The sequence below is a fragment of the Ranitomeya imitator genome, chromosome 2, assembly GCF_032444005.1.
Source record: "Ranitomeya imitator isolate aRanImi1 chromosome 2, aRanImi1.pri, whole genome shotgun sequence".
NCBI lineage: Eukaryota > Metazoa > Chordata > Amphibia > Anura > Dendrobatidae > Ranitomeya > Ranitomeya imitator.
Window position 1 is genome coordinate 582,748,147 of NC_091283.1, and position 243,793 is coordinate 582,991,939.

At 44.1% G+C, this 243,793-nt stretch overlaps 1 protein-coding gene across 3 annotated transcripts; it reads left to right on the forward strand.

Moving 5' to 3' along the window:
• The first annotated feature begins 72,134 nt into the window (after positions 1-72,134).
• LOC138665083 (protein-glutamine gamma-glutamyltransferase E-like) lies at positions 72,135-233,429 on the forward strand. 3 transcript variants are annotated; one of them, XM_069752253.1, is made up of 13 exons: positions 72,135-72,171; positions 177,883-178,059; positions 185,685-185,933; positions 186,102-186,220; positions 195,652-195,780; positions 201,709-201,886; positions 206,698-206,833; positions 211,090-211,193; positions 211,406-211,648; positions 214,339-214,665; positions 215,387-215,547; positions 216,357-216,490; positions 232,973-233,429. In XM_069752253.1, the coding sequence occupies exons 1-13, from the start codon at positions 72,150-72,152 to the stop codon at positions 233,151-233,153; spliced, it is 2,160 nt and encodes a 719-aa protein (XP_069608354.1). In that variant the 5' UTR covers positions 72,135-72,149; the 3' UTR covers positions 233,154-233,429. The 3 variants fall into 3 exon arrangements, with proteins under 3 accessions (XP_069608354.1, XP_069608356.1, XP_069608355.1); XM_069752255.1 differs by lacking the exon at positions 72,135-72,171 and adding an exon at positions 153,055-153,126; XM_069752254.1 differs by lacking the exon at positions 72,135-72,171 and adding an exon at positions 153,353-153,407.
• The last annotated feature ends 10,364 nt before the right edge of the window (positions 233,430-243,793 follow it).

The following is a 243,793-nucleotide window of genomic DNA, read 5'->3' on the forward strand; positions in this document are numbered from 1 at the left end:
AGGAGGTGGGTGTGGTGTAGGAGGAGGAGGTGCGGAATAAGAAGAAGGAGGGTGTGGTAGAGAAAGAGGAGGAGGTGAAGAAGAAGAAGAAGAAGAAGGGTGTGGTGTAGGAGGAGGAGGTGAAGAAGAAGAAGAAGGAGGGTGTGGTAGAGAAAGAGGAGGAGGTGAAGAAGAAGAAGAAGGAGGGTGTGGTAGAGAAAGAGGAGGAGAAAGAGGTGGAGATGAAAGAGGGGGAGGAGAGGGCAGTGCAGAAGACGGAGAGGAAAAAGATGGAGGAGAAAGACAAGAAGAGAATTCCTTCTTCTTTGATGCAGCCCGTGCCGGCATTGTCAGAGTAACAGTGCCATCTCCCTGTACCAAGTTTGGGCGGGGCGCACCACATGCTGAGCAAGTCTCCCTATACAATGGATTCTGCTGGGTGCAGACTGCACACATCCAATATTTTTCATCCCCATATGGGGGAGGTGCTGATGGTTTAACACCTTTCCCTACTTTGTACACATAAAAATCACTTCCTGACTCCTTCACATATCTTTCAGTGCTCCCTAGACGTTGTAAGTCTGTAGCCACCTTATACCATGCTGTTGCAGTGGGCAGCAAGTTAGTATCAACTAGCTTTCCTTTCTTTCTTTTTAAGACATCATGCCACTCTGCAGCTCTAAGTCTGCCTCCCTTATGGATTTCACATACTTTCATGAGCTGCCTGTAATTCTTCACATATCTGACACCTTCATGCTCCGCTACTATTTGAGGAGCCGTTTTCTCATCAGGAAGCAAAAGGCTCTCCTGTTGCTTGGCCAAATTATTCCCCATTGCAAAAAGAGAAAAAAGAAATAAAAAACACAACAATAAAAATCTCAAGTAGGTAAGTATATAAAAACACGAAAAGTAGAAGAAAAAGGGAGCTTTCAAAAAAATTGATGCAAGATGTTGAAATCAAAACATAAAAGAACCATAAAAAAACTGGGTACACGATCCAAAACTCAGGATCTTCACAGAGAAGGAAAAAAAATAAATAAATAAAAACCCCTTTTAAACAAAAAGGTGAAGAGGCAGAAAAGAAAAGAAACTTTGAAAAACTTATAAAAAGTCTAAAAACTTAAAAAAAAATGCAACAAAAAACAGAAAATAAAATTAAATTAAAACGGCTTCTCCTCTCCCCCCTCCGTTTCTTTTTTTTTTCTGTACGCTGCGCTCAAATGCAGTCAGAGACACACTTCCCCTTTTTTACCAGCAGCTGCTGTTACACCAAAAATCACGTATGTCACAGCAAAAATGATAGATATCATTTAGTTTCACCTCTTCAAATAAATGTCATATATATGCAAAACAGAAAACTTAGCAACAAAAAAGAATAGAAAAAAAAAAAAGACAAAAAAAAACGGTCATGACCGTGTGATTTACAATGCATATATTTCTCCTGACTGCATGGAGGAGGGGAAGTTCTAAATAGAGAACAGACGGGGAGAGAGAAGAGAGAGAAAAAAAACTTCTTTTTCGATTCTACGCAGTTAAGCGACAGTACGTGACATTAACAGACAAAGAACATTGACATCCAGGAAATTCGACACCCTCTTTATTATTTTGTGACACGTGCAGGAAGCTCTGGGAAACAGACTACTGCCAATCGCACTGAGCACACCTATGCCCGGGCCACCTGAGTGAGAAACACAACAGGTGGGATTTCTACCACCCCGTTCCAACCTATCTAACTAGATAGTCGGCACTACGGGAATCTGTAGTAGCCCTCTAAGTTATCACTACCCGTGCCTGGAGCCTGGGGTCAGCTGCCCCGGGATTAACTATCCCTCCTATGCACGGGAATCCTGCAATAACTTATCGAGCGATTTGACCTCCTGCGGTCTGTTACCCAGCAACCACAAACAGTCACTGTTCCTTGCTTCTCCCGGATGTTACACAAACACAGAACATATACACGGCACACAGCAGACACCTCGACTTATATCCCAGGGTTTAGGTTCAGGCTCGGACTTTTTACACTACCTGAGAATGCGGTGGTGACCACACCTGACCGGCTAAAGGTACAGACCCGGACTGGGCACAGGGGACATTCAGGTAAGATGATAGAATTTTCTTACCTTACTCTGATGGAGCTGCAGTCTCCGTCCCGTGGGCCAAGGCCGTGGCCCGCACCCTCGTCTGTGCGGTCAGCCGGATCCCCTCCTGTGATATCTTCGTCCGAGCCATTGGGCGCCACTTGATATGGAAATTTGGGTTGGATAAATCTACCCGTGTGTGCTGCGGCCGCTCCCAATTATTTCTGAGCCCTTAAAGAATGAGTCTGACACGTGGTGACAGCTTGACATTCAATCAAAGACTGGACATTTATTTCCTGATACATAGTTTTTATAATAGCATATAGAAAGGTGTGGTTGGGGCGGTTAGTTAATTAACATACAATTCAGTTATTGGTTATCTGATATATATGGAATACTGTGATTAATGCGCATATGACTGCTGATTATGCAACTAAAATGTAGCTCTCGGTATGTAGGGCAAAGTTGAGGCATCTGACCAGGACTCAGTTACATTTGGCACTTGTTGATCTGCCATTTCAGAAGACTCAGCGGTATCAGTCCCGAACATCTGGTCCAACTTCCCGTTTTTTAAGGTGTTTGAGACATAGCGGAAAGTACCGAGCACAATCTGGCCTAGCTCATGTGGTAAAGTTGAGCAATTGATTATAAAGTAGCTGAGTAGATAGATATATATTTGCTTTTGTGTAAGTATATGTGATTTAAAGGAATATATATATATGATTTAAAGGCGTATACATGCAAGTGAGATTTACATGATATACATATTTCTATCACAGTTCAGTCACAGTGACTCCGATGGCTCTAACAATCCCTAGATTAGGTGTCAATTATAAAGGGGAAGACGACGTATATATATGAGACTGAGAGTTATGTTGATGCCTGCAAGGTATGAGGCGGCGGATGAAAGAAGCATACACCGGGGGTCCTGTGCAAACTTGAAAGATGAACTTTACTGAAGACTGGTAACAATTCTTATATTTTTCCAATATAACAGTCATGGGTAGCCGATAACATTTTTCTTACACATTGTGACGGTCAAAGCCTTTTCTCGGTCTTGGCCTTGGGAGGATGGCGGTAACTTTCCATTTGACTAACTGTGCTGCGTGAAGGGGGAAGATCAGCTGACCTTAATCGAATCGGAGTATCAGGGGAATCTGCTGCACAGTTCTGCAGTTCCTTCTCTTGTCTCAGCACACTGTTGCTGTAAAAGCGGGGCACTTCGAATAGGGTGCCATTTGTACTCCCCACTTGTCCCAATCCAGGAGCCCCAATTTTCTACCTCCTCTCCTCACCAAAATCCTCTGTAATGCGACCTTTTTCGTTCCCAACACACCACCTCCAACTGCCACTTATTTTCAAATCAGAAAAACAAGTTGCAATGCCAAACAAAGGCAGAAGAGGGCAGCATAGTACTACAAATTGTGATACCAACAAAAGGCAGGAAAGGGCAGCATAGTATTAAATAATTTACCTCCAACCAAGGCAAGATAGGGAGTCGGTGTCACAAGTGTAATCATGTAAGGAATAGAGAACACACTTACCATATGACATATAACATACATTAGTAATGGTGTTTCAGGTCACTACATATACAGTAGAGACCAAAAGTTTGGACACACCTTCTCATTTAAAGATTTTTCTGTATTTTCATGACTATGAAAATTGTACATTCACACTGAAGGCATCAAAACTATAAATTAACACATGTGAAATTATATACTTAACAAAAAAGTGTGAAACAAGTGAAAATATGTCTTATATTCTAGGTTCTTCAAAGTAGCCACCTTTTGCTTTGATGACTGCTTTGCTCACTCTTGGCATTCTCTTGATGAGCTTCAAGAGGTAGTCACTGGGAATGGTCTTCCAACAATCTTGAAGGAGTTTCCAGAGATGCTTAGCACTTGTTGGCCCTTTTGCCTTCACTTTGCGGCCCAGCTCACCCCCAAACCATCTCTGTGGAGGCCAGGTCATCTGGCTTAGCACCCCATCACTCTCCCTCTTGGTCAAATAGCCCTTACACAGCCTGGAGGTGTGTTTGGGGTCATTGTCCTGTTGAAAAATAAATGATGGTCCAACTAAACGCAAACCAGATGGAATAGCATGCCACTGCAAGATGCTGTGGTAGCCATACTGGTTCAGTATGCCTTCAATTTTGAATAAATCCCCAACAGTGTCACCAGCAAAGCACCCCCACACCATCACACCTCCTCCTCCATGCTTCATGGTGGGAACCTAGCATGTAGAGTCCATCCGTTCACCTTTCTGCGTCTCAAATTTGGACTCATCAGACCAAAGCACAGATTTCCACTGGTCTAATGTCCATTCCTTGTGTTCTTTAGCCCAAACAAGTCTCTTCTGCTTGTTGCCTGTCCTTAGCAGTGGTTTACTAGCAGCTATTTTACCATGAAGGCCTGCTGCACAAAGTCTCCTCTTAACAGTTGTTGTAGAGATGTGTCTGCTGCTAGAACTCTGTGTGGCATTGACCTGGTCTCTAATCTGAGCTGCAGTTAACCTGCGATTTCTGAGGCTGGTGACTCGGATAAACTTATCCTCAGAAGCAGAGGTAACTCTTGGTCTTCCTTTCCTGGGGCGGTCCTCATGTGAGCCAGTTTCTTTAAAGCGCTTGATGGTTTTTGCCACTGCACTTGGGAACACTTTCAAAGTTTTCCCAATTTTCAGACTGACAGACCTTCATTTCTTAAAGTAATGATGGCCACTCGTTTTTCTTTGCTTAGCTGCTTTTTTCTTGCCATAATACAAATTCTAACAGTCTATTCAGTAGGACTATCAGCTGTGTATCCACCAGACTTCTGCTCAACACAACTGATGGTCCCAACACCATTTATAAGGAATCCCACTTATTAAACCTGACAGGGCACACCTGTGAAGTGAAAACCATTCCCGGTGACTATCTCTTGAAGCTCATCAAGAGAATGCCAAAAGTGTGCAAAGCAGTCATCAAAGCAAAAGATGGCTACTTTGAAGAACCTAGAATATAAGACATAATTTCAGTGTTTCACACTTTTTTGTTAAGTATGTGCCCTGTCAGGTTTTTAAGTGGGATTTATTGCTTATAAATGGGGTTTGGACCATCAGTTGTGTTGTGCAGAAGTCTGTTGGATACACAGCTGATTGTCCTACTGAATAGTCTGTTAGAATTTGTATTATGGCAAGAAAAAAAGCAGCTAAGTAAAGAAAAACGAGTGGCGATCATTACTTTAAGAAATTAAGGTCAGTCAGTCAAAAAAAATTGGGAAGACATTGAAAGTGTCCCCAAGTGCAGTGGCAAAAACTATCAAGCACTACAAAGAAACTGGCTCACATGAGGACCGCCCCAGAAAAGGAAGACCAAGAGTCACCTCTGCTTCTGAGGATAAGTTTATCCGAGTCACCAGCCTCAGAAATCGCAGGTTAACAGCAGCTCAGAGTAGAGACCAGATCAATGCCACACAGAGTTCTAGCAGCAGACACATCTCTACAACAACTGTTAAGAGGAGACTTTGTGCAGCAGGCCTTCATGGTAAAATAGCTGCTAGTAAACCACTGCTAAGGACAGGCAACAAGCAGAATAGACTTGTTTGGTTTAAAGAACACAAGGAATGGACATTAGACCAGTGGAAATCTATGCTTTTGTCTGATGAGTCCAAATTTGAGATCTTTGGTTCGAACCACCGTGTCTTTGTGCGACCCAGAAAAGGTGAACGGATGGAGTATACATGCCTGGTTCCACCGTGAAGCATGGAGGAGGAGGTGTGATGGTGTGGGGGTGCTTTGCTGGTGACACTGTTGGGGATTTATTAAAAATTGAAGGCATACTAAACCAGCATGGCTACCACAGTATCTTGCAGCGGCATGCTATTCCATCCAGTTTGCGTTTAGTTGGACCATCATTTATTTTTCGACAGGACAATGACCCCAAACACACCTCCAGGCTGTGTAAGGGCTATTTGACCAAGAGGGAGAGTGATGGGGTGCTACGCCAGATGACCTGGTCTCCACAGTCACCAGACCTGAACCCAATCGAGATGGTTTGGGGTGAGCTGGACCGCAGAGTGAAGGTAAAAGGGCCAACAAGTGCTAAGAATCTCTAGGAACTCCTTTAAGATTGTTGGAAGACCATTCCCGGTGACTACCTCTTGAAGCTCATCAAGAGAATGCCAAGAGTGTGCAAAGCAGTCATCAAAGCAAAAGGTGGCTACTTTGAAGAACCTAGAATATAAGACATATTTTCAGTTGTTTCACACTTTTTTTGTTAAGTATATAATTCCACATGTGTTAATTCATAGTTTTGGTGCCTTCAGTGTGAATGTACAATTTTCATAGCCATGAAAATACAGAAAAATCTTTAAGTGAGAAGTTGTGTCCAAACTTTTGGTCTGTACTGTACATATGCCCGGTTATTACCTTTTAGGGATAAATATATATTGTTGGTAATCTGCCACCTATGCACGTGCATTATTGAGATTGTATCTAAGTATTGACACTAACGATCTCTCCTTGTTTCTACTTACATTGGGGGACTGCAACATGAGACTTGTAGTCCTTTGTTGTGATTTGCTGGCCTACTGTGCGCATGTGCCTGTCAGTGTGCACGAGGAGGCATCTCAGGGTGTGACCTCTGGTCCGGCGCTTCGGTCATGTGACTCGGCCCTCATCCACGTCATACGTGGACGTGGTCTGACTCATGGCCGAGGCGCCGCTCCTGTCGCGTGGCTGCGATGCTCTCCCCGTTGCCTGTCAGGGCATTGTACGGCAACATAGTGAGGCACAGCATGAACTTCATATTGATCTCAGAGTTTAGACAAGGACGGTGTCTATTATGAGGGACTATTTTGTCTAAGGAAGAGGTGTGTCTAGTAGGTGTGGCGGTAAAGCCCCAATATGTGTAACTAGACATTTTATTGGATAACACACTCTTTATGAGTAACACTTCCTAACATACAATTGGCTCTCTATATTGTGATTTTTATTTTGTTTTTTTCCTTCTTTTTTCTGATACATCTCTGTCACTTGGATATGTAGTTCGGGACACACCTATGTATACTGAACCAATTAGAGATACTGCTGCTAAAATGTTTGTTGTTATCCATTCATGGATTGGTCATTGTGGATTATAAAACCCTGCTCTTGTTGGTGTGATGCCACCCCCGATGAAGGCGGATGCTGAAATGTGCGTTAGGGCTGGTACCATCACCCACTAGGAAGTAATATTTTTTGCACTTTTTTTGCTTAGTTTGTAGTGCTTATTCTTGTGCTCTCTGGAGGGACACCATGACTGCATGGTGCCTCCACTCATTGGAGATAGAGGGCCATTATTAGATGGATATATCATGTACAGCCTCCTTATAGCTTTATAGTGGGTAAATGGTGTCATTTTGTGGTTCCCACTCTTTTAAACCTTGTCTTTTTTATGTGATTTGTATGTGGTTTTCTACTTATTAAAAATTATATATTTTTATATTTTTCTTGAGTACATTTTTGAGGGGGATTTTTACTGTGAATATATGTCTGTGGAAAATTCTTTTCATCATGATATTTATTATGTCGACACATCACCATGTGTTTTGAATTGTATTTCCATTTCTCCTACACATGTAAGCGTACACATATATACAATATCCTCTATAACATTGTCACTGTTCCTGTGATCTGCATTTTCTTCTCATATGGTTGTTATTCCCACCTCTATTTTATAATTAATAAAGATATATTATATGTTTATTTAGAATCTTTGTATTCATTTTTTTTTCTTCTTCCGCCCTTACTCTATGCAGAGCCAGGGCCGGTGTTAGGGGCAGGCAGGCCAGGCAGCTGCCTTGGGCCCCCACTCCTACAGGGGCTCCCAGCCAGTGGCGTGCCACTAATAGTGGCACACCACATGGCTGCTATGCGCCTGTGAGTAAGAGGGACCCGGCACCCCCCTCCCCATCGCTAATTCAACTTATCAGCATTATAGAGGCCAATGCTTGTGACTAAGCAGCATGTGACAACAGTGGAGCCAATGAGAACAGACAGAGACTGGAGCAGCATGGGGAACAAGGAGGAGCGGTGAGTATTATGTGTGTGAATGTATGCATTATACTGTGTGTGTCTGCACTACACTGTGCTGGGGGAGCTGCACTGTACTGTGTGTGATGGAGATGTATTATCCTGTGTGTGTCGTCACTACATTGTGTGTTGAGGGAGCTGCTCTGTACTGTGCGTTGGGAGTTGCACTATACTGTGCATTGGGGAAGTTGCACTATACTGTGTGTTGGGAGAGCTGCACTATACTGTATGTTGGGGAGCTGCATTGTACTATGTGTGTCTGCACTGTCCTGTGTGTTGGGGAGCTGCACGGTCCTGTGTGTTTGGGGAGCTGCACTATACTGTGTGTGGAGAGGGCATGTTAGGTTAGGCTATGGGTTGAACTAGATGGACTTATAGTCTTCCTTCAACCTTAATAACTATGTAACTATGTAACTAAGATGCATTATACTATGTGTGGAAATGGGCAGCATTATACTGTGTACGTGGGGAGGCTACATTATACTGTGTATGTGGGCGACTGCCTTATACTGTGTGGGGAAAGGCTACATTATACTGTGCGTGTGTGGCTGCAGTAAACTCTATCAAGGACCATGGGGAGTGCACTATACTATATGGGACCTGCATTATACTGTATCGAGGACTACCTGTCCCCATCATTCTTCCTCAGTAGGTGTAAAGAAACTCGGGAACAAGCGTCAAATGACTTATTTATTGTCGATTATGCGCAATTAACGGCCTGAACTCTGCACCTGTAAATACAACTGAAATATCTGTGTGATATGGAATATGTAAGTAGTATACAGGTAACACACTGACGTCTCCAGGAGAAGTCCTTCATCTTTGCTTTTCATCTTCATCCAGCACAGACCACCATTACTTCTTCCAGCCAGGGCTCGTCTCTACAAGAAATAACAGTTATCTAGAGCACTGCTTGCAGAACACATTACTTTTTTTCCCCAAATTCTAAACTACACCAGTTGAAGAAAACAAGTGACAGTGTCACTCTGCACAGTAATAGGACCACCTCCCCCTTTTAAAACAGTATCCTCAAAAAATGAAATAAATACATCACTTTAGTAATAATATCCCCCATCCTGGTCCCCGTGTGTCTCATTCCTGGCTCCAGCCATCTGTTCTCCCATCCTGGCCCCATATGTTCTCCAATCCTGCCCTCATGAGTATCCATTCTGTCCCAATTTGATGTCCCATCCTGCCCATATGATCTCCCCATCTTGCCCCATCCGTCCCATGATCCTGCTCCATCTATCCCTATCGTATCCATCCTGCCCCATGATCCTGCCCCCCGTGTCTCCCATCCTGCCCCCCGTGTCTCCCATTCTGCTTCAGGCGGCATGGAGACACATGGTCCATGCCGGTGAAACATATTGCGGCTTGCCACTTTCAATAAAAAAAAAAATCTTCTTACCTGGACGCACTCCTGCGGCAATGATCCCTCCAGGCGTTTCAAGTGCACACTCGCCAGCGAGTGACAATGATGTCATACTCCTGTGATGAGCGCGCTGATGTCAGCTGCTAGCCTCTGATTGGCTGGCGGCTTTAACTATGGCCGTGCAGACACAGGTTTGGATTCTGCATCGGCAGAATCCTGCCGCTGGGGCCCGAAGCATTACTGCATTACTGGTCTCGTGGTGTGTGGTGCCACAGCAGTGATGACTTCGGAAGTTCCCACAGCCTAAAAGCTTGCTTTACCTGCGGATTCCCCGTGGATGTACTGCGGATTTCACCTGCGGATTCCTATTATGGAATAGGTGTAAAACGCTGCGGAATCTGCACAATTTTCTGCAACAAGTGCACTGTGGATTTGGTTTTCCATAGGTTTACATGGTACTGTACAATGCATGGAAAACTGCTGCGGATCCACAGGGCCAAATCCGCAACATGTGCACATATTCTTAGGCTGTGTGCACACGTTGTGTTTTTGCTGCATTTTTTCAGTGCATATTTGTAACAAGCTGTGACGGGTTTCCTGATGCCAGCAAAGTGAATGAGAATCCTGAAGTCTCATGCTCATATTGCTTATTTTTGACCTGCAGATTTGGTGCAGAATAAAATCTGCAGAATGTCATTTGTTTTTTGTTGCAGATTTGACACATGCTAATGAGTGGGAAAAATTCTATGCCCACCAAAAAAACAAGTAAAAAAACATTTTTTCCTGTCAAGAGATGCAGAAATGGCTAATCAAATTTTTATACTTAAAGAATAACCGTCATTTTAATTTTACTTCATAGTACACGTGAAAATACAAAACTTTGTAATATACCTTGTCAGAGAAATCTGCTTCATTCTCTGCCAGAAAGGATTAGTCATCATAATCAAAATTGTCAATTTTGAGGTAAAATCCATTTTTAGTGAAGACACTTTCCAATTACTGAGATAGGAGATGGCAGTTACTACGGATGCAATTCTATGCAGACAGAAGGAGGAGTTGCTGGAGGCAGAGCTCCTCCATCCTCTGAAGCGGAGCTCATGGCTGTTGCTGTTGGCCTGCTGCTGCTTTTCGTCACCCTGACGTCCCTCTAATAAATAGTGTCCCTTTCCACGTGCACTGTGCTGCAAGATTCACTCTGCACTCTATTGTAGGCCGGAAGCCTGCGCGGCATACATGTCCATCGGTCCATGGGTCCAGGATCAGTCACACACATCAGTGGACACTCGGTTCATTTCAACTAGTTCATCATTACAGGACAGGTCAGATGCAACAGTCTGCAACATGCGGTTTGCGGCATAGCACCCTACAGTTGTTATTCCATTCACACAGTACATTATAAGGCTTTGCCTCCATTCCGCTCGGACTGTGTTTACCTCAACAGCTTCGGTTGGCCCTAAGGACTGCCCATCCGGCAATGCAGCTTTTCTGAGATCCACTACCATTCCCTTTTACATTTCCCCATCCGGCCTCCACCGCATGGAAGAGAATAAGACACGCATTCCAGTGCCTAATCCGGGCAACAGGCCCCAAACCTCACAGGAATTTTTGAAAGACTTCTGGTGAGTAGGGTTGAGCGAAACGGGTCGTTCATTTTCAAAAGTCGCCGACTTTTGGCAAAGTCGGGTTTCATGAAACCCGATCCGACCCCTGTGCGGGGTCGGCCATGCGGTACGCGACTTTCGCGCCAAAGTCGCGTTTCAATGACGCGAAAAGCGCCATTTCTCAGCCAATGAAGGTAAACGCAGAGTGTGGGCAGCGTGATGACATAGGTCCTGGTCCCCACCATCTTAGAGAAGGGCATTGCAGTGATTGGCTTGCTGTCCGCGGCGTCACAGGGGCTATAAAGGGGCGTTCCCGCCGACTGCTGCTGATCTGAGCTTAGGGAGAGGTTGCTGCTGCTTTGTCAGAAGCAGGGATAGCGTTAGGCAGGGTCCATTAACCACCAAACCGCTTGTGCTGTAGCGATTTCCACTGCCCAACACCACCTTCGGTGTGCAGGGACAGTGGAAGCTACATTTTTTTTTTTTCCTCAGCGCTGTAGCTCATTGGGCTGCCCTAGAAGGCTCCCTGATAGCTGCATTGCTGTGTGTACGCCGCTGTGCAAACCAACTGCTTTTTTCAAAGCACAAATCCTCTTGTTCCTTCCATTCTGCACAGCTATCTTGTTTGTTTGTCCACACTTTTTATTTAACTTGTGCATCAGTCCACTCCTTATTGCTGCCTGCCATACCTGGCTGAGATTACTGCAGGGAGATAGTAATTGAAGGACAGTTCCTTTTTTTTTTTTTTTTTTGTGGGAGATTAAGATTGGCATTTCTGCTAGAGTGCCATCCCTGTCTGTGTCATCTCTCACTCAGTGGGCCATAGAAAGCCTATTTATTTTTTTGCTTGATTTGGGTTCTAAAATCTACCTGAAAAAATCACTACATCAATCAGTGGGAGAAAAATATTGGCCTCAGGGCTTGTGTGCCACTCCTTACTCCTGTGTGTGCCATCTCTCACTCAGTGGGCCATAGAAAGCCTATTTATTTTTTTGCTTGATTTGGGTTCCAAAATCTACCTGAAAAAATCACAACATCAATCAGTGGGAGAAAAATATTGGCCTCAGGGCTTGTGTGCCACTCCTGACTCCTGTGTGTGCCATCTCTCACTCAGTGGGCCATAGAAAGCCTATTAATTTTTTTGCTTGATTTGGGTTCTAAATTCTACCTGAAAAAATCAATAAATCAATCAGTGGGAGATTAATATTGGCCTTTGGGCTTGTGTGCCAGTCCTAAGCGTGCCATGTCTCTCACAAATAGTGGGCCATAGAAAGCCTATTTATTATTTTTTTTATTGGGTTTATAAATTTTCCCTGGAAAAAAAAAAAAAAAGTGGGAGATTAATATTGGCCTCTGGGCTTGTGTGCCAGTCCTGAGCGTGCCATGTCTCTCACAAATAGTGGGCCATAGAAAGCCTATTTATTTTTTTGGTTGATTTGGGTTCTAAATTCTACCTGAAAAAATCAATAAATCAATCAGTGGGAGATTAATATTGGCCTTTGGGCTTGTGTGCCAGTCCTAAGCGTGCCATCTCTCTCTCTCAGATAGTGGGCCATAGAAAGCCTATTTATTATTTTTTTTATTGGGTTTATAAATTTTCCCTGGAAAAAAAAAAAAAAGTGGGAGATTAATATTGGCCTCTGGGCTTGTGTGCCAGTCCTGAGCGTGCCATCTCTCTCACAAATAGTGGGCCATAGAAAGCCTATTTATTTTTTTGGTTGATTTGGGTTCTAAATTCTACCTGAAAAAATCAATAAATCAATCAGTGGGAGATAAATATTGGCCTCTGGGCTTGTGTGCCACTCCTGACTCCTGTGTACGTCCTCTCTCACTCAGTGGGGCCTACAAAGCCTATTTTTTTTTTATTTGTTTTCTAAATTCTCCCTGAAACAATCATTTTATTTTATTTGGTTTCTAAATTATTCCTGAAAAAATCATTTTTTTTGTATTTTTTTTTTCTAAAGTCTCCCTGAAAAAAAAAAAAAATCAAATCAGTGGGAGATTAATATTGCCCTTTCTGCTTGTGTGCCAGTCTTGACTCCTGGGTGTGCCATCTCTCTCTCTCCAATTGTGGGCCATAGAAAGCCTATTAATTTTTTTGCTTGATTTGGGTTCCAAAATCTACCTGAAAAAATCACTAACTCAATCAGTGGGAGATAAATATTGGCCTCTGGGCTTGTGTGCCACTCCTGACTCCTGTGTGCGTCCTCTCTCACTCAGTGGGCCATAGAAAGCCTATTTTTTTTTAATTTGTTTTCTAAATTCTCCCTGAAACAATCATTTCATTTTATTTGGTTTCTAAATTCTTCCTGAAAAATTCATTTTTTTGTATTTTTTTTTCTAAAGTCTCCCTGAAAAAAAAAAAAAATCAAATCAGTGGGAGATTAATATTGCCCTTTCTGCTTGTGTGCCAGTCTTGACTCCTGGGTGTGCCATCTCTCTCTCTCTCTCCAATTGTGGGCCATAGAAAGCCTATTTATTTTTTTGCTTGATTTGGGTTCCAAAATCTACCTGAAAAAATCACTAAATCAATCAGTGGGAGATAAATATTGGCCTCTGGGTTGTGTGCCACTCCTGACTCCTGTGTGCGTCATCTCTCACTCAGTGGGCCCTAGAAAGCCTATTTTTTGTTTTATTTGTTTTCTAAATTCTCCCTGAAAAAATCATTTTATTTTATTTGGTTTCTAAATTATTCCTGAAAAAATCATTTTTTTTGTATTTTTTTTTTCTAAAGTCTCCCTGAAAAAAAGAAAAAAAATCAAATCAGTGGGAGATTAATATTGCCCTTTTTGCTTGTGTGCCAGTCTTGACTCCTGGGTGTGCCATCTCTCTCTCTCCAATTGTGGGCCATAGAAAGCCTATTAATTTTTTTGCTTGATTTGGGTTCCAAAATCTACCTGAAAAAATCACTAAATCAATCAGTGGGAGATAAATATTGGCCTCTGGGCTTGTGTGCCACTCCTGACTCCTGTGTGCGTCCTCTCTCACTCAGTGGGCCATAGAAAGCCTATTTTTTTTAATTTGTTTTCTAAATTCTCCCTGAAACAATCATTTCATTTTATTTGGTTTCTAAATTCTTCCTGAAAAATTCATTTTTTTGTATTTTTTTTTTCTAAAGTCTCCCTGAAAAAAAAAAAAAAATCAAATCAGTGGGAGATTAATATTTCCCTTTCTGCTTGTGTGCCAGTCTTGACTCCTGGGTGTGCCATCTCTCTCTCTCTCTCCAGTTGTGGGCCATAGAAAGCCTATTTATTTTTTTGCTTGATTTGGGTTCCAAAATCTACCTGAAAAAATCACTAAATCAATCAGTGGGAGATAAATATTGGCCTCAGGGCTTGTGTGCCACTCCTGACTCCTGTGTGCGTCCTCTCTCACTCAGTGGGCCATAGAAAGCCTATTTTTTTTTTATTTGTATTCTAAATTCTCCCTGAAACAATCATTTCATTTTATTTGGTTTATAAATTCTTCCTTAAAAAATCATTTTTTTTTATTATTTTTTTTTTTCTAAAGTCTCCCTTTTAAAAAAAAAAACCAAATCAGTGGGAGATTAATATTTACATTTGCGCTGCAGTGACAGTCCTGCGTGTGTGGCATCTCTCTCATTTGTTGCCACCAACAACAGAGTGTGTAACATTGTGCCTGATTTTCGTTGTGGTCTCACCCACCTGTAAAGGGGTAGCTAAATCATACTGAAGTTATAGCTCACCGTGTAAGTTGTGTGACAGCAACAAATACCATTAGTTTGGTAACGTTTTTAAAACAATGAGGAAGTCTGGTGGAAGAGGTCGTGGCCGGGGGCGTTCATTGTCAGCTGGTAATGAGGGTAGTGGTAGTGGTGGAGCATCAGGTGGTCGTGGGAAAAAAAATATTGCACCTAAGTCTGGAGCTGTGGAGCCAGGTTCGTCGTCTGGCTACACAAGGCCTCGAACGCTCCCTTTTCTGGGAGTAGGAAAACCGCTTTTAAAGCCGGAGCAGCAAGAGCAAGTTTTGGCTTATCTTGCTGACTCAGCCTCTAGCTCTTTTGCCTCCTCTCGTGAAACTGGTAAAAGTAAAAGCAGCGCGTCGTTAGTGGATGTTCACGGTCAGGGACAAGTCGCTTCCTTGTCCTCTTCAGCAAAAACAACAACAGAGAAGAATGCAGCAGGCGACACAACGGGTTACTCCATGGAGCTCTTTACACATACCGTCCCTGGCTTAGAAAGTGAAGCAGTTAACAGTCCATGCCCATTACAAGTTGAATCTGACATGGAGTGCACTGATGCACAGCCACAGCCAGACTACTATGCTGGTCCTTTGACTCAGACCACAACATTGCCCTCGCAGGGTGCTGATCAAGAATCAGACCCTGATGAGACTATGTTGCCCCATCACGAACGCTATACCACCGACCGACATGGTGACACAGACGAAGTTGCACACGAGCTACAAGAAGAGGTAATAGATGACCCAGTTCTTGACCCCGATTGGCAGCCATTGGGGGAACAGGTTGCAGGCGGCAGCAGTTCTGAAGCGGAGGAGGAGGGGCCGCAGCATGCATCAACATCGCAACAGGTTCCATCTGCCGGGCCCGTATCTTGCCCAAAACGCGTGGCAAAGTCAAAACCTGTTGGAGGACAGCGTGGCCATCCGGTTAAAGCTCAGTCTGCAATGCCTGAAAAGGTATCCTATGCTAGAAAGAGTGCAGTCTGGCATTTTTTTAAACAACATCCAATTGATCAGCGCAAAGTCATCTGTCAAAAATGTTCAACTACCTTAAGCAGAGGGCAGAATCTGAAAAGTCTCAATACAAGTTGCATGCATAGACATTTAACCACCATGCATTTGCAAGCTTGGACTAACTACCAAACGTCCCTTAAGGTTGTAGCACCCTCGGCCAATGAAGCTAGTCATCAACGCAACATCCCTTCCGGCAGTGTAGGGCCACCATTTTCTGCACCACCTGCAGTATCTGTGCAGGTTTCTTTGCCAGGCCAAAGCAGTCAGGGTCAGGGAATCACCAGTTTCGTAGTAGGAAACACTGCATCTAGGGCACCGGCGGCAACAATACCATCTCCCACCGTCTCTCAGTCTGCCATGTCCACCGGCACCCCCGCTAGTTCCACGATCTCCAGCTCTCCAGTCCAGCTCACCCTACATGAGACTATGGTTAGAAAAAGGAAGTACTTAGCCTCGCATCCGCGTACACAGGGTTTGAACGCCCACATAGCTAGACTAATCTCGTTAGAGATGATGCCCTACTGGTTAGTTGAAAGCGAAGCTTTCAAAGCCCTGATGGACTACGCTGTACCACGCTACGAGCTACCCAGTCGACACTTTTTTTCCAGAAAAGCCATCCCAGCCCTCCACCAGCATGTTAAAGAGCGCATCGTCCATGCACTCAGGCAATCTGTGAGCACAAAGGTGCACCTGACAACAGATGCATGGACCAGTAGGCATGGCCAGGGACGTTACGTGTCCATCACGGCACACTGGGTAAATGTGGTGGATGCAGGGTCCACAGGGGACAGCAAGTTTGGGACAGTTCTGCCTAGCCCACGGTCTAGGAAACAGTTGGCTGTAGCCGTTCGCACCCCCTCCTCCTCCTCCTCGTCCTCCTGCAGAAGCGAGACCTCGTCCACAGACCGCAGTCGCACAACCACTCCATCTGCAGCTGCCACTGTTGCACACCAGGTCTCCCATTATGGGGCAGCTACTGGCAAACGTCAGCAGGCTGTATTGGCTATGAAGTGTTTGGGCGACAACAGACACACCGCTGAAGTTCTGTCCGAGTTCTTGCAGAAAGAAACGCAGTCGTGGCTGGGCACTGTAGATCTTGAGGCAGGCAAGGTAGTGAGTGATAACGGAAGGAATTTCATGGCTGCCATCTCCCTTTCCCAACTGAAACACATTCCTTGCCTGGCTCACACCTTAAACCTGGTGGTGCAGTGCTTCCTGAAAAGTTATCCGGGGTTATCCGACCTGCTCCTCAAAGTGCGTGGACTTTGCTCACATATCCGCCGTTCGCCCGTACACTCCAGCCGTATGCAGACCTATCAGCGTTCTTTGAACCTTCCCCAGCATCGCCTAATCATAGACGTTGCAACAAGGTGGAACTCAACACTGCACATGCTTCAGAGACTGTGTGAACAGAGGCGGGCTGTTATGTTTTTGTGGGAGGATACACATACACGGGCAGGCAGTAGGATGGCAGACATGGAGTTGTCAGGTGTGCAGTGGTCGAAGATTCAAGACATGTGTCAAGTCCTTCAGTGTTTTGAGGAATGCACACGGCTGGTTAGTGCAGACAACGCCATAATAAGCATGAGCATCCCCCTAATGCGTCTGCTGATGCAAAGTTTGACGCACATAAAGGATCAGGCGTCTGCAGCTGAGGAAGAGGAAAGCCTTGATGACAGTCAGCCATTGTCTGGCCAGGGCAGTGTACAGGACGAGGTAGCGGGTGAACAGGAGGAGGAGGACGAGGAGGATGATGGGGATGATTATATTTTTAATGAGGAAGCTTTTCCAGGGCCAGTGGAAATTGTTGGCGCGGCAAGGCCGGGTTCTGGTTTTTGGAGGGACACAAGTGACGTGGATTTGCCTGAAACTGCCCCTCAACCAAGCACAACCACAGATTTGAGAACTGGAACTTTGGGCCACATGGCGGATTATGCCTTACGTATCCTCAAAAGGGACACACGCATAACAAAAATGATGAACGATGACGATTACTGGTTGGCCTGCCTCCTTGATCCTCGCTATAAAGGCAAATTGCAAAATATAATGCCACATGAGAACTTGGAACTAATATTAGCAACCAAACAATCAACTCTTGTTGACCGTTTGCTTCTGGCATTCCCTGCACACAGCGCCCGTGATCGTTCTAACACGAGCTGCAGGGGCCAGCAGACCAGAGGTGTTAGAGGGGCAGAAATCAGAAGTGGCGTTGGCCAGAGGGGTTTTCTGACCAGGTTGTGGAGTGATTTTGCTATGACCGCAGACAGGACAGGTACTGCAGCATCAATTCAAAGTGACAGGAGACAACATTTGTCCAGTATGGTTACTAACTATTTTTCATCCCTTATCGACGTTCTCCCTCAACCGTCATTCCCATTTGATTACTGGGCATCAAAATTAGACACCTGGCCAGAATTGGCAGAATATGCATTGCAGGAGCTTGCTTGCCCGGCAGCTAGTGTCCTATCAGAAAGAGTATTCAGTGCTGCAGGTTCAATACTAACAGAAAAAAGGACTCGTCTGGCTACCCAAAATGTAGATGATCTAACCTTCATTAAAATGAACCACAACTGGATTTCGAAATCTTTTGCCCCACCTTGCCCGGCTGACACCTAGCTTTCCTATGTAAATGTCTTGCCTGTGGACTATTCTGAATGACTTTTCCAATCTCGTAATTTGCAGCACCTGATTGTCCAGCATCCGACATGTTAACACCTCCCTAAATGGCCAATGTCCCCACACGGGGCCGTGGTATCGCCACTTGGCGCCAGCACCCGTGAGAGTACTGTTTGTCTGAGGAGGTGGGTGTGCCCGCTTTTGGTCGACGGCACTGCCACTAGGTCCCTCATAGTACAATAAAGTGTCTGGCGGTGGTGGTGTGCACCCAACGTCAGACACACCGTTGTAATATGAGGGGCCCTGGGCCTGTACCGCCGGCCACAAGACAGTCCCCCCCCCCAGCTCAAACAGTGCTCTACCACTTGCAAAATTTTCTCTCACAGCTCCACCAATGTTTAGTCTATGTGCTGACATCCTTCAATGCCTGGCACTGTCAATACCATTGTATTGACATTTTTCTTATGTTAGGCCTTCGAAGCCTGTCTGCGGTCACTCCTTCCACTAGGCCTCCACTGACCGGTCTACTGCTGCCCGTGTTCCCCTGGAACCAATTTTAAATTGCCTACAGCCCAATTTTTGTTATGTTAGGCCTTCTAAGCCTGTCTGCGGCCCGTTCTTTCCACTACTACTACACTGACCTGGCTACTGCCGCCCGTGTTCCCCTGGAACCAATTTAAAATTGCCGACAGCAAGCCCAATTTATTATGTTAGGGCTTCGAAGTCTGTCTGCGGTCCCTCCTTCCACTAGGCCTCCACTGACCTGTCTACTGCTGCCCGTGTTCCCCTGGAACCAATTTTAAATTGCCTACAGCCCAATTTTTGTTATGTTAGGCCTTCGAAGCCTGTCTGCGGCCCGTTCTTTCCACTACTACTACACTGACCTGGCTACTGCCGCCCGTGTTCCCCTGGAACCAATTTAAAATTGCCGACAGCAAGCCCAATTTATTATGTTAGGCCTTCGAAGCCTGTCTGCGGTCCCTCCTTCCACTAGGCCTCCACTGACCTGTCTACTGCTGTCCGTGTTCCCCTGGAACCAATTGTAAATTGCCTACATCCCAATTTTTGTTATGTTAGGCCTTCGAAGCCTGTCTGCGGCCCGTTCTTTCCACTACTACTACACAGACCAGGCCACTGCTGCCCGTGTTCCCCTGGAACCAATTTTAAATTGCCTACAGCCAGCCCAATTTATTATGTTAGGCCTTCGAAGCCTGTCTGCGGTCCCTCCTTCCACTAGGCCTCCACTGACCTGTCTACTGCTGCCCGTGTACCCCTTGAACCAACATCAGAAAATATAAAAATAAGTATTTTGCTTATAAAAAAGAAAATACTGGAGAGATATCAAATGCAGACATTTTAACATTAAAAACAAACACATACAACAAAAATCTGGTACAGTACTAAAAATGGCCACCAGCTACAATAAATTTCTCCTGCAAGTAGTTAACTGAAAGTTTTTTTCAATTTAAAACACAGATATGGCATCCACCGAGTGTTGTCCTGTCGCGTCTTATTTATATTATTGCCAAGAAGATGCAAAACAATGAAAATAATAAAATCATTATTTACCAAAAAAATAGAGTAAGTCAAAACCACCTTGCAAATAAACATTCATTACAAATAAAGAAGCAGGGCGCGTCCGAGGGTGAGTATATACCTAATAAGAATATAATCACCCTCGGACGCGCCCTGCTTCTTTCCGACAGCCTTCCTTCCTAAGAATCAGCCCTTCCGTGGTGTAGAGAGAGGGTGTGTTACACTCCAAGGTGTTCCCCAGGTTGCCTTTCCTGAGCTTCGATCTTCATGCTCTCGTTTAGTAGTTGTCGGAAAGTTGGCTGCATTAGGCCTACAAATTGGGTATGGGGTGGAGAGAGATGGTGTGTTACACTCCAAGGTGTTCCCCAGGTTTCCTTGCCATTGCTTCGGTCTTCCGACTCTCGTTTAGTAGTTGTAGAAAACTACACTGCATTAGGCCTACAAAATGGGTATCGGGTGGAGAGAGATGGTGTGTTACACTCCAAGGTGTTCCCCAGGTTTCCTTGCCATTGCTTCGGTCTTCCGACTCTCGTTTAGTAGTTGTACAAAACTACACTGCATTAGGCCTACAAAATGGGTATCGGGTGGAGAGAGATGGTGTGTTACACTCCAAGGTGTTCCCCAGGTTTCCTTGCCATTGCTTCGGTCTTCCGACTCTCGTTTAGTAGTTGTAGAAAACTACACTGCATTAGGCCTACAAAATGGGTATCGGGTGGAGAGATATGGTGTGTTACACTCCAAGGTGTTCCCCAGGCTTCCTTGCCATTGCTTCGGTCTTCCAACTCTCGTTTAGTAGTTGTAGAAAACTACACTGCATTAGGCCTACAAAATGGGTATCGGGTGGAGAGAGATGGTGTGTTACACTCCAAGGTGTTCCCCAGGTTTCCTTGCCATTGCTTCGGTCTTCAGACTCTCGTTTAGTAGTTGTAGAAAACTACACTGCATTAGGCCTACAAAATGGGTATCGGGTGGAGAGAGATGGTGTGTTACACTCCAAGGTGTTCCCCAGGTTTCCTTGCCATTGCTTCGGTCTTCTGACTCTCGTTTAGTAGTTGTAGAAAACTACACTGCATTAGGCCTACAAAATGGGTATCGGGTGGAGAGAGATGGTGTGTTACACTCCAAGGTGTTCCCCAGGTTTCCTTGCCATTGCTTCGGTCTTCCGACTCTCGTTTAGTAGTTGTAGAAAACTACACTGCATTAGGCCTACAAAATGGGTATCGGGTGGAGAGAGATGGTGTGTTACACTCCAAGGTGTTCCCCAGGTTTCCTTGCCATTACTTCGGTCTTCCGACTCTCGTTCAGTAGTTGTAGAAAACTACACTGCATTAGGCCTACAAAATGGGTATCGGGTGGAGAGAGATGGTGTGTTACACTCCAAGGTGTTCTCCAGGTTGCCTTTCCAGAGCTTCGATCTTAATGCTCTCGTTTAGTAGTTGTTGGAAACTACACTGCATTAGGCCTCCAAATTGGCTATGGGGTGGAGAGAGATGGTGTGTTACACTCCAAGGTGTTCTCCAGGTTTCCTCACCATTGCTTCGATCTTCCGACTCTCGTTTAGTAGTTGTAGAAAACTACACTGCATTAGGCCTACAAAATGGGTATCGGGTGGAGAGAGATGGTGTGTTACACTCCAAGGTGTTCCCCAGGTTTCCTTGCCATTGCTTCGGTCTTCCGACTCTCGTTTAGTAGTTGTAGAAAACTACACTGCATTAGGCCTACAAAATGGGTATGGGGTGGAGAGAGATGGTGTGTTCCACTCCAAGGTGTTCTCCAGGTTGCCTTTCCTGAGCTTCTATCTTCAGGCTCTCGTTAAATTGTGGTTAAATGGAACAACTGCATTTGGCGTACTAGTTGGTTTGGGGCCTACTAACAGTGTCTGCCGCTCCTTGCTGTTCTCCTGGTTTCCTGTCCTGAAATTCCATTTTCAGGCGCTCGTTAAGTAGTTGTTAATGTTAGACTGCATTTGGCCTACTAGTTGGGTTGGGGCCTACTATCGGTGTCTGCCACTCCTTGCTGTTCTCCTCCACTGAACAAAGCTGTGCCGCCTGTTTACTACGGTTGCCAATTTTGAACTGCATTTCGACTACTTACTGATTTGGGCCTACTCTCTGTGTCAGCCTCTCATTCCAGTTGTCCTCCACTGCAATGCCCCCTGGTTATTCCTGTGTTACCAATTTTGAACTGCATTTAGCCAACTTTATTCTTTGGGCCTATATCTGTGTTTCCTCCTCATCCTGCCCATTGCCTAACCAGTGATAGATGAGTCTGCTGGTACATTGACCCATAACGCAACATTCCCCGTGCACGCTACACAACAACATTGTGACCCTGCTGAAAGTCAGGTTGCTCTTCCCGCATACCATACCACCTTACACGGGGACAAAGAGGAAGGTGCAGATGAAAGTGCAGGTTCCTTCATCAGGTGGGGGGAGGAATACTAGTTGGCGACGTCACTGGCACAGGGCCTCTCATAGTACGCAAAAGTGTTGCTGCCGGTGGGAGGCGCCCCCGCCGTGCAAACACACCGCTGTACTTTGAGGGGCCCTGTGCCAGTGCCAATGCCAACGAGTGGGCCCCCCCTGCTTGCTCAGGTTCACAGCACTTGCAAAGTTGAAATACTTACCTCTCCCTGCTCCACTGCCGTGACGTGGTCCAGATTTCCTGGGCCCACTAATTACTTGAACCAGCCCTACCCACCACAACTTTAGCCAAATGACCCCCAATTTCAAATGCCTTCCAATTATTATAAGGTAAATTACGCTTGACAAGCTTCATTAAGAAGAATGGATGGTTTTGACATTAAAATGGGCACTCTAGGTGTGTTCCTAGCCCCCACTCACTGCCGACTATGCTGCCCCATTGACTTGCATTGGGTTTCGTGTTTCGGTCGATCCCGACTTTACGTCATATTCGGCCGATTTCACTCGACCTGACTTTTGAGATAGTCGGGTTTCGCGAAACCCGGCTCGACTCTAAAAAGGTCAAGGTCGCTCAATTCTACTGGTGAGACCTCATGCTGTCAGAACACCTTGTACTTTTCGTGCCCACTGCAGCTTGCACCTGAACGTCCCATGAACCTCCAACTCTCACTACCTTAGACTCCCTATCCAGGAAGTGCTTCACCTTTTTGCTTGCTCTAGCACTGCCCAATATATTGGCTATTGTCAAAACATTTAAGTGAATCTTAACCTATTCACTAATTCCTATAACTAGTATGCCCACCACTGCATATTTCCCCTTTCTCAACCTAACCTCCAAGCCCTATACCAAACCTTATGTCCTAAACCTAACCCTATGCTTTCCCTGTTCACTAGACATTGTACAATTTGAGTAATCATTATATTAAATCACAATAACTGCATTAATTAGTTCTTATAAAGTGCTATACATTTTCACAGTCTTAAAAATACAATAAATCACTTGTCAGGCTCATTTTACACATGTTGTCTTTCAGGACGGAAGGCACATGACAGTCCCTGTCACACCCTTACATCTTAACCCTCCCAGGGTCGGACTGAGGAGTCTGGGGCAAACAGGGGGAATTGAACATTGGGGCCCACAATACAGCTATATGCAATTATCTGTAAGCTGTTATCCCTGTTTTAGTGGAGTATCAACTCTAAAACACAGGAGGCTGCTGTACATCTACTGTGTGTCCCCATAATAGGAATGTACAATTACTGTATTTTACAGTAGGTCTATGTGCAAATGTTAAGGATTTTTAGCAGTTTTTCGGCCGTTTTCCACTAAAAAAATGGTTAAAAAAACTTACATTAAGCATCCTATTATTAGAATGCATTCCGTAGTTTTTATGCACATACTTTGTTTTTTCCCGCAGCGGAATCTCATTCTGGAAAAAAACACAGCATGTTCATTCTTTGTGCGGAATCACAGGGATTCTGCACACATAGGAATGCATTGATCCACTTACTTTCCGCATGGGGCTATGCCCACCATGCAGGAAGTAAGTGGATCATGTGCGGTTGGTACCCAGCGTGGAGGAGAGGAGACTCTCCTCCAGGCCCTGGGAACCATACACCTGTTAAAAAAAAAGAATAAAAATAAAAAATTGTGATATTCTCACCTTCCGGCGTCCCTCGCAGCCTTCCCGCTCCTCGCGATGCTTCCGTTCCCAGTAATGCCTTGTGACAATGACCTGTGATGAAGTAGCGGTCTCGCGATTTTTTATTTTTTAAATTATTTTTAACATTCTATCTTTTTACTATTGATGCTTCATAGCAGTATCAATAGTAAAAAGTTGGTCACACTTGTCAAACACTATGTTTGACAAATGTGACCAATCTATCAATCAGTTTTCCAAGCGATGCTACAGATCACTTGGAAAACGCTAGCATTCTTCAAGCTAATTACACTTACAAAACGCTAGTGTTTAGCGGGAATATGCATACCAATTCTGCATGCGTAATTTCCACGTCAGGGAGTTGCAGAATTGCCACGGCAATTCTGCAACCTGTGCGCATAGCCTAAAGGTTCTATGGTTAAAACAAGTTATCACCGATACATGAGCTCCACAGGATAGGTGATCCATTAGGTCTGACCATTAAAAACTGCACCGATCGGAAGAATGAGCAAGTTTTATCCCTGATAGGATACTTAGCCCCATTTTAAAATGGAGCGGCAGGTGAGATATCTGACCGCAGCTCCATTCATTCTGTTTGGGGCTTCCAGAAAAAAATAAAAGCAGCCACTAAGGGAATGAATGGATCAGTGGTCAAGTCGAACATGCCGTTCCATTCTAATGGGATAAAAGTTCCACATTCTGTGGATTGAGTCCATGAGTCCATGTAGTCAGACCAATCAATATTCTATGACTTATTCTGTGAAGAAGTGAATATTTTTTTTTCATCAGAGTGCATCTCTGCTGCTATGTTCAAAATATTTAATCTATAATGGAAATAAAGAATCTTGTCCTAATTAATATCAGATAGAACAAATGATCGCCATACACCATAAAATCCACTATATCAATACCACATACAGGGAAGAAATACCACCACACCATGACCAGAACTAATAGTGACCAAATAATACCATATATAAGGAACAACCACGCCCCACCATGAACAGACCACATAGTGACCGAATAATACCACATATTACCAGCATATAGCGACCAGATAATACCACATACAAAAAGAAAACCACCACACCATAACTAAAATGCATATTCCACCACATAGTGACAGAAAAATACCACATACAAGAGACAAATACCAACACACTGACAGAATACTACAATACTGATCGTGAATACAATCCACAGTACTAATAATTCTGTTATTACTATCAGTGACATCATACACGAGCTCTGTGCATAGTATACAATGTATAATGTAAGTGTGGCACCCCAGGAGTTTGGGTACCACAGTAGTGCTGCCATCCTCTCGGGGAGGGTAGTACTATGCCTGGAAACAAGGGGCATCTCTTTGGCAGGTATACCCACACACACACACACACACACACACACACACACACCCTTCTGAATCCAGGCCAGGAGGGGGAGCTCAAACCTGGTTTTAGGGCAGCTTCCCTGGATAAACATCCTGGTTTTGAGGAGGAGTTAGACAGTCTGAGAGAGACAGTGGGCAGAGACAGTTGGTCCTAGGAGAAAAGTGATAGCAGTTCAGTCTGAAGCAGACAGTGAAAGGAAAGGAGCACAGAGGTGAGATTTAGAGGTCAAGGTGTTAGTGAACCTCTGATGAGCTGGAGTGCAGAGACTGGGTACCGGGAGCCCGAGGCTGTGGGTAGCTGCAAGCCCCATAGCAGAACCGGAGGGCACAGAACTACACATATACTGCCCAAGTTAAGCCTGTGGTACAGCAGCATTCTGGAGCCTGGAGTCACCGTACAGAGACCCCAGAAGGAACATCTCAAGCTGCCTACGATACAGGTACCTGTCCGAGGACAGGGGAAAGAACCAGGACCTTGTTAGGACACTTCAGGCAGCAAGGGACTTATAGCGAGCGCAAAGTGGAAGGCCCCCAACCTGACTTGCCAAGGGGATTTCACTTGTTTTCGGGCTGCCTGGACACCTAATGTACCTGTTTCCGGTACCCTGGACTGAGGCCTGTTACATCTTCTGTAAACCAGGTAAAGACTGCAATGCAGTGTCCTTTACTCATTGACAGGCATATATCATCATCGCCATACATCTTGGGAGCCCTGGGGATCCCGCTTTACCTGTGGGAAGCGTCACCATCATTGCTGCAACAACATCCCCCAGAGGACCCCTTTAAAGCAGCAGCAGTCCCAATGACCGAATACCACAGGTGGCATCACGACAGACTTTATCACAATTCCCTTTAAAGACCATTCCCCTTTTACAGTGAGTCCCAGGGCCACGGACCGGGTTGCAGCCACCGTGACATCCCCTCTAAGAGTGACCGGACCCAGTACAGAGTATCCCCATTGCATTGGTGGGCGACTCATGTGTACAGGGAATACAGTGATCACCAGTGACATTATACAAAGGAGCTCTGCATATAGTGTCTGTGTACAGGTAATACAGTGATCACCAGTGACAATATACACAAGAGTTCTGTATATAGTGTCAACAGAAAAGGTAGTTGAACTGTATAAAACAAGAAAGGGATACCAAAATATATCCAAGGAATTGATAATGTCAGTCAGCAGCATTCAAACTGATTAAAAAATGGAAAATCAGGGGCACTGGAAAAACAAAACCACGGTCAGGTAGACCAACAAAAATGTCGTCCACAACTGCCAGGAAAATTGTTCGGGATGCAAGAAAAACCACAAATAACATCAGCTGAAATACTGGACACTCTGAAAACTAGCGGTGTGGCTGTTTCAAGATGCACAATAGATGCATAATGCACATTGAAGAAAAATGGGCTGCATGGTCGAGTCGCCAGAAGAAAGCCATTACTGCGCAAATGTCACTAAGTATCTCTCCTACAATACGCAAAACAGCACAGCGGCAAGCCACAAAACTTCTGGAACAAGGTAATTTGAAATGATGAGACCAAAATTTAACTTTTTGGCCACAACCATAAACGTTACATTTGGAGAGAGGTCAAACAAGGCCTATGATGAAAGGGACACCATTCCTATTGTAAAGCATGGAGGTGGATCGCTGATGTTTTGGGGATGTGTGAGCTACAAAGGCACTGGAAACTTGGTCAAAGTTGAAGGAAAGATGAATGCAGCACGTTATCAGAAAATACTGGAGGCAAATTTGCAATCATCAGCCCAGAAGCTGCACATGGGACGTACTTGGATGTTCCAACATGACAACAATCCAAACCACAAGGTCAAGTCGACCTGTCATTGACTACAGCAGAACAAAGTGAAGGTTGTGGAGTGGCCATCTCAGTCTCCTGACCTCAACATCATTGAGCTACTCTGGGGAGATCTCAAGCGTGCAGCTCATGCTAGACAGCCCAGGAATTTACAGGAACTGGAGGCTTTTTTTCAAGAAGACTGGGCAGCGTTACCATCTGGGAAAATAAAGAACCTCATCCATAACTACCACAAAAGACTTCAAATTGTCATTGATGTTAGAGGGGGCAATACATGGTATTAAGAAATGGGGTAAGTGAACTTTTGATCAGGATGTTTTGGGTTGTCATTATGATATAAAAATAGAAAACACAGTAATTTGACAATAAGTGGCTTCACCCAACCACGAGTGGAGAAAAAGTTTTGTTTTTATCATTCATATTCTCTCTAAAAAAAAGGCCAAGAAAGTAAACATTCTAACAGGTTATGTAAACTTTTGAGCACAACTGTATATTCATCCTTGCTCTCCCATGAATCCATCCTGGCTCCTCCATATATCCATCTTGCTCCCCCATAAATCCATCCTGGCTCCTCCATATATCCATCCTGCCCTCCCCATATAGCCTTCCTGGCCCCCCATATATCCATTCTGGCCCCTCTATGTATTCATCCTGGCCCCTCCATATTACAATCCTTGCCCCTCCATATATCCATCCTTGCACCTCCAAATATCCATCCTGCCCCCCAAATATCCATCCTGCCCCCCCCCCATATATCCATCTTGGCCCCTCTATATATTTAACCTGGCCCCTCCATATTACCATTCTTGCCCCTCCATATATCCATCCTTGCACCTCCAAATATCCATCCTGCCCCCCATATATCTATCCTGGCCCCCCATTTCTCCATCCTGGCTGCCTCTATATATCTATTCTGGCCCCTCCATATATCCATCCTGGCTCCCCCATAAATCCATCCTGTCCTTTCTATATATTAATCTTGGCCCCTCTATATATCCATCCTGGCCCCTCCATATAGCCATCCTAAACCCCCCAATATATCCATCCTTGCTCCCCCATAAATCCATCCTGGCACCTCCATATATCCTTCCTGCCCCCTCCCCCATATATCCATCCTGGCCCTCCATATATCAATTCTGGTCCCTCTATACATCCAACCTGGCCCCTCTATATATTCATCCTGGCCCCTCCATATATCCCTCCTGGCCCCCTCTATGTATTTTTATTGGGCCCCCCATATATCTATCCTGACTCCCATATATCCAAGCTGGCTCCCCCAATATATCTATCCTGGCTCCCTCCATATATCCATCTTTGCTCCTCCATATATCCTTCCTGGCTCCCTCCACATATACATCCTGGTCCCTCTATCTATCTTCATTCCCCCATATATCCATCCTGTTTCCTCGTTATTGCCATCCTGGCTCCTCCATATATCCACACAGGCCCCTCTATATATTAATCCTGGCTCCCCATAAATCCATCCTGGGCTCTCCATATATCCATTTTGACTCCACAATATATCCATTCTGGCCCCTCCATATATCCATCTTGGCCCCTCCATATATCCATGCTTGCTCCCCCATAAATCCATCCTGGCTCCTCCATATGTCCATCTTGGCCCCTCCATATATCCATCTTGGCCCCTTCATATAGCCATCCTGGCCCCTCCATGTATCCATCCTTGCTCCCCCATAAATCCATCCAGGTTTTTCTATATATCATCCTGGCCCCTATATATATCCATCCTGGGCTCCCCCATATATCCATCCTGACCCCCCTATATATCCATCTTGGCCCCTTTATACATCCATCCTGGCCCCTCCTCATATATCCATCCTGGCCCCTCTATATATTCATCATTGCACCCCCATAAATCCATCCTGGCCCCTCCATATATCCATCTTGGCCCCTCCATATATCCATCCAGGCTCCTCTATATATCCATCCTGGCACCTCCATATATCAATCCTGGCCCCTCTATATAGCCGTCCTGGCCCCCTCATATATCCATCCTGGCCCTCTTTATATCCATACTGGCCCCTCTGTATATCCATCCTGCCCCCCCCATATATCCATCCTATATAGTATTTGATGGTTAGCACTCGATAAAAAATGGTGTGAATATATGGTGCTAGTGAAAAGGGACCAATGGCCCCCTAAATACAAGTTCAACTATAGAGTCACTGTACATAGTCTGGAAAGTTTTTGCTGTAGGTGAATATTTTTTTTTTTAAATTCGTTTATTGGTTACAAAATAAATCATACAGTACACACATTTGCATTTGTGTCCATCATTTTCCATTGTATCATAAAATGCAATTACTTATATTACAATATCACTTCTAGAGTATTACAAGAGTAACAAATGGTGTATGTCGATCACTGGTATCTTATTGTATAACCTTACCTACACTAAGTAGGTGAATATTTATTAATTAAATGTTGATGTGTAAAGCGACAGCTGACGTTTCGGCTAAAACATGGCCTTTATCACATAGTCGCTGAAAAACAAATAAAAGAATATACAGTAAGGGCCAAATATATACAAAACATACATAGAAAAATGTAACAGGGTAAGTATGGGCTACGTACAAGGATAGCAGTGCCCTAACGTGCATTAAAAAAAAAGGGGGGGGGGAATATTGACACCTTACACCCACAATACCAAATCTTTCATTTTAGACACAGGGGACTTTGTGAACAAAATTAAAGCTCTCAACTCTGTTCCACCCACCAGTATCCAGTATCAAAAACAGCACAAAAAACCTGCATCAAAAACTGTACCAAAAACCTGCATCAAAAGCTGCACCAAAAACTGCATCAAAACTGCACCAAAAACTGCATCAAAAACTGCATTTAAAACAGCATCAAAAACTGAAAACCTGCATCAAAAACAGCACCAAAAATTGCATCAAAAACTGCACGAAAAACTGCACCAAAAACTGCATCAAAAACAGCACCAAAAACCTGCATCAAAAACAGCATCAAAAACTGCATCAAAAACAGCACCAAAAACCTGCATCAAAAACAGCACCAAAAACTGCATCAAAACTGCACCAAAAACTTCATCAAAAACAGCAAAAAAAACCTGCATCAAAAACAGCATCAACAACTGCATCAAAAAAGCATCAAAAACAGCACCAAAAACCTGCATCAAAAACAGCATCAAAAATCGCATCAAAAACTGCATCATAAACAGCACCAAAAACCTGCATCAAAAACTGCATCAAAAACCGCATCAAAAACTACACCAAAATACATCAAAACCTGCTTAATAAACTGATTTTTTATGCTGTTTTTGATGCAGTTTTTGGTGCAGTTTTGATGCAGTTTTGGGAAATAAATAAATAAAAAAATGGAAAATGTGCATGATTTGAAAGGAAACATGCATGAAAAACGGATTCGGAGGCCGGATTCATCATTTCACATCTCAGTTTCATCCGTTTTTTGCTGGATCCGTCGCTGTGCGTTTTTTCTCAGGACAGAAAAACCGTACCTCTGTATGTTATGTGTTTTCTGTCCGCCGGAAACAGTTTTTTTGACAGATCATGCAAAAAACAGATGAAACGTGTGGCGATCAGGCGCAATCCGGCGCTAATACAACTCTATGAGAAAAAAACGGATCCGGTGGAAAAAAAACGGATCCTGCAAATGTGCTTGCAGTATGCGTTTTTTACCCATAGACTTGTATTAGCGACGGATCATGATGGTTGGCCACACGTCGCGTCCGTCGTGCAACGGATCCGTTGTGTTTTGGCGTACCGTTGGCACGAAAAAACGTTCAAGTGAACGTTTTTTTGGCCGTCGCGTCCGCCATTATATACCGCGCAAGCGTGGCCGAAACTCCGCCCCCTCCTCCCCGAACTTCACAATGGGCAGCGAATGCGTTGAAAAACTGCATCCACTGCCCACGTCGTGCACAAATTTCACAACGTGCGTCAGTACGTCGGCCCGACGCATAGCGACGGACCCGTACCGACGCAAGTATTAAAGAGGCCTTAAAGAGCAGTTAATTTAAAAAAAAATTGGAAAAAACGGCGTGGGAGCCCGCACCATTTTCTGCGCCAGTGGGGGAAAGCCAACGGCCGGGGGCCAATATTTGTAGCCTGCTATAAATATCAGCTGTCTGCGTAGCCTTAACTGGCTATTAAAATAGGGGGACCCCCCAAAAAAATGACGTGGGGTCCCCCTATATTTTATGGCCAGAAAGGCTGCGCAGACAGCTGCGTGCTGATTTTCATAGCCTAGAGAGGGGCCATGGATATTGGAGTATGTATGTGCTTTTTTTTTTTCATTCAACATGTTAGCCGGATGATGGGACTACTACTATCCCCATCATTGGCTAATGTGTCAATCACTGTCAGTGTAGCAGGCATCGTCCGATGGGACTTGTAGTCCCATCGGACGATGCCTGCACACACGCACAGTGACCCGCACGCCGCACAGAGATCCCGCACGCTGCACAGAGACCCCGCATGCCGCACAGAGAGCCGGCACGCCGCACAGAGACCCGGCACGCTGCATAGAGCCCCGGCAGGCCCGCATAGAGCCCCGGCAGGCCCGCATACAGCCCTGGCTGGCCCGAACAGATCTCCGGCAGCCCACACAGCGCCCCGGCAGGCACGCACAGACCCCCCATGTCACGCACAGACCCCGCCCACACACACCCACGCAGTTTCTGCCCATGCACCGCCCACACTCCATTATAGTGCATAATTGCACTATAGGAACTTCAGATTCCGGTATCCGATATCACAAAAGTATCAGAACTCGGTATCGGAATTCCGATACAGTGAATATCGGCCGATACCCGATATTTGCAGTATCGGAATGCTCAACACTATTTATAACAGATAATTTATTATTTGCACATTAGAAATGGTATGCACCAATTTAGATCAATGTAAAGGTCACTGTGCTCATGATGACCTTTATATGACACAATGACTCTTCCCTTTACATGTCAGCATGTTGCCTCTTGTTTGTTGGAGGATTCTCTGGAGATAATTGCTGGGCTGAGCTGCATGCCAGCTAAATGTTTCACTGTAGTTAACTATTTCTGGAGAATAATGACAACTCACACCGGATTCATTCTGTCACTTTGTCACGATAAATAGACAGAAATCATTGGCTAAAAAGCAAACATTAAGTGATGACCCTCGCTTTTAAAGACAGGGTATAATGCAATTACGCAGCTTGTCAATGAGTCAAAGAAATCCCTGTTATTACCTATTATTCACTCAAGAATTATCACAGTTGGCCACATAAAATTATCATCTTCTGTCTATGTATACCAATCTATGCGTATCAGAGAAGAAGTATTAGTTTCATTACTTCCAGTTCAGTGAGAAAACATTAATTTTTAGATTGCAGTACAGGGCCTATAACATTTTTTAGGGTTCTACAGAGACATACAAAATCTTGGTATGTCTAAATTGGTAGCACTTCATAAAGGTTTTCATGATATAAACATTGCCTTTAATAGAAAATGTCTCTATTGCATCATGCTGTACAGAGATATACTATGGTGGCATTTGGAGTGCCTATGGCTTAGATATATGATTCCACAAGAATATCAGTGCACCTAATTCTACAATTTTCAAGTTGTTTTTTAGTGCAAAATTGGTAGTAACAGAAATTTTTTCTTTATTTTTTCTTCTTAATTTAGTTGTTTTTTAAACCCTTTACCCCCAAGGTTGGCTTGCACGTTAATGACCGGGCCAATTTTTACAATTCTGACCACTGTTCCTTTATGAGGTTATAACTCTGGAACGCTTCAATGGATCCTGATGATTCTGACATTGTTTTCTCATGACATATTTTACTTCATGATAGTGGTAAAATTTCTTTGATATTACCTGCGTTTATTTGGCGAAAATTTTGAAAATTTAGCAATTTTCCAACTTTGAATTTTTATGCCCTTAAATCACAGAGATATGTCACACAAAATACTTAATAAGTAACAATTCCCACATGTGTACTTTACATCAGCACAATTTTGGAACCAATTTTTTTTTTTTGTTAGAGAGTTATAAGGGTTAAAAGTTGACCAGCAATTTCTCATTTTTACAACACCATTTTTTTTAGGGACCACATCACATTTAAAGTCACTTTGAGGGGTCTATCTGATAGAAAATACCGAAGTGTAACACCATTCTAAAAACTGTACATCTCAAGGAGTTGAAAACCACATTCAAGAAGTGTATTAACCCTTCAGGTGTTTCACAGGAATTTTTGGAATGTTTAAAAAAAATGAACATTTAACATTTTTTCACAAACAATTAACTTCAGCTCCAATTTGTTTTATTTTACCAATGTTAACAGGATACATTGGACCCCAAAAGGTGTTGTGCAATTTGTCTTGAGTACGCTGATACCCCATATGTGGGGGTAAACTACTGTTTGGGTGCATGGCAGAACTCGGAAGGGATGGAGCGCCATTTGACTTTTCAATGCAAAATTGACTGGAATTGAGATGGGACGCCATGCTGCGTTTGGAGAGCCCCAGATGTGCCTAAACATTGAAACCCTCACAAGTGACACCATTTTGGAAAGTAGACCCTCTAAGGAACTTATCAAGATGTGTGGTGCACACTTTAACCCACCAAGTGCTTCACAGAAGTTTATAATGTAGAGCTGTAAAAATAAAAAATCATATTTTTTCACAAAAATGATCTTTTCGCCCCCAATATTTTATTTACCCAAGGGTAACAGAAGAAATTGGACCCCAAAAGTTGTTGTCCAATTTGTTCTGAGTATGTTGATACCCCATATGTGGGGGGGGGAAACCACCGTTTGGGCGCATGGCAGAGCTCGGAAGAGAACAAGCGCCGTTTGGAGTGAAGACTTAGATGGATTGGTCTGCAGGGGTCACATTGCCTTTGCAGAGCCCCTGATGTACCTAAAGAGTAGAAACCCCCAAGTGACCCCGTATTGGAAACTAGACCCTCCAAGGAACTGATCTAGATGTGTTAAAACTTTGAACCCCCAAGTGTTTCACTACAGTTTATAACGCAGAGCCGTGAAAATAATAAAATCCTTTTTTTCCACAAAAATTATTTTTTAGTCCCCGATTTTGTATTTTCCCAATGGTAACAGGAGAAATTGGACCCCAAAAGTTGTTGTCCAATTTGTCCTGAGTATGCTTATACCCCATATGTTGGGGTAAACCCCTGTTTGGGTGCACGGGAAAGCACGGAAGGGAAGGAGCACTTTTTCAGCGCAGAATTGGCTGGAATTGAGATCGGATTCATGTCGCGTTTGGAGAGCCCCTGATGTGCCTAAACAGTGGAAACCTCCAATTCTAACTGAAACTCTAACCCAAACACACCCCTAATCCCAACCCTAACCATAACCTTAACCACACCCCTAACCCGAACATGCTCCTAGCGCTAATCCCAACCACACCCCTAACCCCAACACACCCCTAACCCAAACACATCCCTAACCCTAACCCCAACCCTAACCACACCCCTAACTCCAACACACCCCTAGCCCTAATCCCAACCATAATCCTAACCATAACCCTAACCACACCCCTATTCCTAATACCAACCCTAATTCCAACTGTAAATGTAATCCAAACCTTAACTTTAGCCACAACCCTAATTATTTTTGCATTGCTTTATTCTGAGGATTATAACTGTTTTATTTTTTTGCTGATGATGCTGTATCATGGCTCGTTTTTTGCAGGTCAAGATGACGTTTTCAGCGGTACCATCGCTATTTATATCTGTCTTTTTGATCGCATGTTATTCCACTTTTTGTTTGGCGGTATGATAATGAAGCGTTTTTTGCCTAATTTTTTTTCCATTTTCACTGAAGGGGTTAACTAGTGGGACAGTTTCATAGGTCGGGTCATTACGGATGCGGCTATAGTAAATATGTGTACTTTTATTGTTTTTTTTTATTTAGATAAAGAAATGTGTTTATTGGAACAATATTTTTTTTTGTTTATTTAGGATTTTTTTTTTTTTTACACGTTTAATTTTTTTTGTTTGACTTTGTAACATTGCCCCGGGGGGGACATCATACTATAGTGTCAGATCTGACAGGCATTGCAGGGAGGCTTCCCGGCGCCTGCTCTGAACAACACGATCACATCATGTTTGATCGCAGTGTTTCGGGGGTTAAATGTACCGGGAGCGGTCCGTGCCAGATGTCAACTGTAATAATCAGCTGACACCAGGCAGCGATCGGCCGTGCTCCCTCCCTGAGCGCGGCTGATCGCGTATGATGTACTATACCGTCCATGGGAAGTAGGGCCCGGGTCACATTGACGGAATGGTACGTCTAATGGCAGAAAGGGATTAATTATAGGATTGTATACAGGGCCGGCTCCAGGTTTTTGTGGGCCCCGAGCGAAAGAGTCTCAGTGGGCCCCCCCTTTAACACATACCACGATTCATGATCGCATATAAACACAGCCATGTAGTATATAACACAGCCCACGTAGTATATAGCACAGCCACATAGCATATAACACAGCCATGTAGTATATAACAGCTCACGAAGCATATAACACAGCCACGTAGTATATAGCACAGCCCACGTATAATATAACAGCCCATATAGTATATAGCACAGCCACATAGTATATAACACAACCCACGTAGTTTACAGAACAGCCATGTAGTATACAGCACAGCCCACATAGTAGTATACAGCACTACCCACACAGTAGTATATAGCACAGCCCACACAGTAGTATATAGCACAGCCCACACAGTAGTATATAGCACAGCCCACACAGCAGTATATAGCACAGCCCACACAGTAGTATATAGCACAATCCACACAATAGTATATAGCACAGCCCACACAGTAGTATATAGCACAGCCCACCCAGTAGTATACAGCACTGGCCACATAGTAGTATATAGCACAGCCACACAGTAGTATACAGCACTGCCCACACAGTAGTATACAGCACTGCCCACATAGTAGTATATAGCAAAGCCACACAGTAGTATACAGCACTGCCCACATAGTAGTATGTTGTGAATTCCGTTCCCTCTGATATCTGGGTGGTGCAGGATATGTGCTCTGGCATGGATGCTCAGGGTTTGTTTTCTCGTGTGGATCAACTGGCTGCAAGAGTACAGAGTATCCAGGACTATATTGTCCAGACTCCGGCTTTAGAGCCCAGAATTCCTACTCCGGATTTGTTCTTTGGGGACAGATCCAAGTTTTTGAACTTTAAAAATAACTGCAAATTGTTTTTTGCTTTGAAACCCCGTTCTTCAGGTGATCCCATTCAGCAGGTGAAAATCATCATATCCTTGCAGCGTGGTGATCCGCAAGACTGGGCTTTTTCTCTTGAAACAGGGGATCCGGCATTATTGAATGTAGACGCATTTTTTCAAGCGCTCGGATTATTATATGACGAACCTAACTCTGTAGAGCATGCTGAGAAAACACTGTTGGCCCTGTGTCAGGGTCAGGAAGCGGCAGAGTTATACTGCCAAAAATTTTGAAAATGGTCTGTGCTCACTAAATGGAATGAAAAGGTCTTTCTGAAACCCTTAAAGATGTTATGGTGGGCTTTCCTACGCCTGCCGGTTTGAACGAATCTATGTCTCTAGCCATTCAGATTGATCGGCGTCTGCGCAAGCGCAAAGCTGTGCACCATATGGCAGTATCCTCTCAGCATGGTCCTGAACCTATGCAATGTGATAGGATTTTGACTAGAATAGAATTCTAGAATTCAGACGTCAGAATAGGCTGTGTTTTTACTGTGGTGATTCGGCTCATGTTATCTCTGATTGCCCTAAGCGTACTAAGAGAGTCGCTAGGTCTGTTACCATTAGTACTATACAGCCTAAATTTCTCTTATCTGTGACCCTGATTTGCTCATTGTCGTCCTTTTCTGTCATGGCATTTGTGGATTCAGGCGCTGCCCTGAACTTAACCCCTTCCCGACCCATGACGCCACGTAGGCGTCATGAAAGTCGGTGCCAATCCGACCCATGACGCCTATGTGGCGTCATGGAAAGATCGCGTCCCTGCAGATCCGTTGAAAGGGTTAACTCCCATTTCACCCGATCTGCAGGGACAGGGGGAGTGGTAGTTTAGCCCAGGGGGGGTGGCTTCACCCCCTCGTGGCTACGATCGCTCTGATTGGCTGTTGAAAGTGAAACTGCCAATCAGAGCGATTTGTAATATTTCACCTATTATAACGGGTGAAATATTACAATCCAGCCATGGCCGATGCTGCAATATCATCGGCCATGGCTGGAAATACTAATGTGCCCCCACCCCACCGATCGCCCCCCCAGCCCCCCGATCTGGCCGGTACACTGCTCCGGCTCCCCTCCATCCAGTGCTCCGCTCCCCCCCGTGCTCTTGTCCGCTCCCCCCGTGCTCCAATCACCCCCCCGTGCTCCAATCACCCCCCCTGCATTCCGATCCACCCCCCGTGCTCCGTTCCACCCCCCGTGCTCCGTTCCAGCCCCCCTGTGCTCCGTTCCACGCCCCCCGTGCTCCGTTCCACGCCTGCCGCGCTCCGATGACCCCCCCCCGTGGTCCCCCCCACCCCATCATACTTACCGATCCTGCCGGGGTCCCGTCCGTCTTCTCCCTGGGCGCCGTCATCTTCCAAAATGGCGGGCGCATGCGCAGTGTGCCCGCCGAATCTGCCAGCCGGCAGATTCGTTCCAAAGTGCATTTTGATCACTGAGATAGATTATATCTCAGTGATCAAAATAAAAAAAATAATAAATGACCCCCCCCCCCTTTGTCACCCCCATAGGTAGGGACAATAAAAAAATAAAGAAATTTTTTTTTTCCACTAATGTTAGAATAGGGTTAGGGTTAGGGGTAGGGTTAGGGTTAGGGGTAGGGTTAGGGTTAGGGGTAGGGTAAGGGGTAGGGCTAGGGTTAGGGTTAGGGGTAGGGTTAGGGTTAGGGGTAGGGTTAGGGCTAGGGGTAGGGTTAGGGCTAGGGTTAGGGTTTCGGTATGTGCACACGTATTCTGGTCCTCTGCGGATTTTTCCGCTGCGGATTTGATAAATCCGCAGTGCTAAACCGCTGCAGATTTATGGCAGATTTACCGCGTTTTTTTCTGCGCATTTCACTGCGGTTTTACAATTGCGATTTTCTATTTGAGCAGTTGTAAAACCGCTGCGGAATCCGCACAAAGAAGTGACATGCTGCGGAATGTAAACCGCTGCGTTTCCGTGCAGTTTTTCTGCAGCATGTGTACAGCGATTTTTGTTTCCCATAGGTTTACATTGAACTGTAAACTCATGGGAAACTGCTGCGGATCTGCAGCGTTTTCCGCAGCGTGTGCACATACCTTTAGAATTAGGCTATGTGCACACGGTGCGGATTTGGCTGCGGATTGGCTGCTGCGGATTCGCAGCAGTATTCCATCAGGTTTACAGTACCATGTAAACATATGAAAAACCAAATCCGCTGTGCCCATGGTGCAGAAAATACCGCGCGGAAACGCTGCATTGTATTTTCCGCAGCATGTCAATTCTTTGTGCGGATTCCGCGGCGTTTTACACCTGTTCCTCAATAGGAATCCGCAGGTGAAATCTGCACAAAAAACACTGGAAATCCGCGGAAAATCCGCAGGTAAAACGCAGTGCCTTTTACCCGCGGATTTTTCAAAAATGGTGCGGAAATATCTCACACGAATCCGCAACGTGGGCACATAGCCTTAGGGTTAGGGTTGGAATTAGGGTTGTGGTTAGGGTTATGGCTACAGTTGGGATTAGGGTTAGGGGTGTGTTGGGGTTAGTGTTGGAGGTAGAATTGAGGGGTTACCACTGTTTAGGCACATCAGGGGTCTCCAAACGCAACATGGCGCCACCATTGATTCCAGCCAATCTCGTATTCAAAAAGTCAAATGGTGCTCCCTCACTTCCGAGCCCTGACGTGTGCCCAAACAGTGGTTTACCCCCACATATGGGGTATCAGTGTACTCAGGATAAACTGCGCAACAATTACTGGGGTCCAATTTCTCCTGTTACCCTTGTGAATCTAAAAAAATGCTTGCTAAAACATCATTTTTGAGGAAAGAAAAATGATTTTTTATTTTCACGGCTCTGCGTTGTAAACATCTGTGAAGCACTTGGGAGTTCAAAGTGCTCACCACATATCTAGATAAGTTCCTTGGGGGGTCTAGTTTCTAAAATGTGGTCACTTGTGGGGGGTTTCTACTGTTTAGGCACACCAGGGGCTCTGCAAACGCAATGTGACGCCCGCAGACCATTCCATCAAAGTCTGCATTTCAAAAGTCACTACTTCCCTTCTGAGCCCCGACGTGTGCCCAAACAGTGGTTTACCCCCACACATGGGGTATCAGCGTACTCAGGAGAAACTGGACAACAACATTGGGGTCCAATTTCTCCTGTTACCCTTGGGAAAATAAAAAATTCTGGGCTAAATAATTATTTTTGAGGAAAGAAAACGTATTTATTATTTTCACGGCTCTGCATTATAAACTTCTATGAAGCACTTGGGGGTTCAAAGTGCTCACCACACATCTAGATAAGTTCCTTTGGGGGTCTAGTTTCCAAAATGGGGTCACTTGTGGGGGGTTTCTACTGTTAAGCCACATCAGGGGCTCTGCAAACGCAACGTGACGCCCACAGAGCATTCCATCAAAGTCTGCATTTCAAAACGTCACTACTTCATTTCCAAGCCTCGGCATGTGCCCAAACAGTGGTTTACCCCCACATATGGGGTATCAGCGTACTCAGGAGAAACTGGACAACAACTTTTGGGGTCAAATTTCTCCTGTTACCCTTGGGAAAATAAAAAATTGCAGGCTAAAAGATCATTTTTGAGAAAATATTTTTTTTATTTTATTTTCATGGCTCTGCGTTATAAACTTCTGTGAAGCACTTGGGGGTTCAAAGTCCTCACCACACATCTAGATTAGTTCCTTTGGGGGTCTAGTTTCCAAAATGGGGTCATTTCTGGGGGATCTCCAATGTTTAGGCACACAGGGGCTCTCCAGACGTGACATGGTGTCCGCTAATGATTGGAGCTAATTTTCCATTTAAAAAGCCAAATGGCGTGCCATCCCTTCCGAGCCCTGCCGTGCGCCCAAACAGTGGTTTACCCCCACATATGGGGTATCAACGTACTCAGGACAAACTGGACAACAATATTTGGGGTCCAATTTCTCCTATTATCCTTGGCAAAATAGGAAATTCCAGGCTAAAAAATCATTTTTGAGGAAAGAAAAATTATTTTTTATTTTCATGGCTCTGCGTTATAAACTTCTGTGAAGCACCTGGGGGTTTAAAGTGCTCAATATGCATCTAGATAAGTTCCTTGGGGGGTCTAGTTTCCAAAATGGGGTCACTTGTGGGGGAGCTCCAATGTTTAGGCACACAGGGGCTCTCCAAACGCGACATGGTGTCCGCTAACAATTGGAGCTAATTTTCCATTCAAAAAGTCAAATGGCGCGCCTTCCTTTCCGAGCCCTGCCGAGTGCCCAAACAGTGGTTTACCCCCACATATGAGGTATCGGCGTACTCGGGAGAAATTGCCCAACAAATTTCATGATCCATTTTATCCTACTGCCCATGTGAAAATGAAAAAATTTAGGCGAAAAGAATTTTTTTGTGAAAAAAAAGTACTTTTTCATTTTTACAGATCAATTTGTGAAGCACCTGAGGGTTTAAAGTGCATCTAAATAAGTTCCTTGGGGGGTCTAGTTTCCAAAATGGGGTCACTTGTGGGGGAGCGCCAATGTTTAGGCACACAGGAGCTATCCAAACGCGACATGGTGTACGCTAACGATGGAAATAATTTTTCATTCAAAAAGTCAAATGGCGCTCCTTCCCTTCCGAGCCTTACCATGTGCCCAAACAGTGGTTTACCCCCACATGTGAGGTATTGGTGTACTCAGGAGAAATTGCCCAACACATTTTAGGATCCATTTTATCCTGTTGCCCATGTGAAAATGAAAAAATTGAGGCTAAAAAATTTTTTTGTGAAAAAAAGTACTTTTTCATTTTTACGGATCAATTTGTGAAGCACCTGGGGGTTCAAAGTGCTCACTATACATCTAGATAAGTTCCTTGGGGCGTCTAGTTTCCAAAATGGGGTCACTTGTGGGGGAGCTCCAATTTTTAGGCACACGGGTGCTCTCCAAACGTGACATGGTGTCCGCTAAAGAGTGGAGCCAATTTTTGATTCAAAAAGTCAAATGGCGCTCCTTCCCTTCCAAGCCCTGCCGTGCGCCCAAACAGTGGTTTACCCCCACATATGAGGTATCAGCGTACTCAGGACAAATTGGACAACAACTTTCGTGGTTCAGTTTCTCCTTTTACCATTGGGAAAATAAAAAAATTGTTGCTAAAAGATAATTTTTGTGACTAAAAAGTTAAATGTTCATTTTTTCCTTCCATGTTGCTTCTGCTGCTGTGAAGCACCTGAAGGGTTAATAAACTTCTTGAATGTGGTTTTGAGTACCTTGAGGGGTGCAGTTTTTAGAATGGTGTCACTTTTGGGTATTTTCAGCCATATAGACCCCTCAAACTGACTTCAAATGTGAGGTGGTCCCTAAAAAAATGGTTTTGTAAATTTCGTTGTAAAAATGACAAATCGCTGGTCAAATTTTAACCCTTATAACTTCCTAACACAAAAAAATTTTGTTTCCAAAATTGTGCTGATGTAAAGTAAACATGTGGGAAATGTTATTTATTATCTATTTTGTGTCACATATCTCTCTGGTTTAACAGAATAAAAATTCAAAATGTGAAAATTGCGAAAATAAACGCAGAATTTATTGACCTTAATTTACCACTAACATGAAGCCCAATATGTCACGAAAAAACAATCTCAGAACCGCTTGGATCCGTTGAAGCGTTCCTGAGTTATTACCTCATAAAGGGACACTGGTCAGAATTGCAAAAAACGGCAAGGTCTTTAAGGTCAAAATAGGCTGGGTCATGAAGGGGTTAATGGACTTAAAATTCGCCAGGCGCTGTGGTTTTTCCTTGCAGCCTTTGCAGAGCCCTATTCCTTTGAGGGGCATTGATGCTACACCCTTGGCCAAGGATAAACCTCAGTACTGGACACAGATGACTATGTACATGGCTCCTGCACATCAGGAAGATTGCCGTTTTCTGGTGTTGCATAACCTGCATGATGTTGTTGTGCTGGAATTTCCATGGTTACAGGAACATAATCTGGTGCTGGATTGGAAAACTATGTCTGTGACTAGTTGGGGTTGTCAAGGGGTACATAGTGACGTTCCTTTGATGTCAATTTCCTCTTCCCCCTCTTCTGAGGTCCCTGAGTTTTTGTCGGATTTCCAGGATGTATTTGATGAGCCCAAATCCAGTTCCCTTCCACCGCATAGGGACTGTGATTGTGCTATTAACTTGATTCATGGTTGCAAGTTCCCTAAGGGCCGACTTTTCAATCTGTCTGTACCAGAGCATGCCGCCATGCGGAGTTATGTTAAGGAATCTTTGGAGAAAGGGCATATTCGGCCCTCTTCGTCACCATTGGGAGCGAGTTTCTTTTTTGTTGCTAAGAAGGATGGCTCCTTGAGACCCTGTATTGATTATCGTCTTCTTAATAAGATCACGGTCAAATTCCAATACCCCTTGCCTCTGCTTACTGATTTGTTTGCTCAGATTAAGGTGGCTAGTTGGTTTACTAAGATTGACCTCCGAGGGGCATATAATCTTGTTCGTATTAAACAGGGTGACGAATGGAAAACTGCATTTAATACGCCCAAAGGCCATTTTGAATACCTTGTGATGCCATTTGGGCTCTCTAATGCTCCATCTGTGTTCCAGTCTTTCATGCATGATATTTTCCGCAATTATCTTGATAAATTCATGGTCGTATATTTGGATGATATTTTGATTTTTTCCAATGATTGGGAGTCTCATGTGAAGCAGGTCAGGATGGTGTTCCAGATCCTTCGTGATAATGCTTTATTTGTGAAGGGGTCTAAATGCCTATTCGGAGTTCAGAAGGTCTCTTTTTTGGGTTTTGTTTTTTCTCCCTCGTCTATAGAAATGGATCCTGTTAAGGTCCAAGCTATTCATGACTGGATCCAACCCTCATCTGTGAAGGGTCTTCAAATATTTATGGGCTTTGCTAATTTCTATCGCCGCTTCATTGCCAACTTTTCCAGTGTGGTTAAGCCCCTTACTGATTTGACGAAGAAAGGCGCTGATGTGTCGAATTGGTCCTCTGAGGCTGTTGAGGCCTTTCAGGAGCTTAAACGCCGATTTACTTCTGCCCCTGTGTTGCGTCAACCGGATGTTTCTCTTCCTTTTCAGGTTGAGGTCGACGCTTCTGAGATTGGGGCAGGGGCCATCTTGTCTCAGAGGGAGTCTGATGGTTCTTTGATGAAACCGTGTTCTTTTTTTTCCAGAAAGTTTTCGCCTGCGGAACGCAATTATGATGTCGGCAATCGGGAGTTGTTGGCTATGAAGTGGGCGTTTGAGGAGTGGCGACATTGGCTTGAGGGAGCTAAACACCATGTTGTGGTCCTGACCGATCATAAGAATCTGATTTACCTCGAGTCAGCCAAGCGGCTGAATCCTAGACAGGCTCGATGGTCCCTGTTTTTCTCCCGTTTTGATTTTGTGGTCTCGTATCTTCCGGGATCTAAGAATGTTAAGGCTGATGCCCTCTCTAGGAGTTTTTCGCCTGATTCTCCTGGAGTCCTTGAGCCGGTTGGCATTCTTAAGGAGGGGGTGATTCTTTCTGCTATCTCCCCTGATTTGCGCCGGGTGCTTCAGGAATTTCAGGCTGATAGGCCTGACCGCTGTCCAGTGGGGAAGCTGTTTGTTCCTGATAGATGGACAAGTAAGATAATTTCTGAGGTTCATTGTTCAGTGTTGGCTGGTCATCCTGGGATTTTTGGTACCAGAGATTTGGTTGCTAGGTCCTTTTGGTGGCCTTCCTTGTCTCGCGATGTGCGTGCTTTTGTGCAGTCCTGTGGGACTTGCGCCCGGGCCAAGCCTTGCTGTTCCCGCGCTAGTAGGTTGCTTTTGCCTTTGCTGGTCCCTGAGAGGCCCTGGACGCATATTTCCATGGATTTTATTTCGGATCTTCCTGTTTCCCAGAAGATGTCTGTTATCTGGGTTGTTTGTGACCGGTTCTCTAAAATGGTCCATTTGGTACCTTTGCCTAAGTTGCCTTCCTCCTCAGATCTGGTTCCATTTTTTTTCAGCATGTGGGTCGTTTGCATGGCATTCCGGAGAATATTGTGTCTGACAGAGGTTCTCAGTTTGTCTCTAGATTTTGGCGGGCCTTTTGTGCTAGGATGGGCATTGATTTGTCTTTTTCTTCGGCGTTTCATCCTCAGACTAATGGCCAAACTGAGCGAACTAATCAGACCTTGGAGACCTATTTGAGATGCTTTGTGTTTGCTGATCAGGATGATTGGGTGTCTTTCTTGCCGTTGGCCGAGTTTGCCCTTAATAATCGGGCTAGTTCGGCTACTTTGGTTTCACCTTTCTTTTGTAATTTTGGTTTTCATCCTCGTTTTTCTTCTGGGCAGGTTGAGCCTTCTGATTGTCCTGGTGTTGATTCTGTGGTGGACAGGCTGCAGCAGATTTGGACTCATGTGGTGGACAATTTGACGTTGTCTCAGGAAAGGGCTCAACGTTTTGCTAACCGTCGTCGGCGTGTTGGTCCCCGGCTTCGTGTGGGGGATTTGGTTTGGTTGTCTTCTCGTCATGTTCCTATGAAGGTTTCTTCCCCTAAGTTTAAGCCTCGGTTTATTGGTCCTTATAAAATTTCTGAAATTATTAATCCGGTCTCTTTTCGTTTGGCTCTTCCAGCCTCTTTTGCCATTCATAATGTTTTCCATAGATCTTTGTTGCGGAGATATGTGGTGCCCGTTGTTCCCTCGGTTGACCCTCCTGCCCCGGTGTTGGTTGAGGGAGAGTTGGAATATGAGGTTGAGAAGATTTTGGATTCTCGTTTTTCGAGGCGGAGGCTCCAGTATCTTGTCAAGTGGAAGGGTTATGGCCAGGAGGATAATTCTTGGGTTGTTGCCTCCGATGTCCATGCTACCGATTTGGTTCGTGCTTTTCACTTGGCTCGTCCTGATCGGCCTGGGGGCTCTGGTGAGGGTTCGGTGACCCCTCCTCAAGGGGGGGGGGTACTGTTGTGAATTCCGTTCTTGGTCTCCCTCCGGTGGTTGTAAATGGCACTTTTGTGAATTCTGCCCTTGGGCTCCCTCTGGTGGTTTTGAGTGGAACTGCTGCTCCTTGGGTTTAGCTTTAGCAGCTGCTTTCACTAATCGTCTCTCCTGCTCTGCTATTTAACCTGGCTCTAGTCTTCAGCCTATGCCACTTGTCAATGTTCTCTGGCTGGATTCACATCTCTGCTTGGATTCTCCTGGTTTCCTGACCAGTTCTGCTAAGATAAGTTCTGGCTTTGCTCATTTCAGTCCACATGTTGTGGACTTATTGTTCTTTGCATTCTATTTTTGTCCAGCTTGTCATTATGGATTTTTTCTGTTAGCTGGAAGCTCTGGGAAGCAGATTTACCCTCCACACCTTTAGTCGGGTGTGGAGATTTTGTAAACTCTGTGTGGATTGTTTTGTAGTTTTTATACTGACCGCACAGTATCCTTTCCTGTCCTATCTATCAAGCTAGACTGGCCTCCTATGCTAAAATCTGCGTATGTTATTTTCCCCTCCTCTCACCGTCAATATTTGTGGGGGGCTATCTTTCCTTTGGGGATTTTCTCTGAGGCAAGATAGGTTTCCTGATTCCATCTTTAGGGGAAGTTAGATCTTAGGCTGTGCCGAGGGGTCTAGGCTCCCTAGTCAGGTACCCCCCACGGCTATTTCTAGTTGCGCTGCTAGGTTCAGGGTCTGCGGTCAGTACAGATACCACCTCCTTCAGAGCTTGTCTCATGTTGTTCCTAAACCACCAGATCATAACAGTAGTATACAGCACTGCCCACGTAGTAAATAGCAGCCCACGTAGTATATAACACTGCCAACGTAATATATAACACTGCCAACGTAGTATATAACACTGCCCACGTAGTATATAACACTATAACACTGCCCACGTAGTATATAACACTGCCCACGTAGTATATAGCAGCCCACCTAGTATATAGCAGCCCAGCCCACGTAGTATATAGCAGCCCATGTAGTATATAGCAGCCCATGTAGTATATAGCAGGCCACGTAGTATATAGCAGCTCAGCCCACGTAGTATATAGCAGCCCATGTAGTATATAGCAGCCAGGGCCGGCGTCAGCACCAGGTGCACCCGGGCAATTGCCGGGGCCCTGGCGAGACAGGGGGGCCCATTCAGGGCTGGCGTTAGAAGCAGGCTGCCCGCATGCGGCCCCTGAGGCAGGCATCTGCAGTCCGAGGTGCACAATTGAAGAGAGGAGGCAGAGGCAGCACGGAGCTCTGGGACTTTTGCAGCTGCTGGAGGGCCGCCCACAATCCATCACCATGGATACACGGTGCAGAGCAGAGTGACTTCCGACCATCCAGTGCCCAGAGAATGAGCCGAGTGTCCCCAAGCAGGAAGTGTGCTGCACCTGCTACCTGGCTGGAACAAAGGATTGCGGGGGGATGCAGAGCCTGGCTGGGAGGACAAGGTATGGGCTCTTATATACTGGCTGGGCTGCGTTATATACTACGTGGGCTGCTATATACTACGTTGGCTGCAAAAGTCCCAGAGCTCCGTGCTGCCTCTGCCTCCTCTCTTCAATCATGCACCTCGGACCACAGATGCCTGCCTCAGGGGCCGCATGCAGGCAGCCTGCTTCTAACGCCAGCCCTGAATGGGCCCCCCTGTCTCGCCAGGGCCCCGGCAATTGCCCGGGTGCGCCTGGTGCTGACGCCGGCCCTGATTGTATACATACAGCTCTTGGAAAAATTGAGAGACCACCACATCAAACCCTGTCATGGGCAGCCCAATCTCCAGCCCTGAACCCCATAGAAAACCTCTGGAATGTAATCAAGAGGATAATGGAGACTCACAAGCCATCAAACAAAGAACTGCTTACATTTTTGCTCCAGAATCAGTGTAAAAGACTGGTGGAAGCATGCCTAGATGCATGAAAGCTGTGATTAAAAATCAAGGGGATTCCACAAAAATATTTATTTCTGAACTCTCCCTGAGTTAAAACATTAGTATTGTTGTTTCTAAATAATTAAGAACTTGTTTTTTTTGCATAATTTGAGGTCAGAAAGCACTGTTATTTTTTAATTTTGATCATTTTTTCTTTATCAGAAAAAAATGCAAAATTTATTGCTTGGAAATTCAGAGACATGTTGTCAGAAGTTTATATAATAAAAGATCAATTTACATTTTACTCAAAAATATACTGTATTTTCCGGCTTATAAGATGACTTTTTAACCCCTGAAAATCATCTCAAAATTCAGGGGTCATCTTATACACCGGGTACGGCGTGTGCAAGGAGCGGTCCTGTATTGTTCCCAGGATCTGGAGGAGAGGAGACTCTCCTTCAGGGCCTGGGATCCATATTCATATTAAAAAAAGAATAAAAATAAAAAATATGAGATATACTTAGCTCTTAGCTCTCAGCGGTGCAAGCGGCAGCCTTCGTTCCTAAGGATACATTGAGCGAAGGACTCAATTGTTCATCTATACAGTATTATCTGGATAGCAGATAATGCTCCCAGCATGCTAGGCAGCACCACAAAGTCTCCCACATGGTCCAGTCTCATCAGCCAACAGTCTGGATCACTTAATCTTCACCCTGATCCTCCTTTCTCCCACCATCTTAAGTCCCAGGAGACTAGTGACCTCACATTAGGATGCTCCAAAGAGCTCTTTACAACATAATTTCTTGATTGTGGTCTTTCATCCTGCATGTTCCAAGAGGGACAGGAGGACATGCTGTTTAGTGATGCACAAAACTTACAGTAACCACAGCCACAAGAAGATGATGGTGGGGAACAGCAAATATTGTCTGAAGTCACCAAGTCAGGAGGTTCAGGGTGTGGCGATGGAAGACGAGGTGGTGGAAGATGAAGTACCCTACCCCACCAGGGAATCTGGCATGTAGAGAGAGACTAGCAGTGTTGAGAGGGAGGGATCATCAGCACCGAACTGGTGTGACCAGCGGGAGAAGGAGGTGAACTGTTCTGCAGATCACTGACACTTCTGAGTTTCTCCATCAAAGAGTTAGATGTTCTCCAGTCTGGGACGTTTTTAAAAGAGAGTTCTGAGACAAAAAATGGTTATTTGCCACCTATGCCATGCTAAGATCAGCAGGGTTCTGACCACTAAAACCCTAACCACCACCAGCATGATCAGGCACATGTTATCTAAGCACCCAACTTGGTGGGCTGAACACCTGGGTCCATGACTGGTGCCAGTGGGTGACACCACTCCCTCTTCCCCTGTGCTAGGTACTTTCCAATCCATGGTCCATAACATTGAAGCAGATGCCTCCTGCCCTGCACCTATCCTTGCATGCTCTGACTTCCAAATTCTTGTCCCAGAAGAGCGTTCATCTGCTCCTACCAAAGGCCTTAGAATGACAGATGAAAATTCCAGCCAACCACCCACAGACCCAAAGGCTAATTGGACACATTTCCAGGCTGCTTGCCATGGAAATGTTGCCTTTTCAGCTTGTTGACAAGGAGAATTTCTGCCATTGCAAAAAAACACCACTTTTTCTCCCTGCGTGTCATCTCTGCCTTGTACCAGCGTATGTCCAGGAACATGACTCGTGCCCTTACCAACACACTTGCTGGGATTGACTACTTAATGACCGACACGTGGACAAGTGCTTTGGGCAAGGGCTACATTTCACAGATGGCACACTGAATGAACATTGCCGCCGAGTCCCACCCTGGCATGACACATGTGTTTCTGACAATGAAGATTGCTAGCAGTACCTCTATCAGGGTTTCCTCCACTTCATTCATCAGTTTCTGCACCCCCTCCTGCTCCTCAGTCTCCGATGTATTATCTCAGAGTACGTTGTCCACATCAGCGGGAAGCTGGAAGCTCTGCAACAAAGCCTTAGTGAAGCTGCAACATGATCTGCTGAAGCTGATTTGTCCAGAAGACAAACTGCACAGAGTGGCAGGGTTAGTTAAAGGAATAACAGAACAGACAGATCTGTGGCTTTTGCTGCTGAACCTCACATTGTGTGTGATAATGGCCATAATCTGGTGGTGGCATCAATTCCACCACAGTAGAAATAGTATAATATGGACCAACAGGTCTTCCACTATGCCCAATCCAGCAGATGGACACCCAACCAGGAGTTTCACATTTCCAAAAATTATCGTCAGACACCACCAAATTGGCATCAATTTCACCACAGTATGGATAGTATAATATGGACCAACAGGTCTTCCACTACACCCAACCCAGAAGATGGACAACCAACCAGTAGTGTTCACATTTAAACAAATGAGGGCCTGACACCACCAAAGTGCATACATTTCAGTAAAAATAATTGGCAGACACTAACAAAGTGGCCTCAATTTCACATTAGAAATATTATAATAGGACCCGACAGGTCTTCCACTACGCCCAATCCAGCAGATGGACACCCAACAAGGAGTGTTCACATTTCCAAAAATTATCGGCAGACACCACCAAAGTGGCATAAATTTCACCACAGTAGAAATAGCATAACAGGGACCGAAAGGTCTTCAACTACACCCAATCCAGCAGATGGAAACCCAACCAGGAGTGTTCACATTTCCAAAAATTATTGGCAGACAACATTAAAGTGACATCAATTTCCCCACAGTAGAAATAGTATAATTGGGCCCAACACATCTTCCACTACAGCCAAGCCAGCAGATGTAGACCAACCATGACAGTTCACATTTCCACAAATTTGTGTTAACATCTGCAGCAGCAACAAATATCACAGAGTGCATTTATGCGACATTAATGCAGCACACTAAAAAATGCTATATCGCGTAGTCTGTATAGTGTGCGATTGGCGTGCAAAAGTCCTTGAATCCATGACTTGATCATCTTGATGAAAGTTAGGTGCTCTACACTTTCAGGGGACAGCCAGCTGCCCTTATCCGTCAGAATACCACCAGCAGCATTGGAGACACGTTCTGAAAGAACGCTGTCTGCTGGGCACAATAAAACCTCCAAGGCATGTGAGGCGAGCTCAGGCAACTCACCCATTTTGGACAACCAAAATGTGAAAGGGTCCAAACCCTCTCTGATGTTATTGATATTCAGTTTGAGATAATCCTGCACCACCCCCTCCATTCATTCACCATGTGTAAGACTTGTTCATCGGTTGTGCTGGTGCATGAGCTGGTCTAATAAAAGTGTCAAAGGACACACAGAAATTGCTTCTTCCACTTACACTACTGCTGCTGATATTGTTTTGGCATTGACAAATTGACGTGCTGGAAGTTGAGCGTTTAGAGCTGTCATGCAAACTGTGGGCTTCACGGCTGTCTTAGGGAAAAGCTCTCTTAAGATTGTGTTTCGATACTCCAGCATTCGCAGGTCTCTTTTCAGGGCAGGAAGCATCTGGCAATATTTGGTTTTACAACGTTGATCTAACAGAGTGGCAACCTAGTAGTCAGCACTATTTCTAATCATAACTATACGGGGATAATGTTGCAGCAAGAAGGCACTCATATGTCGGGTTTTATCATGAGGCCCAAGCCCATGCTGCATTAATGGCTGGGTAACACTGATGCTTGTTTCCTTCATCCCCTCAAACCAACCACGAACAACCGAGAGGGGGGGGATTATCCTCTTCATTTCATTACAGTCGCTCGCCCATAACCTCTTCCTCTTCCATTTGTACCTAGGATCTTGCTCCTTCACTAACAGTTTTCATACTGTAGATGGCCAGAATAGTGATGCTGATGACATTGGTGTCAGCGCTAACCATCTTAGTTGCCATTTTGAAACTGTGCAGAATGGTGCAAATGTCCTTAATTTGTGCCCACTCCGTAAACAAGATATGAACCACATTCGTACTGCTTTGGCCCAGGCTATATGACATGACATACTGCATCAATGCTCTTTGCTGCTGCCTCAGTCGCTGCAACATGTGCAGAGTGGAATTCCACCGTGTCGGCACATCCCATATCATCCTGTTAGCTGGCATGGACAAAGACCTCTGTATTGATGCAAGTCGATGACCCGAAAAGTGCGAACAGCGGAAATGAGCGCACAGCTTCTGTGCTTTCTGTAACAGCTCACCCAGACCAGGCTAGTGGTGGACAAAAAGCTGTACCACCAGGTTGAGGATGTAAGCCGTGCTTGCCTTGCCGCAGAGCTGCAACCAGGTTTGCATAGTTATTGGACACAGCCTTCCCTCGATGCAGGTTAAGGGGAGACAGCCATTGATCAAACTCAGCCTGGAGAGCAGTCCACAACTCTTCAGCTGTATGACTGCGATTTCCAAGACATATCAATTTTAACACTGCCTGATTGCGGTGAGGTGCAGTAAGGAGGTAGTGGGGATTCGCTCCGCACTGGCTGAGTGTGCAGGTGGAGGCTCTAGGGGAGATAGAGGAGGAGGTAGAAGCAGTGGAGAAAGTGTTAAATGTAGATGTTAGCCCTGCGAGCCTTGGGGATTCCAAGACTTGTGTAGCAGCACCTGCCCCCACAGCTACCAGAGTCAACCAGTGCCCAGTCAGCGAGATGGAACGCCTTTGGCCATGCTGACATGTCCAAGTGTCTGTGGTGAAATGCACCCTGTCAGACATAGATTTAGTCAAGGAACAAATGATGCTGTCTGCCACATACTTTTGTAGCACAAGCACAGCTTTCTTAGAAAAGTAATGGTAACTGGGCAATTGGTACTGGGGCACTGCGACAGCCATCAGCTTTCTGAAACAGTCTGTATTTACCAGCCCGAAAGGTAACATTTCCGTGGCCAACAGATTGGAGATGGTGGAGTTCAACCTCTTAGCTTTGTCATGCGTATGAGGAAACAATAATTCATGTGACCACAATTGCGGTACCGTAGGCTGGCTGCAGTACTGAGAGAGGGCGTAGTATGGTGAACCAGACAAACTGCTGGACCGTGAGAGATGTGCAGGCAGAGATGTAATGGTGGTTTGAGAAAGTTGTGGTGTGCTCATTCTCTAAGATCAGTCAAAAACAGCAGGCATGTCCACTTCCATTACAGCTGATGGCCGGCTTTCAGTCAGTCTTACTGGAGCAGGTAAAGAACCTGAGGTTCTGCTGTCGAAGACCTGCATCTCAATAGTTGGAATGGTAACAGAGGAGGAAGAAGAAGCAGCAGATGCGATTGATGGGGTGGCTGATGGTTGTTCAGGTCCATTAGTCCGCATTTAAGTGCACTGGGATTCCCAGAGTAATGCATGTTGATTGTGCATGTGAAGGTTCATACATGTAGTAGTCAAACTATTGCACTTTTTACCTCTACTCATTTTTTTGCAAAATTGTCAGATTACGTGAGTTGGCTCATTCTTTTCAGTGTCAAAAAGGATAGGCTAGGCAACCCTTGCCACCCCTGTGAGCTGCAGACCAACGGACGCTGCTGGTCACAGCCACAGTTGTGGCTGAGGAGACATTGCTCATCGTGGCTGCATCACTTCATTTCTGCTACATACAGCACAACATAACCTCCTCGTCTTCCTCCTCAGATGACCTATTCAGTTGTGTGCCTCTGGGTTCAAGCCAACTGGGAACTAACACCTCATCATCATTATCCACTGTGTTATCACATTCCTTGCACTTGAAGTCACCCTCCTCCTCTTCCTGCCCTGACAGCACAGTACAGTCCGCATGAGCCTCCGATATCTGAGTCTCATCAGGATCACCTCTCCCTCCAGGGGTTAATGTCTGATGTCGAGGGTCAGGATGCTGCTCGGACCCTACTTTATCCTGCCCAGATCCAAGCTGAAAAAAATTTGTGAATTGGTGTAGATTTCCTCCTCTTGACTCTGTGAAGCTTTTGAGTACACTTCTGATCACCATGGCATAGAATGTATGAATAGCTCTTCAGACTCACCTATCTGTGGTTCCTTACAGTCAATTGTACGGTTGGAGAGTTGGGACGCAGGGGAAGCAAGTGTAATTTGGGTGCCATCTCTGTGGACTGAGTGTGATGTTGACGTGGAAAAAGAGAAGAGACCATATGAAGCTGCACTTGCCATCCATTTGAGCACATGCTCTTTCTGGACCTCATCAAAAGGCTTACCGCTGTGCGTCTGCCAAAGAAAGGTAGTGGAATAGCCAATAACAGAAGTTGGCAGTTATGTTTGCATAGGATGTGACGTTGTTGGTTCCTTAGTGCTTGCACAAGCATTATCACCTACCCCACATACGCCTTAAATATCAAGCCTACTTCCCCTTCCACCATGGCCTCGCTTTTTCCCTTTCATGTTGCTCAGATAGTGTGGTATGAGCACAGTATTAGCAACAAAGTTTAGCTTTTAAACTCTGCAACAGCTCTGCAAACAGCTAAATTTTAGCATCAGTAAATTACAAGGTGAAATATAGCATGCTGAATCGCGTTAGTCACAGAAAAAAATTTTTTTTGAGTGTAGGTGAGGCTTGTATGACAAAGAAGATATGTTACAAACAATTTGAAAGTCAGATGTCCCCTACTGAATATTTGGGTGGCCTCTGGATCAGGTCTCTATAACACACTAGATGCTACAAACAATTTGAAAGTCAAATGTCCCCTACTGCATGACATCAGTAACAGTGGAATTTTTTGGAGACCTCTCGATCAGGCCTCTATAATACACTAGATGCTACAAACAATTTGAAAGTCAGATGTCCCCTACTGTGTGACATTAGTAACAGAAGAATTTTTCTGTTGCCTCTGGATCAGGCCTCTATAACACACTAGATTCTACAAACAATTTGAAAGTCAGAGCTCTGCAAACCCACTGCCCTTATTAAACATTTTTAGTGCTGCCGGACTGTCATAAAAGACAGATGCATTCGCTTGTCAGAAAATGCTGACAGCTTCACTCTGATAAAAATGAAGACAACCTGGTGGTGTATAACCCTTTAAAAAATCTAAAAAATGTTTTGGTTTAAAATTACTCATCCATATACTATTACATGCTCTGGGGTATATTGCGGTATTCTATAACCCAACAAAAAAGCATTGCAAAAGTTATATGGATTAAATTACTCATCCATATACTATTACGTGGTCTGAGGTACATTGCAGTGAAATCTAACCATCCCAAAAAGCATTGAAAAAGTTATCTGGGTTCAGTTTCACATCCATATACTACTACGTGCGCCGAGGTACTATATTACTCATGCATAGAGTATTATGTGTTCTTGGGTACATTTTGGATTTATCTAACAGCACAAAAAATTATTTACATTTTTTCGGTATTATATTGTTTATTCATAGAGTATTACGTGTTCTTGGGTACAGTTTGGTAGTATCTAACACTCTAAAAAATTGTTCAAATGTTTTTCAGTATTATATTGCTGATCCATAGAGTATTACATGTTCTTGGGTACATTTCTGTGGTATCTAACTCTCCAAAAAATGGTCAATTTTTTTTTCGGTATTATATTGCTCATCCATAGAGTATTACATGTTCTTGGATAGATTTCGATGATATATGACCCTCAAAGAAAGATTTTATTTGTATTATGATGCTCAACCACACAGCATTACATGTTCATTTGGTGGTTGGTACATATAATACTATAAAAAAAGAAGTGAGAAATTTGTCTGGATTCAATATCTCATCCATACACTTTTGCATACTTTGTTACATTTCAATGTTATATAAAACTCCATAAAAACATTGAAAGCATTTTTATTGATTCAGTTACTGATCCATACATTAAAATTACGTGCTTTCTTTTATATTTCGGTGTTATGAAAAGTTTAAAAATACCTTGAAAAAATGATTATGGATTCAATAATTCATCCATACACTGTAACACGGTTCTTTTTACATTTCACTGGTATATTAAAATTACAAAAAACCTTTCAAACATTTTTATGGATACAATGATTCATCCATACACTGTAATGCAATTGTGGTTGCATTTTACTGGTATATTAAACTTTAAAAAACCTTCCAAAACTTTTTATGGATTCAATGATTCCTCCATACACTGTAGCGCGGTTCTTGTTACATTTTGCTGGTATGTTAAACTCTAGAAAAACCTTCCAAAACGTTTTAAGGACTCATCCAAACAGTGTAACATAGTTCCTGTCACATTTTGCTTGTATATTAAACCCACATAAACCCTTCCAAAACTTTTTACAGATTCAATTATTCATCCATAAACTGTAACGCACTTCTTGTAACTTTTCACTGATATATTAAACTCTAAAAAAAGCTTTAAAAAATGATTATGGATTCAATTATTCATACATACAGTTTAAACGTGCTTTGTGTAAAACTACGGTGGGTTAAAATTTTTAAAAACTGCCTGGGCTGGGACAGTTTACAAAATATTTTTGGTCAAAAAATTGACTAGTGTCAAATATACAGTTGAACCTGCTTTGTGTGAATTTTTTTTTGGTTTCAAATGAAAACCAAAATTGGCCTGCTACAAGTGTATACTTTCTTAATATTTTAATGAGGTCATCTAGTTGTTGCCTTCAAGGGTGTATAGATGACCCTGCTTTAATTTTTGGAAGACTTTGCACTCTGAATAACTTTTAAGAGTTTAGGAGTACCACAGTTGTACTTTGCTCACAATATTTGAATGAGGTACTGCAATTGCTGCCTTCAAGGATCGATATCTACCCCACGCTCCAATCGATCCATGTATGATGAGGACACATTACAAAATGATATGAATTCGGATGGTATCCTGACTAAAGAACCAACTAGCAAAAGGATTGTAACCAGGCAGACTACCAAGAGCAAAAATTCTGGGGGAGGGGGGGGGGTGCATCCCAGGCCAGCCCTCAGGGTGGATTACAGGTATTGAATCTTTCATCCCATTCATTTACTGCTGTACAATTGGAGGTTTTGGGCAAAGGCCTAACGTTTTCTCCTACTAATTCCTTTAATTATTTCATAGCATTAAAGGATCTAAATTTGTTCTCCCGCAAATTGATTTTGAGAAAACTTCATAATAAAAAGTATACATCTGAGGTCATGAGCGAGATGGAGAGAGAGACACGCCGTGACTTGAAAGATCTGCTTGGGGAACAGGACAGCTCACACGCAAGTAGGTTTCCTCCCTCCATCCTTCCCAAGTCCACTAGGTTCCCCCCCTTGTCCTTGAGCCCCAATATTGAGATTTTTACCAAATTGGTGAGTGACGATTTTAGAAAGTTGTCATCCAGACGCAGATTTGATAACTTAACATTCAAACAGCGTCAAGCTATTTCCGAATTGCAATCCTTTAAGGATGCTGTTTATAAGCCGGCTGACAAGGAGGAACATAGTGGTCTGGCCTAATGACAAGTACGAGCAGGAGGCTTTCTGGCAGTTAAGGGATTCTAGGACGTATTGCAAACTATCATTTAACCCTATGGCCTCTTACGCCCGTGAACTCCAGTCAATCCTTGTTAGGGCCTACGAAGGGAACACCATTATGAAAGGTGTTTTTGATGGTTTAACGATTAGGTCACCCAAGGTTCCAATATTTTATCTGTTACCCCTGGGGCGTCCCATCGTGTCGGGGATTGGGGGGGATTTGTGATTTGGTATGTCAATTTATTGATTTTTACCTCAAACCCCTTGAAGAGTTGTTACCTTCCAATATCCGCGACATGACGGACGCCCTGACAAGGGTCGATGGCATCCTTGTGGACACTAATACTCTCCTCGTCACGGTTGACATGGAGAGTCTGTATACTTGCATTGATCATACCCAGGGTTTGGATGCTGTTTGCCTATTCCTGGGGGCCTCCGACCTGGACGGCCCTCTTTGTGAGCTGATCCTCGAGCTGCTGGGCTACGTCCTGACCCACAACTTTTTTGTATTTAAAGACAATTTTTACTTGCAGAAGTGTTGTGAATTCCGCTCTTGGGCTCCCTCCGGTGGTTGTACGTGGCACTTTGTGAGTTCTGCTCTTGGGCTCCCTTCGGTGGTTTTAAGTGGTATGGCTGCTCTTTGGATTTAGCAGTCTGCAGCTGCTTCCACTGATTGTCTTTCTGCTCGGCTATTTTTGCCTGGCTCTTCCCTTCAGCCAGTGCCACTTGTCAATGGTTCCTGGTTGGATTCACATCTCTCTTGGATTTCCCTGATATCCTGACCAGTTCAGCAAAGTTAAGTCCTTGCTTGCTCTTTTCTGTCCACAGGTTGTGGACTTATTCGTTCTGTGCTTTCTATGTTTTGTCCAGCTTGTCAGTATGGATATATTCGGTTAAGCTGGAAGCTCTGGGAAGCAGATTTACCCTCCACACCTTTAGTCAGGTGTGGAGATTTTTGTAAACTCTGTGTGGATTTTTGTAGTTTTTAATACTGACCGCACAGTACAGGTCCTTCTCAAAAAATTAGCATATAGTGTTAAATTTCATTATTTACCATAATGTAATGATTACAATTAAACTTTCATATATTATAGATTCATTATCCACCAACTGAAATTTGTCAGGTCTTTTATTGTTTTAATACTGATGATTTTGGCATACAACTCCTGATAACGCAAAAAACCTGTCTCAATAAATTAGCATATCAAGAAAAGGTTCTCTAAACGACCTATTACCCTAATCTTCTGAATCAACTAATTAACTCTAAACACATGCAAAAGATACCTGAGGCTTTTATAAACTCCCTGCCTGGTTCATTACTCAAAACCCCCATCATGGGTAAGACTAGCGACCTGACAGATGTCAAGAAGGCCATCATTGACACCCTCAAGCAAGAGGGTAAGACCCAGAAAGAAATTTCTCAACAAATAGGCTGTTCCCAGAGTGCTGTATCAAGGCACTTCAATGGTAAGTCTGTTGGAAGGAAACAATGTGGCAGAAAATGCTGTACAACGAGAAGAGGAGACCGGACCCTGAGGAAGATTGTGGAGAAGGACCGATTCCAGACCTTGGGGAACCTGAGGAAGCAGTGGACTGAGTCTGGTGTGGAAACATCCAGAGCCACCGTGCACAGGCGTGTGCAGGAAATGGGCTACAGGTGCCGCATTCCCCAGGTAAAGCCACTTTTGAACCATAAACAGCGGCAGAGGCGCCTGACCTGGGCTACAGAGAAGCAGCACTGGACTGTTGCTAAGTGGTCCCAAGTACTTTTTTCTGATGAAAGCAAATTTTGCATGTCATTCGGAAATCAAGGTGCCAGAGTCTGGAGGAAGACTGGGGAGAAGGAAATGCCAAAATGCCTGAAGTCCAGTGTCAAGTACCCACAGTCAGTGATGGTGTGGGTGGGGTGCCATGTCAGCTGCTGGTGTTGGTCCACTGTGTTTCATCAAGGGCAGGGTCAATGCAGCTAGCTATCAGGAGATTTTGGAGCACTTCATGCTTCCATCGGCTGAAATTCTTTATGGAGATGAAGATTTCATTTTTCAGCACGACCTGGCACCTGCTCACAGTGCCAAAACCACTGGTAAATGGTTTACTGACCATGGTATTACTGTGCTCAATTGGCCTGCCAACTCTCCTGACCTGAACCCCATAGAGAATCTGTGGGATATTGTGAAGAGAAAGTTGAGAGACGCAAGACCCAACACTCTGGATGAGCTTAAGGCTGCTATTGAAGCATCCTGGGCCTCCATAACATCTCAGCAGTGTCACAGGCTGATTGCCTCCATGCCACGCCGCATTGAAGCAGTCATTTCTGCCAAAGGATTCCCGACCAAGTATTGAGTGCATAACTGAACATTATTATTTGTTGGTTTTTTTGTTTGTTATTAAAAAAACACTTTTATTTGATTGGATGGGTGAAATATGCTAATTTATTGAGACAGGTTTTTTGGGTTATCAGGAGTTGTATGCCAAAATCATCAGTATTAAAACAATAAAAGACCTGACAAATTTCAGTTGGTGGATAATGAATCTATAATATATGAAAGTTTAATTGTAATCATTACATTATGGTAAATAATGAAATTTAACACTATATGCTAATTTTTTGAGAAGGACCTGTATTCTATCCTGTCCTATCTATCTAGCTAGACTGGCCTCCTGTGCTACATCCTGGTTTCATACTGTGTATGTCTTTTCCCTCTCCACTCACAGTCATTACTTGTGGGGGGCTATCTATCCTTTGGGGATTTTCTCTGAGGCAAGATAGTTATCCTGTTTCTATCTTTAGGGGTAGTTAGTTCTCAGGCTGTGACGAGGTGCCTAGGGAGTGACTGGAGCATCCCACGGCTACTTCTAGTGTTGTGTTGAGCTTAGGGACTGCGGTCAGTACAGGTACCACCTCCTTCAGAGCTCGTCCCATGTTGCTCTTAAACCACCAGTTCATAACAGTACAAGTGGCCAAAAAATGATTTAAATGCATCTCAAAAGAAGGAAAAAAAATTCTGAGCCATTTTTTTTTCTGTGCTCTGTTTTGTCTTTTTTTTCCTCTTGATCTCTGGGTGGTTCAGGATTTATGTTCTGGCATGGATGTTCAGGGTTTGTTTTCTCGTGTGGATCAACTTGCTGCAAGAGTACAGAGTATCCAAGATTATGTTGTCCAGACTCCGGCTTTGGAGCCTAGAATTCCTACTCCTGATTTGTTTTTTGGGGACAGATCCAAGTTTTTGAACTTTAAAAATAACTGCAAATTGTTTTTTGCTTTGAAACCCCGTTCTTCTGGTGATCCCATTCAGCAAGTTAAAATCATCATATCCTTGATGCGTGGTGGCCCTCAGGACTGGGCATTCTCCCTTGAATCAGGGGATCCGGCATTGCTGAATGTAGACGCATTTTTCAAGTGCTCGGATTATTGTATGACGAACCTAATTCTGTGGATCATGCAGAAAAAACCCTGTTGGCCCTGTGTCAAGGTCAGGAAGCGGCAGAATTATACTGCCAGAAATTTAGGAAATGGTCTGTGCTCACTAAATGGAATTAGGATGCTCTGGCTGCTATTTTCAGAAAAGGTCTTTCTGAAGCCCTTAAAGATGTTATGGTGGGCTTCCCTACGCCTACTGGTTTGAGCGAATCTATGTCTCTAGCCATTCAGATTGATCGGCGTCTGCACGAGCGCAAAGCTGTGCACCATATGGCAGTGTCCTCTGAGCAGAGTCCTGAGCCTATGCAATGTGATAGGATTTTGACTAGAACAGAACGGCAGGAATTCAGACGTCAGAATAGGCTGTGTTTTTACTGTGGTGATTCTGCTCATGTTATTTCTGATTGCCCTAAGCGTACTAGGAGGGTCGCTAGGTCTGTTACCATCAGTACTGTACAGCCTAAATTTCTTTTATCTGTGACCCTAATTTGCTCATTGTTGTCCTTTTCTGTCATGGCATTTGTGGATTCAGGCGCTGCCCTGAACTTAATGGACTTAGAAATCGCCAGGCGCTGTGGTTTTTCCTTGCAGCCTTTGCAGAGCCCTATTCCTTTGAGGGGCATTGATGCTACACCATTGGCCAAGGATAAACCTCAGTATTGGACGCAGATGACCATGTACATGGCTCCAGCACATCAGGAAGATTGCCGTTTTCTGGTGTTGCATAACCTGCATGATGTTGTTGTACTGGGTTTTCCATGGTTACAGGAACATAATCTGGTGCTGGATTGGAAAACTATGTCTGTGACTAGTTGGGGTTGTCAAGGGGTACATAGTGACGTTCCTTTGATGTCAATTTCCTCTTCCCTCTCTTCTGAGGTCCCTGAGTTTTTGTCGGATTTCCAGGATGTATTTGATGAGCCCAAGTTCAGTTCCCTTCCTCCACATAAGGACTGTGATTGTGCTATTAACTTGATTCCAGGTTGTAAGTTCCCTAAGGGCCGACTTTTCAATCTGTCTGTGCCAGAGCATGCCGCCATGCGGAGCTATGTTAAGGAATCTTTGGAGAAGGGGCATATTCGGCCGTCTTCGTCACCATTGGGAGCGGGTTTCTTTTTTGTTGCTAAGAAGGATGGCTCCTTGAGACCCTGTATAGATTATCGTCTTCTTAATAAGATCACGGTCAAATTCCAATACCCCTTGCCTTTGCTTTCTAATTTGTTTGCTCACATTAAGGGGGCTAGTTGGTTTACTAAGATTGACCTAAGAGGGGCATATAATCTTGTTCGTATTAAACAGGGTGACGAATGGAAAACTGCATTTAATACGCCCGATGGCCATTTTGAATACCTCGTGATGCCATTCGGGCTCTCTAATGCTCCATCTGTGTTCCAATCTTTCATGCATGATATTTTCCACAATTATCTTGATAAATTCATGGTTGTATATTTGGATGATATTTTGATTTTTTCCGATGATTGGGAGTCTCATGTGAAGCAGGTCAGGATGGTATTCCAGATCCTTCGTGATAATGCTTTATTTGTGAAGGGGTCTAAGTGCCTATTCGGAGTTCAGAAGGTCTCTTTTTTGGGTTTTATTTTTTCTCCCTAGTCTATGGAAATGGATCCTGTTAAGGTCCAAGCTATTCATGACTGGATTCAACCCACATCTGTGAAGAGCCTTCAAAAATTTTTGGGCTTTGCTAATTTCTATCGCCGTTTCATTGCCAACTTTTCCAGTGTGGTTAAGCCCCTTACTGATTTGACGAAGAAAGGCGCTGATGTGACGAATTGGTCCTCTGCGGCTGTTGAGGCCTTTCGGGAGCTTAAACGCCGATTTACTTCTGCCCCTGTGTTGCGTCAGCCGGATGTTTCTCTTCCTTTTCAGGTTGAGGTTGACGCTTCTGAGAATGGGGCAGGGGCCGTTTTGTCTCAGAGGGATTCTGATGGTTTTTTGATGAAACCGTGTGCTTTTTTTTCTAGAAAGTTTTCGCCTGCGGAACGCAATTATGATGTCGGCAATCGGGAGTTGTTGGCTATGAAGTGGGCGTTTGAGGAGTGGCGACATTGGCTTGAGGGAGCTAAGCACCGCGTTGTGGTCTTGACTGATCATAAGAATCTGATTTACCTCGAGTCGGCCAAGCGGCTGAATCCTAGACAGGCTCGATGGTCCCTGTTTTTCTCCCGTTTTGATTTTGTGGTCTTGTATCTTCCGTGATCTAAGAATGTTAAGGCTGATGCCCTCTCTAGGAGTTTTTTGCCTGATTCTCCTGGAGTCCTTGAGTCGGTTGGCATTCTTAAGGAAGGGGTGATTCTTTCTGCCATCTCCCCTGATTTGCGGCGGGTGCTTCGGGAATTTCAGGCTGATAAGCCTGACCGCTGTCCAGTGGGGAAGCTGTTTGTTCCTGATAGATGGACAAGTAAGGTAATTTCTGAGGTTCATTGTTCAGTGTTGGCTGGTCATCCTGGGATTTTTGGTACCAGAGATTTGGTTGCTAGGTCCTTTTGGTGGCCTTCCTTGTCGCGCGATGTGCGGGCTTTTGTGCAGTCCTGTGGGACTTGCGCCCGGGCCAAGCCTTGCTGTTCCCGCGCTAGTGGGTTGCTTTTGCCTTTGCCGGTCCCTGAGAGGCCCTGGACGCATATTTCCATGGATTTTATTTTGGATCTTCCTGTTTCCCAGAAGATGTCTGCTATCTGGGTTGTTTGTGACCGGTTCTCTAAAATGGTCCATCTGGTACCTTTGCCTAAGTTGCCTTCCTCCTCAGATCTGGTTCCATTATTTTTTCAGCATGTGGCTCGTTTGCATGGCATTCCGGAGAATATTGTGTCTGACATAGGTTCTCAGTTTGTCTCTAGGTTTTGGTGGGCCTTTTGTGCTAGGATGGGCATTGATTTGTCTTTTTCTTCGGCGTTTCATCCTCAGACTAATGGCCAAACTGAGCGAACTAATCAGACCTTGGAAACCTATTTGAGATGCTTTGTGTCTGCTGATCAGGATGATTTGGTGGCTTTCTTGCCGTTGGCCGAGTTTGCCCTTAATAATAGGGCTAGTTCGGCTACTTTGGTTTCACCTTTCTTTTGTAATTTTGGGTTTTAATCCTCGTTTTTATTCGGGGCAGGTTGAGCCTTCTGATGGTCTTGGTGTGGATTTTGTGGTGGACAGGCTGCAGCAGATTTGTACTCATGTGGTGGACAATTTGACGTTGTCTCAGGAAAAGGCTCAACGTTTTGCTAACCGCCGTCGGTGTGTTGGTCCCCGGCTTCGTGTGGGGGATTTGGTTTGGTTGTCTTCTCGTCATGTTCCTATGAAGGTTTCTTCCCCTAAGTTAAAGCCTCGGTTTATTGATCCTTATAAGATTTCTGAAATTATCAATCCGGTGTCTTTTCGTTTGGCTCTTCCAGCCTCTTTTGCCATTCATAATGTTTTCCATAGATCTTTGTTGCGGAGATATGTGGTGCCCATTGTTCCCTCGGTTGATCCTCCTGCCCCGGTGTTGGTTAAGGGAGAGTTGGAATATGAGGTTGAGAAAATTTTGGATTCTCGTTTTTCGAGGCGGAGGCTTCAGTATCTTGTCAAGTGGAAGGGTTAAGGCCAGGAGGATAATTCTTGGGTTGTTGCCTCCGATGTCCATGCCGCCGATTTGGTTCGTGCGTTTCACTTGGCTCGTCCTGATCGGCCTGGGGGCTCTGGTGAGGGTTCGGGGACCCCTCCTCAAGGGGGGGGTACTGTTGTGAATTCTGCTCTTGGGCTCCCTCCGGTGGTTGTAAGTGGCACTTTTGTGAGTTCTGCTCTTGGGCTCCCTCCGGTGGTTTTAAGTGGTATGGCTGCTCCTTGGATTTAGCAGTCTGCAGCTGCTTCCACTGATTGTCTTTCTGCTCGGCTATTTTTGCCTGGCTCTTCCCTTCAGCCAGTGCCACTTGTCAATGGTTCCTGGTTGGATTCACATCTCTCTTGGATTTCCCTGATATCCTGACCAGTTCAGCAAAGTTAAGTCCTTGCTTGCTCTTTTCTGTCCACAGGTTGTGGACTTATTCGTTCTGTGCTTTCTCTATTTTGTCCAGCTTGTCAGTATGGATATATTCGGTTAAGCTGGAAGCTCTGGGAAGCAGATTTACCCTCCACATCTTTAGTCAGGTGTGGAGATTTTTGTAAACTCTGTGTGGATTTTTGTAGTTTTCAATACTGACCGCACAGTATTCTATCCTGTCCTATCTATTTAGCTAGACTGGCCTCCTGTGCTACATCCTGGTTTCATACTGTGTATGTCTTTTCCCTCTCCACTCACAGTCATTACTTGTGGGGGGCTATCTATCCTTTGGGGATTTTCTCTGAGGCAAGATATGTTATGAAAGGCAATTCAGTACCACAATGGACATAGCGGTCAGAGCACATACAGTGATCTGACAATAACCCAAAATCATAGAACGAGCTCTGAGACGTGGGAACTCTGCAGACCGCAATCCCTAATCCTTTCCAAACAACACTAGAGGCAGCCGTGGATTGCGCCTAACTCTGCCTATGCAACTCGGCACAGCCTGAGAAACTAACTAGCCTGAAGATAGAAAATAAGCCTACCTTGCCTCAGAGAAATACCCCAAAGGAAAAGGCAGCCCCCCACATATAATGACTGTGAGTTAAGATGAAAAGACAAACGTAGAGATGAAATAGATTCAGCAAAGTGAGGCCCGACTTTCTTAACAGAGCGAGGATAGAAAAGGTAACTTTGCGGTCTACACAAAACCCTAAAGAAAACCACGCAAAGGGGGCAAAAAGACACTCCGTACCGAACTAACGGCACGGAGGTACACCCTTTGTGTCCCAGAGCTTCCAGCAACAAATTAGACAAGCTGGACAGAAAAAATAGCAAACAAATAGCAAAGAAGAACTTAGCTATGCAGAGCAGCAGGCCACAGGAATGATCCAGGGAAAAGCAAGTCCAACACTGGAACATTGACAGGAAGCCAGGATCAAAGCATTAGGTGGAGTTAAGTAGAGAAGCACCTAACGACCTCACCAGATCACCTGAGGGAGGAAACTCAGAAGCCGCAGTACCACTTCCCTCCACCAACAGAAGCTCACAGAGAGAATCAGCCGAAGTACCACTTGTGACCACAGGAGGGAGCTCTGCCACAGAATTCACAACAGTACCCCCCCTTGAGGAGGGGTCACCGAACCCTCACCAGAGCCCCCAGGCCGACCAGGATGAGCCACATGAAAGGCACGAACAAGATCGGGAGCATGGACATCAGAGGCAAAAACCCAGGAATTATCTTCCTGAGCATAACCCTTCCATTTAACCAGATACTGGAGTTTCCGTCTAGAAACACGAGAATCCAAAATCTTCTCCACAATATACTCCAATTCCCCCTCCACCAAAACCGGGGCAGGAGGATCAACAGATGGAACCATAGGTGCCACGTATCTCCGCAACAATGACCTATGGAATACGTTATGTATGGAAAAAGAATCTGGAAGGGTCAGACGAAAAGACACAGGATTAAGAACCTCAGAAATCCTATACGGACCAATGAAACGAGGTTTAAACTTAGGAGAGGAAACCTTCATAGGAATATGACGAGAAGATAACCAAACCAGATCCCCAACACGAAGTCGGGGACCCACACGGCGTCTGCGATTAGCGAAACGTTGAGCCTTCTCCTGGGACAAGGTCAAATTGTCCACTACATGAGTCCAAATCTGCTGCAACCTGTCCACCACAGTATCCACACCAGGACAGTCCGAAGACTCAACCTGTCCTTAAGAGAAACGAGGATGGAACTCAGAATTGCAGAAAAATGGCGAAACCAAGGTAGCCGAGCTGGCCCGATTATTAAGGGCGAACTCAGCCAAAGGCAAAAAGGACACCCAGTCATCCTGTTCGGCAGAAACAAAGCATCTCAGATATGTTTCCAAGGTCTGATTGGTTCGTTCGGTCTGGCCATTAGTCTGAGGATGGAAAGCCGAGGAAAAAGACAAGTCAATGCCCATCCTACCACAAAAGGCTCACCAAAACCTTGAAACAAACTGGGAACCTCTGTCAGAAACGATATTCTCTGGAATGCCATGTAAACGAACCACATGCTGGAGGAACAATGGCACCAAATCAGAGGAGGAAGGCAATTTAGACAAGGGTACCAGATGGACCATCTTAGAAAAGCGATCACACACCACCCAAATGACTGACATCTTTTGAGAAACGGGAAGATCAGAAATAAAATCCATAGAGATATGTGTCCAAGGCCTCTTCGGGACCGGCAAGGGCAAAAGCAACCCACTGGCACGAGAACAGCAGGGCTTAGCCCGAGCACAAATCCCACAGGACTGCACAAAAGCACGCACATCCCGCGACAAAGACGGCCACCAAAAGGATCTAGCCACCAAATCTCTGGTACCAAAGATTCCAGGATGACCAGCCAACACCGAACAATGAACATCAGAGATAACTTTATTGGTCCACCTATCAGGGACAAACAGTCTCTCCGCTGGACAACGATCAGGTTTATTAGCCTGAAATTTTTGCAGCACCCGCCGCAAATCAGGGGAGATGGCAGACACAATTACTCCTTCCTTGAGGATACCCGCCGGCTCAGACAAACCCGGAGAGTCGGGCACAAAACTCCTAGACAGAGCATCCGCCTTCACATTTTTAGAGCCCGGAAGGTACGAAATCACAAAGTCAAAACGGGCAAAAAACAGCGACCAACGAGCCTGTCTAGGATTCAACCGCTTAGCAGACTCAAGATAAGTCAAGTTCTCATGATCAGTCAATACCACCACGCGATGCTTAGCTCCTTCAAGCCAATGACGCCACTCCTCGAATGCCCACTTCATGGCCAGCAACTCTCGGTTGCCCACATCATAATTTCGCTCAGCAGGCGAAAACTTCCTGGAAAAAAGCGCATGGTTTCATCACTGAGCAATCAGAACCTCTCTGCGACAAAACAGCCCCTGCTCCAATCTCAGAAGCATCAACCTCGACCTGGAACGGAAGAGAAACATCTGGTTGACACAACACAGGGGCAGAAGAAAAACGACGCTTCAACTCCTGAAAAGCTTCCACAGCAGCAGAAGACCAATTGACCAAATCAGCACCCTTCTTGGTCAAATCGGTCAATGGTTTGGCAATACTAGAAAAATTGCAGATGAAGCGATGATAAAAATTAGCAAAGCCCAGGAACTTTTGCAGACTTTTCAGAGATGTCGGCTGAGTCCAATCATGGATGGCTTGGACCTTAACAGGATCCATCTCGATAGTAGAAGGGGAAAAGATGAACCCCAAAAATGAAACCTTCTGCACACCAAAGAGACACTTTGATCCCTTCACAAACAAAGAATTATCACGCAGGACCTGAAAAACTGTTCTGACCTGCTTCACATGAGACTCCCAATCATCCGAGAAGATCAAAATGTCATCCAAGTACACAATCAGGAATTTATCCAGGTACTCTCGGAAGATGTCATGCATAAAGGACTGAAACACTGATGGAGCATTGGCAAGTCCGAATGGCATCACTAGATACTCAAAATGACCCTCGGGCGTATTAAATGCAGTTTTCCATTCATCTCCTCACCTTATTCGCACCAGATTATACGCACCACGAAGATCTATCTTGGTGAACCAACTAGCCCCCTTAATCCGAGCAAACAAATCAGATAACAACGGCAAGGGGTACTGAAATTTAACCGTGATCTTATTTAGAAGGCTGTAATCTATATAAGGTCTCAGCGAACCATCCTTCTTGGCTACAAAAAAGAACCCTGCTCCTAATGGTGACGATGACGGGCGAATATGCCCCTTCTCCAGGGATTCCTTCACATAACTGCGCATAGCGGCGTGCTCAGGCACGGATAAATTAAACAGTCGACCTTTTGGGAATTTACTACCAGGAATCAAATTGATAGCACAATCACAATCCCTATGCGGAGGTAGGGCATCGAACTTGGGATCATCAAATGCATCCCGGTAATCAGACAAGAACTCTGGAACCTCAGAAGGGGTGGATGACGAAATTGACAGAAATGGAACATCACCATGTACCCCCTGACAACCCCAGCTGGACACCGACATGGATTTCCAATCTAATACTGGATTATGGGCTTGTAGCCATGGCAACCCCAACACGACCACATCATGCAGATTATGCAACACCAGAAAGCGAATAACCTACTGATGTGCAGGAGCCATGCACATGGTCAGCTGGGTCCAGTATTGAGGCTTATTCTTGGCCAAAGGCGTGGCATCAATTCCTCTCAATGGAATAGGACACTGCAAGGGCTCTAAGAGAAACCCACAACGCTTAGCATACTCCAAGTCCATCAAATTCAGGGCAGCGCCTGAATCCACAAATGCCATGACAGAATACGATGACAAAGAACAGATCAAGGTAACGGACAGAAGAAATTTTGACTGTACCGTACCAATGGTGGCAGACCTAGCGAACCGCTTAGTGCGCTTAGGACAATCAGAGATAGCATGAGTGGAATCACCACAGTAGAAACACAGCCCATTCAGACGTCTGTGTTCTTGCCGTTCAACTCTGGTCAAAGTCCTATCGCACTGCATAGGCTCAGGTTTAAGCTCAGGTAATACCGCCAAATGGTGCACAGATTTACGCTCACGCAAGCGTCGACCGATCTGAATGGCCAAAGACATAGACTCATTCAAACCAGCAGGCATAGGAAATCCCACCATGAAATCCTTAAGGGCTTCAGAGAGACCCTTTCTGAACATAGCTGCCAGCGCAGATTCATTCCATTGAGTGAGCACGGACCACTTTCTAAATTTCTGACAATATACCTCTATCTCATCCTGACCCTGACAAAGAGCCAGCAAATTTTTCTCTGCCTGATCCACTGAATTAGGTTCATCGTACAGCAATCCGAGCGCCAGGAAAAACGCATCGATATTACTCAATGCAGGATCTCCTGGCGCAAGAGAAAATGCCCAGTCCTGAGGGTCGCCGCGCAAAAAAGAAATAACAATCAAAACCTGTTGAACTGGATCACCAGAGGAGCGAGGTTTCAAGGCCAGAAATAATTTACAATTATTTTTGAAACTCAGAAACTTAGTTCTATCTCCAAAAAACAAATCAGGAATAGGAATTCTTGGTTCTAACATAGATTTCTGATCAATAGTGTCTTGAATCTTTTGTACTCTTGCCGAGAGCTGATCCACAAATGAAGACAGACTTCTAATGTCCATCGCTACACCTGTGTACTGAACCACCCAAATGTCTAGGGGAAAAAAAAGGCAAAACACAGTGCAAAGAAAAAAAAATGGTCTCAGAACTTCTTTTTTCCCTCTATTGAGAATCATTAGTACTTTTGGCTTCCTGTACTGTTGTGAAAGGCAATTCAGTACCACAATGGACATAGCGGTCAGAGCACATACACTGATCTGACAATAACCCAAAATCATAGAACGAGCTCTGAGACGTGGGAACTCTGCAGACCGCAATCCCTAATCCTCTCCAAACAACACTAGAGGCAGCCGTGGATTGCGCCTAACTCTGCCTATGCAACTCGGCACAGCCTGAGAAACTAACTAGCCTGAAGATAGAAAATAAGCCTACCTTGCCTCAGAGAAATACCCCAAAGGAAAAGGCAGCCCCCCACATATAATGACTGTGAGTTAAGATGAAAAGACAAACGTAGAGATGAAATAGATTCAGCAAAGTGAGGCCCGACTTTCTTAACAGAGTGAGGATAGAAAAGGTAACTTTGCGGTCTACACAAAACCCTAAAGAAAACCACGCAAAGGGGGCAAAAAGACCCTCCGTACTGAACTAACGGCACGGAGGTACACCCTTTGCGTCCCAGAGCTTCCAGCAACAAATTAGACAAGCTGGACAGAAAAAATAGCAAACAAATAGCAAAGAAGAACTTAGCTATGCAGAGCAGCAGGCCACAGGAATGATCCAGTGAAAAGCAAGTCCAACACTGGAACATTGACAGGAAGCCAGGATCAAAGCATTAGGTGGAGTTAAGTAGAGAAGCACCTAACGACCTCACCAGATCACCTGAGGGAGGAAACTCAGAAGCCGCAGTACCACTTCCCTCCACCAACAGAAGCTCACAGAGAGAATCAGCCGAAGTACCACTTGTGACCACAGGAGAGAGCTCTGCCACAGAATTCACAACAAAGATAGTTTTCCTGTTTCTATCTTTAGGGGTAGTTAGTTCTAAGGCTGTGACGAGGTGCCTAGGGAGTGACAGGAGCATCCCACGGCTACTTCTAGTGTTGTGTTGAGCTTAGGGACTGCAGTCAGTACAGGTACCACCTCCTTCAGAGCTCGTCCAATGTTGCTCCTAAACCACCAGTTCATAACACAGAAGCGTGGCACAGCCATGGGCGCAGCCTGTGCGCCCTCGTATGCCAATCTTTTCCTTGGTGCCTGGGAGAGACACATTTTTGGCGACGGGGGCCCACCAGCCATGTCTCATGTGCTGTGCTGGTACCGCTATATTGATGACATAATTTTGTTGTGGGACGGGGCAGCCTGCCAGCTCGAGGACCCTTAATGACAACAGGTTCAACATCGGCTTACATATAATTTCGATGAGAGGACAGTTGACTTCCTGGACGTCCGCCTTGAAATTGATTTGGATCAGCGCATTCAGACGAACGTCTTCAGGAAGCCTACTTCTGTCAACTCTGTTACACGCCTCTTCTGCTCACCATCCTGCCACTGTGAGGGCCATCCCAGTCTGACAGTTCCTCAGGATGCGACAAATATGCTCCTCTGATTCTAAATTTGAGACACAGGCCTCGGATCTAAAGAAACATTTCTTTGACCGGGGTTATAGTCGTAGATGTGTTAAACCTGGGTATGATCGTGAAAGGAAAACTTCACGTAACGATTTGTTACATTCTACTAAGAAAAGTAGGGATGTGGGTGGCGATGGACCAATCAGGTTCATCTCCACCTACAGTCATCAATGGAATACTATGCGTGACATTTTGAATAAACATTGGCCTGTTTTGGGGGCTGATCCTGCCCTGGTGGCCGCCCTGGGAAGCTCTCCCTTAATGACTCCTAAAAAATCTAAAAATCTTGGTGATTTGCTGGTTAGGAGCCACTATGCTCCAGCTCCTAGCAATCCATTTGGTTCTTGTGGCCCTCTCCCTGGATCATTTGCATGCGGGCACTGTCTTGCCTGCGCCAATGTCCTGCGCAGCTCCACTTTCGTCTCTTCGGATGGATTAAAGGAATTCCAGATAAGACAGCGTATATCTTGTGGTACATCTAATGTGATTTATTACGCAACATGTTCATGCCCCAAGATATACATTGGTCTTACCACAAGAGAGTTGAGAGTACAGATTCGGGAGCATGTGCGGGACATTGGCGCGGCCAAGACGGTGTCCAATATCTCGGACTTAAAGACGATTCCTCGTCATTTTAAACTATTGCATAACAGTTAATCCAATAAATAACCACTTATATGCAAGGTATATGTCATGCACTACTAGACATAAATCATCCCAAATAAAATGTGCAACACAAAGACATCGTATTAAAAGTAATTTTATTAATAATAATTTTAAAGTAAAAAACTAATATACAAAAAATAAAGCTGATAGATATTGAACACACTACAATGGTATGATAGGACACCTCAAAAAATGCAAAATAAATAAATAATACCTATTCTCATATGGCACAAATGTTGCACAAAAAAATATGAGATAAATAAATATATAGTCATATATACCCAGATAAAAATTAGTGCAAAAAAATATACATAAATAAAAAGTTATATAAATTATTTGTGCATTTTTGCATTTTTGCACCTCTTTTTCTCATCTTTCAGGATTCATCGGGGGTTATCTACAGCATTACAGAATGCTGTAGATAAGCCCCTGATGCCGGTGGGCTTAGCTCACCTTCGAATTTGGGGGTGACATGTTCCCATTACATCTCTTTTTTAGTCATGACAGTCATGGCTTCATACCTATTGTTTAATTAGTTTGTCAACTAGACGTAACTTTTCTTGTACCCTATCTGATGAACCTCTACAAATATTTTAATATGTTTTTATGATTGTATCAATGAAGTATTATTATTTTATTAATCCTCTTGGTGACCTGAATTTACTCCATTTTCTTTTTGTGCTATAGTTGAAGTTGAGGTCTAGCAACAGATGGACAACACTTTGAAACACAGTATGTATATAAAAGTAACAACTTACTTTACTAGGTCAAATGGAAGTTATGCTAATGATGTTTTTCTGTTATATTATTGTGTTCTCGCTTGACATGTTAATATACAGTACATGTCATTACTGTCATATGCATACAATACAACTCCCACTCTCTTCTACCCCCTCCCAATAAAGTTTAATTTTATGGGATTAATTGACACATCAAAGATTACTTAGTCATCATTTAAGATTTTCTTGATTTATTGTATGAAAATACTTTCCATGCGACAATTCTTCTCCTTTGATATTTAACTCATTACTACACTCAGGACCTGAACATTCAAGTGTGACTGTGGATAGCGCCAACATTTCATGTCCAATCTAATGCTCTTAGGAGTGTAAGAAATACAGAGAGTTGTTTGTCACAGTTCTCATACTGGAAAGCTAGGTTTTTTCCCACTTACTGGAGTGGGAGTCACTAGAGTTAAAAGTGAGGGACAGCCACCAGCAGTTAAAATTAAAAGTATGTTTTCTCTGGTTCTCTGTTTTCTATGGTTCTTAAACCACAGAGCTGCTTTTTAACGGCCTATTTTGATAGTCGATCCTGACCTAAGAGAGGTTATAGGTTTGCATCCCTCAGTAACCTATAGAAGAGGAAAGAATCGAGACGGATACTTGTCATGATGAACATGACAGCGTGGCAAACACTGGATGTTTGGGCCCCCCATTCAAGTGAATGGGGTCCGGGTTTGGGTTTGGGACTGGGTTCTGTTCTGGTACAACCCAAACTTTTTGTAACTGTTCGGCCGAACCCATAGAACACGAACATCCATGGGTCCACCTATCTTTAGTGGCTATAAATGATATAAAAAATGGAGCATGGCATTATCTCTTAGTTTGTCTGAACCACATACTGCACTTTGCAATTTTTTATTTGTTATTCCTCTTAAATAGTATTCTGACTCTTCAAGGCAGTATGAGTCTCTAAATCCTAAGCCATCAACCCCTTAGATAACTGTGTGACTTTTGTACTCACATGCAAAGCATCCTCAGATAGTTCCAACTCGGCCACACTGACTGAGTTGATTTTCTCTGAAACTCTTGCAACAATGCAGCGGGTGGAAAGAGTAATCCCAAGCAGAGAAGTAGACATGTACATCCAAAGATGGCTATAGCAAACTAATAATGAGGAAGAAGAAGGGTGGAGCAAGGGCTAACATCAACAACTACAGGGGAGGAGAAGGGACAAACTTCAAAAGGCAGGGCATCTGCCTAGCAACAACAAAAATACAATGGATAACATAGAACACACACAACAAGCTGTTCCCATTCAGGGAAAACAACAAATAGTGTAAATTAAAGTTAAATTTTAATAGTCTTTAGTTAGAGATTTTTTGCCTCAGGCAATTTGATAATAATTGTATTTACACTGACTTTTCTGAACAGCATAGCCTGTATTGTGTATTATGAGGAGGGGGCATTGCCAGACTAATGTAGTCCAATGATGTTAATCTCTTATTGATAAATCTTTCACAGTTCAAAAACAACAGCAGCACTTTGACAAGTGACCCATCCCTAATTTTGTGTTTAAGCCTCTATCTCCTACTGTCTTCAGATTACACAGCCAAAACCTGCTGACACATTCTCTTTAAGTCCAGCAATACCTTTACATGACCAGTCTGTTCCTTAATTTTTCTGAAATTAGCCTTTGAATTTGAATTGATATGCAAATAAGGCTGAAGGGTTACAGAGATCTGAAGCCTCTGTCACTCCAGCTCTATTCCCCAGCCAGCGCCAGCTCCTACTGCTTGACTGACGGCCTCTATGCTTTGTGACTTCAGACAAAGGAGCAGTCAGTCAAGCAGGATGGAGGCAGTGCTGGGCATGGAATAAAGGTGCAGTGACAGAGGCTTCAGATCTACCATAGCTCTTCAGCCTCATTTCAACATAAATTCATACAATGATTTTTCATTAATAGAGGAACGGACTGGCCATGTGCATATACCGTATATACTCAAGTATAAGCCGAGATTTTCAGCTCACTTTTTTGGGCTGAAAGTCCCCCTCTCGGCTCATACTCGAGTCATACCCAGGGGTCGGCAGGGGACTACTATACTTACCTACTCCTGGCGCGGTCCCTGCTTCTTCCAGCACTGCATCTTCTTCCTATAGTGAGCGGTCACATGGTACCACTCATTACAGTAATGAATATGTGGCTCCACCTCCCATAGAGGTGCCACCGGCGGCACCGCTGTGTCTTCCGCAGTGACGCTCAGGTGAGAGGGCGCGGTGACGCGATTAGTGCTCGCTGCCCTCTTCCTGAACATCGGCGCAGAGGATGGGAAGACACAGCGGCGGAGCGGGAAAGGTGAGTATAGCAAGTGCCGGGGGCCTGAGAGGTGAGTATGTAATATTTTTATTTTTTTAATCGCAGCAACAGCATATGGGGCAAATATCTGTATGGAGCATCTTATGTGGCCATGTGCAGCATTATATGTGGGGAAATATCTGTATGGGGCATCTTATGTGGCCATGTGCAGCATGATATGGGGGCAAATATCTGTATGGGGCATCTGTATGGAGCCATGTGCAGCATGATTTGGGGGCAAATATCTATATGGGGCATCTGTATGGGGCCATGTGCAGCATGATATGGGGGCAAATATCTGTATGGGGCATCTGATGTGGCCTTGTGCAGCATGATATGGGGCAAATATCTGCATGGGGCATCTGTATGGGGCCATGTGCAGCATAATATGGGGGCAAATATATGTACGGGGCATCTGTTTAGGGCCATGTGCAGCATGATATGGGGGCAAATATCTGTATGGAGCATCTAATGGGGCCATGTGCAGCATTATATGGGGCAATTATCTGTATGGAGCATCTTATGGGGCCATAATCCACATTTGTGAAGCATTATATGGGGAATATTTTAATATGGAGCATCTTATGGAGCCCATCATAAACTGTATGGAGCATTATATGGGGCTCCTGATTCAATATGGATATTCAAAAACACTTAACCTACTGATGTCTCAATTAATTTTACTTTTATTGGTATCTATTTTTATTTTTGAACTTTACCGGTAGCTGCTGCATTTTCCACCCTAGGCTTATACTCGAGTCATTAAGTTTTCCCAGTTTTTTGTGGAAAAATTAGGGGGGTCGGCTTATACTCGTGTCAGCATATACTCGAGTATATACGGTAAATAATTGCGGGTGTGAAATTCTGCTGACAGATTCCCTTTAAGAACCGTGACATTTTTAACCTTAAAGACCAAGAGAACTTTAGCATTTAGCATTTTGGAGTAATTTACAATGCCTTGCTTTGCTGTACATATACGCTTTTAACTTACCGTATATACTCGAGTATAAGCCGAGATTTTCAGCCCATTTTTTGGGGCTGAAAGTCCCTCTCTCGGCTTATACTCGAGTCATTCCTGGGGGTCGGCAGGGGAGGGGGAGCGGGGACTGTCTAGTTATACTTACCTACTCCCGGCGCGGTCCCTGCAGTCCCTGCTTCTTCCAGCGCTGCATCTTCTTCCTGTATTGAGCAGTCACATGGTACCGCTCATTACAGTCATGAATATGCGGCTCCACCTCCCAAAGAGGTGGAGCCACATATTCATGACTGCAATGAGCGGTAACTGTGACCGCTCAATACAGGAAGAAGATGCAGCGGTGGAAGAAGCAGGGACTGCAGGGACTGCGCCAGGAGCAGGTAAGTATACGGGGAGGGGAGCGCTGTGCGATATTTACCTGCTCCTCATTCCGGTGCGGCTCCGTCTCCAGCGTCCTCTAGCAGTAACGCTCAGGTCAGAGGGCGTGGTGACGTAGTCAGTGCGCACCCTCTGCTGAGCGTCAGTGCTGGAGACGGAGCCGCACGAGGAGCAGGTAAATATTGAAAGCGTCGGCGTCCTGAGCAAAGAGAGGTGAGTATGTGATTTTTTTATTTTATTGCAGCAGCAGCATTATATATTGCACAGCTTTATATGGAGCATCTATGGGGCAATAATCAACGGTGCAGAGCATTATATATGGCACAGCTTTATATGGAGCATCTATGGGGCCATAATGAATGGTGCAGAGCATTATATATGGCACAGCTTTCTATGGAGCATCTATGGGGCCATAATGAACGGTGCAGAGCATTATATATGGTACAGCTTTCTATGGAGCATCTATGGGGCCATAATGAACGGTGCAGAGCATTATATATGGCACAGCTTTATATGGAGCATCTATGGGGCCATAATGAATGGTGCAGAGCATATATGGCACAGCTTTATAAGGAGCATCTATGGGGCAATAATCAACGGTGCAGAGCATTATATATGGCACAGCTTTCTATGGAGCATCTATGGGGCCATAATGAACGGTGCAGAGCATTCTATATGGCACAGCTTTATAAGGAGAATCTATGGGGCCATAATGAAAGGTGCAGAGCTTTCTATATGGCACAGCTTTATAAGGAGAATCTATGGGGCCATAATGAACGGTGCAGAGCATTCTATATGGCACAGCTTTATATGGAGCATCTATGGGGCCATAATGAATGGTGCAGCAGCATTATATATGGCACAGCTTTATATGGAGCATCTATGGGGCAATAATCAACGGTGCAGAGCATTATATATGGCACAGCTTTCTATGGAGCATCTATGGGGCCATAATGAACGGTGCAGAGCATTATATATGGCACAGCTTTATATGGAGCATCTATGGGGCCATAATGAACGGTGCAGAGCATTATATATGGCACAGCTTTAAATGGAGCATCTATGGAGCCATAATGAACGGTGCAGAGCATTATACATGGCACAGCTTTATATGGAGCATCTATGGGGCCATAATGAACGGTGCAGAGCATTATATATGGCACAGCTTTATATGGAGCATCTATGGGGCCATAATGAACGGTATAGAGCATTATATATGGCACAGTTTTATATGGAGCATCTATGGGGCAGTAATCAACGGTATGGAGCATTATATGTGGCACAGCTTTATATGGAGCATCTATGGGGCAATAATGAACGGTATGGAGCATCTATTTTTATTTTTGAAATTCACCGGTAGCTGCTGCATTTCCTACCCTAGGCTTATACTCGAGTCAATAAGTTTTCCCAGTTTTTTGTGGCAAAATTAGGGGGGTCGGCTTATACTCGGGTCAGCTTATACTCGAGTATATACAGTACTTCTTTTGGTCAAAGCAATGAAGATGCCATTTAGCCAGCTGAACTTCATTAAGCAGAGAATTATGATCATTGATACTCTATTATGATTAATTACTCTAATACATTATTTCATACACAGAAAAATAGCCTGACATGGAGGCATGTGCTTAGTACAGGGGTGGGGAATCTTTTTTCTACCAAGGACTATTTGGATATGTATAACATCCTTCGGGGGCCGTACAAACTCAAGACAACCTGACTCTGGCACTGGTATCAGGACGTAATCTTTCATTGCATGCCCTTCAGTGTACAGTAGTGAACACTGTCTGTGTGCTAACAGAGCAAGAAGAAATTAATGAGTTGGTTGAAATCAAAATACAGCTTCCTGCCCAAGAATGCGGTCCCTGAGAATCTGCTCGTGGGCCTGATAAAATGTCATCAAGGGCCATAACTGGACCAGGGGCCTGAGGTCCCACACCTCTGGCTTAGTACATACTAGAGAGAAAGAAAGCAGAAAATGGCACCTATTCATACAATACTTCTGAAATAAGATGCAAAATGGGCCCCAAAAACAGCTATACATCTTATGTTGAATATCTGTGCAACAAGTAGGCACAATGCTGAGGATTGGTGTGCAGTGAAGGTAGCATAAAAACGAAAAACTTATCAGCATCTCTGAACAAAATATAGCAAGTGTGAACAGGTGCAAGCTTCTATGAGTGCATAATATACTAACAAAAGAATACAGCAGAATAAAATGAAGGTACTTAGCAAAAAAAATTGACAAATTCATGAGAACCAATCAGCCGCAACAAGTTATACCATTTTTGGTGAAGGTAACATGCCATTGAGAGACAAGTAGGTAGTGAAGAGATAATAGGACTAAAGACACATGTGATACACAGTTCTTGTTGTATTATATAAACTTAAAAAATAGTGGGAAGTGTGCAGAAGAAATGTTCTATAGTCTTATGTTGTCCATGATAACATCTATTATCATATCCATTAAAGGGTTTAACATTAGCAATGAGCAAGCACTAAAGTGATAGGCTAGTCATTACTCGAGTCAAGCAAATCGTATTGCTTGGGTGCTCGCCCCAAGTAATAAGTATAATGGGAAAATCAAGCAATTTTTTGACCAACCCCACTCCCAAGGCTGGGAGGATGTGTAAAAATTGCTAAAAACTAGGGAAAGCACTGTAATGGTATGGGGACAGCATAGGGACAACCCTGGGAAGCCTCTCTGAATCCCAGGTAACTGTTGAGAACAATGCTGTCAGAGAATTGTGCCACTTTTATGGACTGACAAGAAAACATACAAAACCACAGTTAAAATGGATTTAACTGGAAAAAATGTTAAGAAACATTCTTTCCAGGATAATGACTTGTATTTAAGGCAAAACAATAGAAAAAAACTGCTCCTCCACATCTTGGGCTATGTTCACGGGTAGTGTTTTGGATGCATTTTTGAATGTTTGCATTGCTTTCAATGGTGAAAAAATCATTCTACAGGAAATTTAATTTTAGCATTCTAGCACCTGTGAGGCAGTGACTGGTATTATTTGCGAGGGTCGCTATGTGTCCCCCAGGATGCGCTCATAAGCATATTACATCTGCTGAAGTGCCGTGTGGTCACAGCAGGACACCAGTGAGTCACAAGGCAGAAGAAAAGTAAGAAGGAACATAAACCAGCTCACCCATGATACTGCAACCAAACCTCGGGAGCACGGACCCGCTGTGTCCAGGCGTACAAGATCCAAGAAAAGAAAGGAATGTCCAGCTTCACCGAATCCGAGGTGATTACCTCAAGCCAACTACACGCAACTCTGAGTATCATTCCACAGCTTCTGCATCCTCCTCTCATCTACCATCCTATTTTCCCCTTAAGCAGCTAGCTCCTGCACTGCATTTTTATCTGCGTCCTAAGTATAAGGAATATTGCCACACACTAGTTGGTAGAGCACGTGACTGATGAAAGCCCGGTTTGGGCTGAAACGTTTCCAGTGCTACCTCTACTACTAATAAATATACAATTAAAAATATACTGAAGTTGAGTGCGAGACTTTTTCACATGTTACTATATGGTTTGGGTACCTAGTCTCTGCACCGGTCTATAGCAGTGCACATGGAGTTTATTTCTATATGTCTGTGTGCAAGGCATCATGAAATGTGAAGATTTTCAAAGGATTTTGGAATGCAATGTAGTGCCCGGGGTCTGAAAGCTGGGTTTGCATCCTAGGTCATGGGTCTTCCAGCAAGACAATGACCCCATGCATACTTAAGAAGCACCCAGAAATAGATGGAAACAAAGCACTGGAGAGTTCAGAAGTGGTAATTCCAGCTCCAGTAGCGTAAAGTGTTCCCTCACTATCTCTTACATACAGACGCTAGAGAGAGACTGTGAATGGACACATTGATGAATTTCTGAGTACAGAACACCGTAAAAACAGGAATCAGTCAATGAGTCCGTGGAAAAAAGCGACATCAGGAATGCTTACAATTTTAAAGGCAATAATCCCTGACTAGATGGCTGTCATACACTATAATTACTACAATATTTGCTGATAAGAGAGGTATTACTGTACAATAAAGAAGGGATGTGAACCGGCACTGAAAATATTTTTTCTTGTACGTGTCAGCAAAAAAGTCTGGAGGAACGCAAGTAACACTGGAAGCTTTGATGAATTTCTGACTGCAGATTACAATAAAAGACATGAATCAGTCAATGAGTCTAAGAAGAAAAGTGTCAACAAGGCTTAGAATTTATAAGGCAATAATCCCTTACTAGATACCTGTCATACACTATAACTAGTGCAACACTTCCATCGTAGACAAGTTGCAGATAAGAGTGTTATTATTATAACAGAATAGAATCTATATAGAATTATAATCGCCGATAGCTGTTACTGCTTAGGAGCCGGCGGCACCATCTTGGAGGAGGAAATTTGTTTTTCTCTAGCAAGATGGCGCCGGAATAGCATACAGAACTGGAGTTTTTGGGTTTACTACAAAGAGGTAGTCAAATAGCTCCTCATTTACTGTCTTCATGTTCAATGCTCGCTGTAAACAGTTTTTCATACACCTCATAACTTTGGATCCCCGTCTAATTTTTGGTAAACTTCATTATCACTCAGTTTTCTATTGATGTAAAAAACCTGCTTCATTTATTACTTCTATAAAAAAAAAATTATATATATATACATATATATATATATACATACATACTGTATGTGCTTGTTATTTACAGCTCTGCAAACAGTTTACATACATTTTTCAGTGAATATAAATGATAACGCCAAAACTTTTTCTCCACTAATGGTTTTATGATTGAAGCCATTTATTGTCAAACTACTCTGTTTTATCTTTTTAAATTATAATGACAATCAAACCATCCAAATGACCCTGAAAAAAAGTTCACATACCCCATTTCTTAATATCGTGTTCTGCCCCCTCTAACATCTATGACAGCTTTAACTCTTTTTGTGGTAGTGGTGGACAAGGTTCTTTATTTTTTCAGATGGTAAAGCTGCCCACTCTCCTTGGCAAAAAGCCTCCAGTTCCTGTAATTTCCTGGGCTGTCTAGCATGAACTGTGCGCTTGAGATCACCCCACAGTGGCTCAAAGATATTGAGGTCAGGAGACTGAGTTGGCCACTTCAGAACCTTCACTTTGTTCTGCTGTAGCCAATGACAAGTCGATTTGGCCTTGTGTTTTGGATCGTTGTCATGTTGGAAAGTCCAAGTACATTCCATGCGCAGCTTCTGGGCTGATGAGTGTTAATTTGCCTTTGTTTCTTGTGCCTTTGTACTCCACACATCCCCAAAACATCAGCGATCCACCTCCATGCTTTACAGTAAGGCCGGGGTCACATTAGAGAGAAATACAGACAAGGGAGAGGCGCAAAAACAACGCATTGCATACGGACTAATGTTTCTCTGTGGGGCAGCTTCCATCAGCCGTATATTTCTCTGCAGGATTTTACGGGCTGAGAAAATCGCAGTATTCTGCATTTGTCAGCGTATTGCACAAGAAATTAAAGTCTATTGGGACGAGAAAATATTCAGAAAAATTCCCACGCTAGAGTTCATATGAGTTTATGCCACCAAGGGGGCACAGCACTGCAAGTCAACGAAGCTGCATTCCATTCATTCCCCAGTTTTTACAGCCAGGGGCGGCTGCATTAGCAGGCTCCTGGTTGTAAATTTATTTAACCCCTTCAGATGGATTTACATCGTGGGACATGACTGTACAGTGGACAGGTATGGAATATTGTTGTGTTTTTATTTTCCTTTTTTCCAGAAGAACAAGGGTCGTCAGTTGGATTGAGCGTACAATAAAGATACAGTATTAAAACCCCAAGTGTTTATTTCTTTCATTAAAATACTTTATTCATAATGTGTGTGCATTTTTAACCCTTTATTACTATTGAATTATTAATGGATAGGTGTCTTATTGACATCTCTCCATTATTAACCTGGCTTAATGTCACCTAACATTGGCAAGGTGACATTAACCCCTTATTACCACATAAACAATTGCTACTCGGGAGTGGGAAGAGAGTGGCTAAGTGCCAGAATAGGCGCATCTTACACATGTGCCTTTTCTGGGGTGGCTGGGGGCAGATGTTTTAACCCTTTATTTTAACACCTAGAGCTCCCAAATTTTGCGCGCACACACACACACACACTACTAACATTATTAGTGAGGAATATGTAAAAATATAACGGATATGAAATGGTTTACTATATGTAAACCATGTCTCATATCCTGTCGGGTTTGATAAGGAGACAGCAAAAGCCAGCAATTGAAATACCGGCTTTTATGCCATCTAGCTCTGTATGAAATATAAATACTGTATATATATGTGTCTCACTGACATATATTGTAAGATTGCACTTACTAAGTGTATTGGGGGACACTCGCTTAGCATGGGATTTAAGCACACGGGCACGTTTTTTTTTAAACACAAAAAGAGTCCATGCGGTTTATTTTATACAGCATAAACTGCATCGTAAGCCAACTTGCATATCAGTGACTTACATGTAGTCCATTTCTCAACACAGCAAGATATGGTTTAACTTATTATCTTCACATTAACAGGTTGCAGCAACTAAACACGCTGGTCCTCTCTTGACCGGTTGCCGTGGTTTACCACACAGTTCATATCACAAGCACCAACAGTCTGTATAGGTACCTGACGGGAGCTCCTGCCCCACCTGCTGACTCCTTGTCAATCCTTTCTTCCGGGAAAGCTGCCTCACGGGAATCACCAACTTGCCTGTGCGGCATATATTAGTCAGTCCAGACCCACCGAAGGACGATAGCTTCCCCAACACAGACCATACACGTCCTCAGTGTCACTGTGCACTGCTCAGGGATCCGGTCCTACTCCCAGGACCTCCCAACACACAAGCGTATGGCCTGTCCAGGTGCTATCCAGCACTTTAGTCCAAACCCCAGGCCACCAAGTCCAAAGCCCCACCACGTGCTGTTCAGGAATCCTACTCCCAGGACTTCCAACACGGGCTTCCAGGACCTTGTACTTGGACCCTTCAGATCCAAACACTGGAATCACACAGGAACATGTGACCCACACCCTGGTCACATTATATACCTTTTAACCACTCCCCTGGGTGAGAGTGGGTGTGTGTGGCTAGTTTGTCCCGCCCATCTCACATAACTAGCCCTGCCAGCCTCCCATGATAAACATACCAAATATTTGTGGGACTATTGGTCCCAGAGCACCACATCGCTTCAGGCTGGCAGCACAGAGTCTTCTCCTCTGCGACACATATATCGTCCATTCACCACAATGCCAAACTTTGTCACATTATCATAGTCATGCCTGCGATGGCCATGCACTTTCACGGCCTCAATACACCTCTGTGCGCATACTGAGGAGACCATGCAGTGCCCCCTACCTGTTACAGGGGTCACTGCATCACAATATATATATATATATATATATATATATACTGTATATATGTTTTCACGAATTTCAGCCCATGGATCCATTCTATGTCCATTTTGCAAGCTGGCGAGAAAATCTCGCCGTACGGATGTCATACGGATAATTTTTGGAGAAAAAAATTGCATCCTCGCATTGATCACTGTTAAGGAACTTTTCTGCGTATCTCGGCAGTTAAAAACGGACCGTATTTTTGTACGTTAGGTATGACCCGGCCTCAGAATGGTGTTCACTTTCATCATAGGCCTTGTTGACCTCTCTCCAAATGTAACGTTTATGGTTGTGGCCAAAAAGTTCAATATTGGTCTCATCACTCCAAATTACCTTGTTTCAGAAGTTTTGAGGCTTGTGTCTGTGCTGTTTTGCGTATTGTAGGATAGATGCTTTGTAGCATTTGCACAGTAATGGCTTTCTTCTGGCGACTCGACCATCCAGTATTTTGTGGGATGCTATTTGTGGGTTTTATAATATAACACAATGGCGCTCCCTTTTATGTAGTGTGTTCCAGCAGCTGGTACCTCGACAGATTCTGTGCTTATTCTGTCACCAAGGCATGAAAAGCAAAATATATCAAAAAGAGGATACCGTGCTAGAGGATATGCGATCTGCCCATGAATAATCAATATAAGAATGGGCACTAATTCTTAAGTGTGATTTCAAAAAGGTGCCTCATGAAACAGCAATAAACCACATCTGGGTGTATACCTTTTAAATAAACTGCAAGTAGTGTGTCTAAACGGATCCTGAGCTTTTTTGCCCAGATTGAATATACCACAGATTTACAACCTACGGGTATTAACTCTGACAATATCATTCAACCTTTTGCTTGTAGCTGTTTACTCCACTATAACTCTAAGTACGTAACTGATAAAGGTCATCTTATGTGACCGAAACGTTTTGCCGTACCTTATCATACCACTGCCTGGGATTGAATAAATCACTTGTACATTATTACTAAGTTGAGTGCCAGGGTCTTTCTTTGTATATGAACTCGTAATGACCTGGAGAATCATAGTGGCAGGTGAAATTTAGCATTTCATGAACATGGTAAAAAAAAAAAGAAAAAACAACTGTCGATTTGCAATTTTTTTTGCATTTTCACCACACTTGAATTTTTTTTTATCTCGTTTCCTGTACACGATATGTTAAAACCAATGGTGTCTTTCAAAAGTACAACTTGTCCAGCAAAAACACAAGCCCTCACATGGCCATTTTGACTGAAAAGTGGGAAGAAGGGGAGGAAAAAACGAAAATGCAAAAACAGAAAATGTCCCGGGTTAAAGGGGTTAAATCACCCTCCATTCGCCCCATTCATTTTTATAAAAAATAAAACACATATTTGTAATTGCCACATTCAGAAACACTTGATCTATCAATATGTAAAAAATAATTAATTTGATTAGTAAACGGCGTAACGAGAACTACATTTTTCTGGTCGCTGCAACAATGCATTAAAATGCAATAACGGGTGATGAAAAGATATTATCTACACCAAAATGGTATCAATAAAAACATCATCTTGTCACATAAAAAATAAGCCCTCTCCCGAACCCAGATCCTGAAAAATGGAGACGGGTCTCTGAAAGTGGCGATTTTTTTTTTCACCACTTAAATAAAAAGAATCTATACATGTTTGGTATCTACAAACTCGTAATGACCAGTAAAATTATAATGGCAGGTCAATGTTAGCATTTGGTGAACATGGTAAAAAAAAAACCCTCAAAAAACAATTGTGGACTTGTACTTTTTTTTTCCAATTTTATCACATTTTAATTTTTTTCCTGTTTTCCAGTAAATTGCATGGTAAAGACAATGGAGTGTTTCAAAAGGATATCTCATCCTACAAAAAACAAACCCTCACAAGGCGATATTGATAGGAAAATAAAAAAAGATATGATGCTGGGAAGTGGAACAAAAAACTAAAAAACGGAAAATCCCAAGGTGATGAAGGGGTTAATGGACTCAGCCTGTTGCAAGAAATAACAAAAGAAAAGCTATAGTAAGAAACCAGACAGGCAACATTCCTCTCCACTGTGCACCCTGTTGCTCTACTGGCATTAACATCTTGCAGGAATGCAGTAGAAAAACTTGGGAGCAGAACAAGTGCAAAATAGGGTCTTATATGTTAGTGTAAAAGGAATGACAAAGAAAAAGAATGTTAAAAAAGGGATAAATGGATGAATTGTATTTTAACCACTTAACTACCGCCGATACTCCTTTTAATGGTGGCAGTTAAGGGTAGTTGTTCCTCAGCACTGCTGTTCAATGGCGATGAGAAATAAGTGTATAGCGCCCCAGCGTCGGAAAATCTCCAGGGTCTCGGCTACCGGGTGAGAAAGCCACGTGAGCCTTCCCGCTACACCTTGACAAGCTAATTCTGACTTGCTAAAGTGTGGCCTGTAGACAAGGTCCAGGCACACTGAGAGGGAATTTGCAGAAAGGTGAGCTGTCTGAAGAATAAGTTGAAGCCATCCACAACTTGTTCTGTGTGCAGTCAGGGACCCTAATGGGATCCAAAGTAGCTATACATACAGGTCCTTCTCAAAAAATTAGCATATAGTGTTAAATTTCATTATTTACCATAATGTAATGATTACAATTAAACTTTCATATATTATAGATTCATTATCCACCAACTGAAATTTGTCAGGTCTTTTATTGTTTTAATACTGATGATTTTGGCATACAACTCCTGATAACCCAAAAAACCTGTCTCAATAAATTAGCATATCAAGAAAAGGTTCTCTAAACGACCTATTACCCTAATCTTCTGAATCAACTAATTAACTCTAAACACATGCAAAAGATACCTGAGGCTTTTAGAAACTCCCTGCCTGGTTCATTACTCAAAACCCCCATCATGGGTAAGACTAGCGACCTGACAGATGTCAAGAAGGCCATCATTGACACCCTCAAGCAAGAGGGTAAGACCCAGAAAGACATTTCTCAACAAATAGGCTGTTCCCAGAGTGCTGTATCAAGGCACCTCAATGGTAAGTCTGTTGGAAGGAAACAATGTAGCAGAAAACGCTGTACAACGAGAAGAGGAGACCGGACCCTGAGGAAGATTGTGGAGAAGGACCGATTCCAGACCTTGGGGAACCTGAGGAAGCAGTGGACTGAGTCTGGTGTGGAAACATCCAGAGCCACCGTGCACAGGCGTGTGCAGGAAATGGGCTACAGGTGCCGCATTCCCCAGGTAAAGCCACTTTTGAACCATAAACAGCGGCAGAGGCGCCGACCTGGGCTACAGAGAAGCAGCACTGGACTGTTGCTAAGTGGTCCCAAGTACTTTTTTCTGATGAAAGCAAATTTTGCATGTCATTCGGAAATCAAGGTGCCAGAGTCTGGAGGAAGACTGGGGAGAAGGAAATGCCAAAATGCCTGAAGTGCAGTGTCAAGTACCCACAGTCAGTGATGGTGTGGGGTGCCATGTCAGCTGCTGGTGTTGGTCCACTGTGTTTCATCAAGGGCAGGGTCAATGCAGCTAGCTATCAGGAGATTTTGGAGCACTTCATGCTTCCATCAGCTGAAATGCTTTATGGAGATGAAGATTTCATTTTTCAGCACGACCTGGCACCTGCTCACAGTGCCAAAACCACTGGTAAATGGTTTACTGACCATGGTATTACTGTGCTCAATTGGCCTGCCAACTCTCCTGACCTGAACCCCATAGAGAATCTGTGGGATATTGTGAAGAGAAAGTTGAGAGACGTAAGACCCAACACTCTGGATGAGCTTAAGGCCGCTATTGAAGCATCCTGGGCCTCCATAACATCTCAGCAGTGTCACAGGCTGATTGCCTCCATGCCACGCCGCATTGAAGCAGTCATTTCTGCCAAAGGATTCCCGACCAAGTATTGAGTGCATAACTGAACATTATTATTTGTTGGTTTTTTTGTTTGTTATTAAAAAACACTTTTATTTGATTGGATGGGTGAAATATGCTAATTTATTGAGACAGGTTTTTTGGGTTATCAGGAGTTGTATGCCAAAATCATCAGTATTAAAACAATAAAAGACCTGACAAATTTCAGTTGGTGGATAATGAATCTATAATATATGAAAGTTTAATTGTAATCATTACATTATGGTAAATAATGAAATTTAACACTATATGCTAATTTTTTGAGAAGGACCTGTATACTAAAATATAGAGAAGAAAAATAAGCAGTGACGAATGTGGGACCAATATTGAAAAAGGCAAACATGCCAGAGTACACAAAAGAGAATAGTAAAACCAAAAACACTCAGTTTGAAAAAATGTTGCAGTAATCCGCAAGTGCTAGTAAAAGATGTAAAAAACAGGGTATTTGGTTGATACGTTTTTTGCAAAAAATGTATACTAAGCTGCTCTACCAATCTTCACGGTATACCCTTATCAGAGCAGTCCTAACTAATGTATGCAATCCCTATCTGATGTATTTAAAAACCTGATCATCTGTATATAACCTGTGTGAACAGGGTTCAGAGAGGAAAAATCCATGTGTGCATACAGGGTAGAACAGCTTTTGTGCAGATAGCCCAAGAGGAGTGGTGGAACTCCCCAGTCTTGTAGACACAAGAGAACAATTATGGAAACAGGAACACATGGGCTACTTGCACAGTGAACAAGTCTGTATGATCATGTTCACACACCACCAAGAAACCTGAAGACACAAAAGAGAATAGTAAAACCAAAAACACTCAGTTTGAAAAAATGTTGCAGTCATCCGCAAGTGCTAGTAAAAGATGTAAAAAACAGGGTATTTGGTTGATACGTTTTTTGCAAAAAATGTATACTAAGCTGCTCTACCAATCTTCACGGTATACCCTTATCAGAGCAGTCCTAACTAATGTATGCAATCCCTATCTGATGTATTTAAAAACCTGATCATCTGTATATAACCTGTGTGAACAGGGTTCAGAGAGGAAAAATCCATGTGTGCATACAGGGTAGAACAGCTTTTGTGCAGATAGCCCAAGAGGAGTGGTGGAACTCCCCAGTCTTGTAGACACAAGAGAACAATTATGGAAACAGGAACACATGGGCTACTTGCACAGTGAACAAGTCTGTATGATCATGTTCACACACCACCAAGAAACCTGAAGACACAAAAGAGAATAGTAAAACCAAAAACACTCAGTTTGAAAAAATGTTGCAGTAATCCGCAAGTGCTAGTAAAAGATGTAAAAAACAGGGTATTTGGTTGATACGTTTTTTGCAAAAAATGTATACTAAGCTGCTCTACCAATCTTCATGGTATACCCTTATCAGAGCAGTCCTAACTAATGTATGCAATCCCTATCTGATGTATTTAAAAACCTGATCATCTGTATATAACCTGTGTGAACAGGGTTCAGAGAGGAAAAATCCATGTGTGCATACAGGGTAGAACAGCTTTTGTGCAGATAGCCCAAGAGGAGTGGTGGAACTCCCCAGTCTTGTAGACACAAGAGAACAATTATGGAAACAGGAACACATGGGCTACTTGCACAGTGAACAAGTCTGTATGATCATGTTCACACACCACCAAGAAACCTGAAGACACAAAAGAGAATAGTAAACCAAAAACACTCAGTTTGAAAAAATGTTGCAGTAATCCGCAAGTGCTAGTAAAAGATGTAAAAAACAGGGTATTTGGTTGATACGTTTTTTGCAAAAAATGTATACTAAGCTTCAGGTTTCTTGGTGGTGTGTGAACATGATCATACAGACTTGTTCACTGTGCAAGTAGCCCATGTGTTCCTGTTTCCATAATTGTTCTCTTGTGTCTACAAGACTGGGGAGTTCCACCACTCCTCTTGGGCTATCTGCACAAAAGCTGTTCTACCCTGTATGCACACATGGATTTTTCCTCTCTGAACCCTGTTCACACAGGTTATATACAGATGATCAGGTTTTTAAATACATCAGATAGGGATTGCATACATTAGTTAGGACTGCTCTGATAAGGGTATACCGTGAAGATTGGTAGAGCAGCTTACTATACATTTTTTGCAAAAAACGTATCAACCAAATACCCTGTTTTTTACATCTTTTACTAGCACTTGCGGATTACTGCAACATTTTTTCAAACTGAGTGTTTTTGGTTTTACTATTCTCTTTTGTGTCTTCAGGTTTCTTGGTGGTGTGTGAACATGATCATACAGACTTGTTCACTGTGCAAGTAGCCCATGTGTTCCTGTTTCCAAACATGCCAGAGTGTAGATACAGTATTTGGGTATACAAAAATGGTACAGACAAGGGAAGAAAATAACACAAATAGTCCCGAAAACATATTCATTTACTAATATAACCATGCATAAATTAGCATGTATATGCTAAGTTGCATGTTAAGTCGAGGGCACAAAAACGACTCGAAGCATATATAATATAACAGGAGAACAAAAGAGTCAAATGAAAATGCCACTAATTATACAAACGTGAGAAATCTTTATTAAACATTAAGATACAATAAAAACACGAAAAGCTGTTTAAAGACATATATACAGCAACAGAGCAATCAATACCCAAGTGCTGGCTAAATAACAATGGGTGTAGGACAAAATTCCAAAAATAAAGGAACAGCAAGACTATATCTCCACAACAGGTACACAAGGTGTAATGTATTATATCCGAAAAGTACGGTACACTCTGTAAGGGAAACGTGAAAAAAAACAAATGGTAAGGCTTGTATCGATAATATATAGATGACCAGGGAAAGCAGGGGGAGGGGGGCCTATATGTCAGGCAAAGCAGGTCAAGTGGCCTCCATTGCTCACAAGCACACCCTCACCATATAACCGAATGGGTACACTAACCGGTCAAATAGACCTGAACATATTCCCCACAAAAAGCCACAACCATAAGGGATTTAAAGACAATAATTACCCATGTTGTGGAGATAAGTGTGGCCGATCCTTGGTCCCCAACGCACGTTTCGGTGCGAGTTCACATTCATCAGGGAAGAAAATAGCAAGTGAAAAAATGGTGTCATGGAGCCGAGAAAGTGCAGTAGTACAGAAGTAAAGTGTATTATGAATGTTTTGATGTACAAAAGTTTAAGACTATGACCGCCACATGACTGCTACTGTGCCACCTTTGTATAATCAGAGACCCAGACAAAATAAATGGACACTGTGGTAAGAATACAGATAATAAATGGAAAATGTTTAAGAACATCCTAAATAGGCACTGTAAGCGGTTTATATCTTGTGGGAATAAAAGGACTAGAAATAGGAAAAACCCAATGTGGCTAAACAAAGAAGTAAGACAGGCAATTAACAGTAAAAAGAAAGCATTTGCACTACTAAAGCAGGATGGCACCACTGAAGCTCTAAAAAACTATAGGGAGAAAAATACTTTATCTAAAAAATTAAATAAAGCTGCCAAAAAGGAAACAGAGAAGCACATTGCTAAGGAGAGTAAAACTAATCCCAAACTGTTCTTCAACTATATCAATAGTAAAAGAATAAAAATTGAAAATGTAGGCCCCTTAAAAAATAGTGAGGAAAGAATGGTTGTAGATGACGAGGAAAAAGCTAACATATTAAACTCCTTCTTCTCCATGGTATTCACGGTGGAAAATGAAATGCTAGGTGAAATCCCAAGAAACAATGAAAACCCTATATTAAGGGTCACCAATCTATCCCAAGAAGAGGTGCGAAACCGGCTAAATAAGATTAAAATAGATAAATCTCCGGGTCCGGATGGCATACACCCATGAGTACTAAGAAAACTAAGTAATGTAATAGATAAACCATTATTTCTTATTTTTAGGGACTCTATAGCGGCGGGGTCTGTTCCGCAGTGTGCTGCCTTATTTATTTAACTATATACGAGTTGGCGACTCTAGGTTCAGCACCTGTTCACACTGAGTCTATGTTTGGATGTGCCGGTCAGGTTTTTGAAATGTATTCTCTAGCCTTCTGATCGTGCACTCCGCCTCCTAGCCACAGGTGTTTTAATTACAGCAGGTCCAATACCCCTCCACAGAGAGAGAGAATTTTGGTCTAGGAAGAGGTTTCACATGTACCCATTCAGATGGAGACGTTTATTCTCAGCGAGGTAAGACAAGTGTAGGACCTGGTATAAGAGAGATGCCGTAAAGGGGTTACCAGGTACACATTTAATTCGCCATTTTTATGCGCTAAACGCTCTCATTTTTCATATTTCTAGTGCAGTAATGCAGTTCAAATTTCGTTTTTCAAGTTTGTATGTTCTAGCGCTGCAGTGTGCTGCCTTATTTACTTAACTATATACGAGTTGGCGACTCTAGGTTCAGCACCTGTTCACACTGAGTCTATGTTTGGATGTGCCGGTCAGGTTTTTGAAATGTATTCTCTAGCCTTCTGATCATGCACTCCGCCTCCTAGCCACAGGTGTTTTAATTAAAGCAGGTCCAATACCCCTCCACAGAGAGAGAGAATTTTGGTCTAGGAATAGGTTTCACATGTACCCATTCAGATGGAGACGTTTATTCTCAGCGAGGTAAGGCAAGTGTAGGACCTGGTATAAGAGAGATGCCGTAAAGGGGCTACCAGGTACACATAAAATTGGCCATTTTTATGCGCTAAACGCTCTCATTTTTCATATTTCTAGTGCAGTAATGCAGTTCAAATTTCGTTTTTCAAGTTTGTATGTTCTAGCGCTGCAGTGTGCTGCCTTATTTACTTAACTATATACGAGTTGGCGACTCTAGGTTCAGCACCTGTTCACACTGAGTCTATGTTTGGATGTGCCGGTCAGGTTTTTGAAATGTTCCGCAGGACAGGCGCATAGCAAATGTGGTGCCAACATTCAAAAAGGGCTCTAAAAGTGAATCTGGAAATTATAGGCCAGTAAGTCTAACCTCTATTGTTGGTAAAATATTTGAAGGGTTTCTGAGGGATGTTATTCTGGATTACCTCAATGAGAATAACTGTTTAACTCCATATCAGCATGGGTTTATGAGAAATCGCTCCTGTCAAACCAATCTAATCAGTTTTTATGAAGAGGTAAGCTATAGGCTGGACCACGGTGAGTCATTGGACGTGGTATATCTCGATTTTTCCAAAGCGTTTGATACCATGCCGCACAAGAAGTTGGTACACAAAATGAAAATGCTTGGTCTGGGGGAAAATGTGTGTAAATGGGTTAGTAACTGGCTTAGTGATAGAAAGCAGCGGGTGGTTATAAATGGTATAGTCTCTAACTGGGTCGCTGTGACCAGTGGGGTACCGCAGGGGTCGGTATTGGGACCTGTTCTCTTCAACATATTCATGTTCTGTTCGGTCTGGGGAGACCTATTTTGAACTTTGGTATTTTTTGGGGTGTTCAAGATGCGGTTCTGAAACTTGTGGTTGATTGACTTAAATGAGGATAGGTCGGTCGGCCACGGGTTTCAGAGCCGCATCTTGAATATTTTAAAGAATATTGAAGTTCAAAGTCGGTCATTTTTGACCAACAGAACAGCAGGGTTAATGATCTGGTAGAAGGTTTACACAGTAAAATATCGATATTTGCAGATGATACAAAACTATGTAAAGCAGTCAATACAAGAGAAGATAGCATTCTGCTACAGATGGATCTGGATAAGTTGGAAACTTGGGCTGAAAGGTGGCAGATGAGGTTTAACAATGATAAATGTAAGGTTATACACATGGGAAGAAGGAATCAATATCACCATTACACACTGAACGGGAAACCACTGGGTAAGTCTGACAGGGAGAAGGACTTGGGGATCCTAGTTAATGATAAACTTACCTAGAGCAGCCAGTGCCAGGCAGCAGCTACCAAGGCAAACAGGATCATGGGGTGCATTAAAAGAGGTCTGGATACACATGATGAGAGCATTGTACTGCCTCTGTACAAATTCCTAGTTAGACCGCACATGGAGTACTGTGTCCAGTTTTGGGCATCGGTGCTCAGGAAGGATATAATGGAACTAGAGAGAGTACAAAGGAGGGCAACAAAATTAATAAAGGGGATGGGAGATCTACAATACCCAGATAGATTAGCGAAATTAGGATTATTTAGTCTAGAAAAAAGACGACTGAGGGGCGATCTAATAACCATGTAAAAGTATATAAGGGGACAATACAAATATCTCGCTGAGGATCTGTTTATAACAAGGAAGGTGACGGGCACAAGGGGGCATTCTTTGTGTCTGGAGGAGAGAAGGTTTTTCCACCAACATAGAAGAGGATTCTTTACTGTTAGGGCAGTGAGAATCTGGAATTGCTTGCCTGAGGAGGTGGTGATGGCGAACTCAGTCGAGGTTTCAAGAGAGGCCTGGATGTCTTCCTGGAGCAGAACAATATTGTATCATACAATTATTAGGTTCTGTAGAAGGACGTAGATCTGGGGATTTATTATGATGGAATATAGGCTGTACTGGATGGACAAATGTCTTTTTTCGGCCTTACTAACTATGTTACTATGTTACTATGTTACAAACCCAGACTGGAGAGATACTTGTGTTACATATGCTGCAACCTGACCTAAGCGAATTACACTGATTCAAGTCCGGACTAGATCACATGTAGTGAAAGAAGAAACTGACACAGTAGTGGGGACAATGACTTTTGGGGAGGAAGCTGACATTAGTCCTGAGAGGGAGGAAGTTGTAGAACATCATGACACCCCCAACCGACCATTCGGTCACCTCCACCACCAGACAACCATTCACATCAGGACCAAGGAGGGTGACTATGACCAGCTAGCTATGTTGAAACAGTTGCTTGACCCTGAGAACCAACCTTTCCCAGGTTACAGAACGAAAACAGCTACGACAGTATTGTTAAAATTGCAAAATTTTCTAAATTTTTTGCCAAATTTCCATTTTTTCATAAATAAACGCAAGTCATGTTTAAGAAATTTTACCACTAATTTGAAGTACAATAAGACCCGGGTTTTAACCTGCGAGACTCGGCCGTATTTCACTCAAGTGAGTATGAGCCCTTAGGCTGGTTTCAGACTTGCGTTCCTGTGCACTGTGAATGGCAGTGTACTTCTTCCTTGCTTCCTCTGTGAAGCTGTGCTCAGGCTCCGCCTACTGCCGGCTGAGTCCAGCTTTTCCCTGCATACGTATCTTTAACATTGGGTACGCAGGGACATGCGTTGTATGCGGATGTGTCCGCATGCGGCGATTTGACGTCTGCGGTGCCTGCACGGAAACGCAAAATTTTCCTCAGTGACCGGCAGTAACCTTAAAGGGAACCTGTCACCTGAAATTGGCGGGTGTTTGATTCACCCTTTCCTTACCCGCTAGCTGCATGCTGGCCGTAATATTGGATTGAAGTTCATTCTTACACGCCTGCGCAACGCAAGATTGCCAGTCCCGCCAAATTCAGGTGACAGGTTCGCTTTAAGGACATTATCGCTAGTCACTGATGCTGCAATCTTAGCAGCTCATTCATCAGTGGTTCTCATCCTGGACGGTCGCATCTTGGCACCTAGCCATGATCAGAGAGTACCTATAATAACTATGAAAAATAAATAGATCATAGTGAATTCACCTCAAGTGTGGCGTCTCTTTTGTGAGGCACTCTGCTTTTTTATTGACTTGTTTTGCACATTTGGTTTTAATTCTAATTAATGAAATATAATTTTATCCGGTGGTTTTCTGTACCGCAATATATTGCAACTGAATGTGCCTCCTCAGATGCACATTTAGTTGAAAATTGCGGGCCAGGAAATCAGATTGCGGCACCACTTCTTGACGGTTCGGGCAACTGCCTGTTATTTTTACAAGCAGTGTCACTGAACCGGTGAGAGCCCCCTGAATCCCACCACTGCAGTCAGTGTCTTAGGGTGTTCCCATGGTCAGTAAACACTGGGGGATTGATGCTGCATACATTCACCATGTCCAACCTGCAGCGTCCAGATGTTACAGCATAGTGGATGGGATCTGAAGAAATCTCATCTCCACTATGCATTCACAGATGCCTCCGGCTTCCCTGCGTATACGCACATATGGAGCAGCTTTCCAGATGCAGCATGTCAATTTAGCTTGCGGGGATGCTCTATCTCTGTAAGATTAATATCACCGTCCAATGTATTGGATGCGGTGATTCCACATGGTTCAATGAACACAGGCGGAATCACCGGCATTCAAAAGCCGTCAACGCTTTAGACGGAGCGGACATGTGCTGCGTCCAAAGCGCTGCTGGTTTCTGCCTGTGGAAACATACCCTCAGGGTATGTTTCCATGGTCAGTAAACGCTGTGGAATGGACGCTGCGTACAACTGCGGCGTCCAACCAGCAGCAGCCAGATTTTACAGCATAGTGGATGGTATTTGAAGAAATCCCATCTCCACTATGCGTGCATCTGCAGCTGCAGCGGAGACGGACATGCAGCGCGTCTTTCCAGACTGGCGCATGTCAATTTATCTCGCGGAGACGCTCAGTCTCTTCAAGATAAATGTCCCCATACACTGTATTGGACGTGGTGATTCCGCATGGTTCAATGAACACATTCGGAATTACAGCACGTACAAAAGTCGGCAGCGCTTTGGATGGAGCAGATAAGTGCTGCGTTCAAAGCGCTGCCGGTTACTGACCGTGCGAACATACCCATATATATATATATATATATGTATATATATATATATATATACTTCTCACCTATGTCTTGCCTCTCTGTTGTGCTTTCTGTCTCTCTTCTTACATCTTTTCTCTCTCCCGCTCTGATTTTTATATTTCCTTTCTGCCGTCTTCTCCCTGCTTGTCTGTGACTCCAACCCTGACATTTAGCCCCGCCCCTCCATGGCTCTTCATAGTGTGGGAACTGTGACGCTGCTGGAGGAGAGGGATCCGATGCTTCTGCTGCTGACTGCAGGTGAGGGGGTGAGTACTAGTGTCACAGCGTATGTGACTGTGTGTGCCCCTGCTACACTGCAGCCGGAAACTCTCTGCACGGCCGCGCGCACTGCCAGCGCTCTGCTCCAGTCCTCACTATGCATGGAAGGAAGGAGCAGAGAATGAGTGCACACAGCCGCACTGATACCCGGCGTTCTAGCGCGCCGGCTTAGTACCAGGTGAGCAGAAGTGAGGGGCCCGCTTGGGGCCCCTCTCTGCTCACCGGGCCTCATACGCCAGTAAGGGCAGTAATGCCCTGATGGCGGCCGTGACAGTGGGAAAAATAAGTATTTGATACACTGACGATTTTGCAAGTTTTCCCACCTACAAAGGATACAGAGCTCTGTAAATTTTACCATAGATATGCTTCAACTGTGAGAGACAGAGTGTAATAAAATCCAGAAAATCACATTGTATGAATTTTACAGAATTAACTTGCATTTTATTGCATAAAATAGGTATTTGATACAATAGAAAACCAGAACTTAATATTTTGTACAGAAACATTTGTGTGCAATTATAGAGGTCAGAAGTTTCCTGTAGTTCTTGACCAAGTTTTCACAGACTGCAGCAGGGATTTTGGCTGACATACAGATCTTCTCAAGATCTTTCAGTTTTTGGAGCTGTCATTGGGCAACATTGAGTTTCAGGTCTCTCCAAAGATTTTCTATTGGATTTGCCAGTTCTGGATAAAGCCTTGTAGAGGGGTAACAGCGGCGCATCTGCGTCTTGCTGGTGGACATGTAGGCTTAATACCCTTAGTGGATGGGGATAGCACTCCTGCGTCCTGAGGGAAGGCATGCCTCTACAAGGCTTTATCCAGAACTGGCAAATCCATTAAACCACATACAACTTACCAGCAATTTAAGGCTGATACGCTGGCACCTGCAAAAAAGGTTGTCTCCAGTGACATACCAACTCTCTATATAAATCGCATATGCAAACAGCAGCAAGACGCTGATGCACCACTGCTATTCCTCAACAAGGTCACACTAAGAGAAAAATCAACTATTAGGCCATACTTGGTATCAAAGGGAATGTACCTGCCCCCTGACACTACAGGGACAACATCCTCTTTACCATAAGAGCCACTCATAAATCCTGGATTAAGTGCGACTTTAGAGTTTGACCCGGGAGGGTCGAAACGTCACATCAGATTGAGTCGCTTGTACCTACTATTTGATCTGTCACATTTGATTGATTTCTGTTTTTCACTTGAATAAATTAGCAAGTTTCAAAAAATCCTTTTGTTTCAAAGATATTCCACACAGGGAGTGCGGTGGATTTCAATAATACTGATACTAGACCTACGGTCTGTCTCACCAGCACCCCGATCTAAATTTAGAGTGCAGGCCAAATTATATATATTTAGGATTTTTATCCATAACTCCCGTGTAGTTCTGGGCTGACTTCTGACCTTTCTCAGAATTATTCTTACCCCAAGAGTCAAGTTTTTGCATGGAGCCCCAGACAGACATGTATCTTGTGTTTCTACCATTTTCTAATAATTGCGTCAACAGTTGTTGCGCTCTTACAAAGTTTCTTGCCTATTGCCCCGCAGCCCATCCCAGCCTTGTGCAGGTTTACAATTTTGTCCCAGGTCTCCTTAGACAGCTCTTTGGTCTTGGCATTGGTGGAGGGGTTAGAGTATGATTGATCGAGTGTGTGGACAGGTGTCTTTAATACAGCTAACAAGTTCAAACAGGTGCAATTAATACAGGTTATGAGTGCAAAGTAGGAGGCCTTCTTAAAGAAAAACTAACATATCTGAGAGCTAGAATTCTTGCTAGCTGAAAATTGAACAAATACTTTTTTCATACAATAAAATGCAATTTAATTAAAAATCATACAATGTGATTTTATGGCTTGAAGTGTACCTACGATAGAAATGACAAATCTCTCCATTCTTTGTGGGTAGGAAAACTTGCAAAATCGTCAGTGTATCAACTACTTATTTTCCCCACTGTATGTGTGTATACATGCACTAATGTAACTGTAGCTTTTGTGTCCAAATGCAAAATCTGTAAATTGGCACCTGTCATTTATCCTAATTACACTGGATGTGGCAGAAAAGCCTTTGGGCCCATGGTTTGTCATTTTAGCCTAGCTATAACCCATAATAGCGACATCTCTGTATACTTTCACCATTTGTACAATGGAATTTTGAGCTCTTTTTACGTTCCAAGGTTTCTTTACGGCTGTGCATTGCATATGCATTATTTATTGTAAGAGGTTTTATGCATTTTGGCTTATGTCTTTTCTTGTGATTTAACTTGCGAGATCAACAAGAGAAATAAAAGGTGAGAATTTCATGAAATTTAGTGAATTTGACTCTCATTGTCAGTAGTGATGAGCGAGCATGCTCACCACTACTCGGTGCTCGCCCGAGCATCGCAGTGCTCGCGATGCTCGGTCCTTGCCGAGTATATCCAGCTTTGCTTTGCTCTTTAGAGCACCAATCAGCATGCAGTGATTGTCTGCCACACAATGTAATGTTGCAGCCATGTTGGTTGTGGCATTACAGTGATTGGCTGGCAGCACAGCATCATCAGGTCTGTATTAGACCGGATGCCACCCTGCTCATAACAGTCAGCTCCGGACTCGGGCAGTGCAGGGAAAGTTGCTGCTGAGATAGGGAGACATTTTCAATTTTATTAGTTAGTGTTTGTATACCATCTGTAATACATCTGTAATACAGGAATCCATCTCAACCAACAGTCCTTCTGAGGACTAATCGAGGTGTATATAGATATCAGTGCTGGGCAGGCAGGCAGTGTACGTGGGTACATGGATGTCAGTGCTAGACAGGCAGGCAGTGTATGTGACAGACTTCATTGCATATAGCAAGAGGGTCCATTCCAGTACTGTCTGCTGCTGCCTATTACAGATATTTATATACATAGTCCCAGGTACAAGGGGCCAGGAATTATTTTTGGCGCTCTTAATCCTGATTATTTTCTTTAAAAGCAATGCAGAGCTCCATTTGCATGTTGGCACTGCAGAATACAGCCAGATCCTTTCTATAATACAGCGTAAAAATCCAGCTATTTTAAACAGGGGTTTGGCCGTCACACAGATCACATCTCAGTGCATTGAAAATTTTGTCATTTGTGGCCTACTGTTAAATTTGTTGTAGTGTCTCAAATAAGAGACCAGTTTGCTGAAGAAAAAAAAATAGTTACCTATAGACCAGATATTTGAAACTGCAGTTTGTCCATCACACAGATCACATATCAGTGTGCTCCAAATCCAGCCATTTGTAGTGAACGTGTAAAATATTGTCCTCTATTTAAAATGGGCAAGGCATGTGGCAAGGGATGTGGAACTGGAGGTGATGGTGATGGTGCATGTAGAGGTCGAGGCCGTGGGCAAACTGAAATTGTGTCACAACAAACACACACATTTTCTCATCTGACCTTCCTTTTCGAATTACTATGGGACCACAGCACATCACTATTGAACCCAGAGCAGTGTCGAAAGGTTGTTGGTTTTATAGCGGATAATGCTTCCAGTCACTTTGCAGCCACCACCACCACCACCCTGTCTTCCACATGATCAAGTCTTAGTAGCCGTGAGTCTGGACCGCATATTCCTCACCCTGATCCTCCTTCCTTCCACCATGCAGAGTGCCTGGAGAAAACTGATCCCACACTAGGACACTCTGAAGAGCTGTACATTTTTCCATTTATAGATTCGGGCCTCCCGCCCGGTTTACATGAAGCGGGGAAAGAGGAGATGGCATGTAGCGATGCCCAAATATTTGAGCAGCCACAGCCACACAAAGGAGGCGGTGGGAAAGTGTCACAAGAGGTGGACGATGATGAGACACAATTCCCAGAAAGTCAGGAGGAGGACCAGGGTGCGGAAGTGGAAGATGAGGTGGTGGATAATATGGTAACTGACCCAAGCTGGCAGGAGGACATGTAGAGCAAGGACAGCAGCACACAGGGGGAGGGAGGTGTAGCACCCCAACAGACAGGAAGAAGCAGTGTGGTAGCCACAGACAGAAGGCAGGCAACCATTTCCCAACACCAACACGGCGGAATTTGCCAGTCCAACTGTTTTGTCTTCCTGAGTCTGGTAATTTTTCAAAGACTCTGCCAATAACCCCAAAAAGTCCATTTGCACAACCTGCCAGGCCAGCATCAGCTGCGGTAGCAAATTTACCAGCCTGACCACCACCAGCATGATCAGGCACATGGCAGCAAAGCACTCGACTTTGTGGGCCAAACCCCAGAGTCCATTAACAGTCTTTGTGAGTGACACCACTGCTTCTTCCACTGTTTTGCATAGAAGCCAATCCCCAGTCCACCGTGCATGTGATGATGCCTCTAGTCATGCACCTGTTGTTGCCCACAGTCAAGCAGCACCATCATCAAGCTGCTGTGTGTGCCTTGTATTGCCCATGTTTATTGTACTTTTCTATGTATGCCCCCTTTTATCACATGTAAATAGCCATGGAATAAATGGCGCTATAAAAATTAATAATAATAATAATAATAATAATAATAATAATAATGTTGTGCGTGCAAGACAATCCTCTGTCCATGGTGCATGCGAAGATGTCTCCTACCCTGCACCTGTCGTTGCACCCACTCGACTAGCACCATCAGCAAGCACCCCCACGTCCTTGCCGTAGAACAGCGTTCAGTTGTCCATACTACACTCCTTGGATCGCAAGCGCAAATACACAGCCAACGCCCCACAGGCCACACTACTAAATTCACACATTTTCTCGGCTGCTTGCTCTCGAAATGTTGCCTTTTAGGGTTGTGGAAAAGAAAGCTTTCTGCAACCTGATGGTGGCGGCCACTTTCAGGACTCGCTCCCCAACCGCCACTATTTCTTCCAGTGTGCCATTCCCAGATTACACAAGCATGTGTCCCACAACATTAACAGTGCCGTCAACAATGCAATTACTGGGAAAGTCCACCTAACCACAGACACGTGGACAAGTGATGGTGAGCAGGGATGGTACATCTCGCTGATGGCACACTGGGTTAACATACAGTAGTTAAAGCCGGGACCCAGTTGGACCTTGGGATGGAACACCTCCTCCCGATGCCAAGGACTGCGGGCCCTATGTTATTCAGGGTTGCCCCCACAGTCTACAGCTCTTGCACCTCATCCACCAAGATGGTGAGCGGCGATGATGCCATAATTAGCATCACCATCCGGCTTCTCTGCATTCTGAAAAGCTCTCTGCTCAAAACGAAAGAGGATGTCTTGCAGGCGGAGCACGAGGACATGGAGCAAGGAACCATACAGGGTGATTACACACAGCCCAGCCTCATGTCATCCCAACATGGATTGGGTGACAATGAGAAAGAGGAGGAAGAACAGGAGCTACTTTCATGCGCTGTAGATGGTACTACATGCACAACTGTCATACTGTTTGTTCAGCGTGGATGGCCTGAGGACAGGTAGGAGGAGGAGGAAAGCATGGTCAGTTGTCCTCTTGGTGAGGACACAGAAGTCTTGCCTGTTAGCAGTCTGGCACACATGGCTGAGTTTGTTACGCTTCCTTTCCCGTGACTCTTGTGTTCTCAAAATGTTGGGTGACAGTTATTAGTAGTTGGTGACACTTCTAGACCCATGCTACAAGGAGAACTTTCTATCTCTTATTCCAGAGGCAGACAGGTCTACTAAAATAGTGCAGTACCAGAGGACCCTTGTTGCAGAATTATTACAAAAATATATATCTGAAAATGCTGGCAGCAGAGTTCACAGTTTGTTGGACAACCAAGGAGTACATGTGAGAGAGATACAAATCCAGTCCAGCAGAGGCAGGGGAACACTGGAAAAGTCTTGAGAGAGTTTTCTCAGACTCTCCCATCGCACTGGCCCTGAGGTGGGGGGTACTCTCCCAAGGAGTGAAAATGTTTTGGAAGATGCTGAGAAAGTACCTTGCTGATCGTATCAACATCCTCCGTGATTCCTCTGTGCTTTATAATTATTAGGTATCCAAGCTGGACACGTATCATGAACTAGTTCTCTATGCCTTGGAGGTCCTGGCCTGCCCTGCCACTAGCATTTTGTCAGAGCGGGTTTTTAGTGCTGCTGGTGGAATGATAACTGATAAGCGCATCTGCCTGACAACTGAAAATGCTGACAGGCTGACTCTTCTAAAAATGAACAAGAGATGGATTGGGTCAGACTTATCTACACCATCGAATGATATCAGCATAACAAACTGAAATCCAGTGTCTTTTCCCATGCACCTCTTCACACCCACACATGGGTATGCGTTTCCTGATTTTGGCTATTTCCTTTTTCCGTCCTCCTTATCCTACACTACCAGATCACCAGGGTGACAGTGGTCCGTGATGCAACACCCACAATTTTTTTAAAGGGTGTTTATGATGCCCATACGCCAAAAAATGGTTATACAGTTTGTTCATGTATACCCCCCAGGGGTAAATGTTTGTCAGCCCATACACTTTGTGCATGGGCATTACAAATATAGGAGACCTGCTCCTTTTTAATGGGAACATTGTTTATGAAGTCCTCCTCCACAGCTCGTCAAAGGGGTATTGGGGTGTGTCCAAATTTGGGGCAGCTCAAGCATTCACTGCATAGGCAAACAGTATGGGAGACCCACCCCCATTTGGGCCTCCACCCTCTGTTGGGACCTCCAGTATGGAGTGGGCTGCTTTCCTACGTAACCTTCCATCCCCTGATATCTTTTGACCAGTTCGACCAGTTCATTGGCATTCCAGGGATGACCCTGGGCAACCCAAGTCTGTACGAGCCTCAGCAGGAAGTGTAGAAACCGGCCCATCACCACCCATTCTACCTTCTGCGCAGGCATAAAGGACTCCTGCTGCAGCCACTTCTGGACCAGGTGCAACAGCTCAAACATTTGGGAGTGGGTTGGTTTGTCCCGATGATACACCCAACGGTGAACCCGCTTGGCCCTGAGAGTCATTGTTACCCCCAAGCGTGCAAGAATATCAATTTTTAGCTTGCCATACTCTTTAGCATCCTGCAAAGCTAAATCATAGTATGCTTTCTGGGGTTCTGGCAGGAGATTCTCCCTCTCGGCGACCATTTCAAACACCTTCCGGAAAGCATCAACATTGCAATTCTCCATTGTAGATTCTTCAGCTTCAACAATGCAATTCTCCACTGCAGGTTCTTCAGCATGAACACTACAATTCTCCACTGCCGGTTTGTCAGCCTCGACACTGCAATTGACGGCAGGTTCTTCAACTTCAATATTGCAATTCTCCACTGCCAGTTCTTCAGCCTCATCACTGCAATTGACTGCAGGTTCTTCAGCTTCAATATTTCAATTCTCCACTGCAGGTTATTTACATAGTAACATAGTAACATAGTTAGTAAGGCCGAAAAAAGACATTTGTCCATCCAGTTCAGCCTATATTCCGTCATAATAAATCCCCAGATCTACGTCCTTTTACAGAACCTAATAATTGTATGATACAATATTGTTCTGCTCCAGGAAGACATCCAGGCCTCTCTTGAACCCCTCGACTGAGTTCGCCATCACCACCTCCTCAGGCAAGCAATTCCAGATTCTCACTGCCCTAACAGTAAAGAATCCTCTTCTATGTTGGTGGAAAAACCTTCTCTCCTCCAGACGCAAAGAATGCCCCCTTGTGCCCGTCACCTTCCTTGGTATAAACAGATCCTCAGCGAGATATTTGTATTGTCCCCTTATATACTTATACATGGTTATTAGATCGCCCCTCAGTCGTCTTTTTTCTAGACTAAATAATCCTAATTTCGCTAATCTATCTGGGTATTGTAGTTCTCCCATCCCCTTTATTAATTTTGTTGCCCTCCTTTGTACTCTCTCTAGTTCCATTATATCCTTCCTGAGCACCGGTGCCCAAAACTGGACACAGTACTCCATGTGCGGTCTAACTAGGGATTTGTACAGAGGCAGTATAATGCTCTCATCATGTGTATCCAGACCTCTTTTAATGCACCCCATGATCCTGTTTGCCTTGGCAGCTGCTGCCTGGCACTGGCTGCTCCAGGTAAGTTTATCATTAACTAGGATCCCCAAGTCCTTCTCCCTGTCAGATTTACCCAGTGGTTTCCCGTTCAGTGTGTAATGGTGATATTGATTCCCTCTTCCCATGTGTATAACCTTACATTTATCATTGTTAAACCTCATCTGCCACCTTTCAGCCCAAGTTTCCAACTTATCCAGATCCATCTGTAGCAGAATACTATCTTCTCTTGTATTAACTGCTTTACATAGTTTTGTATCATCTGCAAATATCGATATTTTACTGTGTAAACCTTCTACCAGATCATTAATGAATATGTTGAAGAGAACAGGTCCCAATACTGACCCCTGCGGTACCCCACTGGTCACAGCGACCCAGTTAGAGACTATACCATTTATAACCACCCTCTGCTTTCTATCACTAAGCCAGTTACTAACCCATTTACACACATTTTCCCCCAGACCAAGCATTCTCATTTTGTGTACCAACCTCTTGTGCGGCACGGTATCAAACGCTTTGGAAAAATCGAGATATACCACGTCCAATGACTCACCGTGGTCCAGTCTATAGCTTACCTCTTCATAAAAACTGATTAGATTGGTTTGACAGGAGCGATTTCTCATAAACCCATGCTGATATGGAGTTAAACAGTTATTCTCATTGAGATAATCCAGAATAACATCCCTCAGAAACCCTTCAAATATTTTACCAACAATAGAGGTTAGACTTACTGGCCTATAATTTCCAGGTTCACTTTTAGAGCCCTTTTTGAATATTGGCACCACATTTGCTATGTCCTGTGGAACAGACCCTGTCGCTATAGAGTCACTAAAAATAAGAAATAATGGTTTATCTATTACATTACTTAGTTCTCTTAGTACTCGTGGGTGTATGCCATCCGGACCCGGAGATTTATCTATTTTAATCTTATTTAGCCGGTTTCGCACCTCTTCTTGGGTTAGATTGGTGACCCTTAATATAGGGTTTTCATTGTTTCTTGGGATTTCACCTAGCATTTCATTTTCCACCGTGAATACCGTGGAGAAGAAGGTGTTTAATATGTTAGCTTTTTCCTCGTCATCTACAACCATTCTTTCCTCACTATTTTTTAAGGGGCCTACATTTTCAGTTTTTATTCTTTTACTATTGATATAGTTGAAGAACAGTTTGGGATTAGTTTTACTCTCCTTAGCAATGTGCTTCTCTGTTTCCTTTTTGGCAGCTGTAATTAGTTTTTTAGATAAAGTATTTTTCTCCCTATAGTTTTTTAGAGCTTCAATGGTGCCATCCTGCTTTAGTAGTGCAAATGCTTTCTTTTTACTGTTAATTGCCTGTCTTACTTCTTTGTTTAGCCACATTGGGTTTTTCCTATTTCTAGTCCTTTTATTCCCACAAGGTATAAACCGCTTACACTGCCTATTTAGGATGTTCTTAAACATTTCCCATTTATTATCTGTATTCTCATTTCTGAGGATATTGTCCCAGTCTACCAGATTAAGGGCATCTCTAAGCTGTTCAAACTTTGCCTTCCTAAAGTTCAATGTTTTTGTGACTCCCTGACAAGTCCCCCTAGTGAAAGACAGGTGAAACTGCACAATATTGTGGTCGCTATTTCCTAAATGCCCAACCACCTGCAGATTTGTTATTCTGTCAGGTCTATTAGATAGTATTAGGTCTAAAAGTGCTGCTCCTCTGGTTGGATTCTGCACCAATTGTGAAAGATAATTTTTCTTGGTTATTAGCAGAAACCTGTTGCCTTTATGGGTTTCACAGGTTTCTGTTTCCCAGTTAATATCCGGGTAGTTAAAGTCCCCCATAACCAGGACCTCATTATGGGTTGCAGCTTCATCTATCTGCTTTAGAAGTAGACTTTCCATGCTTTCTGTTATATTTGGGGGTTTGTAACAGACCCCAATGAGAATTTTGTTACCATTTTTCCCTCCATGAATTTCAACCCATATGGACTCGACATCTTCATTCCCTTCGCTAATATCCTCCCTTAAAGTGGACTTTAGACAAGACTTTACATAGAGACAAACCCCTCCTCCTCTCCGATTTTTACGATCCTTTCTAAACAGACTGTAACCCTGTAAGTTAACTGCCCAGTCATAGCTTTCATCTAACCATGTCTCGGTTATTCCCACTATGTCAAAGTTACCTGTAGATATTTCTGCTTCTAGTTCTTCCATCTTGTTTGTCAGGCTTCTGGCGTTTGCGAGCATGCAGTTTAGAGGATTTTGTTTTGTTCCAATCTCCTCACTGTGGATTGTTTTAGAAATGTTCTTACCTCCCTTCTGAGTATGTTTTCCTGGGTCGTCTTTGTACGAGTCTAATGTTTTTCTTCCCGTCCCCTCTTCTTCTAGTTTAACGCCCTCCTGATGAGTGTAGCGAGTCTTCTGGCGAATGTGTGTTTCCCAGGTTTGTTGAGGTGTAGTCCGTCTCTGGCGAGGAGTCCATCATACCAGTAATTCACACCGTGGTCCAGGAATCCAAATCCTTGTTGTCTGCACCATCGTCTTAGCCAGTTGTTTGCATCAAGGATCCTGTTCCATCTCCTGGTGCCATGCCCATCTACTGGAAGGATAGAAGAAAAAACTACCTGTGCATCCAGTTCCTTTACTTTCTTCCCCAACTCTTCAAAGTCCTTGCAGATTGTCGGTAGGTCCTTCCTTGCCGTGTCATTGGTGCCAACATGTATCAGAAGAAATGGGTGGACGTCCTTGGAGCTGAAGAGCTTTGGTATCCTATCGGTCACATCCTTGATCATCGCACCTGGAAGGCAGCATACTTCTCTTGCAGTTATGTCCGGTCTGCAGATGGCTGCTTCTGTGCCTCTCAGTAGTGAGTCTCCCACCACCACCACTCTTCGTTGCTTCTTGGCTGTACTTTTTGCTGTCACTTGTTGCTGTGTGCCCTTTTCTTTTTTGCTTGCTGGTATTGCTTCATTCTTAGGTGTGCCATCTTCATCCTCTACAAAGATTTGATATCGGTTCTTCAGTTGTGTGGTTGGTGATTTCTCCATGGTCTTCTTGCTTCTTTTGGTCACATGCTTCCACTCATCTGCTTTTGGAGGTTCTCTGACACTTTTTGCACCTTCTGTGACCAGTAGAGATGCTTCTGTTCTGTCTAGAAAGTCTTCATTCTCTTTGATGAGTTTCAAAGTTGCTATTCTTTCTTCCAGACCCCGCACCTTTTCTTCTAAAAGGGCCACTAGTCTACACTTCTGACAGGTGAAATTGGATTCTTCTTCTGGTCGATCTGTGAACATGTAGCACATGCTGCAGCTCACCATGTAGGTTGTCACATCTGCCATGTTGCTCCTAGATCCTGCTGACTTGCTGTGTGTTTTCCTTCTTGTGTAATCTACTCAGCCAAGCTCTCTTGCAATAATGTCCTACAGGCAATTTAGCCTCAACACTGCAATTGACTGCAGGTTCTTCAGCTTCAATATTGCAATTCTCCACTGCCGGTTCTTCAGCCTCAACACTGCAATTGACTGCAGGTTCTTCAGCTTCAATATTGCAATTCTCCACTGCCAGTTCTTCAGCCTCATCACTGCAATTGACTGCAGGTTCTTCAACTTCAATATTGCAATTCTCCACTGCCAGTTCTTCAGCCTCAACACTGCAATTGACTGCAGGTTCTTCAGCTTCAATATTGCAATTCTCCACTGCCGGTTCTTCAGCCTCAACACTGCAATTGACATTAGGTTATTCAGCTTCAATATCACAATTCTCCACTGCAGGTTATTCAGCCTTAACACTGCAATTGACTGCAGGTTCTTCAGCTTCAATATTGCAATTCTCCACTGCAGGTTATTCAGCCTCAAATCTGCAATTCTTCACTGCCGGTTCTTCAGCCTTAATACTGCAATTCACTGCATAGGCAAACAGTATGGAGTACCAACTTCCTAATAATGGGAACATTGCTTTCAGGTGGCCCTCCTGTACGTCTCTTCAAAGGGTTTTTGGGGTGTGTCCAAATTTGGGGCAGGTGTTGCATTCACTGCTTAGGCAAACAGTATGGGAGTACCAACTTCCTAATAATGGGAACATTAATTTCACGTGTCCGTCCTGTATGTCAGATTGCTTTCAGGTGTCCCTCCTGTACGTCTCTTCAAAGAGTTATTTGGGTGCGTCTAAATTTTTGGCAGCCCTGCCACTCACTGCATACGCAATAGCAGTGTAGGAGACCCACTGTTAAATAATAGGAGCAAAAAAACATAGCCGCCTGATAGATGAATAGTAAAGGCCGCCTGATGGCTCTATAAAATTAGGCTTTGTGACTTTCAGAGATCCTCCTTCATAAAAGAAATAGGATGTATCTGATGATGTGTCACACTCCACATGGCCAGATAAGGTTGAAAAATTAAAAATTACGTTTCCCAGTGAATGCATTTGTTTTGGTTGAAAGCAATGCTAAAGTTCAAAAACGCATCAAAAACGCTACGTGTGAACATAACCCAAGGTGTGGAGGAGCATTTTTGTTTTTGGTTATTTATTTTGCCTTATATACAGTACAAGTCATTACCTTAGAAAGAATGTTCCTTAACATATTTCCCAGGATAATCCATTTTGGTTTCGTTTTTGTATGTTTTATTGTGAGTCTGAAAAAGTGGCGTAAGATTCTGACAACATTGTTCACAGTAGTGACCTGGGAGACAGAAATGCTTCCGTGGGTCTTCCCCATGATGTTCCCATGTACTTTGAGCAATGGTCCCATCGGTTTCTGCTATTTCAAGTTCCTCTGCAGATTGCCGGGGGGGCCGCGGTAAAAATGCTCGCGTTTCCCATAGACTTACATTGTGCTTGTTGCTCGGGTCGAGCACCTGTGCATTCCAATATGCTCGACCCGAGCAATGAGCACTCTAGCATTTTAGTGCTTGCCCATCACTTGTTATCAGTAATGATTATATTTTATTATATAGTGTTCTGTAATATATTTTTAATACTAAATATGAGAGACATAAAAATACTGCAGCAAAATCCTATACAAACTTCGTTGCTTTATCATACAATATAGCCCCTCCTAACCCTGATAATAGAAGTAAAGTATATAGGAAAATGTAATATATGCAGTTCCCTAATACACAATACAAGCTAAGGAGATAGCAGACTTCAACATTTATAGGCCTATTTTATATGATTTTATTATCGGCAGTCTCATTGTTGTGGCGGCTGGCAGCATATATAGTAAATGTGTCATTCTGACATTAATTATACTCTTGTTAGACAGTAGAAAGAACTTGATCTTCCTGTAATGAAAGCTTTAATTTACAAGGCAAAGGCTATAAAATAAGTGTTACATTTCAGAACGAGAAAACAGTTTTATCCTATTTTAAGCTTTTTGTTTATTAAAAAGAACCTGTCATGTGAAAAAGACTGATTTTCTGAGATGGAGAGAAAATGGTCATCTGCACCTATACGATAACAGATGAAAATCTTTATTTTTCACGGTTCAGGGGAGATGATTGGATCATTTCGATACAAACTAAATTTGAGTCAAAATCCCAGCGAATTCACACAATGAGCAATTCGATTTGCGTGAAGAACCAAAAAAAAACAGCTGTTAACCGTTTACACTTTGCAGAAGATTGCATGAGTCACAAACTATTCAGGCTTCCCTAAAATGCCTTACAGCTATCACATGGCATGATAGCAACACCAACCATGAGAGACTTACCCTGTGTTTCTGATGATGGCAATGTGGGAGTTAACATCGCTTGATGTGCATGCACTTACAAATTGGAAAGATTACTTGCTGTTCGGACATCCTAGATCAATCCTGAAAGTATGAAAGTATTGCTTGCATTGTGGGCACTTTGGATCTCTCTCTTGCTCACTCCTTTTTCTAACTGCCGGATGACAATCATTCATTTCTAGAGTCGCCCTACTTCAAAATTAGTAAGGATGCCTTTCCATTAAAATTAAGAAAATTAATTGTATACACCCCTAGCAGACCATAGAGTGTTAGACACCTATTCTCAGAACAATTGTACTTCCTATAATAATTTGCCGCCATTACATTTTTCATAACTATTAGCCAAACCTGGAAAATTTGTCTTTTAACTCCTTAGTGATGGAGCCAGTTTTGTACTTAATGATCAAGTCAATTTTTAGAGTTCTGACCACTAGTGTTGAGCATTCCGATACCGCAAGTATCGGGTATCGGCCGATATTTGCGGTATCGGAATTCCGATACCGAATTCCGATACTTCCCGCGTATTGGATACCGGAATCGGAAGTTCCCAGAATTCAAACTGAACGCAGCAGCCAATGAGGAATGATTGGAAGTGTGGGCACATCCTGTTTAGCATGGTGGGCATGTAAGTACTGGCAAGGCTGTGATTGGCTGCTGAAATGATGTCACTCTGCACTATAAAAAACGCTGCCGCCATTTTGCGCTCACTCTGCTGTGATTTCAGTTAGGGACAGGATGCTGTGTTCTAACTGAGGGCCAGTTGAGCTAGCTAATTGCTTTATTTTCCTTTCCAAAGGCTAATTTAGCAAAACGCTGTGTGTTCTTCACTGTTAACCTTGCTCTTGCCTTGCAGCGCTGTTTTAACAGCGTTCTGCAAGGTCTCTGTGTGTGTGTGTGTGTGCAGCTCACTCTGTAGTCTGTGTGCAGCCATATACCCGGTTGTATTCAGCTCAGGGGGGGTTCACACTGCCTCACACAGTTGTCCTTTTTTGCTCATAGTGCAGCCTGCTGCACATTTTTTCTCAAATTTCCTATTAGTGTTTTTCCACCAGTCTCCAGCTAAATTGTGGAAAAACACTACATAGGATAACCTAGAGGGGGTTTTTTGGGCCTTGCAGCGCCGTTTACGGCTGTCTGCACGGTCTCCGTGTGAGCCCAGCTCGCCCTGTAGTCTGTGTGCAGCCATAGCCGGTTGGATTCAGCTCAGGGTTCGTTACTGGCTCATACCTTGAGAAAAATTTTCCTTTTTTTCAAATAGTGCAGCCTGTTTAAAAATGTAAAAAAAAATTCCCTATTAGTGTTTTTCCACCCGTCTCCAGCTAAATTGTGGAAAAACACTACATAGGATAACCTAGAGGGGGGTTTTTGGGCCTTGCAGCGCCGTTTACGGCTGTCTGCACGGTCTCTGTGTGAGCCCAGCTCGCCCTGTAGTCTGTGTGCAGCCATAGCCGGTTGGATTCAGCTCAGGGTTCGTTACTGGCTCATACCTTGAGAAAAATTTTCCTTTTTTTCAAATAGTGCAGCCTGTTTAAAATTTAAAAAAAAAAATTCCTATTAGTGTCTTTCCACCCGTCTCCAGCTAAATAGTGGAAAAACACTACATAGGATAACCTAGAGGAGGGTTTTTTGGCCTTGCAGCGCCGTTTACGGCTGTCTGCACGGTCTCCGTGTGATTTAAACTAGCTCTGTAGCCCGATCTGCACACAAAAAAAAGTAAAGTTCACCAAACACAACTTAACACTTGTGTAGGCCACAATTGAAAAATAATAAAGTTTAGTCCACACTTTACAACATTAGTGTTTCTTACACCTGTTAGGAGGAGCATTTCAGGAATAAGCACACTAAGGCCTTACTACTTTTCTGCTTATCTTTATCTGTCAACCAAGATGAAGAGGGCAGGGAGTAAGGCACGTGGGCGTGGGCGCGGAGCAGGGAGAGGAGCAGGGAGAGGACATGGTGATTCTGTGCCTGCTGCGGGCGCCGGTGACTCGTCGTCACTCAGTTTTAGCAGGGAACAGTCCTTCATGCGCAGCTTTGTCGGAGAGCGCCGTGCACCGCTGCTGCGTGAAGACCAAATTGAAGCCGTTGTCGGGTGGATGGCAGCTAACGCCTCGGCATCGACTTCAGTTAGTGCCACATCCTCTCAGGCACAGAGCACTGGAGAGCAGCCATCTGTCTCTTCACCACCTGCCAAATTGGCCAGGCAGTCAGAGAGCCCAGGACAGGAGCCGTCTCTACTTCTGTTCTCTGAATCTCTTGGCTTGGAAACAGGGGGCCAGCCAAGCAGCATTGGAGAAATGGAAGAAGAGGCAGTGTGCAGTGATGCCCAACAGCTTTTTCTCTCTGACTCTGAAGAGGCAGGTGGGCCAGTGCCTCCGGTGACCACAGCGCAGTACGCATCTGATGATGAAACTCAGGTGCCGCTTTCTGGTGCGTACTGTGCTGCCGAGACTACCCAGGAGGAGCAGTTGGTGGCAGAGGGTAGTGGAGATGATGAGGTCCTTGACCCATCGTGGCGTGAGGAACAGGAAGGTGGTGGGAGCAGCTCGTGTTGCCTCTTCCTCCAGCTCACGCACAGCTGGTTTGACTTCCTCCCAGGATCGCCATGGAATAAACTCTGGCACTGTTGTCCAGAGACCTTGTGTAATTCCACCCACAGCACCACCTTCCCAGTCATCCTCACACTCCCAGTCTACTCTACAGCCATCGGTAGTACAGGCATGGGAGAAAAGGCGGGCATTCTCGGCCAACCACCCCCGAGCACAGGCTCTGAATGCAGGCATTGCCAAACTGTTGTCCCTGGAAATGCTCCCGTTCAGGCTGGTGGAGACTGACAGCTTCCGTGACTTGATGGCATTGGCAGTCCCACAGTACAAGGTGCCCAGCCGCTTTTACTTCAGCAGGCAGGCTGTCCCTGCCCTGCACAGGCATGTTGAGGCAAACATAAAACATGCGCTACTGAACGCCGTCAGTAGCAAGGTCCACCTCACCACCGATGCGTGGACCAGTCAGCATAGACAGGGGCGATACGTTTCCCTCACTGCCCATTGGGTTAATGTTGTTGAGCCAGGTACAGATTGTGCGAGTGGCGCAGGACGTGTCCTGCCCACTCCAAGGATTGCAGGAATCCAGTCTGTACGCATCGACTCCTCCTCTTACACCAGTTCCTCAGATTCCTCTCTGCAGGATCCGTCACAGTCCACCTCCACATGGACCCGTGAACGTTTACCTATGACCGACATGAGCACAGCCGTGGCCAAACGTCAGCAGGCCGTCTTGAAACTAGTTTCATTGGGGCATCGAAGCCACACAGCGCAGGAGCTCTGGAATGCCATCAAGCAGGAGAGCGATGTGTGGTTACTGCCAGCGAATCTCCAGCCAGGCATGGTAGTGTGTGACAATGGCCGAAATCTGGTGGCAGCTTTGGCCCTTGGCAACCTCACTCACATCCCATGTCTGGCACATGTGCTCAATTTGGTTGTGCAGAGTTTTCTGAGGGACTATCCGGATCTTGATGCCCTGCTGCACAAGGTCCGCCTAGAGTGTGCTCACTTGCGGCGTTCCAGCTTGGCCAGATCCCGCATTGCTGCTCTGCAGCGCCGATTCCGCCTTCCGGAACACCGCATCATATGTGACCTACCTACCCGGTGGAATTCCATGTTACATATGTTGGAGCGGTTGTGTGAGCAGCAGCAAGCAGTTATGGAGTACCAGCTGCATCAGGCGCAAAGAAGTCGCAGTCAGCGCCGATCAGACTTCACAACCACAGAGTGGGCCACTATGAAGGACGTCTGCCAGGTTTTGCGTCCTTTTGATTATTCCACGCGGATGGCAAGTGCAGATGATGCACTAGTCAGCATGACTGTCCCCCTTATCTGCCTGCTTCAGCAAACTTTGCAAGGGTTAAGGGATGATGTTGTGGAAGAGGTGGAGGATGAGGAGTCACCTTTTCCATCAGCTTCTGGAGAGTCAGCGCCACGTGGTTCCTCACAAAGGGGTACGCAGGGGCCAATTTGTGAGGAGGATGAGGAGGAGTCAATGGAGGAGGAAGAGCTCCGTCCAGAGGAGGGAGCGACACAATTGTCCAGTGGTCAGTGTGTACAGCGAGGGTGGGGTGATGACGAGCGGGCAGAGATCATGTCTCAAGCAGGGGACAGTGTTTCTGGGCCAGTTGGCACTCTGCAGCACATGGTGGATTTCATGCTGCAGTGCCTGAGAAACGACCGCCGCATCGACCACATTCTCAACATGCCTGATTATTGGGTGTTCACCCTCCTCGATCCTCGCTACCGGGACAACGTCCAAAACCTCATCCCAGCGTTGACCTGGGAGCGTAAATTGCGGGAGTACCACGACACACTGGTGAATTCCATCATCTTCTCCTGTCCAACTGAGAGGAGTGCTGCTAGTGCTTTACAAAGCAGCTCAGTGCGTCGAGGCAGTGGGGGAGGAGGCTCTGCCCAAAGAAGGAGCAGAAGCAGTGCCTCTGCCCAAGGCAAGCCCAGTATGGCACAACTCTGGCACACTTTTGTGTGCCCGCCCCAAATGTCTACACCATCACCGGCGGCTCCAGTCAGCAGGAGGCAACGGTTCCGTCAGATGGTGACAGACTACATGGCTTGCCCTCTTACTGTACTCCCAGACGGCTCTTCCCCATTCAAGTTTTGGGTCTCTAAGCTGGATACATGGCCAGAGCTAAGCCAGTATGCATTGGAGGTGCTGGCTTGCCCTGCGGCTAGTGTCTTATCGGAACGTGTCTTTAGTGCCGCAGGTGGTGTACTAACAGACCGTCGCATGCGACTGTCCTCCGATAACGTTGACCGGCTTACTTTCCTGAAAATGACCCAGGCCTGGATCTCGCAGGAATTTGCCACTCCTCTGCCTGATTAAGTAATTGGGTGTCATCCAGGTCTCCTGCTGTGTTCATCTTTCTACCACCTGAACTGCTATTCCTGGGCTCCAACACCGCCAGTTGCGGCTCAGAAGTGCAGGCTGCACAGTAAAAACATACGACCCAGTGTTATTGGGTTTCAGTAACGTCAGCTGATACCCAGCTGTGTAGCCGGCAATGTGCCCTGCGACCGCCACGCTGGCACAACAACCTAAATGTAAGGGATCCTGTCCCCCCCCCCCGTCGTTTGTTACTGAAAGAGCCATCTTGTGCAGCAGTAATGCTGCACAAGGAAAAGGTAGCTCTTTTGGTTTATCTCCTTGCACACGCAGAACTTAACACTTATAAAATGTGTTCACTGATACCGTTATACCGTCCCGGAGCTGGGACTTTCCTTCGTAATGTGACGCAGCACAGCCGTCATTCCTACCCCCTTGGTGCCATGCGCTGCCTCCTCAGCGTTGTTTTAAGCTGTCACGGAGCCTGCGCTGTTCTGTTATCCCTTGGGCATGCCCTATTTGCGCTGCCTGTCTTCTGACTTAATTTGGTGTCAGGCTGGCTGCGCCTGTGCGGCCGCGCTGCCCGAGATCCCGCCTCGCAGTGTCTTCTGATTGAGTCACACTGCGGGCCTGGGATCCATGGGCATGCGCAGTGCATATACTAGCCTCTCACTCCCCTTCTTCACGCTTCTTCAGACTAGGCGGCGTCAGCTGATCCCTAATAGCATGCCACGGCCGTGACGCCGCACAGTCTGAAGAAGCAGGAAGGAGGTGAGTGAGAGGCGATGATATGCACTGCGCATGCCCATGGATCCAAGGCCCGCAATGGGATTACGTTAGACGAGACTGCGAGGTGGGATCTGGAGCAGCGTGGACGCACAGGCACTGACAGCCTGACACCAAATTATGTCAGAAGACAGGCAGCGCTAATTGGGCATGGCCAAGGGCTAACAGAACAGCGCAGGCTCCGTGACAGCTTAAAACAACGCTGAGGAGGCAGCGCACGGCACCAAGGGGATAGGAATGACAGCTGTGCTGTGTCCCATTACGAAGGAAATTTGCACCTCCGGGACGGTTGAACGGTATAAGGGGACACATTTTTAGTGTTTACTTCAGTGTTTGCAAGGAGCATAATTAAAAGAGCAACCTTTTCCTTTTGCATCCTTAGTGCTGCACAAGATGGCTCTTTCAGCTACAAACGTCTTGGGGGGGTGTTAAAGGTTCCCTTTCAACTTGCTCCAATCAGGCTTCGGCCTACACTCTGTTCCTCTGCTCCTCCTGCTGACCCTGGGCTCTAACACCGCCAGTTGGTGCCTGGAAGTGCTGTGTGCACAGTTAACAGTCGCTCCTCTGTTATTGGGGTTCAGTAACGTCAGCTGATCCCCAGCTGTGTGTGCGGCAATACCTCCAATCTGCTCCTCCTGCTGTCCCTGGGCTCCAACACCGCCAGTTGGTGCCTGGAAGTGCTGTGTGCACAGTTAACAGTCGCTCCTCTGTTATTGGGGTTCAGTAACGTCAGCTGATCCCCAGCTGTGTGTGCGGCAATGCCTCCAATCTGCTCCTCCTGCTGTCCCTGGGCTCTAACACCGCCAGTTGGTGCCTGGAAGTGCTGTCTGCACAGTCAACAGTCGCTCCTCTGTTATTGGGGTTCAGTAACGTCAGCTGATCCCCAGCTGTGTATCCGGCAACGTGTCATGCGACCGCCACGCTGGCACACCTAAAATGTAAGGGGACCTGTCCCCCCCCCCTAGGCGTTTGTTACTGAAAGAGCCACCATGTGCAGCACTAATACTGCACAAGGGAAAGGTCGCTCTTGAAATTATACTCCTTGCAAACGCTGAACTACACACTCATGTAATGTGTCCCCTCACACCGTCCAACCGTCCCGCAGGTTGGACTTTCCTTTTTAATGTTACGCAGCACAGCCGTCATTGCTACCCCCTTGCCACCGTGCGCTGGCTCCTTAGCGTTGTTTGATTCCGTCATGGACCCTGCGCTGTTATGTTATCCCTTGGCCATGCACAGTTTGCGCTGCCCGTCCTCTGACATCATTTGTTGTCGTCCTGGCTGCGCCTGTGCGTCCACGCTGCCCGAAATCCCACCTCGCAGTGTCGTCTAATGTGATCCCACAGTGGGCCTGGTATCCATGGCCATGCGCAGTGCATATACTAGCCTCTCATTCCCCTTCTTCACGCTTCTTCAGACTAGGCGGCGTCAGCTGATCCCTAATAGCATGCCACGGCCGTGACGCCACACAGTCTGAAGAAGCAGGAAGGAGGTGAGTGAGAGGCGATGATATGCACTGCGCATGCCCATGGATCCCTGGCCCGCAGTGGGACTACATTAGATGACACTGCAAGGTTGGATCTCGGGCAGCTTGGACGCACAGGCACTGCCAGCCTGACACCTACATGATGTCAGAAGACGGGCACCGCTAACTGTGCATGGCCAAGGGATAACATTACAGCGCAGGCTCCGTGACAGAACCAAACAACGTTGAGGAGGTGGCGCACGGCACCAAGGGGGTTGGAATGACGGCTTTGCTGTGTCACATTACAAAGGAAAGTCCCACTTCCGGGACGGTTTGACAGTGTGAGGGGACACATTATATGAGTGTGTACTTCAGCGTTTGCAAGGAGCATAATTTTCGGAGCCACCATTTTCCATGTGCAGTATTACTGCTGTACAAGATGGCTCTTTCAGCAACAAATGCCGGGGGGGGGGGGTTAAAGGTTCCCTTTCAACTTGCTCCACTGCAGGCTTCGGCCTACACTCTGCTCCTCTTTGATTCCCTGGGTTTCAACACTGTCAGTTGCCACCTGGAAGTGTTGTCTACACAGAAAAAACACTAGGTGATGTGTCGGTGGGGTTCAGCACGGCCAGCTGTTCCCCTGCTGTGTAGTCGGCAACGTTTCCAGCACAAGCCACGCTGGCACAACAGAACAAAAGCTGCCACCAGTGCAGGCTTCGGCCTACACTCTGCTCCTCTCCTCCTCCTGCTGACCCTGGGCTTAAACACCGCTAGTTTTTGCCCGGAAGTGCTAGCTGCACAGAGAAAAACACCAGCCAATGTGTTAGTGGGGTTCAGCAACGCCAGCTGTTCCCCTGCTGTGTAGCCGGCAACGTGACCTGCAAACGCCACGCAGGCACATGAACTGAAATTAAAGGGAACCTGGCCCCACCCCCCCAGGTGTTTCTATGTATAACAGCCACCTAGTACAGCAGTACTGCTGCATTTGTACAAGGTGGCTGTTTTTTTATCCTTGCCCACGTAGAATTAAACACGTAAAATATGTGTCTCATTACAGACCATTACAATGTCCCTGAGGTGTGACTTTCCTTTTTAATGACACGCACCACCCCCCTTGGTAGCGCTGCCAGTCTTCTGACATTATTGGTTGGCTGCCTGTGCCTGTGCGTCCGCCCTGCCCGACACAACCCCCCTCGTTTCATATATTTTGGCTGCGAGGGTGTGATTGATGGGCATGTGCAGTGCATATGTTCGCCTGTCTTAACTCATCTCCTTCCGCCTTCTTCAGACTGTGCGGCCTCCTGGCCGTGGTAGGCGATAAGGGATCAGCTGAGGCCGCCCAGTCTGAAGCAGGTGTAAGGACATGTGTGAGCGGCAAACATATTTACTGCACAAGGCCACGAATCCCAGCCACGCAGTGTGATTTTTTGAAAACACACTGTGGGCCTGGGATTCATATCCATTGCTAACCACAACGGCCAACATGAAATGAGGTGAGAAGACAGGCAGCGCTCACAGCGCATGGCCAAGAGATCACAATAGCGCAGACTCCTGTACAGCTAATACAACGCTCAGGAATGTGCGCCCACCACCTAGGTGTAAATTTTGACACCTGTGCTGCGTCTCCTTAAAAAGACAAGTCACGCCTCCACTACTGTTTGACAGTATAATGGGCTAAATAGTGTACGTGTTTTATTCAGCGTGTGCAAGGAGCAAACTAAATAGAGCAACCTTTTACTTGTGCAGCATTAATGCTGCACAAGGTGTGGCTCTTGTACCTTGCAACACCTGAGGGGGGGTTAAAGGTTACCTTTGAAATTGGTTCAACTAGGCTTCGGCCTACACTCTGCTCCTCTCCTCCTCCTGCTGACCCTGGGCTCTAACACCACTAGTTTTTGCCCAGAAATGCGAGCTTCACAGAGAAAAACAACAGCCAATGTGTTAGTGGGGTTCAGCACCGCCAGCTGTTCCCCTGCTGTGTAGCCGGCATCGTGTCCAGCACAAGCCACGCTGGCACAACCGACCAAAAGCTGCCACCAGTGCAGGCTTCGGCCTACACTTTGCTCCTCTCCTCCTCCTGCTGACCCTGGGCTCAAACACCGCCAGTTTTTGCCCGGACATGCGAGCTGCACAGAGAAAAACACCAGTCAATGTGTCAGTGGGGTTCAGCAACGCCAGCTGTTCCCCTGCTGTGTAGCTGGCAACGTGTCCTGCAAACGCCACGCAGGCACATGAACTGAAATTGAAGGAAGCCTGCCCCCCACCCCCAGGTGTTTCTATGTATAACAGCCACCTTGTACAGCAGTACTGCTGCATTTGTACAAGGTGGCTGACTTTTTCTCCTTGCCCACGTGGAACTCAACACGTACAAAATGTGTCTCATTGAGACCATTCAACTGTCCCTGAGGTGTGACTTTCCTTTCTAATGATACGCAGCACCACCCTTGGTAGCGCTGCCCGTCTTCTGACATCATTGGTTGGCTGCCTGTGCCTGTGCGTCCGCCCTGCCCAACACAACGCCCCTCGTTGTCTCATATTTTGGCAGCGAGGGTGTTATTGATGGGCATGTGCAGTGCATATGTTCGCCTGTCTTAACTCATCTCCTTCCGCCTTCTTCAGACTGTACGGCCTCATGGCCGCGGCATGCGATAAGGGATCAGATGAGGCCGCCCAGTCTGAAGTAGGTGTAAGGACATGTGTGAGCGGCAAACATTAACTGCACAAGGGCACGAATCCCACCAACGCAGTGTGATTTTTTCCAAACACACTGTGGGTCTGGGATTCATGTCCACCGCTAACCGCATTGGCCAACATGAAATGAGGTCAGAAGACAGGAAGCGCTCACAGTGCATGGCCAAGGGATAACAAGAGCGCAGACTCCTGTACAGCAAATAACAACGCTCAGGAAGCTGCGCCCATGCACCAAGGTGTTATTTTCGACACCTGTGCTGCTTTTCCTTAAAAAGACAAGTCACGCCTCCACTACTGTTTTACAGTAGAATGGGCTAAATAGTGTACGTGTTTTATTCAGCGTGTGCAAGGAGCAAAATTAATAGAGCAACCTTTTACTTGTGCAGCATTAATGCTGCACGAGGTGTGGCTCTTGTACCTTGCAACACCTGAGGGGGGTTAAAGGTTACCTTTGAAATTGGTTCAACTAGGCTTCGGCCTACACTCTGCTCCTCTCCTCCTCCTGCTGACCCTGGGCTCTAACACCGCTAGTTTTTGCCCTGAAGTGCTAGCTGCACAGAGAAAAACACCAGCCAATGTGTTAGTGGGGTTCAGCACCGCTAGCTGTTCCCCTGCTGTGTAGCCGGCAACGTGACCTGCAAATGCCACGCAGGCACATGAACTGAAATTAAAGGAACCCTGCCACCCACCCCAAGGTGTTTCTATGTATAACAGCCACCTTGTACAGCAGTACTGCTGCATTTGTACAAGGTGGCTGACTTTTTCTCCTTGCCCACGTGGAACTCAAAACGTACAAAATGTGTCTCATTGAGACCATTCCACTGTCCCTGAGGTGTGACTTTCCTTTGTAATTATACGCAGCACCCCCCTTGGTAGCGCTTCCCATCTTTTGACATCATGGTTAGCTGGCTGCGCCTGTGCATCCGCCCTGCGTGAAACAACGCCCCTCGTTGTCTTATTTATTTTGTCAGCGAGGGTGTGGTTTGTGGGCACGAGCAGTGCATATGTTCGCCTGTCGTCACTCATCTCCTTCCGCCTTCTTCAGACTGTGCGGCCTCCTGGCCGCGGCATGCGAAAAGGGATCAGCAGAGGCCGCCCAGTCTGAAGCAGGTGTAAGGACGTGTGTGAGCGTCGAAAATATTTACTGCTCAAGGCCACGAATCCCAGCACCGCAGTGTGACTTTATGAAAAGGCAGTGTGGGTCTGGGATTTATGGCCATCGTTAACCGCAGCGGCCAACATGAAATGAGGTCATAAGACGGGCAGCGCTAACAGGGCATTGCCAAGGGATAACACAAGAGCGCAGACTCCTGTACAGCAAAAAACAACGCTCAGGAAGCTGCGCCAAGCACAAAGGCGTTATTTGGGACACCTATGCTGCGTCTCCTTAAAAATACAAGTCACGCCTCAACTACAGTTTGACTGTAGAATGGGCTAAATTGTGTACGTGTTGGATTCAGCGTGTGCAAGTAGACAAATTAATAGAGCAACCTTTTCTTGTGCAGCATTAATGCTGCACAACGTGTGGCTCTTGTACTTTGTAACACCTGAGGGGGGGTTAAAGGTTACCTTTGAAATTGGTTCAACTAGGCTTCGGCCTACACTCTGCTCCTCTCCTCCTCCTGCTGACCCTGGGCTGTAACAACGCTAGTTTTTGCCCGGAAGTGCTAGCTGCACAGAGAAAAACACCAGCCAATGTGTTAGTGGGGTTCAGCACCGCCTGCTGTTCCCCCACTGTGTAGCCGGCAAAGTGTCCTGCAAACGCAACGCAGACACAAAGCTGACTCCAGTGCAGGCTTCGGCCTACACTCTGCTCCCCCTGCTTACCCTTTGCTCCAACACCGCTAGTTGGGGCTGTAGGAAGACAATGTTTGATAGGCAAAGCATCCGGGTTCCAGCACCGCAAGCTGGTTCTCGGCAGTGTTTTTGTCACAGGTACTCCCTCGTGCCAAACCTGGTTTCAGCACCGTCAGCTGTTTCCAGGTTGTGTCAAGCTCACTGAGACGCCTATGCTTGCCCCGTCGTGGTGCGGTCGGGTTAGCCAACTCCAGGGTGCCTCCAGTTTAGGAGCTTCCTATGTGGGCTGCGTGAACTGGTAGTCAAGGCTGGTTCTGTAGTGCCAGTAGGCCCAGCTCCCCCTGTAGGACTGTTGGGGTTCGGTAACTGCGGCTGCCTCGCGGCCTAGCTGTTCTCTCCTCTCCTGTGGGCCTTCGGGTCCACCACCTGGTTCCAGCACCGTCAGCTGGTTCCGGGCCGAGCCTTTGGCTTAGGTGCCTCCTCCTGGGTATCCGAGTTCCGCCAACGCCAGGCGGTCCTTGGTAGTGCTTTTAAGCGCGGGCACCTACAGCTTAGTAACCGGGTTCCAGCACCGTCAGCTGGTCCTCGGTCGTGCCATTGGCTCTTGCACACTGGGGCAACGCATCTGGGTTCCAGCACCGCCAGCTGGTTCTCGGCAGTGTTTTTGTCACAGGTACTCCCTCGTGCCAAACCTGGTTTCAGCACCGTCAGCTGTTTCCGGGTTGTGTCAAGCTCACTGAGACGCCTATGCTTGCCCCGTCGTGGTGCGGTCGGGTTAGCCAACTCCAGGGTGCCTCCAGTTTAGGAGCTTCCTATGTGGGCTGCGTGAACTGGTAGTCAAGGCTGGTTCTGTAGTGCCAGTAGGCCCAGCTCCCCCTGTAGGACTGTTGGGGTTCGGTAACTGCGGCTGCCTCGCGGCCTAGCTGTTCTCTCCTCTCCTGTGGGCCTTCGGGTCCACCACCTGGTTCCAGCACCGTCAGCTGGTTCCGGGCCGAGCCTTTGGCTTAGGTGCCTCCTCCTGGGTATCAGAGTTCCGCCAACGCCAGGCGGTCCTTGGTAGTGCTTTTAAGCACGGGCACCTACAGCTTAGTAACCGGGTTCCAGCACCGTCAGCTGGTCCTCGGTCGTGCCATTGGCTCTTGCACACTGGGGCAACGCATCTGGGTTCCAGCACCGCCAGCTGGTTCTCGGCAGTGTTTTTGTCACAGGTACTCCCTCGTGCCAAACCTGGTTTCAGCACCGTCAGCTGTTTCCGGGTTGTGTCAAGCTCACTGAGACGCCTATGCTTGCCCCGTCGTGGTGCGGTCGGGTTAGCCAACTCCAGGGTGCCTCCAGTTTAGGAGCTTCCTATGTGGGCTGCGTGAACTGGTAGTCAAGGCTGGTTCTGTAGTGCCAGTAGGCCCAGCTCCCCCTGTAGGACTGTTGGGGTTCGGTAACTGCGGCTGCCTCGCGGCCTAGCTGTTCTCTCCTCTCCTGTGGGCCTTCGGGTCCACCACCTGGTTCCAGCACCGTCAGCTGGTTCCGGGCCGAGCCTTTGGCTTAGGTGCCTCCTCCTGGGTATCAGAGTTCCGCCAACGCCAGGCGGTCCTTGGTAGTGCTTTTAAGCACGGGCACCTACAGCTTAGTAACCGGGTTCCAGCACCGTCAGCTGGTCCTCGGTCGTGCCATTGGCTCTTGCACACTGGGGCAACGCATCTGGGTTCCAGCACCGCCAGCTGGTTCTCGGCAGTGTTTTTGTCACAGGTACTCCCTCGTGCCAAACCTGGTTTCAGCACCGTCAGCTGTTTCCGGGTTGTGTCAAGCTCACTGAGACGCCTATGCTTGCCCCGTCGTGGTGCGGTCGGGTTAGCCAACTCCAGGGTGCCTCCAGTTTAGGAGCTTCCTATGTGGGCTGCGTGAACTGGTAGTCAAGGCTGGTTCTGTAGTGCCAGTAGGCCCAGCTCCCCCTGTAGGACTGTTGGGGTTCGGTAACTGCGGCTGCCTCGCGGCCTAGCTGTTCTCTCCTCTCCTGTGGGCCTTCGGGTCCACCACCTGGTTCCAGTACCGTCAGCTGGTTCTCGGCAGAGTCTTTTGCTCTTGTACCTTCTGCTTCCCATCCTGGTTCCAGTACCGTCAGCTGGTTCCGGGCAGAGCCTTTGGCTTAGGTGCCTCCTTCTGGGTATCCAAGTTCCACCAACGTCAGGTGGTCCTTGGTAGTGCTTTCAGGCACGGGTACATCCTGCTTAGTAACCGGGTTCCAGTAACGTCAGCTGGTCCTCGGTACTTCCATTGGCTCTTGGACCTTCGGCTACCCATCCGGGTTCCAGTACCGTCAGCTGGTTCTCGGCAGTGTCTTTTGCTCTTGTACCTTCTGCTCCCCATCCTGGTTCCAGTAACGTCAGCTGGTTCCGGGCAGAGCCTTTGGCTTAGGTGCCTCCTTCTGGGTATCCGAGTTCCGCCAACGTCAGGCGGTCCTTGGTAGTGCTTTTTAGCACGGGTACCTCCTGCTTAGTAACCGGGGTCCAGTAACGTCAGCTGGTCCTCGGTAGTTCCATAGGCTCTTGAACCTTCGGTAGCCATCCGAGTTCCAGTTCCATCAGCTGGTTCTTGGCATTTTCTCAGCCTTCTTGTACCTTCTGCTACATTTCCAAGTTGAAGACCCTAAAGTCGACGACCCGGAAGACCACCCCGATGACGACGACGACGACCCGGAAGACCACCCCGATGACGACGACGACGGCGGAGACGACGACGGCGGAGACGACGGCGGCGGAGACGACGACGGCTGAGACGACGACGGCTGAGACGACGACGGCGGAGATGACGACACTGGAGACGACGACCCTGGAGACGACGACATGGAAGACCGAGAAGCAGAAGAACAAGAGGCTGCAGAACAAAGAGCAGAAGAACATTAAGCATAAGACTAAATATCAGAGCAAAAGATATTATCTAAATTATATGCAGAAGAAGACTAAGCAGTGTATGGGGGTGAGTCCGTTCCTCCTCGTGGTGCCCCTGGATAAAGCCTGATGCTGCAGGCCAAACTGAACGCGGACAAATGTAACTTTTGTGACTGGCAGAACGGAAGGTGTAATCTTCAAACTTTTATAGATAACAACTACGGGAATGCCTGTCACAAATGAGAATATGATGAAGAAGTAGAATAGGAAGAATAATAACAGTGGAATAAAAAGAATATGTAGAATAGGAAGAATAATAATAGTTGAATAAAATGAATATGAAGAATGTAATCAAAAAAAAAAAAAAGGTAAAGGATGAAGAAGAAGATGAATAAGGTGAAGAAGAAGTTGATGTCAAAGATGCTGATGATGATGATGAAGATGAAAGTGTGGGAAAAGTAAAAAAAAAAAAAAGAAAAAAAAGAAGGGGAAGGGCGTGGAATAGTGAAACATCAATATCTGACAAAATAAAAAAAAAAATTTACATAGTCAATATCTTTGTCACTCCGAACGTCTTAAAAAAAAAAAAAAACATGCTCTTCTGTTTGATTGGGATAAACCTCTATGACTTTAATGTCTCCGCCACCTCCCCAAATACATCCGGCATTATTCTTAGTTGTTTTCCTTCATGTAGAATGAACCTACAAGGCAAGAAAGGGTTTATTTTAATTCCGATATTTTGGTCCCATTGACTTGCATTGGGATCGGGTATCGGCGATATCCGATATTTTTTGAATATCGGCTGATCCTATCCGATACCGATACTTTCCGATATCGGAAGGTATCGCTCAACACTACTGACCACTGTCATTTTATGAGATTATAGCTCTAGAACGCTTCAACGTATCCCACTGATTCTGAGATTGTTTTCTTGACATATTGCACTTCATGTGTTAGGAGTCGAGCTCCCGCCTCTGCACAGGGGGAATTTCGAACCATCTCTGCTGCGGTCTCCCATTCTTCTCCAGCCACAGTGTAGCCTGCTCAGCGGAGACATCGTTCCCAGCGTCTTGCTCAGTCTCACTCTGTGCATAGGATTACTGCTGCTTTGCCTGCTTCTGCCATTGAAGCCAGTGCTGGGCAGTGGCGAGCAGATGCTTTTGGGATCTAAGTCCTGCTTTTTCCCTTCTCAGCATGCCCAGGGTGAGATCTCCCATTGGAGATTGAGGGTCACATGCTCAGATGCTGCAGTGGTTCCCATTGGTCCTTTATTGGAAGGTCCTGAACGTGCTGCAGCTATATAAGCTGCGCATGACCGCACGGCCATGCGCTAGTGTACATTTGTAAACGTGTGTGTGTTGTGAGTGAAAGTCGTTCATTAAAATCCCCTCCCTATTGGATGACTGTTCACGGAAGGTGGGTGATTGCTATCTAGCGCCCGACTTAGCTACCAGCACGTTACACACCATACAGCGTCTAATTGTTGTGACCGCCAGAGCGGCGCCGTGCGCTTTCACAGCACTTTCCTGACCCAAGCCTGGGTGGTTAGTGGCGTCCGCCAGTGCGGCACCGCATGCACTCTCGTGCATCTTTAATAATTATTTTGTTACGCTGACACCCCATTAGCGGAGTCGAGCGCAAGTAGTCTATACGGACTGAGCTCGGTGACTCCTTGCTTGTGCTCTTGTGTGCGGTACCGCGGCCCTGTGACTTAACAGGGTTCACTTCCTTCACACAGGGTGAAGTTAACCGTGTGTGTATTCACATTGTACCACCATATAGTCCGTCATTACTTGGCAGCAGGTTCCATCTCTGCACGGTGGACCCCGGGCTGCGAACGCATCTTAATCTATCTTATTATTTGGTGCGTTCCGCTAGCCCTAACATTACACTAGCGCCAGGGTCTGGCTAGTAATGACGGATGTACAGCAATCCTTGCGGTATATCCAGCAGCTGGAGGGTAGGTTGGCGGCTCTCGAGAGCTCAACCTCAGCTGTGTATGTTACCGCAGTTGCTGTACAGGCTGCTAGCGTGGCTGCAGCATCATTGTCCACTGCCACCCCTGTTCCGACATTATCTCGCCTCCCGCTGCCAGAAAAATTTTCTGGAGATAGCAAATCTAGTAGGGAATTCGTGAGTCAGTGCTCTATTCACCTCAAGCTCCTGGCTGCACGTTTTCCCACAGAGCGGGCTAAGGTGGGATTTATTGTCTCTCTCTTGTCGGACAGGGCGTTGGAATGGGTTACGCGATCATGTGGTGCAGAGTGCTCCGCTGTTCCTGAGCACTCTGAAACAGGTCTTTTTAGGACCTCAAGTCACCCATGATACTGCGCTCCAACTGCTGGCATTAACTCAGGGTGAGTCCTTGGTCAGCCATTTTGCCGTCCACTTCCGCACTCTAGCTTCTGAGCTGGAGTGGTCGGACAAAGTCCTTATCCCCATATTTTGGAAGGGGCTGGCTGATCACGTGAAGGATGCTCTGGCCACTAGGGAGATTCCTGCCACACTGGAGGAGTTAGTAACTATCTCTACTCATATTGACCTCCGTTTTAACGAGCGGAGGTTAGAACGAGCCCAGTGTAGGCAGAGGTTTCGGCTGGCTCCTACCTTCGCCAAACCTCTGGAATCTCGGGTCCTGGTTCCTGAGTCACATGAGGCCATGGAAGTGTCACGAGCGGGATCTAAGTCCCGGACCGCTTGTGCACTCAAGGTCTGTCATGTTTGCCAGCAGTCAGGACATCTTAGTAACATAGTAACATAGTAACATAGTAACATAGTAACATAGTTAGTAAGGCCGAAAAAAGACATTTGTCCATCCAGTTCAGCCTATATTCCATCATAATAAATCCCCAGATCTACGTCCTTCTACAGAACCTAATAATTGTATGATACAATATTGTTCTGCTCCAGGAAGACATCCAGGCCTCTCTTGAACCCCTCGACTGAGTTCGCCATCACCACCTCCTCAGGCAAGCAATTCCAGATTCTCACTGCCCTAACAGTAAAGAATCCTCTTCTATGTTGGTGGAAAAACCTTCTCTCCTCCAGACGCAAAGAATGCCCCCTTGTGCCCGTCACCTTCCTTGGTATAAACAGATCCTCAGCGAGATATTTGTATTGTCCCCTTATATACTTATACATGGTTATTAGATCGCCCCTCAGTCGTCTTTTTTCTAGACTAAATAATCCTAATTTCGCTAATCTATCTGGGTATTGTAGTTCTCCCATCCCCTTTATTAATTTTGTTGCCCTCCTTTGTACTCTCTCTAGTTCCATTATATCCTTCCTGAGCACCGGTGCCCAAAACTGGACACAGTACTCCATGTGCGGTCTAACTAGGGATTTGTACAGAGGCAGTATAATGCTCTCATCATGTGTATCCAGACCTCTTTTAATGCACCCCATGATCCTGTTTGCCTTGGCAGCTGCTGCCTGGCACTGGCTGCTCCAGGTAAGTTTATCATTAACTAGGATCCCCAAGTCCTTCTCCCTGTCAGATTTACCCAGTGGTTTCCCGTTCAGTGTGTAATGGTGATATTGATTCCCTCTTCCCATGTGTATAACCTTACATTTATCATTGTTAAACCTCATCTGCCACCTTTCAGCCCAAGTTTCCAACTTATCCAGATCCATCTGTAGCAGAATACTATCTTCTCTTGTATTAACTGCTTTACATAGTTTTGTATCATCTTCAAATATCGATATTTTACTGTGTAAACCTTCTACCAGATCATTAATGAATATGTTGAAGAGAACAGGTCCCAATACTGACCCCTGCGGTACCCCACTGGTCACAGCGACCCAGTTAGAGACTATACCATTTATAACCACCCTCTGCTTTCTATCACTAAGCCAGTTACTAACCCATTTACACACATTTTCCCCCAGACCAAGCATTCTCATTTTGTGTACCAACCTCTTGTGCGGCACGGTATCAAACGCTTTGGAAAAATCGAGATATACCACGTCCAATGACTCACCGTGGTCCAGTCTATAGCTTACCTCTTCATAAAAACTGATTAGATTGGTTTGACAGGAGCGATTTCTCATAAACCCATGCTGATATGGAGTTAAACAGTTATTCTCATTGAGATAATCCAGAATAACATCCCTCAGAAACCCTTCAAATATTTTACCAACAATAGAGGTTAGACTTACTGGCCTATAATTTCCAGGTTCACTTTTAGAGCCCTTTTTGAATATTGGCACCACATTTGCTATGCGCCAGTCCTGCGGAACAGACCCTGTCGCTATAGAGTCACTAAAACTAAGAAATAATGGTTTATCTATTACATTACTTAGTTCTCTTAGTACTCGTGGGTGTATGCCATCCGGACCCGGAGATTTATCTATTTTAATCTTATTTAGCCGGTTTCGCACCTCTTCTTGGGTTAGATTGGTGACCCTTAATATAGGGTTTTCATTGTTTCTTGGGATTTCACCTAGCATTTCATTTTCCACCGTGAATACCGTGGAGAAGAAGGTGTTTAATATGTTAGCTTTTTCCTCGTCATCTACAACCATTCTTTCCTCACTATTTTTTAAGGGGCCTACATTTTCAGTTTTTATTCTTTTACTATTGATATAGTTGAAGAACAGTTTGGGATTAGTTTTACTCTCCTTAGCAATGTGCTTCTCTGTTTCCTTTTTGGCAGCTTTAATTAGTTTTTTAGATAAAGTATTTTTCTCCCTATAGTTTTTTAGAGCTTCAATGGTGCCATCCTGCTTTAGTAGTGCAAATGCTTTCTTTTTACTGTTAATTGCCTGTCTTACTTCTTTGTTTAGCCACATTGGGTTTTTCCTATTTCTAGTCCTTTTATTCCCACAAGGTATAAACCGCTTACACTGCCTATTTAGGATGTTCTTAAACATTTCCCATTTATTATCTGTATTCTCATTTCTGAGGATATTGTGCCAGTCTACCAGATTAAGGGCATCTCTAAGCTGTTCAAACTTTGCCTTCCTAAAGTTCAATGTTTTTGTGACTCCCTGACAAGTCCCCCTAGTGAAAGACAGGTGAAACTGCACAATATTGTGGTCGCTATTTCCTAAATGCCCAACCACCTGCAGATTTGTTATTCTGTCAGGTCTATTAGATAGTATTAGGTCTAAAAGTGCTGCTCCTCTGGTTGGATTCTGCACCAATTGTGAAAGATAATTTTTCTTGGTTATTAGCAGAAACCTGTTGCCTTTATGGGTTTCACAGGTTTCTGTTTCCCAGTTAATATCCGGGTAGTTAAAGTCCCCCATAACCAGGACCTCATTATGGGTTGCAGCTTCATCTATCTGCTTTAGAAGTAGACTTTCCATGCTTTCTGTTATATTTGGGGGTTTGTAACAGACCCCAATGAGAATTTTGTTACCATTTTTCCCTCCATGAATTTCAACCCATATGGACTCGACATCCTCATTCCCTTCGCTAATATCCTCCCTTAAAGTGGACTTTAGACAAGACTTTACATAGAGACAAACCCCTCCTCCTCTCCGATTTTTACGATCGTTTCTAAACAGACTGTAACCCTGTAAGTTAACTGCCCAGTCATAGCTTTCATCTAACCATGTCTCGGTTATTCCCACTATATCTTGCCACCAGATGTCCCCAGCGGTCGAGAAAACGTCAGCGTCTAGTGGTAGTGGGTGGAGGTACACTAGACACGGCGACGTTTGCCTCCAAATTGTCCTTTAAGGGGACAATTATTATAGGCTCATTCTCCCACTCGGTAGAGCTCTGTGTGGATTCTGGGGCGGAGGGCAATTTTATGTCTTCTGCCTTCGCCCAAAGTCACGCAATACCCCTGGTTATGCTAGCTCAACCAGTAACGGTACGAGTGGTGAATGGGTCGACACTGCCCTCACAGATAACACACCAGACCATCCCTTTTGCTCTATCCATGTGCCATCCCATCAGGAGATTATATCTCTGCTCGTCATTCCTGAGGGAATTGATGAGGTCCTGTTGGGAATACCTTGGCTATGGTACCACTCTCCTCATATCGAGTGGTCCCCGGGCAAAATTCTGGGATGGGGTGAATCTTGTGGGGGTAGGTGTCAGAAGGAGTGCATTCAGGTTGCTACTACAGAGGTACCCGCAGATCTTTCTTCTCTCCCCAAGCAATACTGGTCTTATGCAGACGTGTTCTCCAAAAAGGCGGCGGAGACCCTTCCGCCCCATTGCCCCTATGACTGTCTTATTGATCTCTTGCCTGGTGCTGAGCCTCCCCGGGGTCGAGTCTATCCGTTATCTCTCCCGGAGATGGAGGCAATGTCACAGTACATCCAGGAAAATCTGGCAAGAGGATTCATTAGGAAGTCAGTGTCACCTGCTGGGGCAGGGTTCTTCTTTGTGCAGAAGAAGAATGGGGAATTGCGTCCATGCATAGACTACAGGGGTCTTAACGCCATCACCGTTAAGAATAAGTATCCTTTGCCCTTGATATCTGAGCTCTTCGATAGGCTTCGGGGAGCAATGGTATTTACTAAATTAGATCTGCGGGGTGCTTACAGCCTGATTCGCATCCATGAGGGGGACGAATGGAAGACGGCTTTTAACACCAGGGATGGGCACTATGAATATTTTGTGATGCCCTTCGGGCTCTGTAATGCCCCAGCCGTCTTCCAAGACTTTATGAACGACATCTTCCAGGATATGCTCTCCACCTCGGTCGTAGTCTATCTGGATGATATTCTCATCTACTCTCCAGATATTGACTCCCACCAGAGAGATGTTTGCAAAGTCTTCAACCTCCTACGGGCAAACTCCCTCTATGCCAAGTTGGAGAAGTGTATGTTCGAGCAGGAGTCCTTACCTTTCCTGGGCTATATCATCTCCGCCCAGGGATTGGCTATGGATCCTGCCAAACTACAGGCTGTGATGGACTGGCAGTAACCCCATTCACTTAAAGCGGTGCAGCGCTTTATGGGGTTCATTAACTACTATCGTCAGTTCATCCCACACTTCTCAACTTTGGTAGCTCCCTTGGTTGCCCTCACCAAGAAGGGAGCAAATCCCAAGTTGTGGTCAGAGGAGGTCTCCAAGGCCTTTCTGTCGATTAAGTCACACTTCGCTAGTGCTCCCATTCAACATCGCCCCAATGCAGATAAGCCATTTGTCATGGAGGTGGATGCCTCTTCCGTTGGTGCTGGAGCAGTCCGTTTCCAAAAGGATGCTCAAGGTCGGAAGCATCCTTGCTTCTTCTTCTCCAAGACCTTCACACCAGCGGAGAGGAATTATTCCATCGGGGACAGGGAGTTGCTAGCCATGAAGTTAGCTTTTTCAGAGTGGAGACACCTCTTGGAGGGAGCTCGCTTTCCCTTCCAAGTGTTCACTGACCACAAGAACTTGGTGTACCTGCAGACAGCCCAGCGTTTAAATTCTCGCCAGGCCAGATGGCCCTTGTTCTTCTCCCGGTTTCATTTCACCCTCCATTTTCTTTCTGGGCAGAAGAACATTCGGGCCGACGCTCTCTCTCGCTCCGTTGTGTCATCTGTGGAGGAGGAAGAGGAGCCTTGGCTTATTGTCCCCACCAAGAGCTTGAGAATTGTGGCCCCGGTTTCGCAAGGGTCTGTGCCTCCGGGCAAGACTTTTGTACCATCCAGTTTGCGACCGGAGGTTCTCTCTTCGGCACACTCGTCCAGGGTGGGTGGACATTTTGGTTCCAAAAGGACATCTGAGTTACTGGCGAGGACATACTGGTGGCCGCATATGGCTCATGATGTTGCAGAATATGTTCGGGCATGTGTCTCTTGCGCCAAGAACAAGTCCCCTCGGCAACGGCCAGCTGGTTTGCTTTACCCTCTGCCGGTGGCGGACAGGCCCTGGGAGAGATGGTTGGGATGGACTTTGTAGTGGGCTTACCCAAGTCTCGTAACTGCACCATTATCTGGGTGATCACCGACCATTTTTCCAAAATGGTGCACTTGGTGCCTCTTCCACGGCTACCTTCTGCACGGGCTCTGGCTGTGTTGTTCATCAAACACAACTTTCGCCTACACAGTATGCCAGACAAAATTGTTAGTGACCGGGGCCCCCAGTTTGCATCTCGATTCTGGAGAGAGCTTTGTCATCTACTTAGTATTGAGTTGAATCTCTCTTCGGCATATCATCCCGAGACGAATGGGTTGGTAGAGAGGGCCAACCAGACCTTGGTCACATATTTACGACATTTGGTTTCTGCCAGGCAGGATGACTGGGCATCCTTGCTACCGTGGGCAGAGTTTGCGCTTAACAACACCGTAGCTGACTCCACCGGTCAGACTCCATTCCTCCTAAATTACGGCCAGCATCCGCGTGTTCCTGTGCCCATGCCTGTGTCTTCCGCTGATTCCAGGGTGGCAGACTGGGCTGTGGAGGCACGGGACATTTGGGACAGCACTCAGGATGCCATTCGGGCCTCCAAGGAGAGAATGAGGTCCTCCGCCGATGCTCATCGGCGCCCCGCTCTGACCTTTGCTCCTGGTGACATAGTGTGGCTCTCCGCCCGTAACATCAGGCTGCGTGTTGAGTCCACTAAGTTTGAACCTCGCTAATTGGGTCCCTTCAAGGTCCTCGAACAGGTTAACCCTGCGGTCTACCGTCCGGCCCTTCCTCCACGCTTGGTTATCACAACACCTTTCATGTGTCCCTCTTGAAACCTGTATACATGTCCCGGTTTTCCAAGTCATCTGCTGGGACATCGGGTTCATCTACGGACGATTGCGAGGTGAACGCTATTTTGGGGTGCAAGATGGTACATGGCAAAAAATTCTATTTGGTGAATTGGAAGGGTTATGGCCCAGAGGACAGGTCCTGGGAGCCTGCTGAACACATTCAAGCTCCACAGCTCATTGCTGACTTTGAGCGTAGCGAGGTCCAAGGAGGGGGGGGCCCTGGGAGGGGGGGTAATGTTAGGTGTTGAGTTCCCGCCTCTGCACAGGGGGAATCTTGAACCATTTCTGCTGCGGTCTCCCATTCTTCTCCAGCTGCAGTGGAGTCTGCTCAGCGGAGACATTGTTCCCAGGGTCTTGCTCAGTCTCACTCTGTGCCTAGGATTACTGCTGCTTTGCCTGCTTCTGCCATTGAAGCCAGTGCTGGGCAGCGGCGAGCAGACGCTTTTGGGATCTAAGTCCTGCTTTTTCCTTTCTGAGCATGCCCAGGGTGAGATCTCCCATTGGAGATTGAGGGTCACATGCTCAGATGCTGCAGCGGTTCCCATTGGTCCTTTATTGGAAGGTCCTGAATGTGCTGCAGCTATATAAGCTGCGCATGACCGCACGGCCATGCCCTAGTGTACATTTGTAAACGTGTGTGTGTTGTGAGTGAAAGTCGTTCATTAAAATCTCCTCCCTATTGGATGACTGTTCGCGGAAGGTGGGTGATTGCTATCTAGCGCCCGACTTAGCTACCAGCACGTTACACACCATACAGCGTCTAATTGCTGTTACCGCCAGTGCGGCACCATGCGCTTTCACAGCGCTTTCCTGACCTAAGCCTGGGTGGTTAGTGGCGTCCTCCAGTGCGGCACCGCATGCACTCTCGTGCATCTTTAATTATTATTTTGTTACGCTGACACCCCATTAGCGGTGTTGAGCGCAAGTAGTCTATACGGACTCGGATCCCAAGTCTTGGGACTGAGCTCGGTGACTCATTGCTTGCGCTCTTGTGTGCGGTACCGCGGCCCTGTGACTTAACAGGGTTCGCTTCCTTCACACAGGGTGAAGTTAACCGTGTGTGTATTCACATTGTACCGCCATATAGTCCGTCATTACTTGGCAGCACATCTCTGCACGGTGGACCCTGGGCTTAGAACGCATCTTAATCTATCTTATTATTTGGTGCGTTCCGCTAGCCCTAACATCATGTTAGTGGTAAAATGTATTTGCTATGACAATTTTGTGCAATATGAGTCATATAGCACAAAATAGTTAATAAACATCAATTCCCACACATCTACTGTACTTTACATAAGCACAATTTTGGAAGCATAACTTTTTTTGTTAGTACGTTATAAGGGTTAAAAGTTCACTAGCAATTTCTCATTTTTCCAACAAAATTTACAAAACTATTTTTTTTTAGGGATCACCTCACATTGGAAGTGAGTTTGGGTGGACAATATAACAGAAAATACCCCAAACAGACACCATTTTAAAAACTGCACCCCTCATAGTGCACAAAACCACATTCAAGAAGTTTACTAACCCTTCAGGTGCTTCACGAGAACTAAAGAAATGTAGAAGGAAAAATTAACATTTTACCTTTTTCACAAAAAATTTTCCTTTGGAACTATTTTTTTTTATTTTTACAAGGGTATCAGGAGAAAATGGACCATAAAATTTGTTGTGCAAATTCTCCTGAGTACAGCGATATGCTATTTGTGGGGAAAAGCCACTGTTTGGGTGCATGGCAGGGTTCAGAATGGAGGGAGCACAGTTTGACGTTTTGAACGCAAAATTGGCTGGAATCAATGGCAAGCATCATGTCGCGCTTGGAAACCCGTTGATGTATCTAAACAGGTGAAACCCCTCAATTCTAGCTCCAACCTTAACACAGACCTAAACACCCCCTGACCCTAATTCCAACCATAACCTTAATCATAACCCTAGCCATACCACAAACATAACCCCAACACCGCAACCCTAACCCAACACAATCCTAACCCTAGCCCCCAACCCTAACTCTAGTCCAACTCTAGGCCATCCCTAACCCTAGCTCCAACCCTAACCCTAGCCCCAACCCTAACTCTAGCCCCAACCCTAGCCCTAGCCCAGTGTTCCCCAAGTTCGGTCCTCAAGAGCCACCAACAGGTCATGTTTTCAGGATTTCCTTAGTATTGTCCAGGTGAGAATTCCATCATCTAGAAAGGCAACAATTCCATCACTTAGGCCATACTAAGGAAATCCTGAAAACACGACCTGTTGGTGGCTTTTGAGGACTGGAGTTGGGGAACACTGCCCTAGCCCAACCAAAGCTCTAACCCTAGCCTGAACCCTAGCTCTTACTCTAGCCCCAACCCTAGCTCTATACCTAGCCCCAACCCTAACCCTAGCTCTAACCCCAACCCTAACCCTAGCCACAAGAAGGCGCAGACTGCCTGGGGACAGGAGTGGGGATGCAGCAGGTGCAGGAGGTACCGGGGGAGCTCGGGGAACCCCATTTTTCTCTTCTCCGATGTGCTAGAAGAGAGAGAAATAAATGGGAAATTGGAGGGTTTTTTTGCGGTTGCGGTTATTCCGTGAATAATGGTGATCGCAACACTGAGGATGGTAAAAAATGACCCGAATCATGTTCTCCGGGGTTTCAGCAACCCACAGTAGCTGAGACCCCAGAGATTTTCCAATGCTGGGGGCTACTGTAACCTAATTTCTCAGCGTCATTAAAAAACGGCACTGAGAAATAAATACCTTTAATGTCTTTCTGACATCGGACACAATGATCCGTCCATGTGATCTGGGCCAATTTGACCATGGACGGATCATTACGTCTAAGCAATCGGCCAGGCTCTTGAGGGGTGCGCGTTCCTTCATCTGACAGCTGACACCCGACACTACGTGCCAGGAGAGGTCGCGGACCACTCCAGGCACTTTAACCCCCGAAATACTGAGATCGAACATGATCGCAGTATTCCGGAAGCCGGCACAGGGCTGACAGCTAGTCATGAGCGAGCACTAAAATGCTTGGGTGCTCCTTGCTCAGGTTGAGCAATTTGTAATACTCGGGAACTTGGACAGAACAATGAGCCAAATGTCGAGTCGAGTTCCCACTTCTGCACAGGGGGAATCTCGGGCCGTCTCCGCTGCGGTCTCCCATTCCTATCCAGCCGCAGTGGAGTCTATGGGAAACCTGAGCATTTTTACCGTGATCCCCCTGTTTTTTTTTTTTAAGGTCTAAAAACTTCTGAAAATGACGGAAACACTGCTCAAATGACATTTGAACATCATAGCAAATGCCCCTGAAAGCATTCCTGACTCCTAGGTAACAGCTATAAACAATGTTGTCAGAGTTTCATGTCATTTTTAGAGGTGCACTAAAAAACATACAAAATCGAAACAAAAATGGATTTTGCTGAGAAATATGTTAAGGATAGTGTTGAGCGATACCGTCCGATACTTGAAAGTATCGGTATCGGATAGTATCGGCCGATACCCGAAAAATATCGGATATCGCCGATACCGATATCCGATACCAATACAAGTCAATGGGACATCAAGTATCGGAAGGTATTCTCATGGTTCCCAGGGTCTGAAGGAGAGGAAACTCTCCTTCAGGCCCTGGGATCCATAGGGATGTGTAAAATAAAGGATTAAAATAAAAAATATTGATATATTTACCTCTCCGGCGGCCCCTGAACTCAGCGCGGGTAACCGGCAGGCTTCTTTGTTCAAAATCAGCGCTTTTAGGACCTGAGAATCACGTCCCGGCTTCTGATTGGTCGCGGGCCGCCCATGTGATTTTGAACAACGAAGCCTGCCGGTTACCCGCGCTGAGTCCAGGGGCCGCCGGAGAGGTAAATATATCAATATTTTTTATTTTAATTCTTTATTTTACACATCTCTATGTATCCGATACCGATACCCGATACCACAAAAGTATCGGATCTCGGTATCGGAATTCCGATACCGCAAGTATCGGCCGATACCCGATACTTGCGGTATCGGAATGCTCAACACTAGTTAAGGAACATCCTTTCCTGGGTAAAGACTTGTGTATAAGGCAAAATAATTAACCCCAAAGAAAAATGTTCCTCCACCACTTGGGCTATGTTCACATGCAGCATTTTTCAACTTTAGCATTGCTTTCAATCAATACAAATGCATTTACTGGGAAATATCATTGTAACATTTAACAACCCTAGCTGGCCATGTGACACATAAGCAGACACATCTTGATTCATTTACAAAGGAGGGACTCTTAAAGTCGCAGAGCCTATGGTTAGAGGGGCATCAGGCAGCATTAATATTCTGCCTTTATTAAACAGTGGGTCTCCTGTACTGTCAATGCCTATGCAGTCAGTTGCTCTGCTGCCAAAAATTAGGACGCACCCCAATACCCTTTTCACGAGACGTACAGGAAGGCCTCCTGAAAAAATGTTTCTTTGAATGCAAGGCCTGCCCTGCACCAAAGTTACATGCACCCCAATAACCTTTTCAGCAGACATACTTGAGGGGCTCATGACAAAAGTTTTCCCATTAGAAGAAAGTGTGCTTCCCATACTGTTTGCTTATGCATTGAATGCAAGGCGTGCCCTGCACCAAATTTACATACACCCCTATAACCCTTTCAGCAGATGTACTTGAGGGCCACATGACAAAATTGTTCCCGTTAGAAGAAAGTGTGTCTCCCATACTGTTTGCTGATGCATTGAATGCAAGCCATGGCCTGCCCCAAAGTTACAGGCACCCAATAACTCTTTGAACCCAGGTACTGGATGGCCACAGGAAAACCCATTTCACATTATTTATTTATTATTCCCATACTGTTTGCCTATGCAGTGAATGCAAGGCCTGACAAAAATTAGGAGGCACCCCAATAACCCTTTTAAGAGACGTAGAGGTGGGCCTGCTGAAAACAATGTACCCATTATTAGGAAGTGGATCTCCCATAGTGTTTGCCTAGGCAGTGAATGCAAGGCCTGACAAAAATTAGGAGGCACCCCAATTACCCTTGTAAGAGCCGTAGAGGTGGGCCTCAAAAAAAGGTTCCCATTATAAAGGAGCGTGTCTCCTGTACTTGGAATGCCCATACACTAAGTGCATGGGCTGACAAAAATTTCATAGACACCCTTGCAAAAAACTAGACTGGAAACACGGAACACATTCACCCTGGTGTTCTAGTGGTGGTGAATGATGACGATGAGGAGAACGAGGAGGAGGACACCAAATAGCCAAAATCAGGAAGCGTTTACCCATGTGTGGCTGTGAAGAGGTGCATGGGAATACACCTCCAAAAACACTGGATTGGAGGTTATGTTTCGCTGTTATCATTTGGTGGTGTAGAGAAGTTTAGCCCAATCCAGCCCTTGTTCATTTTTATGAGTCAGCCTGTCTGCATTTTCAGTTCACAGATGAATGTGCTTATCTGTTATAATTCCATCAGCTGCACTAAAATTCCGCTCTGACAACAAGCTAGCAGCAGGGCAGACAGGACCTCCAAGACGTAGAAAGCAAGTTCATGCCACAAGTCCAGCTTGGATACTTGATAATTAAAAGGCACAGAGGAATCATGGAGGATTTTGGTACGGTCAGCAAAGTACTCCCTCAGCATCTTCCCAAAGATTCCATACCTTGTGACATTAAACTATCCCAGAACTTTGCCAATGTTGCCCTGCCTCTGCGGGATTGGATTTGTGTCTCTCTCGGCTGTACTCCTTGGTATTCCAACGAACTGTGACGTCTGCCGCCAGCATTTTCAGATGCAATTTTTTTTAATAATTCAGCAACAATGGCCCCCTGGTACTGCACCATTTTAATACACCTATCTGCCTCTGGAAGAAGAGATTGACAGTTCTCCTTGTAGTGTGGGTCTAGAAGTGTCAACAACTAGTTATGACTGTTACCGTAAATTTTCATGATGCGAGGGTTATGGGAAAGGCAGCGCAACACAGTCAGCCATGCATGCCAGACTGGTAACAGGCAAGCCTTACATGTCCTCACCAACAGGACAAATGGCAAAGGTGTCCTCCTCCTCCTTCTTGTCCTCAGGCCATCCATGCTGAACAGACGGTATGACAGTTGAGCTTGTAGCACCTTCTACAGCGCATGAAAGTAGCTCCTGTTCTTCCTCCTCTTTCTCATTGTCACCCAATCCATGTTGGGATGACATGAGGCTGGGCTGTGTGTAATCACCCTGTATGGTTCCTTGCTCCATGTCCTCGTGCTCCGCCTGCAAGACATCCTCTTTCATTTTGAGCAGAGAGCTTTTCAGAATGCAGAGAAGCCGGATGGTGATGCTAATTATGGCATCATCGCCGCTCACCATATTGGTGGATTCCTCAAAGTTTTGCCGGTTGGTACATATGTCTAACATTCATGTCCACTCCTGAGGTTTTATGTGTGGAATATGAACTGAATAACGATGGCCTTGTTGATGCTGGTAGTCAACAACTGCCCTCTTCTCCTCACAAATCCTTTCCAACATATGCAGTGTAGAGTTCCAATGCGTGCGGTCAAGACAAGAGAGCAGCTGCCAAAATACCATTACAAAGCAGCAGTTACTTAAAGCTGCTGGTGTCTCTGGAGTCGCTCGAACCTCAAGGTGTAGGACCCGTCAAAGGCTTGCTGTGGTGCCTAAATCTACTACTCGGCCACCCCTAAACAATGTTCACAAGCAGAAACAGTTGCAGTGGGCCCAGACATACATGAAGACTAATTTTCAAACAGTCTTGTTTACTGATGAGTGTCCAGCAACCCTGGATGGTTGAGATGGATGGAGTAGTGGATGGTTGTTGGATGGCCACCATGTCCCAACAAGGTTGCAACATCATCAAGGAGTTGGACGAGTCATGTTTTTTGCCGGAATAATGGGGAAACAGCTGGTAGGGCCCTTTAAGGTTCCTGAAGGTGTGAAAATGGCCTCTGCAAAGTATATAGAGTTTCTGACTGACAACTTTCTTCCATGGTATAAAAAGAAGAAACGTGCCTTCTGGAGCAAAATCATCTTCATGCATGACAATGCACCATCTCATGCTGCAAAGAATACCTCTGAGTCATTGTCTGCTATGGGCATAAAATGAGATAAACTCATGGTGTGGCCACCATCTTCCCCTTACTTCAACCCTATAGAGAACCTTTAAAGTATCATCAAGCAAAAGATCTATGAGGGTGGGAGGCAGTTCACCTCAAAACAGCAGCTCTGGGAGGCTATTCTGACTTCATGCAAATAAATACAAGCAGAAACTCTCCAAAAACTCACAAGTTCAATAGATGCAAGAATTGTGAAAGTAATAGCTTTTTTGTTCAGTGAATGTGACATCCTAATGCTGCAAATTCCACAAATGAGCATTTTCAGTTATTTAAAACATATCAAATGTTTAGAAATTCTACTGTGCCTAATAAATTGGAACAGTGCATTTTGAGTTTTTATTCATTTAGGAGATTATACAGTTGCTAGATGGTGGCCCGATTCTAATGCATCAGGTATTCTAGAATGTGTATTTATGCATGTATATAGCAGCCACATAGTATATAGCACAGGCCACGTAGTATATAGGAGCCATGTAGTGTATAGCAGACAAATACTACGTGGCCTGTGCTATATACTATGTGGCTGCTATATACATACATACATACATATTGTAGAATACCCGATGCGTAAATACAGGCCACGCAATATATATATAACAGTGGCCACGCAGTATATAACACAGCCCAAACAGTATATAACACAGCCCACGTGCTATATTACACAGCCCACACAGTATATTACACAGGCGACATAGTGTATAACACAGGCCACGCAGTATATAACACTGGCCACGTAATATATAGCACATCCCACGCAGTACATAACACAGCCCATGCAGTATATAACACTGCCCACGTAGTATAAAGCAGCCACGGACTATATAACACAGCCCACACAGTATATAACACTGGCCACGTAATATATAGCACAGCCCACGCAGTACATAACACAGCCCACGCAGTATATAACACTGCCCATGCAGTATACAGCAGCCACATAGTATATAACACAGGCCACACAGTATAGAACACAGCCCACATAGTATATAACACTGGCCATGTAGTATATAGCAGCCACGCGGTATCTAACACAGCCCATGTAGTATACAGCAGTGTGGGCACCATATCCCTGTTAAAAAAAAATAATTAAAATAAAAAATAGTTATATACTCACACCCTGGGATCCAGCGAAGCTCTGGCGATACACGCGCGGCTGCCGCCATCTTCCGTTCCCATGAAGCATTGCAAAATTGCAAAATTACCTTCTGGGTAACTTCGCAATGCATCTCTGGGAATGGAAGCTGGCAGCAGGCGCGAGCGCATCGTCGGACTACGGAGGGTGAGAATAGCAGGTTTTTTTATTATTATTTTTAACATTAGATCTCTTTAGCTATTGATGCTTGCATACGCAGCATCAATAGTAAAAAGTTGGGAACACACAGGGTTAATAGCAACAGTAACGGAGTGCGTTACCCGTGGCATAACGCGGTCCATTACCGCCGGCATTAACCCTGTGTGAGCGGTGACTGGAGGGGAGTATGCGGGCGCCGGGCACTGACTACAGGGAGGAAGGAGCGGCCATTTTTCTGCCGGACTGTGCCCATCGCTGATTGGTCGTGGCTGTTTTCTGTGACCAATCAGCGACTTGGATTTTCATGACAGACAGAGGCCGTGACCAATAAATATCTGTGACAGAAAGACAGACAGAAAGACAGACAGACAGACGGAAGTGACCCTTAGTCAATTATATGTCAGGCGAGAGCAGGGGAAAATGATGAGAGTTACATTTAAATGATAAAAGAACAGGCGGCGGCTGATGGGACTATTACTCCCATCAGCCTATCCCTGCTGCGGCTAATAGCAGTGACAGCAGGAGCGGCTGATTGGGGTATTCATCAAACACCGCCTGTGCTGTAAATAAATAAATGAATTAAAAAAACGGCTTGGGTTCCCCTGTGTTTTCTATAACCAGCCAGGCAAAACTCACAGCTGGGGGCTACAACCCTCAGCTGTCAGCTTCAGCAAGGCTGGTTATCAAGAATAGAGGGTACCCCATGCTGTTTTTTTTTTTATATTTAAATAAATAATTTGAAAACACGGCAAGGGGTTCCTTCCATTTTTGACAACCAGCCTTGCTAAAGCTCACAGCTGGGGGCTGGTATTCTCAGGCTGCTAAGGGGCCATGTATATTTTACCCTCTCAGCCTAAAAAGAGCAGCCTGCAACTGCCCAGAAAAGGAACATCTATTAGATGCACCAATTCTAGTGCTTTGCCCGGCTCTTCCCACTTGCCCTGTAGCAGTGGCAAGTGGGGTTCATATTTGTGCGGTTGATGTCACCTTTGTACTGTCAGCTGACATCAAGCCCACCTTATATACCCCTCTCCATTACTAATCCTATAGTTATATTATGGTAAGTAAAGACAGCCAGATTAAAGTCTTTTAATTGAAAAAATAACAGACTCCGTTAATATTCCACAAATAAGAACCCCACTTGGCACCGCTACAGGGCAAGTGGGAAGAGCTGGGCAAATCACCAGAATTTGTTGAGGGCTGCTTTTTTTAGGCAAGGGTGGGTCAATGTCCATGGCCTTTACCAGCCTCAGAATACCAGCCCCCAGCTGTGAGATTAGGAAGGCTAGTTGTCAAAAATGGGGAGGAACCCCACACCATTTTTTAAAATTATTTATTTAAATAACTTAAAAAAACAACGTGCGTACCACTCTATTGTTGATAACCAGCCTTGCTGAAGCTGACAGCTGAGGGTTGCAGCCCCCAGCTGTGAGTTTTGCCTGGCTGGTTATAGAAAATGCAGAGGAACCCACATTGTTTTTCATTTATTTATTTATTTATAGCGCAGGCAGTGGCTGATGAATACCACCATCAGCCACTCCTGCTGTCACTGTTATTAGTATCAGGGGTAAGCTGAAGGGTGTAATAATCCAATCAGCCGCCGCCTGCTGTCATCTCTTTTATCACTTAAATGTAACTCTCATCATTCTCCCCTACTCACGCTAATCGCTGGCAGAGCAGGGGAGAATGATGAGAGCTGTGTTCAGCACCCGGTGACAGGGAACAGCACTTAGTGTAACGCTTCTTCCCCAGCGCCGATGCATGTCACACAGATGTCATCCATGTGTGTTATGCGTATGCACATGTGCGTGATGTTTTGCCATTCACTTGAATAGGCAAATAGCGCTCTGTTCCTCCCGAGTATCTCCGTATGGCTAAGTAGTACTGTACAGCCACATATGGGGTATTGCCACGCTCAGTAGAAATTGTGGGACAAATTTTGGTGCCTCTTCTACCAGCTTTTTGTGTGAAAATGTAAAATCTTTGGCTAAAACAAAATTTTGGTTTTAAAAATGTAGTTATTTTGTCTTCACTTCACAATGGTATAGAATTCTGTGACACACCTATAGTGTCAATATAATCACTGCACCCCTAGATAAATTCATTGAGAGGTGTAGTTCGTAAAATGGGGTCACTTATGGGGGGTTCAGCTGTTCTGGCACCTCATGGGCTCTCACAGTGGGTTATGGCACCTGCAAACCATAACAGTAAAATCTGGCGCTCCTTGCCTTCTGAGCTTTGCAATGTGCTTGAAAAATATTTCCCGATTACATGTAGGGTATTGGCAAACTCAGGAAAAAATGGACCTCAGTTTGTTGTAAAATAAGTTCCTATTAGCTGTTAGAAAAATTAAAAACTTGGGGCTTAAACAATATTTTAGTGGTAGAAATTTAACTTACCGTATATACTCGAGTATAAGCCGACCCGAGTATAAGCCGACCCCCCTAATTTTGCCACAAAAAACTGGGAAAACTTATTGACTCGAGTATAAGCCTAGGGTGGAAATGCAGCATTTACCGGTGAATTTCAAAAATAAAAATAGATCATTATTTCCCCATAGCTGTGCCATATAGTGCTCTGCACCGTTCATATTTCCCCATAGGTGTGAACCATATAGTGCTCTGCACCGTTCATTGTGCCCCCTAGCTGTGCCATATACGGTGCTCTGCACCGTTCATTGTGCCCCATAGCTGTGCCATATACGGTGCTCTGCACCGTTCACTGTGCCCCATAGGTGTGCCATATACGGTGCTCTGCACCGTTCACTGTGCCCCATAGGTGTGCCATATACGGTGCTCTGCACCGTTCACTGTGCCCCATAGCTGTGCCATATACGGTGCTCTGCACCGTTCATTGTGCCCCATAGCTGTGCCATATACGGTGCTCTGCACCGTTCACTGTGCCCCATAGGTGTGCCATATACGGTGCTCTGCACCGTTCACTGTGCCCCATAGGTGTGCCATATACGGTGCTCTGCACCGTTCATTGTGCCCCATAGCTGTGCCATATACGGTGCTCTGCACCGTTCACTGTGCCCCATAGCTGTGCCATATACGGTGCTCTGCACCGTTCACTGTGCCCCATAGGTGTGCCATATACGGTGCTCTGCACCGTTCACTGTGCCCCATAGCTGTGCCATATACAGTGCTCTGCACCGTTCACTGTGCCCCATAGCTGTGCTGTGCCATATACGGTGCTCTGCACCGTTCATTGTGCCCCATACATAGCTGTGCTGTGCCATATACGGTGCTCTGCACCGTTCACTGTGCCCCATAGATGTGCCATATACGGTGCTCTGCACCGTTCACTGTGCCCCATAGCTGTGCTGTGCCATATACGGTGCCCTGCACCGTTCACTGTGCCCCATAGCTGTGCTGTGCCATATACGGTGCTCTGCACCGTTCACTGTGCCCCATAGCTGTGCTGTGCCATATACGGTGCTCTGCACCGTTCACTGTGCCCCATAGATGCTCCACATTAATCTGTGCCGCCGCTGCCGCAATAAAGAAAAAAAAACACATACTCACCTCCCTTGATTGCAGCTCCCGGCGTCTCGTTCCGGCGCCTCCATCTTCCCGGCGTCTCTGCTCTGACTGATCAGGCAGAGGGCGCCGCGCACACTATATGCGTCATCGCGCCCTCTGCCTGAACAGTCAGAGAGCAGAGACGCCGGGAAGATGGAGGCGCCGGCCGGGAAGATGGATCGGCGCCCGGCGGCTGGAACGAGGACAGGTGAATATGCTATACTTACCTAGTCCTGGCGATCCTCGCGCTGTCCCCTCCTGTCTTCAGTGCCGCAGCTTCTTTCTCTATCAGCGGTCACCGGCACCGCTGATTAGAGGAATGAATAGGCGGCTCCACCCCTATGGGAGGTGGAGCCGCTTATTCATTTCTGTAATGAGCGGTCCCACGTGACCGCTGAAGAGAGGAAGAAACTGCAGCGCCGAAGCCCGTGGGACGGCAGGGACAGCGCGAGGATCGCTGGGACTAGGTAAGTATACCTCAGCGCCCTCACCCCCTCACCCGCCGACCCCACCGCTACCGTGACTCGAGTATAAGCCGAGGGGGGCACTTTCAGCCCAAAAATTTGGGCTGAAAATCTCGGCTTATACTCGAGTATATACGGTATTCTTTATTCACTGCTCAGTGGTATAAAATTTTGTGAGGCACATGTGGTGTTAATATGATCCCTGCACCCTTAGATGCAGCGTCGGACTGGAGCACCTTGGGCTCAGAGAAAATCATTCTTGGGACCCACTATGTAGCTACATAGAAATAAATACAAGACCACCAATTGTGTGGTAAAACGTGCTAATTTCAGGGTATAATATAAAGTAGTACATGTCTTAATAATGTGGCAGGGGTTGGGGTAGCTCCCTCATGAAATATAAAGTAGCCCACTCATAGAATATAAAGTAGCCCCCTCATAGGGTACAATGTATCCCCTTCATAGCATATAAAGTAGCCCCTTCATATAGTATGATGTTGCCCCCTCACAGAATATTTTGCAGGCCTCATAAAGAATATAATGTAGCCCCCTCATAGCATATAATGCAACCAGCCTCATAGAGTATAATGCAGCCCCCCATAGGGTATAATGTAGTCCCTTTAGAGTATAGTGTAACCCCCTCATAAGGTATAATGCAGCCCCCCACAGAATATAATGTAGCCCCCTCATAGGGTATAATGCAGCCCCCTTCAAATAGAATAATACAGTCCCCCCACAGAATATAATGTAGTCCCCTCAGAGTATAATGCAGCCCCCTCATAAGGTATAATGCAGCCCCTCCATAGAATATAATGCAGCTCCCCACAGAATATAATGTAGCCCCCTCATAGGGTATCATGCTGCCCCCTCATAGAGTATCATGCTGCCCCCCTCCACAAGGTATCATGCGGACCCCCTCCAATAGGGTATCATGCTGCCTCTCTCCAATAATAATAATAATAATAATCTTTATTTTTATATAGCGCTAACCTATTCCGCAGTGCTTTACACACATTATCATCGGTGTCCCCAGTGGGGCTCACAATCTAAATTCCCTATCAGCATGTCTTTGGATACCCTCCAATAGGGTATCATGCTGCCCCCCTCCAGTAAGGGTATTATGCTGGCCCCCACCACAGGGTATCATGCTGCCCCCTTCCACTGGGTATCATTCTGCCTCCCTTCACAGGATATCATGCAGCTCCCTCATCATAGGCTATCATGCAGCTCCCTCCCGATAGGGCATTGTGCAGCTCCCTCCCCTTAGGATATGATGCAGCTCCTTCCCCATAGGGTATGATGCAGCTCCTTCCCCATAGGGTATGATGCAGCTCCCTCCCCATAGGGCATCATGCAGCTCCTTCCCCATAGGGTATCATGCAGCTCCCTCCCCATAGGGTATTATGCAGCTCCCTCCCCATAGGGTATCATGCAGCTCCCTCCCCATAGGGTATCATGCAGCTTCCTCCTCATAGGGTATCATGCAGCTCCCCCATAGAGTATGATGCAGCTCCCTCCCCATAGGGTATGATGCAGCTCCCTCCTCATAGGGTATCATGCATGGTATGATGCAGCTCCCCCCTAGGGTAACATACAGCTCCGCCTCCCATAAGGTATGATGCAGCTTCCCCATAGGGTATCATGCAGTTCCCTCCCCACAGGGTATCATGCAGCTCCCTCCCCATAGGGTATCATGCGGTTCCTTTCGCATAGGGTATGATGCAGCTCCCTCCTCATAGGGTATGATGCAGCTCCCTCCCCATAGGGTATGATGCAGCACCCTCCCCATAGGGTATCATGCAGGGTATGATGCAGTTCCCCCATATGGAATCATGCAGCTCAGCCCCCATAGGGTATGATGCAGCTCCCCCATAGGGTATCATGCAGCTCCTTCCCCATAGGGTATCATGCAGCTCCCCCATACAACCAGGACTCACTGATCTATCTATCTATCTATCTATCTATCTATCTATCTATCTATATATAATAAAGGATGAGAGCACCACATGAAGCAGGATGAGAGCACCACATGACAGGATGGGGACGTAGGATGAGAGCACCACATGACAGGATTGGGACGCAGGATGAGAACACCACATGACAGGATGGGGGTGCAGGATGGGAGCACACAACAAGATGAGGGCACAGGAAGAGACTAGCACATGACAAGATGGAGGCGCACAAACAGGATGAGGGTGCAGGATGGGAGCACCACATGACAGGATTGGGGCGCAGGATTGGAGCCCCACATGACAGGATGGGGCACAGGATGGGAGCACCACATGACAAGATTGGATCGCAGGATTGGAGCACCTGACAGGATTGGGGCGCAGGATGGGAGCACATGACAGGATGAGGGCACAGGAAGAGAGTAGCACATGACAAGATGGAGGCGCACAAAACATGATGAGGGTGCAGGATGGGGCTGCACATGACAGGAAGGGGGTACAGGATGGGGGCTGCACATGACTGGAAGGGGGCGCAAGATGTTAGCAGCACATGACAAGATTAGGGCGCTGGATGGAAGCAGCACATACCAGTTTGGAGACCATATACCAGTGTAAGGAGGTTGCTTTCCCTGCTCCTTACCTGGAACCACTTAGTCAGACAGCTGGGTTGTTGGGGGGAGGACTTTCTGCCCTGGACCGAGGGGGCCATGTGACTGCTGGGGGAAGAGAGGAAGAGAGAGGGGTGTGGTCAGAAAAGAGCAGGCGAGCAGAGCGTGCGAGACAGGGAGACAGCGCGCCAGAGAGAAAGCAGGCTGCAGCGCCGCTCTCTCTGAGAGAGAGTGCTCCCCGTGAGGGCACTGAGGCTGAGATACCAGCCATAGTGAAGAAAATAGAAGGCTGACAGCACTCACAGATTGGGGCGCCCGTCCAAGTCCAGGGAACCTTCCAGGACCATCAGAGATTCAAGCGATAAAGTATCAAGCATGATCATGCTTGATAACGACCCACAGGGTCGAAACGTTGCTGCTATATGGCAAAATAAATTTATCTGTTGGAATTATACACCTGGATGGAGCGCTGTTACTTTATCGCTTGAACCAGCCATAGTGAGGGCTGGATGTGAGAGTGTGGACTTGGAATCCTCCGTAATCAGAGAAGACGTATCCACTGACAGTGACCTAAGTGCGCAGCCCCGGTGACCGCAGTGACAAGCCAGGACCCCTGAGTGTGACAAGTAAACTGCTCAGTGTGTTTGCAGCATTGCTACTGCAGAGAGACTGCCATACAGAGACTCATGCAGCAGAGTGGCTGTGTTGCTTCCTACTTCCAGCTTCACTGGGAGAAAAGACTGCAAAGACTTAACCCCGGAGTCTCCAGTTCCCAGGAGACAGAGGAGAGACTTCAGGATCTCAAGTGCTGCTGGTGACTGTACCCACATTGGAATAAGGACCCTCCAGTCAGGACCTCCCTGGACTGATAAGTTACAAGAACACTCGTTAACCCTTTCGATTTCGCTTAACACACTACTCACCTCTCCTCCTCGCTCCCGCGCTGATTCTGGCGGCGGCTCTGCTCCGATATCAGCGGTGTCAGGAGCCGCTCTGCAGTCAGCCTGGCACACAGGGATGACATCACTTCACCCGCTTTTTGTCAGAGGCAGAGGGGAATGATGAAAAAGGGAGCGTCATCTCTTCCATTAGAATGCAGCACGCACTGGAGGGCGGCGCAGACACCAGGTCCCCCTGGCTTACAGCTCCATAGCGGCCGCGTGGGCTGTGGGGCCCCAGGGAGCGGGGTCCCTAGTCTGTGGGCAGGGCCAGACTAGGACTAAAATTTGGCCCTGGCATTTGAAGTTACACAGGCCCACTTGTCACATGGTGACTGTATGATATATTTGTACACTTGTAGGTTACAAGAAGTGAGGGGAGTGTAACACGACTATATAACATATAATTACAGCTGTATCCAGCATTACAGCTCAGTCCTATTTATTGCTTTTAGTTGCAGTACCAAGCAAAGCTGCTACTTTACCTACATAACTGGATCTCGTAGATAATGAAGGGATTGAGACGACCAAAGGCTATGGAACCTCATTCTGATGCTCCATAAACTTTGCCTACAGCCACTTTTGGTTCTGCTGCGCAGCACGAGACCCGGTGACTCTGAAGAGCGGTGACATCGGTAACTCAGTAACGTCACCACTCTTCAGATATTCCGGGTCTTGCGCTGAGCTCGACGACTGTGAAGAGCGGTATTGTTACTACCGTCACCGCTCTTCAGAGTCGCTGGATCTCGCCAGGTCTGGGCTAGTAGTGGGGGTGTCTGATAGACACCTCTCCATTACTTACGCCAGGGATTGATAGCAGCTGATATTACGTAGCTGACATCAACCCTAAAAATTATTACACATACCAGAATTAAATGCTGTGGTGGCTGGGAAAAGCAGTAGAGTTAGCGCTATTCCCAGGTGCCAGGTGCTAACTACAACTGTCATCATCCTTGCCTGGTCTCCATGCGAAGCATTTCTGCTGTATTTACATGCGCTGATATCAGGCCACAAAACGAGTGTGATCGACAATACTGAAGTCGTTCGCTTGTTTCCCAGCCTCTTTACACCAACTGAGAAAGAATGAAGGGAACAGAACAATCACAATTAGATCAATCTGTCCCCATACAGTATCATGTTATCAGCAGCACATCTGCAGTTTACATCGGCTATATGCTGCTGAGAAGAAGGATTTCTGTTCCCACATAAACAATCCAATCACTCGAAGAATAGGCAGCATTTTGCTTGTTTAGTATAATACACCCCATAGTCCTCCATACATTATAATGTGCACCTCAGTCCTCCATATAGTATAATACACTCCTCAGTCCTCCATATAGCATAATACACTCCTCTGTCCTCCATATAGTATAATACACTCCTCAGTCCTCCATATAGTATAATACACTCCCCATAGTCCTCTATATGGTATAATACACTCCTCAGTCCTCCATATAGCATAATACACTCCTCAGTCCTCCAAATAGTATAATACATTCCTCATAGTGCTCCATATAGTATAATGCCCCACCATTATCATCCATGTAGTACAATTCACTTCCCATAGTTTAATGCACCCCATAGTCCTTCATATAGTATAATGTATTTCCCATAGTCCTCGATACAGTATAATGCAGCCCACATATAGTATAATGATGCCACCCCGGAGTATAATGCAGCCACCCCTCAGAATATATTGTAGCCCCCTGAGTATAATGTAACCCCCCAGAGAATATAATGCAGCCGCCTCATATAGTATAATGCAGCCCCTGCATATAGAATATATGATAGTCCCCTCATAGAGCATAATGCAGCCCCCCATATAATATAATGTAGCCCCTCCATAGAATATAATACAGCACCCCATAGAATGTAATACAGCCACATAGAATGTAATACAGCCCACCTCCAAATAGAATATAACACACACCCATAGAATATAATGCAGCCTCCATAGAATGTAATACAGCCCTCCCCATAGAATGTAATACAGCCCCCCATAGAATGTAATGCAGCACAGCCCCATAGAATGTAATGCAGCACAGCCCCATAGAATGTAATGCAGCACAGCCCCCATAGAATGTAATGCAGCCAGCCCCCATAGAATGTAATGCAGCACAGCCCCCATAGAATGTAATGCAGCACAGCCCCCATAGAATGTAATGCAGCCAGCCCCCATAGAATGTAATAAATCCCCCCATAGAATTTAACACAGCACAGCCCCCATAGAATGTAATGCAGCACAGCCCCCATAGAATGTAATGTAGCACAGCCCCCATAGAATGTAATGCAGCACAGCCCCCATAGACTGTAATAAATCCCCCCATAGAATGTAATACAGCACAGCCCCCATAGGATGTAATGCAGCCAGCCCCCATAGGATGTAATAAATTCCCCCATAAAATGTAATACAGTCCCCCAATAGCCTGACAATCCAGTTATCACTCATAGATATATTTTAAAAAAACACTCTCCTCGTGCCCATGCTGCTCCTGGCTCCGGTCTCAGCGGCCGCAGTCTGCCCGCCAGACACACAGCAGGTGCGCGATGATATGACATCATCGCGCACCCGCAGTGTCAGAGGCAGAGCGGGGAATGATGGGAGAGGGAGCGACAGCAGACACTCTCTCCTCCATCATTGCATTGAACTGTATCGGGGTCATAGACGCCGGTATAGTTGAATGCGGCATGACTGGCGGGGGGTGAGTAGGCGCTGGGGGTAGTCGGCGCTGGCGAGTGGCCCACAACTGCCACCGGCCCTTCTGGTTTTTGCCAGAACTGCCCGATGGCCAGTCCGGCCCTGCCTGCGGGCCCTGATAACGGGCTGTGTTAGCTGCAGCCGGTGGCAAACGTAAAAAGGTGTGTGTAATGATAGGTGTATCTAGGACCAAAAAAAGAAGCTATCAATCCCTAATGAGCCCTACAAACCTGTTTTCCTACATAACTGCAGAGTTCGGCACCTTATTATGATGCCATGGCACCCCTGCTCAACAATTACACACCTACACTAGATATTATCAAGCACAAATGGTAGGTATGCCAACATACCCATCAATATTAGTTCAAATTCCACTAAATAATGTGAAAATAAATAGCATTAGTGTATAAGGAAACAAATCCTCATGACAATTCATCATAAAATATTGATAAATTATAGAGAAGAGACATGTGTCCATCAATACGTAACCATCACAAAATAGAAGTCCAGGAATATTATTAAATACCATACTTAGCTCAGTCTAAAATCTTCATTGATTACACTTATTCCCTGTTCTGACGCATCTCCCTCCATTTTGGGGGGTTCATCAGGGAGCCGATCTGAATAGAACACCACGATAAATGGAAGGCAAAGGTATGGTCAGTCCATCGGCAATGGTTTTACATAAGTCTCCACAACAGGGAATTTTTGACAGTGCTGGGCCCTACGAAACCAGTTCTGTCAATGAAGCAGAGTAGAAAGGTAGGTGGCAAAACTCACCGAGGAACTGCGACAGTGCACCAAGCATCTAATTTACACTTTATTCTAAGGATCATTTTCTTGAAAAGAAGCCCATAGATGTTGAAACCAAAAGTTTGCTTTCTGTAAGAAAACACGACCCTAGAAGTTAGATCAACTTACTTTAGTTTAGCTTTGCTTTCATCAGCATCAAAATGCCTTTGGTGCCCATGACCCTGTTGCTTTTTTTTTTATTCTCCCTTTGTAGACCACTTTAATATCCCAGAAAACCTGCAGATGCACAGACCCAGTCATCTTGCCCTCGTCTGAGTCACTCACGTCCTTACCTATCTTCCTATCATCAGACATCAACTTTAATCAATTATATTAATTAATTATGTCAGGGGTTGTAATGTTTTGATTGAACAGTGTACACTGGTTAAAAAAAAATGACGCAGATTTATGAACACCAATTTCCGGGCTACAGATCATCAATTCACATTTTTTTCTGATACATACAGATGAGTTGTAAAAAGCTGAGGGTTTCAGGGTAAAAGAAATTGTGACTATATAGTTTTGTTTGCGACGTACTGGTCCTAAGGTGCACTACTTGTAGGGTGCATCAGCAGCAATAAAACTAGTCACTGAGTATAGGGAAACAGTAGGACATTAGTATTTACATTATTTACATTCTTCTATGTAAAGGTGATTACTAGTTTGGTAGAACAAGTTGAATGAAAGTGTATTGAACCTCACCCAGTTCATTTAAATTGTAATTAAGTTAGGAAGGAGGAGAACAGCAAGCCTCAGTTATAAATACAGCTCTGGGTATTACTTGATGTCATTCCATGACTACGTAGTCCAAGTGCACAGCCTGAACCACATAAGGACAACATACAGAGGCCATGACAGGTGAGTGCAGGAGTGAGCTATCGTGAATTAAGTTACAAAGATGACAACTTTTGATGTTAATTTGTGTATTCTTTGTATTGTAAGTAGAAACAACTGAGATGTGACTAAATAAATAAATATCTAAGTTTGGGTGTAGATTTATTTTTCTTGCTACACACACCCATGATTAATTGTATAAAGCTTGCACATGATACTTTTTTGGTTACATTTGTGCTCTTGGTTTTGTTTGACTGCTTTTCTACTGAAATACCTAGTATCAATGCTGATCAGTTGGTTTCTGAGTAAGTATTGTGGATGGTTCTTATGTGTACAATGATAAAAAAAAATTTTAGTTTCTTGTGATTACTGTTGATGACCTTGTGAGTCAATGATGTATAATTGAGGACATCAAAGTAAAGTAGAGGCTTTATGGGTGTTGTGCTGTTTAGATTAGTAATGATGAAACTATCCAATCCGGCACCCAAAGATTTTGATCTTTTCTTTGATATCCTTAATATTATCCATGCCGGTGGCAGAAGAGGGCCTCGTTGTACAGCCCCAACAATTTAGGTGAAAAGTATTTTGTCTACATGTATGTATTTTTCCATTGTTTTTGTGGCTCTAAGTTTCCAGCACAATCATGTAGAATTATTGTAACAATAGTTCGTTAGAGAAAAATGTGCACGAATGTGGGGTCTCATAATAATTTTCTAAATTGATGTTAAATTTATAATCTCATATTTATGACATTGACAGCACAACAAGTCTTTATCACGTAAACTGGTGTTATAGAGTGCTTGGTAAATCTGTGCTTTCTTACTTAACTACAACATTGTATGCAACTGTTTTAGTATTAGTTATCTTAGAGTGCATCATAATTGACCAAGTGCCCAAAACACAAAATTAAGAAACAAACAGGCAGATTATTTTTTTTTTTTTCAAAGCCTTTAAGGCTCTGTGCACACGATGCGGATTTTGTTGCAGATCCGCAGCTGCGGGTCCACAGCAGTTTCCCATGAGTTTACAGTACAATGTAAACCTATTGGAAACCGAAAACGCTGTGCCCATGCTGTGGAAACAACCGAGCGGAAACTCAGCGGTTTAAATTCCGCAGCATGTCAATTCTTTGTGCGGAATCCGCAATGGTTTTACACCTGCTTCATAATAGAAAACCGCAGGTGTAAAACCGCAGTGGAATACTCACAAAAACCGCAGTAAATCCGCAATAAATCCGCAGGAAAAAGCAATGTTTTGCCCTGCGGATTTATCAAATCCGCTGCGGAAAAATCCGTAGAGGACCATTCGACATGCGCACATACCCTAACTGGATCTCGATCCATGGCAACTTAATGCATGAACTATCTGTTGGAAATTCATCTTGTACAAGCCTAGACAGACCCACAAGGGTCTTCTCCATCCTTATCATAATAGCATCATGCCATTGGGTAGCTGGTCTTCCTCTTCACCTTCATCTTTTTATTCTTCCAAGCATGATGTACTTCTCCAGTGACTGCTGTCTTCATATGATGTGTCTATATTATGCAAATTGTAGCTTGGTGATACTTGCTTTAATTTACATGTTTGTGACTGGCTTGATTTGTTTCAAAATTGATTTATGTATTCTTCTTGCCATGTATTGTATTGGTAACATCCTTCTCCAGCACCAGAGTTCGAAGGTGTCGATTTTTTCTTCCACCTTGTTTCTTTATCATCCACGTTTCGCATCCGTATGTTACCACACAGAAGATCAAACTATTTATGCGCTGTGTATTCGTCAGTGAAATGTTCCTCGATTTTTGAAGACCTTGTCCAGTGATTTCATTGTTGATTTACCCATAGCTATGCTCCTATTAATTTCCAATGTTATCACTACATCTCGAGCGATCATTGATCTGAGTAGGTTGAAGTCTTTTTCAACTTCCAGTTTGTCGCCGTCCATTTCAAATGTGTCCTGGTCGAACTTGGCAGTAGTCAATATCTTTGTCTTCTTTATATTGAGTCTTCTTTATATGTAGTAGTCACGTATTCAAGCTTCTTAGCTTGACACTCGGTAGCTAGTTTTTAATTTCATCTACACTTGTTGCTATCAAAGTAGTACTGTCTGTGTATTTAAGATTCTGTTGATGATTCAACCAGCAATTTTGGTTCTTTCTTTTTTGAGCTCAGCCTTTCTGAACATTTTTACAGACAATAAGACACATCAGAACATAAAATGCACCCCAAATGGGAAATAAATAAAAAAATAGTGGTGCGTTTTGTAGTCCATTTTAATCATAGCTTACTGCAGGGAGCAGCGGAGCAGGGTCAGTGGAGGTAGGGTTGCTGCTTCAGGAGGCTGACAGTGGTGGCAGGAGTGGGGTGATGCTGTGGGCCCTGGGCTGGGAGGAGGGGGCATCCAGGCAGTGTGAGGCTGGGGGCCCTGGGCTCTCATAAGATGTCGGTGCTGGTGAACAGAGTCCCATATGCCATTTATTTCCCTGTGGTGGGCTTCAGGAAAATGACCGCTGGAGGTGGCACATGCGCAAATTAAGATCTTGGGAGGCGAGATCTCATCTCCTGAGACTGAAATCTATGCATGCGCCTCTGCCGGCTGCCATTTTCCCAAAGCCCACAGCAGGCAAATCAATGGAAAAAAGGACTCTGCTCACCAATGACTACATCTAGGGCCTGCAGCATCGCCCTACTCCTGCCACCACTGCCAGTCTCTTGAAGCAGCGACCCTGCCTCTTATTACCCCGCTGCAGCACAGCTACCACCCATCCCCTAATAAGTTACCTTCTAATTATAAGATGCTCCTCCATTTTTCTCCCAAAATTGTGTCTTATAATACAAAAAATATGGAAGCTTCTGCCTATAAGTTGAAGAGACATGGTGACAGGATACAGCTTTGTCTGACGACTCACTCTACTGTGAACCATCCCATGTAACCATGTACCGTTTGGACTGTTCCTTCATGGCTGATGTAAAGGTTCCTAATGAGGCTGATCAGATGGTTCGGCACATCCATATCCTTCATGGCTATCTAAAGTTTCTGGTGATCAACATAATTGAATGGTTTGTTGTAGTTGATGAAGCAAGTAGTATTTTGCTGGCATGAGGTATAAGTGCACAGTGTGATAGTTTACAGTTTGAGTCATCTCCCTTCTTCTGAATAGAAAAAAAGCCTAATCTTGTCTAGTCCTTTGACTATCAGTTGGCACAGGTGTGTGATAACAAAAACTTCTTCAGAAGACTGTATTAGCTCTACTGGAACATTGTCACATCCAGGTGTTTTGTTGCTTGTCAGAAGCTTTGTGAAAGAACAACTTTGTTTTTCAAGAAGTTTGACTTTCTATCATTTCCAATTACAGTTTCTTCCTGTGTCACTGAGGTGCTCTGTGCACTCTTATCATCTTTCCTAGATCTGTTGTGAGTCAATTATTTTGCTCCTGTTTGTGTCTTTGAAATAAGAAACAGAATCAGGCACTCTTAAGGTATCGTCACACTCAGCAACTTTGCAACGAGAACGACAACAATCTGTGACGTTGCAGCCTCCTGGATAGCAATCTCGTTGTGTTTGACACGCAGCAGCGATCTGGATCCCGCTGTTATATCGCTGGTCGGAGCTAAAAGTCCAGAACTTTATTTGGTCGCTAGATTGGCGTGTATCGTCATGTTTGACATCAAAAGCAACGATGCCAGCAATGTTTTTACATGAAGCGAGAACAATAAGTGAGTCGCCGTTACGTCACTGGATCGCTCCTGCATCGTTCTGGAGTTGCTGTGTTTGACGTCTCTACAGCGACCTAAACAGCGACGCTCCAGCGATCTAGTTTAGGTCAGATCGTTGCCTGTATCGCTGCAGCGTCGCTGAGTGTGACGGTACCTTTAAAGTTGCATGAAACTTTTTAGCTTTAATAAGAATCACAATCCAACAAATGAAATTAGTGACAACTCGGTCAACAAAATCTACTTCAGATAGTTTCTAGTCAGAGTACTATGTGGAGTAGGCATATGCTGAGCAGGAAATTTGCACAAATCTCCTGGGCAGCAAATCCCTTGCAGCTTTAAAAGTGCTGGATTCTGTTTCCTATTGGAATAGTGTTCTATTCAGGCACCATGTCCTTATACAGAGTGACGTACAATCAAGTTTTATGTTGGCGTCTTTCACCATGCCCACTCTTGGTTGAAATATTGGTTGTATCTCTTGGATCTTTAGGCATGCCTTCCTGGTCTTGCCCCTCAGATGTTCACTTTCTATCTCTGTACGTATCTCTTAGTAATAAAGTTCTTTGAATGGCTCGCTTTAGTCTTTTATTGATGTTTACTGCATGCTGCTTATCACATTTTGCATTTGCAAGTCGTCTTTCTTCAATAATCTTTAGGTTCTCTCTTGTTAAGTCTTGTTGAAGTCTTTTATGCCTTATTGTGTTACTGGTTTCTTCATTAATAATAGTCTTTATATGTGTCCATAATTCCTCAGGCATCTTTCACTTACTTCAATAGAATAAGTTAGTTTGAACATCAAAAGACTGAAACAGTTGCACACATTTGAAATACATGTATCTTTGAGATACAGTGATCATTTGATCTATAATATCAAGATACTAACTTTGAATCTAAAATTCACAAGCTGTAAAATGACTCATTACAGTTTGTGAGCTACAACAGAATTCTGACAAACAACAGATTTTGCCAAGCAAAAAAGCCATCAGTTGGCAAATTTCTCTAAAACAGGTAAATGCAGTATTGCATTAGCTAATCCAATTCAGCAAGAGCTATTCCATTTTTAGTAAAATGGGTCCTTATTGAATAGTCATAATAAGGCATATGAACTGGGGTAATACTGATGGAACAATTAATTTAATAGAGTATTTGGTTGAACATACTGTGATCAGAAATTATGACATATTAATAGAGTCGGACTGCTACTACAACCTACGATTATTAGAACGAAGGTGTATCAGCAGTAGTTATATAGTATTTAGTAAATAAAAATGGTAAGGAACAAAATATGAAGTCTATGACAATGAAAAGCCTTGATCACACATATTTACGTAATGTATAACCTCTGCCAATTACATTACTTAACAAAACCAAACAGAAAAACATATGCTTAAATTGCAGACACTAACTCAAAGAATATTTATAGAGATATAAAATATAATCTTATTTATTAACAGTATGGATTAGGTGTGGATGTAAAGTCTTCTTTATGGAGCTGACAGCACTTGGATTTTAATACAGACAAAAATCCTGGGCTTATGTATTTCTTAGAAAAATAAAATGTGTAGTCAATTCTCTGAATATTTTTTTTACACTGGGATTTATGGGAGAGAAGATATTTATAATACTGCTTTTGTGCTTTTACGCTACACCTAGCTTCATTATTTTCAAAGGTGCCTATAAACATTAGATTTATTAGATTTTAACTGACATAAATGAATAATATCAACCAAAATGATCACAGTCTGTTACCATATAGAATCAAGATGGCAGTGTTTGAATTTGCAGATCGAAAGTATGTAGCTGAAATACTATTCCCCAAAAAAGATTTTTCGTTTGTCGCCGAGTGTCATTGAACTTGCATGGCCAACATGGACCAAAATGTGTGTTGGCACCGCTGTGTGAAGATTGTTTGCCAATCGTTTTTTCTACTACTACTACTACTACTACTACTACTACTACTACTACTTTCATCTAAATGTTTCAGAACAACATGATCAAAAATAAGTCAACAAATCAAACTAAATGATGAGGAAATATCCATCTGAAATAAATCTAGTTTGTTCACACTGCTACAAATTCAACCAAGTTTGTGGATGGTTGGAGATAATTGGTCAATCATGATTTAGTTTTGAAATCAACAGTAACAAGCTTGAAATAATTTACAGTGGTGCTGTTTCTGGAAACAAGTAGGCACGTTGAGTAGCCAACAAAAGTTCCTTATATTCACTGCTTAGGAAAAGCAAAATGATGAACTCATATGCAGTAGCTTTGTAGCTAAGAGATTTTGGAGATCGTTTACATATGTCAGTCCACAAACATACATTTTAAATAGAACTTGAAGCATGGGTACTTTGGGGTGTCTGAGTTGCTTTCCTTGTTGATGTTGCATCACTTCAGCACTGATGGCTCCATGGCAAAGGACCTTTAAGGTTAGAGACCCACTAAGAGGTCTGCCGTGATGTGGCAGTGGTCTTCATACACTATGATGAAAACCTCATGTTTAGTTTTTTGTTTTTTTTAAATTAGACACAATAAATCAATGTGAGATGTTTGGATGTGTTGTCCAGGTCTTTTTGCTTCAGTTATAGCATATTACATTTTACATAGAGATGAGCTAATTTGTACGATTAGAAGTGATTTCTCCTTGACTTTACAAAAATTTGCATTCTCCAAGATCTATATTTCTTGCCAGACAAGTTCATCAAAATTAAGGCCAGTTGGCCACCATTTTGCAGTACCACAGAGAGCAGACAGAAATTGAATGAAAAAAAGAATACTCACCTCAAACCTCAACTGTTTTCTCATCCTTGCCACCCATTGCTCAGCCCTCAATGCCTGTCCTTTGCAGCTTCCTCTGTCTTGCTCATCCTCTTCATCATTTATCACTCTGTGCCAGTACTTCTAGTGTTAAGTATAGATCTGATGTCACTGTGCATCATAACACACGTTATGATTTCACAACGTGTGTCACCTGAGGTATAGACTAGGCCTTGGGCAATGCATGTCGTAAGGTCGCGACATGTGCCGCAATGGCAATCCATGCAGTGAGGTCAGAAGAAAAGAATGTGGGCGAAAGTAAAAGGCATAAAGAAGAGGTGCAGAGGACTGGATGAGCAGTGAGGTGACTTTTATTTATTCTTTTTTAAAATCTTAGATTTACTATTGTCTGGGGTTTGGAGACCCGAGTGCATAATAAAAAAAAATTCATATAAAATCTTAGATTTACTATTGTCTGGGGTTTGGAGACCCGAGTGCATAATAAAAAAAAATTCATTTGCATTTTCGAACTTCACTAGGCTTTGAAACCTGGGAATGGGGTCACTTTTCCATTTTGAATGGAGTGTAACAATTGGTACTATATACAATTATTGTTCATGGGACTACCGGAAAAAGACGATTGCAGCGCTAAACTATTTCCAGAAGACCCAGGCCATGAACAATGAATAGTATGCATAGTTTGCATCTCGGCTTTGGGAAAATGGCCGCCGCGATCTCTAATGCGCACGCGCGGCATCCCGCGGCCATTTTCCTGAAGCCCCGTGCAGCAGAGCACTCCATCTGCGCACGCGCGGCCCCAGGAAGATGGCCACCCCCACCGATGCAAGGGATTACAGCGCAGATCGCACGCTGTGTCTTCACGTGGGCGCAGGGAATTCGGAACTCTGGACATGCGCACACCACTACGCCACCAACGGAAAGCTGGGGAAGAAAAGAGCGCTGTGAACACGCCCACCTGACCAGACCAGCCTGATTGACAGGCGAAAACGGCGACTTTGGTAATGTATTTCTCAGCATACATGGGGAATCAGGGTACACTACATACACTATAGTAACGCACATCGCAGGCCCTATTTAACAGAATTTATAGCTCAATCTGAAAAAACGGGGTGACAGGTTCCCTTTAACAAAAAGGTGTGAAACAACTGAAAATATGTCTTATATTTTAGGTTCTTCAAAGTAGCCACCTTTTGCTTTGATGACTGCTTTGCACACTCTTGGCATTCTCTTGATGAGCTTCAAGAGGTAGTCTTCGGGAATGGTCTTCCAACAATCTTGAAGGAGTTCCCAGAGATGCTTGGCACTTGTTGGCCCTTTTGCCTTCACTCTGTGGTCCAGCTCACCCCAAACCATCTCGACTGGGTTTAGGACTGGTGACTGTGGAGGACTCATTAGACCAAAGCACAGATTATATATAATTACATAGATAGATTGCAGAAAAGCTGGCAATTCAGCAACAGTGTATAGTAAGGCTGATGGCCGCCCCCCTAAAGAATGAATGGAGTGGGTAGCCAAGCATGCACATTTCCCTTCTATTCAGGATGGAGCTGTAAAGCAGATACTCAGCAGTAAACTAGTTTTCCTCTATGCCAAGAATAGGATACACAGTAACTTGATTTTTGAGGATTTACTCTTTAAGTATAATATGTTGGGAGAAGCAGATTGACACTTCATCTGCATAATATAAACCTGTTAGCCAACAAATTAATAGTAGGTTGCACAATACATAGTTCAATAAGATTGGCAAGTGTGCCATTTATTTGGCATAAGGATGTGACCTGTGGGTGGAATATAGAACAATCACATATTATAAAAATTACGCTCAGTAAATCTGTGAACTAAATAGATGAGGTCATAAAAGGTAACGACACATGTCATTAGGATTAGATTAAAAAAACAAAGAATACAAAGTAAACAAAATCCATTAATTCATCTGAATAGGATTGGATCTAGCCACTTTAAGGCTGCTTAGTATGTTATGCTGTACTACGGGACTTAGAGTCATGCAAAAAAATATTGAAGTTTTGAAGTGGTACGGTAGGACATACAAATACCATGCAAATCCAAAGAAAAGTGAATGGAATAAATACACATGCTGCACAGTGTACTATATATTTTACAAAAATGCACCATTTCACTGCAATTTATTAAAATCATTTTCTAATCATTTTCCATATTTAAGTAAGATTCATACAGATGTTAAATAAGTTACACTGTGTAATAAAGATCAAAATACAGGGATCTCAATCCTACTGGATATGATTTGAGAAGTTTACCATAGTGAGTTCTCATAAAAGTGTCAATAACGGGGACAATCCATCTTTGCTATTGCACCTTTTTTTTGTCTGGTTTCTTTGTGTTTGAGGCTTGTTTTTTGTTTGAACCATACTCATTTTTTCATTTGTGCCTTTTTTAAAGTGACCAAAGTTACTGTTTTTATATTCATCTGTGTTCTTTTTTATGTTTGCTATTCTGAACGGACTTTAGGCTTTCTGGATGTTTAATCAATTGCCAATTTTTGAAAAGTCACAAAATTTCTGATTGGGTGTATTCCCGCTATCCTCCTCTGCCATAGTTGTTTTATGTGCATAATTTTATGTGACATTTTTTGAAACGTGACTAATTGTACTAAAAAGTGGAAAAAAAGGCAAAAATAATGATGAGTTTGGAGCAAAAAAGCATCAACTACCACAGGACAATGATGAATCAGGGACATTGTGTCCAAGTCTAAGGAAAAGGAAAAATATTGATTAGTCTTATTATACATCACATTATCCTCCTGTATATTGAAAGTTACTCACAAAATACATGATTGAAAAAAAAACTTTTCCAACATGATGCTTGTGCTCTAGGGCTCTGTTGGACATACACCTTAAGGTACCTTCACACCTAACGATATCGTTAAGGATATCGTTGCAATGTCAAGCTTTTTTGTGACGTAGCAACGATCCCGCTAACGATATCTTTATGTGTGACAGCGATCAACGATCAGGCCCCTGCTTGGAGATCGTTGGTCGTGGGGAATGATCAGAACCTTTTTTTGGTCGCTGATCACCCGCTGTCATCGCTAGATCGGCATGTGTGACGCCGATCTAGCGATGTGTTCACCTGTAACCAGTGTAAACATCGGGTTACTAAGCACAGGGCCGCGCTTAGTAACCTGATATTTACCCTGATTACCATTGTAAAAGTAACAAAAAAACACACTACATGCTCACATTCTGATGTCTGTCACGTCCCCCGGCGTCCACAGGGTTAAAACTGCTTTCGGCAGGAGCGCTGCTAATGCACGTGCTGCTGCCGAGAGCTTCCCTCCACTGACTGTCAGTGCCGGCCGTAAAGCAGAGCAGACCGGTGACGTCACCGCTCTGCTCTGCTTTACAGCCGGCACTGACAGTCAGTGGAGGGAGGCTCTCGGCAGCAGCGCGTGCATTAGCAGCGCTCCTGCCAAAAGAAGTTTTAACCCTGTGGACGCCGGGGGACGTGACAGACATCAGAATGTGAGTATGTAGTGTTTTTTTTTTTTTACTTTTACAATGGTAAGCAGGGGAAATATCGGGTTACTAAGCGCGGCCCTGCACTTAGTAACCCAATGTTTACCCTGGTTACCCGGGGACTTCGGCATCGTTGAAGACAGTTTCAACGATGCCGAAGTCGTTCCCCTGATCGTTGGTCGCTGGAGAGAGCTGTCTGTGTGACAGCTCCCCAGCGACCACACAACGACTTACCAACGATCACGGCCAGGTCGTATCGCTGGTCGTGATCGTTGGTAAATCATTTAGTGTAACAGTAACTTTAGTTTATTGCTTGTGTTGCACATTTGCATTAGAATACATTGTGAACACTGATTCAGACAAAATGAACATAGTGATCCTATTTAGTGATGAGCGAACGTGGTCGCATAACGTGCTGTCCGAGTATCTTGGGTGTGCTGGTTCGGTTCCATTCGGCTGCATAATTTGCGGCTATTATACAGCTTCAACACACAGAGTTCTCTGAAGTGGTGAATGATTGACTTTTATTGCCACACACACAATATTAGCATTTATTCCCTATAACTTACCATATTTCTATAAATTATTTGATGGATTTATGGATGATTTTTATGGATTGCCTACGGCACATGACCCTTTTTACCTGCGTATACACCATAGAATTCCCTAACATGTTTTATTACAGTTCAAGTATTTTTTATACTGTATTGTATAATTGCACATGAGCATTTTATGAGTCTAGCTGGAGCTAGACTCATAAAATTCTTATTTTCATATCATACAGAAAAACTTTCATAAATGATTCTATTCATCCTGATGTGGAGTAAATACACCACCCTCATCCAAAAGATCCATTTATTAATGTAAGCAGTTTGCATTCTTAATTCTGGTGCTGTAACTGATTTGGATTCAGCACCGGCTGCTCCAGTGGTCTAAGTAGACCAAGGAAGCAATTAAATTCTGCTTCTCGGTCAAGTGGCTGGGAGAGTGTGTCATCAGACGCACCTCTGACGATTTGCTGTTCCTATTATCTGACCTCTGCAGCCAATCACAGGCCTTAGTAGTCATGTGACCAAAGAACAGGACATCATCATTCCCTATCTTGGCTCAGATCAACAGAGTTCCTGGATCCATAGCAGATAAAGCAAATGGTTAGGATAGATTAAATTAGTTTGAAAACCTAATGCTTGTGAATATTGTTTGGACGATGGAAACCCTAACTCGGACATGTTTTCATCCATTTACTATCATTTCTTTTACTTATTTAAAATTTTTCAAGAAGTTACAAAAGAAAAATACACGATTTTGAAGTTGAAAAAGTGTGAATTATCCAACAAAAAGTATTGGATGTTAGTCATCACTTGAACAGTAGTTGTCCTGTCGTGTAAAATTAAAGCTATAATTATCATGATTGCTCCTACAGCTCAGCCTTATGAGTATACACGAAATATAACATCTCATTAAAAGACGCAGCATATCATTTCACAGACTAGTTTGATTTAATGCATTCATTCAATGATGACTGAGACTCAGAATTATTTATGAAGTAGCAAGTCTATATATCACCTTTGAAGTACAGTTGACAGCATGAGCATGCACGTTCTCTACCTGTCAGAATAATAGACCAATTAAAGGATGGAAAATTCCGTAATGAAGAGTGAACCTATAAATGGCACCAGAAATTGCACTTCCAGAATTTCGCTTTTTCTTCATAATTTCCACATTTATTACACATTTATCATATTTGATTCTTAACTACAATGAAGCATTAAAAAATGAAAACTTATCAACACTTTGTTTTTGTTACTACAGCTTTTACTATTTTCAGAAACAAATGATTTAAAAAAAATTCATGTGCAAAAATAATCACGTTCATTTTTTCTGGGTTCACACTTAAGATTTTATTGCAGAACTTTTCAGAAATTGCTGCAAAACTCACAACATGATCACAGCTTGAGAGACAGCCTTATTTTACAGAAAACTTACTATATGTAAATAAGGATCAGATTCAACCAACCAGCTATGTTTTATCAAAACTGTATTATACATTGGGTGAACACATAGGGCAATGGGTCCTATATAAGACATGTATATGGACTCTTGCTCTTGAGACAGTAAGCATCCTAAAGCAGAAGACGCTACAGATCCCATTATGACTACCATAAAAAATCCAGTATATTTAAACAGGTCTTTACTAGAGATGAGAGTGCACTAAAATGCTCAGATGCTCGTTGCTCGAAACAAGCAAATGCTCGTTTCGAGTAATAAATATAAAGGGAGTCATTGGGAAAGCCAAGCTTTTTTTTTTCCCAGCAGACCCACAAAGAGGTTTGGGGGGAAATGAAAATGTTCAAATAGATGGAAAAGTGCTGAATAGAAGGATGGGGAAGACTCCTGGAAGCATCTCTGACTCCCAAATCGTTGCTGAGAACAATGATGCCACACTTTTACTTCACTTTACGGAGTGACAATAAAACATTCCAAACCGACAAGAAATTGCATTTTGCAATGACTTGTGTATAAGGCAACATTTAATAAGGATTTTAAAAAAAAATCATTATTTTAGTAAACCAAAATTGATTTTTTATTTAAAAAAATAGGAAATTTCAGTTTAATTTATGAAGAAAGCAAGACCTGACAAAAAATAGGGTCTCAGAGGGACTCAGATACATCCTGCATTAGACATAAAGGAGGGCCTCGTACACATTCTATTCAAATTGTCATGTATTGGTACTCCTAAACTCATAAAGGTTATGCACTTTTGAGGGTAAGATAACAAGGAAATGTACTCCAGACCACAGAATAATCTATGGGTGAGCAAAATAATATTGTTACATTTTTTAACAATTTTTTTTGAGGGTTATATACTAACAAAATGTACCCAAGGTCACGTAATACCCTACGCATGAGCAATATAATATCAATACATTTTTTTAACACGTCTTTTGACGGTTACCGTATTTTTCGAACTATAAGACGCATCTAAGTTTTAGAGGAGGAATTTAGAAATAAAAACTTCAAGTAAAAAATGCGGTCATTTCTGTATTAATATCCCCTATCCTAGTATGCATGGCCCCCTCATCCCTATCCTGGTATACGTGGCCCCCTCATTCCTATCCTGATATGAATAGCCACCATCCCCATCCTGATATGCATGGCCTCCACATCCCTCTCCTGATATGTGTTGCCCCTTCATTCCTATTCTGGTATGCATGGCTCCCTCATCCTTATCCAGGTATGCAGAGCCCCATCTCCATCCTGGTATACATGGCGCCATGCTTATCCTGATGTGATTGGCCCCATCCTCAACCTGGTATGCATGGCTCCATCAGAAAAACATTTTAAAAAAGCATGAACCATTATACTTACCTTCTTGCCCTCCCTCGCAGTGTCTTGTTCCGATGCCAGCATCTGCTTTATGCTTGACATTTTTGGAGGAAAAAGTGCATCTTATAGTCCAGAAAATCCGGTGTATAACAACGAAATATACCCAAGAAGATATAATGCTCTATGGATGAACAATACAATACCAATACATCTTTTAGCAAGATTTTGGGGCCTTATACAGCAATGAAATATACTCAAGAACACGTAATACTGTATGGATGGACAATATAATACTAATACATTTGTGACAAGTTCTGAGGGTAATATATCAACTAAATGTATCATAGAAGATGGAATAGTATATGGGTGAGAAATTTAACACAGCAAAACATTTTAACGCTTTTTTGGTGAGTTGTATATCATAAAAAATGTACCCCAGAACAAGTAATAGTGTTTTGGTGAAAAATGTAGCCAAGCTAAATTTTTTAACACTTTTTGGGAGTGTTGTATATCATAGAAATGTACCAAGACCACATAATACTCTATGGTTGTGAAACTTAACCCAGCAAAATTTGTTAATGCTTTTTTTCGAGTGTTGTATTTGACAAAAATGTACCCCAGACCACAAAATAGTGTATGGGTAAGAAGTGTAATCCAGAAAAAAAATTAAATTTTTTTGTAGTGTTATATATCTAAGAAATGTAACAAAGCCCAAATTTTAAAAATTATTTTGTATTGTTACATACCACCAAAATGTGACAGACAGCAAATAATAATCAATGGATGAGTAATCTAATCCAGTGATATTTTTTAGCACTTTTTGTAAGTTTTACATACCACTGTAATACAATAATAACAGTGTAAAGCTGTTTGAATGAATGAAAAAAGTGTAGCTGATGTACGTATACAGTCCTAAAGGCTTTGCAGAAAGTGAAAAGCCAAGCAAAACTATAATGAGGGTCATCTATGGACCCCTGAAAGGCATAAACTAGGGGACCTCATTCAAAGGTTGAATATTAAAAACACTCTAATTGCTGCGGCCATCTGGTAATGTGGAAAAGTGTGGGCTAATCCAGGCTTTGTTTATTTTTATTAGAGTAAGCCTGTGAGTATTTTCAGTTGACAGGCCCCAGTCTGTTATGACCCCCGCAAGCACTAAACTCCTACTCAAACAAGACGTTAGTGGCAGGGCAGCACAACTCCTCCAAAGCATAGAAGGACAGTTCATGCCAGGTGTATAGCTTTGAGATCCAATAGTTAAAAGTCACAGATGGCTGATCATACCGGCGTACTCCCTATGTCAAGTATTTTTTGACCTTCTTTCAAAACTTTTCCATCCCTTTCAAAGATACCTGGTCCTCAGGTCTTGACGCAGGGCTGGAGTCAGGAAATTGGCCCACGACTTTGACAGTGTACTCCTGCCTCTGCTGTGTGTCTCCCTGGCCTTTCCACCTTGGTTGGGCAAGGAAGCTTTCTCCCTGCCACTAGCATTGTCTAATGGGTATTTTTTCAACATATTTTCCACAATGGCCTTCTGGCATAGCACCATTTTAGAAGACCTATCCACCTCAGGAACAAGAGATACAAAATTCTCCTTGGGTATAGCAGGCTGAACAACCAGTACTCTTTTTTGGCCAAGATGAATGCAAAGCGAGGTCACGGGAAAGGCAGTGGTACATAAAGTTGGCCATATGTGCCAAACTCCATACAGTCAACACTTCTTTGTCTCCATATGATGACGACTCTCCATCTCCAGCACCTCCTCCTTCTCTTCTTCCTCATTCCCTTCCTCAGCCCATCCACATAGGAGAGACGGGATGAAGGGTGTGTGGCTTCTAGCCTATGTTGCGCTAGCCACCAGCTCCTGTTCCTCCTCTTCCTCCTCATCAGCGTCCACATCCTCATTGATAACCAATTTACGCTTAGCAGATGAGTTGCGGCTGGGCTGACTGGAATCTCTATTTGTTATGTCTTCAGTCATCCTCACCTTGTCCACATGCAAAGCTTCATGTTTAATTGTGAGCAGCAACTGTTTAAGTAGAGAGAGAGAAAAGTGGGATTGTTGCACTGCCTATGTTGTTTTCATTGCTCATCATCTTTGCGGTGTCCTTAAAATCTTTGAGAACAGCACAAAGGTAAGACATCCATTCCCAATCTTCAGTTGTTATGTTCAGAGGCTGACCAGAACCGACGGGTGTGTTGGAGCTGGTACTTAACCACTGGCCTTGCTAGCAAGTTTGGTGTGGAATTCCAATGCGTGGTGATGTTGCACACCAGTCAGTGGGTGCTGACATGGCGTACCTTGACCAGAAGCTGTGCAAATCTGGGTAGGTTTTCAGAAACCGCTGGGTTGAGCACATGTGCCAAGTTTGCCAAGCTTCACAGCCACCACCAAGTTATGCCCATTATCACACACGACTATGCCTGGATGGAGGTTTAGCGGCAAAAAACACAGATCTATCTGGTCTCTTATTCCTTTACATAACGCTGCCGTGGTGTATGTTTTGTCTCCTAGACAAATTAGTAACATAGTACATAGTAACATAGTTAGTAAGGCCAAAAAAAGACATTTGTCCATCCAGTTCAGCCTATATTCCATCATAATAAATCCCCAGATCTACGTCCTTCTACAGAACCTAATAATTGTATGATACAATATTGTTCTGCTCCAGGAAGACATCCAGGCCTCTCTTGAACCCCTCGACTGAGTTCGCCATCACCACCTCCTCAGGCAAGCAATTCCAGATTCTCACTGCCCTAACAGTAAAGAATCCTCTTCTATGTTGGTGGAAAAACCTTCTCTCCTCCAGACGCAAAGAATGCCCCCTTGTGCCCGTCACCTTCCTTGGTATAAACAGATCCTCAGCGAGATATTTGTATTGTCCCCTTATATACTTATACATGGTTATTAGATCGCCCCTCAGTCGTCTTTTTTCTAGACTAAATAATCCTAATTTCGCTAATCTATCTGGGTATTGTAGTTCTCCCATCCCCTTTATTAATTTTCTTGCCCTCCTTTGTACTCTCTCTAGTTCCATTATATCCTTCCTGAGCACCGGTGCCCAAAACTGGACACAGTACTCCATGTGCGGTCTAACTAGGGATTTGTACAGAGGCAGTATAATGCTCTCATCATGTGTATCCAGACCTCTTTTAATGCACCCCATGATCCTGTTTGCCTTGGCAGCTGCTGCCTGGCACTGGCTGCTCCAGGTAAGTTTATCATTAACTAGGATCCCCAAGTCCTTCTCCCTGTCAGATTTACCCAGTGGTTTCCCGTTCAGTGTGTAATGGTGATATTGATTCCCTCTTCCCATGTGTATAACCTTACATTTATCATTGTTAAACCTCATCTGCCACCTTTCAGCCCAAGTTTCCAACTTATCCAGATCCATCTGTAGCAGAATACTATCTTCTCTTGTATTAACTGCTTTACATAGTTTTGTATCATCTGCAAATATCGATATTTTACTGTGTAAACCTTCTACCAGATCATTAATGAATATGTTGAAGAGAACAGGTCCCAAATTAGCTTCACCAAACCCTGTTGCTTCTTTGCTGAGGCAGTGCTGCAGAGCTTCCAGCTTCTGGCTGAGGTGGATTAGAAATGAGCAAACATGTTCAGAAAAAGTTTCACCAATCTCAAATTCGGCACAAACCATGCACATTTGGATTCGTCTTCAGATTCCCCAGTATTTTCCTCAAATTCAGCCAAAGTTCGGTAAATGATCAAGTTTCCACTAATATTTTTTTTTAGGACTTTGGCTAGGATAGTGGTGCGTTGTTAATGAGGGGAGTGTTAGGTGTCGAGTTCCCGTCGCTGCACAGGGGGAATTTTGAACTATGTCTGCTGCGGTCTCCCATTCTCCTCCAGCCACAGTGGAACCTGCTCAGCAGAGACATCAGTCCCAGTGCCTGGCTCAGCCTGATACTGTGCGAATGGTTGCTGCTGGATTTCCAGGCTCTGCCTTTGTAGCCAGCACTGGTCAGAGGTGAGCAGGCTTTTCTGGGACTAAGTCCTGCTTTTCTCACACTGAGCATGCCCACGGGAGGACTTCTCATTGGAGGTCGGGGTCAGACACTCAGGCCCTGTAGCAGCTCCTATTGGTCCACCAGGAAGGTCCTGAAGAGCTGCAACTATAAAAGGTTTGCATGGCTGCACGGCCATGCGCTAGTATCAAATGTGTTTGGCTTATGCCAGTGGATACTATACCCCACTATACATATGTGGTGTGAGGCTGTAGCTTTGGGACTGTACACTCAGGCAGGCAGTTAGCGTCAGTGGGGGCAATTAGCCGTTGGCTTTGCATATGGTTCCAGAGCAAGCACAAGTATGGTTAGTGTAATAGTCTTGTGTACAGTGCGACTCTGTGAGGCAACAGAGATCGCTTCCAGTTTACATGGGGTGAAGCTTGACCCACGTGTGTGCTCAGAGTTTATCCGCCATTACTTTGCAGCAGATATCTCTGCATGGTGGACCCCGGGCTGCGAACGCAGCCTTCCTTCCTAAGAATCAGCGCCTGAAGGACCTTAGATGACGTCGCGGCTTGTGATTGGTCACGTGACACCCATGTGACCGCTCACGCGACCAATGACAAGCCGCGACGTCATCGAAGGTCCTTCAGGCGCTCATTCTTAGGAAGGAAGACTGCCGGTGAGAACCAGGGCGCGTCCGAGGGTAAGTATATCAATATTTTTTATTTTGATTCTTTATTTTACACTTAAATATGGATCCCAGGGCCTGAAGGAGAGTTTTCTCTCCTTCAGACCCTGGGAACCATAAGAAACCCAATGCACTGCATTGGGTTTCGTGTTTCGGCCGACCACGACCCCGACTTTTCTATAGGATCGGCCGATTTCACTCGACCCGACTTTTGAAAAAGTCGAGTTTCGTGAAACCTGACCCAATCCTATAAAAAGAAAAGTCGCTCAACCCTAATTGCCACTTCAGTATATAAATCCATTGTGCTAATTGTGTGGTCCAGCCAGCAGTCCATATTTTAGCATATAAATCCATTGTGCTAATTGTGTGGTCCAGACACCAGTCCACATTTCAGCATGTAAATCCTTTGTGCTAATTGTGTGCTCCAGCCACCAGTCCACATTTCAGCATATAAATTAGTTGTGCTAATTGTGTGGTCCAGCCTCCAGTCCATATTTTAGCATATTAATCTTTTGTGCTAATTGTGTGGTCCAGCCATATTATCCTAGCAAATAAATACTGACTGTTAATTTAATGACAAGTGATTGACAGGTCTGAGCCTAGGGTTGTGAAATAGCTAGTTAAAAGAGTAAAAGGTTACATCCAACAAGAGTGGGAAAAAGCAAGATTGTGGCGGAAGGAAGAATAGGCGTGGTGTTTTAGGTGTATGTGGGGTAGGTGGTAATGTTACTGAAAGCTCTACTGAACAAACACCAACTTGTCCTATCCAAAGACTTTAGTGGTGTGTGCAAATAATTTTTCGAAATGTGGAGACTCCAAATTGGGTCTCCATCTGATGGGTTTGCGTGTAGTGGAAGGGGTGTCAGAGCCCCATTATACTATTTCTACTCTGAGGAAATTGATGCCATTTCAGTGGTGTGTGGCAATCATTTTTCAGAAATGTGGAGACTCCAAGTTTGGTCTCCATCTGGTGGGTTGCCTGTAGTGGAAAGGGTCTCAGAGTATATATATATATATATATATATATATATATATATATATATATATAATCCAGAACAAAGAATAGTGTATGGGTAAGAAATTTAACCCAGGAGAATATTTTAACAATAAAGCTGCAGCTATGTATTTGCCAACGGACTGCTCAGCCCTAATCCCTGTGTGTGGACTGGATTCTGTTACTCTCCCTGTTTTTGTGACTCTCTCCCTCCTAATTGCAGATTGTATATGATATAACCAACAAAGCAAATGATTAGCCCTTAGAACGTTGGTTAGTATGATGGCTCAGTTTCAGCACCAGTATCAACACTGCAGACCTCTGATTTGTTATACTGTGCACACCGGCCTAGATAAGCACTCTTTTCCTCCGATATGAACTGTCATAGAGCTGTGCAGAGCCAGATGTCACCTGCTGTTTTATAAGTCCTGATGATCACACAGCCAGCCAATTACAGTAATGCCACAACCAAGATGGCTATGCCATTACAGTGACACTCAGGCAATCTCTGAATGCTTTTTGGCTGTGCAACAGGTGCCAAAAATGCGGGGCAGGGATTTGAGTTTTACGTAGAGTGTTGCTCATTATTCGCCGAGTAACTAGTTCATTTGAGCACCATGATACTCAAGTGATAACCAAGTATCACCAAGCATGTTTGTTCATTGCTAGTCTTTACCCTTCAGATATAGGTACGAACTTCAGCACTGCATGGCTAACTTTATACAACAACAGATGGAAAGGTCAGCATTTCTCTGCCTGCTTTTCACTCAACCTTTGGGCAAGAACAGGCAACATCCACTCCTGGCTCAGCAACTTCAAACTCTCGCTCATGCCTATCTACTATACTCCACCTTACACCACCATTCAGCCAGCTTCACACATACTCTCTTCTCTATGGTTTTCAAGGAAAAGCTGTGACTCACCCATAGGATTCCCCCTGTGGAACCTGAATCTGGGTGAGCATCTTAGGCAACCTTTTAGTTCTGCCTCTATAACTGTGGACCTCATTTTGCCACCCTCTCATGGGCAGCTAGTGGTAATCTCCCCTCACTATACTGCATATGCATGTGTCAACAGTTACGTGCATGCAAAAGCAGGATGACTCAGTGGTAACTTAACAGATATTTATTTGATCAACAGAGATATTGAAATTACAATAAATTGTTATGCAGTGTGAATACAACAATTCATCTATACTGGGTATTAATGCAATTCTATTACCACACAAGTAAAAAACTATTATCATTAGTGGTGTCTTGGAGCTAACATCTCCACCTGAAGTGTGTCACAGTTCTATTGGGCCCGTCACTGTAGTCTCTGTCATTTTCTAAACAACACGGCCTTATCGAAAGTCTACAATACTCCACCCTTAGACTGTAAGTCCAGTATTGATGAGTCATTTTGCACACCCATCACGCTGGCTGATTTCATCCCCTGAAGAATGGCCCAATCAACTTTGTACCGTTCATCTACATAGGAGTTTATGGCCCATGGAAACATTCTTCTTCTGAGGCATGGTCATCTCTCTTGGCCCTGCCCTGCCCACCACGTCTGGTCTCCCATCTCTGGTTCTGGTCATTCGGCCCGAGATATGGTTATTTGGTTCTTTACTCTGGTCTGGTCACTCGGTGCATAACTCAAGCCTGGTTACTCAGTTCTTCACCCGGGTCTGGTTACTCTGTTCTTCACTCATACTGGCAGCTGTAAGCCAACTCCACTGTACCACACATCCTACCTGCAACAGGTCCAGGTGCCGACTTTTCCCCTTCACTACCCTCCTCCACCTTTTATAATTACTAACTGCGCCACAGCAATCACCTGACCCAGTGTCTCCTCTAATGTCTTCCTGAGGGAGCATGCACTTCACTATTCAGTCCCTGCTGATCCAATTTTCTCTGCTTTCCTTTTCCCTATCATCTTTGACCAGCAATTCCAGTGGTATTCACTTGCAGACAATCCTTTTTTAGGTATTAACTGTATGACTCTTGTCTCTTGTTCATCTCCCTAAGAATATCTCTGCCCTCATCTACATGTTGCGAGTTTTCACACCTAGGTTAGCATTTAAGTGCTATGTGACTGAACGAAGGTGGATGAAAACTAAAATGTACAGTCTACACATCCACATCACTTGCCTTCCTAGCTCCAATCAGCCCAATGCACTTTCAAAAACTCAGGCACGGCTCAGACTATAACTCTTATATTTACTACTTTGGTTGTTCCAGAGACATGTACACACTCATACAGGGATACTGTCTGCAGCCATTTGGCCAAATGCCATCCTTTCACATTTTTCCAGTCACTCTGCTCATTCAGTGAACGTGTTCCCAAAAACATCACACCCACACATAAGTGCATACAGGAGAAATATGTAGAGAGACAAATTCGGAGTGGAATGCCGAACATAATCACAGCTTTGGCAGAACAGGATAAACGCATTAGTGGGGATGGAACATTTCTTGTAAGAGGGTCTAGTAACAGTCTGCTTCAACCCTCTAACAGGAGCGTGATATCATCCTAGAGTGATGGCCTGAGAACACTACATCGGTACTAGGACAGTATGACATTACTGAAGGATCCATGACTTCTGCAGTACACAAGCGTAATTACTAGGAAAACTGTCTATCTGATTATGGATGGATGTGTGAAACAAAAAAATCCATGCATGCCAGCCTGTAAGGTTCCCATTGGCTTAGCGTTGCCTTGAACCTCTTAACACAAGAAACAAATGTGTTGTGTGATGAGTTCCTCCCCTCACATTATCTATACAGCTTCCTTATGGGCTTGTAGGCCGAAGACAGGGGCCTGAGATGTGATATGGTAAAAAAAAACTTATCAGCAGGAGAGACAATTATAGTTAAATATAGGATTCAATATAAATGAAGTTTTAATAGATGAATGACCATAATATAGGAAGGAACAAATTTAGACACATCTCACATTTGGCATTGAAAAAGGTTACATGAGGCAGCTCTTCACTGTAGTTTTTTTTTCATCAAAAGCTCACCATAATACAGATACAGCACCCACAAGTCACTCCCTGTCATTCCTAGCAATTCAGATACAGAAGTTACTTTCCCATAGGCTCCCATGATTTAGACTTACGGTACCTTTACACTTAACGATTTACCAATGATCACGACCAGCGATACGACCTGGCCGTGATCGTTGGTAAGTCGTTGTGTGGTCGCTGGAGAGCTGTCACACAGACAGCTCTCCAGCGACCAACGATGCCGAAGTCCCCGGGTAACCAGGGTAAACATCGGGTTACTAAGCGCAGGGCCGCGCTTAGTAACCCGATGTTTACCCTGGTTACCATTGTAAAAGTAAAAAAAAAAAAAACACTATATACTTACATTCCTGTCGCATCCCCCAGCGTCAGCTTCCCTGCACTGTGTAAGCGCTGGCCGGAAAGCAGAGCGGTGATGTCACCATGCTCTGCTTTACGGCCAGCCGGCGCTGACACTGGGGGACGCAGGGAAGCAGAACGCCGGGGGACGTGACAGGAATGTAAGTATGTAGTGTTTTTTTTTTTACTTTTACAATGGTAACCAGGGTAAACATCGGGTTACTAAGCGCGGCCCTGCGCTTAGTAACCCAATGTTTTCCCTGGTTACCAGTGAAGACATCGCTGAATCGGCGTCCCACACGCCGATTCAGCGATGTCAGCGGGAGATCCAGCGACGAAATAAAGTCCTGGACTTTCCCCAGCGACCAACAATCTCCCAGCAGGGGCCTGATCATTGGTCGCTGTCACGCATAACGATTTCGTTAACGATATCGTTGCTACGTCACAAAAAGCAACGATATTGTTAACGATATCATTATGTGTGACGGTACCTTTAGTTGCCAGCCATGTGTGAACGTTTAGAGAACTATCAGTCCACCACTGTTTGAGCGTAACACTCAACCCACAGCAATCTCAGAACTACTAAGCAGCAAATTATATGGAAAGAAAAGTGTTAAAATCTCAAGAAGGGATAAAAATGCTAAAGGGAATCTGTTTGCAAGTTTTTTCTATTTAACCTGAGAGCAGCATGGTGTAGGGAGCTTGTTTTAGTCTTAATAAAATCAGTGGTTCAGTAGGAGACTATCAGTAGAGAACTAGTTGTCTCATGCTAAGTAGTCCTCCACCTTTGTAGAATCCCGCCCCACCACTTTCTGCCCATACACAGTTTACGCAGAAAGCTGTCAATCAGTGGTGTGGGCGGGTTGGTACAGAGCTCAGCATTCAGAGGACTGCTAGATCTGCAGCAGAGAAACGGTGAGCCCAGAAAGTGATAGATCACTGGAGTCAGGATATCTGGCTCTATATGATGCTACTCTCAGAATACATAGCAAACACCTGCTGACAGATAATAAATAAAGCAAATAAAAAACATTTCTTTGTTTTACAACCAGTATCCAGCAATATCCATTCATGAAGATGGGGATAATCATTAAGGAAATAACAATAGTGCAATGCATCATGTCAAAAATACTTTAAACCATCAATTATAATCTTCAGAGGGTGTTACTTTTTCGCCATTCTCTTACAACCCTACCAAAAAAATAAATTAAAGCAGCTCACTAAAATAAAGAGTTGCTATTTTGAATAGAGGAATGTGAAAAGCTAATATAAAAAGTGAAGGTATATTTCCATCTCCAATATCCTATCCCAACATGTAGTATTTGCGATAATAATAATATTAGGAAATACTTCCAATTAGAAAGTTTACTATCACCATATTGATTGTCGTAACCATGGATACCTAAGCTACTGCAATGCCTCGACATGGGGTAAGCGACATAGTGAATTAGAAGAACTATACTATGCTTCTACGTTTTTTGGAGGGATTATTATTATTGTTACACCTACTATTGATTAGGATAGGATCTTGAGGATGGGAATATCCCTTCAAAGAAACCATTCTCAGTTCCTGAACTTAAGGGTATGGTTACTTTTTTTCAAATAGAATTTTCACCAAATCAATCAATTAATCATTTGGAATAGATTAATATAAAATATTTGCAGTTATTAGGTACCTATTTTTTTCTCTTTTTTAGTTTATGGCTGTATTCCTAATACTAGGGAATGGCAGTATGTTGTAAGCTGCTATGCACTTACGTTCCTGAAAGTCTGTAAACTAATGTGTCAGGATTAAATGTCATACATTTTATATATTTTCATCCATTTTATCCCTGAATTCTGGTCAAAATTCAGATTCATGGTAAATGAGAGATACTTAAGCAGTAACTGCTGTGTTAATTTTTATTTATGAAATTGATAGCACAAATGGAAAAAAAGCAACTTTGTAATATAGCCAAGAGAGAAATTTGCTTTATTACCTCCTGTAATGATTTTTCTTTCTCAGTTCATAAATGAAAACTGTAAACTATGAATTGAGCGAAATCTGATTTTAAAATGACTGAGATAGGAGATGACGGTTGGTGCTTTTATAATTCTATGGAGAAATGATCAGGAATGAGGAGCAGGGAGGAGCTAGAGGCACACAGACTTTCTTCTGCAAGTTCTCCTGAAACAACAGTTACAGTTCTCAGGAGACCTTTATGAGCACCAACCGCCATCTCCTGTCTCAATAAAGGCAAAATATATCTTCACTCAATACAGATTTTACCTATGAATTGAGAATTTTGAATATGAATGATCAGTCCAGATGGAGAAAGAATTGAATTTCTCTGATAAGATATATTAGAAAGTCTTACATGTTTACATGGACTTATGACTTATCAAAAAATATAAGTGACAGTTATTTCTTAACTGCTTTGCCAACAGTCATAAGCCAGATAATACCTACTTCTTTTTTCATTTTTAGCCGATTTGCAAGTCAACAGCTGTGAGTGGTATCTCTCTACTAATAGGACTAATCACTATACTGATGCCTTTGACAGCAATGCACTCATCCTCAGAAGATGTCAACCTTTCACCCTGACTTTGTATCTCAATCGACCTCTACAATCAGGAGAGAATGTCATGTTCATTACTGAAACTGGTAAGAAATGAGTAATGTTGACAGGATTCTCTCTACTTGTCAGAATGGTAAATTTACATTAAGATAATTATAAATGTTCTGGTTCATCATCGTGTTTACATCAGTTGTGAAAGACCTTCAAACGTTGCAGAACTTTTGCCTAATTTTTTTTACAACACCAAAATGGGGAGCGCTGGGGAGGAGCCAGGTTTTTATGGGGTGGGGTATTTGCAGGAAATGTTACTATAGTCCCTAACTCGAGTAACATTTCTGATGAAGTGCATGGTGGCACTAATAGGCTGTGCTGAAGTCACTGTTAATTAATTAGGCACATCCTATTCCTGAACACCTATCATTAAGACTGATATATAAAATGCCAGTTTTAATGAAATGGCACCAAAGATTACTGGTAAGACGCCTAATAATCAATTGTAATTTGACAGCAAATGTTTAATTTTTTGTCCAGTGCCACCACTAGGGTTTTTAAAGAAGTACTCCTTCTCCTCCCATTAAAATTTTTATCCGCTTAATGTATTGCAGTCATCATATTATATACCACTGTGTGCTTACAATTGCTCATTTTGCCTTTCTACTCAGTTAATTATTTTCTTTGCTCTATATAGAAACAGGAAGTCTCTTGTACCTGTATTTATCATCCCCCTCTTCAACTCCAGTCCCAGCTGCTTCCTCCTCCTATCAGCCTGGGAATTTTGCAGTGATGACTTATACAGGGAAAATTGATTTCCAGCTTCTACATAGAGTTTAGAAGGATTCACCTAGTAAGTTTTTAATCACGTGATGTTATAGAACTAGTCAAAAATGTCACAATCCATTTTTGGATTCACAGCAGCTCTGGATCCACTATAATTTAAATGTAGCTTTTTTCCTTTCAGTCCAGCAGGGGTTATTGTCAGTTTACCTTACTGGCAGGTGCTGCAGTTGCTAAGTTTCTAGGTCAGCTGATGTGGGTGGTGACCACTCCCACCATCCTTTAAATAGTCACGTGATGCATCAGCTTACTGTTGGTGATAAAGTTTCTATGGAGACCAGCCGTTGGTGCCAGCATGTACCAGCTGTTTGAGTTCCTGGTTTGGTAACCTCTGCTGAGTGGAGTTTGCAGCAGCAGCTTGGAAGCTAAGTGTTGGGTTTATACCTTGTCTGTTTCATGTTTGTCACCACCCCCTGTGTTGTACCATCTGCAGTGTTGAGGCTAGCGCCCTTGCCGGCCAGTGCATTAGCCAGGGCAGTGCTAAGTGACAGCGAGGGATAAGATTTGAGATGGCAGCAGGGGGCAGGACTCACTTAGGGTGTTAGGGGAGTGCAGGAACAGGCTTAGGTTGGAGTTCAGGAGGTGTCCCATCCATCATTGCCTATTGGTAGGGTATTGTGTCCCATGAATGGGAACAGCTTGTGTTTTCTATGTTATGCATTGTATTTTGTTGTTGCTAGACAGAAGCCCTGCCTTTTGAAGTTTGTCCCTTCTCCTCCCCTGTAGTTGTTGATGTTAGCCCTTGCTCCTCCCTTATTCTTCATTATTAGTTTGCTGTAGCCATCGTTGGATGTACATGTGTACTGCTCTGTTTGGGATTACTCTTTCCCTGCTATTTTTTCTCTGCTGCATAGAAGATTTTCAGAGAAAATCAACTCTGTTTCTCCTGGACTCTTATTACAAGTCAGTGTGGCCGAGTTGGAATCATCTGAGGACACTTTGCATGTAAGTACAACAATCATGCAGTTATCTAAAGTATTGATGACTAAGGATTTAGATACTCATACTGCCTTGAAAAGTCAGAATATAGGGACTTCCTCTCTCCTTTACCATCTCTTTGTGTTGTGCCATCTGCTGACCGACCCCTGGATCGTTATATTTCATGACAGAAAAGAGAAAAATTATCTGGGTTGAAGGACAAAATGAGCAATTGTAAATATACAGTGATGACTGCAATATATTATTAGCATCAAAACCTTGAAAAAAGCGCTACTTTTAGCATTGTTCATTGACATATGAAATCAATAGAAGGTCTATGTGAAGCAGGGTTTGATTTTTTTCCAATTCTTCCTTGGAAAAAGGTCAGTCACATATTGACATCTCCATCTTTTAAGTGCCATATCATTCTAATGTTTTTGAGGCTCACCTTCATACTTTATATTAAAAGGAACCTGTCACATTGGCAAACGCTATATATGTGCAGATTAAGGATTAATATGCAGGTAATTAGCGTTGGAAAGGTGCTGAAAGTGTGGCTACAAGGATAAAATTACCTTTATTCCTGTCTGTCCATAAGCTAATCGCTATTAACAGTATATACAGCAGAATAGAAGAATTCTTGAGGCTGAGAATTTAAAGAGGATATCTTGGAATTTAAAAAAGGCATGTATTTGCTAAGAGAGGCCACTCCCTGCCTGTTATACCCGGCACCAGTCATTGAGTGCTCCTGCCAGAGATTCAGCTACTCCCTGTCAACAGAGCAGCATTTTTTCTTCCTGTTGACAGGGCGGAACTACTGGCGTCATGCTGATTAAAGGCAGGCTTGCTTCCCCCAATTAGGCAGCAGAAGCCAGCTGTCGATCAGCATGACACCTGTAGTCCTGCCCTGTGGAGACAAAGAGAGACTGCTGATCTGTTGACAGGGAGTATCTGAATCTCTAACAGGAGCAGTCAATGACCGGCGTCAGGTACAACAGACTGGACAGACGTCAGTGATATTTCATATATGAAATAAATGGTCTGAGGTTGATCAGTGTTTCTCATCTGATTTTGGTCTCTGTCAGTTTTTACCATCGGTGATTGTCAGTGATGAAAATATGAATGGAAAGCTTCTCCTTCAATGGCATGTGAACGTTTGGGCACTCATGGTAAAAATTACAGTTATTGTGAACAGTTAAGCAAGTTGAAGATAAAATGATCTCTAAAAGGCCTAAAGTTAAAAATGACACAATTCCTTTGTATTTTAGGCCAACAAACATTTTTTCAACCTTTATATTTGAAAAATTACAAAAAGGAAAATTGGCAGAAGCACAAGTTTGGGCATCCTTGGAGATTTGTGTGCTCAGATAACGTTGACCATGGTTTCAGACCTTAGTTAGCCTGTTAAGGCTATTGTTTGTTCACTATCATAGTTAGGAAAGGCCAGGTGATGCAAATTTCCCAGCACAGCTTTATAAAAACCCAGACTCCTCTAAACTTGTACCAAAAACAGCAATGATGTGTTCTTCTAAGCAGCTGGCTAGCACTCTGAAAATAACTCAAAGTTTTTAAGTTGCCCTTTCCTCAGTTCGAAATCCAAGTAAGAAGTGGCTGTTAACAGGAACAGTGGAGGTCAAGATAAGGTCTTGAAGGCCAATAAAAATTTCAGTGAGAGCTGATCATAGGATTGTTAGAGAGGCAAACCTGAACCCCCACTTGACTGCAAAAGACCTTCAGAAAAATTTTGCAAACTTTGGAGTTGTGGTACATTGTTCTACTCTTCAGAGACACCTGCACAAATATGGTTTTCAAGGAAGAGTAATCAGAAGAAAACCCTTCCTGCATCCTCATCATAAAATTTAGCATCAGAAGCATATAAAAGAACATCTAAACAAGCCTGATGCATTTTGGAAACAAATCCTGTGGACTGATGAGGTTAAAATAGAACTCTTTGGTCACAATGATCAAAGGTATGTGTAGAGACAAAATGGCACAGAATTTCAGGAAATGAACATATCATGAATGGTGTTGAGCGATACCGTCCGATACTTGAAAGTATCGGTATCGGATAGTATCGGCCGATACCCGAAAAATATCGGATATCGCCGATACCGATATCCGATACCAATACAAGTCAATGGGACATCAAGTATCGGAATGTATCCTCATGGATCCCAGGGTCTGAAGGAGAGGAAACTCTCCTTCAGGCCCTGGGATCCATATTAAAGTGTAAAATAAAGAATTAAAATAAAAAATATTGTTATATTCACCTCTCCGGCGGCCCCTGGACATCAGCGGGAGGATCCGGCGTCCGGCACGGCTTCTTTCTTCAAAATGCGCGCCTTTAGGACCTGTGGAATGACGTCCCGGCTTCTGATTGGTCGCGTGCCGCCCATGTGACCGCCACGCGACCAATCAGAAGCCGCGACGTCATTCCTCAGGTCCTAAAAGGCGCTCATTCTAGGACTTTAGCTGAGGAATGACGTCGCGGCTTCTGATTGGTCGCGTGGCGGTCACATGGGCGGCACGCGACCAATCAGAAGCCGGGACGTCATACCACAGGTCCTAAAGGCGCCCATTTTGAAGAAAGAAGCCGTGCAGGACGCCGGTTCCTCGCGCAGATGTCCAGGGGCCGCCGGAGAGGTGAATATAACAATATTTTTTATTTTAATTCTTTATTTTACACTTCCGATACCGATACCCGATATCACAAAAATATCGGATCTCGGTATCGGAATTCCGATACCGCAAGTATCGGCCGATACCCGATACTTGCGGTATCGGAATGCTCAACACTAATCATGAACCATCAAGCATGAGGGTGCATTAATCATGCTTTGAGATTGTGTTACAGCCAATGACAAAGGGAATATTTGACAGGTAGATGGAAGAATGGATTCAATGAAATCAACAAATTTTTGATGCAAACATAGCACCATCTGTAAAAAATCTGAAGTTGAAAAAAGGATGGCTTCTATAAATGGATAATGATCCTGTACACACGTCAAAATTCACAATAGACTACCTCAAAAGGTGCAAGCTGAGGGTTTTATAATGGCCCTCAAAATCCCCTCGATCTGAATATCATTGAAAAGCTGTGGCTTGACCTCAAAATAGCAGTGAAATCAAAACAACCCAGGAATCTCACAGAACTGGAAGAATTTTCCATGGAAGAATGGATGAAAATCCCTCAAACAAGAATTGAAAGACAGAATTTACAAGCTGTGGTACTTTCAAAAGGGGTACTACTAGGTACCAACGATGTAGGGTGCCCAAACCTTTGCATCTGCTCATATTTATTTTTGTAATTTTTAAAATGTAAAAGATGATAAGCAGATAAAAAAATAATATATATATTAATATATATATATATATATATATTGTAAGATTACGCTACCTGAGTGTGTTGGGGGACACTCGCTTGGCACAAGATTCAAGCACTCAGGCAACTGTATAAACCATATGATGTACAGTCCATTGCAATACAGCCACGAAACATTAAAGGACATCAGACAGTTCATGCAGCAGATAGGCTTCTCTGCTGTATATTACAATCCCCTTGTCCGGGGTTACCTCTCAGGAGTTCCACTCCTCACACTGACTTCACGTCAGTCCCAGGTCCTCAACACAGACCGTCCAGGTCTACGGTCTCCAGGTGCTTCCAGGACGACTCCACTCCCAGGAGCCTCCAACACCGACCATCCAGGTCTATGGTATCCAGGTGCTTTCAGGACGACTCCACTCCCAGGAGCCTCCAACACCGACCGTCCAGGACCTTGCACAGGAACCTCACTGGCACCATTCAAATCCAAACACAGGAACCATGTGACCCACACCCTGGTCACATTACATACCTGTAACCACTCCCCTGGGTGGGAGTGTGGGTGTGTGTGGCTAGTCTGACCCTCCCATCTCTCATGACTAGCCCTGCCAATCTCCCATTAGAACTTACACATTTACATGTGGGACTACAGGTCCCAGACCATAACATAACTTTAGACTGACAGCGCAGAGTGTCCTCCTCTGCGACACACATACCGGCCATCTACAATTCTGCCGGACTTTGTCTCATCACAACTATGCCTCCAAGTGCATCTTGAAGTGCACACGCAGCGCCCCCTGGCTGTAACATTGGTCACTGCACCACAATATATATATATATATATATATATAGCCTAAAGTATAAAGAAATTGTGCTACCTTTAACTTTAGACCTTTTAGAGATAATTTAATCTTCAACTTGTTTAACTGTTTCCAATAATGGTAATTTCGACCAGGGCTGCCTAAACTTTTACATGCCACTGTATACTTTACAATGTTAATATTTTAATTATGGACAGCACATGGATTGGGCACAGATATCATCATTCCTAATAGGAATATACTCACCCTCGGACGCGCCCTGCTTCTTTCCGGCAGCCTTCCTTCCTAAGAATCAGCCCTTCCAGGACCTTCGGTGACGTCGCGGTGACGTCGCGGCTTGTGATTGGTCGCGCGAGCGGTCACTTGGGCGGCCACTCGACCAATCACAAGCCGCGACGTCACCGCGACGTCACTGCAAGGTCCTGGAAGGCTGATTCGAAGGAAGGAAGGTTCCCGGTTAGTACCAGGGCGCGTCAGAGGGTAAGTATGGCGATATTTTTTATTTTAACTCTTTATTTTACACTTAAATCTGAATTCCGATACCAATTCCCGATATCTTAAACATATCGGGAATCGGTATCGGAATTCCGATTCCAGATTCAGAAGATCGCCGACTTCATGGCCGACCCCACACAGGGGTCGGGTCGGGTTTCATGAAACCCGACTTTGCCAAAAGTCGGCGACTTCTGAAAATTGCCGACCTGTTTCGCTCAACCCTAGTTACAAATTCCAAGACTCATTTGACACTTTTTTTTAATAAATCACTTAAGTAAACATGAAACCTATAAGTCTCTGCAAAGGAATTAAGGGGACTAAACTTGGCAAACCTCTGACTCACAAAGAGTAATCCTACAGTGCTCAGGAGAGGGAAAAACCCCTGTGGAGGAAACCTCCAGGGAACCATGGCTGAAGGATTGCCCTTTCCTTGGGCTTAAAAGGTTAATGCAAATGATAACTCTTTATAGCCAATATAAAATTGAACCTGGTACATGATATACAGTAACAAATTCAAAAATACAATAAATGGCAGGGAGGTCACACAGAAGCTGCCTCTGCAGTGTGTGAGGTAAAATGTAGCAAACACATCAGGGAACATGGAGGCTACATGAATTTCTGATGTATTATTGATCCCATATATGATGTAGGAGCTGATTCTACACTAGTACACAATGTCTGAGGTGAATGTGCTCCTATCATCTATAATGTGCTGTGATAATCCAGTATTATACTCCCTGAAACTGCAGACATGTTTCCAACAGTTCATCTCATGGGAGAAAGATGGAGAAAGAGCCAGAGTTACCTCCCCTATATAAACCCCACCTTCCTCACAGTAATACACCAGTCACAAACATACTAAGCTCCTTCCTCTTAAAGCAACTTTACTCTTGTTTAAAATCTACACCGCAATACAAACAAAGCTGCAGGATCTTCAGGAGTTAAAGGTCCACCCCTCCCAAAGTCATGTCTTCCTCCATCTAATCTCCCGTGGTTTCTTTTGGGTGGCTGATCCTGATATCATGGCACCTGGTGATCATCCTATTATCAGGAATTTTTCTTAATTAAAGGGAAGGCCCAAAGCGTCTAAATGTTTAGAATGTACTTATGTGATATCTACAGTACACATACTGAATATGATTGATTTCTCTGTAGCCATAAGCCAAAGTGGTTGTTTTATTTTTTTTACTTCTAATGTAAAATACCATATGAATAAAATTTTGACAACTGTATAACATTACATGCAAAATGTACTGACACTTTGACTAAATGTGGGTTTGCCTGGTGTACTACTAAATATCTTGTGTTCTCTTCATACAAGGTCCATCTCCATCAGAACAAAACAGAACAAAGACTATATTTCCACTATTTGACAATGGAAATCAGAAGTCATGGAGCTCAGTCCTAACATCCAGTAACTCTAATGCCTTGACAGTGGCCATAAATAGTCCTTCAGATGCAGTGATTGGATATTATATTCTTAGTGTCTCCAAAAATACTAGCAGTACTCAACCTCTGTCTCCTCAGCCTATTGGTGGATTTTACTTGCTTTTTAACCCCTGGTCACAAGGTAAAATGTTATAATGTTTCTTCATTTTATTCTTTTTAATATTGCGATGTAATGAAAGTATACCAACATACACTGAACATATGCCTGGATAATAGAACTCTGAGTATATCATAAATGATGTGGATAGAGCCTGATTTGTTATACATATTTTTCTTTTGTTTATTCCAGAGGACGACGTGTTTCTAGCAGATGAGAATGAGCGTCAAGAATATGTTCTAAATGAAAGAGGGGTGATATTTATGGGAAGTGACACTGACATGTTGGGGATGACTTGGAACTACAATCAGGTGCTTCCATTGCTTTGGATATTTGTGTATTAAATTTGAAACGTAAAGGTGCAGTCTTGTCGGGTATAAGGCTTAGAGAAGTTTAAAAAATGAAAATAAGCTTTACTAACTTTACTGATTCTTCACTACTCTTAGGCCACATTCACACATTCAGTATTTGGTCTGTATTTTACCCTCAGTATTTGTAAGCTAAAACCAGGAGTGGGTGAAAAATTTAGAAGTTGTGATGTGTTTCTATTCTATTTTCCCTCTTATCGTTCCACTCCCGATTTTGGCTTACAAATACTGAGGTAAAATACTGACCAAATACTGAAAGTAGGAATGGAGGCTACTAATGTTAAAGGGCCTTTGTGTCTGACTGTGGTCAGTAAATGCCTTCAAATATAGCTAATTTTATACTTTTCCTATGATAGTTCCACTCCTGATTTTGTCTTACAAGCACTCATGCTAAAATATGATGCTCATCAAGTCCTCACTGCTTTCTACTTCCTGATCTCTTCTCAACACTAAGGAAAGTCTAGAAAACATGAACTACTGACTTAGACACGGACATTGTTTTGCTGAGAGAGCATTTTCAAACATTTTATATGTGTCTAGATGGGACCAGGGACTAGAACATGGCAGCGATCTGGTGTGCTAGAATGGAGCAGCAATCACAGAATCATAGAATGATAGAATGTTCGAGTTGGAAGGGACCTCCAGGGTGATCGTGTCCAACCCCCTGCCCGATGCAGGATTCACTACACCATCTCAAACAGATGTTTTTCCAGACTCTGTTTGAAGACTGCTGTTAAAGGAGAACTCACCACCTTTTGTGGCAGCCTGTTCCACTCATGGATCACCTTCAGTGTCAAAAAGTTTTTTTCTAATATCTAATCTGTTTCTTCTCCCTTTCAGTTCATTTCATTGCTTCTCTTGTTTCCATGTGAAATTGAGAATAAGGATGATCCTGCTATGCTGTGACATTCCTTCAGATATTTGTAGACAGCTATTAAGTCTCCTCTTAGCCTTCTTTTTTGCAAGTTACACATTCCCATATCCTTTAACCATTCCTTTTAGGACATACTTTATAGTCTGCCTACCATCCTGGTAGCTCTTCTCTTAACTTGCTCCAGTTTTTCAATGTCTTTTTTAAAATGTTGTGACCAGAACTGGACACAGTATTTCAAATATGGCTTGATCAAGGAGGAGTAGAGGGGGATAAATACTCCTCATTATCTAGACTCTCTGCTTCTCTTAATACATCCTAGAACTGTGTTTGCCTTTCTTGCTGCTGCAACACACTGTGATCTATTAGCACTGTATACCCAAGTCTTTTTCACACGTGCTGTTGCTTAGCTCTATTCCTTCCATTCTATAGATGTAATTTTTGTCTTTCTTGCCCAGATGTAGAATCTTACATTTCTCCCTGTTAAATACCATTCGACTAGTCACTGCCCACCGTTCAAGATTATCTAAATCCTTCTGAATCCTTTCTTTGTCTTCTCTAGTGTTAGCTATCCCTCCTAGCTTTGCATCATCTGCAAATTTGATCAGTTTAACTTCAGTTACCTTATCTAGATAATTTATAAAAATGTTGAATAACATTGGGGCCAGGACAGAGTCTTGTGGTACCCCACTTGTAACACTTTTCCAATTGGATGTGCCACCTAACCATAACCTTGTCAATCCCATATTTGGTCATTTTCTCAAAAGACTAGTATGAGATACTTTATAAAATGCTTTGCTGAAGTCGAGATATATTATATCTACTGCATTTCCCTGATCCACCCAGTCAGTGATTCCATCATTGAATAAGATTAGAATAGCCTGGCATGACTTGTTTGTTATAAACCCATGCTGGCTCTGGTTAATAACTGTATTCTTATCCATATACTTACATGCATGCTGTTTAATAGATTCTTGAAATATCTTTCCTGGTATAGAAGTAAAGCTTACTGGCTTATAATTTCCTGACTCCATCCTCCCTCAATTTTTGAATATAGGGACATTTGCCCTTCTCCAATTTTCTGGGACTTCTCCTGTTCTCCAGGATTTTTCAAAGATTTTGGCTAGTGAGTCAGCAATTTCCTCTGCCAACTCTTTCAGTACCCTAGGATGTAATTCATTTGGACAAGGAGATTTAAATTAATTTAGATTGACTACATTTTCCCTCACAATGCCTCTGTTTACAGATAGTGTGGATTCTTTTATTGCTTTGATAGCATTGTAAAGATCAATAGCTTTATTATTAGAGAACACGTATGTAAAATAGGAATTTAAAAGTTCGGCCTTCTGAACATGAGTTTTGACCACTTCACCCTTTTCATCCTGTTAAAATCCTATAGCATCTTTGATCTAATTATCACTATGTTGTACTTTTTTGAGAATAGAGACTGTAAAAAGAGATCATCCATACCTTCAACCTGTCCAGATGGCCTATAGTATACACTTACAATAGTGAACTTTCTGTTCTTCTCTTCTTGAATTCTTACCCAAACAGTTTTTAGAGAGCTACCAGTCTCTGAAGCTTAGATCTCTGTGGAGATATATATTTTTCGAACATACAATACAACGCTTCTTCCTCCCTTCTTGTTAATCCTGTTACTAATAAATAAGTTGTAGCATTCAAGGTTTGTATTCCAATCATGGGTATCATCCCACCAATTTCAATGGTGCCTATGACATCATATCTCTCTTCCTGTGTTATCAGGCCCAACTCTCCTTGCTTGTTTCCCCTGCTCTGTACATTTGTATAAACACATTTTAGTTTGCAGTCAGATTCTCCTGCTCTTGTGTTTTCATTCATAATTGGTTGTTTTTGTTCTTTATTTCCTCTTCTAATAGCAGGGTTCTCAAAAGAATACATTAGCTGCATATTTTTTTCCTGGCTGTATTGTTGTGAATTCTGTGGCAGAGTTCACTCCTGTGGTCACAAGTGGTACTTCGGCTTATTCTCTCTGGGAGCTTCCGTTTGTGGAGAAAAGTGGTACTGCGGCTTCTGAGTTTCCTCCCTCAGGTGATCTGGTGAGGTCGTTAGCTGCTTCTCTACTTAACTCCACCTGATGCTTTGATCCATGCTTCCTGTCAATGTTCCAGTGTTGGACTTGTGTTTCTCTGGATCATTCCTGTGGCCTGCTGCTCTGCATAGCTAAGTGCTTCTTTGCTATTTGTTGCTATTTTTTCTGTCCAGCTTGTCTATTTGTTTTGCTGGAAGCTCTGGGACGCAAAGGGTGTACCTCCGTGCCGTTAGTTCGGTACGGAGGGTCTTTTTGCCCCCTTTGCGTGGTTTTCTTTAGGGTTTTGTGTAGACCGCAAAGTTATCTTTCCTATCCTCGTTCTGTCTAGAATATCGGGCCTCACTTTGCTGAATCTATTTCATCCCTACGTTTGTCTTTTCATCTTACTCACAGTCATTATATGTGGGGGGCTGCCTTTTCCTTTGGGGTATTTCTCTGAGGCAAGGTAGGCTTATTTTTCTATCTTCAGGCTAGTTAGTTTCTCAGGCTGTGCCGAGTTGCATAGGGAGCTTTAGGCGCAATCCACAGCTGCCTCTAGTTGTGTTTGGAGAGGATCAGGAATTGCGGTCTACAGAGTTTCCACGTCTCAGAGCGCGTTCTATTATTTTGGGTTATTGTCAGATCACTGTATGTGCTCTGATCGCTATGTACATTGTGTTACTGAATTGCCTAGCATAACAGTACAGGAAGCCAAAAGTACTAATGATTCTCAATAGAGGGAAAAAAGAAGTTCTGAGACCATTTTTTTTCCTTTGCACTGTGATTTGTCTTTTTTTTCCCCTAGACATTTGGGTGGTTCAGGACACAGGTGTTACAATGGACATTAAAGGTCTGTCTTCATGTGTAGATCAGCTCACGGCAAGAGTTCAAGATATACAAAATGTTGTGGTTCAGAATTCTTTGTTAGAACCGAGAATTCCTATTCCAGATTTGTTTTTTGGAGATAGAACTAAATTTCTGAGTTTCAAGAATAATTGTAAACTGTTTCTGGCTTTGAAACCTCGTTCCTCTGGTGACCCAGCGCAACAGGTTAGGATCGTCATTTCTTTTTTGCGTGGCGACCCTCAGGACTGGGCATTTTCTCTTGCGTCAGGAGATCCTGCATTGAGTGATATCGATGCGTTTTTCCTGGCGCTTGGATTGCTGTACGATGAGCCTAATTCAGTAGATCAGGCAGAAAAAAATTTGCTGGCTCTTTGTCAGGCTCAGGATGAGATAGAGCTGTATTGCCAGAAATTTAGAAAATGGTCCGTGCTCACTCAATGGAATCCATTTTCAGAAAGGGTCTCTCTGAAGCCATTAAGGATGTCATGGTGGGATTTCCTATGCCCGCTGGTTTGAATGAGTCTATGTCTATGGCCATTCAGATCGGTCGACGCTTGCGTGAGCGTAAATCTGTGTACCATTTGGCGGGATTACCTGAGATTAAACCTGAGCCTATGCAGTGCGATAGGACTATGACCAGAGTTGAACGGCAAGAACACAGACGTCTGAATGGGCTGTGTTTCTACTGTGGTGATTCCACTCATGCTATCTCTGATTGTCCTAAGCGCACTAAGCGGTTCGCTAGGTCTGCTACCATTGGTACTGTACAGTCAAAATTTCTTCTGTCCGTTACCTTGATATGCTCCTTGTCGTCGTATTCTGTCATGGCGTTTGTGGATTCAGGCGCTGCCCTGAATTTGATGGACTTGGATTATGCTAAACGTTGTGGGTTTTTATTGGAGCCCTTGCAGTGTCCTATTCCGTTGAGAGGAATTGATGCTACACCTTTGGCCAAGAATAAGCCTCAATACTGGACCCAGCTGACCATGTGCATGGCTCCTGCACATCAGGAGGTTATTCACTTTCTGGTGTTGCATAATCTGCATGATGTGGTCGTGTTGGGGTTGCCATGGCTACAAGCCCATAATCCAGTATTGGATTGGAATTCCATGTTGGTGTCCAGATGGGGTTGTCAGGGGGTACATGGTGATGTTCCATTTCTGTCAATTTCGTCATCCACCCCTTCTGAGGTTCCAGAGTTCTTGTCTGATTACCGGGATGTATTTGATGAGCCCAAGTCCGATGCCCTGCCTCCGCATAGGGATTGTGATTGTGCTATCAATTTGATTCCTGGTAGTAAATTCCCAAAAGGTCGACTGTTTAATTTATCCGTGCCTGAGCACACCGCTATGCGCAGTTATGTGAAGGAATCCCTGGAGAAGGGGCATATTCGCCCGTCATCGTCGCCATTGGGAGCCGGGTTCTTTTTTGTGGCCAAGAAGGATGGTTCGCTGAGACCGTGTATAGATTACCGCCTTCTTAATAAGATCAATGTTAAATTTCAGTACCCCTTGCCATTGTTATCTGATTTGTTTGCTCGGATTAAGGGGGCTAGTTGGTTCACTAAGATAGATCTTCGTGGTGCGTATAATCTGGTGAGAATCAGGCAAGGCGATGAATGGAAAACTGCATTTAATACGCCCGAGGGTCATTTTGAGTATCTAGTGATGCCGTTCGGACTTGCCAATGCTCCATCAGTGTTTCAATCCTTTATGCATGACATCTTCCGTGAGTACCTGGATAAATTCCTGATTGTGTACTTGGATGACATTTTGATCTTCTCGGATGATTGGGAGTCTCATGTGAAGCAGGTCAGAATGGTTTTTCAGGTCCTGCGTGCTAATTCTTTGTTTGTGAAGGGATCAAAGTGTCTCTTTGGTGTGCAGAAGGTTTCATTTTTGGGGTTCATCTTTTCCCCTTCTACTATCGAGATGGATCCGGTTAAGGTCCAAGCCATCCATGATTGGACTCAGCCGACAGCTCTGAAAAGTCTGCAAAAGTTCCTGGGCTTTGCTAATTTTTATCGTCGCTTCATCTGCAATTTTTCTAGTGTTGCCAAACCATTGACCGATTTGACCAAGAAGGGTGCTGATTTGGTCAATTGGTCTTCTGCTGCTGTGGAAGCTTTTCAAGAGTTGAAGCGTTGTTTTTCTTCTGCCCCTGTGTTGTGTCAACCAGATGTTTCTCTTCCGTTCCAGGTCGAGGTTGATGCTTCTGAGATTGGAGCAGGGGCTGTTTTGTCACAGAGAGGTTCTGGTTGCTCAGTGATGAAACCATGCGCTTTCTTTTCCAGGAAGTTTTCGCCTGCTGAGCGAAATTATGATGTGGGCAACCGAGAGTTGCTGGCCATGAAGTGGGCATTCGAGGAGTGGCGTCATTGGCTTGAAGGAGCTAAGCATCGCGTGGTGGTATTGACTGATCATAAGAACTTGACATATCTCGAGTCTGCCAAGCGCTTGAATCCTAGACAAGCTCGTTGGTCGTTGTTTTTTGCCCGTTTTGACTTTGTGATTTCGTACCTTCCGGGCTCTAAAAATGTGAAGGCGGATGCTCTGTCTAGGAGTTTTGTGCCCGACTCTCCGGGTTTGTCTGAGCCGGCGGGTATCCTCAAGGAAGGAGTAATTGTGTCTGCCATCTCCCCTGATTTGCGGCGGGTGCTGCAAACATTTCAGGCTAATAAACCTGATCGTTGCCCAGCGGAGAAACTGTTTGTCCCTGATAGGTGGATGAATAGAGTTATCTCTGAACTTCATTGTTCGGTGTTGGCTGGTCATCCTGGAATCTTTGGTACCAGAGAGTTAGTGGCTAGATCCTTTTGGTGGCCCTCTCTGTTGCGGGATGTGCGTACTTTTGTGCAGTCCTGTGGGATTTGTGCTCGGGCTAAGCCCTGCTGTTCTCGTGCCAGTGGGTTGCTTTTGCCCTTGCCGGTCCCGAAGAGGCCTTGGACACATATCTCTATGGATTTTATTTCTGACCTTCCCGTTTCTCAAAGGATGTCAGTCATTTGGGTGGTCTGTGATCGCTTTTCTAAGATGGTCCATCTGGTACCCTTGTCTAAATTGCCTTCCTCTTCTGATTTGGTGCCTTTATTCTTCCAGCATGTGGTTCGTTTGCATGGCATTCCAGAGAATATTGTTTCTGACAGAGGTTCCCAGTTTGTTTCGAGGTTTTGGCGAGCCTTTTGTGGAAGGATGGGCATTGACTTGTCTTTTTCCTCGGCTTTCCATCCTCAGACTAATGGCCAGACCGAACGAACCAATCAGACCTTGGAAACATATCTGAGATGCTTTGTTTCTGCTGATCAGGATGACTGGGTGTCCTTTTTGCCTTTGGCTGAGTTCGCCCTTAATAATCGGGCCAGCTCGGCTACCTTGGTTTCGCCGTTTTTCTGCAATTCTGGGTTCAATCCTCGTTTCTCTTCAGGACAGGTTGAGTCTTCAGACTGTCCTGGTGTGGATACTGTGGTGGACAGGTTGCAGCAGATTTGGACTCAGGTAGTGGACAATTTGACCTTGTCCCAGGAGAAGGCTCAACTTTTCGCTAATCGCAGACGCCGTGTGGGTCCCCGACTTCGTGTTGGGGATCTGGTTTGGTTATCTTCTCGTCATATTCCTATGAAGGTTTCCTCTCCTAAGTTTAAACCTCGTTTTATTGGTCCGTATAGGATTTCTGAGGTTCTTAATCCTGTGTCTTTTCATCTGACCCTTCCAGATTCTTTTCCCATACATAACGTATTCCATAGGTCATTGTTGCGGAGATACGTGGCACCTATGGTCCCATCTGTTGAGCCTCCTGCCCCGGTTTTGGTGGAGGGGGAATTGGAGTATATTGTGGAGAAGATTTTGGATTCTCGTGTTTCAAGACGGAAACTCCAGTATCTGGTTAAATGGAAGGGTTATGCTCAGGAAGATAATTCCTGGGTTTTTGCCTCTGATGTCCATGCTCCCGATCTTGTTCGTGCCTTTCATGTGGCTCATCCTGGTCGGCCTGGGGGCTCTGGTGAGGGTTCGGTGACCCCTCCTCAAGGGGGGGGTACTGTTGTGAATTCTGTGGCAGAGTTCACTCCTGTGGTCACAAGTGGTACTTCGGCTGATTCTCTCTGGGAGCTTCCGTTTGTGGAGAAAAGTGGTACTGCGGCTTCTGAGTTTCCTCCCTCAGGTGATCTGGTGAGGTCGTTAGCTGCTTCTCTACTTAACTCCACCTGATGCTTTGATCCATGCTTCCTGTCAATGTTCCAGTGTTGGACTTGTGTTTCTCTGGATCATTCCTGTGGCCTGCTGCTCTGCATAGCTAAGTGCTTCTTTGCTATTTGTTGCTATTTTTTCTGTCCAGCTTGTCTATTTGTTTTGCTGGAAGCTCTGGGACGCAAAGGGTGTACCTCCGTGCCGTTAGTTCGGTACGGAGGGTCTTTTTGCCCCCTTTGCGTGGTTTTCTTTAGGGTTTTGTGTAGACCGCAAAGTTATCTTTCCTATCCTCGTTCTGTCTAGAATATCGGGCCTCACTTTGCTGAATCTATTTCATCCCTACGTTTGTCTTTTCATCTTACTCACAGTCATTATATGTGGGGGGCTGCCTTTTCCTTTGGGGTATTTCTCTGAGGCAAGGTAGGCTTATTTTTCTATCTTCAGGCTAGTTAGTTTCTCAGGCTGTGCCGAGTTGCATAGGGAGCTTTAGGCGCAATCCACAGCTGCCTCTAGTTGTGTTTGGAGAGGATCAGGAATTGCGGTCTACAGGGTTTCCACGTCTCAGAGCTCGTTCTATTATTTTGGGTTATTGTCAGATCACTGTATGTGCTCTGATCGCTATGTACATTGTGTTACTGAATTGCCTAGCATAACACTGTATATTTCACATCTCAAATTGCTCTAGTTTAAAGTTCTCCTGATGAGTGTAGCAAGGTGGCTTCCAAATATATGTTTTGCTGTTTTCAAAAGATGCAACCCATCTATAGCAGGAGTCCATCATACAGGTAATTTACTCAATGGTCAAGAAACCCAAAGCATTGCTCGTGGCACCATCACCATAGCCAGTTGTTCACCTGTTGAATCCTGTTCGATCTCCTTGGTCCATATTCATCCACTAGGACGATGGATGAGAAGATGACCTGCTCTCACAGTTCCATCACTTTGTGGCCTAGGTCTTCAAAGTCTCTGCATATAGTTTCCAGGTCTTTTTTGCTGTGTCATTTGTTCCTACTTGTATTAGTAGACATGTGTAGCTATCTGTAGCATTGAAGAGTCTTGATACCCTATTAGACACATTTTTTATTTGTTCACCTGAAAGAGTGCAAACAATAGATCAGCGAAATGAGTAACTCTTCTGTAATTTTTTTAAATGACTCTGACCACCTGTCAAAAATGTTTCCATGTTGAACATTCATTGATATGACTGCATATGGTAGAACAAGATGCATCTGGTGGCTTCAGTTAAACAGCACAGTATTTTTGCTGCAAAAGAAAGGCTGAACAAATAGTTTTCTACATATACGAACTGAGAAGAAGACAGGATACAGAGAGTTAAATTCAAATTATAACCACGTCCTCTTTGAGTTGAGACTTTCCATGTGCATTGTACCTTAATGCTATTTTTATATTTTTATGATTGTAGTTTGAAAAGAGCATTCTTGAAATTTGCTTTGCTATTTTGGATCGAAGTATCAACTGCCAAAAAGATCCAGTAACTGATGTCGCCCAGAGGAATGACCCCCTATATGTGTGTAGAGTCCTTAATGCCACTGTAAGTCAAAACTATTAATGTTTTTAAATGATAAATACATTCTTGCTTCATGTTTAGCATTCAAATATTCTCACTATCACTTAACACCTATCAATTGATCCAAAAAATTGATCTAAATTTGTCATACAATTCCCCAAATCCCCTGGTTCTATCACTCTTTTCCTTTTTGCGCTTTGTCATCCCATGGCAGAGATATTCACATTTGATGCTTTTGGATCCCACTATGTGAAATCTCTTAAAGCAGATCAACTGTTCTCTAATACATAGTCTTTTCTGAGAGAGTGCCCTTTCACCCCTCGCTCACAGATGCTGACAATCACAGCAATAGCAATCTAGCGGTCTCAGATGCTGAGGAACTGAAGAGGTGGATCAAGGTTTTCTGGTACCCAGGGAAATAATTTAGATTGGTGCCCCCTTCTGTACACAGTTTAAGTGTGTTGAGTGGTCATGTGATGACCAATGGATTCGGCAAGCAAAGCCAAATCTCGACAATGAGTAAATGATATATTGCTTAATTGCATAGTCGATGTGTTTTTTTAGGTTTGTGACTGCTGACCTTTGAATCCTCACAGTGCGCACACTAAATATCAGAATTCTTCAATGTCGGCGTCAAGTGTGGGCATGTGAATACAAGTGAGCTATACAATACAAGTGAAATGAGTGAGCCAGCTTAAGTCTTGTTGGCTCTCGACTTCACATATTCAAATTGTATACTTGCAGTTACATGACTTCCCATTCTCACTGCCATAATCAGAAAATCCTGGCAGCACGCAGTGTGAACGCTGTTAAGATTCAGAAGTCTGCAATCACATAGAATGTCTGCAGATTAGAAATGGGTGAACACTTGGATGTTTGGGTCCAGCAGGTTCGACATAACAGTCACAAAAAGTTTGGATTCTGGTAACAGACAGTACCCGAGCACAATCCCAGACCCCATTCACTTGAAAGGAGGGCCAAATATCCAGTGTTCGCCACACTGTCATGTGCATGATAGCGCAGAAAACACTGCTTCTAATTGGTGGTAAAATCATCACAGCTGGTCAGACAGCCACGGTTCCCATGCTGTCAAATGACAGTGTGAGTGCACAGCTGAGATCAGAGGTATAAAGTTTATCTCCGGTCATTGGTGTCAGCTGATTGGGCTACTACTCCCATCAGCCTACGCCTGGTGCCGCTAGTAATATTGAAATCAGGTGGCAGCTGATGGGAGTATTCATCAGTTGGTGCCTGCGCTGTAAATAAATACTTACAAAAAAATGGAGTGAGTTCCCCTGTATCTTTAATAACCAGCCAGTCAAAACGTACATCTGTCAGCATCAGGAAGGCTGGTTGTCTAGAATGGAGGGGTCAGCCATGCCATTTTTTTATTAATTAAATAAATAATTTAAAAAAACTGCGTGGAGTCCCCCCCATTTTTGACAACCAGCCAAGTTAAAGCATACAGCTGGGAGCTGGTATTCTCAGGCTGGTAAGGAGCCATGAATGTTGCCTCCTTAACCTTAAAAGAGCAGGCCGCAGTTGCCCAGAAAAGGCACATCTATTAGATGCATCAATTCTGGCTCTTTGCATGGTCCTTCCTACTTGCCCTGTAGTGGTGGCAAGTGAGGATCACATTTGTGGGGTTAATGTTACCTTTGTATTGTTAGGTGAATTGTTAGGTGACATTAAGCCCACGGATTAGTAACGGAGAGGCATCTATAAGACACCTATCCATTAGTAATCCTATAGTTATTTGGTCTTATATTTAAAATAAAACAAAATATACTTTTACTTTTTTATTTAAAAATAACAAACACAATTATACTCACCTAACACCCATTCCATTGAATCTCTTGTCTCCTGTAAAAAAAAACAAAAATAAAAAAATAACAATATCCCTCACCGGTCCATCATTCTGGCCCATGCTGTAATCCATGCCGAGAGGATAAACATTTTTCAACCTGGACGGTGCCAAGATGCAATCGTCCAGGCTGAAAACCACTGGGGAAATTAGCTGCTCCGAACGCAGCATCAACAACTATCGGTAACGTCATGAGTTTACTGCTGGTTACTGAGTATATGCTTCCAGCTGGGCAAAGGAACTGTGGTGACCTCAGTGAGATCACCACTAGCATAGTGAAAAAAGTTTCACAGTGCAGAGGCGAGATCACCATAGTTCAAATTCACTGCAGTGAGCTCTGCTGAACACGTGAGACTTGTTCACACTGTGATAGCGGTGATCTCACCGAGGTCACTGCAGTTCATTGGCTAGGCTGGTAACATTGATGACATCACCGCTAGTCACTGAGCTCACAGCAGCTCATTCATCAGTGGATCTCCTTTTAAAAAAGAGAAAACACACTGTCGTTTGACAATAAATGGCTTCAACCAACCACTAATCATGAGTGGAGAAAACGTTTTGGTGATATCATTTATAATCTCTGAAAAAAGGCCAAGAAAGCAAAAATTCTGCGAGGGTATTTAAACTTTTAAGCACAACTGTAAATATATACATATATATATATATATATATATATATACAGTGGGGCAAAAAAGTATTTAGTCAGTCAGCAATAGTGCAAGTTCCACCACTTAAAAAGATGAGAGGCATCTGTAATTTACATCATAGATAGACCTCAACTATGGGAGACAAACTGAGAAAAAAAAATCCAGAAAATCACATTGTCTGTTTTTTTAACATTTTATTTGCATATTATGGTGGAAAATAAGTATTTGGTCAGAAACAAACAATCAAGATTTCTGGCTCTCACAGACCTGTAACTTCTTCTTTAAGAGTCTCCTCTTTCCTCCACTCATTACCTGTAGTAATGGCACCTGTTTAAACTTGTTATCAGTATAAAAAGACACCTGTGCACACCCTCAAACAGTCTGACTCCAAACTCCACTATGGTGAAGACCAAAGAGCTGTCAAAGGACACCAGAAACAAAATTGTAGCCCTGCACCAGGCTGGGAAGACTGAATCTGCAATAGCCAACCAGCTTGGAGTGAAGAAATCAACAGTGGGAGCAATAATTAGAAAATGGAAGACACACAAGACCACTGATAATCTCCCTCAATCTGGGGCTCCACGCAAAATCCCACCCCGTGGGGTCAGAATGATCACAAGAACGGTGAGCAAAAATCCCAGAACCACGCGGGGGGACCTAGTGAATGAACTGCAGAGAGCTGGGACCAATGTAACAAGGCCTACCATAAGTAACACACTACGCCACCATGGACCCAGATCCTGCAGTGCCAGACGTGTCCCACTGCTTAAGCCAGTACATGTCCAGGCCCATCCGAAGTTTGCTAGAGAGCATTTGGATGATCCAGAGGAGTTTTGGGAGAATGTCCTATGGTCTGATGAAACCAAACTGGAACTGTTTGGCAGAAACACAACTTGTCGTGTTTGGAGGAAAAAGATTACTGAGTTGCATCCATCAAACACCATACCTACTGTAAAGCATGGTGGTGGAAACATCATGCTTTGGGGCTGTTTCTCTGCAAAGGGGCCAGGACGACTGATCCGGGTACATGAAAGAATGAATGGGGCCATGTATCGTGAGATTTTGAGTGCAAACCTCCTTCCATCAGCAAGGGCACTGAAGATGAAACGTGGCTGGGTCTTTCAACATGACAATGATCCAAAGCACACCGCCAGGGCAACGAAGGAGTGGCTTCGTAAGAAGCATTTCAAGGTCCTGGAGTGGCCTAGCCAGTCTCCAGATCTCAACCCTATAGAAAACCTTTGGAGGGAGTTGAAAGTCCGTGTTGCCAAGCGAAAAGCCAAAAACATCACTGCTCTAGAGGAGATCTGCATGGAGGAATGGGCCAACACACCAACAACAGTGTGTGGCAACCTTGTGAAGACTTACAGAAAATGTTTGACCTTTGTCATTGCCAACAAAGGATATATTACAAAGTATTGAGATGAAATTTTGTTTCTGACCAAATACTTATTTTCCACCATAATATGCAAATAAAATGTTAAAAAAACAGACAATGTGATTTTCTGGATTTTTTCTTCTCAGTTTGTCTCCCATAGTTGAGGTCTACCTATGATGTAAATTACAGACGCCTCTCATCTTTTTAAGTGGTGGAACTTGCACTATTGCTGACTGACTAAATACTTTTTTGCCCCACTGTATATATATATACAGCTCTGGCAAAAATTAAATGATCACTGCAAAATGTTCAGTTTCTCATATTTTTGTCTTTATGGGCATTGATTACCCATCACCTTCTTGATTACATTGCAGAGGTGGTGTTCAATGGGGTTCAGGTCTGGAGATTGGGCTGCCCATTACAGGGTTTTGATGTGATGGTCTCTTAATTGTTGCCAGAGCCTTGTGTGCATGTATATGTATATATATATATATATATATATATATATATATATATATATATATATATATATATTACATCACCAGAATCTCCCCATCGGTACAGAAATACAACACCAAAACTATCAGTGGTACAGAAATACAGCACCAGAACCATCTTCACTACCTGTATACGTCAACAGAACTATCATAAATACAGAGATACATCACCAGAACCCCCATTAGTGCAGATATACATCACCACAACTACAATCAGTACATGACTCTGTCACCAGAACCACCATGAGTATAGAAATATATCACCAGAACCATCATCGGTACTGCAATACAGTACATCATCACAACCACCATTAGTACAGATATGCAGAATCAGAACAAACAGCAATACAGGAATACACCACCAGAACCACCGTCAGTACAGGAATACATCAAAAGAACAATCATCAGTACATTAATATAGTGTCAACTTCAAGCTTAATAACGCAATCAATCGTAATGTCAGGTCAGCCCGATATACAATTGTATTGCATGAAGCTACAATTCCCAGTATGTCCTTAACAACAGTAAGAAAATAATGTAAGTTGTTAATTATTAGCCATCAGACTGCGGACCATGGAGAAATCACAGTACTGATGAGATAAAAGCAGTGACACAAATAAAAATGTACCTTATAGATGACATTATCTCTGATTGGAGTCATTCTCTTTCTTTTCTTTTCCATCTTATGCAGATGCCATGATAACTTTCACATCGACAACTCATCTATGCAGATTTCCGTCTTCTCTAGTCTTCTGCAGTACATATCATAAAGGTTCCCTTAAAAATGACGGTGTGATTATAATATTCCTGAATAAAATTATCTGCCCTATGCTGTGCCACTAAATAAATTGCCTCTCACTCTACCCCCTGCACAAAATATGACTCCCACACTGTCCCTCTTATGGTACATAGTCTCCACACTCCAGGAAATTCATCTAGCTCCTATCCACCGGCTGAGAGCACGGACCAGCACTAGGTCTGCGCAAAGCGAAGAGCTCACCTCTACTCCTTCAACATCCCCCTCCGTATTGTCTCCCAACACATTGCCTCCCCTGCTATCCATACTGCCTCCGAGTCCTCACACATTCCTCCCCACTCTAAATATGGTCATCTTACAAATTCCCCTAACCCTCTGCTTCCTATACTGTTTCCTCGCACAGTTTCCTCAACCTGCTCACATACCTTCACTTCAGACTCCTCTACACCCCATTCTGTCCCCGCACAAGATTCCGAATGATAAAACTCTTGTTTATTCAGCTTTATTACTCCATATTGTCTAGAGCAATTAAATACCTGATTAGTCAAATTTTCATGGAAGAAAACGGTACATTTTGTTGGGGATGGGATGGCCAAGCCATTTATTAGTCGAACGTGAAACAAACCCTAGCTACATCTAGCCATGCCAATGTATGTGCTAAAGTTTTACTTATTATCCCTCACTAGAGTTCTATATTTCAATGTGGTCACTATGCAATCACCTTATAGCTTGAGGCCTCAATTCTATCTGTACATTTCCATATTTAACTCAAACCTGTTTTGTCTCTGTACAAATGTGGTATCCCCAAGGTGAATAGTAAAGATGAAAATGGCGTGCTCGTGGAGAACTGGAGTGGATTCTATGATGATGGTGTTAGCCCCTCCAGTTGGAATGGAAGTTCTGCTATTTTAAAGAGCTGGTACTTGAAGGGATACAAGCCTGTGAAATATGGCCAATGTTGGGTATATGGTGGAGTGCTCTGCACAGGTAAGGATCACCTGAATTGGAATATGCTGCATGCTTATAAGATATCATTACTATGATAAATGTTTATTTTGTGCAGTCAAACATTGTCAAAATGTAAGGCATACAACAATAGGCATCGGAAGGGGTCCACATGGTCAGGACTCGTGACATGTCTGATTACTACATAATTAAATTCATCATGTAATCATGTCAGGTATACTCACAGTTAAACTCTAACCAAACCTACACACAACAGTATTCAATGAATTAGAAAATATCATCCACCCATCCAGTACTAAATTTTGGTAGATCACTGACTGTAAGTAATTTGACTATAAACTTAGACTAGATAGTCAAAAATATTGTCAGATTCATCACAGTGGCTTTTGCTATTCGATTTCATGCTTCTTTAGACATTTTGCCATTTATAGGATAGTTTACTTTAAACCAGTGCATTGCATCCTTTGTAAGTACAAAACAATGACGTCCCAGATGTGCTCAATAGGAGAAAAGTCCAGAGATGCTGCAGGTCATGGTAGTATGTTTTGGAATTGCAAGCTGCTCACAGTAGCACAAGTAACATGCTCTCTGGCATTAACGTGCAGAAAAACAAGTCCTGGGACACTGTGGAGAAATGGCTGTGCAAGCTGTTAGTGTAGCTGGAATAAAGGGTTCGCTACTGTACAACATGCCACACCACATCATAGGGATGTTCCATTGTAAATGCCTCTTTTTGGGGGTTTCTCCATACTCCAGCTGTCATTGGGCAGGGTTACCAACGTCCTAAAAAAAATTCTGGACAACTAGATTCAAAATCACGGATGGCCTAAAATGTTTACGGACATTTGAAATGCCCCGTAAAGACCACGCCTCCTAAAAAAATAGAATGCTAGAAACTTGATTCCAGCTCACCCAGTAGCTCTATGCTCATCCACCTGGGGCTCAGACTCCGGCCTCGCCCTGGCCTCACATCAAGGAAAATAGAAAAAATTGGAGTCTGGCTCAACAGAACTGGATTTCCTTTTCTTTTTCTTTTTCAAAGGAAAATATAGTGCATACAAAAGAAAAATTTAAGTTGTCGACATGACTAAGTCGACGCGTTTCGACTGCACTAGGCAGTCTTACTCATGATGTTTGTTAGGGAAGTCCCACATTTGTTCAGGTTGTCTAACAGCCGCAAATCATGCAGCCATGGGAACTCTAACATAATATCCGAGCACACCCAGATGCTCTGATAACACCGGAGCATGCTTAGACGTTATCTGAGCACGTTCGTCATCACTATTGCCCAGCTTTCCCAGTAGCGGACAGAAGTAACAGGAGACATTTTAAGGACTGATTGATCACAATTAGTCGGCGGTCGCACAACCGCTTGAGCTAGGCTAAGTCTGGCACAAGACAATACAAATCTGACATGCCTTATTGTGTGCCAAGCATGTAGCATAATATAACTGCTATGGCATTTGGTGCAGAAGCTGTGACCAGCTGAAACACTTTGATTGGGACATAGGCTATGATGATACAACAGTTGTCATGTATCATAGGGCATCAATGATAAGGATACTGCATTAGTATTAAAAGGTTGCAGGACAGAAAGAAACAAGACGAGACTAAAACACAGGCTGAGGATGACGGGCAGCTTAGAGAGAGAAGAGCACACACTGCTGCCCGGCTTCAATCTCTGCCCACAAAATGGGCATTATGTGTCCAGCACACCTTCCTACCTGCCAGAGTGCCTTCTGCATCAGTAGTGCCCTGTGCGGGGGTTGAAAGCATCCTTCTCTGTGCCAAGCACCCTCTCTATGTGCTAATACTGGAGCCAGCAGAATGAAGTGTCCTCTCACCCTGGACATTTGTAAGAAGCGAGTCTCAAGTAGCAATGCCCAGGTGCATGCGCAACTGCCGACCCTCTCCCTGTCTCTGTCCTTATGTGCTGCCCATATGCAGCCTAGACAATTCCAGGAATAAGGAGGAGGCATCTTCTTCAGGGACGAGTCCAGAGAGTACTGTGCATGGCAGCTTTTTTAATTCATGCGCAGTACAAACTTGGGGGTGGGGGGAAAATTCCTGGACAGTGTTTTTTTCTGCCGCTGTAGGAGGCAGACAAAAGCACTAGGTTTTTGTGGAATGTCCGTAAATTTAAGGATGCTTAGTAACCATGTCATTGCATTGAACAGAAAGCAGGACTCATCACTAAAGTGGATCAACTTATATTACAGCCTCCATTGCAGTCATGCTCTGAACCATGATTGCCTTTGAGATCCGTGGTATGAGGTGATTTGAAAACCTGCAGCTGGACGTCTGGCTTGTATTTGAATATCCAACCTTAGCTTACTTTCTGTACAGACTGATTGATACCTCAATATTAGTATGTGATGTTCAATTTCACTTGCAGTACAGAAGAGATCAATTGTGGAACCAGTAGTATGGCTATTTCTTCAAAGTGTCCTAAGTAGTGATGAGCGAGTATAGTCGTTGCTCGGGTTTTCCCATGCACACTCGGGTGACCTCCGAGTATTTGTGACTGCTCGGAGATTTAGTTTTTGTTGACGCAGCTGCAAGACTTACAGCTGCTAGCCAGCCTGAGTACATGTGGGTGTTGCCTGGTTGCTAGGGAATCCCCACATGTAATAAAGCTGTCTAATAGCCACAAATCATGCAGCTGCGGCAAGGAAAACTTAAATCTCCGAGCAGTCACAAATACTAGAAGACCTTCCCGAGCAACGAGTATATTCGCTCATCACTAGTCCTAAGAGCTTTTTTTTTTCAAAAAGACATTGCCAGGCAGCATGTTTCTTGTAATACCATGAGCAGTCTGCGTGTCCTAAACGTGCTCCCGTGGCCTGCAGTGTCTACTATTGTCTTCTATTATGATGTTGCAGTCACCAAAGAACACAATTCTGGCTTTTCGCTTTTTGTCTTTATGGTGTTTACCAATTATTATTATTATTATTTATTATTATAGCGCCATTTATTCCATGGCTCTTCACATGTGAGGGGTGTACTTAATAAAAACAAGTACAATAATCTTGAACAATACAAGTCACAACTATTACAGGAGGAGAGAGAACCCTGTCCGCGAGGGATCACAATCTACAAGGGATGGGTGAGAATACAGTAGGTGAGGATAGAGCTGGTCGTGCAGTGGTTTGGTCGATCGGTGGTTAATGCAGGTTGTAGGCTTGCTGGAAGAGGTAGGTCTTCAGGTTCTTTTTGAAGGTTTCGATGGTAGGTGAGAGTCTGATATGTTGCGGTAGAGAGTTCCAGAGTAGGGGTGATGCGTGAGAGAAATCTTGTATGCGATTGTGGGAAGAGGGGATAAGAGGGGAGTAGAGAAGGAGATCTTGTGAGGATTGGAGGTTGCATGTAGGTAAGTACCGGGAGACGAGGTCACAGATGTATGGAGGAGACAGGTTGTGGATGGCTTTGTACGTCATGGTTAGGGTTTTGTACTGGAGTCTCTGGGCAATGGGGAGCCAGTGAAGGGATTGGCCGGGGAATAGCGGTAGGACAGGTGGATTAGTCGGGCAGCTGAGTTTAGAATAGATTGGAGGTGTGTGAGAGTGTTAGAGGGGAGGCCACAGAGCAGGAGGTTACAGTAGTCGAGGCGGGAGATGATGAGGGCATGGACTCGGGTTTTTGCAGATTCTTGGTTTAAGAATGTACGGATCCGTGAAATATTTTTGAGTGTAAGGCGGCAGGAAGTGGAAAGGGCTTGGATATGCAGTTTGAAGGAGAGATCAGTGTCAAGGATTACCCCGAGACAGCAAGCTTGTGGGACTGGGGAGAGTGGGCAGCCATTTACTGTAATGGATAGGTTTGTTGAGGGGGTCGCGTGAGATGGGGGAAAGATGATGAATTCTGTTTTGTCCATGTTAAGTTTTAGAAATCTAGTGGAGAAGAAGGATGAAATAGCAGATAGACATTGAGGGATTCTGTTTAGTAGGGTGGTGATATCTGGTCCAGAGATGTAGACCTGTGTGTCGTCAGCATAGAGATGATACTGAAAGCCGTGAGATTCTATGAGCTGTCCCAGACCAAAGGTGTAAATGGAGAAGAGCAGGGGTCCTAGAACTGAGCCTTGTGGGACTCCGACAGATAGGTGGCGAGGTGAGGAGGTGGTGTGTGAGTGGGAGACGCTGAATGTCCGGTCTGTTAGGTATGATGAGATCCAGGATAGGGCCAAGTCTGTGATGCCAAGGGATGAGAGGGTCCGCAGCAACAGGGAATGGTCCACTGTGTCAAAGGCAGAGGACAGGTCCAATCAGGTTATTTAATTTTATGCTTTGATAGACTGAACTTTTACAGACACAGCAGTAAAACATACGTAAAATGTTTTTTTTTTTTATTTCTTATTTTTTAAGTGGGAAAAGGGGAGTGATTTAAACCTTTTCCTTTTTTAATTTTTTCATATTTTTAGCAACATTTTATTTTACAGCATGTTTTTGTCCCTTTAGGGGACTTGAACCAGCGATCATCTGATTGCTTATGCTATGTATTGTAGTGCCACAGTATTGCAGTACAAATTGAAAATCAGGGTCTCCTATGAAGCCCAGCCACAGGCTGTACTTCAGTAGATCCCTGTACGTCAAAAGGAGTCAATACCTTCATTGCTCACATGACATGGAGTGTAAGTACATGTATTTCTGCGCCTGGTGCTTGTATGCCAAGAAGTTTTGAAAATTATATTTCCATTTTCCAATCACTTGCATGTCATTAACATGTCTATTGATCCTGTAATTTTCACATAATTCCAATTGCAATGTTGAGTAATATATTTAGCTCTGTTATATCTACATGTTCTAAAATGATACATCAATGTATTCCTTCAGTGCTTCGATGTTTGGGAATACCAACACGGGTAATTACCAACTTTAATTCAGCCCAAGACAAGAATGGAAATCTTTATATTGACATTTTTTATGACAACCGAGGATCAAGCAATAAATCTGTGCAAGATTTGATGTGGTAAGCATGGATAATTGATTTTAATGGCACACACTTTTACTTAAACTAGCCAATTACCACTTATTTAACTCCCATTTATTACAATGGTGAGTGACCTATGTCATCACTTCCTATTTATGATTTAGAGTTTCTTTTGTTCGTGATAATAATCCCAACCTAATTTGTCCATCAATAATGTAGCTGGGTTGCATCCATTGAATTATTGTGAGGGATGACATTTTTTACCATACCAGTAGAGGCATAGCCATTGTCTCTATTGCAGTATTTAACTTGGTTCTGTTTTTTCTCTTGCATTAAGACGGTGACCTATGCCATCACTTCATTTTTATGGTATGTGGATCTTTCTGTTCTTGAAAATGGAACATTTTTTGTGAGAGATTGACAATTTACACTATACTGGCAGAGACATAGCTAAAGGATCATGGTATGGCAAAAATGTACCTTGCTCTCACTCCTGCCTTCTTGGTGGTTGATTCAGGTGAAAGGGTATTAGTAATATCTTTACCGGTCTAGAATAGTAAGGGTGTCATTGGCAACATTCTTGATGGATTTTCTGTTTTAGGGTATTGAAGGTGTCAATTCCAACGTAATAAAAGTGGATGAGATGGAGAGAGCAGAGGAGCTGTGATTATTCAGCCTCACAGTTGTCATTTTGATTGGATAGAGCACTTTTACCTGAGCGAAATATGTGGCTATGCTTCTGCACAATGGCGGGAACCAGTGGGTCTCATGGTCAATTGATTCCATTCTGCTGAAAATGTATTACTATGCCAAACAAGCACAACTATTGTAAAAATAAATGTCCTGATGCATCAAACCGATTAACCAAGAATAATGGAGTAAAGCGCTTTGAAAAGATTCAAAATTGTTGCTCAATGTGGAGTTGCACCAAAATATTGTTTTCACTATAGTTTTGTCCCGCTCTTACAAAATGGGAAGAGCTGGGGTTGTGACAGGGGAGCGACGGGGCGTTACGCCATAGGTAATCTAATTCATTATACCAAAAATCTTCCTCCACTTCTGATGCACAGACGCACATGCTATTTTTCAGACATGGCTTGCCTCTTAATGAATCAAATCACCGATTTTGATGAATCGGAGCCAAAGCATTCCAAGTTTCAAGTCCAGAATGTTTCCTATATTTAACATGAGTTCCCACAGAACTATGCTCTTATACAAGGAAAATTGTGGGAATTCTGTAATAACATTTTGATCTCTTTCTGATATGCAAGAGGGAAGTACCACATGGAACCATGATTCCAATTTTGCCTGGCTGTAATGGTTAGATCAAAGTTTGACTTCCTAGGAATAAAGTTTTCTTGTTAAATTTTAATCATTCCTTCTCAAGTATGTGCGACACCCGTTAGGGCCATGGGGTACTCAGAATCGGGTCGAACGGTTCTTAAAGGAGTGGTCACGGCAGCAGTAACCTGGTTCATGGCCATGGGCGCAATAAAAGTGATGAGGGAATGTTTGTAGGGGATTTCACATGACACCACCTGTGGTGTTTGGCTATAGATGGCTGGCGCTGCTTAACCTCTTTCTGACCTCGGACGGGATAGTACGTCCGAGGTCAGATACCGCGCTTTGATGCAGGGCTCCGGCGGTGAGCCCGCATCAAAGTCGGGACATGTCAGCTGTTTTGAACAGCCAACATGTACCCGCAATAGCGGCGGGTGAAATCGCGATTCACCCGCCGCTATTAACTAGTTAAATGCCGCTCTCAAACGCTGACAGCGGCATTTAAACCGGCGCTTCCGGCCATCTGGCCGGAAATGAGCGCATCACCGACCCCCGTCACATGATCAGGGGTCAGCGATGCTTCTGCATTGTAACCATAGAGATCCTTGAGACCTCTATGGTTACTGATGCTGGCCTGCTGTGAGTGCCATCCTGTGGTCGGCGCTCATAGCACACCTACATTTCTGCTGCATAGCAGCGATCTGATGATGGCTGCTATGTAGCAGAGCCGATCGCGTTGTGCCAGCTTGTAGCCTCCTATGGAGGCTATTGAAGCATGGCAAAAGTTTAAAAAAAAGTTTAAAAAAATGTGAAAAAAATTAACCCCATTCAAAATAAATCAATAAAAATAAATCAATAAAAAAAATCAAACCTACACATATTTGCTATCGCTGCGTTCAGAATCGCCCGATCTATCAATAAAAAAAAGGATTAACCTGATTGCTAAACAGTGTAGCAAGAAAAAAATTGAAAACGCCAGAATTACGTTTTTTTGGTCACTGCGACATTGCATTAAAATGCAATAACGGGCGATCAAAAGAATGTATCTGCACCAAAATGCTATCATTAAAAACACCAGCTCAGCACGCAAAAAATAAGCCCTCACCCAACCCCAGATCATGAAAAATGGAGACGCTACGGGTATCGGAAAATGGCGCAAATTTTTTTTTTTTAGCAAAGTTTGAAATTTTTTTCACCACTTAGATAAAAGAGAACCTAGCTATGTTTGGTGTCTATGAACTCGTAATGACCTGTAGAATCATAATGGCAGGTCAGTTTTAGCATTTAGTGAACCTAGTAAAAAAGCCAATCAAAAAACAAGTGTGGGATTGCACTTTTTTTGCAATTTCACCGCACTTGGAATTTTTTTCCCATTTTCTAGAACATGACATGATAAAACCAATTATGTCATTTAAAAGTACAACTTGTTTCACAAAAAATAAGCCCTCACATGGCCATATTGACGGAAAAATAAAAAAGTTATGGCTCTGGGAAGAAGGAGAGCAAAAAATGAACACGGAAAAACTGAAAATCCCAAGGTCATGAAGCGGTTAAGGAGACCGCTTGGGTCGGTGGTGATTAGATAAAAATTACCTTTATTGTTTTTATATTAAAACCTAACAAAAATAAGTGCACTTAACGTAAACCATCACCATGACAACAGCATATCATAGAAAAGACCAGGGTGGTGCCTAGCCCTATATTGCACTCCCTGCACCCTGCCTACCAGCGGAGGTTGGCACCCTATAGTCCTGCGCAATTGGCGCCCTCGCTCACCGTCGACTATCCCTCCTACCCCTATTGGGCCTTAATAGGATGGGATGGGAACACATGAACAGTCATACAAAACTACAATCGTCTGTATGATAGAGAGGAGGGAGGGGGGAGTCTATAATACTATCTACTCTGCCCCTACCTGTCAGCGGAGGTTGGCACCCTATTGTGGTACGACAGTGGCGCCCCCGCTCCACGATGACTATCCACTAACCTGTCCCTTGTTAGATGTTAAAGGGTATAATTCATAATAAGGTGCTGTAGTGCTTGTCAACCATGTATAAACGCTCTCAAGGGTTAAACATACATGTACGGATCCCCTTAATATAACACTCATTCATAATACATGTATTCCAGACATAATGTAGTTTGATATACAAAAGATATAAGTATCTGACCTAGTGCTCATCCAGGTCACCCTGGTGCACTGATTGGACACCAAAATACGCAATCCAAAACCACTGGGTGTCACAACTAATCGGACCCCAAGCAAAAGACCACAATCAATCGGTCCCCTTGCTGTTATCTTTTGCAATCTCCTGCACTCTGGATTTAGTTGCTGGGCCTGCAGTTCCCACGCAACCATGGCCTCCGGTGTCCAGTCTTTGGTGCTCAGTCCTGGGGTGAGCTCAGTCGCAGCTCCAATCCCCCAGGTTCTCCTCACTTGCCCCCAGGTTCTTCCTCCTTCACTGTCTGCTCCCCAGTCTCTGACTCTCTCTTGACTAACCCCGTCTCTAGGTCAGAATTTATAGGGAAGTTCTACTGAAAACCGGGTTAGAGCTCCCCCTTCTGGTCTGGAGTCAGGAAAGGTGTTGGATGTGGACATCAGCTGGTAAAAGGACCCCTCTTTGCTTCCAGGCATGGTATCAGCACCCCTTAGGAAGGCAATGCCACTGTGGCAACTGGACTCCTGGGGTGTCACATATGATGACTTTACTAGGTTACAAATGTCATAATGTATTCCTTATTTATTGTCAGAAGTTGGACAACAACGCCCTTCAACTCCTAGATTTTATACCTGATTAGAAGTGGCCTTGGCACAATTTAGTTCCATGTTTTATTTTCTTATTATTGCCCAAGACTTCCTCGCCTCGCAGAGGAATATGGCAAATACACAGAGTAAAGACAGAAAAGGTTTTTCTTTTTAACTTAGGTTAATGACCGAGCATCAATACACTTAGGTATTGTTAAGCAATTAAAATACTTCATTCATATATCATGTAATATTTTTGCATTCAAAGGAATTTCCATGTCTGGAATGAAGCTTGGTTTAACCGTAAGGATGTAGACTCAGCTTATAATGGATGGCAAGTGATGGATGCAACACCACTAGAGAAAAGTGATGGTAAAATATACACATTAACCTAAATTTATTAATTGAATTTTCAGGTCTCAGCTATTCTGTTCTTCACAGAGACTTTCAATGGTTGATAATAATCATCATCTTCTACAGTATATTTAGTATGGTCATTATTTATTAACATTTGAACTGTTTTAGAAATGTATGTTTGGATAATATAGAAATGTTATAACAACTGCAATTTTTATTGACTTTAGGAATATATTGCTGTGGTCCTGCGCCTCGTGTGGCCATAAAAGAAGGTGATGTTAACCTTAAGTATGATGTAGCCTTCATGTTTGCTTCGGTGAATGCTGATCTTGCACACTGGATTAATTTTGATGATGGCACAAAGAAAAGAATTTCTAATGATACCAAATACATTGGCAAATACATAAGCACCAAAGCTGTTGGGAGTGATGATCGGGTCGATGTCACTAATTTATACAAATACCCTGAAGGTAAGGAAACTATTTAGTGGGTATCAGTAAATTGGTTGTTTCCAGAAGCCAAGTTTTCACCTGCCTCATTTATTTATATAATTGCCTTGCAATGTTTTCATTTCCTGTTTTGTCCAGATGTCACCGTATCCCTGAATTCCAAGCGGAGGAAGTTCACCGACCGCCATATTGTGACACCCAAGTGATGGGTGTCTCAATATGGAAACTGCTGCTGGTACCAACCTATTGCGCGGTACCACCTGCAGAACACCGTCGCACCACACACTCTATACATAGTACGCAACACACACTCACACACTTACATTCATACACACACACACTCTCATTCACACACTCACACAGCCTCTTGCGTGGTACCACCAGCGGAATTCCGTTGCGAACAAGCCGCCGCCGGGATCAGCCTAATGATTCACTGACCGCTGCCATTTTTGTACAGGAGGAGCGCATGCGCAGTTTTAATGTGACCGCCACTGTCTGTCTGCACAAAAAGATGGCGGAGGTCTGATTTACTGCGCCTGCGCAAATTACGAGAAGGTGCTGTGAATAATTTGGCTGATCCCGGCGGCAGATGTGTGACGTGTCTACAGGCAGATGAAGCCGATCACATTAAAGGGGTTTTCCCATGAACGAAAGTTCATTTTAAAAATTGTCTGACTGTGTGCGGAGCATACCACATCTCCTGGGCAGGGGAGGAAGCAAAAGACAATACTGACATTACAGCAGGGGATCACAATGGATTCATTTTGTGAGTTAAAATGTTTCACTGACTGTTTTTTAAAAATATTTTAAATCACAAAATGTATCCTCTGTGATCTCCTGCTGTAATATCAGTATTGCCTTTGAGGGGAGAATACAGCACAGGAAGGAGAGAGACGGGGGGCAGAGCACATGTGGTAGACAGTTCGAAGAAGAGAGCACAGATGGGAGAAGTCAGCACATGGGGAAAGAGAGAGTGGATAGGTGGGTGAGCACATGGGGGGAGAGATTCTCAATGCTGCAAAGCCTGCCACCATCGCGACATTACCACTCGCCCGATGTGATAGCATTGAGCCTCCATCGAGTAAAGACATAAAAACATTATATAGTGAGGGCCAAATTCGAACCCCTCTCCAACTCTTTAATAGCTAACATATACAGTGCCATTAAAAAGCATTAATACTCCATGTACTTTTCCCCATTTTTTCACGTTACACGCACAAACTTAAATGTATTTTATTGGGATTTTATGTGATATATTAACACAGATTAGCAATATTGTGAAGTGTAAAGGAAACAGTACTGAAAATTGTGATATGCTTTTGTATTCAGCCCCCTGTAGTCTGATACCCATAAATATAAACCTGAGTGACCAATTGCCACCACAATTCACATACTTTGTAAATTGAGTTCACCTGTGTGAAGTATATTCTCAATGTAACTACAGATGTTCTGTGAAGGCCTCAGGCTTGTTTGAGAACTTTATGGATTAAATTGAATCATGAAAACAAAGGAACACACCTTACAGGTCAGGGATATAATTGTGGAAATAAGGAAGGAATAAAGCAAGGTTTGTGTTTAAAAAAAGTCCAAACTCTGAATATCTCACAGAGCCCTGTTCAATCCATCATCCAAAAATGGAAGTAGTATGGCACAACTGCAAACTTACCAAGATAAGGCCATCCATCTAAATTGACACTCCAAGCAAGGAGAGCACTAACTATAAAAGCAGCCAAGAAACCCATAGTCATATTCTGGAGAAGCTGCAGAGATTCAGAGCTCAGATGAGAGAATCTGCCCACTTGACAACTATTAGCGGTATACTTGACAAATATGGCCTTTAATGGAAGAATGGCAAGAGAAAAGCCATTTTTGAAAGTAAGCAATTAGAAATACTGTTTGCAGCTTGCAAAAGGCTATGTAGGGGATACAGCTAGCAGCTAGCTAGAACTTATTGAGCTAAATGCAAAATTCTATGTGTGGCAGAAAGCTAACACTACACATCATACTGAAGACACCACCCCACCATCAAACATGGTGGTGGGTGAATCATGCTGGAGGGATGATTTTCTTCTTCAGGGACAGGGAAGCTGGTCAGAGTTGATGGGAAGATGGATGGAACTAAAGACAGGTGATCCTGGAGGAAAACCTGTTAGAGGCTGCGAAAGACTTGAGAACAGGGCATAGGTTCACCTTCCAATAGGACAACAACCCTTAACAAACTGCAAGAGCTACATTGGAATGGTTTAGATCAAAGCCTATTCATTGTGTTTGAATGGCCTAGTCAAAGTCTAGAACTAAATCCCATTGAGAATCTGTGGCAAAACTTGAAAAATGCTGTTCACAGACATTCTCAATCCCATCTCATTGGGCCATGGCTACTTTGCAAAGAAGAATAGGCAAACATTTCAGCCTCTAGATGTGCAAATCTAGTTGGGACAAACCCCAAGACTTGCAGCATTAATTTCAGTGAAAGATGGTGCTGCAAAGTTTTGACTCAGGGAGTTGAATACAATGCACGTCACATTTCCTTTATGCTTCACAAATGCTTGCTCCTTTGTGTTGGTACATCAAATAAAATGCATTTAAGTTTCTGGGTGTAGCGCGTAAAAATGGGGTACTTGCAAATTGTAGCAAATCAAATATTTTTGAAAAATTCAACAAAACTAGTGAACTTAAAAGAATTGCTCATCTCTACTATTTTTGCCTTTCAGGTTCTTTGGAGGAAAGACAAGTTTTTGAGAAAGCAGTAAACAAATTATTAGACAGTCCTCTTGTGGAACTTGAAAAAAAATTACTTTATTTTAGAAAAAGAGGTGAACAAAAGCCAAAAATAGGCACGATGTTGTCTGGAATGTTTAGCTTACCCCAAGTCCCCAGTCTTGGCCAAGATATATATATGATACTGAACTTGCATAACCTGACTGCTGACAACATTCGCGTAATTGTGAACATGACCTCCTCCAGCATTCTGTATACCGGGAAACATAAGTATGAGATCTGGGCAGATGCAAAAATAGCACCTCTGGGTCCAAGTCAAGGTATGTCTAAAAATTTAAGATGAAGATGTATATTAGTATTGACTACTGTTGACTTAAATATGCAATTGGCCTTAATGGATCTGAAGTAAATCCAAACGCATTACTGTACATTAATAGAGTTGTCCCAACCAGGCAACATTTCTATATGCCCTATGGGGACCTTGAGTGGATTAAAGTTGTTGGAGATCACTGACCTAAAAACTTTTTGAAACCTTCATCCCAACTTCGGAACCTTGGAACCAATTTTACACTGAATAATGGCCACATATAAGAGAGGTGTCCATGCATGTGTGGCAATGTGTGGCCACCTGGATGATGATTTATTTGAATGACCGCCATATAATACTATGGCAGAGACCCCAGATGCAGCAGCTGGTAATGGGTTGGGGGTTTTTGGGAGCCAGACAGATGTCTTATTAAAGGAATTGCCATTGCTAAAAATATAATATATAATTTACTATTATTTAGCTAATGCATAGTTATTGTCATACAATTAATGAAAGTGCCTACCTGTAATTGTTTAATGCAAACAAAAAAACACTTATTAGTGAATGTGTTTTGTGATCTGCTATGTAGTAGACAGATGATGCAATAATTGGTAATTACACTGCCATAAAAATATTTTGTGGCAAATTATATTAATAATAATTCATTTTTTAATGCAAACCTGCATATAAGAGCTGTAGATACACAATGACCCATGTTATTGATTGTACCCCAGAAAAAAACATCTCCATCCCTTTGACTTATGCTCAATATAAAAAATATATGGATGAAGACAATCTGATTCGGATGACAGCCTTATGTGAGGTTGAAGGAACAGATGAACGCATTTTGGTGGAGAAGGATATCATTTTGGTAAAGCCTCCAATAACCATCAAGGTAATATATCTGTTTACAAAGCTAAGACATTGAAATTAGTTAGGTTTCTTTGACAGTGGCAGAAATAGAAATCTTTCATGAAGACCTTTCAAAAGACCTAAAAAAATAAAAAATTCAGTGTAGTTGGTAAATGTTTAGTGACTGAAGAGTCTACCACTGAATCCCAAGCCTCTTATCCCTATTGAGAGAAACATTATTTGGAACATTAGTTGAGCGCATGGGGTGCTATATCATATCAGCTACCTCATTTATTCCCATGGGCTTTGAATAAAGTGGTATGCTCAACTAAAGCCCCATTTTTAATTTCTCCCGTAATCCATTGTGATTGCGCAGTGAGGAGAATCGAGAGGTCCCATAGTAGTGATCAGGTCCTAGGAGTGACACCCTAAGCGATCAAGCATGTATCACTTTTCCTGTGAATAGGTAATAAATGTTCATTGTAGGAAATCCACCAATTGATCTGTTAAGCCAGTGTTCATCAACTCCAGTCTTCAAGAGCCACTGACAGATCATGATTTCAGGATTCCTTTAGTATTGCTCAGGTGATGGAATTATCACCTGGGCAATACTAAAGAAATCCTGAAAACATGATCTATTTTGGCTCTTGAGGACTGAAGTTGTCCCCAACTGCGTTAAGCCATGATATATTCAGTATTATTCTATAGCATTAATGAGGTAGTTTTTTAAGGAAAAATATTTAGAACATGAATTTGTGAAAATAATCATAATTTGAACTGAATTGTATGTTCGTATACTCACTCTTGTTTTCCTCTTATTTTTCTGATCTCTTTGGATTTCCTATGAGGCAGTGTCCTGACAAGGGAGTAATTCAATCCGAAATTAAAGCTGAGGTTATTATCACGAACACTTTGTCTGAAACTATGGATGCTTGCGTTATACTGGTTGAAGGAGGTGGTCTTATTGATGGATCTGTACAAAAAGAGTAAGTAAAATAGTGTTTTCACTGTTAAGGTTGAACTGTTCCAGAAGGGGTTTAAAGGATCCAAAACTCGGCTCAAGGTAAGGCTGGGATCACACATACGCGAGATACGGCCGAGTCTCGCAGGTGGAAACCCTCCTCCGGCACCGGCACTCCGGAGTGGAGCGTGCAGCCGCACAGCAACACATGGAGCTGCACACTCTGCTCCCAAGTGCAGGTGCCAGAGGAGGGTTTTCACCTGCGAGACTCGGCCGTATCTCACGTATGTGTGATCCCGGCCTAAAATGTATAGTCATCCTACCAAGTGCCCGTCTCTTCAGTGACCCTGCCATCATTTTCCATTAAGAGTACTTCTTATGCTGTGCTGCCAGTAGCAAAATGACTTTGAAAGAGGATTGCAGATTAATGATGAATGAGCATGCTCGTGTCCTAATCGAGTAGTGTCGGCGTGCTCAAAAAAATGCTTGAGTCGCCGCAGCTGCATGTCTCGCGGTTGTTTGACAGCTGCAACACATGCAGGGACTGCCTAACAAACAGGAAATCCCTGCATGCATTGTAGCTATCGAACAGCCGCGGCGACTCAAGCATATTTTTCGAGAACGCCGATACTACTCAATTAGTACAGGAGCATGCTCGGATTTCACCTTATCTGAGCACGCTTGCTCATCACTATTGCAGATCTGTTTGCTCCACTACCATGATGCTTCAGGTACTGATTGATGACCTGATCATTTTACCCTTGAACCACTTAACGCAACATCACCAAAATGTAATTGATTTCGGGCGAGAGGGCTAAGAAGGCACTGAAAGTGGCCTACAGCTGGATCACTACTTTAATGAAGAGAACACTGTCAAGCAAACTATTAAAATGCCACTGCAGTCCTCGATGCCTGAAGTAAAACACTGCCAGTGTCTGCTCAACATGGCGCCGGTGATGAAAATGTACATCACAGTTCGTTAAGGGGTTAAAATATATGGATATCTTCTGAGACACTTTTTTTTACTTAAATGTATGTATATTGAACTAAGAAGAATTATTATTTTTATTGTGTTTCATTTAAGATTTTGCATCGTTTGACTTTCAAGACTCTTTGATTCCATGGAATTTGTTGGCTGCAGAATGAGATTAAGTAAAAATCCATCACTGAGCTCCTTCTAACAGATAGTTTGTAGCTATATTTTCAGTATTTTAGTGAGTTCCCCTCAGGTGATTTATGACCACAAACCACATAAAAAAAGAATTGAACTTTTGAGTGATCATAAATATGCTGAAAGAAGCCCAGTAACTCTTGTCAGAATGGGTTGGCGGACAAATTCTTAGATAACTCATTCCATAGCCAGCAATAGACAATGCTACAAAGAGAGCAAACATACTACATGTGCAGCCAGATGAGCTGTACAGGGGCATGTGGATGAGGAAAGCCAAATCATGCTGTGTGATTCTTATGCTGGAAGGTGCTGTATGTTTTTTGATTTCACTCCCTGCTGATTCTCTGACTGTGGCAACGTTGCCGCGTTCAGTATTTGGTCAGTATTTTACCTTTGTATTTGTAACCCAAAACCAGGAGTGGGTGATAAATACAGAAGTGGTGACGTGTTTCTATTATACTTTTCTTTGGACTGTTTCATTCCTGTTTTTTTTTTTGCAAACACTTAGGTAAAATACTGAACAAATACTGAACGCATGAATGTAGCCTAAGAATGTTAGAAGGGCCTCTGCATCTGTCTCTTCTCAGCAGTTGTCTTCATATACTGTATAGTTAATAAATTATTTGATTTTCTTGAAGTTTGGCTTTTCCTGGATTCAGACTCACAATATTTAACATAGTGGGCAGAAACTTTAACAGTGAGCCACAGGCTGCACAGCTAGGGAGTGCAATAAATATTATGCAGTAGGCTCCACCGAGTGGCTGCTTAATGATTTTCAAGCATGTTAGTCATAAAAAATGTAAAAGCTTTTATGCCCCCCAAAAACAAGTGTTCTAGGAATGATACTTATATTGTGTAACCAGAAATATATTTGCAAGCTTTTGGAGCACAGAGACAACTTCATCAGACTAGTTTTCTAATTAATGACTGAGACAAAAACATAACATTTAAGAGATTATATAACAAGACATATTGTGTGTGGTGTGAATGGATAAGTCAAAGTAATAAAACTGTAGGCTTTTTTTAACAAATAGAGAGTTAGTAAAGGTGATGATTTAGGGTATGTTCACACATGGCATAATTGCAGTATATTTTTCTACATCTAAAACCAGAGCGCTATTATGAAAAAAATGTTGTGTGTACAATCCGCACATTTTTTATACTTTTTTTTACTTGTTTTTTTTTCCGTACATTTGAACGGCTGAAAAACGCTGAAAAAAATGCTGAAACAATTGGCATGCTTCATTTTAGCAAAACTCAGCAGGGTTCCAAATACATGCTAAAAAAAGCAGCATGTTTATGAGATTTTAGAAATATGATTGATTTTGCTGGTACTATAAAAATCTGTGTATGACCATAAAAAACAAAGAGAATACCATACAAACATTAATTTAGAGTGGATTGCAAAAGTATTGACGCCAGACATACCGTTTACCTTGGTGGTAGTGGTGGGCCCTAGTGCAAGCTCTGGACCAGGGTCCCCAACCTGAATAAATTATATATATAAAAAAAACCTTAAAGTTACATTTTCATCTCATCTCATCTGACCATAGCCCCTTCCTATATATATTTATATAAACCTTACCCCTTGGACCTCAGTCCAGAGCCTCTCATCTAGCTGATCAGTTCTCCTGCTTCATACTGACGAGGGCCAACAGCCCGAAACACCGTGTCTGTGAATTGAGATACTAAGTCATATTGCAAGACTCGTTAAAGGGTTGATTGTGACTTGTAGGATCGCTACTTCCAACAGGTGGCGCTATAGAGTTCAAGTCCTCTTTTTCTCTGAAGAGGCAATTTGCATATTATATTTCCCAGAGGAGCATTGCACGGCGAATAAGCCTCCTTACCTTGATAAGCCAGAGATGGTATGTCACTCTCCATAAGGAAAAACGTTACCCCTTAGACCCCAGTCCAGAGCCTTTCACCTAGCCAAATCAGTTCTCATTCTTCGCACTGACAGTCCTTGTCACCGTGTCTGCGAATTGAGATACTGATTTGGCTATTTATCCTAAATCATATTGCAAAACTCGTTAAAGGATTGATGTGACTTGTAGGATCGCTACTTCCAACAGGTGGCGCTATAGAGTTCAAGTCCTCTTTTTCTCTGAAGAGGCAATTTGCATATATACTTTTAGGGACTCTCCCACATGTATTTTGGCAAACTCAAAAAGAGCCTTGCAATTTTTGTACATAAGTAAAAGCTTTTTTCTGCCCACTCTTCCATAACAGCCTCCTAGAGGAATGTAAGTCTTATTATGATCGTAAGGACAAATGCTCCAGTCTCTGCTTGGGAACTCTGCAGCTCCATCAGGATTACCTTTGGTCTCTGTGATGCCTTATTGATTAATGCCCTCCTTGTCCAGGCTGAGAGTTTTGGTGCGCAGCCCTCTTTTGGCAGGTTTGTTGTAGTACCATGTTCTTTACATTTGATAATGGATTTGATTGTGCTCTGGGTGATAATCAGAGATTGGGATATTTTTTTTATAATCCAACCTTGACTTGTACTTCTCAACAACTCCCTGACTTGTTTGGAGATCTCCTAGGTCTTCATAGTGTTGGTTAGTTAGTGGTGCCTCTTGCTTAACCCCTTTCTGCCATTAGACGTACTATTCCGTCCATGTGGGGTGGGCTTTACTTCCCAAGGACGGAATAGTACGTCATAGTCGATCGGCCGCGCTCACGGGGGGAGCGCGGCCGATCGCGGCCGGGTGTCAGCTGCTTATCGCAGCTGACATCCGGCACTATGTGCCAGGAGCGGTCAAGGACCGCCCCCGGCACATTAACTCCCGGCACACCGCGATCAAACATGATCGCGATGTGCCGGCGGTGCAGGGAAGCGGTGTGACGCCTGCAGACCATTCCATCTAAGTCTGTATTCCAAATGGCGCTCCTTCCCTTCCGAGCCCTCCCATGCGCCCAAACGGTGGTTCCCACCCACATATGGGGTATCAGCGCACTCAGGACAAATTGCACAACAACTTTTGGGGTCCAATTTTTCCTGTTACCCTCGGGAAAATACAAAACTGGGGACTAAAAGATAATTTTTGTGGGAAAAAATGTTTGTTTTATTTTTACGGCTCTGCATTATAAACTTCTGTGAAGCTCTTGGTGGGTCAAAGTGCTCACCACACATCTAGATAAGTTCCTTAGGGGGTCTATTTTCCAAAATGGTGTCACTTGTGGAGGGTTTCAATGTTTAGGCACATCAGTGGCTCTCCAAACGCAACATGGCGTCTGTTAGGGCTAGCGGAACGCACCAAATAATGAGACAGATAGAGTATGGTGCGTTCGCAGCCCGGGGTCCACTGTGCAGAGATGGAACCTGCTGCCAAGTAATGACGGACTATATGGCGGTACTCATAAGTATACACACGTGGGTTAGACTTCACCCAGCGTGTAGGAAGCAATCCTGTTGCGTCACAGGATCGCGGTACCGCACATAGAGCGCGAGCAAGTAGTCAGCGAACTCAACCCCAACTAGGATTGAAGTCCGATTAGACCCTTGCTGGCACAACACCGCAACTGGGTGTGTAAGGAAAATAACAATATTTAGGGCACAAGAGTGCATGCGGTGCCGCACTGACGAACGCCACTAACCACCCAGGCTTGGGTAAGGAAAGCACAGAGGAAGTGCACGGCGCCGTACTGGCGGTCACAGCAACTGGACGCTGTAATGTGTGATTTGTGCTGTAGGATAAGTCGGGCGCTAGATAGCAACCATACACCTTCCGCGAACAGACATTCAATAGGGAAGGGGTATCCAAGGACGACTTGCACTCACAACAAACACACGTATGCAAATGTACACTAGCGCATGGCCGTGCGGTCATGCGCAGTTTATATAGTTGCAGCACAGGAAGTGGCCACAGAAACTTTGCCCTTCCAAGACCTGCCAAGAGGACCAATGGAATGTGCTGCAGGGCCTGAGCACATGACCCTCGATCTCCAACGGGAGATCTTGCCCTGGGCATGCTCAGTGTGTGCAGACAAGGACTTAGTCCCAGAGAAGTCTGCTCGCTGCTGACCAGCACTGCCTTTAATGGCAGAAGCTGAAGAAGCAGCAGTAACTCTCTGTACAGAGTGAGACTGAGCAAGACGCTGGGACCGACGAACCCTGCTGAGCAGACTCCACTGCGGCTGGATAAGAATGGGAGACCGCAGCGGAGATGGCTCGAGATTCCCCCTGTGCAGAAGTGGGAACTCGAGACCTAACATTACCCCCCCTCCTAGAGCCCCCCCCCTCCTTGGGCCTCGCTACGCTCGAAGGCAGCAATGAGCTGTGGGGCCCGAATGTTTTCAGCAGGCTCCCATGACCTGTCCTCTGGGCCATAACCCTTCCAATCCACCAGATAGAACTTTTTGCCGCGTACCACCTTGCACCCCAAAATAGCGTTCACCTCGTTATCGTCCGTAGACGAACCCGATGTCCCGGCAGATGACTCGGAAAACCGGGACATGTACACGGATTTCAAGAGGGACACATGAAAGGTGTCGGTGATACCCAAGCGTGGAGGAAGAGCCAAACGGTAGACCACAGGATTAACCTGTTCGAGAACCTTGAAGGGACCCAAGTAGCGAGGAGCAAACTTAGTGGACTCAACTCGCAGCCTGATGTTACGGGCGGAGAGCCACACCAAGTCGCCAGGAGCTAAGGTCGGAGCGGGGCGCCGATGAACATCGGCGGAGGACCTCATTCTCTCCTTGGAGGCCCGAAGGGCATCCTGCGTGCGGTCCCAAATGTCCCGTACCTCCACAGCCCAGTCTGCCACCCTGGAGTCAGCAGAAGACACAGGCATGGGCACAGGAACACGCGGATGCTGGCCATAATTTAGGAGGAATGGAGTCTGACCGGTGGAGTCGGCTACGGCATTGTTAAGTGCAAACTCTGCCCACGGTAGCAAGGATGCCCAGTCATCCTGCCTGGCAGAAACAAAATGTCGTAAATATGTGACCAAGGTCTGGTTGGCCCTCTCTACCAACCCATTCGCCTCGGGATGATATGCCGAAGAGAGATTCAACTCAATACTGAGTAGACGACAAAGCTCTCTCCAGAATCGAGACGCAAACTGGGGACCCCGGTCACTAACAATTTTGTCTGGCATACCGTGTAGGCGAATGATATGCTTGACGAACAAGACAGCCAACGCCCGTGCAGAAGGTAGCCGTGGAAGAGGCACAAAGTGCACCATTTTGGAAAAATGGTCGGTGATCACCCAGATAATGGTGCAGTTACGAGACTTGGGTAAGCCCACCACAAAGTCCATCCCGACCATCTCCCAGGGCCTGTCCGCCACCGGCAGAGGATAAAGCAAACCAGCTGGCCGTTGCCGAGGAGTCTTGTTCTTGGCGCAAGAGACACACGCCCGAACATACTCTGCGACATCACGAGCCATATGCGGCCACCAGTATGTCCTCGCCAGTAACTCAGATGTCCTTTTGGTACCAAAATGTCCCCCCACCCTGGACGAGTGTGCCCAAGAGAGAACCTCCGGTCGCAAACTGGATGGTACAAAAGTCTTGCCCGGAGGCACAGACTCTAGCGAATCCGGGGCCACAGTTCTCAAGCTCTCGGTGGGGACAATAAGCCGAGGCTCCTCCTCCTCCGCAGATGACACAACGGAGCGAGAGATAGCGTCGGCCCGAATGTTCTTCTCCCCAGAAAGAAAATGGAGGGTGAAATGAAACCGGGAGAAGAATAAGGACCATCTGGCCTGGCGAGAATTCAACCGCTGGGCTGTCTGCAGGTACACCAAATTTTTATGGTCTGTGAAGACTTGGAAGGGAAAACGTGCTCCCTCCAAGAGATGTCTCCACTCCGAGAAAGCCAACTTCATGGCTAGCAACTCCCTGTCCCCGATGGAATAATTCCTCTCTGCTGGTGAGAAGGTCTTGGAGAAAAAGAAGCAAGGATGCTTCCGACCTTGAGCATCCTTTTGGAAGAGGACTGCTCCAGCACCAACAGAAGAGGCATCCACCTCCATGATAAATGGCTTATCAACATCGGGGCGATGTAGGATGGGAGCGCTAGCGAAGTGTGACTTTATAGAGTTAAAGGCCTTGGAGACCTCCTCAGACCACAATTTGGGATTCACCCCCTTCTTGGTGAGGGCAACCAAGGGAGCTACCAAAGTTGAGAAGTGCGGAATGAACTGGCGATAATAATTAATGAACCCCATAAAGCGCTGCACCGCTTTAAGAGAATGGGGTTCCTGCCAGTCCATCACAGCCTGTAGTTTGGCAGGATCCATAGCCAATCCCTGGGCAGAGATGATGTAGCCTAGGAAAGGTAAGGACTCCTGCTCAAACATACACTTCTCCAACTTGGCATAGAGGGAGTTTGCCCGTAGGAGGTCGAAGACTTTGCAAACATCTCTCCGGTGGGAGTCAATATCTGGAGAGTAGATGAGAATATCATCCAGATAGACTACGACCGAGGTGGAAAGCATATCCCGGAAGATATCATTCACAAAGTCTTGGAAAACGGCTGGGGCATTACAGAGCCCGAAGGGCATCACCAGATATTCATAGTGCCCATCCCTGGTGTTAAAAGCCGTCTTCCATTCGTCCTCCTCACGGATGCGAATCAGGTTGTAAGCACCCCGCAGATCTAGTTTAGTAAATACCCTTGCTCCCCGAAGCCTATCGAAGAGCTCAGATATCAAGGGCAAAGGATACTTATTTTTAACGGTGATGGCGTTAAGACCCCTGTAGTCTATGCATGGACGCAATTCCCCATTCTTCTTCTGCACGAAGAAGAACCCTGCCCCAGCAGGTGACACTGACTTCCTAATGAATCCTCTTGCCAGATTTTCCTGGATGTACTGTGACATTGCCTCCGTCTCCGGGAGAGATAGCGGATAGACTCGACTCCGGGGAGGCTCAGCACCAGGCAAGAGATCAATAGGACAGTCATAGGGGCGATGGGGCGGAAGGATCTCCGCCGCCTTTTTGGAGAACACGTCTGCATAAGACCAATACTGCTTGGGGAGAGAGGATAGATCTGCGGGTACCTCTGTAGTAGCAACCTGAACGCACTCCCTCTGACACCTACCCCCACAAGATTCGCCCCATCCCAGGATTCTGCCAGAGGACCACTCGATATGAGGAGAGTGGTACCATAGCCAAGGTATTCCCAACAGGACCTCATCAATTCCCTCAGGAATGACGAGCAGAGATATAATCTCCTGATGAGATGGCGACATGGACAGAGTAAAAGGGATGGTCTGGTGTGTTATCTGTGAGGGCAGTGTCGACCCATTCACCACTCGTACCGTTACTGGTTGAGCTAGCATAACCAGGGGTATTGCGTGACGTTGGGCGAAGGCAGAAGACATAAAATTGCCCTCCGCCCCAGAATCCACGCAGAGCTCTACCGAGTGGGAGAATGAGCCTATAGTAATTGTCCACTTAAAGGACAATTTAGAGGCAAACGTCGCTGTGTCTAGTGTACCTCCACCTACTACCACTAGACGCTGACGTTTCCTCGACCGCTGAGAACATCTGGTGGCTAGATGTCCTGACTGCTGGCAAACATGACAGACCTTGAGTGCACAAGCGGTCCGGGACTTAGATCCCGCTTGTGACACTTCCCTGGCCTCATGTGACTCAGGAACCAGGATCGGAGATTCCAGACGTTTGGCGAAGGTAGGAGCCAGCCGAAACCTCTGCCTACACTGGGCTCGCTCTAACCTCCGCTCGTTAAAACGGAGGTCAATTCGAGTGGAGACAGTTATTAACTCCTCCAGTGTGGCAGGAATCTCCCTAGTGGCCAGAGCGTCCTTAACGTGATCAGCCAGGCCCCTCCAAAATATGGGGATAAGAGCTTTATCCGACCAATCCAGCTCTGAAGCTAAAGTGCGGAATTGGGCGGCAAAATGACTGACCAAGGACTCACCCTGAGTTAATGCCAGCAGTTGGAGCGCAGTATCATGGGTGACTTGAGGTCCTAAAAAGACCTGTTTCAGAGTGCTCCGAAACAGCGGAGCACTCTGCACCACATGATCGCCACGCTCCCACAGCGGCGTAGCCCATTCCAACGCCCTGTCCGACAAGAGAGACACTATAAATTCCACCTTAGCCCGCTCTGTGGGAAAACGTGCAGCCAGGAGCTCGAGGTGAATAGAGCACTGACTCACAACTCCCCTACAAATTTTGCTATCACCAGAAAATTTTTCTGGCAGCGGGAGGCGAGAAAATGTCGGAGCAGGGGTGGCAATGGACAGGGTTGCTGCAGCCACGCTAGCAGCCTGTACAGCAACTGCGGTAACATCCACAGCTGAGGTTGCGCTCTCAAGAGCCGCCAACCTACCCTCCAGCTGCTGGATATACCGCAAGGATTGCTGTTTGTCCGTCATTACTAGCCAGACCCTGGTGCTAGTGTAATGTTAGGGCTAGAGGAACGCACCAAATAATGAGACAGATAGAGTATGGTGCGTTCGCAGCCCGGGGTCCACCGTGCAGAGATGGAACCTGCTGCCAAGTAATGACGGACTATATGGCGGTACTCATAAGTATACACACATGGGTTAGACTTCACCCAGCGTGAAGGAAGCGATCCTGTTGCGTCACAGGATCGCGGTACCACACATAGAGCGCGAGCAAGTAGTCAGCGAACTCAACCCCAACTAGGATTGAAGTCCGATTAGACCCTTGCTGGCACAACACCGCAACTGGGTGTGTAAGGAAAATAACAATATTTAGGGCACAAGAGTGCATGCGGTGCCGCACTGACGAACGCCACTAACCACCCAGGCTTGGGTAAGGAAAGCACAGAGGAAGTGCACGGCGCCGTACTGGCGGTCACAGCAACTGGACGCTGTAATGTGTGATTTGTGCTGTAGGATAAGTCGGGCGCTAGATAGCAACCATACACCTTCTGCGAACAGACATTCAATAGGGAAGGGGTATCCAAGGACGACTTGCACTCACAACAAACACACGTATGCAAATGTACACTAGCGCATGGCCGTGCAGTCATGCGCAGTTTATATAGTTGCAGCACAGGAAGTGGCCACAGAAACTTTGCCCTTCCAAGACCTGCCAAGAGGACCAATGGAATGTGCTGCAGGGCCTGAGCACATGACCCTCGATCTCCAACGGGAGATCTTGCCCTGGGCATGCTCAGTGTGTGCAGACAAGGACTTAGTCCCAGAGAAGTCCGCTCGCTGCTGACCAGCACTGCCTTTAATGGCAGAAGCTGAAGAAGCAGCAGTAACTCTCTGTACAGAGTGAGACTGAGCAAGACGCTGGGACCGACGTCCCTGCTGAGCAGACTACACTGCGGCTGGATAAGAATGGGAGACCGCAGCAGAGATGGCTCGAGATTCCCCCTGTGCAGAAGCGGGAACTTGAGACCTAACAGCGTCTCATCTCAATTCCTGTGAATATTGCATTGAAAAGTCAAACGGCGCTCCTTACCTTCCGAGCTCTCCCATGTGCCCAAACAGTGGTTTACCCCCACATATGGGGTATCAGCGTACTCAGGACAAATTGTACAACAACTTTTTGTTCCAATTTCTTCTCTTACCATTGGGAAAATAAAAAATTGGGGGCAAAAAGATAATTTTTGTGAAAAAAAAATGATTTTTTATTTTTACGGTTCTGCATTATAAACTTCTGTGAAGCACTTGGTGGGTCAAAGTGCTCACCACACCTCTAGATAAGTTCCTTAGGGGGTCTACTTTCCAAAATGGTGTCACTTGTGGGGGGATTCAATGTTTAGGCACATCAGTGGCTCTCCAAACGCAACATGGCGTCCCATCTCAATTCCAGTCAATTTTGCATTGAGAAGTCAAATGGCGCTCCTTCGCTTCCAAGCTCTGTCATGCGCCCAAACAGTGGTTTACCTCCACTTATCGGGTATCGGCGTACTCAGGACAAATTGTACAACAAGGATTGGGGTCCATTTTCTCCTGTAACCCTTGGTAAAATAAAACAAATTGGAGCTGAAGTAAATTTTTTGTGAAAAAAAGTTAAATGTTCATTTTTATTTAAACATTCCAAAAATTCCTGTGAAACACCTGAAGGGTTAATAAACTTCTTGAATGTGGTTTTGAGGACCTTGAGGGGTGCTGTTTTTAGAATGGTGTCACACTTGGGTATTTTCTATCACATAGACCCCTCAAAATGACTTCAAATGAGATGTGGTCCCTAAAATAAAATGGTGTTGTAAAAATGAGAAATTGCTGGTCAACTTTTAACCCTTATAACTCCCTAACAAATAAAAATTTTGGTTCCAAAATTGTGCTGATGTAAAGTAGACATGTGGGAAATGTTACTTATTAAGTATTTTTTGTGACATATCTCTGTGATTTAATTGCATAAAAATTCAAAGTTGGAAAATTGCGAAATTTTCAAAATTTTTGCCATATTTCCGTTTTTTTCACAAATAAACGCAGGTAATATCAAAGAAATTTTACCACTATCATGAAGTACAATATGTCATGAGAAAACAATGTCAGAATCACCGGGATCCGTTGAAGCGTTCCAGAGTTATAACCTCATAAAGGGACAGTGGTCAGAATTGTAAAAATTGGCCCGGTCCATAACGTGCAAACCACCCTTGGGGGTAAAGGGGTTAATGATGTTGCAGCCTTGGTGGCCTTTCAGAAAAGGTGTGCACACAGACAAACCAAGTGACACTTAGATTGCACACAGGTGGGTTTCCTTTAAATCTTCATGTGATTTCTGAAGGAAATTGGTTGCACCAGAAATTTTTAAGGGCTTCATCTTATACATATGCACATGTCAATTTTTAGTTATTTGATCCCAAAATTTTAATTTAAGCCTATATTTTTCTCTATGTTAAAACAAACACTGGCGCTCCAGAAAATTTCCAATGGTGGAGAAATCCTCTATATAGGGAGCTGCTGGTGAATATAACAGGTTCTGTGTATACCTGTTAATTGTATAGTTAAATTGCCAGTATAGATAGTGTTCACCGCGCTGTCTATATAAATGGAACAATATGTGGAATAAACCTGAATAATGAAGTAGATATAAATACACTTACTGCTGATATCGTTGGTGATTTAGTGAGTGAGTTGTAGATCCTATTCGGTACCAGTTACAAGTAGAATCATATAAAAAATAGAAGGATGGAAAATTTTTTGTAACAATTCTGATTATGAGTGAAACAAAATAGTGAGATGCATATAGATAAATATTCAGATTTCCTTACTTAGGTTGTCAATAGTGGTATAATTTATCGAAGATCCACGATTGCTGTAGATAACGTGATGCTAGGGGGTGCTCTCCCCGGTAAGATCTTGAGTTTCCCACTGATTAAGTAGATTTGTATTTGTATTAGTTATGATAAAGTAGAGCTATATGTAGTCTGGATCTATAAATGTTTGGTGTAATCACTAGCATTTTCGTTGGTTATATAGTGAAGTACCTTGGTAGCAGTTGTGCAAACAATGTGGTTATGCTATGCAGGGTCCATTGATCAAAGGTAGTTATAATGCTGTCAGCTGGTGGAGAGCGCAATCCTCAAGGATATGTATCCCATAGGTTTAAGTACGGAGAGATCTTCCCCTGATACAGTATATTGGATCAATAGTTGCACTGGTTTATAGTGAAATATATACGTGCAATCCGAATTTGTGTCAATTGATTGTACTCACTGACTCCATTGGCGGTGGTGTGTGAAGTAACTGGTAATGAATAGGATCCACAACTCACTCACTATATCACCAACGATATCAGCAGTAAGTGTATTTATACCCATATTTTTCTCACATCATGAACTTAGACTATTTAGTCCTGATGCATTACACACAAATCGGACTACAAAAATATTTAAACACAGGCTGTAAATTAATAAAATATTTAAAAATCCAATGTGGATGAATACTTTCGCAATCCACTGTACAATAAACAGATAGGACATCCGATCTATCGTAAATGAAAGAACATTCATCCAAGACTCACAAAAATTCCCAAAACATTCCGTCATCTTTATTCAAACTCTGAGACAGTGGTGTACCATTGCTACAGAGCCTGGTGAGTCTAGAGGGCCTGGTGCCAGCGCCGGCACTGGGCCTCCCACCCAAATTTCAACTGTATCTGCATCCTGTATACATGAATAGCTGAGAGCAATGATGGTGGAGAGAACCGTCAACTGACACACCCTCCTCCATCATTGTCCCTGTGCGTCTGATGTCTCAGCGCAGTGGGGGCAATGATGTTATTACATCGTGACTGCTGTGCCGAGCAGTGCGGCAAAGCAGATGGAATGCTGCAAAGACTGGAGCAGTGAAAGAACATTGAGAGGTATTTTTTTAATCAATGAGTACTTTGTGAGGTCACTATTTATGGGGCCCTCTAAAATATTGCTTATGTGGAGGAATATTTATGGGGCCATCATGCTAAATGGAGGGCTTTTTATGGTGCCATCATAGTAAGTGGAGTGGAGGGTTATTTATGGTGCCATCATACTAAGTGGAGTGGAGGGCTATTTATGGTGCCATCATACAATGTGGAGGACTATTTATGGGGCCATCTTACTATGTGGCGCATTATTTGTGGGGAGATCTGTGAAGACCATCATGCTGAGTGAAAGGCTGTATGGGCCCATGATAGTGTGTGGCAGGCTCTGGGGATATCATACCAAGTGTGGGCCATAATACTGAATGTGGTTTATGGGGACTATCATCCCAACAGTCCATCATACTGTGTAAGGGCCTTAACTCTGTGTGAGGGAGCGATAAGGACATCATACTATTGAGAGCCACTTTAGGGGAATCATGCTGTGGGATACTCTGGTGTAATCTACTTTATAATTGTCTAAGGGTCACTTCCATCTGTCCTTCTGTCTGTCTGGCTGGCTCTGATATTCATTGGTTGCGGCCTCTGTCTGTCATGGAAATGCAAGTCGCTGATTGGTCTCGCCAGCTGTCTGTCATGGCTGCCACGACCAATCAGCGACAGCCACAGTCCGATTAGTCCCTCCCTACTCCCCTGGAGTCAGTGCCCGGCACCCGCTCCATACTCCCCGCAGTCAGCGCTCGCTCCATACTCCCCTCCAGTCACTGCTCACACAGGGTTCATGCCAGCGGTAATGGACCGCGTTAAGCCGTGGGTAACTCACTCAGTTGCTGCCGCTATTAACCCTGTGTGACCAAGTGTTTACTATTGATGCTGCCCAGAATCAATAGTAAAAAGATCTAATGTTAAAAATTATAAAAAAAAACAAAAAACCTGCTATTCTCACCTTCCGTAGTCCGACGATGTGCTCGAGCCTGCCGCCAGCTTCCGGTCCGAGAGATGCATTGTGAAATTACCCAGAAGACTTAGCAGTTTTGCGAGACCGCTAAGTGATCTGGGTAATTTCGCAATGCATCCTGGGAAGGCAAGATGTCAGCACCCGCGTGCGCATCGCCAGAGGTTTGCTGCATCTACGCTGGATCCCGCCGGCGGGTGAGTATATAACTATTTTTTATTTTAATTATTTTTTTTTAACAGGGATATGGTGCCCACACTGCTAAATACTATGTGGGCTGTGTTAGATACTGCATGGCTGCTATATACTAGAAGGAATAGAAGAAAGGCGTTCCAGCTCCTTTAAAAATTTCAAAAACTTTATGTACTCTGCACTCCCATTTTCGCATTAAGGCAAGGATTGCTGTTTCGCATTTTAATGGAGAAATAAAGTTTTTGAAATTTTTAAAGGAGCTGGAATGCCTTTCTTCTATTCCTTCTGCTATTCACTCATCCTGGTTCGAGATGAAGTTCCGTGCACCTGCGTGGATCGGTGAGCTGGCTGTGGCTATTTAGTATTTTTTTTTCTGCTATATACTACCTGGCCAGTGTTAGAAACTATGTGGGCTGTGTTCTATACTGCGTGGGCTGCGTTATATACTACATGGCTGCTATATACTATGTGAGCAGTGTTATATACTATGTGGCTGTGTTCTATACTGTGTGCTATATACTATGTGGCCACTGTTAGATACTATGTGGGCTGTGCTATATATTATGTGGCCAGTGTTAGATAATACGTGGGCTGTGTTATATACTGCGTGGCTGTTATATACTGTGTGGGCTGTGTTAGATACTACGTGGACTGTGTTATTTACTGCGTGGCCTATATTAACGCATCGGATATTCTACAATATGTATGTATGTATATAGCAGCCACATGGTATATACCACAGGCCATGTAGTACTCCTATATACTACGTGACCTGTGCTATATACTATGTGTGCAGACACAACTTTTCAGTCCGTTTTTAAAAAACTGATCTCTGCTGGATCCGTTTTTTAACATTGAAGTCTATGGAAACCAGACCTGTTAAGTAGGCATCCATTTTGTTTTCATTTGTAAAAGATCCATCTTTTGCTTAATGTATCAGTTACAAATGGAAAAAATGGATGACAAATTACCAGTTCCGTTTTCCGTACAATTCAATGTTAAAAAAACGAATCCAGCAAAGATCAGTTTTTAATAATGAACTAAAGTTGAGTGTGCACAACTTTTCTGCCAATGGACTGCTGCTAGATGAAGCAAAGTATGGCTCTTGGAATCTATTGTATTTTTTGGCCATAAAAAATATATTCGGTATGTATATTTTAATTCTATATCGGAAAAGAAATCTAGGCTGTTCTAAAAATACATTAAAGAAGTTGTCTCAAGTTGTTAAATGGTTAAAATTGCAAAATGATTGTTAAAACAAGCAACTTTGCAGCTCATCGCTCACTGAAAATGCCACCTGTTCTCAAGAATGGAAGGATTTTTAATTCTATTGCATGTAGCTCGTTACAAAGAGCATGTTAGCTTGCTTTAATCTTTACAGCCTGCAAGTGATGCCCCGAAGCTGGCCTACTGTACTGGATCCGCAAGCTTCAGTCCCTCATGCTGCAGAGGAAAAGCTGTGTCTGCTAGAAGAATTGGGGAGCACACAGTTTGGTCCAGCGATGCAACCATGCAGCTGGTCTACATTGTCAACCTTCAGGAGCACACCATCCCTTGCAACCAGGAAGCCAGGGGGTAGACAAGCGGTATGCTCCTGAAGACAAAAGATTAGCCCACCTTCTATAAGGAATAATTCAGAAAATAGTGTTTTACCAATTTAGATTTTGAAAACAAAACTGGTATTTAAAAGTGACCATACACCTTTATTGCAAACCATTTTGCGCTGTGACTTTTACACGTAATCTACGGTACTTATCCTTGTAAGCAAAAGCCATTCATTGATCAGTGGTATATAGCTTTGAATCTACTGCATTTCACGAGTGGATCCATTGTCGCTCGATTTGGCTTTGTCAATTAGCAAAACTATATGATATAATAATTTGATGAACCGTAAATGCTAATTTTGCTTCTTTTTCTAGCTTGCCACCTCTGAATCCTGGAGAAAAAACAGAAGTTATCTTTTCTATAACGCCCTTCAAGAGCGGAAGTAAAACGCTGATCGCCACCTTCTCCTGTGATAAGATAAAAAATATTAAAAGCTATCACCACATTAATGTGGCTCCCCAACTTCCGGCTGTCAGTCCAGAAGGATCCATGTAATGAGCACTGCCTGCATTCTGACAAAACGGCTGTTACCAAGAAGACCTGGTGATCACTGCAGTCACCTATACTGTACATGATGGATACTGTCACTGTTAATAAGTGGATTGTACAGTTATGTCTAATTTGTTGGCATTGTGATTTAAAAAAAAAAAAGAAACTGTCTACCTCTTTAGCACTGTAGATCAATCATTTGAATAGTGAAATGTGATTTTTAGTACAGTGCCTATGTATGTGATTAAATAAATGGCTTTATGCGAGATTTTCCTACATTAATCCTTTCATGTTAGCTGGCAATTGCTGTATATGTTTATTATTTTTGTTTCAGTTAGTTTAACTTATATTTTTTACAAGTTTTTCGAAGATTAAAAAAAATGTGTTTTCTCCCGGAAACAGCTCCATACATGTATGTAGGCTGCGTCTAATATTGGAAATTATCTCCATTAAATGGGTTAACTATCCATAGCATAGTTCAACAATATAAGATTGCGGGGTTCTGACTCCCTGTACCTCCCATAGATCAGCTGTTATCAGCTACAGCAGCAGCCAGATATGAGCAGTGTATGAAAGGGAGCACAGCAGCTTCAGAAATTGCATAGTGGCCACAGCCAGGTCCTGCAGATCAGCTTCTATTTTCTTCAGTGAGAATTGATCTGCAGAACCCGGCAGAGATCTGCTAGAAACTATGTGGACCCTCTAGGTTGCTAACTGGTTAAACCATGTAATGGAGGTTAACCCCTTTACGACATATGACGTATATTTACGTCATATGTTGTGTCCCTGATATTGATGAGGACTCTGATGCTGAGCCCGCATCTTTAATCAGCTGTCATGTATCCTTCACAGCCATGGGTGGAGTGGTGCTCCACCCGTGGCTGTTAAACTGTTAAATCCTGCTATCAATCTCTGACAGCAGCATTTAACCTGAGCTAGCAGGGGACGCATCATTCCATGATCCGATCAGTGCCCCCATGACTTGATCAAAGAGCAAGAATGGGTTGTAATGACAGTTGACGGTCTGCTGAAGACCCCCATGCCTGTCATGACATCACTCCTGTGAACGACGGCCTGTTGCCGGCTATCATGGTATATCAGCATTTCTTGTATACATAGCAGAGATGAAGCATTGCTATGTATAGCACAGGCGATCAGATGATCGAAGCTTCAAGTCTCCTAAGGATACTATTAAATAAAACAAAAAAGTGAAAAAAAAATGTTTCAAATATATGAAAAAAATAAAAAAACACAAATTAAATCACCCCCTATCGCTCTATTGAAAATAAAACCATAAAAATACACATATTTGGCATTTTTGTGTTCAGAAACATCCAATCTATCAAAATATAAAATAAATTAATCAGTCAGTAAACAGCATAATGACAAAAAAATAAAAAAGCAAGAAGTACGTTTTTTTGGTCTGCAAAACATTGCCATAAAATGTAATAAGTGACAATCAAAACATTGCATCTACCCCCAAAATGGAATAAAAAATGTCAGCTGAGGGCTAAAAAAAAATAAGTCCTCACACAGCCCCAGATCTCCAAATATAAAAACGTTACAGGTTTCGTAAAATAGCAACAAACACGAAAACTTTTCTTCGTGAAAATTTTGGAATAATTTGTTACCACTTAAAAAATAAACTATACAGGTTTGGCATCTTAAAACTCATACTGACCTGGGGAATCATGTTGCTAGGTCAGTTTTACCATATATTGAATATGGTAAAGAAAAAGCTCAAAAAACTATTGTGGAATTGCATTTTTTTTGCAATTTCACAGCAATTGGATTCTGCTTCCATTTTCCAGAACAATATTTGGTAAAATCAATGGCTACATTTAAAACCCCCAACTTGTTCCACAAAAAATAAGCCCTCATAATGCTATATTGAGGCTATATTGACAGAAATATGAAAAAGTTATGGCTTGGAAAAAGGAAAGGAATAAACAAAAAAGAAAAAACAGAAAATGGCCTGGGCATGAATATGTTAAGGTATTGTGAGTTCTTCATACTTAAAGGGAACCTGTCACCCCCAAAATCTTAGATGAGCTGAGCCCACCGGCATTAGGGGCTTATCTACAGCATTCTGTAATGCTGTAGATAAGCCCCTGTGTATCCTGAAAGATAAGAAAAAGAGGTTAGATTATACTCACCCAGGAGCGGTCCCGCTGCGGTGGGCGTCGATGTCCGGTCCAGGGCCTCCCGTCTTCTTACGATGACATTCTATTCTTGTCTTCACACCGCATCTCCGGCGCAGGCGTACTTTGTCTGGCCTGTTGAGGGCAGAGCAAAGTACTGCAGTGTGCAGGCGCCGGGTCTCTCTGACCTTTCCCGGCACCTGCACACTGCAGTACTTTGCTCTGCCCTCTACAGGGCAGACAAAGTACTCCTGCACCGGAGCCGCAGCGTGAAGACAAGAAGAGGGTGAGGGTGCCCAATATCTTCAGGTTAATAGCATTTTGTTACATGACAGGCTCCCCTTAAGGCCACCATGATCTTTTGTAATGTTTTCTTGGTTGTTGTAAGATTAATGTGATCATAAATAATTGAACAATGGTCAGAAAAGCTGTAATCTGGCACCTATTCAAAAAAGTAAAAATTTTTTTATGTCTTTCACAATAGTAAATATGCTGTACAACATGTGTCTCTAGCTCCGTTATCCAGTGTTATTAATATTGTGAAGGAAATAAAATATCTGCATTGGGTGTCGGATTGCAACTCTTTTGTCAATTTTCTATCATTTACTTGAGAAGACCAGCCTGGAGTTTTCCAAGCATCATTGGATGGAGGATATACTGCATTTCTCTACGTTGTCAGTGCAGTGAGCTGAATGTTCACATTACTTTGGACATGCCTAAATAACTGGACACTTTACATGAAAAGCTTAATTATGGCTCTTGAATATATAGTGATCTGAATAAACCTCCCTTTATGGTCTTAATTATGGCTCTTGAATATATAATGATCTGGATAAACCTCCCTTCATGGTCTGTATGCTATTTTGCCTTTTTTACTTTTTCTTATCAGAAATGCATGTAGACTATGACATGCAGGCACTGTGATTTATGTATAATGTGTGGTAGGCATGTGGGCTGGTTGTGGTCACAAATCACGTGTTCAAGGGGGGCAGAGCACAACATTTCTTTTAGGTGGGTCCAGAGTTTAAAATAAAGGAGCTACTGTGCCTCTTGGAAGTAGACTTAGGTGAAATGTGCCCCAGACTTCTAGTATTCAAGAGCCAGTCTGATTGCAGAGCCTTCAGACCTCATCTACACTGCTGGAATCACTGTGTCTGCAGAGCAGGGTGCCAGGGAACACATAATGGCCAATAAAACAGCTGGTGCAACTGTCAAACTTGCTGCCAAAATATAATAGTGTAGCTGCCAAGCTCTGTGCCATTGTCTAATTTGGTCAGATGAGACCAAAATAGATCTTTTTTATATCAACTCCACTTGCCGTGTTTGGAGGACCAAGAAAGATGAGTATAACTCCAAGAACACCATCCCATCCATGAAGCATGATGGGGTAAACATCTTACTTTGAGTGTGCTTTTCTACAAAGTGGACAGGACAACTGCACCGTATTGAATGGAGGATGGATAGGGCCTATTGCGATATTTTGGCCAACAACCTCTTCCCTCAGTTACAGTATTGAAGATGGGTTGTGGCTGGGTATTCCAGCATGACAATGACCCAAAACACACAGCCAGAGCTACTAAGGAGTTGCTGTGTAAGGAGCATTTCCATGTCCTGGAGTGGCCTCGCCATTCTCCCGACCTGAACCCAATAGAAAGTCTTTGGAGGGATCTAAAACTCAATGTTGCCCAGTGACAGCCCTGAAACCACACAGGAAACATTTGACTTCTGTAATTGAAAGCAAAGGTTTCTGGAAAGGGAGATTAAACTCAATTTTGCCCAGTGACAGCGCCGACACGTGGAAAATCTAGTGAAGATCTTTATGGATGAGAAGGCCAAAATCCCTGCTGAAGTGGGCAAATTCTGATCCATGTAACTGCAAACAAAGGTTTCTGTACGAAATATTATTCTGATTTTCTATTGTATCAAATATTTATTTCATACAATAAAATGCAAATTAATTATGTAAAAATCATACAATGTGATTTTCTGGATTTTTTGTAAGATTCTGTCTCTCACAGTTGAAGTGCACCTACGATAAAAATTACAGACCTCTCCATTCTTTGTAGGTGGGAAAACTTGCAAAAATGGCAGTGTGCCAAATACTTATTTTTCCCCATCATGTGAGATTCATATCTACATATCTCTGGTACAGAATTTTCTTTTTACCTTCTGCTACTGAATCTACTGCAACTACTACAGCTGCTGCTGTTAATAATATGTGGAGCGCCCCCCCAAAGGGCTAGGGGTTACTCAGTACCTGTCCCTCCTGTTCTCAGTGGGGATGTCACGGTGGCTGACCCGGTCCGTGGCCCTAGGGGAACGTCCGTTGATAAATTGGAGGAAAGGTCTTTAAAGGGATAATGTTCGTGATGCCACCTGTGGTATTCGGTCAGGGTGACCGACACTGCTTAGGGGTCTGCTGGGGTGGTGTTATGGCAGCTAGATGGTATACCTACCCACAGGTGAAGTGTATCCCCAGGGCTTCCCAGAGTGTAGATGGTGGATGGTGGATGATACAAGGCGCAGTGAATAACGAGGACACAAGGTTGCAGTCTCTTTACCTTTACTGAAGGCTTCAGCATCCACAGTCCAGGGTAGGGACCACAGGGTAGGCAGAGTCCGGCCGGTCTGAAGGCAAATCCAGAGTCCCCTTATTCAGGTGGAATTCAGTAGCCTTCCTCTAGCGCCTGATTGTTGTAGTACCTCCCTGCTGAGCAACTCGGTAAGGTCCTCACAACTATTGCAGATGTTAAGTCTCTTCCTCTGTGTCCCCCTGACGGATTGGACAAACCCGTATGACTAGTGGCCTGAGGCTTTTTATAGGGACCCTAGAGACGTCCCGGCCCCCACAAGTTGCCTCCGTGCCTCCTGGATATATGGTCCGGCAGCCAACGTGGAATCAACTGTCCTGCCAGTCTCTGAAGTAAAGCATAGAGATCCTTACTCCCTCGGTGTTCTGGCTAATGATACTGCGCTTCAGAAGGAGGCAGCCTGCTTCTAGCTGGTCCCCCGCTGATGTTCCTCTCCTTTTGCTATGACTTTGTTTCTCACTCACTGCAACACAATTCCTTTCAATGTTTCTTTCTTGGGATACTGCCACATGGGATGCAGGCGCAGCTCCGTGTACCCTTGCCTTCCGCAGGCCGCAGTCTGGGGCTGGCTGGAACCCACTCCAACCAGCCTCTGCCAAACTCGGTCGGGGCTGACTGTCTAACTTCCTAGCCAACCCACCAGTTTTACACAAGTGTGAGGAGTGCCCTAGTAGATAGAAGCATGGCTCCCCCTGGCGGACTGGAGTGTGAAGTGTGTTTTGTGGTTGTGATACCTGGACAGAAGATCTCCTTCATTGCCCTCAACGACCAGGACTCTGGGGTGCTGCATATGCATAATACAAGAATTCAGCATAAAAATAAACTTCTAGAATCGTCATACTTGCATCTGAAGTCGAGTTAAAGTTATCTGATGAAATCACTTTGTATATGTAGTGATCAACACAGACATCTATATAAACTGCTATAAATCCGTATAAGAACAAATGAAAGTGGCACTCACCCGGATGTTGCTAAATAGTGATGTGTTTTATTCAGGAAAACAAATGGACAGACATGAAAAGGAGCAGCGGCTGGTAGCTGGCACCCTAACTGCTACCAGCCGCTGCTCCTTTTCATGTCTGTCCATTTGTTTTCCTGAATAAAGGACATCACTATTTAGCAACATCCAGGTGAGTGCCACTTTCATTTGTTCTTATACGGATTTATAGCAGTATCTAGTCTAAGGTTGAGCACCACCCAACAGTTGCTAATTTTGTCTCTGTGCCGCTAACGTCCTGAATTGAATCCAGCGTGCAAAAGTGAAATATATGCCGGCTAACCGTCCTAGTGCCTTCCTACTTCTACTTTTTGCATCTATATAAACTGTGTCTCAAGAGCATAACACACGCAGACTAGTTATGAAGTCACACATGCCACAATGCCTACTTTTCTTTGTAGAGAGAAAACACCGTGTGCACTGCTACAAATAGGTGCTAAGACTTAGGTTCCCAAACCATCAATATATATAGCACAAGAAGTCTAGCACTCAACTTCAGTAACCGTTGAAACGATTTATTGGTAGCACAAGAAACGTTTCAGTCCCTTGGGACTTTCATCAGTCACTACAATAATATAAACAAAAGTAAATAAAAAAGAAGTACATCCTGTACAAAAACAACTAAAGTATATACAAAATAACATAAATAAACAGACATGGTTAGCATGAAGTAGGTCAAAGGAAAATATATATCTAACTAGTAAGATGTAACAGAGGAAATGGTAGCAAATACCCAGTCTAGGTGTCAAAATATAAGTTCTCCTCCCCTCTCTCTCCAGTCTGCTCAGGTATTGTGCGCTTTTGCCTCATATGATGGCTCCTCTCCCTTGCCTATACTTATCGCTCTCATCTTGTTCCTCTCCCTAGTTGCGGGTGTGTTTTCCTGCAGGTGGTCATTACCCACCATTTGATCTCTGTTCCCCAGGTATCATTTTGAGTCTTTCCATATTTTACCTATACCATGGCTGATCCACAGTTTGTTCACTGCAGCCTCTTTGTCTTTCTTACAGTTGTTAGTTCCGCCCCTTTGTACATTTGATTTGGGGCGCTCTACGGTTGTAAGTAATTTGGTATCTTCCTTTTCTCCTCTACCCTCATTGGTGGGCATTCCCCTCACGGTTTCTTCCATTATGTTTCCCCATATTACAGGCGCTATTATCTTTTACGTAGTGTTCTACTCTAGTTCATTGGCCAGATTGGCCCTCATATGCACGGTATGTGTGTCCGTCCTACTCCACTTTCTCTGTCCCACTTTTTGGCATAATCACATTGCTCTTATATTTTGACACCTAGCCTGGGTATTTGCTACCATTTCCTCTGTTACATCTTACTAGTTAGATATATATTTTCCTTTGACCTACTTCATGCTAACCATGTCTGTTTATTTATGTTATTTTGTATATACTTTAGTTGTTTTTGTACAGGATGTACTTCTTTTTTATTTACTTTTGTTTATATTATTGTAGTGACTGATGAAAGTCCCAAGGGACTGAAACGTTTCTTGTGCTACCAATAAATCGTTTCAACGGTTACTGAAGTTGAGTGCTAGACTTCTTGTGCTATATATATTGATGGTTTGGGAACCTAAGTCTTAGCACCTATTTGTAGCAGTGCACACGGTGTTTTCTCTCCACGTGTACCCTCCTATACGTGTTGCACGCCACTGGGTCATGTCCACCCTTCCAACTTTCTCATATAATGCAGAGGAAACTGCAAATATCCTCGCCCAGTCAAAAGTATCGAGTGACTTCCTCTCTTTACCACCGCGGGAAACCCGGGGTAGGGATTTGGAGTGCGAACTCAGGTCTCTGATTAACCTTGAATTACATTGCGCCACCCTAACCGAATATTTACGGGTGCAACGCATTCCTAGAGGTTTACGGGTTCCTCTGCGTCCCACCCTGTTTAGAGAGTCACCTGATTTTTGTGTTAAATTTGAACATATTCTTAATAAGTGTTCTTTGGATCTGATCACATTGACAGTGGAACATCTTCAACGAGCCATCTCTGATAACTCAGAGAAAATTAAAACCATAGAAGCTCAGTTATCCACTACCGGCACACCGGAAGAACTCAATTCCCTGAAAACTGAAATACAGGATCGTCTCAATCGCCATAAAAGAGACATTGAAACAAGAAAACGGAACACGTTTGCAAGGGACGCGGAGGACTATAGAAATAACCGAGTCTATCGATGGCAGGACAGCACTTGGCGTACCAACACACGAGGAATTCAGCCCATCTCATCAGATGTCTCCACCTCGGGCTCGGACCACGAACAAGGACCCTCCTCTTCTACTCTTCCTCCCTCTTTTTTAGGCCCAAGGCGCTATCCCAGAAGAAAACCCGACGGGGACAGGGATCTAAGAAGAAATCAAGATCCGGGCCGGACCACCAGGTCGAAGGTACGGACAATTTGGTGATCAACATCTCTTCCAGGACTCTGAGTGTTGCCGAACATTCGTTATTACAAAAGGGTCTTTCATTCTGTCCGTCCTATCGCTGTCGTACATTTGATCTCGACATGGATCTCCAACGGTTCTTCCGCCAAATTAGACTCAAAGCATATTTTGCCACCACACCAGCCTTTTGTGTAAGGGACTCGGAGGTTAGCAATCCCAAACTTCTATCTTCTACCACCCTGGGATTACGTCCTAAGAGTCATTTCAGGCCACCCCAGTCCTCTCATGCCGTAGAAACCTTCATCGGTTTTATACAGGACTCATTCTCCACCTTCAACGATGATGTGGTAAAGGGCACTCTCTTCTATCCGCCCAATCTTTCGGCGGAGGAGAGACATTCCCTTAAAAATTTACAGGATGATAAGTCTATTATAATCAAACCAGCCGATAAGGGGGAGCACTAGTTATTATGGATAGAACCATGTACCTAGCGGAGATCACACGTCAACTCAATGATGCTTCTATATACAAAGCACTTGATAGGGATCCAACATACCGGGTTCACCATGAAATCGAGGACATCTTACGTAAATACACGAGTCTGGGGGTTTTGGACCAGAAAACATGTGATTTTCTGACAAATTCTAGTCCTATCACACCGGTATTTTATACGTTACCAAAAATTCACAAAAACCTGGAGAACTCTCCGGGTAGGCCAATCGTGGCCTCGACCGATTCCCTTCTGTCTCCGATCGCTATCTATCTTGAGAAAATCCTCACGCCACTCATAAAAAAATCTAGATCTTTCCTCCTAGATACAGGCTCCTTCCTCAACCTCATCCGTGAGATACACCAGGTACCTCCTGACGCCCTTCTAGTTACCCTTGACGTTAGGGATCTATATACTTCTATCCCACATACAGAAGGTATTGACTCGGCACGCCGTCTTCTAGAGAGTGCAGCTATGGATCCTGATCAAATATCACTCTGTACCGATCTATTGAGACTTATCCTAACTTCGAATTTTTTCCTGTTCCAAGAAACATTCTATTTACAGGTAAGGGGGACCGCTATGGGGTCTCACGCAGCGCCTCCATATGCTAACGCCTACATGATAGATTTCGAAGAAAGTACGATCTATAAGAACACCCTCTTTCAGAATCACGTGATCCTATGGAAGAGATATATCGACGATGTGTTCTGCATATGGCATGGCTCTCCAGAAACTCTTGACAGCTTCTTTAATATCCTCAACATCTCCTGGCCGGGTATTAAATTCACGATCAGTGCTAGCCCCGATAAGATTAATTTCCTGGACACACTAGTCATTAAGAGTCACGAGGGCTTTTTGAGTACGGATTTATACTTCAAAAGCACAAACCGAAATAGTCTGTTACACTTCAATAGTCTCCATCCCCCCTCCATTAAGAAATCCATACCACGAGCACAATACCAGAGGGTACAACGGATTGTATCTAATACAGAAACTAGAGAGTTACGCATTGAGGGTATGACTAAAAAGTTCCAGGCTAGGGGCTATCCTCTTCCCTTACTAGAAAACTCCCAAAATATATCCAACACAGCCAAAAGGGACATTACCAAACGTATCCCATTTGTGCATGGGTTCCACCCATCCATGTACATAATACACAAAGCCATACGTAGACACTGGCCCTTACTATCGACAGCCTATCCCGATGTTCCGGAATTTAAAGAACCATTTCTTCCCTGTTTTAAACGGGCTCCCAACCTAAGAGATACCCTAGTCAGAGCGGATATAGGCCCCAGTACTATCACACGTCAACTTTTTTTGAACACTCCGAGAAGGGGTACCTTCCCGTGTTTGCATTGCGCGCAGTGCAATAATGTCCTCAGGGGTGAAACTATCTCACATCCACGCTCCGGGAAAGAATTTAAAATCCATGGCTATTTTACATGTAGTTCATCTTATGTGGTCTATGTCTTAAAGTGCCCATGTGGTTTACTGTATGTAGGAGAAACATCCCAATCCATCCGCGACAGAGTGTCGAAACATAAGTCTACTATTCGCTGTAATAATCTCCTTTTACCGATACCCCACCACTTCGCTGCTGCTGGACACAATATCTCTCAGTTAAAATTCCTCATTTTAGAACAAGTACCACTTCCACGTCGGGGAGGCAACAGGATCCTTACCCTTAAAAAACGTGAGGCGTTTTGGATCCACACACTTGATACGCTGGCACCTAAAGGTCTTAATAGAGAATACGAGTTGTCGGCCTTTACCTAAAATGTCTATTTCTCCCATTACCGATTTTTCTGGTTTTGTTATTATTTTATTACAGTATGTATCAGGTCATTAACACTTGTTTCTGTTTTCTCTAGAATCGTCTATATTAAAATGATGGGCACACTGTACTTCTCACCAACTATGTCTATGCCAACCGATATCTTCCAGAGGACTCCTCATCACGTCTTTATCTAGGCACCACTAAGTTCACCTATCCGGGGATAACCATTCTATGTACCCACCACT

Excerpts from the sequence above, each read along its gene's own strand:
- LOC138665083 (XM_069752253.1), top strand. The coding sequence starts at position 72,150 with ATGGACAACACTTTGAAACACA. Across the intron at positions 186,221-195,651 it reads TGACTTGGAACTACAATCAG|TTTGAAAAGAGCATTCTTGA; the intron begins GTGCTTCCATTG and ends TTATGATTGTAG. Across the intron at positions 211,194-211,405 it reads ACCACTAGAGAAAAGTGATG|GAATATATTGCTGTGGTCCT; the intron begins GTAAAATATACA and ends TATTGACTTTAG.